Here is a 288,358-nt window from a genome sequence, read left to right on the forward strand (position 1 = left end):
GTGATAAAACGCACAACAAAAACAGTCTAAAATTAGAAATATAAAAATAAAAAGCAATTCAAAATATGAATGAAAACTATAATGGTATCTAAAAATTAACAAAAATAATATACTAAACAATTAGTGATAAAGTGGAAATGTTGCTATATTTAATAGTAGGCCTAGGTAAAGGTGACGTGTAGGCTATGTGAGGTACCAGTGAGGGGAACGACTAGGCGAATTGTTTACCTAAACCGCCCCCTTTCCCACCAGTTAACGCCTTATCAGCTGATCCGAGAGCTGTCTGTATGTGTAGAGTTTACAGAGCTCTCCTGAAGCTGATTTCAGATCAGCACTTAGAAGGGTTTAGTAAAGCTCAATCCCGCCTGCTGTGAGGCAGCCCGAGGATCTCACATAGTAAAATGGCTGAAAAGCAGAAACACGAAGGCAGGGTAAAGATAGGACACTACATCCTCGGAGACACGCTGGGAGTCGGGACATTTGGAAAAGTGAAGAGTTAAGTCTATTCATTTACTATACGTGTTTGAATGCTGCATGGGATGGAAGTGCGAACGTATGTTTTCGGTGGCTAGGTGCTGAACTTGCAGGCGGACGTTCTGCGCAATTTACGTAGCGTAGATTGCGTAGGAAGGGCCTCCGCTAATGCCCTCCAGGCGCATAGAGTGCGTATGCTTTTAGTGAATACGACGTAGAGCTGGATATTCTTTCAGCACCACAGTAGACGCTACACTTGGAATCGTGTTTGTGTAAATGTTTAGTATCACAACATTTGGGAAACTGTCTGGCATTTCGGGAATATATAGGTCTTACGGAACTTACGCCGACTTAATATTTGGTGTTTTACTCATTTTAATGCATTGTCATCCTCCCTGAAGCGCGATCATTCATTGGGCTGTGCTCTTTTAACGTGGTTTTTTTTTCTCTCATAAATGTCCATCACCCACATTGTTGAATCTTTAAAACGTTTGTCTCAAACGTATATTCTTCTGATTATTATAAAAGCAGCACCGGAACAAATGCTATTTAGTATATTATCTTACCTGCAGCGCTGCTTGACTTGCAGTCATTTTCTATTCTAAGCGCGACAATGCCGCTCATTTTGCAAATGACGTTTCGCACGTGTATATTAAATTTTATGTGTCGCATTAAAATATATGCTCTCATTAATAATGCCTTATAGTCTGTGCACATAAAACTTAGGAAAACTAGCCATTGATTTACTACTACAAATAAAACCAAAAAAACATGGTTACTATAGTTAAACCATGGTAACCACAAATTAACCATGGTCTTGCTACACAAACCATAGTTTAACCATGGCATTTGTAGTAAAACTGGCTATACAAATGGTTATCAATAAGCCAAACAAAAAAAAAAATTGGTTACTACACTTTCACTATATTGCCCTGTGTGCATTATTTCACCTCAAGAACAACAAATGCTGTGCTTTCAAACCTACGGAGATGCCTGTGTAGAAAGCATGTTTGCGTGTGCAGAAATTTTAGACTGTAAAGCATTCCCATTCATCTCAATGGTTCTTGCTCAGCTGGTACAGGAACCCAGGGGTCTGACAAGCGGGCCCCCTGAGGAATCATGTTCATTCTATAGAGTGCAACGGAGCCCATCCACTTTTTCAGCGGCCTTGGTTCCTCAAGTATTTTTCCCATTGGAACTTTTAAAATGTCTGTTTAAGAGTTATAAGCCATAAACCAAAACAACCAGCTACAAGGTGGATCACAATGATACATATTTTTTATTTGAAGCAAAAAAAGAATTCAGAAATCAGAAAAAAAGACAAAGGAACAAGACTGGACCTCGAGGGCCATAGTTGAGAAAGGAAACAGTCAGGGAAACTGACTCTTATGTCATTCGCAGTGCTTCACAAAGAGTGGACGGGCACTTGACTGTTCTTTTGGCATGATGTGGCAAAAAATAAAATAAAAAAAACATGATAGCGTTGACTTTCCAAAATAGGAAAAAATATCAAGAAATTGTTCAGAAGAGGGAAAGATGGGAAATTTGTTGTCATTCCCTCATCTGTTGTATTTAAAAAAACGAATGTAGCAGCTTTAACTAGTTTTTTGTAATTGCCAAGGTAGCACAAAGTATAGTGTTGTGTAAATTTTGTATGAAGTCTCATGCATTCCCCCTGAGACACACACATTTCAACCAGTTCACACGCTCACACACCGCACCTTGTATTTCTCACGCTGAGAAGGCATAACATGTCCTGCTATACAATTAATGGACAGTTAAAGTTCATAACTGTCTCGAGTTATACATATATCATGAAACACCTGTGATCAGGACAGGTATTTGTTGTTACTGTGTAAAATAGGTATTTAACACGAAACCCCTGTGATCAGGACAGGTATTTAAAGTAAATGACTTTTCCCCAACTGCGCATGATCGTTGACCTATGCAGATCCTCAAATAAGCCATACCTGCCCGATGATGCAGTTTCGATTACGCTGTTCTGAAACACCTGGAAAAAAAGTGCATCCCATTGGACACGATTGCTTCTAGCTGATTAAACTAGCTAAGCACACTGCTAACCCTCCCAAGCTAGTATATGTGCAAGTTTTTACACTACCACTATATTTGTACTATACGTTAAAGGTACCTGGTTATTTTGATTAAGACAAAAAATATAGGCTACCAAAAAATTATTATTATAAAAATTATTAACAGTTTAAAAACTGCTTATTCCTTGCCTTTAAAGATTGCTGGTCCTGCATTAGAGCAGTGCTGGCTGTTAAAGGAATATAGTCACTTAAATGCCCTCCATACTGCATACTTAGGGTGTCACCTGACTTAAATATCCACAAGGGAAGCACATTCACTTGCAAGTGACCCTTCAACTGTTAGTAAACATGGGTGCTGCTCTATCAGCTGACTATTCATTATTTCATACATGTAGCTCTGGCATTGAATGAAGTATCCTGTTTTGACACTGTACAAATTGTTCTATTAAGGTCTGAAATATTACTTAATTTGATGGAATCAACCTGACTACATTACAGTAGGTTATACCAATCAAAGTCATATTAAGGGTCAGAATATAGAGAGATAACTCCAACAAATCTGCATTTGTACTTTTTTACCAAATAAGGCTGTTAACAAGATCAACAAAAATCTCAATGTGAAAATGTAATGTGACCTACACACACACACACACACACACACACACACACACAGACACACACACACACACACACATAAATTAGAATAAATTGCATTTTAAACCATATTAGATATTTATGTTAGATATAAGAAACAGTTGTTTTAAACTATAGCATTCTTTTCACAATATTAAAGTTTTTACTGTATTTTATATATATATTTTTTAATCAAATAAATGCAGTCTTTATAAGCATAAAATACATATTTAAAAAATATTTCATAAAATCTTACCAATCCCAAACTTTGTCATTTTTTTAGTAGTATTTTTTTGTTAATTATTAAATATATTTATTTAACCAGCAATTATTTTTAACAAATAAATGCAGCTTTGTGAGCATAAGAGTCAAAAAACACAAGAAAATACCAACTTTAAGGGTAGGTCAGTGTGTAGTTATTATAACTAAAGAACAACATCAATTTATGGGAGGTCTTCTCAAATATGTGAACAAGCGTGTGTGGATCCCCACCTTTGCCATTTTGTAGAAATATCTTATGCTTGCTACAATAATGTGCAGGACTGATAACATAACAAATCAAACTAATTTAGGTATTTGTTTTCATAATTTCTGCTGAGCAGTATCTAATGCTATATAAGCAATTATCTTGAGGCTAGTATGTGAAAGTCCAAACTCAGAGTAGATCTGGTTTTGTTTGTTTGAATGGAGGGCTCAGACCTGAAGGGAAAGTCTCCTCTCTTTCTTTGTTTTCTTTGTGTTAGAGGTTGCTGGCCAAAAGCGCTGATGCTTGCTTTCTTTGAAATACAACTTATCTTTCATCAGCTATGTTTACAATACCAAACTGCTGGTGATGGAGGCTTCATTGATGTGTGTATGTTTGGCCAACAGTTGGAGAGCACCAGCTAACAGGACATAAAGTTGCCGTGAAGATCCTCAACAGACAGAAGATCCGCAGTCTCGATGTTGTGGGGAAAATTAAACGAGAGATTCAAAACCTTAAGCTCTTCAGACATCCACACATCATCAAGCTGTGAGTCACTCACACATAAAAACAAGAAAAACACAATCAATAGAAAATAAATCAGGTGAAAAGCATGATGAGTATGTTTGTGCAGAGCAGATTATCAACCTTGTTTGATGACTTAAAGCTTCTTAAAGATTTCAAAAGACTGCAATTTCAAGAGACTTTAATATGGTGCTCTTAAAACTTTAGGAGTATTACAAAGATTATTACACATGCTGACAGAATGTACTTGATGTGTGCTACTTTCATGAGCTTCAACGTCACCAATGACAAAAATTTGATTGGTATTATTGGTTTAATTCTTTTTTATTTTATTTTTTTTGGGCAAATACTTAAAAAGCCAATTGATTGAAGATGTCAGAACAGATTTATTTCCCCTATGTGGTTAGGCATGTGCAAATAATTGATTTTAATGATTCGTACTGAAAAGACCAGCTTTGACCTGCTTACATTTCCATGCTGGTCCAGTCTGGTGTGTGCTGGAAGCTGGTAGGGAAATTATGTTCTCTAGCAAAACCTAGCTCTCCAATTCAAAACAACCATTTATTGAAACTGAACTGCAGAAATGGCTTTTTCTGAAATCAGCATATTAGAATGATTTCTGAAGGAGTACTGAAAACTGGAGTAATGATTCAGCTTTGCCATTACAGGAATATATATACAATAAGACAATATGGTCTGTGAAAATGTCACTCTCAGAGAGTAGATGGAAAATAGGTTTATAAAAAGTAATATGATTTTTCATCCAATAGTGTTGCTTATGTTGGTGCATCTCAGCACAAAATCATGTAAAAATGTTAAACCTCTTTAAAGTAGTGATGAGCACTGGAAAAACACTGCTTTTTGAAGCTTTGAAACCTGAAATTTTGAAAAAGTAGCTCAGGGATTACTTTAGCTCATATGGATTACTTTATCACAGAATATTTGTTTTCGATAAGACTTGCTTCGTTTAAAAGTAGTCATGTCAAGCTTTATATAGATACATCTATATATCTGTGTGATGCGTTTCTAAATGAAGATCACGGAGACAGCGCACCCTGTTTGTTTTCTTTAATTTACAAAAGCACAAAGTTTTGTTGTTATTATGAATGTATACAAATAAAAGTAGACAAATGTCACTCTTAGAGAGAAGGTGGAAATTGGCTTTATAAAAAGTAATATGTTCTCCATACAGTAGTGTTACTAATATTAATGCTTTTCAGCTCAAAATCGTGTAAAAATGTACAACCTCTTTAAATTCCTCTTGCAAATTTTGGAAAAATAATTCAGAGCGCATGTCAAACTGCAAAAGTCACATTATTTCAGTTTCTACAGTATGTGGCTTTTAAACTGATCTCAGATCAATTTTAGTTTTTAGCATTTACATATCATAGGAGGTGTTGTAGTTAATTGCACAATTTATTTGACTAATTAGCATTTAATAGAATACACGTTTAATAAGAAAGCATTTGTAATTAGTTTGTAAAGGTTGTCTTTATGCATTTTTCAGAAGAGTTAATCATTTTGTGAAGCAATTGGTTCAGTACCCAAGTATTTTTTAAGTAATTTTTCAAAAATATTTTAAAACGTTTGCTGCTTGGTTAAAAGTACGCTACACATATAAAATAAAATTATGTGAAAAAAGTCGCGTATAAGTTAGATTTTATTATTTAATTCCGAAATAAAGCTAAATATTTGCAAACATTATAAACACTATAAACATAGCTAGGCTAGCCAATGCTTTTTTAGTTCCCCTCACTCTACAGCAAATTCTTTCAATGCTAGCTATTCTCAGAACAAAACAAGAATGAAAACAAAAACAAACTAATTTAAAGCGAAACTATAACAGAAACCGACGTTGAGCTCATGAACATCTCTCATTCGACACAAATCCAAATGTTTCCATATCTGCATTTTTTTTTTTTGATAAAACTGGATGGAAACTAAACAAACACATGGGCTAATTGGATTATAAGGCACAGGTGAACACATAGGGAAACAGGAACAAGACAGTTTACAAACTAAAAGTCACATAACAAAAGCATAAAGACAACCAGATACATTACAGATTTTAATTTGGAGGAAAATTTCTAGTGTAGAATGATTTTCAGCTTTTATGACTTTTCATTTTATGCGTTGCATTTCTTGCTCAGCCACACAGCACATTTGCTCATTTCAGAATTGTTGTGATCAGAAGTTAAGGAGATAGTTATAGTAATAGTAAATTTCAACGGGTCACCACTAGGGCACAATCTCAGTGAACCGGTTTCTACAGTATGTGGCTTTTACAGTATGTGGATTATGTTACAGCATAATCTTTTTATCTGCTCATGTCTCAATCGCTCACTCTCTTTCTTCTCCACTCTCTCTTAATAACCTTGTTTCTAATCATAATGCATTTCTGGACACATTCCATGTTAAGACCCTGATGTGCTTCTGTACTGTGTGTCTCTTTGTATTTGCTCTGTTTTAATGCAGATGTTCTGTTCTCTTCTTTTATCATTATTTTTGGGGATTCGATTCTGTAAAATTACATTATGTTTATTAAAAATCACATCAGCAATCCCAGACTCTTTGAGTATTCTCAATATTAAACCCTTCTGAGGAATACAGGCCTTGTCCTTCTCTACTGCTGTTTGAAAGGCTGTTTTCCATTATAAGGGCTCTTCTGTTGGATATAAAGAGGGACAACAATGAAACAGACTGCCAGTAGGTGTCCCTGCAGGAATTATGATCAACATTTCTAACCTTCACAATACTTCTGTTTCTAAGAACTGTAGTGTGATACTCACCAACGTGCTGATGGCCTTGTCTTGTTATCCAGTACATTTGAGTTATAAGGAGATGTTTTCATACATTCTATGACAGCCTTGACTGATTTTCTCCTCTGCAAAAAAATTTTGCAACATAATTGTCATGTAGAAGTGAAGAATTCAATTTAAGTTCAATTCAATTTAGTTCCATAAACAAAATATATGTATAAATTCTAACTTAAAAGTTAAATAATTATTACTTAAAATTATAACTATATTATGTGCCAGCAAATAATCAAATTTGACTCTTAAATAATATAAAATTCATTTATTGGGTTTTTAAATAATAGCTCTAAATTATATGACTATAATATTTAACTCCATGACTGCTATAAAGTGTATTAATTCACTTTTGCTGAAAAACAAAGGCATAGAGTTTTCATCTCTTTGATCTAAGACTATCACAAATCAAGATAACTTTTATAACATTTTAATCAAATGAATTTTGCAAAAAAAACTGTGTTGCATATCACAGGAATCTTCTCAGTTTGCAAGGTATAAAAACACATGTATATGATGTGTCCTTCAGGCCATAAGTCGTCCTTATTGGTGAGCTCTGTATTGCTGTATGTTAAAAGCATCAACATTAAAGCCTCTTGTTGAGTTTCTGTGGTTCTTTTCTCTGGTGTGTTTCAGGTATCAGGTGATCAGCACTCCCACAGACTTCTTCATGGTGATGGAATATGTGTCTGGAGGGGAACTCTTTGACTATATTTGTAAAAATGGAAGGGTAAGAATCAACCGTTAAACTTTTGCTAATAAGGTCAGCTGCAGGCTACCAGGCTCTTAGATTCATGGGAAAGGCCAGAGACTTTCTCACATTGTGTTCAAAGTCACATATCATACCTGCTTTGGAAAATGACTGAACATCACAATTCATTCTTAAACTAGCATTCTGATATATTTGATTATGGAAACATGACTTTCCATAACTAAGAAATATGGCATATTATTTTTGTGTAAGTCACCTAATAGCCCAAAGCTGCTTTATAAGCCTCGGGACTCTTAACTACGTACTTCTGTGGCTCTGGTCTGGATCTGAGCATGAATTAACTCTTTCAAACCTGTTAGGGTTACAGGGATCCAGCTTATCCAAACAGCAGTTGATCCAGTCAAGTGTTCATAGGAAGAGTCAGGGAGTTCATCCATAGGGCTCAGTCTTTGTGTTGTCTGGGTTGCCTACAATTTGGCACTGCCTGATGGTTCATGTTGCAGGACATGTTTATCTTACATGCACAAACACACAGCTGACTATGGTGAAATTTGATCAGAAGCTTCTTAATTCATCAACACTTTACAACATTTTTTTATGTTTTGATGACATAACGTTGTTGGATATAGGAATAATTAATGTAAATTGAGTCAGTCATTTTACCTAAATGTGACTTAGGCCCAATCCCAATCTACCCCTTAGCCCTTCTCCTTGTCTCGATTCTGTTTTGGTTGGAGGGGTAGGGGTAAGGGGAAAGGCCAGATAGCCCTTCAAACGAAGATTTTTCGGGGACCACACTTAAAACGAAGGGGTATGTATGAAGTATCTCGGCATCATGGCTGCTACAGCGAACAAAAAGACACATAATGTAAGCTTTTTTGGCGTAAATAAAGATTTTTAACTTAAAGTAATCATTTGTTTTATGTTACATTCAATTGTGAGTTCATATTAACGGTCATGTTACTCAAAAACATGATAGCAAAAAAATCGCTAATATTTGCTAACGTTATATCATTACAGACTGCATGATAGTGCCACAGCTTATGTCTGATCAGCGCGATGACTGCCGTAGACTAATCCCCCCAATAATTAGAAATCGCTAAACCATTTTCTCAAATATTGCCTATTCGAGAGAGAACGAGAGAGAGAGAGAAAGAGAAATGGAAGTTGCGTGCATTCGCGTCTCGTCGCTGGAAAATATAACGTAGCGATTCAGTATTTAAACTGTATTTAATAAAAGTCTTGGGGCAGCGTTGACAAGTTTATTTTCTCCTGGATGTGTGAGCTGCTCGATTTCTGATATGTGTGTGTGTCAGTAAGCAGCGCATTAATACAGAACGATAAATAAAAAGGCTCTAATGCACACTAGTATATGTGACGTAAGACGAGTGACGTCTTGGTAGTGGTGTCCCAATCCTTAGGGGAATATTTTTAGGGGAATATTTTTAGGGGAATATTTTGACACTCTGTTTCAAGGGAAAAGGGGAAGGGGTAGGCGGAGGGGTAGGGGAAGGGGTATAAAATAGAATTGGGATTGGGCCTTGAGAATACGATTTTTCCATTTTTTTAAGCATGTAAACAGTAGTCAATTAAAGGTATTTTAACCTTAAGGTATTCATAATGAATTATAATTAGGGCCTGAGCATCGATGGTGCGAGGACCCTCTTGTATCTGCTTTGTTTATTCTTCTTCTTCTTCTTCTTCTTCTTCTTCTTCTTCTTCTTCTTCTTCTTCTTCTTCTTCTCCCGAATGAATCGCATTTTTTAGGGCTTAAACACACCAATATCTACAAAAAAGACTCTTGGAGCAAAATTCTAAACCCAACAGGAAGTCGGTTATTTTTAATATTATGAGCAAATTTTGTGTAATTTATGTCATTTCCATGCGTTGTGTTTTAATTCCTCCTCCTAGAGATTTATTCAGATCAACACCAAATTGGGTATGCCTAATCTAAAGGCCTTTGCGATGTTAAATTGCGAAGATTTAGAGTTTTCGTTGAAGGGTGTGTCCGTGGCGGCCTGGCGAATCTCGATGATTCGCCATGAAAAATGAAGTTGCTATAACTCAGACATACAATGTCCAATCTGCCCCAAACTTCACATGTTAGATAAGACTCCGAACCTGAACAGATTGACATGCCCATATTCAGTTATAGTCATAGCGCCATCTATTGGCAACAGGAAGTAACATATTTTACACTGCGACAAACTACTCTTAGAAATTTTATGACATCAATGACTTTTTTGTGGTCAGTCTAATCTAAAGGCCTGTGCGATGTTCAGTTGTGAAGATCTTGAGTTTTTGTTAAAAGGCGTGTCCATGGCACCAAGGCGAAGTTCGATGTCTCGACATGGGAATAAAAGATGTTATAACTCAGGCATAAAATGTCCGATCTTCCCCAAACTTCACATGTGTGAAAAAAGTCCTGGCCTGAACACATCTGAAGACCAATATTCCATCGTGTGTGGCAAAATGGTTCAATAGCGCCACCTATACACTCTCAACGGAGTGCGCTTCGAGCTATGTTTCACGTACATGTACCAAAATTGGTACACACATGTAACACACCAATACCTACGAAAAAGTCTCTTGGTACAAAATCCAAATCCCAACAGGAAGTCAGTTATTTAGAATTTTCTCTGCAAAATTGTTGTTGATTTTGCCATTTTCAGGGGTTGTACTTTAACAAACTCCTCCTAGAGATTTATTCAGATCAACACCAAACTTGGTCAGTGTAATCTAAATCTTGGTTTCGTTAAAGGGCGTGTCCATGGCGGCCTGACAAATTTTGATGTTTCGCCATGAAAAAGGAAGTTGCTGTAACTCAGACATACAATGTCCAATCTGCCCCAAACTTCACATGTTAGATAAGACGTCTGCCCTGAACAGATCTACAGGCCCATATTCAGTTATAGTCATAGCGCCACCTGCTGGCAACAGGAAGTGACATATTTTACGCTGCGACAAACTACTCCTAGAGATTTTTTGACATTAATGTAATTTTTGTGGTCAGTCTAATCTAAAGGCCTGTGCAATATTAAATTGTGGAGATTTTGAGTTTTTGTTAAAGGGTGTGTCCGTGGCGCCATGACAAAATTTGATGTCTCTCCACAGCAAGAGTAGTTGTAACTCAGGCATAAAATGTTCGATCTTCCCCAAACTTAACATGTTCGATAAGAGTCCTGGCCTGAACACATCTGAAGGCCAATATTCCATTATAATGATAGCGCCACCTGCTGGCAACAGGAAGATTGGCACATATATTGAATATACTTTGATATATTCCACTTATATTTATGACTTTAAATGCATATTTCTCACCGCTCACCTTTTTACTAAAGCCACTCAGTGCCGGTAAGTCCGGGTGCAAGGGCCCATTCATCGCTGCTTGCAGCTTTAATTGTAAATTGTAATTGTAAAGTCAGACATAGGATGGTGACGAGTCAGCTTACAGACATGAGGTTAAAGACCTGGCTGTCTGGTGCACTCTCAACAACCTGGAGCTTAACACGCTTAAAACAGTGGAGATGATCGTAGACTTCAGACGAAACCCCCCTGTTCTCCCCCCACTCACCATCATGAACAGCACTGTGACTGCAGTGAAGTCATTCAGGTTCCTGGGCACCACTATCTCTCAGGACCTGAAGTGGGACATTCACAATGACTCCATTGTGAAAAAGGCCCAGCAGAGGTTGTACTTCCTTCGCCAGCTGAGGAAGTTTAACCTGCCACAGGAGCTGCTGAAACAGTTCTACTCCACCATCATCGAATCCACCCTCTGCACTTCTGTAACTGTCTGGTTCAGCTCAGCTTCTAAATTTGATCTCAGAATAATACAGAGGATAGTCCGGACTGCTGAGCGAATCATCGGTCCAACCCTCCCTTCTATCCAAGAACTGTACTTATCCAGAGTGAGAAAAAGGGCTGGCAAAACCACTCCGGACCCCTCACATCCAGCACACTCCCTCTTTGAACTGTTGCCATCTGGTCGACGCTACAGAGCACTGAGCACCAGAACGACCAGACACAGAGACAGTTTCTTCCCTCAGGCAATCCATCTAATGAACAATTGATAATAACTGTGGAACACACTACACTATTTATATACACATACACTTATTTATCTAACACACATACTATACCTGCATATACATAACTGCTTATTGTAATATACCTGCCATACAACTGTCAATTTGTATATACATACATAACTGCTTATTGTAATATACCTGCCATACAATTTTCAATTTGTATATTGTCATTCTTTAACTACTTATTTGTTTTTGTTTTTTTTATTATGCTTTTGTTCTGTTGCTATCATTTTGTTGCACTGTGGAGCTTCTGTCACAAAAACAAATTCCTTGTATGTGTAAACATACCTGGCAATAAAGCTCATTCTGATTCTGACATATGAAGTAATAGAATATTTTGTTAAGATTTTAGTTAACACACACACACACACACACACACACACATATATATATATATGTGTAACTATACATACAGTATATCTTAGTAGATTGTTATTTTAAATTATTTATTTATTAATTCATTGTATTGGACAGTAAACATGATACACGTTAATGGCAAATGATGATTGAAATTAATATGCGTGAAATACCAGCTGTATCACATTCAACAAATTTTCTAGAAATAATATATGAACTACTAAGCACAAGTTTCTTAAGTACAGTACATTTTAATTTTGAAATATTATTAACAAGATAAAAGTTATTCTTGCTATCACTTCAGGAAAGTATCAGGGTAGTCCTGTATCAAATACAATACACACAGCGTAAACCCACAGAGAGCAAAAAATGATTGTTTTTAAGATAATGTTTCACATAGTAATCTCTCTTTTGTGTCTCGTGTGCAGGTGGAGGACACAGAGGCGAGACGTCTTTTCCAGCAAATCATCTCAGCAGTAGATTACTGCCACAGACACATGGTGGTGCACAGAGACCTCAAGCCTGAAAATGTACTGCTGGATGGCAACATGAATGCCAAGATCGCTGACTTTGGTATACACACACATGGAAAGCTAATGTTGTGCAGACAGTGAGGGATAGTTACCAAGCAACCGGCTGGGGTTTTGCTGCACGTCCACTCATGTGGTTTGTATGAGGCATGGTGTTTGATTATCCACAGAAGAGCACAGACAGGAAAGAAGCAAAGAGAAAAATACATGAATCTACCTTGCAGCTAGATGTGTTGAGCTACATATACAGTGGTGTCCAAAAGTTTGAGACCCCTAGGGGAAATGCTTCTATTTTTAAATTGTCATCTAATTTAATACAATATCTCTCTCTCTCTCTCTCTCTCTCTCTCTCTCTCTCTCTCTCTCTCTCTCTCTCTCTCTCTCCCTCTCTCTCTCTTCTATATATATATATATATAATTTTTTTTTTTTTTTACAACTTTTTATTATTTATTACTGTTTATTACTTCATATTTGGATTAAAATTCACCGATTGTCAGATATAGCTTGGATCCCACTGCATTTATACCAACCCTGTAATACATTTTATTTACTTGAATGAGCTGGTCTTGGCCAATCAAATTGTCTGTGTTAAATATAATTATGTGGCGCTGCTTGTCAGGTCTGTCAAACATGATGTCAGATGGAGAGTTCCTTAGAACAAGCTGCGGATCACCAAACTACGCTGCACCAGAGGTCATCTCAGGAAGGTGAGGTCAATTTTATTATAGTCAAACAGATCATGTACAACATGAGCAGTTCTTGGCCAGAAAAAGAATCAATATGCGCTAAACTTAAAACATTAGTTTACCCAAAAATTTACATATGCTGATAATTTACCCACCCTCAGGCCATCCAAGATGTAGATGTTTTTTTTTTTTTTCATTGAAACAGATTAGGACCATAATATTTTAATTACTTGCATCACTTGCTCACAAAATGTCTCTACAGTGAATGGGTGCCATCAGAATGAAAGTCCAAACAGCTTATAAAAACATCACAATAATCCACAAGTAATCCACGTGATTCCTGTCCATCAGCTAATGTCTTGTGAATTGAAAAGCTGTGCGTTTGTAAATAACTTCAAACCATTACTTACGACTGAGCTACATATCTTCTGTCCATAATATTGCTTTCTTGTCTGAATCAGGAGAGAAATATGATCGATCAAGCACTGTTTACAAGCAAAAACAGTTGTGTATTGTTTGTGTATTTTGATGTGAGAGGACTACAGGGGATGGACGTTTTCACCGGAGGAAGTGTTAGTATAAATTACGGATTCGTATTTTGGCCCGCAGTGACGGTTTAAAGTTAAAACACTGTGATAATGGATTTGTTTCACACAAAAATGCAGCTTTTCACTTCACAAGACTTTCACTGATGTACTGGACATAATGTTGATTATTTATGGATTATTGGGATGTTTTTATCAGCTGTTTGGACTAGGTGACTGACGGCACCCATTCACTGTAGAGGATCCAGTGATGGGCAAGTGATGCAATGCTAAATTTCTCCAAATCTTTTCAGATGAAGAAACAAATTCATCTACATATTAGATGGCCTGAGTGTATGTACATTTTAAGTAAATTTAATTTTTAGGCGATCTTTTATTCTGATACTCAAAGGTCTGACTTGTGATTTTCGCATTTTTACTGTTTGCCATGTTGATCTTTACATCGCTGAAAACTTTCGCTTCATTCAGACTGATAGACATGTAGAGACAATGTAGAAGCACACACACTCAGTGACATATGTGTCATGTTTCAGGCTGTATGCTGGTCCAGAGGTGGACATCTGGAGCTGTGGTGTCATTCTCTATGCACTGCTTTGTGGAACTCTGCCATTTGATGACGATCACGTGCCCACCCTCTTCAAAAAGATCCGTGGAGGGGTCTTCTACATCCCAGAATACCTCAATCGTTCAGTGGCCAGTATACTAATGCTCATGTTGCAAGTGGACCCACTGAAGAGAGCTACTATCAAAGACATCAGGTTATTAGTTATCGCACGCTTATTCAACTTGAGTAAATAAATATACTATAAATTCAACAAATACATTTTTAGTAGTGCAGAACTTTTATTTTCTTCCCTCCTATATAACAGAGAGCATGAGTGGTTTAAGCAGGACCTTCCTTGCTACCTCTTCCCTGAGGACCCCTCGTACGACGCCACAGTGCTGGATGAGGAGGCCATGCGCGAGGTGTGTGAGAAGTTTGAGTGCACTGAAGCCGAAGTAATGAGCAGCCTCTACAGCGGAGACCCTCAAGACCAGCTGGCCGTGGCATACCACCTCATCATCGACAACCGCCGAATCATGAACCAGGCCAGCGAGTTCTACCTGGCCTCCAGTCCCCCAACCAGCTCCTTCATGGAGGAGGGCATGCCTCTGCCACCAGGGGTCAAAGCTCACCCCGAACGGATGCCCCCGCTGCTGGTCGACAGCCCAAAGGCACGATGCCCTCTGGACGCCCTCAACACTACCCGACCCAAACCGCTGGCGGTAAAGAAAGCAAAGTGGCACCTGGGCATTCGGAGCCAGAGCAAACCCTACGACATCATGGCTGAGGTTTATCGTGCCATGAAGCAGCTGGAGTACGAGTGGAAGTTGAGTGGCTCAGAAACAAACACAGGTATGCATGTTTGATTAGTGAGAAAGAATCTAGATGTGTCAATGTGTCCTGGGATTTAGGTGGTGAACCCCTATCACCTGAGAGTTCGCCGGAAGAATCCAGTCACTGGGAATTTTGTGAAGATGAGTCTGCAGCTCTACCAGGTGGACAATCGAAGCTACCTGCTCGACTTCAAGAGCACTGATGGTGAGCATCGATCAGTCAGCCTTTTTAATGCCAAGGACCCTTAAAAATTTTAATCTCCTTTCTGAAATAAAATAGCAGCTATTTATTTTCACATACAAAGATTGACATTTATTGAAAGGGAAAAGCAGTATGATATTATAAAATTATAATTATATTATATTATTAATTTTAAGTTATACTCCAAAACTAAATAATATACTTTTAATTTAAGTTGGCTTTTTGTGACTTTTGGTATATATATATATGTATATATATATATATATATATATATATATATATAAAGAAAATAATAGCATTTATACATTTTATGTATGTATGTATTTATTTATTATTTTTGTAACATTATAAATGTCTTTGCAGGTACTTAAAACCAATTGAATGTGTCCTTGCTGAATATGAAGTACTGATTTCTTTCAATAAACAAAATCTTACTGAGACCAAACTTTAGAAATATATTATATTTCCAGACAGAAACTTAAATAATACTACCATTTTGTAAAAAAAAAAAAAAAAAAAATGTTTTAAGGAGAAGGCACTACAAACAAGTAGTTGCACAAAATATCACAGAGGTGGAATGTATTAAGTTTTCTGTCTAACACTTTGGAGCAGCTGTGGCCTAATGCTTAGAGAATCGGACTTGTAACCCGAAGGTTGCAGGTTCGCGTCTCAGTGCTGGCAGGAGTTGTAGGTGGAGGGACTGAATAAACAGTGCTCTCTTCCACCCTCAATACCCATGGGCTACCATACTTGGAAAATGTACAGTATGTGAAGTGTGGAATTCTATATAATTTTGCTGCTGCAGTTGTTAGGCAGTTTCTTATATACCTAAAATTAGCAAGATTGCATTTAGTTATTTGCAATACTTTCTTCACTTTTTAAATTTCAGTAGAAGATCTACTTTTTGTCGCAGGCCTGTATAAAAATCCTAGTTATTGCTCTGCTCTAGATGCATTAAGCTCATGTTATTCTTCACAGTATCTCTCTAATAAAAAAGTATTTTGCTCATTTTCAGACGATGCAGTCGAGCACAAGTCAGGGTCGTCGACTCCCCAGCGCTCTGGCTCTACGGCTGGCTTCCATCGGCCGCATCTCAGCATCGACTCTGCGAGCGTGGCTGTTGAGATGCCCCAGCTCAGCAGCTCTCTGCCGGGCTCTCTGACCGGGAGCACACCTCTCCTGGCACCACGGCAGGGCAGCAACACCATGGACTTTTTCGAAATGTGTGCCAGCCTCATCACTACCCTGGCTCGCTGAGATCCAAAGCATCAAAACACACCACCATCTGATGGTCTTTACCTCTTTACAGTCAAAAGGTGAAGGGTTAAGGGATGCGATTTCTGGATTCGGGGTGCTTTTATGTCAGTCCCACAGTAGCGGCACAGACATAAGGTGACCTACAGAGTTTTTGAACACAAAAGAAACACCTACAAATGTACGGAATTCATTGCATTATTTAACCAGTAATCTTATCAGAAGCCTAAAATATTTTTGTCATCACTTCCACATGCCTCATTTTATAAAATTATATAATTCAATTTTATATATTTATAATTGCAAACATTGCTTAGGTTTTTCACTGACATCATTTCTAAATATTAATATTATTATAGAATTTAATTGTAATTATTTTTGTTATAAATGAATTCTGATGTTCAAATCAGTGTTTATTTTTTATTTATTTATTTTTGTTTTACTTAAGTTGTTATTTTTAACAGTGCATTGTTTTATTGTTTTAAACCGACTTTTTCCCCCCTACTTTTTCTTCTTATCTAATGCAATGACATTGATTCGGTCCAAAATCGTTTTAGGGCCACTTGAGTCAGTATAAACATACTTCAGATTTTATATACACACTTTTTTTTTTTTTTTTTTTGCAAGTATTATACAGTATATTTATATTCTCATATCGACCACTTGAGTTGTATAGTTTAGTTTAATGGCTATTGATTGCAATGACATATATAAAAAAAGGGTTATACATACAGAACAAAGACCATAATTTAATTATATTAGAGATTCTTGCTCATTTTACAAAGAATTCACATCTATTCACATTATTTAAGTGTTAATTTATGGAGTGAAGAACTTGTATTGAATGCTCTGGGTTCGGCTTGCAGTCTTCAGAAAGCGTTTATCGAAGAGAATGTCATAGTGAATCTCTGATAATACACACCATCTGCAGGGGAAAAGTCTGACCGTGACCTATTTGTGTCTGTCTCAGAGGCCTTGCCTGCATCATGGGCTGTGCTGCTGTCATAGAAAGACAAATATGCTGGATGAGGGCAGACTGAGCAGCCAAAGAGCTTCAATGTTGTGCCTTGATATGGCTAAAATGCACACAAAGAATAGAGACGGGTGAAGTAGACAATGTGCCAGTCCTTTTGTTGATACGAGTGAGCCTTTCATTAGACGGCCTTAAAATGTTCCCAATGCTTGAGAATACAGAGAGCCATGAAGACCTTATTAAAGCATTTGTCCTGTGTGACAAATTCAGCTTTGAGTTTATTATTTATTTGTATGTATTATTTGACCCCTTTCCCTGGGATGCCTTAAATAGATTATGGACTTTATTGTTTCGAATCAACATATTTGTTTATGCGTGGGGTTGTTTGTATTGAGTAGATCCAATGTATTTATTAGTTACACATATTTATTCTTTATTTAAGCTCGCCTCTTAAGTGTTGCTTGTGAACAAACTACATAAGAAGGTGGGGATTCAGAAAGTGGATTTGTTTTAGTTGTCTTTGTGCCAACGTGTATGAATGGACATGAGAGGAGTGAATACTATATGCAGATTATATACAATGAAAAATCAATAGATCTGAATCGTCTGAACTAGTAACTAATAACAAGCGCTTTGAGTACCCAGAATACACTATATACCGTATTTTCCAGACTATAAAATTAATTTGATGTGAACCAAGAGAAATTAACCAAGAGAAAACATTACCGTCTACAGCCGCGAGAGGGCGCTCTATGCTGCTCTGTGCTCCTGTAGCATACCACTGAGCAGCATATAGAGCCCTCTCGCGGCTGTAGACAGTAATGTTTTCTCTTGGTTCTAAATAAATGCGACTTATAGTCCAGTTCGACTTATATATGTTTTTCCTTCGCCATGACATATTTTTGGACTGACGCGACTTATAGTCCGAAAAATACGGTAAATGTAACGAAAGAACAAGCTAGATCTCATAGTCATTTTTATCTTCGGTCCTGCTGGTTCATAATCCATAAAGACGAACCTTATCACAAATCGTGTTTGTATAAATGTGATGGTCTTCCTAAATCTACCCCTCTGTCTTGTACTGTAAGGAATGGTTGAATGGCTAGCGTTGTGTGCATGATCAGAGCATCTGTGTGTTTTGTATAAGTATGCTGTATTTTTTTATGATACACGGCTGCAGTTCTACCATTTTGACTGAATGTAAAACAGAAAGATGGAGAGTTCTCGCACAAATCACTTCATATAATTTGTATGAAATGCAATAGATATGATACCTCTAAAAAGTTGAACAGTTAAGATGAAACTACACTGCTGCGGGACATTCTTTTTAATGTATTTTTTTGTCTGAAGATTTGACTGGATTATGGTGTTGTTGTCGTGGGAAAATATTGCACAGTCTGAAATTCCTTCTAGAATGTAAAGCCTTTATGCATTCTTAACATTTTCCCCTCAAATCCCAAGTTCACTCCTGGTCACACTGAGCATCAGTGTAAGTGTTTGGAGAAAGAAAGTTTAGGGAGTTTATCGCCTCCTGCTGCTGGATTTTGCTACAACATTAAAGGGAATCACCCCAAAATGAAATTATTTCTTATAAATAACTCACCTTCATATTGTTCCAAACCTGTATGAGTTTCTTTCTTCTGTTGAACACAAAATAAGATATTTTGAAGATGCTGGTTACCAAACATTTCATGGTAGCCACTGTCTTTCATTCTATGAACAACTATTTGGTAACCAGCATTCATCAAAATATATTATTGTGTGTGTATGTTCAACAGAAGATACAAGTTTGGAACAAGAGTAGGGTGAATGAATGATGACAGAATTAGTATTTTTTAGGTGAACTATCCCTTTAGTATCAGTGGCAGATTTGTATGCGAATAGCAGAAATGTGTGCAAGCTTCATGCAGTTGTGGTTAGTATTTGTCATATTTAGAGACCAGATAGCAAAAGTCTTTTATAACAGTTTAATATATGTTATATCAGCTTTATAGCTGTGTTTTGTTGAAACTGGTCAAAAACTTATGTCCCCCATTAGTTTGACAGGTGCATTAGCTTCAGTTCATGTTGTGTTGTTTTTTTCTCTATGTAGATGCGTTTGTGCTGGATATTATTCCCTCCCTGTCTCTCCAGTGTAGTGTCATATGTGTGAAACATGAAAATAATGTGTTTTCTGCCTGTTCCCGAGCCCTGCCGGGAGACGACCCCTGCCTATCAGTGTCTACATGTCTGTAACGTACAGGTGTGCGTGTCACTTCCTGTCTGTGTGCGGTTTGTATTTTTAAAGTTATGCACTGCATGGTGTTCATGTTCTGATTTGCACTTTATTTTTTGTTAAAAAGAGGAAAAGGGAAATAAAGAGGTATATGCATTTTGTAGTTTGTGTAAAAATTTTTCTTTACATAAAAAAGTTTTTGATTATTTAATATTATATTGTCAAACAATAGCAAATCAACAACTTTGAGTAGATGGTGATGGAAAACCTGCATGGAATATTGTGATTTACATGCCTGGAAAGAAGTTTATAAGAATTCTGGATATATATATATATATATATATATATATATATATATATATATATATCCATGAAAATATTAGGCACCACAGCTGTTTTCAAGCAAAATATTATAATATTAAGATCATATTGAGACATTGTCTTAAGGTAGTGTTAATCGTTCGATTTTATAATTATGTAAATTTTTTGTTTAGTCAATAGTAATTTCAATAGTAAAATTAATCTTAAATCTTCAAATATTTATTTAACTATCTAACTAACCAGCCAAACATTAATTATTAGCTACTGGAAAAATCGTGGAAAACTTTTCAGCATAAACAGAGCAACGATTTAAATGAACAAAGACTTGAGATACACAACTGTAACATTTATTGTATTTTCCAGAAAACGTAGTATATGCAGTAGAACTACAAAATAAACAACACTTAAACGTGCACTACAAGCATTAGCACATTTTTCCTAATGCAGAGTAGCCCTGAAGACTTGGAATACTTAAACATATAGAACTGCATGTAAAATATAAAATGAATAATATAATACTAGGTACTCTAATACAAATGCATGGTTTGATTATATTAAACATTTAAGTTGCAATCCTAAACTTCGAAGCAAATGATACAAACAAAAATAATGCTGACTTAGGGACTGCATTTTAATGTTGAAGTTGCAATGTAATGTTAAAATCAAACTCAAATGTGAAGATGTTTTAACATGCATAACTTGTCATTTTGATCTGTCAATTGTTTAATCTCTTAAAATAATCAGACAACCTCAGACTAGGTTGACTGTCTTGCCACAGAACTAACACTTCAATGTAATGCTTTAAATAATCCGAAGAGCTTCTCACCACATCATACAAGTGCCTTTTTTTCACAGATTGAACATAATACACATGAATATAGAAGAACGTGCCTGCAGCTACTTACAGACTGATGCACAATCACAAACATAATTCTTCCCACTTGACAGACACGTCTCCTCTTGAGCTTGTGTGGGGGACATTTACCATACTGCTCATCAAAACGCAGCCCACAGCAGGGTTATGAACTCAGAAACAGTGTAGATCCAGAGCAGTCCATCTTTCCCTCTTGCAGCCAGAGTTATTCGGCTATTTTGAGACGGGTTTGATTGACCTAGAATAGACAAAATCTAAAATGACTCTAAAATCTAAAATGACTCTAAAATGTCAGTAAACATCATTGGAGCTTAAAAAGGTCAGAGGTTAAGAATGAGCAGGGCATTTAATATATATATATATATATATATATATATATATATATATATATATATATATATTTATTTATTTATTTATTTTTAGTTAGGATGCAATAAATTGATCAAAATCGATAGTAAAGACAATTTTAGCATGTTCTAAATGTTAAATGTATGCATATATATGTATATATATTTTTTCTCTTTTTAATTATTATTAATTAAATTATTTTTATACTATTGTTTTTGGTTAGTTTTTTTTTTGTTAGGATGCAATCAATTTATCAAAATCGACAGTAAAGACATAATTTTACAAACATTTCTATTTCAAATCAGAGCTGTTCTTTTGAACTTTCTATTCTTTAAAGTATAATGTATTCCACAAAAAGATACAAATTATATAATAATAATAATAATAATATTATATATATATATATATATATATATATATATATATATACTGTATAAGCAGCATAACTGTTTTCAGACAATGTGAAATGTTTCTGAAACTGAAAATCAGCATATTAGAATGATTTCTGAAGGATCGTGTAACACTGGAGACTGGAGTAATCACGGGAATAAATTACATTGTAAAATATGTTAAAATAGAATAGTTTTTTGTACTGTATTTTTGAACAAATAAATGCCCTGGTGAGCATATGAAACTAATTTCAAAAACAATCTTATAGACTTTTGAACCCTGTTGTATATCATTTTGATATTTGCACTCCAAGACAGTAGTATTTTTTCAAATTTGTCTTTATTTGTCTATACTTCAATAACAAGCTGTTTAATGTCTGGATCCATTGTGACAACTTACCCCATATAGTGCAACAACATGTTGTCACAAAAGCTCAAGACGATCAGTGTACGTACTTGCTGTAAATAGGCATGGAGTCTCCGGCTATGTCGGCATACAGGTCCGGAGGAGGAAGAATCTGGAGCGCTGACACATTTAAACCTTCTTCTTCTTTATTCCTGAAGGAAACAGACCATATCAACAAAATCTATTTAGCAGTTAACACAGCGGCTGCACAGAACGATGGAATGAGACATGGTTTATGAAAAAACATCTCAAATATTCATGCGAAACCAGTCTGACCACATACTCCTGTGGAGAAAAGACATCTCATGAATTACTGACTGTTTTACGTGTGAGAATGTGTAGAATCATTTGAGAACACTTACGAGCTGTCAGGATCCTCTTCAAGTGGTAACACATTGAACCAGAAGTGGAGAAGAAGAAGAAAAAAAAGTGAGTGGGTAGATGTGACTGTTTATGTAATTCAGGTTTAGAGTTTTAAAACATACCTGGTGTGGCCTCTGGCATTCTTGATGCACAAACAGCCAAATGAGGAAACAGGAAGTAGTTAAGAAGATTAGTTGCTATCGTGCAATCTTATCGGTTACAGTAAGTGTTCTTTAGTGAATTCAAAGGAAGTAGACAATAACTAAAGTAATGGCTTACACTGGGCTGTCGTTGAGTGGTAGAGGCTGAGAGAGCGTCTTAGGTTGCATAAAGAATCTGGAGAGTTTTTGAATCGCTTCCTGCTTTTCTCTGCAACACACAATAAACAAATGCTTATTCATTGTTTTCTTAATGTGAAACAGATTATTACAGATCAAAGGTTGTACAGAAGTATGACGTGTCATTTTAGTGAACAGAATAGAATTGAATGGAACAGAATGGAATAGAACTTACGACATATTAGTTGAATCGCATTGTTCTGAGAAAAAAAATAACAGATGAAAATGAATAATAAAATAGTTGTTTTTTTGTTTTTCTTATTCTTATAATTTATTATCATTATTATTATTATGAACAAAAGTATGGCTTTTTATTTCATAATTATGACTTAGAATCACATAATTTTGACTTGTGATGTCATAATTAAGAGTTTTTTAGTGTAAAAATTTGAATTTCTGCTATAATTTTGACCTTTTAGGTCAGGATTATGACTTATGTCAATTTTGACTTTTAATGTCAAATGTTTCTCTGGTCATAATTTCAACTTAACAACATAATATTTTTTTTGTCATAATTTTGATTGTTTATATCATAATTATGATTGTTTATATCATGATTTCAACTTTTTATATCAGTCTTTTTTAACGTCATAATTGTTTTTGTCAGTTTTCTTTTTTCGCTTTTCTTTCTTTTTTTCTTTTTTTCTTTTGTCATGATAATAACTTTTTATTTCATGATTTTAACATGTCATAACTCATAGTTAACATAGTTATCGTTTACCAAAGTGTGACTTTTTTTGCTTATGTGGTGGAAACAGGCTTCTATAAATGTGACAATGAAAAAGTAAGTGATATACTTAGCTATAATGACTAATAAAGTTAGTTATGTTTCCGGTTGGTAGTGTTCTTGTGAATATTTTTCAATCATACTTCATCAGTGACTCACCTTGAGCTGGTGTGGCGTGTGATTGATTCAGCTCCCTGAAATATAGAACATACACCCCTTGTAAACAATACAATAGCTGAACAATCAAGCTTTGTTACTAAGTACTAAAAAGGGCAAGGTAATATTTACATGTGTGCCGTTTCATTAGCAGAGCCAAACACAGGGTCGTCATCATCATAGGTCCACTCCTCACTGTCTTCAGAGACTGATAAAATAAAATTACAAATTGCAATTTATGTCCTGAGTAGGATTTTTATTCTGTATTATAAAACATAATAATAAATAATAATACACATACAAAACAGCAAATACCAAAGACATTACCCTTATAAAAATGTGTTGCACTAATACCATGGTCTACTTATGGTACTGTATCAAATCTATCAGACAAAAATACCATAGTACTCTAATATATGGTATTACTATTAAAGTAGTGTCCAATAAAACATAGTGTTACTATGATACAATCAGATAATATTTGATGCATAGTGTGGGGGCGAGATTTTAGGCCAATGAAATTTCACAGTGGGTGGGGCAGAAGAAAGTAATCAATAAAATATCCTGTTGGTTATTGTGGTCATGGCTGGTTAAAACGCATATTATAAATAAAATAAAGCAAAAGAATGTGCTTACAGCTCGTGTGGTTCATGCCATAATGCTCCGAGGTCCTAAAAAACACAGATGGAAAAAAAAGACTCTTCCATTTGTAAACTGCAGATTACGATAATTTTTAGCGCTCAGTGCTAGCTTAGCGGGTTGTTGCAAGCTTAGTTTTTCTATGACTACCTGCTGCCCGTACTGGTGACCTCTCGGTCTTTGTGTCCATTGCCGTTGGATCTGTTAGATGCTGTTGTCATCTTCCCCAGCTCCATAATGCCATTGATGTTCAAATCCACACTCTCCACCGGAACATAGCCGTCTGAAAAACAACACACAGCACATTTCCAATCTGCATTCCAGCAGAAGCATCAGAAAAATTAGATAAGCGCTTACATACACAGTCTAACAGATAAGTCAAAGCTCAAGGACTCAGTGCTCAGTGACAGATCTATTTATGCATTTAGTCCTTATCATGGTAAATTCATAACAATGCTTATTTTCCGCACCTCACTTATCTGTTAAACTCATTTAGCGTGATGCTCATTATTTACAACTTGCGCAAGAGCAAAGCAATGCACATAATATAAGCTTAATTAACTCCTTTGTTTGTTAACTGTGTATTTGTTGTGTGTTTAGCTCACATTTGTTGTTGCTGTCCTTTGCCAGCCATTTTCCTTTAGGGCAGTTGTTGGTGCGGATGATGCTCACAGTGTCTCCAACTTTCACCGGCAGGTCGTTTTTACGGCCCTTACAGTCCTCGATGACTTTAACATGATAAATGGGCTCTTCCTGGCCTGTGATCTGCATTAAACATCAACACACACACATACAGTACAGTTACATTAGTTTGTGCTCATCACTTAACCGACTTTGCCATGTGCTTTCAAAAAGGACTCTGAAATTGAAATGTATGGCTCATTTCACGTTTGATTATTAAAACTATTGGGTTTTAGAGATGGCAAGTGCACCTGTTGAATTGCTTGAGGATGTGGATTGTAATAAGGACTGGATTTTGAGAGTTTAATAAGCAATAATCGTACAGAATTATTGGTGCAAACACAAATACTGACATATAAAACAAATGCAAATAATAATTACCTTAAATGTTTTCCTCACTTCATTTTCTTTCTTTTCTTTTTCTTTCTGCTCCTTCTTTTGTCTTTCCTTCTCTTTCTCTTTTTCCTTTTCTAGCTGTTTCTCTTTTTTCTTTAGTTCTTTGTCATCTGGCACTTTTTTTGAGCTCTTCCTGTGGATTTAAGTCTTTCATCAAGATGTTTTGGGAATGTAGACACTTTAATATTGTGAATTTGCAAATTTAAAAAAGAAATTGCTGCTACAAACCTGGAGAACAAGCTCTTCTTGGGAGCCCCTTCCACCTGAAAAGATTGGGGTGATTAAGTGATTAAAAAAATTAATAGACAACAATTTTGAACAGATCATTGAAAATACAGAACATGCAATAAGAAGACATGAGAAATAGGTGATGATGCTACAAATGCTATAATCATAAGGTCCTGACATCAACCGTAAGACCGTAAACCGTTATTATAAAACTATTTTAAACATCAACAGTAAAACTTACCACGGCCGGTGTATCAGCATACTGGTCTAGGTTTCAAACAATAGGAAACATACGTCAGTGAGAAGAATACTTTGAAGATAAAAGAGAATCTAAAATAAACTAATGACATGACAATTTCCTTTGTGTTTATCGTTTCTAAAGGATCAGAAGGTCACCAGAGATGAGATTACTGTGAAGATGAATAACTACACTGAAAAAAAACTGTCCTGGTTTCCAGTCAAATATTTAAACATTAAATAACATAAAACAAATACGATTGTGTCCTTGAGAATAAAAACCCTGTAAGAATGAAAAATCAGATTTCAGAGAATTTTATATCAAATAGCAAATTATTTTTCTTGTTTTTAGCATAAATCATATTGTAAATTGTATTAATGTCAAAATAATTGTTAGAATTTTTTTTTTGAAAACAAGCCTTCATATCTTGAAACGTGTTAATGATGATTATATATACACTCACTCACACTTTATTTTATTTTTTTGAAGTACCGGAGAAAAAAAAAAAGTCAAAAATAAAAAAGACAAGACTTCTTCCACTTACTCTTTGGAGGCCCTTTCTGTTTCTTAGTCTTTGCCTGTTTGCCTTTTTTACTGTCTGTTTGATCTTCAAAGACACTGTCACCTCTTTCAAGGGTCCTGGAGGAAAGTCAGAATCAAAAATGTCACTCAGTGTTCAATACCGATAACATATAATTATTAATATTTAATTTTTTTTGGTATCCACACTCAATTATCATGAATTTAATGGCTTGCCCTGATGGAGTCAAGGGAGGTGAGCTTCCCACTGAGTCCTGATGCACTGCAGCTTGAGTTTCTGGATATGGAAAGCCAGAGTTCATAGACCCATAATCCACATCTCTATCCTGGTTCGGAAACACATCCTCTTTTGACTGTTTTCTTAGGCTCAATTGATTCAGGAAGGCTTCCTCATGAACTGAAACCGCCCTTTTGGTCCTCGAAGCTGATGATGGTACTGATGGAGGCCTGAAGGATGGAAGTGCTGCAGCCTCAGGTTCCTCAACATCTTCATAATTCTCAAATGAGTTGTCATATGGTGACACTTCTGTGGAAGAAAAATTTTCATTTATTAATTTAGTGGACAAACACTTTGCATAGAGTTTCAGATTTTTGGAATAATTAGGTTACCATGTGTTTTTAGAGGTTCAGAAGGTGTTGAGGGCATCTGGAAGTCTCTGGCAGGAGACAGCATTGGTTGCTCAAGTGGGGGATCCACAATGGGAGTGGCTGGGAGAGCCCTTCTGGGCGGTGGGGGAGGAGGATTCACTGGTTTGACCACTGTAACTACCTCTGCAGAAACAAGACAATAAATACTAGCATGGGCAACCAACGGACCACCACCACCAAGACATAAATAAACAGAACCTCTACAACTGCATGTATGAAATGACTAAAATGTTTTAAGAATTGATCAAAATTAAGAAAGGTGTTTACTTAAAACAAGAAAAATTTGGGTTAAGGGTTAAGAAAAATAAACTGAATTCAATATATTTTATGAAAACTAGTATTGCTTTCTAATGCAATTTCGCTCAAGTAAATTCATCTTGTTGATGTTCATGTGTATATATGTAAAGGAAAGCGTAAATTTTGCATGCATTTATTGCATTCTGAAACTAGCAAGAAAAAAGGCTAAAATAATAAGCCTTAAGAAGAAACTGAGAAAGATATGTCTGCAAAGCCAATGGAAAATGGCGAGGTCAAGGAAACAAAGTAGTTAGCACAGGACTATCAAATGAAAATGGAGCAAGCATGATGTTTATACTTACAAGCCTACTCAAACACATGAATTCTGTCTTTTGAGAATTTTAGGTAATTTAATCATTTTTAATACCCCATAATTGACAGTAGAGGTCATTTTAATTTCTGTAATGAAAATTATTTTCTCTGTAAAGATGTTTCTAAACTGATAAATATGGTCTAATTACAATAATTGCTTATGAGAATAAACTGTAAGTTAGCCTAATTAGCATTTAGTTTAACTGAAAACTAAAACGGCCCAGTTTCACAGATATTTCCTTGAGACAGAATACTGTTTGTCATTCTGATTATGAAAGATATGTTGCCCATAATAGCTACAACAGCCTTACATTTCTTACATACCAACCCTGAAGTATGGAATCCACCTCAACTCCTCAAGGTCAAAAAAAAGGTATTTAAACACTGTTTTCCACAACTGAAAGATATGTATATTTGTGAACAATTTAAAAAAAGTGATTTGTGTTGATTAAATTTTGTGCTCTTAGGAACAGCAATAATGCATAGAATTTCTGAAACTGCTGAGACTTTTTAGCAAAGTCAATTAAGCAGCCATCTGTGCAAATGTCATACTTATTCGTACATGACTGCCCTACAACAAGAGAAATCTCCTACCTTGGACAAAATGTATCTCAGACAGAAAAACCATGGCTAAGATTGTACAGTGTGAACCCTGCTTTAAATCGATACTTACTTTGATCAAAGCCATTAACCTCAGCAGTTTCAGGTAGGTGGGTGTTAGGTGGTAACAGAGTATGATCCACATAGTCAACTGGAGGGAGTTTAGGGATATCAGACACTTCTGATATAGGTGGGGCTTCCTCAGGCAATGTTTCTGAAGTTGGGGCAAGCTGTGGTGAGGCTTTTTCAGGTGGATCCAGATCAGATTGGGTCACCTCAGTTATGGCAGCCTCAGGCAGGGGTGTGAGTGTTTCAGGCAGATGTATCTCAGGTGTAGCTGTATCAACTAGGCTTGTATTTTCAGGTATAGATGTATATATATCTGTGGTAGCCAGTGGACTCACTGTGGACTTTCTCTTGGCCCTTTCCAGAAGGTTAAATACACAGCTATCAGGTGGTGAACTTTTTACAGAGGCCATCTCCTCTGCTCTCACCAAGGCTGAGAGGGCTGAAAGTGGCTTGGTTGAGGACTGGTCCTCCTTAGACCTCTCTAGGTTAATAGCTGCCTCTTCAGTCAGAGGTTTTGCATTCTCCAGTAGCACCTCTATAGGTGAAGTAGGAGTATGAACTTCTGGAGGGGGACTTGAGACTGGACCAGAGACTGGATCAGGATTCACCAAGGGCCCTGGAGATACTGCTGGAGGGGTGGATGGGGCAGGGGACCTGGAGATAACTGGACTCGCGGGAACTGGGGGGAAAAATTTACCTATTCCTGGAATGGGTATAGTTTGCTCAGAAAAGTCTACATCTGGGAAGTCTTCATCAAAAACAGGGGGCGGTATATCAGTGAATTCTGGAGGTGGACTTTCTTCAGGGGGAGGATATACTTCTGATAAACTGAGGATATGTATATTTGGTTTAAGAGGTTCAGTGTCAGGAAGAGATGAAATAGAGCTTTCTGGCTTTGATTTAGGAACAGCTTGAGAGGGAATGATTGGTGTTGGTATGGCTGGTTCAAGAATCTTTGGCTCGGGAATCTTTGGCTCAGGGCTTGCAGAGGTTGAACAGATTGAGGCTGGAATACTTGGGACAGGAATGTTGGAGACAGGAGGTGTTCCAGTTGAAGTCTGAGTAGTTACAACAGCCTTGGGGACAACAGGAACACTTTGAGTAGCAGGATTAGCTGGTACAGATGGCCCAGCAGGAGCTGGGTGACTTGGAGCAGGGGTATGACTAGCCACTGTTGGTCTTTCCACTGTTACTGCCTCCTCAATCTCATCTTTGCTAGTTATTTGAGTGGTAAACACAACATTCTTGGGTGTGGAATTCTGAGGTGTATAGGGGCTGGGTTCAGGCTCTGGGGTATCATCTTTTATTGGAGCCACTGGCAGAACCAGTGGAATATTGCTATCTTTCAGAGACTTTTCGGCAATGACGACCTCTTTTACTGTGTCTGCCTTCTCATTCTCATCTTGGCTACTTTTTTGAGGAGTAAATACAGAACTCTTGGTTGTGGACACTCTGGCTGGTGGAATGGACACGGTTGTAAGTGGGCTGGGTTCAGGTTCTGGGCTTTCAGCTTTTTTCTGAGCCACTGGCAGAACCATTGGAAAATTCCTGTCCTTCAGAGACTCTTTGACAGAGTCTGTTTTCTCACATTCATCTTTGCTAGTTTTTGGAGGGGTAAATGATTTTTTTTTGGGTGTCGTCACTTTGAATGGTGAAGTGGACAAAGGTGTACGTGGGCTGGAGTCAGGCTCTGGAGCTACAGGCAGAACCAGCGGAAGATTCTTGTCTTTTAGATTCTGCTTAACAATGTTGACCTCCTTCTTCTGTTTATTATCTAGCAGTTCACCATTATTGATGGGTTGGTCCTCTTTGGTCTTTAATCCTATAGTTGGAGAGAGCTGGCAGTTTAGATTTTTGTCTTGTTTGAAGACTACACGTGGTGCTTGAAACATCCTTTTTTGCACAGCAGTATTGATGGATGAGATCAAGGGATTGCTGAGTTTTGTCGATGGAGGGATGGTTTTGGGTTTCTCTGGGACAGCAGGTTTAGTCTGAATCTTCAGACCATTTCCACCATGAAACCGTGCCTTCAGGGTTTTAAAGTCTATTGATTCATCCTGATGTATAAAATATAGTAAATGTTAAACATTGATTTACATTGCACTATGGAATGCATGTGACATGTTAGTATTTTCAGCGAAATCTCAGATCTTAACAAACAAAGCAACAAAATGTATGTGTTTACACTCAGGAATCGGAAAGCCATGTAATGACACACTGTCAGTGTCTGATCAGATTTAATACATTTTAATAATTAAAACCACACTGGTTAATTTCAAAACATACAATAATATTTAATGGAAATCAGTAGGTTGCAGTAAAAGAGCCTGGTTAAGGAAATTGTGGTTTTTCATACAATAGTATGGCATATGGATTGACAATAAGCCAGTGTCAATAAATTAATAAACTTATTTTTGGTATACGAAACTCTTACAAAATAAATTGTAATACCATGGAACAGAACAACTGCCATATTAAATATATTTACATGATATTTCAAAAAATAGCATAGTCCTACCAAAATGAGGTATTTCCAAAATAAAATAAAAAAAAGTTGTCCAATATTACATTTTAATTTATGCATTAATTTCTGTTTGAGGAATCCATATGGGAAAAATAAAACCTGGATCACACTCAGAAGTTGATGATAGAACAAAATTCATGTCTCACTTTCTTACCTGTTCCATCACTCCGACTCAAAGGCTTCCAGGGGTTTGTAAAAAAATAAATAAAAAAAGTTCTACTTCGCTCTCCTCAGCCCCTCATACTTAATAATCCATTGAGTTATTTCTTTATGATTCAAAATGATGCAGCATGTACAACTAAAATGGTGTTGTGTCGCAGTTTTTAGAAGACAAATAGCACGTAAAGTGAGAACTCACCCAATGGCCCTGTAACTGGAATGAGGATGGATGAGCATGCTCATGTGCTAATGACGAGATAAAGGAATGTCTTGTCAAGTTACTTCACTGAACGCCAGGAAAGGACTGTTTTCATTCTCAAAGAATGCAGTCAGTCAAGAACCACATAAATCCATAAAGCCAAAGACTCTGTTGTCAAACAGATGAAATCAAACTCTTATTATGTCTTTACTGCAGGTGGCCTAGAAGTAACGTAAAAATATTGGCCAACATTGTTCCCACTTCTTGTGCTACTGTTAATTTAGCACTCACTGACCCTTCATTGAGCATATTATCACACCATTAGGGCTAGATTTTCAATGTGGGATTATGAACACTTATTTGTTAAAAATACAATTAGACATGTTCGTCGTTAGCCAACTATGGTCGCAAGTTCCGTCATTACCAACGTAGTTCGACGAATCTGTGTTTCTCGAAACCATAGTTCAAACGAACATTCGCCAACTGCATCGTAAACTTGTGTCGTTGGGACTACAGCTCTCCACCTGTGGTTAGAGGCATCAGGCATAGTTCGTCATTAGATTGCTGTGTCGATGTCATTGATTGCGCCGCACCTGGGCTGTGTTCTATTCAGAGTTATGGACCCTATGCCCTATTCCTTTAGAAGATTTCACCATCCACTCTGAGTGTATTAAAAGAGTTAAAGTTGTGGTTTAAGTTTATTACCTAATTCGCCTTCTTTATTTTTTATTACAAATGCAGTTTGAAACTATATAGCAGCGTGGCCCTCGCAATTATTCTCCCTCCGAAGTGCCCTCTGAAAGCATTAATCTTGCCGATTAGAACGCAGCCATTGTTTCGTTTGTGCGAAGAAACGGTGAGTTTATCGAGTGAGTTATCTTTGTAAAAACATTCCAAAAGACATATTTGTCATATAACAATATTGGTAAAACAGTGTGTTAGAGGTTTTAACTTACATTAAATGTTAACACTCAAATCACAGTATTTTTATAGTAAAGGAATGTACCAAAATAAAGTAACAAAAATGTATAAATAAGTGAGTGATTTTGTTGTTTTTACAGAATTATAAAATGGAATACTCTCTACAAATGTGTTTGTGTGTGAATGAACGTGTATATATATATATATATATATATATATATATATATATATATATTAGGGGTGTAACGGTACGCAAAAATCACGCTTCGGTACGTACCTCGGTTTTAAAGTCACGGTTCGGTTCATTTTCGGTACAGTAAGGGAAAGAAATGCAAACATTAAACTGCAGGTTGTTTATTACTATAAACTTTTTTTTTACAATTTGTTTACCATCCATCCATCCATCCATCCATCATCTTCCGCTTATCCGGGCCGAGTCGCAGGGGCAACAGTCTAAGCAGAGACGGCCACACTTCCCTCTCCCTAGCCACTTCTTCCAGCTCTTCTGGGGGGACCCCGAAGCGTTCCCAGGCCAGCCGGGAGACATAGTCCCTCCAGTGTGTCCTAGGTCTTCCCCGGGGCCTCACCATGGCCTCACCGAATTCCTCCCAGGCCCGTTTTTTTGCCTCCACGACTACCCGGGCTGCAGTCCGCTTGGCCTGCCGGTACCTGTCAGCTGCCTCCGGAGTCCCACAAGCCATCCAGGCCCGATAGGACTCCTTCTTCAGCTTAACAGCATCCCTTACTTCCGGTGTCCACCACCAGGTTCGGGGATTGCCGCCTCGACAGGCACCGGAGACCTTACGGCCACAGCTCCAAGCAGCCGCAGCGACAATGGAGGTGGAGAACATGGTCCACTCGGACTCAATATCTCCAGACTCCCTCGGGATCCGGTCGAAGTTCTGCCGGAGGTGGGAGTTGAAGATCTCTCTGACAGGGGGCTCGGCCAAACATTCCCAACAGACCCTCACAGTACGTTTGGGTCTGCCGAGTCTGTCCAGCTTCCTCCCCCACCATCGGATCCAACTCACCACCAGGTGGTGATCAGTTGACAGCTCCGCCCCTCTCTTCACCCGAGTGTCCAAGACATATGGCCGAAGGTCTGATGACACGACCACAAAGTCGATCATCGACCTCCGGCCTAGGGTGTCCTGGTGCCACCTGAACTGATGGACACCCTTATGCTTGAACATGGTGTTCGTTATGGACAAACCGTGGTTAGCACAGAAATCTAATAACAGAACACCGCTCGGGTTCAGGTCAGGGGGGCCGTTCCTCCCAATCACGCCCCTCCAGGTGTCACTGTCACTGCCCACGTGAGCGTTGAAGTCCCCCAGTAGAACGACGGAGTCTCCAGTCGGAGCACTTTCCAGCACCCCTCCCAGAGACTCCAAGAGGGCCGGGTAGTCCGCACTGCCGTTCGGCCCATAGGCACAAACGACAGTGAGAGACCTATCCCCGCTTTGAAGGTGCAGGGAAGCGACCCTCTCGTTCACCGGGGTGAACTCCAACACATGGCGGCTGAGCTGGGGGGCTATTAGCAAACCCACTCCAGCCCTCCGCCTCTCACCATGGGCAACTCCAGAGTGGTAGAGTCCAGCCTCTCTCAAGTAGTGTGGTTCCAGAGCCCAAGCTGTGCGTGGAGGTGAGCCCGACTATCTCTAGTCGGTACCTCTCGACCTCCCGCACAAGCTCAGGCTCCTTCCCCACCAACGAGGTGACATTCCACGTCCCTAAAGCCAGATTCCGTGTGCAGAGATCAGGTCGTCGGGGGTCTCGCCTACGACTGTCACCCGATTCACTATGCACCGGCCCCTTACGCTCCCTCCTGCAGGTGGTGAGCCCACAGGAGGGCCAATTTGTTTACACTTTTTTTAAATACTTTTTTATAAAATATATATAAAATAAAAAAAAGAATAAGAAATAAATTACTGCTGCAAAGTTCTCCACTAAATAAAATACTCTCAGTCTCAAACAATATCATATAATAAAAAAAATATAATGAAAAATATAAATAAATAACTATGATTACAGTGCAGCATTACCAATCCCAGCTTGTAGAACTGCTCATATTTAAAAAAAATATATAACTTTTCCAAAGTGTAAAGTGCAGCATGAACAGTTTCAGTTTTTAGACCTGCTCAGATTTCGTTATTGCGTTGGACCGATCGGAATTAAGAGCAAAGGTCTGTTTAAATGCCGACAGGAGCTGCGTTTGAATTACAATCATTTTTTTCCTAGATGTAGTGATGTTCACACTCGCGTGATGCCTTTTGAAAACCTTAGGCCGGTGACACACTGGCATATTGCACCTGTCAAACACCGTAAATACTGTTGACGGTGTCCTTTATCAGTAGGCTTTATATTTATGCTCAACATTAAGTATAGATATTGTTGTCGTCTGTCGGCGGTCTCCCTCTATGTCACCTACAGTAGCAGCAGCTCGCCAGCGCAGCGTCAGGCACGGTTCTGGTGTTTAAAGACACAGAAAATGCGAAGCAGCCGCCATGCTCCTGACACGCAGCAGAAACGCCACGCAGCCAGTGTGTCACCGGCCTTAGAATCAGCTGCAGGGCGGGATTTGCGCTGAACGCGGAGACTTCCGCCACTTAATATGTTCGTTTGGAAACACGAAAATGTACCTGTGTTCCGCAAACAAAATATTGCATTCGGTCATTCGGTACACACGTGCACCGTACCGAAAGCCCTGTACCGAAACGGTCCAGTACGAATACACGTACCGTTACACCCCTAATATATATATATATATATATATACAGAGAGAGACAGACAGACACACACACACACACACACACACACAGTATATACACTGTTTGCAAAATTATTTTTTAGTGTTCATTTAATGCATATCAGCAAATAAACCAAATATTTAACAGATGTTATGTCAGATTAAAGAAATGGTTTAAACTGCAGTGATGGCTGGATGCTGCACAGGTGTCAGGAAGTGGGTGAAGAAGATATCCTCTGTCTCCCAGCAGCCAGCTATCACAAAAGCCATGCACCCTCTTCAGCCACCTGCAAACAGCTGAAGTGGCCCACACAAAAGAGTCATGTGTGCTTCCATCACCCACCCATCAGGCCATCACCCACCACCTAGCTAACAACTGAATTTAAAGTCTTGTTTCTTCTTATTGCCCTCTGAAGATATGAAGCCTGATGTAAGAGGACCAGGCAGGAGATGGCCTGATGTTGAAGGGCCAGAATGGAGAGGGCCTGATGTTGAAGGGCCAGACTGGAGAGGGCCTCATGTTGGAGGCCTGAACTTTGAAGGCAAAGGCCTGGTTGATACACATGTATACCTCCAAGGATCCTTCCATTACAATAGGCTCCAGGATGGCCAAACTTTCTCTGTAGTAACTTTCTCCCTGTAGGGAGAGGAGGAACTGAATTGATACCCCATCAGTCTTGTATACGTGCCGCAGCCCTCCGTTTCATCACAATTGCAAAGTCCCTCCACTTATTCCTGATTTTTTCTGGGCTTTGTTCATATACATAGCCAGCATCATTTATTTTTTGAGTGATGTCTTCACAGATTTAATTTTTGTCAGCATTTGTAATGCTATTTTTCAGCTATGAGAACAGCAGGAGTTTATTATTGGTAATAATACACCGCCTCCAAATGCTGAAAATTTGGGTTTTCGTCTAATTTTCATTAACACATGGCAGAATGACAAGGAGACTTAAATAGGAAAAATTTAGCAAAATAAGCAACAGGTGTCCACAAAAGTACATCACAGTTTTCAAAACCCATCTTTTTCAATTGTGGTTGAGTAGCCTACCCATATTAAATAAAAAATAGTATTTTTATGAAATTGTGGAATTATTGACATTGGGATCAGAAAAGAGCACATTTTTAACTCCGTGTGTGTATATAATGTATTGCAGAACAAATTAATGATACGTTATTACTCGACTCATACGTGACGTCATTTCAAAAGCGTAATTCGAGTCGAAGAAAAGAGAAAATAGAACTAAATTACCGTAGGTGGCGGTATGTGCTCATGGCTCCAGTCAGCCATTAGATCAAAGAAGAAGAAGAACGACGGTTCAAACCAACGTAGTTTGAACCATGGATCTGTGACACAGGTACTATGGTTTCGGGAAACAGTCGCGACTAGTTAGTTTCCATAACGATGCTTCGTACTATGGTGGTTAATCAGCGAGTAACGTCGTTGTATGGGAAACGCCGCCACCACGCAGCCAGTGTGTCACCGGCCTATGCTGGCGCTGTCGAATGCACATGCACCAACGCCGATAAAAAATAGGCTTTTTTTAAGCTGCGTCATCAGGCCTAATTTGGTCTTAATCCGGCCCTGAAGGCGGTGCATTGCCATTCCGACTTACCTATGATGAGTTCGTTGGCTTCAGCACATTTGCATATGCCGTACTGCTGGAATTCGTGATTGGTTGACAGCAAATTTTAAATATTAAATGGCACGATAAAATAACGTTATTATCCGGTTAATGGCCATTTTAATTGTTCGATTCTGTTCGGAACTATACAATTTTATTTCGTTTCTGTTTCTTGTTCTGTTCCTGTCAAAATTTCGTTCGTTTCCGGTTTTCGTTTTCGTTCCTTGAACCGGTTTAGAGCCCTGGGCTAGATATTTAAACCTCTGAAACAACACTTCAACTACTGGATATTGTTCTTCTTTCTCTTCCAAATCTAGCAGGCCTGTGATTGAATGTAGAAGAAACAACAGTGGTAATTTGCTTGCTTTCTGTAATATAAAATGTAGGCCTACTAATAAGAAAGGTCAAGATTTGCAAAATGTGTCTACTACCCTAGAAGGACACTCAGTAAATTAGTTTGTGTTTCACTAGAAGATACAAATTGTAGTACTGAAATTTGTCCTGCCACCTAGTGGTGTGGATTCAATATTGCATAAAAGCAAAAGTTAATGCCATTCTAGAAACATCCTGTTCACACCAATCGCTATTTATTTTATTCCTTTAACCTGAAGTGCCTCATAACATGGGTTACGAAGAATAGTACTCAGGCAGTAATCTGATCTCAAAAACAGTAATCCACCACCCTTATGTAGAGTAAAACAGCTTTTCTACCTTTAAATAAAACAGATTTTTTGCTAAGGCAGAGAGGCAGAGCAACATTTTGGGATGTGTTTATTGGTAACAGTATTACATGGTGGGTTACATAAATCAAGAGAAAAGAGAAAAAAAAGCTCTAAAAATCCACTGTAGAATGTCATTATCATTAAGATAAAAATAACATGTCCTTTTACATTACCAAACCATTAGCTGAGGTAAAGGCAAAATAGAAATGTACTGAAATTGTAAGGACTCCCATTCACCTTGACTTTCACCCTCATCATCTTAATCCTCAAAATTTATATCCTGAAGATCCCAAACTGCTTTTATTTGAAATTAAAATGGGACTCTGGCCATAAAATAGGAGGAAGATGTCATCACAGTAATGGAATGCTCTGAGCTTTTCAGATGCAATGAAAACAGATGTCATTCATGGTGATTTTCTCTGATTGGAGGTTGGATTACAGACAGTTATTCTGGTGTGTTTTAATGCGATCAGACGGCCCAAAGTCGACATGAAATGGCCTTCGCAACCCATTTTAGGTTATGACATTTTTCTCAGTAAAACAGGATATTCAACATGATCCAACAAGGCAGGACTTCACATTGGGAATTGAGTGAATTGTGAAAAGTGGTGATTACATGTCAGATTGGAGCCATCTGTGATGTTTTTCAAATCTAGTCAACCGGTTTTAATGTCAGGATTATTAAAAAGCTGCATGTTTGAGCTTAATTATGTTAATCAAAATTAAAATTTAACACTTTTTTTTATTTTTCTCTTTGGACTAACATGTACTTATAAATGTGCAGAAAAGTGTATTTTAAAAAGTAAACAGGGCCCATTTTGATGTCATAGTGACTTTAAGGTCTCTGTGAATGTGTGTCTGCATGAAGATGTATGTCTGTGCGATCATGTACATCCATACTCGTGATTGCTGTATTAACATACACGTTTAGAAGCTCAGGCCTTCCTCTGTCACTGTTACCAGCTTCACCTTAACAACAAACCAAAAGATATCACACAAATATGACGTTAAAAACATAATAACATTCTCTCGGGTTTGTTTCAGGCCACTTAAAAACACACATCCTGCTGAAATCAAAAGACAGACGACACGCTTTGATCGCGAGAAAGCGACATAAACCGCTGGGAGTTTGGGACACATGTTAATATTGCTTGGGTTTCATGAGGAGTTTGCATCACTAAGGCCAGCCTATTTTATGGCACGGAAGTCCACAGGATGGAATTAACACTGTTATAATCGGAACCATTAGTATTATCATCATTATTATTTGTCGTCATCATCGTCACTGTCATTATTATTATCAATAATAATAATGATTATTATTTACAAAATCAGTTTGGCAAACCAAGGATAAGATTTTAAAGCCATGTTTACCCCTAAAACACTTCTAAAGTTGACTTCAAGGGCTCCACTTGACTTATAAAATAAAAATTCCATTTCAATCCATGTTTTAGTTTTTTTTTTTTTTTCTCATTAGTATAGTACAAAAGCTATAGAGAAGGAACAGTTTGATCGCATGTGTTTGCAATGTTCGTACCCTCGAGTTCCCCAATTAGATTCAGCTGCTCCAAACTCTTAGATTTGGCAAAAGTCACTCCTCTGTTCTCTGTCCAAAGGGTCCATGGAGAAAGAAAATGTGTCATTTTGTTTGTTGTTGTTTTTTTTTTAGCTCTGCATAGCTTGCTAGCAGCAGAATCTCAAATATGTGGGACAGGAAAACCAAACCAACCCAAATGGATGAATCTCATAAGTCAGAGATGGATCCGGTGGTCTGATGGCGCTCAGGCGCTCGGTCGGATGTGTGATCGGGGGTCTAACAAGCACCTCTCGAGAGAGTTTCACGTAATGCGTACAGAGAGTCCGAAACTGGAAGCAGGACGTAGAGAATGAATGAAGCTGCAGAGCTGGGCTCATAAGGCTTGAAATCACCCACAATGCCCCGCTGTCATGTGCAGAAAACACAGTGAGAAATAAACAAAGTGGTATGGAGAGAGTCTGTCCCTCTCGTTCCTTGCAGAGGGGAGTGACGGAGGAAGTTGTGAGGGGGACGGGACTGACTCTAGTGAGATGGCTGCTTGGAGAAGTGGACCGTTGAGGCTGGAGCGACCACTATCACACAAACACAGATACATACAGGCGCACAAGCGCTCTCTCTCACACGCGCTCTCTCTCATACGCATACACACGGATGGATGCACACACACACACAGGGCAGATGGTTGATCTCCAGTATTTTGGTCTCCTGCTTCTCCCAGCGCTGATCACGTCTGTGCAGAGTTCCCATGATCCTTCACTTCTTCCCCTTGTTGATCTGGGCATAAAGAGGATCCTTCCCCTGAACACAAACAGAGGAAGGTTATTTAGATAGAAATAACAAAACATTATGACAGTCTCAGATGGAAAACCCTGATGGGTCAAGGTTTGACCCATTTGCTGTTCTACTGATAGAAGTTGTAACTACACCATCTGGACACAAAAAGCATCTCTCTCCATTGATGTGTATAATAATAATTATTATTTTAGGGATGCACCGAATATTCGGCCACCGAAAATTTTCGGCCGAAAATGGCCAAAAAGTGCATTTTCGGTTTTCGGCCGAAACACTTTTATTACCGAAACAACACGGCCGAAATGTTATGATGACGCAAACAGAAACCGCGACCTGCACGTGCACCTGCATAGCGCAGACCACGAGCTCCCCGCGTCATTCACTTCACACCAGTGGGTCTTAATAGAGAACATTCTCTCTATTCTTATTCCTTTATTCGCAGCACTAAAGCGTCTCCTAACAAAGAGATTGAGACGGACCACGAAGTGAAAACAAAGAAAAGTACAGTCTTATAGAGTCTGTTAGCACACGTCTCACTGAGATCTTTTCGGATCCTCCGCACTTCATCGCGAATGTGCTTGATCCGCGTTATAAAGACCATTACTTGGACGCGGAAATATGGCAGAGCACACGAGAAATGCTCCAGGCCGCGCTGGATGCGGAGAACCCGCGTGGAGACGGAGAAGCGCCAAGCGCAGGAGACTGAGATCAGAGCGCAAAAAAAAAAAAGACTCGTCTCTGCATATATAATACACACACATATACATATACATGCATAATATCAGATTGTAGCCATATTTCTGCTAGATTTCTGCTTTAATTTGATAAAAATGTTTATTTATGCCCTGGCCCTATTTAAATACACTCTCTCAAATATTTCTCAAATGTCAGGCAGATGACAAGCTCAACTGCTCAACAGCTAGATGGTTATCTGTCTGAAGTCCCCATCCCCAGAAGTGATAACAGTCTTGCCTACTGGAGAAGTAATGCACTTTCTAGTACTACAGAGAAAAATTTCAAATGCTCTTCACCTAAATGCACTTTTTATGAGAGAACAGTTAATTTTAAAACCTTTCTGCAGGCCAGTAGGCCTGTACATTATTATTTAATATACAGATGAGTGGGATTAAATTTTAGTTTGAATTTTATTTTATACTGTGCATTGTTGCAATGTGCTTAATAAATATTTGCATAATTTGTAATTATGCATTTTTATGTTTTTTTATAATTTATGTAATTGTAATTATCTTTGAAACTTTAATATTAATTTATGCAATTGCAATGTTTTAATTTTAGTAAAGTTAGTACACGGTCATAGCAATAAATGCAATGGTACTAATAATTGGGATAATTTCTTTCGGTGTTTCGGTTTCGGTTTTCGGCCTTGGTTTTCTCTTTTTCGGTTTTCGGTTTCGGCCAAGAATTTTCATTTCGGTGCATCCCTAATTATTATTATTATTTTCTCAAGGAAAATATTTATTTTTTGCCAGTGACAGTTTAAATGTACTTTTGTACTTTTTTAATGTTCAGATATCCATATTTTAATGGGATCTAAAGCACAATTAACAATAAATTGGATACTTATCAGATTTGAAATCTGATATCTGGATTACATAAAGGTTTTTCTTTTCATTATTATAATATACATGAAAATAACCCAGCTCACAGTTGAAAATTTCAGTCACTACACAAAAAAAGCATATTTCTTTACTGACGACTACTTGAAAATTCCTTGTGTATTCTGATTGCAAATATTTTTGTCAAACTACACATTTGTTTCCTAATCTGTAATTATATAATTATATAATTAAATGTTTTGCCAGTGACCTTTTTATTATTATTGTTGTTTAGGTCTAACATACCTTTCCATATTTATTTGTTAAAAATATATTATGCACTGATATATGTTCAGCTGCGGGGACAGGACGACTGGTTTAAATCGAGGGAAAGATGAATGCAGCCAAGTACAGGGATATCCTGGACAAAAACCTTCTCCAGAGTGCTCAGGACCTCAGACTGGGCCGAAGGTTCACCTTCCAACAAGACAATGACCCTAAGCACACAGCTAAAATAACGAAGGAGTGGCTTCACAACAACTCCGTGACTGTTCTTGAATGGCCCAGCTAGAGCCCTGACTTAAACCCAATTGAGCATCTCGGGAGCGATCTGAAAATGGCTGTCCATCAACGTTTACCATCCAACCTGACAGAACTGGAGAGGATCTGCAAGGAGGAATGGCAGAGGATCCCCAAATCCAGGTGTGAAAAACTTGTTGCATCTTTCCCAAAAAGAATCATGGCTGTATTAGATCAAAAGGGTACTTCTACTAAATACTGAGCAAAAGGTCTGAATACTTAGGACCATGTGATATTTCAGTTTTTCTTTTTTAATAAATGTGTTTTAATAAATAAATGTTAACTTAAATGATTTTAGCAAACTGCTGCAATGTTACAAAGAGTGAAAAATTTAAGGGGGTCTGAATACTTTCCGTACCCACTGTATATCCTCTATATTAGCAAATTGGATACTTATCAGAGGGCCTGTTGAGGGGTTTTAAAAGTGTATTTTTTATTGTATTCTTTTTTATGTATTCTAATAACACACACACACACACACACACACACACACACACACATACAAATTATGGATTATTAGGAACACCTGTTCAATTTCTCATTAATGCAATTATCTAATCAACCAATCACATGGCAGTTGCTTCAATGCATTTAGGGGTGTGGTCCTGGTCAAGAGATTCTCCTGAACTCCAAACTGAATGTCAGAATGGGAAAGAAAGGTGATTTAAGCTATTTTGAGCGTGGCATGGTTGTTGGTGCCAGACGGGCCGGTCTGAGTATTTCACAATCTGCTCAGTTACTGGGATTTTCACGCACAACCATTTCTAGGGTTTACAAAGAATGGTGTGAAAATGGAAAAAAAATTCCTGTGGGAGAAAATGCCTTGTTGATGCTAGAGGTCAGAGGAGAATGGGCCGACTGATTCACGCTGATAGAAAACCAACTTTGACTGAAATAACCATTCGTTACGACCGAGGTATGCAGCAAAGCATTTGTGAAGCCACAACATGCACAACCTTAAGGCAGATGGGCTGCAACAGCAGAAGACCCCACCGGGTACCACTCATCCCCACTACAAATAGGAAAAAGAGGCTACAATTTGCACGAGCTCACCAAAATTGGCCAGTTGAAGACTGGAAAAATGTTGCCTGGTCTGATGAGTCTCGATTTCTGTTGAGACATTCAGAATTTGGCGTAAACAGAATGAGAACATGGATCCATCATGCCTTGTTACCACTGTGCAGGCTGGTGGTGGTGGTGTAATGGTGTGGGGGATGTTTTCTTGGCACACCTTAGGTCCCTTAGTGCCAATTGGGCATCGTTTAAATGCCACGGCTTACCTGAGCATTTCTGACCATGTCCATCCCTTTATGACCACCATGTACCCATCCTCTGATGGCTACTTCCAGCAGGATAATACACCATGTCACAAAGCTCGAATCATTTCAAATTGGTTTCTTGAACATGATAATGAGTTCACTGTACTAAAATGGCCCCCACAGTCACCAGATCTCAACCCAATAGAGCATCTTTGGGATGTGGTGGAACGGGAGCTTCGTGCCCTGGATGTGCATCCCACAAATCTCCATCAACTGCAAGATGCTATCCTATCAATATGGGCCAACATTTCTAAAGAATGCTTTCAGCACCTTGTTGAATCAATGCCACGTAGAATTAAGGCAGTTCTGAAGGCGAAAGGGGGTCAAACACAGTATTAGTATGGTGTTCCTAATAATCCTTTAGGTGAGTGTGTGTATATATATATATATATTAATGCTGGGCAACAATTATTATAATTTTTTAATAGCGATTAATCGCATTATTGTCTGCAATTAATTACAATTAATCGCATTGTTTATGCACAAAACTAATAATGCATTCAAAAGTAGTGTATTGTGCACTTTATTCCATTAAAAGCAGGCCTACTGCTATATGAGCAAAATGTGTAATCACATTTGGTTTGCAAACACTTTAAACAAATAAGGTGCTTTTTACAGCAGTGTTGCTTTTATGTAGAAGCAGTTAAAATATTTATTGCAGACCAAATCTCAACATTAATGTAATTAAATTAAATATAAAACAAGCTATTTGTCACTGCCAGGACTTTAACGTTTTTATAGGAAATATGTTATATTTTGTTATAGAAAAACAAGTTATGTTCAGAGTCCAGAGCCTCGATCATAACATTATAACAGGCATCTTCCTATTAGAGACCTGCACGATCATCGCAGCAGAGTGTGACGCGGGACAACACTTGATGGGCGGGTAGAGACTTGTGTGTGCAGGATGCGGAAGAGTAATTAGGGTGTGCTCACACTAGACAATCTTAACCGTGCCTTTTCTGTTAAAAATAAGAGTGGACACTGGTTTGTGAATGCTGATGGTTAGCCTAAATAATTTGATTTTGAGCATCCCCTCCTGTGACCCATGATTTGTCTGTATGTGTATTCAGAGCCAGTGAGCAACGGGCTTTCATTATTAAAAAAAAAACTTTGTTAATGCGCGATAAAATGTCGGCATTAATCAATTAAAGATTAAACCCTAATAAATATATATTAGGGCTGGGCAAGTTAACGCATTAATTGATTAACGCAGACAATTACTTTATCATGTGTGTGTGTGTGTCAGGAACACAACTGGACACAGATGCAGGTTACAGTGTGAGAACAATTTATTCAAAAAGTCCAAAAGAAAAAACTCCCTCCAACGAACAGAAACAGGCCGGGAAATAAGGGAAAAAGGTCCAACAGAAAAATAAGAGACTTCAATGTCCTTGCGTAAACACCCGGCAGGGGGCGCCCAACGGCGCAGCCGCGTAGAGAGCGGAGAGGGGAGGAAGACACGAGAGAGCCCATAACGGAGCAAACCAAAACGCTTCTGAGGAATGCAGGTGCCCGGTCTAGGAAATGAGGGAGGGGAAAAAATAGAAAACAAAACAAAACCAGTAGCAGCAGACAATGGCACGACAGAACATGACTAGACAGAATGGCTACACATAGACTATAGTCGAACAACGATCTGGCACCGATTGGTGCGACAGACGGGAATAAATAGAGCAAGAGATGAAAAGACATTGAATTCAGTTGAGTGGAGTCAAACAATTAGAAGCGGAAACTGTAGTAAAGAGGGGGAGGGAGGAACGCCACAGAGACGAACGATCAAAACCAAAACAAAACACCATGTGCACATGAAATTCAGACATATACAAAAACACACACACACCGAAGAACGGGGTGATCAGACAGCGGACATGACAGTACCCCCCCTCCGACGGACGCCACCCGGCGCCGCAGGAAGGGGCTCACCTTGTTGCCGGTAGAAGTCCTCGACCAGTGTCCGATCTAAGATGTCCCGGGCTGGAACCCAGCTCCTCTCCTCTGGGCCATAGCCTTCCCAGTCCACAAGACTAGATGACCCCTACGTCGGACATCTAGCAACTTCCGCACCGTATAGGCCGGGGAGTCATTACTGGGCCAAGGCCGCCTTAGCCCTCTTCCAGGTGCGTCGACACCGTCGGACAAAAGCCAAAGCAGATGGGACCGCAGCTTCGGGTTCCTGTGTGGCCCCGATCTGCCGACAGAACTCCCTCCAAAACCGAGAGACAAACTGGGGACCCCTATCAGAGACCACGTTGACCGGAAGACCATGAATCGGGAATACGTGATCAACCATCATCTGAGCAGTCTCTTTGGCTGAGGGGAGCTTGGGAAGGGGAATGACATTGGCCGCCTTAGAGAAACGGTCCACCACCGTAAGAATGACGGTGTTACCCTTAGATTCCGGGAGGCCAGTGACAAAATCAAGGGCAAAATGTGAGCAGGGGCGAGAAGGGATGGCCAACGGGTGGAGCAGACCAACGGGGGGCGCATTGGAAGTCTTGTTCTGAGCGCACACCGAGCAGGCAGCCACGAACTGCCTGACATCCTTGGCCATGGATGGCCACCAGAATCGCTGACGGATGGCAGCCAGCGACCTCCGGACTCATGGATGACAGACCAGCCTGGACGAGTGACCCCACTGGATTACTTCAGAGCGCAACTTGGTGGGAACAAACAGATTACCCGCTGGACCCCCCTTCGGCACAGGCCCCTTAAGTAGGGCCTCCTCTACTCGTCTCTCGATGTCCCAAGAGAGGGATGCCACCACCACCCCTTTGGGCAAGATGGTGTCTGCTGACTCCCCCCCCCCAGGAGCCTCGAAGAGACGAGAAAGAGCATCGGGCTTAACATTTTTGGACCCGGGCCTGTATGATAGGGTGAAATTGAACCGGCCAAAGAAGAGGGCCCAGCAAGCCTGTCAGGAGCTCAGCCTCCTGGCCGAATGGATGTACTCAAGGTTCTTGTGATCCGTCCAGACCAGGAAGGGCCGAGCTGCGCCCTCCAACCAGTGACGCCACTCCCCCAAAGCCAGGCTGACCGCCAACAACTCCCGATTACCTATGTCGTAATTCCGTTCTGGGGGACTCAGGCGGTGGGAGAAGAAGGCCCAGGGATGCACCTTTCCATCTCGTGTGACCGCTGAGATAGGACCGCGCCCACACCGACATCTGAGGCATCCACCTCAACAATGAATTGACGTTCAGGGTCTGGAATAGACAAGACAGGAGCAGAGATAAAACGGAACTTTAATTTATCAAAGGCCTCCTGTGTCCCAGTATTCCACTTGAACGGTACCTTGGGAGAGGTGAGTGCCGTTAAAGGTGCAGCAATCTGACCAAAGTTCCGGATGAACCACCGATAGAAGATGGCAAACCCCAGGGACCGCTGCAGAGCTTTACGAGAGTCAGGAGCTGGCCACTCGGCAACGGCCCTTACCTTACAGGGGTCTGCTTTAATCTCCCCCGCAGAAACAACGAACCCCAGGAACGGAACCGACTGGGCATGGAAGACGCACTTCTCTACTTTAACATAGAGCTGGTTCTCCAGCAGCCGTTGTAACACCTGGCAAACATGCTGAGTGTGTACCTGCAGAGATGGGGAAAATATCAAGATATCATCAAGATACACGAAGACGAAGCAATTCACCATGTCTCTCAACACGTCGTTAACCAGGGCCTGGAAGACAGCTGGGGCATTGGTCAGACCAAATGGTAGGACCCGGTACTCAAAGTGTCCCGTGGGTGTGTTGAAAGCTGTCTTCCACTCATCCCCCTCACGTATGCGAATCAGGTGATAGGTATTCCGAAGGTCTAGCTTGGTGAAGACCTTGGCTCCCTGCAATAGCTCAAAGGCAGACGACATAAGAGGCAAGGGGTACCTGTTCTTAATAGTGATGCCATACAGGCCTCGATAATCTATACAAGGACGCAAGGAGCCATCCTTCTTCTTGACAAAGAAGAACCCAGCACCTGCAGGAGATGAAGAGGGTCGGATGAGACCGGCTTTGAGGGATTCATTACTATATTTGTCCATGGCCTCTCTTTCAGGGCCTAAAAGGGAAAACAAATGACCCTTGGGCGGAGAAGTGCCTGGGAGGAGCTCAATGGCACAATCATAAGGGCGATGTGGAGGTAAGAAGGTGGCCCCGCACTTACTAAACACCTGGCACAGGTCGTGGTACTCCACCGGGACGCCCTTCAAATCAGCAGGCTCCACCTGCAAGACAGGACACACAGACACAGGAAAAGAGGCAGCACCCAAACAAGACGCAAGACAAAACGTACTCCAAGACAAGACAGAGTTGCTGGACCAATCCACGTGAGGGCCACGTTGCACCAACCACGGGTGCCCCAGAACTATGGGAGCACTCAGGGATTCAAGAAGGTACAGCGTGGTCACCTCACGGTGATTGCCAGAGACTATTAGATTGACGGGAGGAGTAACATAGGAGACAGTGGTGATCAAAGTGCCATTCAATGAACGGGCAGGAATAGGTTCAGGAAGAGGAATGACAGGAATCCCCCAACGGGTGGCTAGAGAGAGGTCCATAAAGTTGCCCTCAGCTCCGGAGTCAACCAGTGCTGCACAGGAGTTAAAGACATCACCAAACTGAATTGAGACAGGAAGGAGAGTGCGAGAGGAGGGGGATGCAATAAAGGGGTAGCGCTCACCAGGATCCCCCTCTTTACAGGTGAGCCTTGACTTTTAATGGACAGCCTGCTGCGAAGTGACCGGATTTGCCACAATACAGACACAGCCCTAGGACGAGGCGTTGCTGCTTCTGTTGAGAAGTGAGCCGAAGGCGCCCCACCTGCATAGGCTCAGGCTCACTGGTTTCTGTGGGGGAAACAGGTGACGACTCAGTCCTCCAGGGTGGACGAACTGCCAGGCGCTGACGGCGGTGGCGAAGGCGACCCTCGATCCCCAATGCCATATTAACAAGATCGTCAAAGTCACGTGGCAAGTCCTGAGTGGTCAGCTCATCCTGGATGTCATCCTCTAGCCCTGCACGGAACATAGCACGACAGGCCTCCTCATTCCAATCGCAGGTAGCTGCCAGAGTCTTGAAATGAATTGCATAGTCCGTCACTGAGCGACCCGCCTGACGGAGCCGTGCTAGCTGGTCAGCCGCTTCCTGACGTCTGGTAGAGCGGTCAAATAGCCTCTCCATCTCCTGGCAGAAATCCTTGAAAGAGGCACAACAGGGAGCTTGAGTCTCCCAGACGGAGGTTCCCCAGTCTCTAGCCTTGCCAGTTAGAAGAGTCAAGACAAAAGCCACTTTGAACATCTCAAGCGTGTATGTGCATGGCTGCAAGGCAAACACCACAGAACACTGGGACGAGAAGGCCTGGCAGGAATTGGGGTCCCCATCATAGGGTGGTGGGTTATTGCAGCGGAGCTCAGGCTCAGGGCGAGGAAGATGGTGAGCTGCACCACCCTGTGCAGCCTCTCGTTGCAGCTCTTGGATGCGGTTTGTCAGCTCAGCCACTTGGTTGGCTAGGAACTACACCTCCCTTGTGGTGTTCGTCAATCTGGCTTCGTGCTGGCTCAAAAGAACACCCTGCTGGGTGACTGCGGTTCTGACAGAATCTGCGCCTGCTGTGTCCATCTTGGCCAGATCGTTCTGTCAGGAACACAACTGGACACAGATGCAGGTTACAGTGTGAGAACAATTTATTCAAAAAGTCCAAAAGAAAAAACTCCCTCCAACGAACAGGCCGGGAAACAGGCCGGGAAATAAGGGAAAAAGGTCCAACAGAAAAATAAGAGACGTCAATGTCCTTGCGTAAACACCCGGCAGGGGGCGCCCAATGGCGCGGCTGCGTAGAGAGCGGAGAGGGCAGGAAGACACGAGAGAGCCCGTCACGGAGCAAACCAAAACACTTCTGAGGAATGCAGGTGCCCGGTCTAGGAAATGAGGGAGGGGAAAAAATAGAAAACTAAACAAAACCAGTAGCAGCAGACAATGGCACGACAGAACAAGACTAGACAGAATGGCTACACATAGACTATAGTCGAACAACAATCTGGCACCGATTAGCGTGACAGACGGGAATAAATAGAGCAAGAGATGAACAGACATTGAATTCAGGTGAGTGGAGTCAAACAATTAGAAGCGGAAACTGTAGTAATGAGGGGGAGGGAGGAACGCCACAGATAGGTGCAAGACGAACGATCAAAACCAAAACAAAACACCATGTAAATGTAAACCATGTAAACACGAAATGCAGACATATACAAAAACACACACACACCGAAGAACGGGGTGATCAGACAGCGGACATGACAGTGTGTGTGTGTGTGTGTGTGTGTGTGTGTGTGTTTGTGTTATATTATTATTATTATTATTAAAACACATTAAAGTAACCCAGATCAGATTTAAAATGTGATTTGTATTGTGAACGAAAAAATCTGTGTCACGTGAGGGAGAAAAAATTAGATCAGATTTGGGCCACATAATGTGATATATCAATTATGCTGTTCTTCCTACACCAGGTGGCAACAGAGGTCTTTCTCCTGCTTTCTACGCTACTGCAAAAGCTACACCTTAGCACTGCAGCTGAAAAGAGTGGCCAAATGAGTGACTAAAGAAACCTCTTCTTCTGCCTCCACTATTTGTAATCTTTATATTCAATAATAGCAGACTAGCTGCATCAGAACTACCCACTTCACAAGCCTCAAAAACATGTCTAAAAAACAAGCTCTGCAAGAAGCAAAGGAAGGCTTAGATAGGTACAATAGAGCTGCCAGTCAGTGTGTGTCCGGCCTGCGGCCTGAAGAACCCTACAGTCTCAAATCAGAAGCTCTGACTCAGAATGCACAGCAATTACCACTCACTTACAGACCTTTCTGCCCACCGTGGACGCGCCAACGGTCACACAGGGTGGGAGATGACAGGATAAGTGTTTTAGAGAGCAGGAATAAGATTGAGAGAAAAAATCAGAAGATAAAATTAATGGAACAGGGAAAAAAAAGGAAAGCAGAGTGAAAAGGAGTAGTTGGAGGAGGTACATAAAGAGGGGAAGGAACGAATGGATGACTAAGCAGGTGAGAGGTAGGGAAAATTAAATAGATTAGTCAACCCTGCTGGGTGAAAGTGGGAGAGAAAATGAAAGAAATGGAAGAGAGTGTTGCCATGTCCACTTTTTAAAAGCAACATAATTTACATCATTTCACACCTGTAAGCCATTTTGGTTACATATCAGGCAGCTAAAAAACACTTTAACAAACTAAGTCTGTACAGCTGCAAATGTTATTTGCTACTTTGATTTGCTGCTCAATAAACATTTCTTATTATTATCAATTGGTGATGCTTAATACTTCATATTTTTATTTGCTAAACACACACACACACACACACACTGTATACAGTTTTGTGCAGAAGCCTTAGGCCATTAGTATTTTCACCCCCCCCCCCCCCAAAAAAAGCCAGTTATTTCTCTCTTTTGCTGCAGTGTGTCAGTACGATTCCTTTTTTTCTTTTTTTTTCCTACATTTATAAATATTCCTTTTGCCATTAATTGTGAGATTTTTGTATGCACACAGAGAGATCTGATCTCACCATCATCCAATCCATCCGGGATTACATGAAGAAACAGAAACAACTGAGACTAAATCCAGAAGAACTGTGGCAACATCTCCAAAACACTTAAAGAATCCTGCCTGCAAAACTACCTGAAAAACAGTGTGTACAGTAAGTGCACAGGACAAAAGCTGTTTTAAACAAAAAGAGTGATCACCCCAAATGTTGATTTGATTTAGTTAATAGAAATTAATTGATAAAATCTATTTATGACATTATCTTTGAAAGCATCCTCACTTTACAGCAGTATCTAAAACTTTTCACAGTACTGTAGCTTTGTAGGAAGGAATAATTATTGAAAACACTTAGTAGAAAATGCATTTGAACCTTGTCTACTGTATATTTTAAGGTATTATTTTCAGATTGCATGTTATTTTTATTTTTATCTGGCACCATTCCTGAACAACATAATCCGCAGTCAACCTATACTATAACCCCACAACAGCAATGACTGCCAACCACACAGTACACACACAGTCGTACTGCTTCAAGCACAGTAAACACAGTATGACTATGGACAGATCAGTTCATCATATGCTCTGTAACTATGATAAGAGACCAAATCATCCTGGGATCATATACAGGACAATTCAAAACAACTTATTCTCGGGAAACAAAAGTAACACATCAATTACTTTAATATTCTGAGTCTGAACACACAATGACCACGTTTACTTGAACAACATTTTTTACTTAAGATTATTCTTCTGAAAAATATGTTTACATGTTCTAGAGCTATAGGAATATTACTATTTACATGTAATCAGCATATTCCAAACTCCTTTTCTGAAAATAATGGAGAAGCTCTTGCAATTTATTATGCTGCATTTTAGAATTTCTGGACAATAATTTAATCAACTCATTAGCTCTCATTCATGTCTTTTCAAAAGCATGATGATTTGCAAAACATTGGAAATTAGACTCTTGTAATGTAAGCTGTGACATTTATTTTATTGTTTGTAAAATGTTAGCTTTGTTTGGACAGGCAGCTATAAATAAATGTTCAGTTGTGGTGGATATTCTGAATAAAAATGATGATTAATACAGGAATATGCTAGCTACCTTTTTCAAATTCTAAAAACCAGAATACTGGCTTAATAGTGTTATAACAATCAGGTTAATGTGTGTATTACACTCACACAACTGGAATATGACTGACAGCAGAATATTCTTTTGCATGTAAAGGCAATTATATAGTATATAGATGTTCAGTGATGGTGAATATTCTGAATAAGGTGTTTAAATGACCTAAAATTATGATTTATAAAGGTATATGTTATAACAAGCAAGTGAATTAGTTTACATGAGGCTTACACCATCGGAATATGATTAACATTAGAATATTCTAGAGCACTTTAAACACAATTTACTAAAACTTTACTTTACTTTAAACTTCTCAAGACCTCTTAAAATCACTTCCAAACTGAAATGTTGCTAAGATTTTCCTCCACAAAGCCAGTACTCTTTTTTTTTCTGTCTTTAGTTTAGTAATGGACAGCCACCTGCTGTACAGGCTGTGTGTCTATAGGGCTGTATGCAGGTGTGTTAATATTTCAGTGGGGATCAGAGCTTCATTCATCATTAGGCAGGTACAGATGAGGCTGCAGCATCAGTCTTCCCTCAGTCAGAGAAACAAGCCTCTGGCTCCCAGAGCCCTTCATTAATGATTCATCCTGATGAGCTCATGTCTCCTTCAGACAGGTACCATAGAGCCATCGCTCACTTTCCCTCAACTGCACAGAGGCAATGCTTCATTCCATGGTGCCCTTAAAATGTACAAAGACACTGTTCTGTAGTAAACTGCTCAAAAAAAATAAAATAAATAAAAATAAAAAACTTAGGGGGATTTTTTATATTTATACATTTAATCAGCAAGGATGCATTAAATTGAGCAAACTTCATTGCTACTTCAAATAATGCTGTTCTTTTGAACATTCTATTCATCAAAAAAAACCTGAAAAAAAAACTATTATAGTTTCCACAAAAACATTTAGCAGCACAACTGTTTAACATTGATAATAATAATAATAATAATAATAATAATAATAATAATAAATGTTTCTTGAACAGAAAATCAGCATATTATAATGATTTCTGAAGGATCATGTCACACTGAAGACTGGAGTAATGATGCAGAAAATGATATTATTCCATCAAAGGAATAAATTACATTTTTAAAACATAATCAAAGATAAAACTGTTTTTTAAATTTTAAAAATATTTCTCAATATATTACTGTTTTGTATTTTGATCAAATAAATGCAGCCTTGGTGAAAATACGATATGCTTTTCAAAAACATCCATACCCTTTTTAAAAGTACACCTCCGTGTTTTTTAGTGGACATCTTTTCTTGTCTTATATTTTAAATGCAAGTTGCCTATGTTCTCATCATCAGACTATCATTTGTACAGTGCAATTTAGAACCAGAATCAGAAAGAGCTTTATTGCCAAGTATGCTTGGGCATACGAGGAATTTGTTTTAGTGACATAAGCTTCCAGTACACGGAGACAACAGCACACAGACAAAAAAATAAAAATAAAAAAACGAATAACTAAATTGTATAAACAGTTGTGCTTTAGATGATAATGGAGTAGAATTGAGTAAGATGCAGGGATGAACTAGGATGGAGGGGTAACAAATAAATATAAGGATAATGCACATTTTTTATAAAATAAATATAAGGATATTGCACATTTTTATTGCGTAAGTGGGGAACATTTAACTGTTCATGAGGTAGATTGCCTGAGGGAAGAAACTGTTCTTGTGCCTGACTGCCCTGCTATTTGAGGCTCTGAAGTGCCGGCCAGATGGCAAAAGTTCAAAGATGGGGTAACTTGGATGAGAGGGCTCCAGAGTGATTTTTAAGTAATGTACTATGTTGCATTTGCTAATAAAGTTACCAGCCAGCTGGATTAATGTTAATTTAGGATGGTATAATTTGTAGACGAACACATTTAGGGAAGGATGTGTCATTTTGCACTGTTGCTTGTTTGTTTAATAAAAAAAGTAACTAAAGGAAAGAGCAGAGGCATTTATGTAATTATATTTGTTCCTCCGAGTTTAAAGCACCAGCATTATTCTATGCTTTTACTCACTATGACAGATGTCAAAGATGAAAAAGAATCTATAGGTAGCAGTTTGCATGTCAGTCCTTGAGGTTTACTTCAGTTCAGATCGGTTCAATTTGTTGTGCTTTGCTGTGATGAGTGACAATATAAAAACATTCATGACCTCATTTTGTATATCAGAAAATGACACGACACAGATACTTAGATGTGGTGCATTCATGCTGTTCATGGGTATACCAGGCTACACTTCTGTTTAAAAACTTAGTTCAAAAGCATTGATACCCACACACATCAGGATGCTTTATGGGATTAAAGGGACACATGCACACACACTCACTCATACTCTATCATTAACAAAACAATATAACACCATAAAGGCATAAAAGCCATATTCCCATGAGATGCATACCAGCGTAAGAGTGATTGCAGCAGCAGGCAGGGACGGCGAGATGAGATACGAAGAGAGAGAGAGAGAGAGAGAGAGAGAGAGAGAGAGAAAGAGAGAATGAAAGCAGAGAATAAGGCCATGTTCACACAGAAGAAGAATTTGGTTGTCAGTCCTTTTTTCCAAGTGCTAAACAGTTATTCTTATATGAAAAAGATGTGACATTTTTTTTTTTTTTTTAGGGCTGTCAAAGTTACCATTTTAATTTAATGCCAATTGTTATTTTTGTAATTTTGTTTTTTGTTTTTTGCTTTCTTTAGTCACAAATCCAAATATTTATTCAATGAATATATATATTTTCTACAGACAGTCATATTTTTTCACTTTAAGAAGTAATAATAATAAAAACAATCTAAATAGTAATAAAGTGTTATGAATTATCATAAAAATATATTCCATATTTATAAATTATCTTATATATTTGGAGTTGTTAAGATTTTTTTACATTATTTACTTTTGTATTTTGTATTTTATGCTCACCAAAGCTGTATTTATTTGATCAAAAACACAAAAACAGAAATATTATGAAACATTATTGCAGTTAAAAATAACTGTTTTCTATTTGAATATATATTAAAATTTAATTTATCACATGATCCTTCAGAAATCATTCTAATATGCTAATATTCTAATATTCTAGTAACATTTCTTGCAGAATAAGTTTTGAGACACTCAAAAAAGGCAATATTGACTGTAAAGCTGCTTTGTAACAATATTTCTGATTATAGGTGTTTACTGTTCACATAAAAAGATAATATTTTAATTATTTGATTTTACAAAAGAACCTTCATCATCATAAAATGACATAAATCATCTAGTTTAGAATCAAAATTAACACTACAAAACACAATGCAGACTACTAAACACCAAAATACACAAAAAAAGGACAAATCCAGAGTCACTCCTGTTATTACACTGACTGTGTGAACCCAGCCTAAGAGAGTTAGAGAGTAAAACGGGTATAAAGATAAAAGAGAGAGGAAAGAAAGAGCACCACAACACACGGCCACAATGTGTGGGTCTATGTAATGGTGGTGAGGACGGGTGAAGGCGTGCTGACGTGGCGTCATGGCTGTTGGAGCAGGCCGACACGCAGAAGAGAGGAAAAAAGAGGACAGATACCTACCCTGACCTGCCGCTATCTAGCTACCGACCTGAGGACTGTCCGTCTCTGAGCTCTCAGGCTCTGCTTGAGGCTCACTCGCACCCGGAGACTGCTGGGAGTCTCCAGCCTGGACAAAGAAAGAGAGAGGAGAAGAATGGAAAGGGAAAGGAAAAAGATTAGAGAAAAAAATTGCGAGAGAAAGAGAGGAAAAGGGCATAAGCGACAAGAAAATAAGCTTTTATAAAGCAGCCGAAAATGGAAATCCATAATAAATACAAGAGTTTACATGCTTTTTCCTGCAACAGTTAAAGACAGAAGCATAAAAAGTGTTGTGAATGCGCATTGTTCTATCCATCCATCTATTAATTCATACATTTATTAATTCACCTTCGTCCACCCACACTCTGATGTATTCATAAGTTCCCGCACCCCTCAGTTATAAAGGCTCCTGTATTGTGCTCCCGCATGAAAGGTTTTGGACTAAAGCATTTTAGATTTTTATGAATATTCCCTCTGGAGCTGCACTCTTAACACCTCATCACAGTGTGTGTGGGTGTGCAGTGTGACTGACTGAGTGAGTGTGGAGCCCAATGCCATTTCAGCTAGAGTGGGGAGACACACACACACATATACACACACACAAGGACTAATTAAACTCAGCTGAAATATAAAAGAAAGTAGAAGGAGCACTAGTCGGGTTTCCATGGCATTTTCTGATGAGTCATATCTGATAGAAATCAGCAGACAGAAAGTGTGTGTGTATGAAATACAGTGGACGTCACCACTGATCTGGTTACACTGCACCTTAAGCAAGACTTAAAAGGATAATTCACCCCAAATTACATTTTTGTCGTCATTTACTCACTCTCTTGTCGTTATACATGTTTATAACATAGGACTTATGACTGGTTCGCTATATCAGTAGGTCTTCTAAAACCACGTAGTGGCTTTGAACAGAGTCCACCCAAAAAGGATCATTTGCTCACCCTCATATCTGCTGAACACAAAAGTGCACAACAAAGCATATTCTCTTGTGAGGGACGTCTTACATATTTGGAATGACATGAGATGAGTAAATGATGACAATTTACATTTTTGGGTGGACTAAGTGATCAAGATATTGATATTTAATGTTATTTCTAAGGTTAAATGGTGTGAATGAATCAGCATGTCAGCGACCTGAGAACAAGATTAGTGCAGTCCATGAATAAATGACTGAAAACGGTTTTGTGAACTGAATTAAACGACTCAACAGAATGATTCATTCATGAACCGAACATCAGTACTTCTCTCATGAACTCTAATGAACATTTTGGTCAGCTCAAAACACAAATCTATCAAATGGTTTTCAAATACTCAGAATGTAAATCCTAATCTAAAATCTTGATTTTAAAATATCCATGTACATACAGTTTAATATGTCAAATAACCAAGTTAGATGTCGAACACTTTAAAATTAGATTTCCCACAATCCCGTTCAAAAGCACTTACAGCATCCTCCTCTCCGCTCCGACTAGGGCTGCCCTCTGCCTCACCAAAAGAGTCATCGGTGGGTGGGTCACTGGCGTGGGATGAGGACTTTGATGGAGAACTCTGCCGGGGGGCTGGGGTGGGTGCTGTGGATGAAAAGGCCAGAATTATGTTTAGTAATGGGCCAAACCGAGTCAGTCTTACACTTGTTTATTGCATTAACTGATTTAAAGCATTTCATGTGTTTGGGTGACACAAAGAAGGTACAAAATGCTTTTCATCCCCTGGGTGGATAACTAAATATCTGTTGCTGTCTGATAGGAAGGCCACTGAAATTTTAACACTTATATCAAAGACGAGGCTAATTTTTTGATCAGTTATACATGAAAACAATGTTGCTTTTTGGGCACATGCAACTTTACACTGCTTCGGAAAACACTGTGTATGCTGTCACAGCACAGCGTAGTGAATGCTTAATGGTAGTTGCATTTAGTCAATAGTCTTTGTACTTAAAATATCTAATATGTTTGTTTTCATGCAAGGTTTACAATGAGTCTTTTTCTAATTGGTCGCAAAAAAACATGAATATGTATCTACATTATTTTTCAACACAGAAGTTAGTTATTTCCTGTGAATGTGTAAGCCTTCAAACTCATTATCCGCTATAGGTACTGAACATAATTAGATGAATAGAATAAAAGAGTGCTGTAAACTGTAAAACTTTGTGCTACTAAAAAGTGTGTTTATGATTATAATAAACTGAAATAATATGATACAAACTGAAATTGAAATAACATAAAAAAATACTGGTTTGCACCATCGATGCATAGCCTGCTGCAGTTTCCACAGGGTGGCGCTAAAAGTGATATGACTTTTATTTCCATCAAAACAAATCAAAACAAGAGGGGTACTGATGACTACAAGGTATTTTTGTTTTTTGTTCTTTTTTTTTTTTCGTTTACACAAAGCCACCAAATAGCCTGAAGACAAGATATAGTTGCGCAGAGCAGATTTTTCAATTTGTGTGAAATTTCCAACTACAAATGTTTTGTTGCAGGCCTATTTTAGCTCTAGCATGGCGTTAACCATGCTAAAGTCATTAGATTGTCTCCCAGGGAATCCACAAACTGACCGAATGTATCCTCAATATGCTGTAAGTGCTTAAAAAAGACTAAAACAAAAATCATATTGTGATCTCATCTGAGGTGAAAGGTTGGATCTGAATTTGAAACACCTGGCATCAAACAGTCTTGCTGATCTTGTAAATGGTTACAGGGTAAAACTGGGCATCACTCACTAAACAACTCAAGTCATTCCAAACACACAGAAACACACGTAAACATGTTTGATATGTATTGATATGTTTGACATCCCTGTTTCATGCCAACTTTAAGACTCTTCAATTAAAACTCTAACTTTTAGCAGCATTCAATTATATTATTGCCTCAAAAATGGAGTGAGTTGTACCTAGGGGAATGTATTTTGGCTTTTGCACATACTAATCAAGATCAGTGTAAATAAACATATGTATTTAAGCCCAAAACCTGTGAGAAAGTTTGGACCAAAATCGCTTATTGACACCTAATAAATGAGTATGTCTCTCATAGAGGGACTGCTTGTGTGCAAACGTGCGAAGTTCCATTGCAGCAATAATTAGCACTACAGGAGCGAGAGGATCCAAACAGGCTGAACACACAGTGCAGAACTCCCCAGAGATCAGTGATAATTACACACCTCACCAGAAGCACAGCTGGGCCTGTGACTGACTCTCTCTTTCCCCTGCCATCGTTCCCCCCGCAGTACTAATTGTCATTTTCACACTGACTAAAGACAATGCCTTCTGGGCAACAGCATCAAAGCCCACCTTTCAACCTCTGAGTGAAAACGGATGTTTTGATGAAAGACAGGGTGAGGTGCGAGTTTGAGGTTCTGTAGTAAAAAACGGATAAAGCCTGTCTAGCTGTGTCAGCAATCTTAAAGGCTTGTAATGAGAGAGGCGAGAGAGAGAAAGATAGTAAGTTCTTCTATGTGGGATTTGTCTTCTTTGTTGATGTACCGTATTTAGGGTCAATGGAGCTTCAGGATAATGTGATTCTGTTTGTCCTGAAATAACATTTCTGATATAAAACCACATCCCTAAACCGATCCCTAAGCCTAACGTTGCCATTACTGATCTTTAAAATCAGATAAAAACAGTTCACATCATCTTAAAAACATGTATTCTGTTGTGTATATCTGACCTGCTCATATTGCATCACTTGACCCAGAAAAGCATTTTAAATTTTTTGCAGTCAAGTAACATGGAAAACTGCAGCTTTCTTAAGATTATTGTTATGTTTCCAAGCCATTGCTGAGGCATTTCTGTAACAATGCTAAAAGTCATGGTTTAAGGAATGCACAAATTAACAAAATGTAATTGCTTAATGTCCAGGTGCTTCTCAAAAAATATGAATGTTGTGGAAAAGTTCATTTATTGTGAAACTCATGTATTAAATAAATTAAGTGCACACAGACTGAAGTAGTTTAAGTCTTTGGTTTTCTTTTAATTGTGATGCTTTTGGCTCACATTTAACAAAAACCTACCAATTCACTATCTCAACAAATTACAATATGGTGACATGCCAATCAGCTCATCAACTCAAAATACCTGCAAAGGTTTCCTTCAACTGTTTCCTTATACCAGCAAAATCAACTATACTTTTTGTCTTTTTAATAATGCATCACCGTATAAAGGTCTGCTATTATTTGTGTACACTCACAATGAAAATAAAACATTGTGCTTTTGTAAAATAAAGAAAACAAATAGGATGTCGCTTTCTGCCATTGAGTTTTCTTTGTGTGAACAAATTAAGCCTGTCACAAAAATGAACTGAAACTCTGCATATATAGGCTACATTTTCCCCTTGTTTATCTGTAAACTAAATCAAATATATTTCAATAATTTATTGCTTGTAAGTATATATGTACTGCAGATTACATATAGGAGGAGCACATTCAGAAAATCAATTAATTTAGCACAGGTGGAGCACATTCAGAGAATAAACTTAATTAGCATGACAGCAAATATAGACAGCCAACCTAAAGGGATAGTTCACCCAAAAATGAAAATTTGATGTTTATCTCCTTACCCCCTAGGGCAGCCAAGATGTAGGTGACTTTGTTTCTTCAGTAGAACACAAACAAAGATTTTTTTACTCAAACCTTTGCAGACAGTCAGTTGTATAATGTAAGTAAATGGGAATCATGGCTTTGAGAGTAAATAAAACATGCACAAACAAAACCAAATTAAACCCTGCTGCACTGATACACTGATGTGTAAATACACAAAACGATCGATCTGTGCAAGAAAAAAGTTTTTATATTGCTTTTTTACCTCTGATTTTCACTGCAATGTCTGAACTGGCCTGATCGCATTATAAATATAATAAAAATAAATACTGTTTCTTGTTCTTGTTTTCTGTTCAGTCTCTTTACACATCAATGTATCGTCACGAGCTGCAGGGTTTAATTTGGTTTTGTTTGTGTATGTTTTATGACTCTCAAAGCTGTGATTCCCATGCACTTACATTATATGACTGACTGACTGCAACAGTTTGAGTTAAAAATCTCTGTTTGTGTTCTACTGAAGAAACAGTCACATGCATGTTGGATGCCCTGGGGCTAAGCAGATAAACATCAAATTTTTGGGTGAACTATCCCTTTAACTCTATCAAACAAAAGTTTTTCTGACACCCCTCCTCCATCACTGCTAATCATTGTTATCCCAGCTTGGGGTATGGGGAGTTCTCTGGGTTCGGGGCTATATTCTAACAGGTCGGAGCCCTCTCCTCACTTACTATTTGTTCAATCTGATTATAATTAAGTGTGAACTTGTGAATTATTTGATGGTCAAACCACATGCAAATTTGAACTGACCTGAAACTCTTCCTAAAATTGGTATAAAGTTTTTCTAAACCAAATGAAACCAAAATTAATATGAAGATTTTATTTATAAGAACATCAAACTTTTCAAAAATAATTTCCAATTTAAAATCACAGAACACATGGCATAAGTCTGAAACATCCTACTCACGTGAGTTGGTGGAGGGCGTGGTGGAAGTGACAGGCGTGAGGTTCATCTGTGAGATGTCGAAGTCGTCGCAGTCGTCCGTGTCTTGTGCCATTCCCACTTTGCTGAAGTAGCTGGAGAATGCGTCTGTGGTGCAAGACAGGCTAGGCTGCTCGCTTTTCCTGGCAGGCATGGTGGGCGGCTTTGCCATCTGGAAGTCCTTAAACATCTCCTTGCTCATTTTTGCCTGTCTCTGCAGCGTGCGTTCTCCATGCTGCGGACTAGAGACAGTGGAGGCCGAGGTTCCTGCCACGGCTCCACCCATAGCCGCCATGGGTGTCTCGCAGGACACCGCCATGGGAGCCAGTGTCTGAAACATTGCAGCAGGAAGTGGCCCTACTGTCTGGGCAGGCATGAAAGCGGCAGGCGAAAAGTGAGCCCCTGCCATTGCAGCCCACTGTTGCTGGGTGGCAGGGAAAAGGTTAGCTTGTCCCCAGATCAGAGGCTGAGCACCTGGTAAGACCTGTGTGACTTGCACTGGGGACTGGACGCCAAATGCTAATGGAGCCTGAGCAGCGAACTGTTGCTGCGCCCATGCAGGTGGCACGGCTCCCATTGTCACATAACCTAAAGGACAGAGACAATGAGATTTTTACAGTACATTTACACAACATCAATTGTACTAAAACAGAAAAGTTTTTCCTTTCGTTTGCATGTATCCACAAAAATAACAAAAAACTTATTAAAGGGATAGTTCACCCAAACATGAACATTTTATATTTATCTGCTTACCCCCAGGAGATCCAAGATCTAGGTGACTTTGTTTGTTCAGTAGAATACAAATGCAGATTTTTTATTTAAACCGTTTTAGTCTGTCAGTCTTACAATGGAAGTGAATGGGAATTATGGCTAAAACACACAATAAAAAGAAAAAAACTACTTACACAAACTAAACCAAATGAAACCCTGCGGCTCGTGATGATACATTGATGTGTAAAGACATATAGTTCCACTTCCATTATAAAACTGACAGACTAAAATGGTTTAAGTCAAAAATCTTTGTTTGTGTTCTACTGAAGAAACAAAGTCACCTACATCTTGGATGCCTTGGGGGTATGCAGATAAACATACAATTTTAATTTTTGGGCCTTTAAGCATGTTAGGCCAGTAGTTGGCAATATCGCTTTGTAAAGAAACATAACATCTCCGCACATATACATTCACATAGACTGAGTATATAATACACTTGCAAATGACTTCAACGTTTTCACAAATTTGCATTTTTGTAGTTTAGGAAGAGATGATAACGGTATCATTTTTGAAGCCCATTTATAAACAACGACTATGAAACCCCTTTTTCAAAAGTTTGCATTTTCAGGCCATTGTTGTGTAAATGAACTGCCAAAACACATTAAAAAGTTTTTATTTGAAAATGTTGTTAATACACCCTTAATTCACAAAGCTTTATCAAATGATTTTTTCCAGCCAAAATGCTCTAAAAAAATCATGTACACCTCATTACGAGCTTGTGTTGTAACCTTTAGCATTCACTCAAGGACTTTCAGGCTGCAGCCATAGATCTCTTGATGACTGGGGTAAGATGACCTAGATTTTCATAATGAAAAAGGTCTTTATGGCTCAGATGAACTATTGTAATTACTGCTCACAATAGGCTTGGGCTTAATGAATAGCAACGCCCTTTAAAAGAGACCATTACAACAATTTCACTCATTTCACATTGAGGCTTATTTCATTACACATCTTGCTCTTTTTTTCCAATGAGTAACTGATTCAAATAATAAACCCCTAAATTGTATCTTATCTCTTTGACATCCCACACACATTGTGGGAGCGTGTCCAGAATATTTTGTTGTGCAGCAGAGAGGTGTGAGATCACATGCAACTGGATTGTTCACACAATGGGATGTTGTGATGCTGCTTTATCTTTAAAAAAGACTTGGAAACAGTCTTTCGGTGTCGGTGTAGCCATTGGCAAGTTAAAAGAAGAATCTGTTGTATTTTCCAGAATGTACTGTAGATCACAGTTTTAATTATCTGAAATGTGCTATTACTTCTATTCAAAAGCGATTTATACAATGCAATTTACGTTAAATATGTAAAACATGGTGTACAATTTCGCCAAAATAGCAATTTAGCAGTTTCTCGCTACTACACTAATAGAGTAGCTTGTTATTGGAAAAGCTATTGTCACTATTGAAAAACTAATGTTAGCAGCATGTTTTAATTTTAGCTAGTTACTATTCAACCTATGATACTACCACATGTGGGGATGGGAACATTTGACAAAAGGTAGCATTATGGACCTGATGGCTTCCGGTTGGAAAAAACAACACAGCACTGGATCCATCCTGTCAGCTGTGAAGTGTTCCCATGGAATTGTAATAACGGTTTGTGGTTTTCTCAAGGACCATTGAGTGGGGAAGTGCCTGGAGAAGTTCTATATGTGAATTTTGAAATCTGCACATGTCCATCATTCAGTAAGGTAGCAATAGGCCGTCATCCACATCATAGTAACGCACCCTTGCACTGGTCCATGATGGCACCTGGCAATCATTTTGTGCTATGGATCCACCATTTTCAAATGGGATGGAATTATGGGTTGCCATTCAGGATGCATGGACAGAAAAACCCAGAGCACATCTTTGGTATCCAGTGGATATGTCGAGGACTGGACTACACTAAATTAATTTAATTAATAAAAATAATGTTTTAATAAATTGTTTTTTATTTTATTTTAGAATGTAACTGTTTAATATAAGATCAAATAATTCATGCTTTTTTTGTAAATATAGAAAGCAGATTGACTATATAGTGATTATGTTCACAAACAGTACAGCTTCTGATAGGTTTCTTAAATGATATCATAATTAAGCAGTGTGCACTTATTCAGATTATTTATGCACGTCCTGATATTGCTGAGTTAGATATGTTCCTAGGTCAACATATTTTGTTGACCCTGGAACAACATTTTACTCAAAAAATGTAGTCTTGACCATATCCCTACACCTAAACCTAACCTTAACCATGAGTGATCCTTAAAATCAGAGGAAATGATAGATGAATGACACTGATGTACAAGCACCAAACAGTGATTGTAAGCGTAAACTTCACAAAATCTATAAACTTGTTCTTCAAATCTGATTGGTTAATCACAATGTTGTTCCAGGGTCAACAAAGATGTTGTCCCAGGAACATGTCTCACTTGGTAAAATCAGGTTCTGCGATTATTTATGTTTCATTAGACATACCACTTACCACACAAGTTTCATCCAAAGTGACTTAAAATATACTACCAACAGGGCCAGACCATCCAAAGAACTCTGGGGGAAAAAACTCTAGCTTGAAAAAAGCCATAATGTTTTTACAATGGTGAAAAATGTGCTCATTCTATCATAACTGAACTGTGAGAATCCCATCAGGACAGGTGTGGTGGAGTCAAGCCTGGTGTTTATGAATTTATAACACAGAGGGGAGTTTGACTGAGGGAAAGAATTGAAGACAGATGGGACAGATGATACACTACTTGATTCCACACATATCAATGTTGTAGTGTTTACTGTTTCAGAGGAAGTCAATCTGGCTGGAACAGATGTCCCAGGGAGAGCAAAATCACTGCACAAAGTCTATTTGTTTTTAAATAACTGGTTCAAATATCATGCCGTGAGTGTTCCTGTAGAATTTAAAGTGGTAGCTCTTTACAATACAGAGTGCAATGTGTGCAAAACTATCAGAAGTTTACCAGTAAATTACTGTAAAAATGCTCCGACTGCTCCGACTCCAACTGCTAATCATTTAATAGTGGGTTCCTTTATACATTAAGGTATAAAATTGTCATTGATTTAATTAAATATGGATTAACTGTAATTTTACTGGAAGACACCATTAAATCCACAATTTTTGGAAGTGAAAAGAAAACCTTTAAATTGACATTGGCAGAATTAAATGTGTGACACTTGACATTTAATGGTTTTTCGTTTAAATAATTATGTTTCGTACTAGTATTTTATTTTTAATCAGTTATGTACATTAGAGTTTTATCTTACATTTTATTTTATTAAATTTATATTTATTGCAGTATTTTAGCATCATGTTTGTTACCAGTATATTTAATTTCAGTGATTTTAGGTAACTCACCATCATGTTCATGACTTTCTTTCTTCTGCAAAACATATGGTTAAAAGAAGATGTTTTTGAAGAATGTTTCCGCTGTTTTGTCCATTATAAAGTCAGTTGGGCTCAAAACAACATTTGGCACCAATTAACAAAATCACTGAGACAAAAAAAAGTTCATACAACTTTAAAAAGACACAAGGGTGAGTAAATAAATATATACAGTACAGACCAAAAGTTTGGAAACATTACTATTTTTAATGTTTTTGAAAGAAGTTTCTTCTGCTCATCAAGCCTGCATTTATTTGATCAAAAATACAGAAAAAAATGTAATATTGTGATATATTATTACAATTTAAAATAATTGTTTTTAAATATTATCATTTAAAATTATCATTTATTTCTGTGATGCAAAGCTGAATTTTTAGGATCATTATCACATGATCCTTTAGAAATCATTCTAATATGATGATTCATTATCAAAGTTGGAAACAGTTCTGCTGCTTAATATTTTTTCAGAACATGTGATACTTTTTTAGGATACTTTGATGAATAAAAAGTAAAAAAAAAAAGAAGCTATGCTTTTAAAATATAAATATTTTGTAATAACAATATACACTACTGGTCAGTAATTTGGGTTCAGTAATTTTTTTTTCTTTCTTTTTTTAAAATAAAATCAATACTTTTATTCAGCAAGGATGTGTTAAATTGATAAAAAGTGATAGTAAAGAAAATATATTATTAGAATATATATTATTAGATTTTTTTTTTATTTTGAATAAATGCAGTTCTTTTTAACCTTTTATTCATCAAATATATTAGACAGCAGAACTGTTTCCAACACTCATAATAAATCAGAATATTAGAATGATTTCTAAATCATCATGTGATAGACTGGATGTTACATGTGACACTGAAGGCTGGAGTAATGATGCTGAAAATTCAGCATTGCATCACAGGAATAAATTATTTTTTTTAAAGTATATTCAAATAGAAAACTATTATTTTAAGTTATAATAATATTTCACAATATTACTGTTTTTTTCTGTATTTTTGATCAAATAAATTCAGGCTTGATGAGCAGAAGAAACTTCTTTCAAAAACATTAAAAATAGTAATGTTTCCAAACTTTTGGTCTGTACTATATATATATATATATATATATATATATATATATATATATATATATATATATATATATATATATATATATATATATATATATATATATGCACATACAATATTTTTAAATTATACTTAATAAATCGATAGAAGCGGAAATAAATAAATATTAAAATATTATTTATCATGTAACCCTATCTGAACTGAACCAACAGTGAACTGATGTTTATCATGGTGAGGCTCCACAATCTGTACTGTATAAAGCACTGTAGAATTAAAGGTAACTTGCATTAATTTAATTTAATTAAAAAGCGAAAATGGTAATGAAAAACTAAATTCTGTCCATTTGTGGTGCAAAAAACCTTGCATAAGTGGACATAAGAGAAAAAAAAATAGCATAATAAAAATGTATGATATGACCCCAAACCAGACGTGCATGTTAAAAAGACTTCATGCACTCTCTCTCTCTCTCTCTCTCTCACACACACACACACACACACACACACACATAGATTACCACCAGAGCTGGTAGGAGTAACACTGTGTCCTCTACAAGGTATTTACCATGCAGATCAGTACAGAAGCCAGTAATGAGAGCATTCATATTCTACAGCAGGAGACAGGACACCTTTTTTAGCTAGAACTAGACAGACACATAATTTAATTTGCATCCGCCCCGTTCCATGTCTCCTTTATATGTTTTCTTGGTATTATTTTCTCGTGTACACACACAATGTCTGAAAGAGAAATCTCTCCTACCTGAGGGTACAGAGGCTGGGTTGAAGGGGGTGAACAGTTCGGATGGAGTCTGGTGGGCCAGCGTGGGGTCCAGTGTATTAGCTGGAGATGCTGGGGTCTGTGGAAGAGAAAAACAATGGATGTCTAAACAGAAGCTTTATAATAAACTACATTTGCTCAACAACTTGCTCAAATGTATTCAAAATAACATATTGATAACATTCAAAAATAATTCATTCACCCTCAAGTTATTACAAACATGTATAAGTGTCTGTTGAACATAAAAGAAAATATTTCGAATAATATAGGTAACCAAACAGTTGATGGTTGATTGAAGACCTTTTATCTTTTCGTTTCCTACATTCTTCAAAATGTATCATCTTTTGTTTTCAGCAAAATAAAGAAATTCATAAAGGTTTGAAGCAACTTGAGGGTGAATAAATGATGGCAGAATATATATTTTTGGGTGAACTATGCTTTAATTTGAATGCAGTATACACTCTGCAATATGCAATATGATAAAATTCCATTCTGATTATGCTCTTACTATAATAAGGTAGCATCTAGAGTCACTCACCGAGGGGGACGTGATATCAGGAGGGGTGGACATGTCTCCAAAAAGCTCTAACTGGTTGATATTCTGCAGATGAGAGAAGAACATTTACCAGCATAAAATCAGACGTGTCTCACCTCAGCAGTCACTACCATGTCAGTCTAATCTTTGCCACAGAATACTGAACCTACCTTGGTCAAACAGTGGATTGAATCAAGTGACTTGAATAATAAATGAAAGTGAGATAAGTAATAAATGACAACGGTTACATAAATGATAGAGGTTTGCTATTATTATTATGTAAAAACACAAGGATGATGATGATGATGATGATTCCTGTACCTATACTAGCCACGTACAGCACACAACTATATCTGTCTATCTATCTGTCTGTTCTAAGACTGATCTTTTTTGCTCCTCTGTTCCACAAACCATTTCAGGTCTTTCCATACAAGACCATGGATTACCATAAAATCACATCATGAGCTAATTTCTAAGAAGGTAATGAGTTAATTTCCTTGGGATATATTTGGTATTCAGGGTTATTTCTGAACAGGGGCATACCAATCCCACCAGGATTTCAAAAGACATTTTTCTGATGTTTTTTTTTTTTTGCCAAAAATTACTCAATTTGCTGCTTTTCGCCAAGACTGTGGCAATGTTTGCACCTTTTTATTATTTATTTATTTATTTGCAGTGAAAACCACCATAAATCATGATGTATTTATCAGATTGTGCTGATGTAACCAGTGGGCAGCCATTTGTAGTTCGAACTGCAGCGCTGGTGCAAACATTTTCACGTCGCTACATGATCAGATGCTTTCTTAACTGCTGTTTTTTCACTGCTGTCATTTTTGTAGTGTATTTACTTTGTTATTGAGAGGAAAGTGTGCAGCACATGTTTACATATTCATCTGAATGCTGCTCCCGACAGCATGGGCACATTGGGATGTTCGCTAATAGTATATCACTGCTCAGGTATTTCAAATTTCTTTTTACACCTAAGCAACAAATAAAACTTCGCAAGGAGTATTATGGGCCTTAAAGCAGACATTTTTCATACTTTTGTAAAAAAAGAAGATTATTTCACAAATGGTTGAAGGGCAAATGTCTTAAAGACAAATAGAACATTAACAATGGTTGCTACACCTGTTTTCATTTGTGGTACCGTGTCCTTGTTGAGTGTGTTTATCAGAACCTGGAACAGACAGTGTGCTGCTAGTGGGGAGCAGCTGAGCTTTTTAAAGTGACTGGCACATGACAGAAAAGCTTTTCTACACTGCTTCTAAAAAGCGTTTCGTACATCCATTTGCTTAAGGCCAAACCACAGGGTTCTTTCCTAAAAAGCTCTCTTTTTTCACACCCACATCTACAAAAGGGCTAAAACACATTCTTTATGAAAGAATAATTGCGGTCTCTTCTCTGACGTTATGCTGGCATTTATTGTCTCCACTTGTATGTCTCTAATCTTAAAAAAAAAAAATCAGAAACAGCACACACAAGAACATGACTATATGCATGACCTTTGAAAGCACTGTAACATTTTGAGCACATGGTCACATGGGGAGAAGGGCAAGAGGACATTTCCCCAGTTTATTTATGAACCACACAGTTAGCATGGGAACACAAAATCCAACCTGTTCAACAGGGTCAGACTGGGGTCATCTATAAGAGCTCTGTCATTTGACTATGAAAAAAAAGGTCAGGTATGAGTAAGTACACTACTTCCAGCCGACTAGTGGAAAAAGTACAACACATGAGACGAGGGATTTAGCAGAGCTAAAACTGTTTGTAATGGGTAGTGTGACATTTACTTTCCCGTACAGAGACTCTATGGAGTCTAGAATGGGCCATAGTGCATTACTTATTACTTTATAGCTAGATTACAGCTAGAGGAATTTTCTAGTACATTTACAATTAAAATGACAGCTTGGAGGATCATGGGAAGGCCAAAGGTGGGTGTGAAGAAACTTCCAATCACTGTCCACCTTACCTGGTTGACCAGCAACAGGTCAGTGTCTAGATCCAAAAGATTGACTTGTTCGTTATGTTTGTTCTGCAATGATAACATGGTGTTAGATGAAAGATGAGATGAGACACACAGAAAATGAGGTAAAATTAGGTCTGTTTTAGAATGGTGAATGTGAGTAGATGGGTTGTATGATACCTTACCTTTTTTTTTTTTTGCATTTTAGCACATTATGTCTCAAGTGTGCAACAGGTTTGAGTCAAACTCGAAACTGTATTTATTTTCGCTAACTCACATCCCACCCCATACTCCTAAACTGTAACTGGTGGAAGGCAGAATTAATTTTAACCAGCTGTCAGCAGGCTTTAATGGGAAAATAATGTGCTCAAATGCCAATAACATGGGAAGAGCAAAACACCATGAAAAAAAGCTGCTCCTGTCTTACATTATGTGCTGCCGAAAAAGCAACATAGGTGAGGAGAGAATTTTATATGAAAGGAGAAGATATGTAGGCCATGACATTTAAAAGAAAAAAACTAAGGTCCCTTGCTTCGAACAAAGTTTACACGGTTAGCCGGATAAAGTGTCATGCTCATATATATATATATATATATATATACAGTACAGACCAAAAGTTTGGAAACCAGAAGTTTCTTCTGCTCATCAAGCCTTCATTTATTTGATCAAAAATACAGAAAAAACAGTAATATTGTGAAATATTATTACAACTTAAAATAATAGTTCCTCTTCAGGAACTCGAGCTGCGTCGAGGACGATTGGGGAACGCGTCCAGCGTGACGTCTCTGAATAATGTGTATGTAGCGAGTGGGGTGGGGCCGAGGGACGTGGGAACACGAGTGAGGCCGGCAGTGATTGGGCAAATCAGTGGCACCTGTGGCCCACCGCCGGTCTCGAGTCCCACGTAGGAGATGGAAGGATATAAAACTGGAGCGACAACAGTGAAGGACGAGAGAGGACCAGGCCTGGGCTTTTAGTTGTGTTGTGATTTTTATTTGTGCGCACCAGTCGTCCGTGAGGGGCTGGTGCGCTGTTTTGTGTTTATTTTCTATTATTAAAATGTTGTTTGATTGTCCGCCGGTTCCCGCCTCCTTCTTCCCGATGACTAGGAAGTCTTTATCATTACAGTGTATAATCAGTCCAAAGGAAGGGCTAGATGTCATAGGCGGGTGAAGTCAGAGACCAGGAAGCATAAAGCATGAGCGGCAAAGCCGGAAGTCAGCCTTGTGTCTTCAGCAAGCGCTCTGTGTGTGTGTGTCAGTCACTATCTGTTTGTGAGTCTTATTTAGTGTCGTTTGTCCACTGATAAACTCCATTGTCCATTGATAATTGATAAACTCTAAAGCTTCAATCAAGAGAATTTTTGGGCGAGAGCAGGCAGCGTTCAGGCTGTGTGTTTTCCCTGCCAAAAAAAAAAAAGGGTAGGGACACGCAGCTCGTGTGTTGTCTGCTTGAGAGTGAAGCGCGCAGTGTCAGCTCTCGAGGGAGTTGACGGCTGCGATGCGAGCCTTTGCTTCACTCTCAGAAGGCTCTCTTTGAGGAGAGAGCTTTCACTGGCATTTCTCGCGGTGCCAGCCCCGCTTTTGTCGAGAAAAAAAACGGAACGGTGGTTGTGCTCGCGGGATTCGCTTTCGGATCTGCTGGAAGGAATGTAAGATGGGTCTTTTCAAGTCCCTATCTTCTTTCTTAGCCACCAGATCCGGCGCCCGCTCTCGGGGGTTCGGAAGCCCACGTTTGCGGTACTTTCTCCCCGATGAGAGGGCGCGACGCACTGCCTGTCTTTCTCAAGCGCGGTTAAGTTGGTTTTGTTTTCGATATTCGTGACACATTCAGCGGTAAACGCCAATAACTCCAAAACGAATTGCCCTAAAAAAATCTAAACAGTGTGACCGCCAAAAGGGCAAAGCTGATCATGTTTCACAGCCTTCTTTTTCTATATTTTCCCTCGATATAATAAGCACGGCCCCGTGCAAGCCGTCGCAATGTGCAGAAAGCCGGGAGAGAACGCTCTCAGCAGAGCCCTCAGTTAGGGACCGTGGGGAAAGTGCAAACTTTCTTCGTTTTTTGCTATAGCTCAGTAGGCGGTGTTTTTGTAATAGTTATTTAGTTAAAGGGCATATAGACATGATAACAGTGTCAATCAATAGTGGGGAACCGTGGACGTTTTTCACAACCTCTTTTTTGCCCCTACTGGTAGAAAAGGGAATTGCATGTCCAAATTTAACCTTCTTTTTGTAATAACTTTCTACAGCAGGGAGACAGAGACATGAAACTACTGTCAATCAATAGAGGGAGAGAGTGGAAATTTTTCACAACCTTTAATTTTACCCCAAGTGGCTGATTAGGGAACTGCATGTCTAAATTTAACCTTCTTTTTGTAATATCTTTCTACAGCAGGAAGACAGAGACATGAAACCAGTGTCAATCAATAGTGAGGGACAGTGGACATTTTTCACAACCTTTCCTTTTACCCCTACTGGTAGAAAAGGGAATTCCATGTCCAAAATTAACCTTATTTTTGTAATAACGTTCTACAGCAGGGACACAGAGACATGAAACCAGTTCAAATCAATAGAGGGAGAGAGTGGACCCTTTTCACAACCTTTCTTTTTACCCCTACTGGTAGAAAAGGGAATTGCATGTCCAGAATTAACCTTCTTTTTGTAATAACGTTCTACAGCAGGGACACGGAGACATGAAACCAGTTCAAATCAATAGAGGGAGAGAGAGGACATTTTTCACAACCTTTCTTTTTACCCCTACTGTTAGAAGAGGGAATTGCATATCCAAAATTAACATTCTTTTTGTAATAACTTTCTACAGCAGTGAGACAGATACATGAAACCAGTGTCAATCAATAGAGGGGGGCAGTGGACATTTTTCACAACCTTTCTTTTTACCCCTACTGGTAGAAAAGGCAATTGGATGTCCAAAATTAACCTTCTTTTTGTAATAACTTTCTACAGCAGTGAGACAGAGACATGAAATCTGTGTCAATCAATAAAGGGGGACAGTGGACATTTTTCACAAGCTTGCTTTTTGCCCCTACTGGTAGAAAAGGGAATTGCATGTCCAAAATTAACTCCCTTTTTGTAATAACTTTCTATAGCAGTGAGACAGAGACATGAAACCAGTGTGAATCAATAGAGGGGGACAGTGGACATTTTTCACAACCTTTTTTTTACCCCTACCGGTAGAAAAGGGAACTGCACGTCCAACTGTAACTTTCTTTTTGTAATAACTTTCTACAGCAGGGAGACAGAGACATGAAACCAGTGTCAACCAATAGAGGAGGACAGTGGACATTTTTCACAACCTTTCTTTTTACCCCTACTGGTAAAAAAGGGAATCGCATGTCCAAAATTAACTTCCTTTTTGTAATACCTTTCTATAGCAGTGAGTGAGAGACATGAAACCAGTGTGAATCAATAGAGGGGGACAGTGGACATTTTTCACAACCTTTCTTTTTTACCCTTACTGGTAGAAAATAGAATTGCATGTCCATATTTAACTTTCTTTTTGTAATAACTTCCTACAGCAGGGAGACAGAGACATGAAACCACTGTCAATCAATAGAAGGAGAGAGTGGACATTTTTCACAACATTTCTTTTTACACCCACTGGTAGAAAAGGGAATTGGATATCCAAAATTAACCTTCTTTTTGTAATAACTTTCTACAACAGGGAGACAGAGACATGAAACCAGTGTCTATCAATAGAGGGAGACAGTGGACATTTTTCACAACCTTTCATTTTACCCCAAGTGGCTGATTAGGGAACTGCATGTCCAAAATTAACATTCTTTTTGTAATAACTTTCTACAGCAGTGAGTCAGAGACATGAAACCAGTGTCAATCAATAGAGGGGGACAGGGGACATTTTTCACAACCTTTCTTTTTACCCCTACTGGTAGAAAAGGGAATTACATGTCCAAATTTAACCTTCTTTTTGTAATAACTTTCTACAGCAGGGAGACAGAGACATGAAACCAGTGTCTATCAATAGAGGGAGAGAGTGGACATTTTTCGCAACCTTTTTACCCCTATTGGTAGAAAAGGTAATTGCATGTCCAAATTTATCCTTCCTTTTGTAATAACTTTCTACAGCAGGGAGACAGAGACATAAAACCTGTGTCAATCAATAGAGGGAGAGAGTGGACATTTTTCACAACCTTTCTTTTTACACCTACTGGTAGAAAAGGGAATTGCATGTACAAATTTAACCTTCTTTTTGTAATAACTTTCTACAGCAGTGAGACAGATACATGAAACCAGTGTCAATCAATAGACGGGGACAGTGGGCATTTTTCACAACCTTTCTTTTTACCCCTGCTGGTACAAAAGGGAACTACATGTCCAAAATTATCCTTCTTTTTGTAATAACTTTCTACAGCAGGGAGACAGAGACATGAAACCACTGTCAATCAATAGAACGAGAGAGTGGACATTTTTCACAACCTTTCTTTTTACCCCTACTGGTAGAAAAGGGAATTGGATGTCCAAAATTAACCTTCTTTTTGTAATAACTTTCTACAGCAGGGAGACAGAGACATGAAACCAGTGTCAGTCAATAGAGGGGGACAGTGGACATTTTTCAGAACCTTTCTTTTTACTCCTACTGGTAAAAAAGGGAATCGCATGTCCAATTTAACCTTCTTTATGTAATAACTTTCTACAGCAGTGAGACAGAGACATGAAACCTGTGTCCATCAATAAAGGGGACCAGTGGACATTTTTCACAACCTTGCTTTTGCCCCTACTGGTAGAAAAGGGAATTGCATGTCAAAAATTAACTTCCTTTTTGTAATAACTTTCTATAGCAGTGAGACAGAGACATGAAACCAGTGTGAATCAATAGAGGGGGACAGTGGACATTTTTCACAACCTTTTTTTTTACCCTTACTGGTAGAAAATAGAATTGCATGTCCAAATTTAACTTTCTTTTTGTAATAACTTTCTACAGCAGGGAGACAGAGACATGAAACCACTGTCAATCAATAGAAGGAGAGAGTGGACATTTTTCATAACCTTTCTTTTTACCCCTACTGGTAGAAAAGGGAATTGGATGTCCAAAATTAACCTTCTTTTTGTAATAACTTTCTACAGCAGGGAGACAGAGACATGAAACCAGTGTCTATCAATAGAGGGAGACAGTGGATATTTTTCACAACCTTTCTTTTTACCCTTACTGGTAGAAAAGGGAATTACGTGTCCAAATTTAACCTTCTTTTTGTAATAACTTTCTACAACAGGGAGACAGAGACATGAAACCACTGTCAATCAATAGAGGGAGAGAGTGGACATTTTTCACAACCTTTCATTTTACCCCAAGTGGCTGATTAGGGAACTGCATGTCCAAAATTAACCTTCTTTTTGTAATAACTTTCTACAGCAGTGAGACAGAGACATGAAACCAGTGTCAATCAATAGAGGGGGAAAGTGGACATTTTTCACAACCTTTCTTTTTACCGCTACTGGTAGGAAAGAAAAAGGACTTTTCTTCAACAGTTTTGTTTCAACATACCGGTTGATCAAAACATACTTTAACATTACGACAGAAATTTTTATTTAGTTTTATTCATTTACTTTTAGTAGTTTTTTTTTTTGCAACACAACATTATTTGTATTTATTTATTCATTATCTATAATAAATTTATTTTATTAATTAATTAATTTATTATTATTTATTTATTTTATATATATATATATATATATATATATATATATATATATATATATATACATTACTCTTTTTTCTATTTTATTAAAAGGTTTTTAGAAGTAAATCAATAACTATTAACATTTTACAATATTTAAAGTCTAACACATATAAAAGCTAAAAGCTATTGAATAAAAACCAAAAAAGAGCTTAATTGGAGAAAAACAGGTGTTTGGCAGTAACATTAAAGTTACACACAGATTTTAAGATTTTGAAATCATGTGCCTCAAACTTATGGGACATATCTAATCAAAATGTAGCTATGTAAGAGAGAGGGACACATTAATGTATATATTTAATGTATATATTAATGTATATATATTCGAACATCACTATTTAAAAAATCCAAAATTTGTTTTTAAAATAAAAAATTATTTAACATTTAAAAATTATTTTATAACATGAAATTTAGAGGTTACGGTTCGGGGCAGCCACCAGCCATTGGAAAGTACCCAAAAAATTATAATTATGATACAGTTTTAAGTTTACTGATATTTTACATTTTATGGGGGGTTTAAATAAATAACACAAGGATCTTGGTAAATATCTAATGTTTGAATACTTAAATGCATTTTTCAATTGTTTTTTGGTTTTGGGACATTACTTGGCACCAATTCTGTGCTGCTCATATTCATATCAGACATTTTAGTTGACAGATGAAGGCTGTGATACTGTAGTTGTTCACTAGATGGATTCTAGAAGATACAATGACCAACAAATACATAAATTATGTTAGTATGTACTGTAAGTATAGTATTATTACTGCACTACTAGATCATTAAAATAATTTAAATAATGTTTTTACAAAATTACTAAGTTTTGGTAGTATTTTAAAAATAGGTCTAATTTGTTAACACTATTTAATGCATTACTATACATTAACTGAATATGAACAATATATATTTTTGGAGCATTTATCAATCTTTTAATGTTTTAATGTTACTTGATTTATTTTTCTTCATGTTGATCCACGGTACATTAACTGATGTTAACAGATACACAACTGAAAGTTAATAATGTATTTTTAGTATGTAATTATAGAATTAATACTATAAAACATATTGTTCAAGTTAACATGCACAGTTAAGTACTGTTAACAAAATAAAGGAACATTCCACTTTTTTGGAAATGGGCTCATTCTCAAACTCCCAGTTTATACCATTTTTGAATCCATTCAGCCGATCTCAGGTTTTGAGACCAGCAGCATGGCATTCAGAAATGACCAAAGAGTATGGATATTTTACCTATTTAAAACTTTCCTCTTTTGTAGTTATATTGTGTACTAAGACTGGTGGAAAATGTCAAGTTGTGATTTTCTAGGCCGATATGATTAAAAACTATACTCATTCCGGTGTAATAATCAGGGAACGGTGCAGCCATAACATGAGCGCAGCAGTCGCAGTGATATCACTGCAGTAAAACTCAACTTATTAACTCTGGGGGAGTTGGAGAATGAGCATATTTCCAAAAAAGGGGAGTGTTCCTTTAAACCTTATTGTAAACCATTATTAAAGGTTTATATTTTGTTGTCTGTGTGCATGGTGTTTAACCATTTCATTGCTGTAACCCTGTAACCTGCTGTAAACCAGACTGCCAAACGGTTAATATCAATGCATGCACACCTCTTTCCCAATGACACTAGAGGATGGTGGTTGCACTAGTGACTTGGGCTCGTCATTGCAGCTTGAAGCATTTTGTACTTTAATTTAGTAATGGCATTTTCCACCAGGGAGATGTAAAAGCAGTGTCAGTTAATAGAGGCGGACAGTGATCAACTTACACAACCTCACATTTAATCCTTACTGTTGCACAAGGTAGTTGCATTTACAAATTGTACCTTATTTACATCCTGAAAATTACGAAATTTATGTAATGCAGAATGATCCTGTTAATACTGTAAACTAATTTGAAAAGACAACAGCCAACAGTACAATAGCCTTTTTGACTGAACTGGTATTTATCCACTGATCAAAAATGTATACTGATTTTAAAATTTACTGATTTTAACATTTATAAGGAGCTGATCAAAACAAAAACAACAACAAAAAAACATTCAAGAGTAAACAATATATTTTAACACCTACACTTGTAAAGTACTTTTTACTTATAGAAAAAACACAATCACTTTCTCGTCTTCCATTTTTGTACCTCTTTTTAATTCATTCCGAGACAGACAGAGTGGTACCATTTTTTACAGTTGCTGCTCTGAATCTAGTGGAAATAAAAATTGTCACAAGTAAACTTAATTTTTAATTATATTGAACATATGTTACGTTCGGGAACCCAGGGAAACACAGGAGACGAGAGATCCAAACGCACTGTGAGTTTAATGGGTAATCCAAATTCAGAATCCAAAAAGCAGGGGTCAAAACCAAAAATCTATCCAAACAAACAAACAGGAATAGGAACAGGAATAGAACTTGAAACTCGGAAGGCGAGGAAACTGGGTGACGGAAAGAAAGGACTCCATGAAAACAAACAGAAACAGACCGGTTAATATAGGCAGGGTAATGACTATCAAGTGAAGACACCTGAGTGCAATTAACAGGAGTGCAATTACTGTGATGAAGGGACAAGGCTTTGTGGGAATTGTAGTGCCTGCGGTGAGGTGCCTATGGGGAAGTGAGAACACTAGTGGAGACTCAGGGAAACAGAGACCAGACAGCGTGACAACATATTAAGTTAAAAATAAACTGTAATTCATTCTTTTATTACTCCATTATTAAGATATTAATTGTAATTTCAGCTTAAAATCATCAAATTGAAATATAGACAATTGAACAAACAGTAAAAATAATAAAACCTTTTGATCTGTATTGACCTAATACAAAATACTACTTAATATTTGATGTAAAGTCATTTCTGTATTAACTGCATACTAATTATCGGCATAATAGTTATCTATTTAGTTGAAATAATTTAACATTTCAGCTCTACAGATTGTATAATACCTCATCTTCATGGGGAAGTTGTGGCCTAGTCCCAACTGCTCCCCGGGCGCTGCAGCATAAATGGCTGCCCACTGCTCCGGTGTGTGTTCATGGTGTGTGTGTGTGCACTTTGGATGGGTTAAATGCAGAGCACAAATTCTGAGTATGGGCTGAATGTCATGTCACTTCACTAATTACTAATTTCTCAATGAAGGAGCCATGCTTCCAACTGGACACTCTTTTCCACACAGGGAGCAATGCTGTTTGGGGTGAAATACTGTAAATACAATATCACAAATCAAAGTTTTATTTTAACCATTTGGTCAGACAGACAGACAGACCGACCAGTGTATCGACAAACAGATAGACAGACAGACATACACTAACCTGAAGGATTATTAGGAACACCATATCAATACTGTGTTTGACCCCCTTTCGCCTTCAGAACTGCCTTAATTCTATGTTGCATTGATTCAATAAGGTGCTGAAAGCATTCTTTAGAAATGTTGGCCCGTATTGATAGGATAGCATCTTAGAGATTTGTGGGATGCACATACAGGGCACGAAGCTCCCGTTCCACCACATCCCAAAGATGCTCTATTGGGTTGAGATCTGGTGACTTTGGGGCCATTTTAGTACAGTGAACTCATTGTCATGTTCAAGAAACCAATTTGAAATGATTCGAGCTTTGTGACATGGTGCATTATCCTGCTGGAAGTAACCAGCAGAGGATGGGTACATGGTGGTCATAAAGGGATGGACATGGTCAGAAACAATGCTCAGGTAGGTCGTGGCATTTAAACGATGCCCAATTGGCACTAAGGGGCCTAAAGTGTGCCAAGAAAACATCCCCCACACCATTACACCAACACCACCAGCCTGCACAGTGGTAACAAGGCAAGATGGATCCATGTTCTCATTCTGTTTATGCCAAATTCTGACTCTACCATCTAAATACCATCATAAATATAAAAGAGGTACATATAACAGTGTTCTTTATAAGTGGATAGCATGTTCTATCCACTGAATCAGAAAGATGTATTTTAATGTTGTCTCATAACATTTTTTTTCAGGTACCTTTATTTGTAATTACATAGACATAAAACCATACATTGTTGACAAGGATTGTGCTATATGTAGTGAAGTGAAGTAAAGCAACATGATGGTGAAGTATAATAATAACAAATACTTGGAATTTGTGGAGTTTATCCCATCCACATGCACCTGGCATATACTTTGTATATTTACACAAAACTCCTGTCATTGTGTCAACAGTGTATGGTTTATGTCTATCCTTTATGTTTTTGTAAGCATAATGAACTCTTAACTCTACTTATCACAATTTGTTAGTTTGGACTTAGTCTGTCTTTCATACTTTGTCATTTGACCTATATTTTGTCTCACATTTTGATTACATAAGTTCACCTGTGGTGTTGCTAATTATTTCATTTGTTCTGTCTAGTTACGTTCTTGTCCTTTTAGTTTGACTTTGTCGGGTAATGTTTTTGACCTCATGACTGCTATCTGTGGATACCCTTTTCCTATGTCATGTGGAATAAATACCTTCTGAATCTTCTCCTATGTGCACCTTTTTCTACAACCTAGCTTCAGTGTGAAACTACAAAATATAAGGTTCTTTAAAAGTTTAAGATCTTAAGAACTACCATCACCATGTTTCAAGTGAAAACACTTTATTAGTAATATGTAGTAACCAAACCACAATAAAATAAAATAACTATTCACTCATGCAAATTAAATACATGTAATTAATTAAAATATTTAGTAACACTATATTTCAGGGTCTATTAACCAGTTGCTTATAAGTATGCATATTTATAGAATATTAGCCATTTATTAGTAGTAAGCACATATTAACAGAGGTGTAAAATACTTGAGTCATTTTACTTGATTACTGTACTTAAGGATTATTTTGGGGGATTTGTACTTTACTCAAATACATTTTAAACTGACTACTTGCACTTTTACTTGTTTACATTTCTTTGGAAAAAACAGTGCTTTTTACTCCTTACAATTTTATTTAATCTTGAAAAGTACATTATATTTTTATTTTATCTTATGCACATTAAATATGGTAAACAGAAAGTCAAACGTGTGTGCCTGACGTGGGAACTAATAATCATTGTTTTCATGCATCAAACACACACATTTCTACTTTAATTATTACTTTTGTCAGGTAAATGTCTGGCTTCAAAAGTTCACCATCAAATCTGAGGGAGCATATTGAGGTAGCAAAGTTGCGTTTCCCCCACAAAAAAAGTTTATTTCTTATTTGTTCTGTTTTGATAGAGCCATTAGCTATGATAAACTGAATGCACAAAATAGTGCAAATAAAATCTGTGATGAGAATTTAAATACTATGAATATTTTTGTGGGATTTTTTTCTCATTAATCTAATTAGTCACAAATAACAATTTATCAATATTTGCTAGGAAAAACTACTGTATAAATGCCCAAAATAAAAATTTTAAAGATTAATTGTCCTTTTAGACAGTGACGCTGAATAGACAACACAAATAAAGTGGACTTTAAAAATTGTGTATGTATTAATTCTATGACTCTCCTCATTAATTGAACACATTCTTGTTTTCTGTTTGGAATATATTTCTAGTCTCTCTATCACATCTTGCTCTTCTGTCACAGTCTTGTGTCTTTCTGTCACTGTTTTCTGTGAGTGTTGTGTTTGTTTGGTGCCATGTGCTCTCTCCTGTCTTTTTTTGACCCCATCCATCTTGTTACCTCATTATTGTTTAGTTGCTCCACCTGTGTTTCTCAATTGCTCCCGGACTCATTACCTTCACTCTGCACAGCTGTTTCATCCACTCACACACTTACACACACACCTGGTGCCCATTGTCAATGACTATATATTCTCCACTCTCACACCACTCTGTCAGGCTGTATTAATTGTGTAATGTAAATTGTGATTTGTAAGTGTTCCTGGATACTCGTGTTTTTGCATCTTGGCTGCGTCTGCTCTTGTCTCCGTGATTTGTTTCTGTTTTGTTTTGCCTTGTTGGCCTTTTAGTTCTCATTTATTAAAAAGTAATTTCGTCCCTGCACTTGGACCCAGACCCTGTTCTTTCCACTGCTCCGTTTCTACCACGCCCTGACATCTTCAAAGGGATAGTTCACCCATAAATGAAAATTCTATCACCATTTACTGACCTCTGTCATCCCAGATTTTTATGACTTTCTTTCTTCACATGAACACAAGCAAATAATTTTTATTTTTATTTTGAACATGCAATTCTCTAATCAGCCACTGAAAGGTTAAAATGAAAGGTTGTGAAAAATGTCCACTCTCTCCCTCTATTGATTGACACTGGTTTCATGTCTCTATCTTCCTGCTGTAGAAAGTTACTACAAAAATAATTCTTCAGGACATCTGAACTCCATTGTGAAGCCTCAGAATATAACGCACGAGTCATACGAAAAAATATCCATTCTCTCTCTATATAGATTGACAGTGGTTTCATGTCTCTGTGTCCCTGCTGTAGAACGTTATTACAAAGAGAATGTTAATTTTGGACATACAATTCTCTTTTATACCAGTAGGGTTAAAAAGAAAGGTTGTGAAAAATGTCCACTGTCCCCCTCTATAGATTGACACTGGTTTCATGTCTCTGTCTCCCTGCTTAAGAATGTTATTACAAAAAAAAGGTTAATTTTGGACATGCAATTCACTAATCAGCCACTTGGGGTAAAATGAAAGGATGTGAAAAATGTCCACTCTCTCCCTCTATTGAGTGATACTGGTTTCATCTCTATATCTTCCTGCCGAAGAAAGTTATTACAAAAATAATGTTATTTTTGGACATGCAATTCCCTATTCAGCCACTTTGGGTAAAGAAAGAAAATTGTGAAAAATGTCCACTCTCTCCCTCTATTGATTGACACTGGTTTCATGTTTCTGTGTCCCTGCTGTAGAAAGTTATTACAAAGAGAAGGTTAATTTTGGGCATGCAATTCCCTAATCAGCCACTTGGGGTAAAATGAAAGTATGTGAAAAATATTCACTCTCTCCCTCTATTGATTGACACTGGTTTCATGTCTCTGTCTCCCTGCTGTAGAAAGTTATTACAAAAAGAAGGTTAAATTTGGACATGCAATTCCATTTTCTACCAGTAGGGGTCAAAAGAAAGGTTGTGAAAAATGTCCACTGTCCCCCTCTATTGATTGACACTGGTTTCATGTCTCTGACTCACTGCTGTAGAAAGTTATTACAAAAAGAAGATAAATTGGACATGCGATTCCCTTTTTTACCAGTAGGGGTAAAAAGAAAGGTTGTGAAAAATGTCCACTTTCCCCCTCTATTGATTGACACTGGTTTCATGTCTCTGTCTCTCTGCTGTAGAAAGTTATTACAAAAAGAAGGTTAATTTTGGACATCCAATTCCCTTTTCTACCAGTAGGGGTAAAAAGAAAGGTTGTGAAAAATGTCCACTGTCCTCCTCTATTGGTTGACACTGGTTTCATGTCTCTGTCTCCCTGCTGTAGAAAGTTATTACAAAAAGAAGGTTAATTTTGGACATCCAATTGCCTTTTCTACCAGTAGGGGTAAAAAGAAAGGTTGTGAAAAATGTCCACTCTCTCGTTCTATTGATTGACAGTGGTTTCATGTCTCTGTCTCCCTGCTGTAGAAAGTTATTACAAAAAGAAGGTTAATTTTGGACATGCAGTTCCCTTTTCTACCAGCAGGGGTAAAAAGAAAGGTTGTGAAAAATGTCCACTCTCCCCGTCTATTCATTGACACTGGTTTCATGTATCTCTCTCACTGCTGTAGAAAGTTATTACAAAAAGAAGGTTAAATTTGGACATGCAATTCCCTTTTCTACCAGTAGGGGTAAAAAGAAAGGTTGTGAAAAATGTCCACTCTCTCCCTCTATTGATAGACACTGGTTTCATGTCTCTGTCTCCCTGCTGTAGAAAGTTATTACAAAAAGAAGGTTAAATTTGGACATGTAATTCCCTTTTTTACCAGTAGGGGTAAAAAGAAAGGTTGTGAAAAATGTCCACTGTCCCCCTCTATTGATTGACACTGGTTTCATGTCTCTGACTCACTGCTGTAGAAAGTTATTACAAAAAGAAGGTTAATTTTGGACATGCAATTCCCTTTTCTACCAGTAGGGGCAAAAAGCAAGGTGGTGAAAAATGTCCACTGGTCCCCTTTATTGATTGACACAGGTTTCATGTCTCTGTCTCACTGCTGTAGAAAGTTATTACAAAAAGAAGGTTAATTTTGGACATGCAATTCCCTAATCAGCCACTTGGGGTAAAATGAAAGGATGTGAAAAATTACCACTCTCTCCTTCTATTGATTCACACTGGTTTCATGTCTCTATCTTCCTGCTGTAGAAAGTTATTACAAAAAGAATGTTAATTTTGGACATGCAATTCCCTTTTCTACCAGTAGGAGTAGAAAGAAAGGTTGTGAAAAATGTCCACTGTCCCCTTTATTGATTGCCACGGGTCTCATGTCTCTATCTTCCTGCTGAAGAAAGTTACTACAAAAAGAAGGTTTTTCTACCAGTAGGAGTAAAAAGAAAGGTTTTGAAAAATGTCCACTCTCTCCCTCTATTGATTTGAACTGGTTTCATGTCTTTGTGTCACTGCTGTAGAAAGTAATTACAAAAAGAAGCTTCATTTTGGACATGCAATTCCCTTTTCTACCAATAGGAGTAAAAAGAAAGGTTGTGCAAAATGTCCACTGTCCCCCACTATTGATTGACGCTGGTTTCATGTATCTGTCTCACTGCTGTAGAAAGTTATTACAAAAAATGTTAATTTTGGACATGCAATTCCCTAATCAGCCACTTGGGGTAAAATAAAAGGATGTGAAAAATATCCACTTTCTCTCTCTCTATACATTGACAGTGGTTTCATGTCTCTGTGTCCCTGCTGTAGAAAGTTATTACAAAGAGAAGGTTAATTTTGGACATACAATTCCCTTTTATACCAGTAGGGGTAAAAAGAAAGGTTGTGAAAAATGTCCACTGTCCCCCTCTATAGATTGACACTGGTTTCATGTCTCTGTCTCCCTGCTTAAGAATGTTATTACAAAAAAAAAGGTTAATTTTGGACATGCAATTCACTAATCAGCCACTTGGGGTAAAATGAAAGGATGTGAAAAATGTCCACTCTCTCCCTCTATTGAGTGATACTGGTTTCATCTCTATATCTTCCTGCCGAAGAAAGTTATTACAAAAATAATGTTATTTCTGGACATGCAATTCCCTATTCAGCCACTTTGGGTAAAGAAAGAAAATTGTGAAAAATGTCCACTCTCTCCCTCTATTGATTGACACTGGTTTCATGTTTCTGTGTCCCTGCTGTAGAAAGTTATTACAAAGAGAAGGTTAATTTTGGACATGCAATTCCCTAATCAGCCACTTGGGGTAAAATGAAAGTATGTGAAAAATATTCACTCTCTCCCTCTATTGATTGACACTGGTTTCATGTCTCTATCTTCCTGCTGTAGAAAGTTATTACAAAAAGAAGGTTAATTTTGGACATGCAATTCCCTTTTCTACCAGTAGTGGTAAAAAGAAAGGTTGTTAAAAATGTCCACTGTCCCCCACTATTGATTGACACTGGTTTCATGTCTAAATGCCCTTTAACTAAAAAGCTATTACAAAAACAGATACTGAGCTATAGCAAAAAACGAAGAAAGTTTGCACTTTCCCCACGGTCCCTAACTGAAGGCTCTGCTGAGAGCGTTCTCTCCCGGCTTTCTGCACATTGCGACGGCTTGTACGGGGCCGTGTTTATTATATCGAGGGAAAATATAGTAAAAGAAGGATGTAAAACATGATTAATTTTGCCCTTTTGGCGGTCACACTGCTCAGATTTTTTTAGGGCAATTCGTTTTGGAGTTATTGGCGTTTACCGCTGAATGTGTCACGAATATCGAAAACAAAACCAACTTGACCCCGCTCTTTCTCAGAGGAGATTGATATGGAAAGGCGTCGATGAGCTCGCCAGTTGTTCAAGCACCAGTCACACAAGCACCAGTTACACAAGCATATTATGCCTGATATTATAATAAGCAGCATTAATGAGGAGTGGAGCTCGCGCAGTCGGCTCTCGGGGGGCTGATTGTGCTTTTCTCGCTGTTAAGCGCTCCGCTCTCGCCGGGCACGCTCCGAGGAGTGTGTCCGTGCATGCGATCTTGCAGTTGCGGTCGCGCTGGGGCTGATCATCGCACATGATCTGGTGAACGGATTGGAGACGGCTCGTCCTATCTCCACCCGTGTTTACTAGATCTAGAGCTCGTTCTCGAGGCTTAGAAAACCAGCGAGGCTTGGAAAACAGCGCTGTGGTTTTTCGCCCTCTGAGACAGCTCGCTGCTGCATGCTCTCTCGTCGGGCACGCTATGAGGAGTGTATCCGTGCATGCGATCTTGCGGTTGCGGTCGCAATGGGGCTGATGCACGGCGGCGACCGCGATAGCGGGAATCGCACATGATCTGGCGAACGGGTTGGAGACGGCTCGTCCTATCTCCACCCGTGTTCACTTGATCTAGAGCTCGGTCTCGAGGCTTGAAAACCCGTGCTGTGGTTTCTTCGTCCTCGGAGGCAGAGCTCGCTGCAGCATTCATCTTTCTGAGGAGATTGATGCTGTCTGTGTGACTGAGTAGCATATATATATATATATATAAAAAAATATATATAGAACATGCACGCTGCCGAGGCAACGCGTGTATTACATTGTTTCATCTTTATGTGAGTTTTCTTTTTTTCTACACCAGACAGTGTTGACTCGTCTGGTTGTTGACTACTATATATTAATATTTATCTGACTATGTGAAGTTAGATGTGCAGGGGCTCTAGGGATGTAATTCTTATGTGAGAACACGTGTGTACCGGTCTTCCTCTGAGGAGGTTGAGGCGGTCAGGGGCTGCTGGGCGGAGCAGTCCCAACCATGTTCCAGCCCCTCGTGCCGGGGGTGTCACTTTTGTACTCCGCAGACGCTAGAGTCAGAGTGGCGCTCCCAGGCCTAAGGCTTCTAGTGGAAAGCAGTTCTACGGACCGTTGTTTTCGCTGGATAGCCTTTATCATAACGTCCTGACGCGTAAGGCCTAGGACGTTTTGAGGGCCAGCTCCCTCTGGGGAAGAGTGGTGTACACTGCATTACACGGTGCCCGTCTCTCCTCAGTGCCCTCAGGAGATCGATCTGCCAACCCTGCCAGTGACTGGTTCCCTTAGGAGGTCACATGCCAGTGTGGGACTCTCTCTGAGGACGGAGACCATCGATGTGGTCCCTCCTTGGGTTGCAGAGTCCGGTCCTACAGCCGGTACTTCACTGTTCCAAGGAAGGATGAGGTGTTGTGTCCTTTTCTAGATCTGTGCTTTTTGAACCTCTCAGTCAGGGGACTGAAGTTTAGCACGCCTGCTCAGGCCAAGTCCAAGGACTGGTGTGTCACGATCTATCGAAAGATGCACTTATCTCCATCCTTCTTCATCGGAAGTTCCTGAGGTTTGCTTTTGGGGGCAAAAACCTACCAATACGGATCTTCCTCTGGCCTTGCACTCTCACCCCACACTTTCACAACACAACCACATTGACGATTGGTTGATATCAGCTCAATCTGAGCAGATGACGGTTCTGCACCGAGATGTCATTCTCGCTCACATGAAAGAGCTGGGGTTAAGACTTAACGCCAAGAAAAGTGTGCTTTCTCCAGTTCAGAGAACCACTTATCTGGGCATGGTGTGGGATTCGACCACGATGCAGGCACGTATGTCACCTGCTCGGATCGAGTCGATCCTCACTGCAGTCGCGAGAGTGAGAGAAGGCCGGTCACTCACTGTCAAGCAGTCACGGAGATTGCTGGGTCTGATGGCAGCTGCGTCCAACGTGAATACTATTGGCCTTCTGTACAGTACATGAGACCCCTACAGTGGTGGCTCGAGACCAAGGGGTTCTCCCTGAAGGGAAACCCACTTCGCATGCTAAAGGTCACGCGGCGCTGATCCTTGTGTGGGCCCAGGACGAATTCCTCTCGATCAGAGCAGTCCACATTCCTGGGCATCTTAATATGGGAGCAGACATCCTGTTGTAGCAGGGGCCAAGGCCCGGGGAATGGCGGCTTCACACCAAGGTGATGAAGCAGAGTTGGAGAGTTGGGCCAGACTCAGGTGGATCTGTTTGCGAATCGAGAAACATCGCACTGTCCCCTCTGGCTTCCTCTGACTCATCCAGCTCCACTGGGGATGGACGCCATGGTACAGACAGGGCCGAGGCTTCATCTGTACATTTTTCCCCCGATTGCTCTGCTCTCGGGAGTTCTGGAGAGAGTGCGCCGGGACGGAGTCCGGCTGCTGTTAGTAGCCCCGTTCTGGACAGGCCGGGTATGGTTCCTGGGCCTGATTTCTCTTTTTGACGGCACTCCATGGGAGGTTCCCGTCAGGAGAGATCTCCTCTCGCAGGCGGAGGCTGTGCCCCCGCATGGAGCTTAGAGGCTGTAGGTGCTGTCTCTGAGGAGGCACAGCTCTTAGCTTCCGGTCTCTCAACCAAGGTTGTAAGACCGTTCTCCAATCCAGAGCTCCCTCAATGAGGAAACTGTATGCCTTGAAGTGGAAGCCTTTCACTTTTTGATGCGGAGACCGCCAGCTCGACCCAGTTAATTGCCCATATGGTACAGTGCTGGAGTTCCTGCAGGCTCTCCGCAGGGTTGACCCACTCCACCATGAAGGTCCATGTGTCGGCCATGGTGGCCTACCGCGCCCCTCTCGGTGGCCAGTCAGTGGGCAGAAACCCTCTGGTTACATGTTTCCTCCATGGTGCGCTGAGGCTGAGGCCTCCGGCCAGAAGAAGCTTATGCTAAGCGGTGATCAGGATGTTATCCTAAGCCTCGAATCCTCTGATCTCCCCTCTCCTGGGGGTCAAGACTCACTCCTTCTGAAGTTTGGCCATTGGACGGGTTGTCCCCCAATTCTGTCAGGCTCCTTCTCTTGCTTTAGCTGTGCTCTTCCACACTAGGCAGAGATTTGAAAGTCTGGCGGCGTGGGCATTCTCGTTCCCCAAACGTCCTCGACGCAGCTCGAGTTCCTGAAGAGGAACGTCTAAGGTTACGTATGTAACCCTGGTTCCTCGAAGGAAAGAGACGCTGCGTCGCAGTGCCACACTTCCGGCATCTCTGGCTGGCGCTTGCTTCATCCTTTGAGGCTGACTTCCGGCTTTGCCGCTCATGCTTTATGCTTCCTGGTCTCTGACGTCACCCGCCTATGACGTCTCGCCCTTCCTTTGGACTGATTATACACATTATTCAGAGACGTCACGCTGGACGCGTTCCCCAAACGTCCTCGACGCAGCTTCTCGTTCCTTCGAGGAACCAGGGTTACATACGTAACCTTAGACGTTTTCTATTTGAATATACTTTAAAAAAAATAATTTATTCCTGTGATGCAAAGCTGAATTTGCAGCATCGTTACTCCAGCCTTCAGTGTCACATGTAACATCCAGTCTATCACATGATCATTAAATCATTCTAATATTCTGATTTATTATGAGTGTTGGAAACAGTTCTGCTGTCTAATATATTTGATGAATAAAAGGTTAAAAAGAATTGCATTTATTCAAAAAAAAAAAAAATTCTAATAATATATATTCTAATAATATATTTTCTTTACTATCACTTTTTATCAATTTAACACATCCTTGCTGAATAAAAGTATTGATTTTATAAAAAAAAAGAAAGAAAAAAAATTACTGACCCCAAATTACTGACCAGTAATAAAAAAAAAAAGAAGCTATGTTTTTAAAATATAAATATTTTGTTATAACAATATACACTATTTATTTATTCATCAAAGTATCCTAAAAAAGTATCACATGTTCTGAGAAAATATTAAGCAGCAGAACTGTTTCCAACTTTGATAATGAATCATCATATTAGAATGATTTCTAAAGGATCATTTGATAATGATCCTAAAAATTCAGCTTTGCATCACAGAAATAAATGATAATTTAAAGTATAATAAATGTAAAAAAATTATTTTAAATTGTAATAATATATCAAAATATTACATTTTTTTTCTGTATTTTTGATCAAATAAATGCAGGCTTGATGAGCAGAAGAAACTTCTTTCAAAAACATTAAAAATAGTAATGTTTCCAAACTTTTGGTCTGTACTATATATATATATATATATATATATGCATTAAGATTAACTAATGGGACCTTATTGTAAAGTGTTATAATTTTTTTAGGTGTAAAACATGAATATATATATATGTCATTACAATGGGGTCAAAGGGGCTTGTTTAAAGTGGCAGTTTAAAGATTGGCAGACATACACACTGATTTCTGTCACAAAAGAAATCACCCAGAGTTCTCGTGTTATGCCGAAAGTTATCCGGCTAACCAAGTAAGACCATAATTAACACTGACAACCTAATACACATATAACATCTAGACTAACAGAAAAAAAGAGAAAAACTCATACATGTAAAACATGCAATCACATCAAGTCAGAACTGACACCAGGTCACTGGCTTGGTTTGGAGAAGCAGGTGATGCCTGAGATGGTTAAGTCTGAAAGCCTCTCTGAGTTAGCGCTTGCTGTTCAGTGTTAGTGCTTATCTTTTAAAATGAAAGGATGTTAACGGAAGGCATCTGAGAAAGGAAAGCAGAAATAAGCCAATGCTAGTGACATCTTATATCTACTAATTTTGTGGAAATGACTGAAATGGCAATCATGAAGGAAAGCAGAGAAGATGTGATAGATACAGAAAGAGAGAGACCTGTTTTGGATTGTGTAGCTTTCTTCACTTGAAGACCACGATAATCAGTTCAGCTGTCTAACACTGAAGCAGCAAAACTATTAAACACCTTATTAATAAAACATGAGCAGAACTAATTTCAGTGCTCAGAATTAAGCAACAATCTATGTTTACAAACAATTTAGATTCAAATTTTTCCTGCCAGTGTTTCATTAAAAATAAAAATTAAATTTTGATTTATTCCTGTCATGTTTTCAGGGTGATGGTGTTCGTCTCACTCAGTTCTATTTTGAAGGTCATTGAGCTGGAACCGGCGTTCTATACTGCAGCCAGTAGCTGAATTAATAGGCTGTAATATTACCAACCCAAGAGATGCCATCAAATCAATCTCTTTAAACACCCTTGGGGATCACCATTGAGGATAATGGGAAAGATGACAGCTGGGCCCCTTAGTGATGAACTGTGTCAGTCAAAGCGCCCTGCATGCTGCTGACACCTTATTACTGATGGATATCATGAGTGCTGATAACCACCTTTTTATCTGTTATCATAACAAGCTGCCTCTCATGTGGAAGTATGACTCCCAAGATGCATTGTTATTCCAGTATTTACACTAAACTGTCTCCATGGCAACATTTAGAACAGTGCTGAGGGAAAACATTAGTATTTTATGCAAATGCACAGGTATGTGACTAATTCTGTCACAATTCATCAGCCTACTTTTCTATCATCATTATCACTTCAAACGACTATCAATTAATCGTCCACTCAGAGATAATAATTATCTTCGCAGTGTCCTGTGTGCTTTTAGTGTTGCCCGTTTCATTACGGCTGGAGTGTTAATGTCTTGTGCTCTGGCTGATCATATAGCCAGGGGCATGAGACCAACTGGGAAGCACAGCTATGAAATTAAATAATATATGGAAAGGTAGTATAAAAAACAACAACACTAACGAGTTATTTAAAGCAATGCATTAGCACAAATACTCTATGTCAACAAATCACTTCATAAGCAGCCAGACATATAATGGAGGGGATTCTCTAAGAATAAAATAAGAAAAAAAGAAATTAAACAAAATAAAACAAAACAAAACATTAAAAAACACAACACAAAAATGAAACAAAACCAAATAAAATAAAAAGCAAGATTAAAACAAGACAAAACAAAGAAACCAAACAGAATAAAAAAACATGTCAAAACAACACAAATCAAAAAACAAGACAAAACAAAGAAATCAAACAGAATAATAAAAATAAAACATGACAAAACAACAGAATAAAACAACATAAAACAAATAACAAGACAAGACAAGACAAAAAAAAAAAAAAAAACAACATACACAAAAATAAATAAATAAATGAAAGGCTAATTTCCACTCTTCTTCATTATTTGATCATCATTTAATAACAACTCCTTCCATCATTAGTAGTAAATGTACACAAGTGTCTATTTTACCACAAAAATAGAATATACATTATACAATATACGATTGTTTTTTATAAAACAGTATGCTTGAGCTAAGAATAATGGCAATGACAAAAGCAGAGCAACTGTTTAGTGAATTTGCATCCTAATGTGTGGCTAAAAAGAAATAAAAAAATGCATTTAAAAAAAAAATCAGAAAAATAAGTTCAGATCCACAATGTATGTGCAGATGCACAGTATAAAACAGATTTATAGTGGTTCAAAAGCCAATTCTGTAGAGCCGAGGGAGTTATTTTGTGTGTTAAAGGTGTATAGATTTAGCTTAGACAGGAATGAAAAGGTTGGGGAAGCCAGGATCAAGAGGCCAGACAACTTGGATTGAAATAGGAAAGAGGAAGAAGGCTGAAAATGTGAGCGAGGAAGAGAGAAAAGAGTGAGTAGGTGTTTGAAAACATGATGGAAGAGGCAAGAGGAAGAAATGCCAGACAGTGGCGATATGTGGGGTTGAGATGAGGAAAATCCAACTGAAACATTGTTTTCCAGGTCTGGAGGGACCTAAACAACTGAATGATTTAGACAGATCAACCAACTTCAGGGACTTTGCTGGGGTTGTATGTGTTGTATGGGGGTGTATGGGGGTGGGGGTTTAGGTTTTTAGCTGAGCTACGACTGAAAGAACAGAGCAGCTATAACACAAAATAGGTACAGACAGCAGAAACACTGACCAGAACATGAAAAGATCAGCCATTTTTACATATCAGAGTACAAATGTTGAAGCCAAATGGCATGACAAGCAATCGGCCACCATTTAAAGAGAGAGAGCAATATCTGTATAATCTCAGCACAATCAAACATTCATGTTACAAGTTTGCTTACTCTCATTTAAATGACTTTATCAGCCAACCCATATAAGCTGCACAGACTTTTCATTTTTTATTGTAGATCATGCATGATTAATGGACATTCATGGTGTGGCAATGAAGGGAAAGTTCACTCAAAATTAAAGTTCTGTCATGTTGTTTCAAACTTCGATGACTAATTCTTCAGTGGAACACAAATGGGAATTTTTTTTTTAATATATATATATATATATATATATATATATATATATATATATATATATATATATATATATATATATATATATATATATATATATATATATATATATATGTCTGGAGGCAGTTCTAGTTGCTCTTTTCAATACCAGTATCTTCAAAGTACCATAAAAATGTAAGATTTTTCTAAGAAAATAAGATTGTTGAAGTACATTTTGAAAGAAAACACGATTCCAGATTTTCTACTTCAAAATGTAACATTTAATTAAATGGTACTTGCAGTTTATTTGCAATTGTGCAATTTCTGAGAGAAAATAGTTTCTACACAAATGTTTGTTTCAGTGTATGACTTGTGTTGTACATTCAAGGTTTTGTGAATAATGACTATATATTTCTGCCTGTTTCTCACACAAAACTCATATCATATCTCACACATATCATAATCATATATTATTTGTGAATCATATGGACCATTTTATGGTGCTTTGTTATTTTCAAAGCTTGAAAGCTTCAGACTCACTGATAGTCAATGTAACTGCATAAAAAAAGATTGAGCATATTCTTTAAAACCTCAGTATTCCACGGACGAAATAAAATCATACAGGTTTAGAATAACATAAGGGTAAGTTTGAGAGTTCATGAGAGTGATTCACAAGGCTGGAATGCCATCATGAACACACCAGCTGTCCTTATCATTGGGTGAAGACAAGCGTACATCATGCATAACCGACCGATCACGTAATACCCACAACCCAAACAATTCGATTTTCACAAAGAAAATGATCAGCCGTTAAGAAACAAACACAAACATATATACAACCAGCCAAAAACACACAAACACCAGAGGGAAATTAAGAGTGCACAGCCTATACGATTTACTGTAAGCCGGGGAATGAGTGCTGCTGAACTCCTCACAAGACTCGAGACAGGGAGAGGGACATGCTTGATGCTTGATGCTTGGTGGTTTACATACTGTATTGAAAGGTTTGCCAGAGAGAGGCACAGGATAGTCACATAAACAAACACACACAGGTCCACTCACTGGATGTCGCTTTGGGACGTCATAAACTCCCTCCTTTTGTTGGCTGGTAGGGACCTGGTGTGGACAGGGAGCCCAGCCAAATGCACAGTTAACATGACAAGTTACCATTAGTTCAGATTTCAGCAGGAGATTTTACAAGGTCAATGCAGAATGCACATTTTTTCCTGTGTGTTTGACTTAATAATGAAATGCAGGATGCAAATAGTAGAAATTAAATTAGCTAGAAACGATAATTTCTTTATGATCAGTGTTTTATTTATAACAAAAATGCATTTTTGATAAATAGTCAAAAAACTAAAAATGTATTTTCTTATTTTATTTTACTGAGGATTTCTCAATTCATCTTCACAATGCACAGTATTAAAGATGCAGATCCTTTCATTCTCTGTTATTTCAACGTCTTCTCTCTCTCTCTCTCTAATTTGCCATTGTTCTTAATTTCCCTCTTGCTGAGAGACTGATTGCCGCTGTGTTTTTATGTGATCATACATTTAAAGTGATCTTTCCATTTCTGTTATTCAAAGATCACACAGTGACAGCAACGATTAATCATTCTCAATCTTTCATTTGGAGAAAGGGCAGAGGAGAGACCTGCTGCTTCCTCTCACAGCAGAGTAATTTCTCTGTGCAGACCTTGGAAAGCTCCCTACACTCAACATCAGTCCCTCAGTCATGCTATGCAAAGTTTGCCAGAGCCAAAACCACTTGGGATCCAAGGGGCCCGCTGGAGGTCAAGGTTACTTTTGCTGCATACTATTAGCTTTGGTTAAGGAACTTATCTAGCTTTGAGATGCTGCATTGTGTTATTTTATTAGGTTTAGAGACAAATAGTAGTGTCTTCGTTTTTCTCAAGACAGGAAAAACTTTTGTATTTTTAGGCACAGGTAAATTTTGAGATTTTGGACTCAATTCGCTTAAATTCTTCATTATTACACTATGTTTTTGCATCTTCAATTACAACACATTTTTACAGGCAATTTTTTAAAGTTTATAAAGTTTCTGGCTGTTGACCGTATTTTATGAAATGATATAAAGAGATGCAAAAAAATGCCCACTTTAACTTTAATATGACAACAAAATGAAATAGAAATGCTGAACCTAGCTTTATCCAATGTATATATTTCTGTTCTTTAAAATGTATTGACAATTATGCATATTTAAATAAATTTTTTATATATAGAATATATATATATATATATATATATATATATATATATATATATATATATATCGTCAGTCTTGACTGTGGACATCAGAGAACACAAATTTCTTGTTTTGTTCATTTAGGTTTCCCTATTTCATCGCTGTTATCAAATATCAAAAGTGATGTTCACGCAGATTCAATTTTACTGGGCCAATCTGGCTTTTTGTTTTATATGAGATGCGATCAGGTGTTAGCTGATCCTGGTTTTAAAGGTGTGACAGCAAGCAGATGCCTCTTTCATGCTCCCGAGTTTCTGATATCTGTCCTTATGTCAGCAACAAGTGAAGGAGTTTGTGAAGTGTCAGTTTAGCGCTTGAGAGCTGTGCAGACATTTGAGTAGTTAGAAGGTATAATTTGGTCCCTAATGGTGTTTCAAGCCTTCAAATATCTACTTAACTAACTGTGACGTTAAGTCGGACATGGATAAAGTTGTGTAGGAGACAGACTGTCAAAGTGTTGGGGCACTGATGTGTTTATTGTTTTGCTGGGCAGTGTCTCTTTTTGATTCAAGCAACAGGTGACCAAACAAAGCAGCACCTGAGGAAACAACACCTGCTGTTGTCATGGTCATGGCGCCCGGAGCTGGGTGTAAATCTTCGAAAGGGCCATTACGCTAAATTAGTGTGGCTTGGTGTAGCACTCTGTTCTAATTCACAGGTGGGTCTCTGGCAGCTACACAGTGGATTTATCAAAACCTAGGATTCTTCTAAAGTCTTATCTAAAGAAGAATGGTGGTTTATTTAGAGGGTCCCTATTGGCTGTTTGTTATCAAAACCGGTCCTTGATAGCTTTTAATGATAGGTTTATGCTGGATGTATATAATTTATCAAACTGACAGATCGTATTGTGTGGTGGACAACAACTGATTTCAACACTCCCTAAAGACTGCAATACAGTGTAAATGATTTTTCAAAGTTATAAATAAATTCAAAATGTAAAGTTTAATTTAATGTTTTACTTGCTTTTTTCGTGTGAAATGTATTAACAATTTCTGTGTGATAATTGTTTAAAAGAAAATCCTGCACCAAGTTTTCAAGCAAGGAAATAATCTGAAATTTTAATCAGATGAAGTAATCACTGAAAATATTTTGACCTTTTGTAATTACAAAAAAAAAATTATTTATGAAAGACTTCATTTATTATTTATTTATTTATTCATTAATTTATTTAAGCGTTTTGGACAGAACTTGTAAAATAAGTATTTGGTAATATTAATATATTATACTAGCATACATTATGTTTAAATATTATTAAAACACATTATAATATAACATAATAATTTATGAAAAACATTTTATGTATTCATTGTTAACCTTTTGATTTAATTAATTTTTTGTAATACATTTAAGAAAAACTTTTCCACATTTTTTATGAATATTTTAACTCTTAAATTATAAAATCCTCTTTTATAGCTTAAAACAAATTCAAATTCTCTGAACTAAAATGCTGTCACAAACAATTGTATCTAGACACTTGTTACTCTGAATTGTTTATTATGTTCTGTACTATATTAATAAAAACTAAATTATTACTACTGGTGAATGTCTATTATAGTTTTCATTGAACACTAATATTGACATGTCTGATTAAGTGATTATCAATTTAAAAGGTTTCATTATTAAGAACATTATTATGATTTGGTAGTGTACCTGATATATGCTCTCCTCTGATTGGTCACGGATGGGCTCGTGTCCCGCCTCAAATACAATGTACTACAACATCGGCAGCAGAGAAAGATAAAAAGGCAAAGGGACAGGAAAAAGGTGAGTGTGAAAAGAAAATGAAAAGAGAAAAGGAAGAAGACTGATTGACCACACAGAATCAACAGTGGCCCCAGGAGCAGCGCAGTGACCCTCAGAACAATGAGGGAATTAAAGCTGAAGCTGTGACATGAGGGCCTTTCGCACCGCTTTAGTTCCAGAACTAAACGTACAGTACTAAAGTACTGGGGCGATTTTGCACGAACTATTTCCCAGTAACATTAAAAGGGTTGCATTCGCACTGACAGTGTGTACTAGGAAGTAACGTAAGCTGGTCAACAGCGATGACATTTGTGAATGGCGTTCAACAATATAAACAACAGGAGGATGGAGAATGCTGTGATTGGAGGTGTGTTTTTGTTGTGTCTCGCGGGTTTCACAATAATGGACATGGAATGTTGACGCATTGAAAGAATGGAAAAGAGGACTAAGAATCTCCAATGACAACTGGCAGTACTACATGTGCTACAAGTGCCTGCACTTCAGCATCCATCCATCTATCGCTGTTCTCTATACTTGCGAAATAATTGACACAATTTTTATAGTATGTTTACACAGCGTTTTAAATCATGGCACTGCGAAAACGCCCAAAAGTGGGTAGTTCCACAATTAGTTCTGGTACTATGAAAAGGTTCCCCCTGTGCGAAAGGCCCTATGGTTACCATCTTGACCTTTAGCAACATGCACTGGCCTTTGCAAAGCATTATGGTCACTTTAGTTCATCTTTCACTGCAACTACAACTTCCATACAGAGAATAATAAGAAACCTTTCAGAGGGCAGAATTATGAGGTGTTCGTTCTAACCTATGCCTCATGCATATATTTTTATTTTTTATCATCCCAATTTTTTTTTTCTGTGTATCCATACCCCTGTTTCTGTACCTGCAAACATAGCAATGGAATTAATTTTACAACATTATAGAGAAATAAATCACAGTGTAAAACACAATGCTGCATATTTCTTTAATGAGGTATGCTAATGTTAGCTTAGCAGGGGTAACACAACTTTCCCAGTGTTTGTCTGCATTTGAGAAGCTAGCCACTGCAGCTTTAAGACTATTTTGTTAAATGGCAGAGCCGTTAAAACCCATATCTGTGATATATTCCTCAATAACACACATGGACCACACAGAGAAGAAAGCGATTTTTGGCAAGCAGCATTCAATCTAATCTCTAACTCCTGTCTTTTCAAGACCACATTTGCACTAATAGCAGAATCGTCTCCATTTTCTGTGACATTAGATCTAATGGCTTAGCCGTTCCCATTTACGAAGCACTGTCGCCATTGGCTGATTCATTTTATTACACAGTTAGCCATTGGCTAATTCTTTTTCCTCTGCAGCCCTCTTAACAGCAAATTGTTAATGCTTACCAGGTCTGTGCTACTTTTAGTAATGACTGAATATAAGCGAAGTGCTAGAAGCAATGTTTCTCATTTCTCTGCTACTTTGTTACTAACGGCTAAAGGACATCCAAGTTTGCTATTTAAAGATATACTCCAATCATATACATTACATTCCATATTCATTCCCATTATGATGCACAACGGACAATACGGAAAGGCAATGTAATGCATGTAAACACACACACACGCAGCCCAGATGAGATGTGTTAAAGCTGTCTGTTTTCAGTACAAAATTAAGGAGGCTCCCAGAATCACTATTGTATCAAAGTCTTTCACCCCATTTATGAAAAGGAAAAGTTAACTACACATTACAGCGATGATTCACCGTTCATTTCTATATACAAAATTATGAAATACCAGGTCTTATTAATTCAGGAGGAGTGAGAAGAGAGAGAATGGAGAGAAATTATTTCTTTCTGTAAATGAGATTAAACACATATTATTGAACAGGGAGCCCTGTTTAAAGTGACAGTGAGAGGCACACTAATTTGACAGCTGACGTTCAGGCAGACATAATGATTAACATTTTATTTCAAAGTGTTACCTGATACACAGGATCCTCCACATCTTCCTCCAAAATGGTCTGCAGGAGTTATCGCACAGAGAGGGGGTGATTGGAGGAAAGAGAGTAGAGAAAGAGGGAAACGGGAGAGAAGATGACGATGAGAAAAAGAGGCCAATCTTTGGTCATTCATGTCAAAACAGAGCAAAAGCATTTTTGACATCAGGCAGTGAGAACAGGAACACAAATGTAGATTCAACAGACAGAGAAAGGGAAAAGAGCTGCCAGGTGCTCACTATACGATTTTGCCTACTAATGTAATGTTAATATTGATGTAATACTATTATATTTAATATTTAATACACATATAGTATGATTTTTACTTTCTCGAAAAAACTCATTCTGTATGATGTATAAGCGTTTTGAAAACTGGGGACATGGGTTATGTCCTCATAAGTCACCCTCTCCTTGTAATACCTGTGTCATACCCATGTCATTATACAGAGTTGTGTCCTGATATGTCACAAAAACAAGTGCACACACACACACACACACACTATAAATGTGGTATGGTGTATGTATATTGTAATATACATTCATTTAAAATAATTTAATATTCTTTACTACGTTTATATAAATGAATAGAAATAAATAGTAATAATATAACTGAAATGCTATAAAATATAATAAATCATTTTGCTAAATATATTTATCAGTATACAAATGTAATAAATATTACTATGCTCTTAATTATTATAAACTGTTTGTGACATTAGTGTGTACCTGGCCTCATGTATCTAATCTAATTATGCTATTCTCTGAGATAAATTATAAATAAGCCCTCTTGGAAATGTGTTATTTTCTGTATTTTCATTCTATTGCATATTTCATTATTCCCTTTGGAGTTTGTTGTTGTTTCTCTTTTACACCACTCTCATTCTCTGGCAGACGTATATGCAGTTTATGACCAAGCATACAAAACTGTAAATTCTCTTTGGGGTTTTGAGTTCATGTGAGTGTGAAGGTTTAGTGTGAGTGTGTTACCTGATAAACAGCTTGTTCACACTGCTTGTCCTTCTGAGCTTTCTTCTCGATTTCCTCCCTCTGTTTAATCTCATAAATCAACTGGAAAAGGTCACGGAGGTCAAGGATCACAGGCTCAGCCTGGGAACACATGCAGAAACACAGGCAGAGACAGATTTATAGAGACAAAGAGGAAGAAGTGACACCATCTTCTTAAGAAGGGTCCACATTGAAGATCCGCTGTATTTTCTGCACATCTCTTCAAGCAATTCAGAGCAAAGACATAACAGAGTATCAGAGTATCTTGGAAAAGACATAAAGACTTCTTAACCTCTGCTTCGGCTGCTCTTAAATCTGTCAGATGAGAGGTGACAGAAGAAAGTGCTTTCCATTTAAAAGGGCTGGGTCAGGTCAAACTTCACTCTTTGTAGTTAGCATCAAAGCTTCATGTTAGCATTAAACATGCATCTCCTGCCCAGCACAGCCTAAATGTCACTAATATCTCAATAAATACATGAATGAAATTCTGAAGCAAACGTTTGTCCTCAAAATCCACATTGGGAATTTTTCTGCTGCCTATTCCAGAAAACTCTCACCAATGAAAAGCAATATGAGAAGATGTAAGAGAGAAAGAAAATAATGTTTACAGGTAAAGACATGAAGAAAGACTAGTATATGATAGAGTATCATTTCATCTTTTAGTATGTGGTATGTGGGTGTTTCTTCAACTATTTGGTTTTCACTGTTTTTTATTATTTATCTGTTGTATTTAATAGCATTTTATGTTGGAAATGAGATATGACATTGTAATAATTGGAATAAAATGTCTCAAAGGCTTAAGCTTATTTCATAACTGGCATTAATGTATCCTAGATATACACCGTTAAATAATATTTTCACACTTTATGCAAATTGAACAAAATAACGGCTCGATTGGAAATTAAGCACAATACATATATGACCCAACAATTGAAGGATATATTGCCATAGTAAAAAGAGGATAAGGGCAAAAAGAGGAGAAGAAAAAGAGAGAGAAAAAAAGAGAAATGTGGAGAAAAAGCAGGACATGACAACATGGGATTGTGATAATTAATATACTGTATGAGAACCATAACAGTGTCAAGAGTGAGTAAAAATAGTTTTCTGGTGGGAAATAGCATGCATGCAGGAACATCCTGTCATTCATTTATCTTTATATTTTTGTTGGGTCAATTGTAGTTCAGAGCAAGAGAGCAATGGATGGGGGGTGGGGTGGAGAGGACAGCAGATACTCATCGACCTGGTATGGAAATCAACTCAGCAACTGCCATAGAACTGCAGCACTGCAGACTTTAGCAATGCAACAACAAAGAACAACAGCAGAGACAAGAGACAAGACAGCGGCACAGAGATCAAGTCTTTCTAGAGGAGTGGAAGATGTCATAGCAGCAAATACACTAACAGTTTTTGAAATATACTTTTGGAAATATAGCGTATGTACAAAACACATATACACAGTCCAATTTTTGACCCTTTTCATATAAGTACTTACAGACTGAGCCGTTTTGATGGCCACAAATCGATGGTTTCCCTCTTTCCCACACACATAACCAAAGGCTCGGTGGTCTGTAATATCTTTTGCAATGTAGGAAATCTCATGAACTGCATGGTGGTGCTGAAGAACCTTCGGACAAAAAACAACAAGAAAAAAAAAACATTGAGACATTTGAACTGCTTGAATTATGGCACAAAAATACAAAATGCAAACGAATAACAAGCAGACAGTTTTTTTGTATTTGTTTTTTGTTTTTGTAACAAAAGAAAATGACACAGAAAAATACAATAATAAAATGATAGTAATACTATCATATCATACTAAAAATTAAAATCAATATATTAAAAAAAATAAGCATTTGCCTTTTTTTCTACTGAAAAGCCACCATATTAACCTTCTTTATTTTCTTACAAATAGTCCACATTTATTATTTTATTTTATTTTATTTTATTTTATTTTATTTTATTTTATTTTATTTTATTTTATTTTATTATATTTTATTCCACAGCCTCCTTTTCTTAAGCATGATTTTCTGGTGCCTACCTGATTTCTGCAACTGACATAAATCAAATCAAATGAATTGACTTTTATGGTCAAGTGAACCCAGGTGTGCACCAAAACCTCTAGCGTTACAGCAACAAAGTTATACTTAGACATTTATTTTTTTGAATAAAATCTAAGTTCAAACTTCATGCCTCCCTTTTAAAAAGGACTTAAGCATGATTTTTTGGTGCCTACCTGAGTTTTGCAGCTACCACTAATCAAACAAACCAAGATTTATGGTCAACTGAACCCAGCTGTGCACCAAAACCTATAGTTTGAAAGCAACAAAGTTATATCCAAACACCAATTTAAACTTAAAAATCCAAGGACAGCTACAGAGAACTTCAGAAACGGCCTTCAAACACTGAATGGACATTCAAACGAAGAGTGACATTAACCTTTTCGCACGTAAGTTCTAAAATAGTCAGACCAGCAGTCTGGCGTGAGTTTTTTTCTGCGACCGTTATTTTGCAATCAGTCGCGTTCTAATTTCCATGGAGACGCATGAACCTTGTCATGTGACATTTCAGTCAAAATGGCGCGCACACAATGGATAACCGTCTGCAGGTGAGTAACGTTAGCTTGGATATTTCGCTTTATTTAATTTTTTTATTCAAAACCTCTCAAATAATTTGTTAGCGTGTACCGACTATGGTTGAAATGGTTCTGTTTGCTGCCCCCCCCCTCCCTCCACTGCTGTGAACTTCGCTTGCACATGGTACTTTGCATCTCCCCCAGAAACGCCGCGTGACAATTGTTGCATCTCCCCCAGAAACGCCGCGTGACAATCGGTGCATCTCCCCCAGAAACGCCGCGTGACAATCGGTGCATCTCCCCCAGAACAGCCGCGTGACAATCGGTGCATCTCCCCCAGAAATGCCGCGTGACAATCGGTGAGTATTAGTATTTAGTTGTTAATTTTATTCTGAAGCATCTAGAATTATTTACAAGCATGCAATAAATATGAATAAAGATTTTATGTCATAAAAATTATCTTGTAAAACGGACTGCTCAAAAATGTGGTCGTTCACGTCATTACGATTTGTTTGTCTATTTTGCATAAGTTATTGCAAAAATGTTCCATAATCCGTGCATTCAGGGGGTAAAGTCAGGGTTCAGTTGAATTGATACGTTATACATAACGTGAATATAACAAAGCACATATTTGACGTTAAATCAATTTTCTTGTTTGTTTTAGTATATTGCTCACCGAGTTTTATATCTCTCAATTGCAAAGCAAATCAAAAGATGCCATGTTAAAGCAGAGTAAAGCTACATGGCATGACATTGTTAAATGATATTTTCCTAGCCTACAAAACATTTGAGTAAGCTAATAAGTGAAGTGTGACCATATAGTCTATACAATTATTATATTAATATATGTTCACACACATTTTTTTTTTGTTGTTGTTTAAAGCGCTATATAAATAAAGGTGACACCTCACTTATCAGCTTGCTCAAATGTTTGTATAGGGAAATATAATTTGATGATGTCATACCATGTAGATTTCATACCATGTAGTGAGAGATATGTATAGCATATGCACAGCTGCACTACTTCCTGAACTTCAGCTAGCTCCTTTGTTTTCTGTCTGCCATTATTGGACAAACTGATTAATCCAGGTGTGCCTGACCTAAGGAATCACAGCAACAATAATCCGACAAACCTGGATTAATCAGTTTGTCCAATAATGACAGACCGGAAACAAAGGAGCTGGCTGAAGTTCAGGAAGTAGTGCAGCTGTGCATATAGCCCAAAAAGAATGTATGTTTTGGGCTTCATGTATGTTTTATTAAAATGTAAGGTAAATGTTTAATACAAACTATTATACAAAAACGTTTATTATTACTATTACAAAACAGAAAACAAATATATTTACAATGACTAACAATTAAAATAGTATCATAAACAAACACAAAATCTGTAAATATACTCTGACTTTTGGTAAATGTTTTTGTTTAAAACAAACTATATTATACATACTGGTACCTTTTATATTTAATAATATTAATTACAATAAATTATAAAGTATCATCATAAATTCATTAATATAGGCTACTCTGACTTTTTACAGGCTTAATAATGCTTCATGAAAACCAGTCATCATATCAGCTTTGTAAACAAATATAAAAACAAATATATGTACAATAAATATTAAACAAAAAACTATAAATATACTGACTTTTAATAAATGGTTTTGTTTAAAGCAAACTATTATACACAATAATATGATTACAATAAATAATAATTAACAATGTATCATCATGAATTAATATACTCGGACTTTTTACAGGCTTAATAATGCTTCAGTGTGTGGTACTCCTCAAAACACGGGACAGCACACAAGGGAGTGTTGCATGGCACACACATGTGCTTGGTGAGGCGCCTCTGCTTGCCCTTGCGTGTGCTGGAGAGGCAGACCTTGCAGTGCCGCCTGGTCTTGCTGCCCTGGGAAGTGGTCTGAGGGACTTCAGATGGGAAATGCCTGGCTGTAAGGCGCAGAGGAGTGTCCAAGGCAGGACGCCCGCCTTTGGTTGGACCTCGCAATGTGCTGTACTCCTCCAGCAGCCCTCTCATCAGGTTGGTCCTGAATTGTAAGGAGGTGATTTCCTTTCCTACTCATAGTAGAGCACATCAATAGGAAGTGAGGAGAAAATAATAGTATGTGACCGTGTGGTCTGTTTATTATTGTGAATTTGTTAACACTTTAAATTACATTAATTAAAAATGTTAGCACTTTTTATCTTGTTTATATTTATTTGTATCCATTTCTCACCAGTAATTTGCCGGTAGACGATGTGGCTGTTGAGTAAAACTGTGTCGAGTACATGAAAAAATACTTTCTTGTACCACTTGGTAGACTTTCTGGTGCATTCATGAAAACCAGTCATCATATCAGCTTTGTCCACTGCACCCATCTTTTTGTTGTACTCCAGCACACAGACTGGCTTCATCATTGGTTGCCCAGTGAGGTGATCCAGCTTGCCTGTGGCTGCCATACCAGTTGGATGGACTGTGGTAAGGACATGAACATCCCTCTTGTCATGCCATTTTACTGCCAACTGTGACCCATTCTCTTCGAATTCCACCTCACCTTTTTTCATCTTGCAGGTGAACTTTGGCATCCCTTTTCTGTTTCCGCGCACAGTCCCACAAGCTCCAGTGCCAAGTGACAAGAGGTGCTGGAAAAGTGTGGGACTACTGTACCAGTTGTCAACATATAGAACATGACATTTGCTTACGTAAGGTGCTAAGAGTGTCATCACAACGGACCCAGAAATCCCAAGTCCTGGGTAATGTTGGATGTCAGTGGAGGATCCGGTGTAAATGATCATGTCCTCCACATAACCAGTTAGCACATCACACAAAACAAAAAACTTGATCCCAAATCTGTGCCGTTTGGATGGAATGAACTGACGAAATGCCAGCCTGCCTTTCCACTTCATCAGAGACTCATCCACACACAGATCCCTGTATGGCACAAAAATGCGACGAAAAGAGGAGGTGAGCGCAGTGAATATGTGTCTAATTTTTTTCAGCGGGTCATTGGAAACTGCTGTCGCATTGTTTGCAAAGTGAAGACAGCGGAGGAGCAGAAGGAAGCGATCCTGTGAGAACAAAGACCCAAAAAATGGGGTCAAGAGCATGGGGTCTGTGCTCCAGTAATCACGAAGTGATGGTTTTTTGATCACACCCATTAAGAGAACTGACACTAAAAATGTGTACATTTCAGGGATATTTGTTGGAACCCATTTAACCAGCTTCCCTTTCATTTCCTTCTCTTGCAAGTCAGAGGCATAGCGGTTTGTTTCCTCCACAATTTCTCCCATGACATCTTCCGTTAGAAACAATTTAAAACAATTTACCTCACTGGGTGATTCTGGTGGATTTTGCACACCACAGTGCTGGTTGTTAAAATTGCCTGGGCCAGGAGGATAAAAAAGGTTGGTTGCCTTCCACAACGAGTTTAACGTTATCTCTTCTGCCTCATTAGGAACTGGTGTCATCTCTTCATCTTCAAAGTTGTCCAGAGCTTCAAGATTTGGGGGAAGATCCTCATCACTGTCACTCTCTGCCTCGCTGTCAAAAATCTCCTCATCAGAATTAAAAAAAATGTCCTCAATTTCCTCATTTGTCAGTTTTCTTCTTTTAAATGTATTATCTGTCATTTTCTCTTATGTTGGTGAGCTGGATTAAAGTTGTGTCTTTAAATTACAACAAAGGCGATTGTGAGGTAACGGTGACGTCAGCTTTACTTCAGTTATCAGCGGGAAAAAAAGACTGCAATCCATGACAGTTAAAATATTTTTATTTTTTATACAAAATATTTACAAACTTGTAGTTATTAACATCGTTAAATATATTTAAGTTAACTCCTAATGTGGTATTAATACTTGGTGAAAAAAAACATCATGTTTGTTGATCGGTAAGTTATCACGTGACGGGCTATTGGCGCCGCCATTATTTGTTTACAACGCTGATGGAGAGTTGGACTTAGAGCCTGCTGGATTTACAACATGCAAGATCATCCATGTTTCCCGGAATAAATGACTGTAACCCCCGCTTCACTGCATCTCACGCGACGCTCCTGCTTGACGCTCACACGCTGCTCCTGGAGTGAATGCACTCATTGATTAACATGCACGCACGTCTGAAAAAATACCCGCTGTTCACGCGTTGCTGACACTTGCGGTGTGAAACAGCTGTTATCTACAAGGTATGTGTTTGACTTGAATAAATATTAATATTACATGTTTAAAATGTTCTTTTACTGTTATAAATATGAGTGTGCAATAACAACCTGTATTTCTGTTATTGTGTAGTGTAATTTAAAGTGAATGAAACATAAAATAAACATTAAAATACACTGAACAGTTGTGATAATAATTGTAGCTGAGCACGTCTGTCTCTGGCTCAGTGCCAGTCAAAGCGGGAAAGCAGTGAAAGCTAAAGTTTGAAATTTTGAATTTAGCAGTTGATCACGTGATTTACTGAACGTTCTAATCACACCGGTGTGATCGTACGCTCCAGGGACCAGCCAAGACTGATCACACCGGTGTGATCGTACGTGTCAAAGGGTTAAACCAGAGAGCGGATCGGAGGACATAAAATAGGTCAAAAGCTCGGAGCGAGTCGTCCTCCATGGTGATGGCTGAAACACCAGGGCTTCGGCACTAATGTCAGCCTCCTGCTGCTGAAGAGCAATCATCTGCTGAAATCTACTGCAAGTGGCAATCTTCCCCTCACCACCCACTTCATCTAGAATCATTAAAACATCACTAACACAATACACACGCCACACGCCGCATGCACAGGGGGAAGGAGAGACGCACCCCCATGGGCCCGGCAGTTAACTCGAGAGTTGCAACAGTGGATGACATCTTATGACAACCCGTCTGACTGTGAGGTTCTGTTTTCCCTGCTGAAATATGAAGGGTTGTCAGTGACATTTTAAACAAACTTTGAGAAGGAGGTTCCTATGTTAAAATAGTTTTGAATGAGGTTAATGGGCAGCTTTCATTATCAAACTAATGTCATGTGCCCACGCAAAACGTAATGATTTCACACTTAAAACTGAACGTGTGGATTTTACATTTACATTTTCAGAGGCGCGACAGCCCTTTGTGAAAATGAAGTACACTTCAGCATACTTTCAATAAGAGGACTTATTACAGAAATATACTTGTGCAAACTGAATGTAATGTTTCTGGGCACTTAATTGCAAGTTATATACAATTACTGTAAATTAAAATGTATTTTAGTTAAAATGTATAATAAATATTATGAACTGGACTTAAGTAGGAAGTAATTCTTTAAATGTGCAATGTTTAATGTAATTTCCATTGAAATGTGTATGTTATGAATATATCTGTAATTACACAATTATAATTCATTGTGCGATTTAGCAGATTTAAAGTATATTTAATTCAAATATCACATAACACTACAGTTTAAATTATAATCGAGTACTTTACATGTGCTTTACATGTTACTCAACACATCAAGTGTACTACTTTAAAGCATGGAGAAAGATTATTAAAAAGATTATATATTAAAATGATTTGAAATATATTTTAAAACAAAAGGTATGCCCACGGTTTCACAGAAAAGATTTACACCTAGTCTCAGATTAAAATCCATGTCTAGCGTGTTTTAAATGAAATAACTTGTGGTGACATATCTTAAAATATGTCAGTGTTATTTATTTGTCTCAGGATGCACACCAGTAATGTTTTTTTCCAAGGCACTTTTATAAAAGATACTTAAATGTCCTAATTGAACTGTGAACTTGATTTGAAGTACACTGAAAGTGCACATTCAATACAATTAAGTGTACTAATTCTTTCACAAGGGAGTAGCTTAGCTTTTTTTAAAATACAGTAGCTTTTATCTTTCTAGCGGCATTCAGTCGATTTTTAGCAGATTGGTTTGCTTGTTGGAATGAATTGGTTAAAAAGAAAAAAGATTTACTGATTGATTTAATTCCCTGTGCTGGATTACACATCACTTTTTTTGTTTTGTTTTCCTTCTCTGGTTTCATCAACGCTGGCTCATACTTTTAAGCTCTGTGAATTTTGGAATTACGGTTGTCTAACACAAAAACGAAATTCCATTTAATTCATAATATGATTAGAAAGAAAATTTCTGGCTTCCCAGTGAATAAATGGCTTGTTTTCCAAGAATGCTGCTTGTAATACAAAATGAAACAGTCCCACCAACTGCAGACTTTAACCCTCTGGAGTCTAAGGGTATTTTTGGGGCCTGGAGAAGTTTTGTCATGCCTTGACATTTGTGCTTTTTTCAGTTTCTTATAAATATCTAAATGGGTAAAGACTAATCTCACTGTAATCAGCACAAACTGGGCTGTAATAATATGTGAAATGCATGTATGTACATGATTGTGTTTTTGAGAAAAAAAATATTATGCGTGGTTAGTGAAAAACTAAAAATGTTAAAACGCTTGAATAAGGCAAAAAAACACATAAAGAACAATGGTTCCCGGGATTTTTGAGAACTGGAGCTTGTAGCCTAGAATTTTTCTTTCTAAATGATGTGAAAATCTTCTTGTTTACTCACTCACAGAAAACAATATATTGATTTAAATTTTCTAAGACACTTTTTGTTGGTAAAAGTCATATGCGAGTAGGCGTCAACTACCATGAATATCATTGTGATTTACACCTGAGAAGACAAAGGGCCGCATAAAGAGCTGCATAATGAGCCATTCGGTCATCTGTGCCACTGTGAGTGAGGAGTTACAAGAGAGAATGTGAGAACAAAATAAATCTATATAATTTTATGTTTGTAGTTTATTAAGAATATATTTAATTATCCCACAACATAATTTAATATCCACTTGGGGGAGCAGTTAAACAGTTTATTAGAAACAATCAAAGCTGACTTTCAAACAAATTGTTTGGCATGCTTACTCCAGTCACACAATCCTTCAGAAATCCTTTTAACAATCTTATTTTCTACAAAAAAAAAAAAAACGTTTGTTGTTATTATTATCATCATTATTATTAATGTTGAAAAGAGCTGAGAATATTTTTCTGGGTTTTTAGGGGGAATAAATGGAAAGAAAAGCATTGTTTTTACATTTGTTACAGTTATCTATTTGTTACATTTATATTATTTACATCAAGCTTTCGAAGGGTATAGTGTTGTATATTGTTATTGAAACTTCATAATGTTTCACTTGATTATACATTTAGTCAGGAATTATAGTTTGTAAGGATTGTGGAAGGATTGTGGAAAAAGTCTAACTAGTAAAACCCCTACACGTTATGTGAAAACTAGTACAAGTATATAAATAAATAAAAAGAGACTTACTCATGTTTATGATCTCTGCTGAATAAAGTGCTTCATTCTTTTTTTCTGAGGAAATCCATTTCTCAAATCCTCAACCACATCACATCTTTTTGGGGTGAATTATGTGTTATTCCTCTCATCGCGAAGCAAACAGTAAAATAAAAAAAACTGTTTTCTTCTTTTTCTTCTGTTATGGGCGTATTCAAGCCGCGCGCTTCAGTTTGAGTCTGAATAGCGCGTTCGGCGCGGGGGCGTGGTCACATTAGATATAATGAAGGGAGACATGAAAAACAGACATCGCGTTGTTTTCATATGGATTACTTTATCACAGAATATCTGTTTTCGGCGGCACTTGTTTAGTTTAAAAATAGACATGTCAAGCTTTCTATAGATATCTCTCTCATGTATTTTTGTTGAGTATTCACGGAGTTACAGTTCATTTAAATGACGTGTTTGTAAAAGAAGATCAGCGCAGACAAAGGCTGCAGACAGCGCACCTTGTTTGTTATCTTTATTTTATAAGTGCACAAAGTTTTGTTGTTATTATGTCTGTATCCAAAAAAAAGTAGACCCTTTACAGATTCGATTGATGTATTGCTCTTATCTGTACGATTAAAACTGAAAGTGTAATTTAAGTTCTTTTTTGGGGTTATCAGGAGAAAATGACTCAAAACGCGTATCCGCGTTAATCGACTTGATAGGGTTAATCTTTCAAGTGCTTTTCTGGGTTTTAGATGCAAAATCTTCGGCACATAACTGCGTTTCCATTCCTTCTGGGCAGTTTAAAATTGGAAGCATAGAAAATCCTTGAAATATTAATTACTTGTGTGCCTATTCAATGCCAGCCTTCCTCTAACTAGTTCACAGAATGGAATGTTTGCCTCGAGCTGGCGTAGCAAGTCCTGTGTTATCACAGTACATGAGCCACTTTCCATCATAATGACCCATAATCTGCAGGTCATTCGCACACGTAATAACTCAATGATACACACACCACCATACGGCGACGCTCCATCAGAGCAGCATATTTCAGATTGCTTCCCTTTCTTGCTTTCATTCATTCCTTTTCTTTCATTCAAATCATCACAGCGGCCTTGTGACCTCTGAGGTCATGCCACTGCACAGATAATGACACCGTTACCATGGTGATGATACACTGAACACCACACTTCTAAGACCTTTGAGCTACCGAGGTCAGAATGAGGACCCAGTACAAGAGTACATGCTCTTTACATGTAGGCTGTTCATTATTATCTTGCCTATCAAGGTACAACATTTTGGACAAAGCATCAGCTCATATATTTTTTTCAGAGAAGGCCTCCCAAAATGCACTGCATTCTCTTCTAATGTACATTTGTGGCCACCCACTTTTTCAGTGGCAATGGTTCTGGATGTATTTTTTTCATATGAACCAAGCCAATGAGGTACAATGTAAATAACAAACTATTATAGGTTATAAATTTTTGTATCTATAGAAGCAACATTAAATTAACATTAACATTAAATTTTATTGCAAAATATGCATACACACACACACACACACACACACACACACATATATATATATATATATATATATATATATTAATACATTAATTAATTAATGCTGACAATTATTTTATCACACGTTAACGCTGTAATTTATTATTATAAAAGTCCGTTGCTCACTGCAACAAGCTCGTAATCATGAATTCATAATTTAGAAATAGGAAGTGTCCAATAGCACTCGAAGACAGCAGAGAAGTACTCTCGCTCAACACAGTGGAGTGAATCGTTTTGTTAACTTTGTATTTTATTATTTTGAGTTGTATGGGACATGGTAGCACACGTCCCTCTCACAATATATTTCTTTACAGATCTATCACTTTTGCCACTCAGAAATATTTACGCAATCATGCAGCACGTATCAGAAGATCTGTGCTCCAGCACGGTTAGCACTCACACTCACTGATCTATATATAACTGAACCGTGCTCTTGCCCACCTCTTCCAACCGAGCCAGGGACTGATAGACAGAACAAACACACTAATCAAACGAACCAGGCTTTGAGGGTCAAATGCGCTCCGGCAAGTTTAAGATTGCCTAGTGTGAGCACAACCTAATTATTCTCCCGCATCCCGCACACAAAAGTCTCTACCCGCCCATCAAGTGTTGTCCCACGCCACACTCTGCTGCGATGATCGTGCAGGTCTCTAATAGGAAGATGCCTGTTATACTGTTATGATCAAGGCTCTGGACTTTAAACATAACTTGATTTTCTGTAACAAACTATAAAATCTGTTCTATAAAAACGTTAAAGTCCTGGCAGTGAAAAATTGCTTGTTTTTATATTTAATTTAATTTCATTAATGTTATAAGTTGAGATTTAGGCTACAATAAATATTTTAACTGCTACTATGTAAAAGGAACACTGCTGTAAAAAAACACCTTATTTGTTTAAGGTGTTTGCAAACCAAATGCGATAACACGTTTGTTCATATAGCATTAGGCCTACTTTTAATAAAAAAAAAAAGAGCTTGTTTGGCGCACTTTGCGAGTCTGGTGGAATTTTCTGTACAGCATCATGGGTAATGTAGGTTATCTCCACGGATTTTGCTTCTAAACATATATTTTAATAAAAAATTTAATTACTGTGAAAAGATGGCTTCAACAAAAAGCATACACCAGTGATAGTCAGAGATCAGAAGTTCTGTTTTTATGGCTTTATCAATTAAACATGATTACTTAAAAATTGTTGGGGGGGGGGCTGGGGGCTGAAAACAGGCTGACAGCTTCAACTAAAGCACATACCATCAACAACCTTGCAGCTCACATATCTTTAGGAATTATTGATAAAAAAAAATCTTCTACAAGGAACATGAATGGGGTTTTTACTTCCGGACCCCAGAAGTTGCACTCTATAACTGTTTCTCAAATCCAACAAATTTGTCTGCTATTGGTCAGACAAATAGATAGCCTGCCCCAAACTCACGCCAGTATTACTGTTTTGATGCTCAAACAACCATAGCAATGTTCTGATAGCACCGCAGAGACAGTGTTTAAACTTTTGTGGGGACTCAAACTGAATATCAAACTGTTAGCTTAGCAACATGCTAGAGCCATTTACTGTAATCAGCCCAGTCGAACCTTCAACATGAAGAGCACAATCTGTGTGGCCTAAATGAGTTGCTGTCTATGTAGAATGTTTCAAACTGAAGGTTCCATCGCGGTTACAATGTCGGTTCTGGAACAGACCCATCCTATGACCAGTACAATTTAAAGGCAGGAAGTTCAGGTTATTCACGGCCGTCAAAGAATTATGAAAACACAAAGGCCTAAAACAAAAGCCCTGCCCTGTTTAATCGCTCTCTGAGGGAACACACATACAACCTAATGACAATACTCAAACAGAGCTCATAATGAGGTTTTAGTGACTGGGGATGTGTCCAACACTGGTGATGAGTGTGTGTGTGTGTGTGCTTATCTCTGGGTGCTGCTGAATAACACTAGTATGAGGAGAGGGGAGACAGCGGAAAGGGAACACTGGCGTTACAGAGATAATGAGGATCTGGAGTCCAACGCTAAGCTCTTCAAAACCACACATTCACAGCTAATTAACCATCCGCTTGACTCCCGTACACATTCGCACAAACGTGCATACACACATTAGCCACGGCTTTATTAGGTCCTTGTGTAGCTATGGGCCAATAGTTAGAGATAAAGAACACGTTTTAGCCCTCATTTCATAACATTTCGAAGCCACTACGTGTAAGCTTTGCAATTGGCTTCCGCTGGCCGATGGAAAGAAAAGGGAAAAAAAAGAGACAACGTGTCCCAAATGGGACAAAAATAAAAAATAAAAAAAAATCAGTGCAGATGAGGGACAGCAGGACCAGAATCCCCTTCAGAGCTTGGTGCTGGCCATTATTTGCCATAGAGCAAGGGAGGATTATACAAGGACTATCTGGTTTTTGTAAAATGAGTCTGCCTAGTAGAACAATTCTTTCAATTTCCTCTCCCGGTCTTGTTCGACATGCTATACAGCGAATGACTTTATCTACTTGGTCGAGCTTTTCAAATGGAGGCCCTTTATATTCAATAGTATCTTCTCCCTGAGCGCAGAAGATCATGACTGTGTGTTAGGGTGTGTGTGTGTGTGTGCAGGTATTAACAGGCGGGATTATCGATACACCATCCTGCCCAGAGCGAGGCCAGCCGGTGCAACTTTAACAATCCTCCGCCGTGAGGAACAGACTCTGATAAGAGCCTCTTAATGACATCGCTTCAAACTGATACGCCACTTCAGATCCACATCGAAGCACACATCTGAGCAAAACGCAGCCTTTCGAATGGTTTTCTGGAGTTTTATACTGCTCTGTGACACCGGATTGTCCCTGACCTCCAGAAAATATACTGAATAAAATTAAAAACATAATCAGAGACAGTAACATTGACAAATCGTTTTTTAAAAATACTAATAAAATAAATAAATAAAATTAGCAGTTGGTTATATATACTACCATTCAAAAGTTTGGGGGCGGAAATTTAAAATGTTTTTAATTTAAAAATGTTTTTATGTTTGTAAAGAAGTCAACACACAAGAAAGTAAAAAGCGTGCGACAGAGAGAGAGAGAGAGAGAAAAAGGTAAGAAAGAAGCTGAACACACATACAAAGTGACCGTGTTAGATTCAGCATTTAGCGACACACTAATTGTTCAATAATTAATTATCTAAACACACTCGCATCTGTTGCCTTGAAGCCTGTCCAAAAAGTCAAATCCGAGAAAAGCATCTCACCATCCATTTATCATAAGCGAGGGGAGGGAAAGAGGAGGAAAAACACATTTTTTTCTGTCTCCTTTTCTTGTTTAGAGGTGAAAACAGACAGATAAGTCAGAGAACAAGAAATACAGATTGAATAACCAACATCTCAAGGTCTCATTCAAAGAGTGACTTATGAAGGTAATTTTTTCAGAGACAGAGATGATAGAATACGCCATAAAGGAATGTTTGATCAACCCTCCACCCACAAGCCAATAAAGTTCTGCTTGGATTTGTCAATTCAGGAGTATTTATAAGCAGCCTTTGCAATCTAAACTGCTGTTATATAATACGTTTTCATAATGGACCTCCTTGGACCTTATAGCTTGGTGCAAAATCTCCAGCCTTCAGACGGACCACTCATTTAAAAACTTTCTGTACCTGCAAGCTCTAATCTGACTGGCTGACTTTACACAACCTCCGGGAATAAGGGCACACAGGTTTTTTATCAATCCACCTGGAAATCAAGTTGTGTTTACAAAGTACCAATTTTTTTAGCATGCAATAATCAACAGATATGGCAAATCTATGCAGGATATTTATAGTTTGTATGAAGAAATCATAAAATAATTTTAATATACATAAAAAAATACTAATGAGAGTTTAAAAAGTGCATTTCAAGTTTACAGTTTACATGGCAAATTGTTTTTGTAATTGATGAAAGCTCAGCAGAGCACAAAACAATAAAGGAGGCTAGAAAACAGGGAGAAAAACTGCCCAACCAACACCGTCATTGAATGGAAGCTGAATTGAGTGTAAATTCAAAGCAGTCAGCTCAACAGAGATCAGCTTAGAGCTTTGCTGCAGAAAAAAAGCCCCACCGCTTTTGAAGTCTACAGATCTGTGCTGTCAAACCAGCCAGAGCACATCCTTTACAATGTCTGAAGTCAATACTCGGCCGTATGAACCTGAACCGTGAGAGAGCGTGACATGCCGATGAATTTGTAAGTTAATGTGTATGTGTGTTTTGTTGTAAATCACAGAGAGCTCTATTTGTGGTGTGTCACCGCTAGGTGGATTGATGTCTAAAGAGCAGAGGACCAGCCGACCTCAACATCAGACACACACAGAGTAAATCATAAATGAAGTCTGAACTTATCCTGCATCAATCTTGTTAATTCTGATTAACAAATCTTCCTTTTGCCACTTCTGTTGTGCCGTACATACAGGCATTTATATGCATGCGTATATGTGTGTGTGACTGACTGCAGTGACCGTGGCAGGAAATAACGCTCAACCCTTTAACCTTCGTATTCCTCAGCCACCGTTATCTCATTAATGAGTTTAGCATGATTTATCACCCTTCCTCCACATCTCTCTTTCTCTCTCTTTCTCCTTTCAATACTCTCATCTCATGCATCCTGTCCTCCTCTCAACTATGCTATCATGTTCTCTCTTTCTAGCTTTTCTGTGCCATAATCTCTCATTTGATCTTTGTGATTCCCATTCGTTCCAAGCTTCTTCAGACTCACATTTAGATTTTCTCAGCTAAACACTCAGAATGGCACTCTACAGAATTGAGGAAGTAGAGCTACATTTTGAAATAAAATACTCGATGGGTTGTCTAACTGACCAAATGATGTCAAATTATAAGGATGTCTTAAAAATACAACATAAATGATAAAAAACATGTGACACAACTGCCAAAAACAAATAAATTAATAAATAAGAGCTGCTGAAATAAAACTTATTTAAATAAAAATATATTGTATAGATATACATTTATGAATATATTGTATGTGTGTGTGTGTGTGTGTTTGTTCTGTGCTCAATATTCAATATTATTAACAAAAATGTTATTTAATATTTTAGAAAGAAGACTCAAGTGCTCACCAAGGCTGAAAAAAGGATAAGAAAAAAATATACTGAATATATATATCCCCACAAATGCTTAAAACAAACATGCTAAAATAAAATGTATATTTAGAATTATTATTATTATTATTTTTTAATATTAACATATATATACTGTAACAATGATTATATATAACAATCCACCATCAAGTATGTATTACTTGATTTTCATCTACGCAAACTCTGTTTGGGTTATTTGCAGTACTTATGTGCCAGACAAACAGCACTGTGGGACTTTCTAGTCACATCATGCCTAAAAACCTTCAGGTACTGTTGTTTCACACCCCATGCAGCTATATAGTACTCACACATAACTGCAGACTAGAGTTGTCAAGATACAAGAAATCAGTACTCGATAATAGTACCACTGAAAACACTACTGAAAAGGCACAAGTACAAGGCACAGCAGGTGGGTATCAATTGAGTTAGTACTTTACACTAGTACTATAGAGACAATTATATTGCTCTTATTTTAGTATTGACTCGACCATCCTATAGCAGATAAATGCCCCTGCCTCAAGCACATCACGAAAGGGTGTGATTAAATGTATCCTACATGTTCCATATCACCGTGTAGGACTCCAATCATTATATTAAAACACACAATTGGCGGTGGAGTGTGTGTCCGTATTTAATCATTTCAGTGTGGGAGGTAGACAAGGAGACACGGTGTCATTATTCCCATCAACCAGCCCTGTCTTGCCCCCGCCCCCCCCCCCCCCCCAACCTGCTGTTGCCACAGTGCCAGGTATCCTCTAATTAGCAGCTGCTATAGCAATGATGAGTGTTCCAGGTCTTTGATTAGAGAGAACGAGAGAGAGAAACTACACAACTATACAGCAACTGCCTGAGGGAGGGGTAATTAGTAAGGAAAGAACTGAGTTTAATCAAAAATGCCACCGGTGCCAACACACACACCTACACACACTCGATCAAGGGTGGACAAGCTAGCAGGTGGGCAGCCTAAATGACTCCTCAGAGAGCAGGATTGGAAAGGAACTTCAGAGATGAGCCGCCCGTATATGCATCTGGGAAAAAGAAAAAAGTATATGGGCAGGAAAAAGGGAGAGCGAGACACAGGGTGCAGAGACTAATAACTTTTGACAGCTCAAAACGGACTTGAAATGCCATGCAAATTAATAATTTTATCTCATGCTATTAGTGCCAACTAACTGCACTGTACCAGCAGGAGATATGGGACTCCTCTTAGTGAAATATATCTTTTGATGTTCATTCTTTTTTATTTCGTGCTATTACTAGTAAAGCGGAAGAGAGGATCAGTTTACATGCCACTTGAACCGAGGCGCTACAGTGATCTGGCACAACACATTTAAGAGCCACAAAATGGTATTTATTGTTTGATTATTATTATTTTTATTCTCTTTGCTCCACGAGGTGTTTTTCACTGCGTGAAAACATGATGTGTGGCGTGATAGCACCGTGGCTTGTCGGATGTAACAACAGTAACTAAGGGGGGCGGGTCTTTGTGAAGGGTCAATTAAATAATCAAATTAATTACATATATCAACATTGCTGAGATATACTCATAAATTACAGTATAACTTTTTAAATTTATTTTCACACCAAATGAATGCATTCAATTCACGGCCCTACTTTTTTATTATTTTTTATAGAGAACACTTACTCTAGCTCATTTTATTAGCCCTCACTCCACTCCTCCTTTCTCCTTTACACCAAACACACAAGTTCACTCATTTCGTATAATGACATTAGAGTAAGTGGAACAGATATAGTCATTTACATCAACAGCTGCTTTTTGCATGCATTACACTAATCAATTGAATGGGTCAGATCTCATTTCCATGCAAATCAGTGGCACAGAATCAAAGATGACTCTCCCTGCAAACTATTTGTGACTTATGAAACTATATATGAACACTGAATATGGAAACTAAATAGGATATCTTAGGCACATTAGATACGAGAGGCTGGAGTCACTCTTGAAAATCACTTTTCTCTCGATTCACCATTAAAAACAAAGTATGTTCATTATAATATGAATGTAATCTGGACATTCCACATTCATCATGTCTTTGTCATGTGACCTATCAGCATCAGTTTTGTTGCTTTACAGCCATTCACGAATTCTCTCTCTTGGCCTCATGGGGTAGTAAAGTGTCCACTTACTTTAGAATATAGTCGGAAGTATTAAATCATTCAGTTTTGTTTTGCTTACTGTTTTATGAATACTGTGTATTTCAACAGTCAACTCTTTTCAGCTGATTTTCACCTACTATATAGTAAGGAAGTATGCCTTGAACGTAGCCAATTAAATCAAATGTATGGAGTTGTGTGCTAAGTAGAGCATACCAAATCAATCACTTATGATTTTCCATTTCAGTCAGGACACTTCCTCTGAAGGTGGCTGCTCATGTAGGCAAAAGATAGCAATATAGCTCACTTGGTTTTGAAACTGAGCCGAGCAACTGTCACTGAGATGAATGGGAATGCTAATGAATAGCTTTCTTTAGGTATTATAGGCTTTCCTGATGTAAAGAGGCCTGTAGTCCTAACTAAGGGGTAGTTTGGAGATGGCAGTGGGCTGGAGGCCTCCCAGTTTTCTGCTTCCGCTCTGGTCTCCCTCTTTGTGGGAGAGTTAATAATACAAGTGGCTGGTCTTGGCAGGCCTTCAGACAGCAGGACAACAATACGATTAGCTGAGTCACAATACCGCACACGGCCGCCCACTGAGTCACCATAATGAAATCAGGAAGCAGGTCCTCTTCATCAGAGTAGAGCCTGGAGGGGACAGCCAATGCCAAGGAGGAAAAGAGTGGGTGGGGGGGGGGGGGCTGGGGGTTAGATGAAGCTGGAACAACCACACAAAGAGGACAGTGAGGAAATCTGCTGAATCTTAATGAGGCTGTCCAGTGCTTTCTGTCTCACTTTCTTTAACCATCTCCATTTTTCTTTCTCTTGTTTGCTCATCTTTTGTCTTTAAAGTAAAATATTCTGTTGTACAGTACAGTCTCAGTCTTCAGTTCTAAGGTGCACCAAATGCCATCTGGAATAGTAAATGACAACAAGTAATAGATGGATAAAACTGATAACTGAGGTAAGACTAAAAGATAAAAAGACAAAAAGAAAAGACACGAGGGAGGACACATTAATCAGGTATATTATATACAATTTTAATAATTTATATTAATTAAAATATCTATTTTTTTACTTTATTTTTTGTTTTCTTCACTAATCAAATAATCATATTGGTGACATTTATCACTATTTGAAATATTTTTTACTTATTTAAAAACTACAGAGCCCCACACATGAAAAATATTTTTTTACGCCACAAATTAAGAATTTGTTGCCATAAATAATTGGTTTCTCACTCTCTCATTTTATTAAATTTAAATTGTGGCCATGATATATTTTTTCCCCCTGCATGCATGTTGTGTGATGCAGTGTTAATATTTGTTATTTTTTTTTTCTGTGACGGAGGCGAGACATTAACAAGCTAAAACTGATATCTGATCATAGGCGTAATTTGCGGGTGGCACATCTCCCCACCACTTTTTGCCAGGGTCAACATTGTCTCTACCACTTTTTGAAAGTAATTGAAAAATATCTTGCAGGATGTGTGTATTAAAGGGAAAACAAGATCAACAAAACATTCTTCATAATCTAATTAGGGTGATAAAAAGAAACAACAACAACAACATTTGACTCCTAGAGCTGTTTCCCGTGTATTGAATGTTCATTTCTCTACCATAATCCCTGTCCAAAGGCATTTCAGATAATTTGATAGTACATGCAACTGGCCTCACAACCGCAGACCATGTGTAACCAAACCAGCCCAGGACCTAAAACCAGCATCTTCACCTCCAGGATCATCTGAGAAAGCCATCCGGACAGCTACTGCAGCAATCGGTTTGCATAACCAAAGAATTTCTGCACAAACTGTCAGAAACCATCTCAGGGAAGCTCATTTGCATGCTCATCATCCTCATCGAGGTCTCTTTCTGACTGCAGTTCATTATCGTAACCGACTTGAGTGGGAAAATGCTTAAATTCGATGGCATCTGGCACTTTGGAGAGGTATTCTCTTCATGGATGAATACCGGTTTTCATTGTACAGGGCAGATGGCAGACAGTGTGTATGGCGTCATGTGGGTGAGTGGTTTGCTGATGTCAATGTTGTGGATTGAGTGGCCATGGTGGTGTTATGGTATGGGCAGGTGTATGTTATGGACAATGAACACAGGTGCATTTTATTGATGGCATTTTGAATGCACAAATATACCATGATGAGATCCTGAGGCCCATTGTTGTGCCATTCATCCATGCCCATCACCTCATGTTGCAGGATGATGATGCACGTCCCATGTTGCAAAGATCTGTACACAATTCCTGGAAGCTGAAAACATCACAGTTCTTGCATCGCCAGCATACTCATCGGACATGTCACCCATTGAGCATGTTTGGGATATGTATACGACAGCATGTTCCAGTTCCTGCCAGTGTAGGTCATACTTGAAAAAAGTAATTAGTTACAGTTACAAATTACTTCTCCCAAAATGTAATTGAGTTAGTAACTCAGTTAAAACATTGTAAAAGTAATAAGTTACTCAGCAAAGTAACTGTGACGTTATTTTTTGTGTTCTATAACGCTATTACGTCCTATAACATCTTTAATATATAAGATGTTTATATTAACTGATTAAAGAATAAAAACACTAATATTTTAGAAAATGTTGTATTTATTTGAACTCAATAGACTGCAGCCTGCCATATGATAGATATGCATAGAAATAAAAGCATTAAAAATTAATATTGAAAATAAAATTCAAGTACATAATTAAGACAAACAAATTTAAACTTGGGTAAAAATAAACAAAGGGAAACTTGGTCATTGGTGCAAATCTCTGTAACTGTATATTAGGCCTAAAGTTACTGCCCAGTAAACAGAACACTATCCAACTCTTATGGTGCGTTCACAGCAGACACAAATAGAGCATCTGGCGCGAGTGATTTCAATGTTAAGTCAATGCAAAGACACGAACAGACAACCTCCGAAAGTCGGCGAAAACATTTTTAAATAAACCGCATATTTAAAACAACTACATTCTCGCATGAAATACTTTTAGAAACTACATTTCATGACACGATAGCAGTAATAATTGGAAATTTATCTGAATAAAAATGGTGGTTGAAAATGCTGTGTGAACTCAACTGGCAGAAGCCCCCCCATGACGTGAATTCGCGTCTGTTGTGAAGTTAATTTCACACGCGAATGAAGCGTATGAACTCAAAATGTTCAAGCGTCCAACTACGCGCGACTAGCGCGAGTTATTCGCGCAAGTCGCGTATGGCTTGAACACAGCATTAAATATTCAGTACTGTAACATGTTAGCATGTGTTGATGTGAGGTGGTTCATAAGATTTGAGTTGCTTGAGGCAGACGTGGATAAAGTCTTTTTCCTGGGCATAGCGTGCATGTTACAGAAACATTCTTGACTTTAATTTCTGTTACTTCCAGTTCGAGAACGGCATTATTGCTGATGCCATCTTGTGTTTAGTGGTTGTCAGAGCGTGCAGTGAGACAGCGTGAGCAGGGCACCGCCCACCCAGCCAATCATCATCGGATTTGCAACGGTGTCGGGCAGCTGATGTGTAGCAACTAGCCAAAGCATGACACCTCGCACTTTATTCAACCAAATTGTAGTAACGCGACACTTTACATTCTCAGTAAAGATAACGACGTTGCAACGATGGGAAAAGTAATTAATTAGATTACTCCTTTACTGAAAATTAAACTCCGTTAGTAACGCTGTTATACTTCAATGTTGTTACTCCCAACACTGGTTCCTGCCAATATCCAGCAACTTCACACAGCCATTGAAGAGGAGTAGACCAGCGAATATATATGTTCCATTGAAGGTGCACTGAAGTGTGCGAGACATGGATTTAAATTGTATTTATTTACAGAGCTATATGATGTCACACTTGTCCATGTGTGAAGACATTGCACAGCACACATCTGTGAAAGAATGTTCCAGAGTGAGGTAAACTTCAACAGATTTCCCCTACTCAGTGAGTAGGGAGCAATGAACACTGTGTAGGGACCATGTCGATGGGAACAAGGTTCATGCACGGAGCTCACATCTAACAAGCTGATTAACTGAATCAGGTTTGTTAACAAAGAGAGACATACAAAATATGCAGAGCAGGGGGGCGCGAGGACTGGAAATGAGAATCGCTGGATTAATAGCAAAAAAAATTGAGCAAAAAAAAAAAAAGCACCTGAAGGGGTGTGAAGCACCTGAAGGGGTAGGGATGAGGTGACCAGACATCCCGTTTTTCCCGGGAGTCACAATTCGTTGTCGATTAACTTAAAATTAGTGAAGGCGGGATAGGCAGAATCACGCTGATAGAAATCCTCTCGCTTGCGCACGCTCCACTTCTTCAGTTATCATATACAGCGCGTGATCTGTTCTCAGTGCGAAACTAGACACACAGAAGTAAAAATGTCTTTCATGTAGAAAATCTCACGTAAATACAGTTTATGGATTCAGTGAACATGAACAGGTGGGTGCCTTCCATCTTAAAGGGACAACATCCCTACCTATCCGTGTCATTATAATATTAACCAACAAAAGATGTTAAATATATTAAGTAAACCTACTGTATCTGAAAAAATTGTTTAATTTGTATCTCTTTTGTATTTGTCTTATTCTGCTTCTTTTTCAAAAATAAATTATATTAAATATATTATATATAAAAAACTATAATTTTTATAATTTGCTCTTTTTTTACTACTTTTAAAGGGATAGTTCACCCAAAAAATAAAATTGTCATCATTTATTCAAGTTTTTCCAAATTCAATCCTTGATTCAAATTTATCATGTTTAATTTGGATAAAAGCGTCTGCTAAATGACTAAATTTAAATGTAATTGACTTGGTCTAAAGAGAGAAGAATTAATGACTATTTTAGTTTGAAGACATAGAAAATAGCTACCAAAATAAATGTTGGTAACTGCAGCTTGATTAAAAGTAATGGCTAAAAGTAATGACTAAAAGTTGACAAAAATACAATGACTTTTCGTTGACTAAAACTATATGAGACTCATATGACTATAAATGTGACTGAGACTATTAAGCATTTTCGTCTCAAGATAAAGAATAAGACTAAATCAAAAATCCTTGTCAAAATGAACATTGGTGTGGTGCTCCATAGATAAGTGAATGAAAACTTGTATAAAAAAAGATTTTAGAAAAATGCTAAACAGATGCATGTCAACTGGTAGTCTCAGACATTTGTACCCAATTATATACCTTATTTAAATGAGATAAATCTAGAGTGATAAAGAAAAGAAAAAAAAACTAAATTTGTCTTTTTGAAGTCTTTCACACCCCATCGCACTTCAAATATTCATGTTTTTGTTGTTGTTGTTTTATTTGGAGGTTAGGTTGACTTATTAAATTGGTCTAATAGCATCCAAACTTTTATTCGCACAATGCTGAAAATTCAGCTTTGCCAGGGAAAAAAAGAAGACATGAAAGGTAACTTATGTTCTCTTTAAGTGGAATGAAATGAGCTAAAGAAAGAAAAAGAGAAAAAGAAAGAGGTAAGGATATGAAATATAGCTTTGTCTGAAGCAGCAGACAGCACATCTAAAATCTAATGACTTCCAGCACAGCCACTGTGACATGGTCCAGTCATCTTACCTTATAAGCCATCAACATGATCAACAACCCAGTGTGCAGTACTCTCTCTCTCTCTCTCTCTCTCTCTCTCTCACACACACACACACACACACACACACACACACACACACATGCCACTTTCTATTACTCTATAACATCTCTAAACCCTGCGAGAACCACTGCAAACTCTATAGGACTCAGTAATAGCGTGGACAGAGCATCAATCCGGCTCATTGCAATGGCTCAGACTCAGGGTTCAAATTAAACACAAGAGTAAGAAGTAAAATTGAGGGATAGCTCACTCAAAAATGTAAATTATGTCATAATTTACTCACCCATATGTCGTTCCAAAATGGTATGACTCCAAACAGTACAGCTTTAAGCAAAATAAAATAAAATATATAAAAACTTCCAAAATCACCTTTGATAAATGCAAAATGACGTGATAAATCTGACTCCTGCTGCTGATCTGTTGATGCGACTGTCATTCGGCATGCTGCATTGAGCAGCGGCGATCAGTTTTTAATTGTAGTGTCTGTTCTTTAACTAAACAAAATTATTTTTTATTACTATTAAAAAATTAAAACTATGGTGGTGTGCTGTGGGCAAGGGATGCAAACATGGCACGAATTAACACCATCAACACAGACTATCACAGCGAACCTAGTTACCAACATTATTCAAAATATCCTTTTTGTTCTGCAGAAAAATGAAATGCGTATGTTTTTGGAACGACAAGAGGATGAATAAATTATGACAATTTATTCATTTATTTTAAGTGTTTGTAAAGGGCAGGTTAATGTTGTTCAAGTCCATTAGTAAAATTCTGAAAATCAGCTAAATTACTTGACTATCTAAGAGCACATTTAAGCTACCAAAATGAAATTCAGTTTAGTGGCTGGTAACAGATATACTGTATAGTTGTAAAATTTCACAATTGAAATCTGATACACATTGCTGCACTAGTTTCAGAGCTAAACCAACAGCAGTATAATTTAAATATTGTGGTGACAGTGAGTGCAGTGCACATATACACACAGACTGATACACACTCACAAAAGAGAGCAAACGGTCATGGTGCTAATAGATCAGCGCATCAATGTCAGATTAAAACCTTGTCATGTACAGTAAGTCACCTTCTGGCACCATGACAACAGAGAACACTGTGCTCACATAGTAACCTTTCATTTATCACCTGCACTCATCGGTACAACACCGAACCCTGAACACAGATTCATCAGCCACACTGGCTGTTCACCATCAATGCCTATTTGAAAAAGTGGATCTAGATCTTGAAACCAAATTTATTTTTAGCTTTTATATTTATTTAGATCCGTTGTCTTTTGCAGGCTCTTATTTGTCTTCTTAAACAAACAGTATGACAACACTGGACCTCTCTGTTGGCCCAACAGTTCATATGTTCAATGTTAATGCAGTTGACCGGCATGCAACAATGTAAATTCAAGAGTTTGAGGTAAGTTAATCTGTTTGTGTAGAGATTTGTGTAATTCTATCTTGTTAGAATTCCAAAACCAGAGCTGGTCATGTGATCTCAACATGGCTGCCACAATATGGAGGCCATCATGAAGGGGAAACCCACCTTATGTAGAATAAAATAGCTTTTTCTAAGCTTAATTCTCATATGATTCTACACCTTGTTAAATATATATGTTAAATGCACTTCTAATTTCCTTTGATGTAAAGAAAAATGGAAAGTGCTCTTTTTTGTCTGTTTCACTAACTGGTACAACAGTGAACTTCATACTGACACCTATTGGTGTGGATGCAGCATGATGCAGAACTTGTCCTTGAAGTGCCAAATGTCTCATGTAGAATAAAACAACATATCAGTTTATACCAACTGAAATGACAAATGTTGAAGTAAAAAAAAAAATAATTACACGACAACATCATCAATTACAAATAATTAAAGCTGAATTAAAATGATAAATTATCCTATTCACACCTCTGTGAATTGCTGTAAATAAAAACACTGTAAATCAGTGTGGAACTAATGATGCCACTGACAAAAACACTTTGTAGATGTGCTTCAGCTTTTTATTTTTTTATTTTTTATAATGTCCAAACTGGTTTCAAACCAAAAGTGCTCAGTGGCACATCACAACAAGAAAGAGATTCATAGAGAAGCAATTCAATAACTGCCACAAAGTGAGCTCCTCTTTCAAACTCTCCATCCCTGGAACAGCACTTTGGTGTACATGATCCGGTCTGATACTTCATAAATAAGCATTATTCTCTCCATTTACAACTAGCTCAGGTGTGATTCACTAGCTGTTATTGCCATTTACTCTCCATTAAGATGGCGTAAGGCCCTGCAGATGGGTCTTGTAAAGCTACGGTCATTCTATTCTAAGAAGTCTGTTCAATTAGGCTTCTCTGATTTCCCCGGAGAGCGCTCCTCTCTTTAAAACGCATCATTAACACAGGCTTACCTCTCCCAAAGGATGGCCTCACCCCCGCCCGACGCAGAGACTCGAGCCAGCTTACAGCAACCGCACACTAACACACAGAAACCATCTTTTGCCATCGACCCAAACTTTTGAGGCCTAGAAGATGAGGGCCTCTTGAAGAGCCATCAGCTCTAGCCTATAAACTAACTGTCCATAAGCAAAATCGTAAATTCCACTTTGTTATGTCTGTGAAATAATTGGCAATTATTTTTGTGAAAACAGAAATGTGAACACATTTCATCTGCTCACAGAAAGATGCTGTGGTGCAATTAGGAAATACATTTTTCAACACTGGTTTATTGTAGTATAAATTACTATATTTCAGACTGATGCTATCACTCTAGTAATCCTACATGTATTTTTTGCCATATAAATATATAAAAAAACACACATATTTCAGCATTACTCCCAGTTTACTCCCAAACAAACTTTCCTTTAAAACGGATTCAAACTGTACCTCTTACCCTAAACAATAACCAACAAATATTTTTTTTATACATTTGAGTATACCATGTCTTATTATGAATAAGCATTTTTAATTACACATTGTGATATGAACAATCAGTCAGTAAACAGCCTAATAAAAGTTTAATAAACTAAAGTAATTCACTGAGAGTTTTCGTTCGATGACTTTAAAGTTTTAATAATCATTCTAATATGACGGCTGGGAAAGTCCATATCCAATCCGAATCCACCTGCTTTCAATGAGCCTGAGCATTTAAAGCAGCAGTACAACATAAAGTCATCATGTTTTCATAATAAACAGAACATTGGTGTGAATGCTAACATAGTTATTATTGTAGTTTATATCATAGTTATCTTTCTTAGTGTAAAAGGGCCTTTAGTTTGATTCAAATCACTAACTCACAAGCTAATTTGAGACCGTCCTGTATAATGAATCATTTTGATGACTCATAAAAAAAAACAATTTCTAAAGAATCATCTTTGAATTGGACATCTCAGCTCACCCTGTGTTTGTTGTTGCAATTACCTCTCCCACTGAGGTTTTCACTAATGCTGACTGCTTTATAGCACATTGCCGTTCATCAATTTATTGATGAAGGGAAAAGGAAAAAATGTCAACTAGATATTACCTACAACATATCTCCAAAGTAATGAAAAACACAAAATGTCCTTTTTGTAGATAAAACAAACAGAAACCAGGTTAGGCATCTGAGGATTTGTATTTGCAGCTCAGACACTTGCTTCAAAGGATCATGGGTAGTGACAGGACACAATTCCCCCTGCCCACTCCGACTCTCAAGCACTACCCCGACTCACCCCTGACTTCTCATCGAAGATCTTGATCCCTCCAAAGGACACGGTGAGAAAAACTTTCTGTTTGTGTTCTCCTTTAGACCGTGCAGAGGCTGCGATTCCCTGCAGACGAAAACAGAAACACGAGAAATGAAGATAAAACAGAGCAGAACGGAACGACAGCATTCGCTACTTGCAGCAGAATTAGCTTAGCTGTTATGTAAAGAAATGGATTTATTTTCTCTCTGTTGTCAGAGGTTCTGATACAGTACGTGCTGGTTTGGAGTAACTGGGAAAAACCGACACTATACAGGTAGAAGCTGTAATTACACTATTTTGCTGATCTGATTAGACATATCAAACCATCCCCACCTGGAAATGTATGTGATACTTCCTTGGTTCTTTCAAACAACTCTTCCCCAAAGAACCACATACAAATGAAAGACTGACTAGAGTGTTTACAGAAAATACTGTACATGGGAAAACCCCAAACATACAAAATGCTGTTCATCCGTTCACAAAACCACCATGCATCTTGACAGTTTGGATGAAACTCAGGAAAAAATGGCTGACTTCACTCATTTTAAATCAGTAGTTGCCTGTAGGTGTCTCCTATATACCCTCCTCACCTAATGCACCTCCATAATGAACATAATAAAATTATATTTATATACAATATTATATATAAATTATTCCAGATATCAGAGGAAAAAGCCTGAATTGTTCTACAGTGTGTAAATCAGAGTATGAGAGCGAAGTGAAGCAGCAACAGTTTCTCCTCCGCACTCCAAGCATTCATCACTCCGCTCCAGCTCCACTCCGAGTTTGGCATTTCCCGCTCCTCACTCACCTGATCAGAAATGCCACTCCACCTTCACTCCATGATGAAATTTGTGGCGTAAGTGTTCAAGTATGTTTCGAAAAAAAAAAAATATATATATATATAAATATAATAAATATAAATATAAATATATATATATATATATATAAGCTTGTGTGTTGTGCACATTAGTGTAGAGCAGAGATGAATTACCTGTACAATAAACTATTTAAAATGTGAATTCACCCAATCAATATTGAGTACCCACTTGCTACAAACAAACATGCTTGAGATATAACCTCCCACACTCGTCCATCGCTGTCAACCTTCACCTTCTTTCTGATTTGAGTGATCCATGTATCTGTCAAGCTATCTAATGATGTTTAAAGTGTGAATTCTTGAAAAAATGTAGTTATATTATGAACTGTTGGCATTAATTGTTCTTGTGATGGAGCGGTAATGCAACGCTCTCAGTGCGAGTGAAAACCAAGACGCTCCAACTTTCAAAAAATCTTCTCCTCGCTCCAGACAAAAATCACGCCACTCTGCACACATAGTTTGGTGTAAATGCCGCCTATTTGTTTGGGTGAGGGAAAGACACTGCATATAGCAAGGGACATAATCATGAACTAATTAACAGGCTTTTACAGTAGCATTTTTATAGTTTTGCCAATAAAATTATGATAATTTCTTACAATGTACCAGAGGGGGCATTTTGAAAGGCTCATAGTGACCCAGGACAAGGCACTTGCAAATGTAATATTTTGTCAACAGCAATTAAATAAAATACAAAACAAAGTGTCATTATTAAACTACAGATCAATTAAAATATTCACACATTTTTGAATGAGTACATTTTGCGTAAACCAAATAGCAACACATTTTATTTTGTAATCCACAGAAATGCTTAATCTGTACTGTTCACCCACACACAGTTCACACTGGACACAATTAATTTTCAACAAGAGGGTTAGAAGGAACGCAAAGCGCCATCATTCTCTAAAACTCCTGCAAATGAGCGATAGAGAAGCTGAGAGCAGAATGGAGAAAAAAGTGCTACCCCAGATGGTTGTGCACCGCCTATGCCAGAATCCAAACCATTTGTTTTGTATGTTTTCATAAACCACTTGTCAAGTAAGATTTGCTAAATATAAAGTTGCAATAAACCAAAAGCCGAAACTTGCTCTAAAATCAAGCTTGCTTTGTATATCCAAACCATTCCATGGTGTCTCCAAACAGCTGGAGCCCTCCAGTCTTCCAGGACCATAATATGTTCTTGCCAGTCAGATGATGCTGTTTCTTGATCTTCCTTCCAAGTGTGCAGGGAGCAGAATCCTTCAGTCAGATAATGTATGTTTGCACACCATTATGCCTATCCATATGTGCTGGCGAGATGATGAATGAGCCGTTCTAATGCTAGTAGCTGGACGATCATGGCAAAGGGGCACAAGCACTGACATTTCAAACACAGACAGTTTGTGTATAAGTGCTTCTGTGGTGAAGAAAAGATGCAGATGTAAAATATAAGATGTAAATGTGCAATCCAGAGTGCCTGGGCAGAGCTTTGTCTGTAGGAGAAGCTGGACATATGCTTAACGAAGTATTTAGAGCACTACGTGGGCTGATTATTAAAGGGAGGATGGGGATTATATGAAAAGACTCAAGTCAAACTGTTGCTTAAACTCTTTTTCCCCACAGCGTGATGAATGGAGAGACATAAAAAGTGAGAGAGAGGAATAAGAGATTAAAAATGACGCTATAGGACTCATTTGTTTGCTAAGGAGTGGAGGACTGTGGGAATATGAGTATAGATTATGTGTCTGGATGAGTGAGAGGTAAACAGCTTGGATCAATAACAGTCTGGACATTCCAATCAGACCAACATGCAAATCAGACGGCGAAATCACCCACTCTCTCAAACACACTAAGAAACCAATCTAAACTTTGGTGAAAAGGGTGCAATTTATGGCGAACATACAATAAGACACTGATTTTTGGAATTATCAAGACAATGTGTATCAATGTCTACTTATGTGTATCAGGGCATACATGCATGCACAGATAAAGAAACTCACATACACAAGGTAGTGTGAGCCCTGGTGTTCACATGGCTCATTACCCAGTCTAATGGATGTTGCTTATTAATTCAACTGACTGAAATGACAACTTTTATATAGCTAGTTAAATGAGGATTGCTAAAAAACATTTATCATACTGTTTTCAAATAAAGGTAATTGTAAATACTACTGGTATTTAAACATAAAACTACACTTAAAAGAAAACTTTGCAAAAACTAGTCATGGAATGCTCTTTGTCAGCCAAGCCCATGCCCAAACAAAGGTATCAGAGGGTGTTAAATACCCCCAAACGAGACCAAAAGCAATTGGCTAGGTGCACAAGGTGATGTTTTTGACACGACTGTGGGCATGCTTAGGAGATTGCTTCATTCTTTCTACTGTTGATTACATGGTTCAGCATCAGTGGTTAGTCAAAATTCACTGTACACAACTGTATATTTTTGGAAAGTTGATTTTGTTCTGACTGCTATTTATAAGATCATAAGGTTAGTGAGATTTCTACATTATGGACTCAATATATGTTTTTTTTTGGTAATCTTATTTATAACTGTATTTGTACAACTTAACATTAATTATAGTAGTTTTGTTTTTATTAAAATATTGGTGTTTGTATTTCCCTGTATTTGTATTAATATTTATCTATTTTGTGAAAATGAGCATTTGTTGCATTAATCATTATCTGTCTGGTGTCTATAAGCAGCGTATACAGTATATTTTTACATTTTTTTTGTATTAATTAACAAATAAAACAAATCTTTAAATTAGTCAGAACTATTTATTAATTTGCTCTTTTTACAGCATGTTTTCATCTAAAAATATGTTTGATTCTGAGATCGCTATGTGTAAATGTAAAATATGTTGATGAAACAAACTGATGCATGTGCAGAATTGAGAAATGGATATTTATGAAGATCAACTGATGTCTCACAAGACAAAGTTATTTCAGTTAATAAAAAGTCAATGCAATACAAACATTTTGGATAAATAAGTAATTTGTACATTTACATAATTGGTAAGGGGAAAAGACATTGTGTAGCTATATGTACACAACATGAGTTCGAGTCTTTCATTTTGTGTACAGTACAGATTAGAGTATTTCATTCATTCAACTCTGCCTGACACAAACATACATTTCAAATGCCACTGGCTCAATTAACATTTATAGTATAGTAATAATAATAATAATATAGATCTTAGTTGCGTTTTAAGTGTTATAAAAAAATACTGTACACATCTCCTTTATAGGCCCTGTCCCAAATCTCACCCTAAACCCTTGCGGTCTTCCTCTGAGTCCACACTTTCATGACGTAATGTCACTTTGACTGGGTAGACAGTTGTTTAGTAAAACTAGAAGTGCCCATGACCAAACTCGCTAGACCGGAAATACATGATGGCAGAAATATGTAACTAGCCCATTGAAGATCTGGCAAAAATATCCAGTGTGTATTTGCGTTTGCACTCCTGAAAGCATAAAAGGTTACTATTTACATTGTGCTCTTGAAGAATTGAGCAATGTAGCCAATCACCAATATCACATATTCTTTTAAATAACAATGAAATTTAAAGCCATACAAAATATTAAATACCTGAAATGGTATAAGAAAAGTTTCAATCATAATTTCAAGAGGTCTTAAAAACTTTTAATGGCACTTTCATTTAGCATTTATGAGCGCAGCGCCTATTTTTTCTTACCAGGGAAACCGCTATATTTCTGCCATTCCAAAAGTGCCCCCTGCAAGCAGAGAATGAATTTTCATTTTCAAGAAGCCTGTCTGCTGTTTTTGTTCAGACCAATGTGAAAATCCACCCATGATTTTAAGCAGCATACACATAGAGCTGTAAATGTGAACCTGTGGATCGACAAGAAGGTAATGCTGTCTACAATTCTAAACAATTAAGACTAGTGGTGGGCGGTATGACCAAAAATTAATATCACTGTATCTTTCAAAATTATACCGGTTTCACGGTATATGACGGTATCTATTTTTGACCGGGTGTAAAACACATTTTGTACTGATTGACTGTCCTATTTTAGTGTCATGATGAGAAAATATTGTAGAAAAACTCTAGATTGTCTACAAACCGGAAGGTTGGTGGTTCAATCCCCAGCTCCACCTGACCAAGTGTCGAAGGTGTCCTTGAGCAAGACACCTAACCCCAGCCCTAACCCCAGCTGCTCCCGATGAGCTGGAAGGCACCTTGAATGGCTGACACCACAGACAGTGTATGAATGAGTGAGTGAATGGGTGAATGTGAGGCAACTTGTAAAGTGCTTTGGATGGCCATGGGGTCTGCTGAAAGTGCTATATAAATGCAGTCCATTTACCATTTTACCATTTTTACTATAATTAAAAATATTTTTTGAAAATTAAACTTCTTTCTTACAAACTTATGCGATTTGATAAAATACATAATGAAATTCAGTTGGGTAATGGAGAAATTACAATAAGCTTCAAGCTACACATGACAATTAATGAGATTAATACAACACTTAAATGTCATTATTAATCACTATTGAGTGTTTGTAATAACTTCTGACTGCGATCCAATGTGGATTTTGGTCAAATGATGAGGCAGAAATATGTTGTTAGTAACATTCTAGAAGGGGTAATATAACTAGTAGTAATGTAGAAGTATTGTAACTAGTAGTGTAACTAATTTCTAATCACTTATTGCCAGAAACTAATATGTAAAATAAAACAGACTACTAATGAGTAATATATTACATTCTTTGAGTAACTAGCTGAACACTACTCATTTGTAAGTCGCGTTGGATAAAATCATCTGCTAAATGATTAAATGTAAATGTAAATACACATTATCTTTATTAACAAACCGCAATTTAAATACAAAAAAAAAATATTATTTATACAATTATAGTGGTTTTGGGTGTCCGCCATGACATTTGCTGTGAGAAATACACTAAGTGGAGGGATACAAACAGTGAAATGTTTGGCGTTCCGATATCACTAGAATATCGCACCCCTCTCAGCCAGATCAGATCAGATTCGAGGGCCAGAAATATTTGTAATTATTTATATATATATATATATATATATATATATATATATATATATATATATATATATAACATACAGTACATAAATCTTATTGTAACATACAGGTACAGTATAGTAAGGAACTACTATACCAATAACCACTTTGCCACTATACCACACACCTTGAGTTTCATCATTGAGTCCTGACAGAGTTTGTCTCCTCTTGCAGCAGTGACCTCATCTATCCCAATGAGCTTGGCCTTGTAGCGAACTCCATCCCCCTTAAAACGCTTTATCAGAGCTGCTTCACTGCGGTCCTGCCCTGGAGAAAAAAAAAAAAAAGAGAGAAGATAAATGAACCATACAATCATTTGATGAATTTTGCATATCTGCTGCACATCTCCTCCTCCCTCCATCTACTATCATCTTAAAATGCCATTACTTTTCCCACAATCAGCACAATCTGGACCTTGCAGCTGACAAAAATACCAAGCGATATTCTAATATCCCACATCCTCATATTTCTAACACTGTGTTCTGTTTGAGCAGTTAGCTCTTTAATCTCAGTCTAGTTGTTGAGGTCCAGCTGGAGTTTTGTCTGCATGGGCCCGTGGGTTTATTCAAAGCCAGGGGGTTTAAAATTAACCCAGAATTTTGAAAACTCTCCCTAACCCCCAGATGCCCTATGTTTGGCACAATATTCACAGCTCAGAATGAAGGTCAAAACTGCTGCATATGTGTGGCTATAATTACAAGTATGCCAGGCTCGAGGCATGATGGGGAAAGGTTGGTTTCTAAGTAACAATGCTGTATCCTGGTCTGGTGTGAGGTGATAGGAGGGATGAAAGCTGTTTTTTTTTTGAGCTCTCACATCAAAGTGGACATCTATCAGCCAATCATGGCTTAGAAAGATCAAGTGGTTCCTCCCACACCTTCATCCCAAAGCCTATAACTGGATAACTGGACTGGCCAATCGATGAGCCTCCAAGGATTTAGACCAATTAACTAGCTCACGCTCAGTGAGGAACAGACAAACAGACCCAATTTGGTTTGAGCCTGCAGTGGACAAAGGCAAATAGACACTTACCAGGACACACATAAACTTAATTTATAGCATGTACAAGAGGAAGGATAAAAGGGGAATATATGCTGGCAGACCTTACTGACAGAAACACCATAATTTGGTCAGCCCACCGATCTCCATATCCACCCCCTTTTTATGTCTCCCTTTACTAGCTTGACATTTATCTTTCTTGCATTTACTGTCACTCTTAGCTCTTGTATTGTTGTTGTATCAGTAGTATCTTATGTTGATCTTGTTTCTACATACCCCTCCATGTTCTCCATTGTTGCATATAAATGGTTGCGCTGTCCTCTGAGAAGAAGGGATCAAGAATGTAACTATCACGCAAGCAGGGGACATTCCAGTGTTGAGGAAGCTACTTTGAAACTGATTTCAAAGCTACACATCATTTAAAGGATATCAATTTGGATGGCAGCATTCAACAACATTCAACAGATCAATGTACACTAAATTAGCAAAACTGGATGTGACCAGAATGGGAGTGAGGTTTAGCCAGGGTGAGTGTAATGGAGGCCAGATGAGACCTTTGCAGGCAAACCTTACTCTTGGGAGCTCAAGAGGCACACTAGAAAATGATGCTGTGGACTTTATCATCCTTGTTAGTGCATCCACCTCCAATGCCAGTTGACACTGGTTTAAATTCTGCTTGGAGGGGTGATGCAATGGTCCAATTACGCTGGTGCTGTGACCAAAATGAGAATGAGTTTTAAGAAGGTGAGTATAATTGAGGCCAGACAAGTCATGTACAAGTAAACCTCACACTTGGGGCCTAAAGAGTAGCACTAGAACCTGATGCAGTAGTTTTTAACTTCCATGTTAGTGCACCCCTTGGAGTGGCGAGATTAGGACCAGTTCCATTGGTGCCATGACCCAGATGGGGGAAAGGTTTAGGTGGGTGAGTGTCATGGAGGCCAGATAAGACCTGTGCAGTTAAACCTTACTCTCACACTAGAAACCTCATGCGAAAACCTCATCACCTCAATGACCATCGGCATAAGACCATTGGAATCAGACAACACCTCTGCACCTGTGTTGCAGCCTGGAATTAAACCAAGCTATGCTGGTTTCGTCAGGCCAGAGGAGAACTGGCCCCCTGACTGAGCCTAGTTTCTCCCAAGGTTTTACACCATTTCTGTCACAGATGGAGTTTGGGTTCCTTGCCACTGTCACCTTTGGCTTGTTTAGTTGAGGACTCTTGACTGCACAGACACTATTGAAAGAGAGCTTGGATCATCAATGAACTGAAAATAGCTGGGAAAATGACTTTTTCATTGTCTTCTTACATTATTGACCAACTATTTTCCTGTTTGACACTGTAAAGCTGCTTTGACACGACCAGTATTGTATAAAGCTCTATACAAATAAAGGTGTAAAGATCTCTTCCACAAGGCTTGTAGCAAATTAGACATTTTTGATTCTAAATTACAATTCTGGCCAAAACCTGAGGTTATTTACTCAAGACAAGCATGTTCAGAGACACTCAACACTTTGTGTGTATAGCAAACCAAATATGCACCAACAGTATAAAATGCCCTGCATCCCTCCAATGAAATCCAATGACAATCTGTGTTATATTATGGGCTATCCTGCTAGCCACCAAGCAACTGCACAATCATTAATCTGTAGGATTGCTGAGGAAAATTGCTCTAGGCTTCTATTGCAACATTTATCAATAACACTGACACAATGTGACATGCTAAAGTAAGAGATGAGACATAATGAATAGCAGTGTACTTTCTTCACATGCATAACACCTGATGAAGAGGAGCGTGTGATCCATGAAAGATGATATATTAACAACTCCTCTAAGGTCACCGCAGACATGATGGAAGGAACTCACTCATCCTTTTTCCTTCAATGAATGGCCTCGAAAGTTGTTCTGAACCCCACTTACTTTCATTATATGGAAAAAAAACTGATGAAACATTCTTCAAAAGTATTGTATTTTGTGTTCTACAAAATAAAGAATGCTACATGGCTTTGGAGCAACATGAAGATGAGAAAATTAAGACAGAATTTTCATTTTTAGGTGAACTTGTACTTTAACCCATGCTCTGAGTTTGTGGAGAGCTCTGGGAAGCTGACAACTTTCAGCTGTCCCTCAGCAGCAGGAATGGGCAGGATAAACACTCATTTATTTTCCTTAGTTCAGACTGCTGCACCTGCAATACCCCTTATTATTACTGCCTGCCTCAGGGACTGAACTTTGGCGGTAAATACATGACCGTATGAGTGTGTGGGTGGGTATATCTGTGTCAAAAAGCTGCCAACTATACTGTCCAAGTAGAGATGTCTTGAAAGGAGATCCAGCTCTCTAACTTGCATGGTTCCAAAGTCCTCATTCAGGCTGAGGACAGCTTGGGGGTTCCTGGTGAGCAGTCTGTATATCACCCACTCCCATGGCTCTTCAAAATGAGGGAACCCTGGCAGCCAGCTATAGTGAGCTGTTGACATTATGTTTAATTGAAGCAGGGCACAGGAGCTTGAACTGCTATGTGCAGATGCACCTGTATAATCCCCACAACTAAGAATCCCAGAAACAACCATTTTAAAGAGAAACATTTCTTGAAATACATCAAATTAGGAAAGAAACATCTAAGATTAGAAATAAAAGTTTGAAATGTGAACATAGATGGGAACTAGCATAACTGCAAATTGATACTAGAACATTACTAACACAGATATTAATTGATTAAATGAATATGTGGGACCTATTTCACTTGGAATTATGTATAACCTACAAACTGTCAATGTTATTTACAACAAATTATTAAATTATATATGTCACAGATAATTATTATATATGAGATTGTTAAAAACAATTATGATAATGATGATGATTAGTATTTTTTTTTATTAAATTGGCTATACACCAACAAAGCGTGACAATTTTCTCAGCACAAAACTGTAAAGGATCTAGGGAATGAAGCAGTGATCCATAGAGAATGAACTAATGAAGTAGCAAATGAATTGCAAGAACAATTATGTGAATTAGTAATCAAAAAGCCTAAAATATAATGTGGTATAGACCAAAACAGAGCAAACCTAATATACAGTATAATCTGTGATATGTATATTATGTACAGTGCCAGCAAAAAGTGGAGGAGGATAATTTCTGTTGAACTCACACTGTCTATTAAAAAAACTAAACTAATCTAATAAATAAGCTAATAAATAATGAATAAGCGTGTGTATTCTGTATTGCTATAACCTTGAACTACTGCAAAACAAATATTTCCAAACAAATCTGAAATGATACAAAAAAAATGGTTTAATCTTAGAAAGAGATAGAAAGAACATGCTTACCTCACACACTTTCTCTCGCAAACAAACAGGCTCACTTTATTACTGCTGGACTGGCATCTCCCTGTGACATTGTGTCAATGCCAGAAACCACACATTGCCTAATGACTCCCTACAAGACTTTTCATTTTCTTACAACAGAGCTCCAGTCTTTATTGAATTAAAGCTTCTGCTGCCGACTTTAAAGCCCATCTCTCTCTCTCTCTCTCTCTCTCTCTCTCTCTATCACTCTCTCTGCATCTTCCCATTATTTTATCCTTGCTCTCTGGTTTTCTAGCCTTTTATCTGTTTTATTTCTCCGTTTCTTTTCTTCTGCATCAAACAGAGATCAATATAAATTCATACAAAGCACTGGTTCTTCAGTACTAAGTCAATACTAAAATAAAATAAAAAATAAATAAATTAAATATGGCAACTTAACCAGACTATTATTTTTAAATAAGTTGATAAGAAGAAGTGAGTAGATTGATAAGGAAAAAATGCTTTAATAGCTTTAATAAGCACACCTTGGCAAAGGACTAAATGAATAAAAAATTAACAAAATGTACAAACCCGATTCCAATAAAAGTTGGGACACTGTACAAATTGTGAGTAAAAAAGGAATGGAATAATTTAAAAATCTCATAAACTTATATTTTATTCACAATAAAATGTAGATAACATATCAAATGTTGAAAGTGAGACATTTTGAAATATCATGCCAAATATTGGTTAATTTTGAGTTTCATGAGAGCTACACATTTCAAAAAAGTTGGGACAGGTAGCAATAAGAGGCCGTTAAATGTTAAATGTTCACATAAGGAACAGCTGAAGGACCAATTTGCAACTTACTAGGTCTATTGGAAACATTATTGGGTATAAAAAGAGCCTCTCAGAGTGGCAGTGTCTCTCAGAAGTCAAGATGAGAAGAGGATCACCAATTCAAACAATGATGTGGCAAAAAATAGTGGAGCAATATCAGAAAGGAGTTTCTCAGAGAAAAATTGCAAAGAGTTTGAGGTTATCATCATCTACAGTGCATAATATCATCCAAATATTCAGAGAATCTGGAACAATCTCTGTGCGTAAGGTTCAAGGCCGGGAAACCATACTGGATGCCCGTGATCTTCAGGCCCTTAGACGACACTACATCACATACAGGAATGCTACTGTAATGGAAATCACAACATGGGCTCAGGAATACTTCCAGAAAACATTGTCGGTGAACACAATCCACCATGCCATTCATCGTTGCCGGCTAAAACTCTATAGGTCAAAAAAGAAGCCATATCTAAACATGATCCAGAAGAGCAGGTGTTTTCTCTGGGCCAAGACATGGACTGCGGCAAACTGGAAAACTGTTCTGTGGTCAGATGAATCAAAATTGTAAGTTCTTTTTGGAAAACTGGGACACCATATCATCTGGACTAAAGAGGACAAGGACAACCCAAGTTGTTATTAGCACTCAGTTCAGAAGCCTGGATCTCTGATGGTATGGGGTTGCATGAGTGCGTGTGGAATGGGCAGCTTGCACATCTGGAAAGGCACCATCAATGCTGAAAGGTATATTCAAGTTCTAGAACAACATATGCTTCCATCCAGATATCGTCTGTTTCAGGGAAGACCTTGCATTTTCCAACATGACAATGCCAGACCACATACTGCATCAATTACAACATCATGGCTGAGTAGAAGAAGGGTCCGGGTACTGAAATGGCCAGCCTGCAGTCCAGAACTTTTACCCATAGAAAACATTTGGTGCATCATAAAGAGCAAGATGTGACAAAGAAGACCTAAGACAGTTGAGCAACTAGAAGCCTGTATTAGACAAGAATGAGACAACATTCCTATTCCTAAACTTGAGCAACTTGTCTCCTCAGTCCCCAGACGTCTGCAGACTGTTATAAAAAGAAGAGGGAATGCCACACAGTGGTAAACATGGCCTTGTCCCAACTTTTTTGAGATGTGTTGATGCCATGAAATTTAAAATCAACTTATTTTCCCCTTGAAATTATAAATTTTCTCAGTTCAAACATTTGATATGTCATCTATGTTGTATTCTGAAAAAAAACCATTCTGTTTTTTATTGAAAATTTGTACAGTGTGCCAACTTTTTTGGAATCGGGTTTGTATTTAATTAATATATTCATGAACATTCATGAAGTAACAACATTTTTGAACAAGCCTATTTTCTCGATTTAAATTGTTTTTATTTCTATATTTGAAATAATGATTTTTTTAATATTATTTAGTTATGTATTAATTAATGAATTCATTTATTTTAATGAACTATAATTAAACTGCTAGCTTTTGTCAAATCAGATTGCACTAAATGCGATGGAGCTAATAGGATTCAGTCTATTTGGTGTTGTAAACCTCTTTTTGTGTGATTTATTTATCCTTCAAGATGAAAATGGAAATTAATTAATGTTCCTTCTGAGACCAGAAGAAATATTTGTGTTGTCGTTTGAAGTTGCTTAAAAATGTTAAGTTCGTTATACTTCAAAGAATTGCACAGTTTCAAGCCTCGGTCGAATTTAAATCTGATAGATCTTAAATCCCCTCAAGTAAGATGTAGTCAAGAGACAACACGAGAAGCCGTGTATGAATACACACGTGCACTTACCACGTGTCTGAAAATGTTGTTCATGTAGGCCACTGCTGACAACAGCACTAAATCAGACACTTTAAGTTTGCAGGGTTCATTTACTGTTCTCTCAACACACATGACATGAAACTGACATCACTGAACATAAAACTGACTGCAGCTTCATCTATCGATCCACTCTGAAAAACCTTGTTCATTCACTCTCTTCTTAAGAGTGAGAAGAAAAGCAGAAAAAAGAAGCTTCTGCTAATCTTATTAGACTGATGGGTAAGAAAACATCAAAGTGTGTCAGATATCCATTGGTGAGCATGTGAGCACATCTAATCAGCCTTCTGTAGAATGGACAAAATGGGCCAGTTCTCCAAGAGGCACACTGTACTCAGACAAGCACCAAGTTTAGATGAGAAGTGTGCAAGTATGTGCTTGTTTGTGCTATACATGTAATGGCCTGATTTCTGAAAATGTCTCCAACATATTAACTATTATACTAGTTGTTGTCAAGTTGTTAAATGACTAAAATAAAGAGATTAAAAAACGGTACATAATGTCTTAATTAAAAGTTACCTACACAAATTTACAATCATTGTAACTCTACATTTACCTTGGTATTTACAAGCTACTCAAAGGAACTTACCATGAGAATACCATGGTATTATAATGAAACCATGAACATAGCCTTAGGATGTAACTGTAAAAAAAAAAAAAAAAAAAAAAAAAAAATTGTTTGGGATGTACATTCATGGTGTTTGGGGTCTCAATTTTTCTCTGTTCATTAATGTTTTTACTCCACACCTGTGCATGTTTTGGAGGACTTATTGTATTTTATAAATTTAAATAAATAAATAAATACATATTTTATTTATAGGTTTTTATGCATCTATATATACAGGTCCTTCTCAAAAATTAGCATATTGTGATAAAGTTCATTATTTTCCATAATGTAATGATAAAAATTAAACTTTCATATATTTTAGATTCATTGCACACCAACTGAAATATTTCAGGTCTTTTATTGTTTTAATACTGATGATTTTGGCATACAGCTCAAAAAATCTAAAAAAATTAGCATATCATGAAAAGGTTCTCTAAACAAGCTATTAACCTAATCATCTGAATCAACTAATTAACTCTAAACACCTGCAAAAGATTCCTGAGGCTTTTTAAAACTCCCAGCCTGGTTCATTACTCAAAACCGCAATCATGGGTAAGACTGCCGACCAGAAGGCCATCATTGACACCCTCAAGCGAGAGGGTAAGACACAGAAAGAAATTTCTGAACGAATAGGCTGTTCCCAGAGTGCTGTATCAAGGCACCTCATTGGGAAGTCTGTGGGAAGGAAAAAGTGTGGTTAAAAAACGCAGCACAACGAGAAGAGGTGACCGGACCCTGAGGAAGATTGTGGAGAAGGACCGATTCCAGACCTTGGGGGACCTGCGGAAGCAGTGGACTGAGTCTGGAGTAGAAACATCCAGAGCCACCGTGCACAGGCATGTGCAGGAAATGGGCTACAGGTGCTGCATTCCCCAGGTCAAGCCACTTTTGAACCAGAAACAGCGGCAGAAGCGCCTGACCTCGGCTACAGAGAAGCAGCACTGGACTTTTGGACAAATTTTGCATGTCATTCGGAAATCAAGGTGCCATAGTCTGGAGGAGGACTGGGGAGAAGGAAATGCCAAAATGCCTGAAGTCCAGTGTCAAGTACCCACAGTCAGTGATGGTCTGGGGTGCCATCTCAGCTGCTGGTGTTTGTCCACTGTGTTTTATCAAGGGCAGGGTCAATGTAGCTAGCTATCATGAGATTTTGGAGCACTTCATGCTTCCATCTCCTGAAAAGCTTTATGGAGATGAAGATTTCATTTTTCAGCACGACCTGGCACCTGCTCACAGTGCCAAAACCACTGGTAAATGGTTTACTGACCACGGTATTACTGTGCTCAATAGGCCTGCCAACTCTCCTGACCTGAACCCCATAGACAATCTGTGGGATATTGTGAAGAGAAAGTTGAGAGACGCAAGACCCAACACTCTGGATGAGCTTAAGGCCGCTATCGAAGCATCCTGGGCCTCCATAACACCTCAGCAGTGCCACAGGCTGATTGCCTCCATGCCACGCCGCATTGAAGCAGTCATTTCTGCAAAAGGATTCCCGACCAAGTATTGAGTGCATAACTGAACATAATTATTTGAAGGTTGACTGTTTTTGTATTAAAAACACTTTTCTTTTATTGGTCGGATGACATATGCTAATTTTTTGAGACAGTCTTAGCTAAGACGCTACGGGAAAAGTCTCTTTTCACGAAATACTGAAGCAAAAAATTATCCTTAATTTTGTATTTTTGTAAAGCGCATTTGCAGCAGTACACAGCCATAGGCGAGACGGCTCGCTCGCTCATTGGCTTGTTCTGCGGCAACTGCACAGCCTATCGAGCGCAGGCTGATGCAACATCAGACCAATAAGGGCGCTTCGCGCCCTTCTTGCCACTTCCCGCCAAAACGGGTGTGGCCCAACCTATAAAAGGAGCTCGAAAAGGCTGACTCACCTGATTTTTCATCTCTTCAGCGAAGCTCACGCATCGCTGGATCACGAGGAAGCAAGCGCCGTCTGGAAGAGCATATCAGCAGGACGAGCCATCCTGAAGCCGCTGGCACCGCTGCCTTCCACTGCCGTTCCTGCTGCGCTATCCGGCGCCCATATCCTTTATAATCCTTGTTCTGTGATATTCTGTGTGTGTGTTCGCCCTGCGACGCACATTCACAAAAGAGCTGCGTCTTTTTAAAGATGCCTTCGTGCGGCTTGTGCAGAACCCCGCTCAGCGAAGGAGATCGTCATGTCATCTGCGTCTCCTGTCTGGGTGAAGACCATGCAGCGCTCGCGCTCGCTGATGGCGGATGTCCTCATTGCGAGTTGATGCCTATGGTGACTCTGAGGACTCGCCTGGCATCCTTCTCTTACCTGCATCATCCGCTGTGCCGCAGCGCCGTAAGAAGCGCCGCTCGCAGCGCCTACCAGAACCGCCTCCAGCTCGGCCGAGCTCGCCGGTTCCCTCCGCTTCGCCGGTCTCCCCTGCATCGCTTCCCGATGCTCAGCGTCCGCTGCTTGCCGACGCGTCTTCGGAGGAAGTGGATCTCAGGCCCGCGTCGGAGGAAGAAGACACGTGCTCTCTGCTTGCTTCGGGCAGTGAGGGTTGGGTGAGCTCCGTGGATCTCGCGCCCGCTGCTCAGAGGCCCAGCAGACGGGGGGATATCGATAAGGAGCTGATGCGTGTACTCTCGTTGGCCGCGGCGAGCCTCGGCCTCGAGTGGTCTGCACCAGCGCCCCCTTCACGTTCCCGGCTGGATGGTAGCTATCTTCCGGATGAGCGCTCTTCCTCAAGCTCAAAACACGCCCCTTTTCTTCCTGAGCTTCACGAAGAAGTGGCGAAGGCTTGGGACGCTCCATTCTCGGCGAGAATCCGCTCATCTGTTTCGTCAGCATTCTCCACACTGGACGGTGCTAAGAACAGAGGCTACCTGTTACTTCCACCGGTGGAACAGGCTATAGCAGTGCACCTTTGCCCGCCCTCTGCTGGACGGCGGACTAAGGCGGCGTTGTCATCCAAAGCCTGCCGCATGACGTCATTGCTGCTCGCACGGATATTCTCTGCTGCTGGGCAGGCTGCGTCTGCGTTACACACCATGGCGACGCTACAGATTTTCCAGGGCGATCTTCTCCGCAAGCTGGATGAGATGGGACCTGAAGCGATCTGTCTCGCGGATCTGAGGAGTGCTTCGGATCTCTCCCTCCGCGCTACTAAGTTCGCTGCACAGGCCATGGGACGGGTTATGGCTTCCGCTACGGTGGCTGAGAGGCATTTGTGGCTGACGCTTTCTGACATCAAGGAGTCTGAGCGCGCTGCGTTTCTTGACGCTCCGCTAACTCCTGCCGGCCTCTTTGGATCTTCCGTCAACGAGTTTGTGGAGAGATTCGCCGAGGACCAGAAAGCTTCACAGGCGTTCAAGCACTTCTTGCCGAAGCGCTCCAGTTCTGCAGCTAGCCGCTCTAGACCGGCCCCACAGAGCTCTCAGTCATGCCCACCGCCTCCTGCTGCGCCATCACGACAGCGTCAGCAATGCAGCTCAGGACCCCGTTCTCGCTCTTCGAGCCGTCGCCCCGCGCCGCGGGAGCCGCGGCAGAGGATTGCGGTGAAGCCAGAAGCCCTGAAAGCATCCTAGCACTGCTGGGAAAGCGCCGGTGTTCAAGTTCCGCTGCGGCCGAGCTCTCACCCAAGTGCGCCGCTGTTGCAGTTCCAAGAGTTGCGACTGCCTCAGTGTCTTCTGCAATGCGCAAGCCTGCACGAGTGCCCGCTTGCCTGCACACAAAAGCCGTTATCACGGCTACCCAGATGTTTCACAAAAACAGTGTTTTTTCTGGTGTTCCGGCCACGGCCGATGGTGCTATAAATGTTGTGACGATGCCCACTCCTCAGTGCCCATCTCCACATGTAAGCACAGCCGACTCAAGTCGGTCGCGCACACTACATAGTAAACGTGCCCACCCCTCAGTGCCCACAATTACTATGTCTAACGCGTCATGTGGTTTCTGTAAAAACGAAACCCGTGCACGCTCGTCCGGCCACGGCCGATGGTGCTTTAAATGCAGTGACGATGCCCACTACCAAGTGCCCATCCCCGCATGTAAGCACAGCCCTGCACACAGGGCTGGCGCACATAAGATCGACACAGATCGGTCGAGCGCGCCGCATAGTAAACGTGCCCACTTCCCAGTGCCCACATACACTATGTCACTTACGGCGCGGGGCTTCTGTAAAAACGAGGCCCGTGCACGTACATTCTGCACAGGCAGACGGCGAGTTGGAAGTGGTAAAAGTGCACACATGCAGCCCACGGTTACTCGCAGATATATTGAGTCCCACGGGACCCGCTCAGCCTCCCTCCAGTCGGTTAAGCGCCGGAACGGGGTCGAGGATGAGCGATCTGCCCGCTGTGATCAGCGCGCTCCCCGCCTCAGATGCGCAGCACACTCGAGCGCCGCCGTTGCCCAGTCAACAGAGCGCGTGTCACATCCAGCCCTTAGCCATTCATGCAGATGCATGGTCAGCGCTTCCAGGGGTTTCGGATTGGGTGCTAGGCATTATAAAGAGAGGCTACTCGCTACAGTTTTCTCGACGCCCACCGCGCTTCTCAGCGCGCGTCGAAACTACGGTCAAAACAGAAGTAGCACACATACTTCGGGCGGAAATATCAAAACTGTTGAGCAAAGGGGCTGTAGAGCCTTTGTCTCAAGCTCAAAGCGAGGGGGGGCTGTACAGCAGATACTTTCTGGTGCCCAAGAGAGACGGGGGTCTCAGGCCCATACTGGATCTAAGACAGCTGAACAAGGCATTGATGAAACGCAGTTTCAAAATGCTCACGACCAGGAAGCTCCTCGCGCAGATTCGCGGAGGGGACTGGTTCATGTCAATAGATCTGAAGGACGCGTATTTTCAAATACAGATAGCGTCAAACCACAGGCGGTTTTTGAGATTCGCCTTCGAGGGCCAGGCATACCAGTTTGCAGTCCTGCCATTCGGCTTGTCCGTAGCTCCTCGTACGTTTACGAGGTGCATGGATGCAGCGCTCGCTCCTCTCAGACTCAGAGGCATACGAGTGCTGAATTATTTGGACGACTGGCTGGTTCTGGCCCAATCACGAGCGGAGCTCGTGGACCACAGGGCCGTTTTACTCGATCACCTCGAGAAGCTCGGCCTCAGTGTCAATTGGGCGAAGAGTTCGCTGAACCCCAGTCAGACGATCCTGTTTCTGGGTATAGTTCTGAACTCGTGTTCCATGACGGCGCAACTGTCACCGCAGCGCACGATGGGCATTTTCCGCTGTGGCGCGACTGTGTCGCTCAAACACTGTCAAAAGATGCTGGGTCTCATGGCCTCAGCATCTCCGGTTCTGCGGCTGGGCCTGCTCCGCATGCGCCCCCTGCAGTTCTGGCTGAAGGCTCGGGTGCTGCGCAGAGCGTGGGCGTCTGGCCGGCTGCATTTCAAGGTCGATCAGAGCTGTGTTGTGGCTCTAGCACCTTGGACAGCGAACGGCTGGTACCGATCAGGTGTAAGCCTGGGGACTTCCCCGAGTGTGAAAATGGTGTCGACAGACGCCTCCACTTCGGGATGGGGAGCGCTGCTCGAAGGCAGACCGTCCTTTGGTCTATGGTCAGAACGGGAAAAGCTCCATCATATCAACTGCCTGGAAATGCTGGCAGTGGAGAACGCGCTGACGCGCTTTTGTCCCCATATCAAGGATCACCACGTCGTAGTTTGTTCGGACAACATGTCCGTGGTGTCCTACATAAATCGCAAGGGCGGTCTCGGGTCCCGAAACCTGTACAGGCTGACGGAACGCCTCCTGATTTGGGCTCAACGCAACGTGCGCTCGCTGAGAGCAGTGCATGTGCCTGGACTGCAGAATCTGGGTCCAGACAGGCTGTCCAGAGGCAATGTCCCTACGGGCGAATGGTCTCTACACCCGCAAACAGTTCGGCTGTTGTGGGAGAGATTTGGCATGGCGGAGGTGGACCTCTTTGCGTCCCACGAAAACGCTCACTGCCCCGCGTTCTTTTCCAAGAACGAAAGCGCGCTGTCACGGAAATGGCCGTGCTGCCCGCTTTATGCGTTCCCTCCCGTCTCCCTCCTTCCGCAGGTGATAGAACGGGTGAGAGAAACGAGATGTTCAATACTGCTTGTGGCACCTCTTTGGAAGAACCAACCATGGTTCCCAGATTTGATGCAATTAGCAGATGTCGCCCCATGGCCGGTACCGTTGAGGAGAGATCTCCTCTCGCAGGCCAGGGGCTCGATTTGGCACCCTCAACCGGAGTTGTGGTCCCTCCATGTATGGGCACTCAACGGTTACCCGCTGATCTTGCAGTGGGAGTGCTAAATACCATCACTCAGGCTAGAGCTCCGTCGACACGACGTCTGTATGCCTTGAAGTGGTCGGTGTTCTCCAGCTGGTGCACAGCTCGAGGTTATTCACCCCTTAGTTGTGAGGTGACGGAGGTCCTCTCCTTCCTACAGGAGCTGTTGGATAAGGGCAGAGCCCCATCCACGCTCAAAGTTTATGTGGCGGCCATCGCGGCGTTTTCTGAAATGGCGTCCGGTCAGTCAATAGGAAGGAACGATTTAGTCATCCGGTTCCTCAGAGGAGCTAGGAGGCTGAATCCTCCCAGACCTCCGTCAGTCCCTATGTGGGACCTCGCGGCGGTTTTGGAGGCCTTGAAGGGTCCCCCTTTTGAGCCTTTCCAATCGGTTAGCCTTCAGCATCTGTCGTTCAAGACAGTATTCTTGTTGGCTCTCGCTTCTGTGAAGCGTGTGGGTGATTTGCACGCGCTCTCGGTGAGCCAGTCGTGCTTGGAGTTTGGGCCCAATGACTCAAGGGTCATACTCAAACCTAGGCATGGTTATGTGCCGAAATCCCTCAACACACCGTTTCGGGCTCAGGTTATTGCCCTGTCTGCCCTGCCGGTGTCAGGGGAGGATGGAGACTCGAGTCTTCTTTGCCCTGTCAGGGTTTTAAGAGCTTATGTGTCTCGCTCTGCTGCCTTTCGGCAGACGGAGCAGCTATTTGTCTCGTTCGGTGGACGTTCCAAAGGAATGGCTGTTTCGAGACAGACTCTATCCAGATGGATAGTTGACGCCATAGCGTTAGCTTACGCTTCAAGGGGCCTTCAGTGCCCGTTGGGCATCAGAGCACACTCCACAAGAGGCGTCGCCTCGTCGTGGGCGTGGTCTACTGGGATCTCCTTGCAGGATATATGTATGGCGGCGGGTTGGGCCTCGCCGTCTACATTTATCAGGTTCTATAACCTGGCGGTTCCCGCCTTGCAAGCAAGGCTGCTGTCGGTATAGAAGAATCAGGGCCCTGAGGGGAATTCTGAATTCATGAGCGCTATGCGCTGCCGACTGTTATATGGGCAGTATTGCGTAAGACCCGCATTGCCACATTGATCAGGCCTTGCCTCGGCTGTGTGATGTCATATTGCCGCATCTACGGATGCTGCTAGATATGGGACGGAGGGCTTTCCCCCTTTTCTGTCCCGGACTCTCTGTGAGTCCCTCAGGTGACTGTGCACTATAAATCCTGGGCGTTGCTTCAGGTTTATTGGTGTGTGATCCCTGTGCGCACGGCGTTTTACATCGGGTTCCCGTAGCGTCTTAGCTAAGACGCAGTACGAGAGAGCTCTCGTAAGAGGTTACTAAACGTAACCTCGGTTCTCTCTAGAAGAGCGAACGAGTACTGCGTTCTCTGCCGTGCGTACGATTCACTCTGGTTCGCTTCGGCGATGAAATAAATCAGGTGAGTCAGCCTTTTCGAGCTCCTTTTATAGGTTGGGCCACACCCGTTTCGGCGGGAAGTGGCAAGAAGGGCGCGAAGCGCCCTTATTGGTCTGATGTTGCATTAGGCTGTGCAGTTGCCGCAGAACAAGCCAATGAGCGAGCGAGCCGTCTCGCCTATGGCTGTGTACTGCTGCAAATGTGCTTTACAAAAATACAAAATTAAGGATAATTTTTTGCTTCAGTATTTCGTGAAAAGAGACTTTTCCCGTAGCGTCTTAGCTAAGACGCAGTACTCGTTCGCTCTTCTAGAGAGAACCGAGGTTACGTTTAGTAACCGAGTACGTTTTCATGAGCTGTATGCCAAAACAATCAGTATTAAAACAATAAAAGACCTGAAATATTTCAGTTGGTGTGCAATGAATCTAAAATATATGAAAGTTTAATTTTTATCATTACATTATGGAAAATAATGAACTTTATCACAATATGCTAATTTTTTGAGAAGGACCTGTATATATATATATATATATATATATATATATATATATATAGAAATACAAAATGTTAAAATGAAGTAAGCCTGACGCACAATCTATATTTCTATATTACAATTGAGCACCATTCTCCAAATATTCCTTGACATGCCACAGATTTAATTTTGCAGGAAACACATAAAGTGGTTCTTATATTGGGTTGTTTTGTTTATTATGTTAATGTTAACGCAACATAATGTTTATGTTAATGTAAATACAATTGATTTCAATTTTGCCAGGTGCACTTGTTTGTGATTATTTGGCAGTCTATGGGTCATTTGTCATTTTATACAGTACCATATGTTTCTCTGCAGTGTTCCAGAGCCCTGTGAAGAGATTTCACACAAATCAATTCAGAAGGACAGATAGGAGAGATAGAGAGGTCCCATGAACCCCAGACTCGCAGATCATATGCACTGAAAACTGTCATCAGTTGTGGATTATATACGTTTCATCACACATCTCTAGCAGACAAGTAACAGCAAATATAAGTCCTCGATCTGAGCTCAATAAGTTCACTGCACACACATGAACCAGTTCACCAAACGAACTGAATCATCTGAAATAGTTTATTCCTCAATATTAACTCTCTTTTGGATGTGCCTGGCAGTCACTCCAACTCAAGTTCTATTATCCAGGAGTCTATAATTCTATGATTCTGGTTTTTGCCAACTCATTCTGTGCTCCAGTTACTCCAAGGGTACACTGAACTAAGAACAGTATAGTGTCCGACATGCATGAACTGTCTGACAAGGGTTTCATGAAGGGACAAAAAATGTACGTTTCTCGTGAACTTTGAAAAAAAAGAAGAAAGAATAAAATAAAACATATTAGAAATATAACAGCGATATGTTTCCGAGTCAACAGCAAAACACTATTATTGGTTTACTCTCAAGTCGAGAGTTGATTAATGGTTACAGCTCTTCTTGAGTCACCATCTAAGAAAATAGTTTAGACTCGCCCACAGACAACCGATGAGCTTAACCAAGAATCTGACTTGAATGAGGGGGTGATTTTTTTTTTTTTCATGGTTTCTCATATGTAAAGCATCCATGTTGCACATCATTATTGGATGCTTTAATATTATTATATGTGACATCATTGCATAATTAAATAATTTTTTTAATCGTTTAATTAAAATAAACTGTATGACAATTGACTTGTCACTAGCAGAACTGCAAAATACTGTTTTCAAACAGGTTTCCTGAACACTCCCCTAATCTGCTATTGGCCAATAAATCAATAGCCCTGCCCCTAAACTCATGCAACAGGTTGAGTCATTTTTGGAGGGAAATCAACCAACAAATGGGTTTTGTAAGAAAACAAAGAAAATTCTATGAACATTATCATCTAGTTTCCTTCTCCTCAACTAAAATTACACAAATAATTATATAAATAAAGCACATTAAACCTTAAGTTGATTATATACTTCCCACTGAGTGTTTAATGTATCTTCATTAATGTAACTTTATGTTTGGGATAAAGTTCACGTTCATATGGCTTCTCTGTCTCAGTAAAAAAATCATTGGAAAAGTGTGAGAAAGTTAAACATTCATCGAAAACACTGCTGCCACCATAACCTTGCACTCTCTCTCACACACACACATGCACACACTTTATATTTGCAGTCAAATTGAACCACTATTTGCAACACATTCTACTTCCTAATTTAATGTATTTCGGAGTGAAAAGGATATCTAATAAAAGAAATGTGTGGCAAGACTTGATTTTATCATCAAATATTAATTGAATGGTGAAAAGTGGTTGTTAGAGTGCACACCGGCATGACTAAATAGCTTTTTGGCACAAAAGAATCAAACTGTAATGTACACATTAGCATTTCTCTGTGTGTCTGTTCGTGGAGTTGACTAAGACACATAAGTAACAGGTGATTTGTCAATGACTGTGGCAAGCCTGAGGCATCGCCTGTGGCAGTCATGACCCTTGTGCTCCCACAATGCCTTGTTCCTCTGTTCCCTCTAAATCCCCTTTACCTCCCTCCCTGCTGTCACTTTCAATTTAAGCAGTTATTCAGTAAGACGTCATGCTCTATACCTTAGTCTCTCAGGCTACCTGATTCTGCTGTTGCAGATCTACAGATCTGATAGAAGACCTACATCATGGAGATGTCTATTTAATGTCTTATTTTATATATATTTTTTATATATATATATATATATATTTTATTTTAACTATTTAACGTTTTAGAGTGTATGCTCATCCGCAGTACGCTGATAGGACGTTTCCTCTCAGATATCAAATAGACATTTAGAAAATTTTTAAAGGGGTCAAATGATGTAGTTAAAAAGAACATTATTTTGTGTATTTGATGTAATTAAATGTATTTATGCAGTTTAATATTTAAAAAACACATTATTTTCCACATACTGTAAATTATTGTTTCTCCTTTATGCCCCACCTTTCTGAAACACATCGATTTGTACAAAGATCATCGTTCGGAAAAGCGAGGTGTGCTCTGATTGGCCAGCTATCCAGTGCATTGTGATTGGCCAAATTCCTCAAGCATGTGACGTAATGTTGCGCCCCTTGCCATACTATGATGTCGTGTGTCCCGGTGCGATAAGACAAAACCAATAAATCCCATTAAAAATGATGATTATAATGACTTATACTGTCTTTTTACACGTTGTATTGCTTCGCGCCGCGTAAACATAAAACCATGTCTGCATTTGTGATCGGAGAAATGAAGAACAACAAGCTCTACTCTACACTGCTCAAAACTCATGTTTGAATCATCAGTGGCAAATTCTTTAAATATGTATTTTGAGACTTTAGTCTTTGCAACTTCAGGGATCTTATCTATTCACAAACAGCCTGTAACACTCCAAAGTGAAAGGAAGTTGTTAAAAAAAAATATCAAGGTAAAAAGCACTGTATATAAATATAATGAATTAATAATTTAGAAGCATGATGAAATGTTTTGTGGGTGACTTTGATCTGGCAAAAAAAAAAAAAAAAGTGTTAAAATATTGGTAATACCATGATTTCCAGTTTAAAAGCATACAATTACTTATACAATTAAAAAAATACAATATAAAATGTAAAAAAAAAAAAAAAAAAATAGTAATTTTATTGACCCATAAGACAGTTACATTTCATTATTGCTATTTTGGAGAGATTTCACATTTTTCAACATGTAATGCAGAAGACATGCATTATATTCATAAATATGCACAGAATTTCACAGGGCAACCCATGGCCATGCCATTTGAGGCTGATACTTTTTTTTTTTTTAAATCCTCTCGACTTAAAAGCAGTATGGTTTTAGTGGTACTGTAGCAGCACTCGTCTGTTATTTTAGAAAAATTGGACACTTTGCACAAGACCATATATCAATTTCTCTAAACAAAATGGTTCCATAGTTGAGTTACAGGGCCTATAACTCAGCACTAAACACCCTCCCACTGGTTTGCCTGTGTACTCCCAGTACTCATCATATACAGTACTATATGAAACACTGAACCACAGGAAAATAAAAGCTACTTTATCACAGCAAAACAATAACATTGGGTAAACACAGAGAGAGCCGAGTGGCAATAATGCCGTCACAATAAAGCAATAAATCTAGAATATTCCTTCCCTCTTCTTCTCCTCTATTCTGGCTTTAAATGCATATTTGGAGACAAGATGATTGCCGATGTGCAGTGAAGGGAAATAGTCTGCTACTTTGGAAATGGCTATTTGAGTGAGACTGGAACGAGCTGAGACTGTAAGTACGTTTGGGTCCTGTCTTGATGGAAAAGCACATTTTAATAACAGCCAACAAGGCCTGAGGGAGACGCAGCACATATAGCAGGAAGATTAGATGTGCCTCAACACAACCAGCCCCTTCATTCAATTGTCTGCCATATCTGAGAAAAAGGCCAATTTATCAGATGGAAAATGCTGCTGTGCATGTTTTACTCGCACATTGAAAAGAACAAAGAGTGTAACAATTCCATCTTCATCTTTCACATTTGATTTGTTAAGCATTGCTAGCACAAATGAAGCCTTGTTTCTACAGTATAAACATTAGGTCACACTTTCATTAATATAAAATAGTCATTTGATGAAAATGCTTTTGCGTTTAGAGTGTAGTTTCATTTTAAACAACCTAAACTGATTCTAAACTCATTTGTTTACATGAGTCTTGCAAACTTGGCCTACAGATATTTCAAATTATTCATATTAGCTCTAATGCTCCTGTTCAGCTAGCAATACGGATTTAGCGAAGCACAATCTTCTCTACTAAATAAGTTTGCTGGTCCTAGTTTAAGCTACTAGTATTGCTGATTTTCCAGCCTTGTCAAGCAGTCGGCTAACTGGCTTCCAAACTCCTCTAAAATCATCAAACCAGTTCGTTGTGACAAGCTTGGAGACTAGGTAACCAGCAAACTAGTTTAGACTGGTTTAAGAGTGGTTTTAGCAGGGATATTACCCTTAAAGATGTCATGCTAAACTATGCTAAGCTATTTTTAGTATTTCTAGCCGAATAATATTACCCAGTCATTATTAAAACAAAAATGAATAGCCTGACCATAATACTAATAACAACTGAAGTCTCAAATACTATTGAAAGTGGATTTAGTTTGCTTTCAAGGGCTTCCTTTCACATTAATGTTAAATTAAAACATTCACTACTGTATAAATTATTAGCATCATTCTGGCCCTGCAGAGACCAGCTAGTGTATTGCTTGACTGCCTTAGTGATTTAGTACTACTGAAAACTTTCACAATCTGCTTTAAGATTTCAATGGCAACTGTTTTTATTTCGGTTTTATTTCCTTTTTGTTCTAGGAAAGTGCTCCGTTACCACAGGTGAAAGCACAACAGGGTTCTACATTATTAGTCAATGACTTGCACGAACACACACACGAAAATCAGACCAAAGTGTCTTTTTCCATATTATAAAATCTCATTCCAGTTTAGAGAACACAGCCGCATACTGTGGGTTGAGAAACACCTGCAGTGGGTTGTTTGGGTAATAACATGTTTTGTCTTCTTGTTGCTAGCATAAGTATCGCTAAGCTAAATCTCTTTAATAGCATGCTGTCAGACAGGCCTGTCACCAGTACACGGGGGATCAATTCTGCTCTAAATGTGGAGAGGAGCCCCTCTTCTCAGCTGAGGAACTTTGGTTTTATCTCTCTCCATCTCTCTGATTGTAGACTTACTGAATCAGACATGACTTTACCGTAGCATTGGACCCACTTTAACTTGCACTTCTCAGTTCAGTCAAGACAGTTTTGTTCATGCATCAGAAAAATGAATTCATGAGTCATTTATAGTTTTTAACAAGATCAATCGAAAAGCAAGTTTTGAAAAAAAAAAAAAAAAAAAAAAAAAAAAAATATATATATATATATATATATATAAATAATAAAAAATCACTCAGTAGGATGCAAGGACGCTCAATATACCACCTAAAAAGCAGTCTCTATTAAAGTAAAAGTAATATTGTGTACCACCCATTTTATGTCCATAATATGACATAAGTCAGTGCGATAAAGAATATTTCACCTCCCACAAATATGTTGGACAGGGCTTGATTTTTTTGTAATTGATTGGATTGTGAACTTGAACTGAATCAAATCTGAACTGCATAATGACACTATTGTCTTTTAGAGCTTCTTCAAGGAAATATTCAGATTTGTCTCATATTTGAAGGAGACTGCATCATTAATTCAGTTATTTTCTTATTTATTAATGTGAAGCTGTTTTGAAACAATCTGTAATCTATAAAGCTAAAAAAATTATTTGTAAAAGTGTAATGATTTGTGATAATGAAAATGTGATAATTTTATGTTCATTATAATTTTAGTTGAATGTTGAATTGTGCAGCATTTTACCAAAAATGTTTTATTTGTTGTGAAAAATAATATTAACCTACATAACTGTGCAACTCCACTATATTTAATGGTAATCTCTGCTTTAAGACATCAAATATTTTCTCATAATTACAGAATTTATCTGTTCTCCTTGGATATTTCCATGGCTATTTTAATTTTACATTTTAATATTTTATGGTAAGCATAAATCTTTTGTTAGATGACTAGAAGCTCAGAAGTTTCCAGTTAAAGCAAGACAATTAGAAGAACCAGCAGGAGATACAGGCTGCAAAACTTAAACTATAGTAGGATTCAGCAAAAATAATTGTTTTTGGATTGCAGATATAAAAGTATTCCTTTCAGAATCAAATAAAAATCCAGCTGATCTCACTCTATATTATTTCCCACTGAATATATTATTTTATTTTGAAATTTAGTATACCATTATGGAAGTGAATTGTATCACGAATGCTGTTTCTTGTTGCCTTACCATCTGACAAAACCAAGTCACCGGGGGGCTAGTGCTGCAGTAATTTAAGCGGTGCTGATTCAGAGATCTCCTGCCATCGTGACCTCCTGACTATCAGCGTGGTGCAGGTCTAACCTGAGGCTGAGCTGAGGTCATTTAGTCCTGACAGACTACACATTACAAATTTGTGTGTTTAAGCACTGAAGGGGCTACGAGGAAACACTTTCTCACCGTCAAGGTCAGTCTGCAGAGTTACCAGAGAGGTGCCGTTTAAAAAGTTTTGCTGTCTGTCAGAGAAAGTCCAAAAGGGGAGATGTGACTATATTGAGGCAAGGAGCTAAAGTTTGACCAGAGAAAACAGGCACATTACATGCATGCTTCTGTAGGAGTGTGTCTTCTTAGTCAAGTTCCACAGGGAATAGGCGATTCGTAAAGATGCAGCCAACTGGGTGGTTTGTGGGAAACGTTAAGGATCGTTCTGTTTTATTTGCATTTCTTGTCCTTGTTCGTCACTTTCAAAAACATTTTGTCACACACACAAAGTAATTTTTTTTTCTTTCTTTTTTTAATAAAATCAATACTTTTATTCAGCAAGGATGTGTAAAATTGATAAAAAGTTATAGTAAAGAAAATATATTATTAGAATATATATTATTAGAATTGTTTTTTTATTTTGAATAAATGCAGTTCTTTTTAACCTTTTATTCATCAAATATATTAGACAGCAGAACTGTTTCCAACACTCATAATAAATCAGAATATTAGGATGATTTCTAAATGATCATGTGATAGACTGGATGTTACATGTGACACTGAAGGCTGGAGTAATGATGCTGAAAATTCAGCTTTGCATCACAGGAATAAATTTCTTTTTTTTTAAGTATATTCAAATAGAAAACTATTATTTTAAGTTGTAATAATATTTCACAATATTACTGTTTTTTCTGTATTTTTGATCAAATAACTGCAGGCTTGATGAGCAGAAGAAACTTCTTTCAAAAACATTAAAAACAGTAATGTTTCCAAACAGGTCTGTACTGTATATATATATAAAGTGTATAACCCCCATATTTAAAAATGTACGAAGTAGCCAAACAAAAAGGCAAAAAGACAGACGGAAGATAGATAGATGTAATGATGTGATAAAAAAAATTATTTGCAAATGGGTAGCCTATTTTTAACCTCATGTATGCTTTGCTATGAACCTTGTGTAAGTTAAGCGAGTTCACCGTCTCACATCACATTTCGTGATAGAGTGATATTGAAATGAGCGTGAAGCTCCTTCGCATCCATGAACTCCCTCAGCCTTCGGCAGCCATGTTTCGATGTAGCTTCTGCTCGTCTGCTCAATTCCTGACCCTGTACACGTCCGTAAAACTCTCACAAGACATAGCCATCAGTCTCTCTCTGTCTGTCTCTTTCACTCGCTCACACACTCTGAGACTCTTTATTCTGATTCCCTCTCTGTCAAAAGACGGAAAGAAGAAAGAGTTCTTTAAAGGCATAGTACACTCCAAAATAAAAACTGCATAATCATTGCATAATCATGTTGTCCCAAACTATATTGACTTTATTCCTGCACAGAAGAATTGTACTAGTCACTATGTTCCATGCGATATAGTTTCAAGCTTAAAAATTACATTTTGCGCCAATTTGAAATGAACTGTAATTGCATGGAAAAGAATGTTCGGTACATTCTTTAAAATATCTTCTTGAAATAATGAAATAAAGGAAACGATGATGACAGACAGTCTGTGTAAGCGAATCCTCTAAAGAATAGTTTCTTCTCCCACATAGTGACATCCCGGACTACACGACTCAAGAATAACATGGATAAAGCTGACACACATGTGACTCACATAGCGGGGGGTCTACCCTGCTACAGCGACAGCAGGTATTTGACAGCTCAGAAATGCACTTTAGGGGGCCTTTGATTTGCTTGTCATCCAGTGTGCAGCAAAATCAATGGCAGGTTATTCAGGTGTACCAGGTATGACTAGCACCCACTCACTGACCTTTTCCCACAGTGCTCGAGCTGTCTACAAGTCAATGGCCTTTTGTCCCGGGCCTAAATAGATGTTCACTGTGCATTCAGCCTGGAAAAAAAAGAGCTCCCAGCTTTTATTGACAACACAGCAATTTAAATGTTACCTGATGGGCCGAATCAGTGTGCTAGTCTCAAATTCATTGCGGTGGAAAGTTGAAGTGGGATGTAGAGTTTTTAAAGCATAAAACCCAAGCAAATAGTTGTTCAAGTTGGAGATTATTTGATGCGCTAAAACTGTTGGAACTCAACACAGCTTTTAAAATCTGAACAGATTTTAAGAAACTGGGCATAATATACTTAACAATTTTGTCAATGGTTAAAAAAAAACCTTTTACATTAACCAAAGTAAACACTGCGTGGCTCTAGTAAATCCTAAAAGGAGCCAAAAGAGGGTTTGTGTTGCAGCAAGCTGCACAAAATCTTGCATAACCTTTCTGAATGAAAAAAAATATATATATTTATATATATACAGGTCCTTCTCAAAAAATTAGCATATTGTGATAAAGTTCATTATTTTCCATAATGTAATGATAAAAATTAAACTTTCATATATTTTAGATTCATTGCACACCAACTGAAATATTTCAGGTCTCTTATTGTTTTAATACTGATGATTTTGGCATACAGCTCATGAAAACCCAAAATGCCTGTCTCAAAAAATTAGCATATTTCATCCTACCAATAAAAGAAAAGTATTTTTAATACAAAGAAAGTCAACCTTCAAATAATTATGTTCAGTTATGCACTCAATTCTTGGTCGGGAATCCTTTTGCAGAAATGACTGCTTCAATGCGGCGTGGCATGGAGGCAATCAGCCTGTGGCACTGCTGAGGTGTTATGGAGGCCCAGGATGCTTCGATAGCGGCCTTAAGCTCATCCAGAGTGTTGGGTCTTGCGTCTCTCAACTTTCTCTTCACAATATCCCACAGATTGTCTATGGGGTTCAGGTCAGGAGAGTTGGCAGGCCAATTGAGCACAGTAATACCATGGTCTGTAAACCATTTACCAGTGGTTTTGGCACTGTGAGCAGGTGCCAGGTCGTGCTGAAAAACAAAATCTTCATCTCCATAATGCTTTTCAGCAGATGGAAGCATGAAGTGCTCCAAAATCTCCTGATAACTAGCTGCATTGACCCTGCCCTTGATAAAACACAGTGGACCAACACCAGCAGCTGACATGGCACCCCAGACCATCACTGACTGTGGGTACTTGACACTGGACTTCAGGCATTTTAGCCTTTCCTTCTCCCCAGTCTTCCTCCAGACTCTGGCACCTTGATTTCCGAATGACATTCAAAATTTGCTTTCATCCGAAAAAAGTACTTTGGACCACTGAGCAACAGTCCAGTGCTGCTTCTCTGTAGCCCATTTCCTGTACATGCCTGTGCACGTCGGCTCTGGATGTTTCTACTCCAGACTCAGTCCACTGCTTCCGCAGGTCCCCCAAGGTCTGGAATCGGTCCTTCTCCACAATCTTCCTCAGGGTCCGGTCACCTCTTCTCGTTGTGCAGCGTTTTTTGCCACACTTTTTCCTTCCCACAGACTTCCCAATGAGGTGCCTTGATACAGCACTCTGGGAACAGCCTATTCGTTCAGAAATTTATTTCTGTGTCTTAACCTCTCGCTTGAGGGTGTCAATGATGGCCGTCTGGTCGGCATTCTTACCCATGATTGCGGTTTTGAGTAATGAACCAGGCTGGGAGTTTTTAAAAGCCTCAGGAATCTTTTGCAGGTGTTTAGAGTTAATTAGTTGATTCAGATGATTAGGTTAATAGCTCATTTAGAGAACCTTTTCATGATATGCTAATTTTTTGAGGTAGGAATTTTGGGTTTTCATGAGCTGTATGCCAAAATCATCAGTATTAAAACAATAAAAGACCTGAAATATTTCAGTTGGTGTGCAATGAATCTGAAATATATGAAAGTTTAATTTTAATCATTACATTATGGAAAATAATGAACTTTATCACAATATCGCTAATTTTTTGAGAAGGACCTGTATATATATATATATATATATATATATATATATATATATATATAAAATGGTCTTAGCAGATTTTACTTGGCATAGCTGGTCTTCCATCATAGCTAAACTTGTTTAGATTGGTTTAAACACTTTTGGATTCGCAGGGACAATATCTAGTACTCACAGGAGACTGGTTTCTAGAGGTCTATAAAGGCTAACTCCCTTGACAACACTCAATGACTCCTATTAGAGTGAGAATGACCTTTTCTGGTCAGCACTAAGCATAAAGTTAGCATAACAATGATGACAGCTGGAGCAACTTAAATAAGGACGGGCAGGACTGTTTAGCCATTCTGATGTGACTGTGCAGGACAGAGGGTTAAGGGCGAGTTGTTAATGAGGGACGCGCTCATGTCCAATAGACAGAAAGGGGCAGAGCATAAAGCTAAAGACAAATTCCTAGTCAATGCTAACATAAAAAAATGGTAGTAAAAAAGACCGTATCAGATACCATGGATGTGGATGATTACAATGTTGGGAAGCAACTTAGCAGTGATGCTAACACAACTACATTTTTCAGTAGCTAAGCTGTTTTGAAAACAGCTTAGCCAAAGCAAAAGGTGGCTACTTTGAAGAACCTAGAATATGACATATTTTCAGTTGTTTCACACTTTCTTGTTATGTATATAATTCCATATATAATTCCACATGTGTTAATTCATAGTTTTGATGCCTTCAGTGTGAATCTACAATGTTCATAGTCATGAAAATAAAGAAAACTCTTTGAATGAGAACTTTTGGTCTGTACTGTAAATATGAAAAAACAGACTACTTAAAGCTACAGTATAGCTTATTAAGCTGTGGTGCTCATAGAGTTAAATTAATTTTAAAATGTCCTTTCTCTTTATCTCTGTAACTGTTTAAAAATATGTCAAACAGGCCAAAAACACCAAGTAAACAGAGAGTAACATCTAAAATAACATATTAAACTTTTATATTACATCCCACAGTGACAAAAGCTCTACTATAAATGTTTCCAAAACCCACTTTTATTTTGCAAAACAATGTTTGGAAATGTTCCTGGGAGAAATGCTGTTGTCATTATGATTACACACATCCTCCAAATGTGTGCCAAAATGTGCCAGTTATTGATATGTCATGTTTTCACCATCAAATGGTTAATTTTGAGTAATGGTTAAGTCATTTCTACACAACTGCCTTTACAGTGAACTCTATTGTCAACATGCCAGTCTCTCCCAATGAAAGCAGCAGATGCTCAGGTCAAAGAGAATTCTTCATTTCTGTCTTCATGCTGTATTGTCATACAGTAGTCTTCCCTGTTCTAGGCTACTGCTTGTACTTGCTGCCAACTCATCTCTCAAACCACATGGCCAGTGTGTTAGCACATTAACCTCTGCCAAGAGTCACACAACCTCACGTCACCAACAGACTTCTGTTAAAGGAACAGTTCACCCAAATTCAACATTATGTTGTAGTAACCCATAACCCATGTGACTTTCTTTCTTCAGTGGAACACAAAATAAGATGTTAGACAGAATCAGAACCTACGCTGGGCTCTGTAATAGATGTTGTAATATAGATAAATATACAGTACAAAATGCATATTCATTTTGAGATTAGCTAAAGATTAACAGTGTTATTAAATTATTAGTATTTTAAATATGAAAGATTTGATAAATAGTATGTATGTAAGAAATGAGCATGGACAATATATAAAACATCAACCAATTAATTAAATAAATTAAAATGTCACTCAATAAACTTTAAAGGACATGTAACCAATAATAAAGTGCATTTTAAGGTTCTTTTGTGGGAAGTGTAGGCAATCAATATGAGGTGCCTAACAAGGAGACACTGCTACAGCTCCAGGCTGGAGCCATGAAACAGGGACAAGTTGAGGTGACTCTGGGGATGTCGATTAGAAAGAGCAGTGCTACCATGAGGAAAGTGGTTATGGGCTGATTAACAGGACTGTAGAGAAAAGGGCTAGATTATTTAATTGATACAAGAGAGTTTAAAGCATCAGTAAATTTCATGTCCTCAATGAATGTTAAATTTTGCCTTGATGTTACAAAGTGCAGACAGTTAGGAATGTGAAGTTACATGTGTTGTACAACTTGTACATCTATTTTTATGCCTTGGCAAACTTAAAACATTCGGTTTACTGTGATAGATTCAATTTATCAACACTGCATTTTACTAAATAAATGTACTGTAGCTTAGGTGTGCTTAAGAGTCTGAAAGAGTGTGAAATTCATCACTTGTTGTGGCTGTTTAGGAGAAAATCTTGGAAGATTAACAGGGAAAATGCATGATTTATGGTTTTAAGGGTCATTGTGTCAAGTCTGGTAAGGACACACAGAACTTTTCAAGAAAAAATGCTCAAAAAGATGCTGATCCAGGTTCTCCTGCTTGCCAAAATCACACTCATCCACCAGATCCTGTTTGAAAGGATCAAAATAAATAAATAAATAAATAAAAATAAGAGAAGTTAACAGATGAAAACAGGCGAGTGGAAAGAAAGGAGAAAGAAGTGCCCACCTTTCCTGTCTTGAGAAGGACAGATAGCAGCAGATGGGGTGAAGAATGGCCACTACTTATGAGTCAGCCGAGCAGAACTTTCAAAGTTTGTGCATCCGTGGCGGTGAATATGTGTGTGTCAGGAGTATTTATCCCCCGCTCACTCTCCTTATGCCTTCTTGTGTCCTCTAACGTCATTCCCCTACAGCGAGCCACTGAATCACACCAGTGATCTGACATGTTGACCGGAGTGTGGCATGTCCTGAGGTCCACTCATCAACATGGCTCTCAAGAGAACACAGAGCTGTGGGTGTATTGGGTTTGACTCACTGAGAAGTGGACAGAAGGTACAACGGTAATTTCCCACAATGCACCAATACAGAGCACATACGCCATAGTGTGTTGGTTTTTTATATTGAGGGTGTGTATTGTTTTTCAAACAAGCCTAAGCTGGTTTTCTGGTATTAACTGTTTAAGATGGTCTCCCAGTATGCCCAAGTTAGTCTTTAACTGGACAAGCTGGAGTTTAGCTGGTTTCACTGGGTGGACTCTTCTAAAGCCAGCCAGCCAGACTCGGTTGGAAAACCAGTAAGACGAGCAGACCAGATGGTTTCTTGATTTATTTATATTTTGTTAATTTATTTTATTTTTTCTCCCTAAGACTGTTGAGGGAAGTGCATAAAACAGCCCAGAACCTAGAAACAAGTTAGCACTTTAGCACTTATGATTCCATTGTCTTGAAGCCAATTGGATTGGATTTTTAATTAAATGCATGTCTATGCTTCAACCAAGTTTAAGATATTTTCATGTTTTATTCTATGACATAAAATACTTACATAAAAAATCACTTTACTTTTACTTGTCTTGCTAAATGGTACTGCAGAGGTTGTCATGGCCATTAAACATCATCACACCGAACAGGTAAACTCATCTACTCACTAGTTCACTATTACAGTCTAAGGTCCAGTTTACACTAGTGCGTTTTCATTTTAAAATGGCGTTTTAAAATGAAAATAATCCACGTCTACACTTGCGTTTTCATTGCATTTCAGAAACGTTCCCCCATCTACACTACACAACCGAAAACACATGCCACATGACCATTCATGCAGGTACAACAATGAGCATGATGTTACTGTTTACACCGTAACAGAGCGAATGTTGTTTAGATCGTTTTCAAAAGTCGCAATTTTGGTCCATTTAAACTAAAACGCAACCCCGAGGTCTACAAACTAAAACAGGTTTTGCAGTGTTTTGGAATGTCTCGAAATTACATTGCTAAAAATTATTTTGTGCTGGGACCAGTAAAAATCTTGTCAGAGCAAGTAAAATGTCAACTAGACCAGCACCAAGCTACATTTTTATACACCACGCTGGCAACACCACGCTGGTCTTGTTGGCTCTGAATTGGCAAAAATACATGGTTTCCCAGAGGAGTGAGAAAGAAAATAATGTATCTGCTGCCAACTGTGTCCAACATGTGCAGAAACCAGAGAGAAAGAGAGAGATTTCAACACTGCTACATGACACTATAACCATGCTGCTCCTCTCTTACTTCACTCTGAAGTTCAATCAGCAAACTGCATCACTCAAATTCCAGTTCAGCGCTGTACGAATAACTGCCAGCCATCCTCATATGCACTCACCGTATCCATCTGACTGGCAGAAGATAAATGAATCTGCAATTCACTCCTCTCTCTTCCACCTTCACATTTAATTACACTCACAGCCAACTGCTGCTGCAGTGTCACACACACACACACACTGGGCCGATATCTTTAGCCTTCTACATCAACTGTCCCTCAGAACCCAGAAGGAGAAAGACAAATGGGAGAACGAGAGCGAGAAAGAGTCAGAAGCAGAAAGAGAGGAGAAGAGATAAACATGAGCAGATTTATTCTTCACATCTTAGCATCATTTTAATTACAAGGCAATTAGTTTCACAAACAGAGTGGAGCAGAACCCATACCGTGAGGCGGAAAGATTCCTCACATTCTGCACAGACTTCCTCCAAATCTCCTTGACACCACACATATGATGCGTAACACAATTAAATGTAATTTAGTAACACATGGAAACACATTTTACTACTAGCATTAGCATAGATCACAAATGCATATAAACTATTCAAATGTTTGGAATCATTTAAAAGAAAGAAAGAAAGAAAATCAATACTTTAATCCAGCAAGGGTGCATAACATTGATCAAAATGCACATACACATATATACTGTCTATTGTAAATTTTCCAGAAGTTGGTATAATTCTTTAGGGTCTTCATGAAATGTCTCTAACATATATATATATATATATATGTTATATATGTTATATATATATATTTTTTTTTAAATCCTCAATAGTAGACAAAGCTGTTTTTGACATGGTAAAAAAGGTGTTGATTTACCTTTTTTTTTACCTTGTATAAAACAGCTTTTTTTCACAGTGACCAGTCTCTTTAAATGCTAATGAGCTCTGCTCACCCCATACACTCTTTGATTACCTTTAGACCATAGGCCAAAACCAGAGACTAAAGACTGCCTGTCAGATAAACTTATAAAACAAATTATATTGCATGCAAATGTCAGAATGACTAGCCGATGTAAGGCTGCTGTCCGTGGGATACATGACCACTAATCTCAGAAATCGACAAAGCAAATTATCAAATAGGTGTTGTTTTATAAATAAACCAAATACTTGAGTCTTAAACTATATTCTCACCTGAAAACTATATTTAATGACATAATAACAGTAGTATTTAACAAATTATGCAGGTTTTCTCCTCCATCACTGGTTGTTACGAAAGTTCGAAAAAGTCTCCTCTTTATACATCCTCTATAAAAGGGATGGGAAATCTGTTTAAGTTTATTATACTTCAGAACATTTATTCACGGATTTGTGCTACATCACAGCCTGCAGCGTCTTTACACACAGAAGAAACTTACTAGAGACTTGCCAGTGTGAAGTGTGACATAATATACCATCAGCGGCTGCGGCCAAGGCTTGATCAGTATGTTGTCATATTGCTCAGAAAATCAAAACGACTTGATAATTGAGTCTGTTTAGGCTTTGGAGGGATGTAGTGAATAGATGGATAGGTGAAAAGTGAATAGATCATTGTAGGGTGGATGTTTCCACCCACTGCTAGACACATTTATATATAAAAACCATGTAAAAGTGAATTTTTGAATTGTCCCCTTTAAGCAGCACAACTGTTTTCAACATTGATAATAATAATAAATGTTTCTTGAGCAGCGAATCAGAATAATGGAATGATTTCTGAAGAATCATGTGACACTGAAGACTGGAGTAATGATGCTGAAAATTCCGCTTTGCCATCATAGGACTAAATAACATTTTAAAACACATTCAAATAAAACAGTTATTGTAATTTGTAATAATATTTCACAGTATTACTGTTTTTTTTTTTTTTTTTGTTTTGTTTTTGCAGCCTTGGTGAGCCTTAAAATGTTTTCTTTCAAAAACACAAAAAAATCTTACCTTAATCCAAATTTTAAATGGTACTGTAATTATATGGTAGTTCCATACTTCCATATTAAACTAATTAACTATCTAACTAACTAATTAAATGAGCATGCTTATTGTCTTAAAGCATGCCATGAGTTTGGAATGGTCTACATGTCTATCTGACCGCACTGTGCAGAGTAGAAGGTGCTACACACACATTACAATGTTTGAGGACATTTCATCATTTTACACATAATTTTAGTTCTTGTGACATTTAGGACATGTTGTATCCATCCGACCCGCTCTGTATAGACCTTAGTCAGGTTTGCACCTTATTTAATTTGTGACAGGAATGAAAACTAGGCTGTGAAGGATAGAAGTACAGTGCGTTCAATTCAATACGCCATCTCACCTGACTTAGATCTACGTCACTAAGGCAGAATTAGTGAACACCAAATAGTGTGAAGCCACAGCCTGCTCGTCCTATTTCAAATGCGATTTTTAATAGGAGATTGCATAGCAGACTCGCAGCCACAGCGGATCTAATCAAGGCACCAATTACTGCGCACATGTTCTCTTAGTAGGGTAAACACAATTACTGCTATCTGATTAGGCTGCTACCAAATAAATGCATCACACACACACACAGCTGCATTAAACATGTCCACAGGGGCATACATACGTACACACGCAAGCACATAGACGTGGACATATCATCCAGGCAGGCTTGTAATGACAGTGAAGTTTATTAAAACATATCAGAGAACAGGGCTAATGAGAGAATACAAAGAGGAAATCAGAATCATTTCATTATGAACAGCATCGGTTTTGTTTAATCTGTCATAGAGCTGAATAGGTTAGAAAATGACAGCAGTCTGAGTCACTGAATGATGTCTGATCTGAAAGATGTACAATCAGAGATAGCAACAGGCAACTCAATGTGTCTTTTCAACGCTGATTTCTGAATGCCTTTCATACCTGTCAGAGAATGACTGCCAAAAACAACTAAAACTATCTTTGACTATCATTAATCATAATTCATTCTCAATTACGTGGACCTCGGAATCTCACATTTAAAGGTACACAATGCAATATATTAGCTAATTAAAACAGACATTAACAGTGGTTATTCTGAGAAATGTCACTGAAATTAGGTACACTAACATTAAATTAATACTGAAATCATATGATTTATTAAAATGTACTGCATTTATCTTATGTAGTGGTCACCAGCTCACATATGCCACCTTTTTGAGATCACATGACTAACCCTGTCATGTAATTGACTGAATTATTAATACTAATAATTACAACAATAAAAATTGATATTAACATTCTAGTTGATATTGTTAAGCCAATAATTATTTCATGTTCTGGTCGATAAAAAAAAAAGAAAAGAAAACAAAAGAAAGAAAATATATGTTGTTTGCATAAACTCTACAAATATAAATAAAGTTTCATACGCTACAATTAAATTTAGGCATCACATCATTGCAGAGTATGAAACACTGATATTCATATTGATATTCAGTGATATATCATATCAATAAAAAAATAATAACAAATAAATAATAGTGCTATAATTTATTACTGTTATTAAAATTTAACTTTAAGTGAGGGTTAGATGACAGCAAAGGTAATCCAAACCAATGGATAAAAACAGGGGGGCCAGGGCCCTTGAAAAGTCGTAAATAAAAAATACATAATAATTATTATAAATAAACATACATGAATAAATAAAGTACCACTTATGGGAATACTATTAAATACCACTGATTGAAATATTTATGCATCTCAATAAACTGATACACTAGGTCGTTTAGAGTTCACAACAATAGATGTTTTTTTTTTTTCATGACAGATTTGCAGAAAAATAATCAGTGTGAATTTTGCAGAACCCTGAAAATGTCTGAACTTGATGAGGTTGTTCCACTGTCGTTAACTAAAAAAAATAAATAAATAACAATAATAATAATAATTTTCAGTGATTGAAATACAGCTGAAATAAAATATGAAAATTAGATAAAAAAAAAAAAAACTAAACTAAACTAAAGCGTAGAAAACAAACAAAAATGATCAACTTTGCTTTGGCAACCAACTGAAACAAATAAGTTTAATCTTGAGGTTCCAAAGTTACTAACACTAAAACTGGTATAATAAATTAATCAATTAAAGCTAATTACCGGTAGATATATTTTTTAAACAAAAACTAATAATAATAATTAAAAAAAGACAAAATAACATAAAATAAATAAAACCTAAACTGAAATTAAACAAAAAAGAGAGAATATAAAAATAATGGGCACCAATACTGAGCGGCTTCATTTGAGATAAAAAAATTTTTTGCTGCCAAAGTAAGCTGAGCTCCTGACTGAATGCATGTTCTCGGCCAGTCAATGTATCCATGGCAACATGAAGTTACCAAGTCAGAATCAGAATAAATAAATAAACAATTGTAGCTGCAGGTTGAAGGATACATTTATGAAAAAATCCAAAGTTTATTTATGTTTTATTTATATTTATGTTTATATGACACATTTACCTCCTGTTCTGTTTGAGGTAGCGGGTGGTTATGAATGGATATTGCTATTAGATATTCTTTATGTTCTGTGTTCAGATGTATGTAGCAGCAGTATGACAAGCTCTTTCTGAGGAATATACAGTATATGCTATTTTGATCTAACTTGCACACATTCATTCTTCAACTCTGTGTCCTCCCTTGGCCTTTCCATCTTGCCTTATAAAAGAATCAAATGAACACACCAGTGTATAAAAGCAGTATGAGCTGAATTTTAAAAGGGTTGGAATGACAGTTTCTCTGGGGTGAAGCTACTGTCTGTACCACGAATCAGAAATGATATGCCTATAACAAACTGTTGCAAAACCTAATTGCATTTGCCTTCTACTGTCTACATAAGTAGCTGCCGGTTAAGGCATGACATTATCATGCCACTTAGCTTGATGCTTAAAGAATATTGCTTAATAAACATAAATATTGTAAAATAACACATTTGATTAAGATTTTATATTTAAACTGAAATATTTTAAACAAGTAAATGCCTAACAACATCAGCTCAATTAAAAATGCATCAGCATTTTAGCAAAACTCCAAAAATATACCTATAAAGTACATACAACTTGATGGAGTTACCACTAGTGGAGGTAAAAAAAACCAACAACATTTATTCCTTTTTAAGGTTGATTTATCCTTCTGTGTCAGACCTACGCCGTAGCCTCCACACCGTAGGCTATGCGTTAGTTTTAATTTATACTTCTGCGCCGTTGTTCGCGTTGACCAAATATATATCAAATTATTAAATCATTATTTAAAGGGGTCATATGATGCGATTAAAATTTTTCCTCACTCTTTGGAGTTTTACAAGTTTTTGGTGCATGAAGAAGACCTGTAAAGTTTCAAAGACTAAAGTCTAAAATCCAAAGAGATATTCTTAATAAAATGTAAGACTCGCCCACACCACCCTAAAACAGCTCATTCTAACATGCCCCCACATCTCTACATCACTATGGGGGAAGATTTGCATAACTTCGCCCAGATGTTCAAGCAAAAAAAGAAGGCATACCTTTCATTCTCATTGTAGTATTGTTGTTGCCGTTGCCGCCATGTTGTATAGACACTGTGTGTTTGGTTGTGAAAGCTTTCCAAAAAGAGGTAAGAGATATCTGCTTCGTCATGCCTGGAGCTGATCCGTGCTGGTCGCTGAGGAAATACATCAACTTTTCACTGTGGATCGCCAGAATCGGCTTTCACCGTGGATGAAGCAGGGTCCAGCCCGGGGTCATCACATGTGGTTGCCGCAAGCTCCTTCATAGAATCGATCAGCCTCCGCTCACTGTAGGCTGTGGATAACTCTAGGACTCCGGCCACTGCTCATTCAAGGCCGCGGTGTGTGATGCTGTTTCGTTGAGAAAGCAAAACTACTTTGTTTGGCCTTCCAAAAGAGGACACGACTAGAAACCATGTTTATGATGGGGTTAAATGTTTATGTCTCATCGCTCCGGCCAGACAGGGGATCACAATATGTTAAGGGGAGTAACATTTCGCCACACGCTTGAGGTATTCGACCAATCACAATGCACTGGATAGCTGGCCAATCACATCACTCCATGCTTTTCAAACCAATGAGCCTTGTAAAAATCGATGCGTTTCAGAAGGCGGGGGGCATAGAGGAAAAACAATAATGTACAGAAAAATAATGCGTTTTTTGAACCTCAAACCGCATAAGGTTTATTACACCAAATACACAAAATAATGTTATTTTTAGCAGCATCATATGGCCCCTTTTAAAATACAAAAAAAAAGAAAATGATGGAAAAGGAGAATATGGCATACTGTATACTATTGTATAATGCTATGTAGTATAATTAATTTGATAAGACTTCTTTGCTTTGCTTTATTTTATATAAGAAGGTGTAATGTTAAAATATATTAAAGTGCACATAAACACAAAAAACTCAAGTACAGATGGAGAGAGGGATTCTAGTAGACCAATCACAGTGCTTGCGGTCCACGTAGAATTGATGCGCTGTTAGATTTTTGGAGAGGTGCACATCAGGCTACGGTGTAGGGTGTGCGTCTATGCGTAGGCTATGGTGTAGGTTTGACGCAGAAGTATAAATTTGGCTTTTAACAAAATAATAATTACAGTGCAGATTATCAGTTGAAAAAGCATTACCTTTGCGCAGTTCCTTGCACAATATGACGTTATGACATAATAGTTTTACCATAGTGCTTAATTTATAAACTAATACATTTTGATGTTTGCATCAAATAACCAGATCCATTTTTGAATGGTTTTTCTAACATAGTAAACTTGTTTGATAGCGCACCTGGTACACTTGCAATGCGAAGTCCTCAGTTATGAGTCATGTTTATTTTTTTTATTTTTTTTGTAGAAGCAAGTTAAAATGGTACTGCTACTTCAGCAAATGCGTCACTTTAGCTTTGGTTAACACTATCAGTTAGGTTTAGGTTGTTATTTTCAAACATGGCAGAAGATTGACTTTTCATGCCATGATACATACAACAGCCAATAGGATTGGATGATGTCTTCAAATCTACAGTGAAACATTGCAATGGACGATGACATTGGTGGGGGCGAGAGGGGGGGATGGGGTATGGTATAGAGATTCATTATATATAGATCAGTCAATAGAACTTATTATAATCAGTGATGCTCTCTACATGAATGTGGCGCGGCATGATACCCCAAATTCCTGCCAGTAAACTGCTTCCCTGTTATATTTATGACATACTGACACAAATTTCAAATGATTTTCAACGGTCCCTTTGTAGCAATCAGTGTAGAAGTCTTTAGCTGATGTGGCACAACATGACAACTTTTGTATCTGGTGTAGACACTGTGTAAGGAGAGGGGACTGAGGATGATGGCGAATGATTTGCAGATCCTCAGTACCACTGACAAACACATATTCTTGTAAAATATGTGGTAAGTACTGCCACTCAATAGTATAAACAGAGGACTTGCAATCGCAACTCTCGAAAGTGATTGTGAAACTAAAAAGCGACCGTGCATTCAAAAAGGAGCGGGGGGGGGGGGGGGGGGGGTGTGCAGGGGGCATCACGATGCCATCGTCTATCGGCCCAACCCTGACAGCCAACATATAACACTGATAGATTCACCACATCGGTTCCAAATTTAAGATTCACTTTTGCAAAATACAACATAATATAATTTTGCAGAAATGTCGCTCCAGGTGTGTTTTTCCAATGAGTCTGGGTTGAATTATAAACTGCCATTTTTTATCAAAATAAATAAATAAATTCTGAGCTTGTTGCACATGCATTGCTACCTCAGAATTTGGACAAATGTTTTTAGAAGGAACCTTCTTTTTGGAAGGATGTTATGTTGGGAGCATGTGTGATGCATAAACATGCTTTCTAGGTAGTGAGCATACTATCTTCTTGTTTTCTGGCTCTCTTTCTCTGTGTGATTATGTGTCATGAACAAATGCCCAGAGGACATCTCGCCTCTAGAAATGGACAGCTCCAGGGTTTATCGTGTGTGTGTGTGTGTGTTTGCATGTGAGAGTCTGAGTGACCTAGATTTTGAAGGTATTCTAGACTGTTCCAGGACAACTTCAGCCAGATTAGTGTTATAGCACTCATCCACACAAACATAACACAAGCCATATTTTCATCTAGTAATCGCTGCTCTACAAACAGCCACAATGTCCCCAACAACATGCATTCGGTATCTTACAAACCCCACACACCAAAATCAGCTCACTGGTCAATTCATAAAGATCTTATCAGTAAAACCCATCCACAGAAGCTTCTCTGTGAGGATGAACCGTGAGGTACAGTAAATCACAAAGGGAAACAGTCCATCCAAACTATATAGGAATTACATTACATTTCTCTTCCAGGTAAACAGACCAAAAATATTGATGAGTCATACTGAACCACATCGATTTTTTGTCCAATCACATGCCCTGTAAAGCCCTTTTTTCCAATCACAAGCCCTTCTTCATGCTGTTTCAACGGGAAATGCATCAACAGGAAAGTAAACTGCTCATCATGGGGTCTTGTAGTCTGAGAGATGGTAAATTGAGCATGTAATAATGAGTATAAAATGCTTTTTGCTTTGCACAATCAATATTAAATACAGATACACATCCAAATAAATAAAACAAATATTTAAAGTAAATCCTAAACACATAACTGCAGTCTAATGCAACAATTGCTCATATTAAAAGACACACAAACACAGTCTTTCTGCCGTGCGCTGTTTGCTTACCCATCTCAGCAGGCTGTGTTGTAATATGCTGTGATTATCCTTGATCGTCAGATGGAAAAATCGCACATAAATTTTCACTTAATTACAGCGGTGAAGGAGAGGCAGCGAGAGAGAGAGAGAAACCTGAGGGCGAAAGCAAATGGGGCGTGAGGATCCCCACAAGAAAATGCACGCTGTCTCGTTCCCTGCCTCTGAGGGAAATATTGTCACTTAAAATTCAAGCATGTTTCTGTGTCATCATATCAGTTATGCAACCATAGTGTCAAAGGTCTCATTTAAATGTGGCGAATGGTTACACATTAGTGCACAAAGGTTGTACAAAGGTAGGAGGAGAGAATCAGGTAATCACTCTTGGCGAATGTAGTGCTGTTGTCATATTTTAGGCATTCTGGAAATTTCTGCTGTACTTTTAAATTCAAATCACATCATTCTATGTATATTGACTCCAGAGGGGTCGTTCAAGACAATCAAGGCAATCAAAACAAATGTCAAGGCTATGAAATAAGACATAAAACATTAAAAAACATAAATGCAGTGGCATTTTGATTAGAGAGACATAAACAGGGCAAAAAGTGACCTTGGCAGCGGCCGTTTATAGAGGGAAAACAAATCAGAGGCTTTAAGGGGAAATAGGCTTTCTGAAGAATAATTAACGACATTAAATACAGTGAGTTAGCAAGAAATCCAAACTTCATAAGCGATTAAAAGAAATATATATATAATAATTGTAGCTGGGTTTCATATCAATTTTATACAAATGTTTCACTTTTTTAAGCACTAACATAATACAAAATGACTGAAAAGAATGTGAAATAGCCCATGGTATCTTGTATTCCATGTTGTTCCAGTTAATTGACCTTCTTGCTTTGGGTAAAGTACTGTAACAATTATACATATTGCATGCTGCCAGAAGACTCAGCAGAATAACTGCAATAATGCACATAATTGTACATACACAACAGGGCAAAAAGGGGCCTTAGCAGTGGCCATGTATTGGTGGAAAATTTTGATATAAATCAGATGCTTTGAAAAAAAAGAAAGGAAAGCTCTGTAAAAGATAACTTCTTGTGCTGTTTTTGTAAAATAAAATACAAATACAAACAGACAAGCAAATAAATAAAAGATCTATAGCTGGGTTTCAAACAAATGTTTTATTTGATAATATACTGTACTGTAGCAACTATACATATTGTTACTAAATGCTTCCAGGATATGCAGCAGAATAACTACAATAACTAATAATTTGCCCTTGGAGGTGATGGCAGGCTATTGCATTGCCATCACCTGGTGGTTGTTTTCTATCTAAAATACTGTAGCATTAACATAGCATTAATATTACTATTATTAACTGTAAAAAAAATAAAAAATAAAAAAAATAATAAATAAATAAAAACCTGTCATCTCCTTGTTCATCCATAGCCCATACTGAGTGTAAACACCTGGCCAAATAATCAAAACACATCGTCTCCTATCAACCTTTTCCAATCATGTTTCGCTAAGTTCAAATTCATGTGAATTCATGTGACTAGTTGGATGAAAACCCAGCATGATCCCAGTTAATTACACCCACTTTTTGCGCCCCTGTCACTCTGTGTGAGGCCTAAGGAGGACTGCTATGGTAATTCACAAATTAAAACTGAAAACTTCCTAAATTCGTGAAGGACTTAAAACTTCACCTGGGTCACAGACAGCTTGACATAATATTTCATTAGTGTTTCATCAGCCGGGTGTCTTTCTCTTTGCCCTTAGGCTAAGGGATGTCGGTCTCTGAAGCATATCACAGAGTATCTGTATGAATTACTAATTTAAGATCTTTATTTGGGTCTAGATCTTCATCTGTGTCACCGTGACAAAAGGTCCAAAATCTCTCCTCATCGTGTTAATCACCACACACCATATGCTCCCTCCTGAGACCTGTCAGAACTTCACGTCTCTCCTCAGCCTTTCTGCTTTACAAATATAATATTTCCAAGCATATCTGATTATTTTAAAGTTAGGAAAAGGAAGTATAAATCTTAAAATGACAATCAACTTTTTAAAGGGGAAACCATCACTTTTGACTTTCAAAAATGAAACACACCCCAACCTCAAATCACTAATCAGACTTTTTTTCTTCTTCTTTTTTTTTAAACATGATGGATGCTAAAATGGTGGATAATGACATTGGTGACAAAGTTTACACTAAAGGAGGGATTGGAATCTAACCAAAAAAACAGAATATCATAGAGGGTGAGATCATTCGGGCCAGAAAAGCAACCAACCAACACACCCTAGCAACCTTTAAAGCAATTTTTGTTCCACTTCGGTTCATAAAATACGCTTCTTTCTTTCTTTCTTTCTTTCTTTCTTTCTTTCTTTCTTTCTTTTTTTAATAAAATAAAATATGAACCAAAACATAAAAACAAATGCAGCAGTTGGCATTTCAAATATAAGCAACATGCAATTATCCTCCATTTATTTATCAGAATCTGAACTTGGTCAATACTAATTATATTATATCATAATCAATACTTATATATGGGCACTGGACTAAAAATACATCCATCACTCATCGCTTTCAAAATGAATTCAGCGGGTCATCTGTTTAATGCTATAAATTAATTACAGCCATAAAATAAAATTTCATCATGAACAAGAACATGAACAACAATATTACATTAGAAGACAGAAATTCCAAAATGACATTTCCCTTATTTTCAGCTTCTAAAAGTCAAGTGCATTCATTTTTTCCATGTTAAATTCATTTAGTGGACTAGTGCTATGTGCTGTATTAACAAAAACATAAATGGCATTAATAAAAACACTAACAATGATAAGCTAAGCAATATCATGCTCATAATCGATTGCGATTCATTTAATGAACGCAATATAGTGATGCTTGTCAGTGATCTATGGCTCTGTGTATTAAATGTCACTCCATCTAAAAGCACGTGATGGAGATTTACTGTACTATTAATCACAGAACCAGCTTTACTGACGAGATGCAGATGACAATCACATGCGATTTATCGTGCAGCCTGTGACGAGTGGGGCGGGCCTGAGAACCGTAGGAACAGGTCAAGGCCGGTGAAGTAAATGGAAATGAGCGACACCTGCGCCACTCACTGGTCTCGAGTCCCACGGAGGAGAACTTCACGAGTCTCCGTGAGACTCAAGACCAGTGAGAGGCACGGCTCTCGGCCCGTCCCACTCGTCACACAGCCCTTGTTTGTTGATCACAAAGTACAAAGTAGATGAGTAAAACTAAGATGCGGAGTGTATTCAAAGCACCACCATTACTGTCTAGACTCTAGAGTGCGTGGAATGGTGCGATGTGATTGGTTGAGCGGATATATCGCATTCTGCAAAAAAGGGGAGACTGGCGTTTGTCATGGTTTGGAAAAAAGGTAGAAATTACCTAATAACTTGGCGAATATCGCAATTTGCATAAAATTTTAACTTGACTTTTCAATACTGACCAAAAACAATACCGATTTTGGTGGAAACTCAATTTAAAAAAATTGTGTTTGTTGTGTTTTAGAGCCAAACTCTTCAAATATATACTTTATTCAGAAATGATGCATTAAATTGTTTTAAAGCGCCCTTAAATTATTTAAATTAAACTTCACAAAGATGTTTCTATTTCAAATAGAACTATTTTTTTCAACTATTTTATTTGAATCTTTTGTTTCCAAAAAAAAAAAAAAAATATTTTTGTATATTTTGATAATAATAATAAATGTTTCTTGAGCAGCAAATCAGCATATTAGAATGATTTCTGAAGGATCGCACGACACTGAAGACTGGAGTAATGATGCTGAAAATTCAGCTTGCAATCAAAGGAATACATTTGAAAACATTCAAATAAAAACTAGATCATTTTCTAATAATATTTAACAATGTAATGTTTTTACCATATTTTGATTAAATAAATGTAGCCCTGGAGAGTATTATAGACTTCTTTCACAAAATAAATTAATATCAATCTCACCAAACTACAGTAGTGTAGAAGTAAAAAATGAGAATAATAATACCAATAATAAAAAATAAAGTGGTTTCTTTCATTTTCAGATTTTCTTTTCTAATATTCAAATTCCACTGCATCTTGTTTTCTATCTAAATGTTCTAAATGATGCACATCAATGGAGATTACAGAACAGTCACATGCATTGAGCCAATGAGCACAGAGAAGCTTTGGCACAGAGAATGCATTGGTTTCATTCCAGTTCTGTTCCTGTTAATTTATAAAAATTCTTTCCATGTTTATTCTTATTCCATATGTTTGATTAAATTGTGTTGCCATTGCCCTCCCACTGGCAATGAGCCTCCCTCTAAAGCTGCCAGTCACTGATTTGTGGCAAAAAAAAGGAAGTCTAGATGGAAAGATGGAATGAAGGAAGTTAATATGGGAAAGAAAGACAGAGATCTGGACAGCTTAATGATCAGTATCAGAGCTTAATAAACCCCTGCACGTCAACTCTGACAGTGAGCCATATCTTCTACAAAAGACCAGTCCAAGAAAACACAGCACCATTCAGAATCAAATCAATTAAGCACTCAGTTCTGGTGATTACGGTATCTCTATCGAACAAAACCACAGCACTCAATGACACACTCAATACACTATATATTTAATATCCCTGCTCTTATGTGTATGTCTTCCACTAAAGCGTTTGTTTGACAGGAGGTACAGTGTGAATCTGACAACTTCTCTAAAAATACAATAGAGACAACATGCCACCCCCTGTTCTCAATAACAATGTTGCATCTTATTAAGGAGGCAGGGTCCACACAAGCATGTGTGAGAAATTGCAGTTTGCTTAAATACAATCATATAGCTTCAATCGCGACAAGATCATGAACACATTAAGAGCAATCATAACGTTATGGAAGCGGCCTCCTCTTTTCTTCCCCTTCTTTTTATTCCACTTTATATATATTTGTATTAACGGTATACTGTGACTTCAAGAGAAGAAAATAAACTGATGTAGCTGCATGTGCTGGGAAATGACACAGATTATTTGACTGTATTACAGTAATCTATTGTAAATCTACAGATTAACTGTAATAGCGTGATGTCCACAGTAACACGCCCGTGCTAATTTCCCAGCATGTATTGCACCGTGTATAAACTAAAGTCTTATTTCATGAAGAATGTGACTATTTACAGATTTTTGCAAATATTTGGGTGCTGTATTTTACAGTAGTTTCCACGTGAAATGTTTAATGTTCCATTCACTTGCTCATAAATGTATCTTGATGTTAAATTAGATTTACATTACATTTAATTATAAAATGTAAGTATTTAAGGCAGTCATTATAGTGTGGATTATCCACGATATTTTAAATGAAATAAACACGAAAATATATACAAATATACACAATAATAAAATAAATCATATGAAAAATATATTGCATATGTAACTTTAAAAAATTGCAATATGCTATATATATATATATATATATATATATATATACACACACACATTTTGTTTTCACTGATTTTTTGTTGTTGTTAGTAGTCAATAGTTATTATTTTTTTAGTTAGCAGTCTGTTGTGTTAAACCAGTACATGACCAAGCCTGTTTAGATTTCACATTATAATTCTGAACAGAGTATTTTATGTAGTGGTTTTTACTATACACACAAAAACTTCACTATAGCCACTTGTCAGTTCCTCAGTAGCTGCGGTTAAATATAGGGTTTATTAATTCCTATTTGCATTATTAATTAGGAAAACAAATAAGAGGGTGAGAGACTGGTAGTGAAAGGGGGTTAATGCAGCTGAGATGAGCTCATCAACACAGCATCGAACGCTTTATTTATTAGTTGCAGTGTTATAATGTGCCCTAATGATATTCATATTAATTATGTCTTGCCTCAAGAGCACTTACTCTCACGTGTGTGTGTCTGTGTGGATGTGTGTGTGTATTTACACTCCTTCTTATTATGCTCTCCCTTATTGGACCTGTGGGATCCAGCTGCACATAAAACCCTGGTTCATTATTCCTAAATTAATTTATCGGCATGTTTAAAACCTCAGTGTGTTTGTACCAATGTCATTACGCCGATGTAATGCTGAGACTTCGTCTTCAGTGTCCTAATAATTACGATGGTGGGTGGTCTTTACTGTCTACAAATGATTGTTCTTCTTCATGAACAACATTTTACACTGGACAGACCCAACACAGTGTAGTAAAAAAAAAAAAGAAAAGAAAGTTGTGCAAAATTGATTTTTGATAGTCGTAGTAGTTTTCTGAGGACAAGGACAAGAGTTTTTGTCTAATTTGACTGTTTGAGATGAATTTGAGGTAAAATACTTAAATGTTTTAAAGGGAACAATTACCCCCCAAAAAAACATTTATTCATCCTCATGTCATTTCAAACATGTATGATTTTACGTTCTCCACTGTTGGCCACTGCTGCATTCTGGGAAAGGCATGTACAGTATGGAGAGAGCAGCTCATAAGAGGATCAGATCATTTCTTTGAACGAGGAGAAAGCTGTCATTAACCTGATGCTGTAAGTCATAATAAACTGGTTCCCACAGGGGCGCAAGGTCATTGCCATTAGCAACAGATTAGTGGTGTTTTGTGGTCATAAACAGATGGAATCGTGATAGTTTGTCGCTCTCAAATGGTTTCTAGGGTAAACCATTTGAGACAGCAGATGCAATTACATCCTTTCCACAGGGAACAGAGATGCGGGTCAGGCTTGTTGTGAAGATGGTGAAGAGACAGGTGGATGTTGTTTGTTACTGTTGACCGGTTGAGAATAAGCATTTAGCGATAGAGAATAAGCAATAAGCAACTGTGCTGCTACGGTCTCATGGGCTCATAGCCTGGCACAAAACACCATTGTGTGGCCACTAAGGAACAGGTGGTGCATCACGAGAGGGCAGTGCAACAACACTCATTATAACAAGAGAGGCAACAGTCTGTCTCCTCTATGCAGTGCCATACAATGACCAACCGGACCCTTGGCACTGGTCCCACACCAAACATCTGTCGGAGTACCCCATTAGGAGTGTGAACCACAGCTAAGATGAGGGTGCCGACATGGAAAATATTGTAAATGAGCATAAAAATACAAAAGCAGCGGGCATGTAAAGACATACACGTATGAAAAATCTATAAATATTTATTTATATTAACTGTATTTAGATTTATTTCAGTGAGTTGCAACATTTCTCATTTTTATGTTGATGTTCTTAACTGAAACTGAAATAAATAAAAAAATTATTCAAAAGACATTAATTAAAATGCCAAAAAATACTAACTAAAATTATAATGAAAATGAAAATGAAAAAACACAGACACACAAATAAAATGACAAATAACAAGACTTCAGCTCTAGCCCTATGGCACTGTGGATTTATATTTGTGTGTGTAGTATCTGCACAGTAGGACTGTGATTTTAAAGCTGACCCCCGCAGACTGAACAAACCCCCAGGTGTGAGTGTGTTTGTCTGTTTACACACGTGTCTGTATGAGGGCTCGTACCTCTCTTCTTGGAATCCTTTCTGACGCTGGGTCTGGCAGCAGGCTGGAGCTCGGCCTCTGTTGACATATTAAATCCTTATTCCTTTACCGTGCAGCTGGGTGGCTGTGACTGGCTCATCTAGAGGGGCTTTCCACTGACTCGGGAACAGTCCACCGCTGCCTCTAGCCTCGACACGGCATCTCATTCACTCCCAGCAAGGGCTGCAAGTGAACAGATAAAAGGCATTTTGAATATGTTTAGCCAAATTATTACAGTATAACTATAATACTCGTTATAATTTACCACATAACATACCATAACAATTCAATTAATACATACACAATGACTTGAATATGCAAATTCTATAAGTATTGTTTTTATTTCTATAGATTGATAAATTTGACAGCCATAGAAATACGCAGGGAAAAAAAAACATACAAAACAAGCCCCCAGCAGAGACTCGAGACTGTGTCAAGGTCAAAATGTCAGGTTGTAAAAGTGATATTTATTATTAATAATACAAGTTAATTGATTAATTATTTTTTTTAGTATTGTGAAATATATAATTCATTTTTAAATGATTTTCCTTTTTTTTATCTTCGACTCACTTACAGTATTTTTCATTTTCTCCTCTATATATTATACTGGACTACTAAAACAAAGCATTTTAATATCACACACATCACCTTTAAGCAAATATGCAGTTATTAATAAAACTTGCAAACAACCCAGTTACAAATCTACACTTGAAACCAAAAGCTCTTTTTTTTCTCTCTCTGAAAAACTAGCGCAATAATAATAATATATTAATAATAATAACAATTAAAATGATAAATATTCCATTATAATAAAATATGAAAACTATAAATATTATACGCAATAAAATAAAATATTTCAGATAAGGCAATATTATTCATTTTTGTTTGGTTTAACTTGACATACTAAAACAACAAACTAACTGAAACTAAACAACAAACTAAACTAAACTAAACAACAACAAAAAAAGAACATAAATATTCAAACAATAAAATAAAACTATATATTTTATATTTATATTCCTGTAAAATAACTATGTTTAAAAAAATGGAAACATGTTTAAAAAATGTTTCAATGTTTTTTGTTTATGTTCAAAAAAAATTACATTTATTTCTATTAAATGAAATATATTATTCTTTCTTTCATTTAAGATTTTTCACTTTCTTTATCTTGAACATATTAAAGCCTGGATTAAACGAAAATACAAAACTTTAGAAGGGCAATGTAATGTAACACTGTTGATGTTAATAATGTTCGAAAGTGTGACATCACTCTTCCTGAAGGAGGTTTTGGCTTGTTTTCTCGCAGTGTTTCCTCTCCCCGCAGCGGGAAAGAGGCAAGAGGAAGCATTAAATTGTTTCATCAGCTCTCTCTTGCTTCTCTTTCGCCTCTCACCTTGTCATCGCATGAGGAAACAGTGCAAGCTTCTTTTCCTGTGCACCTCCACTATTCCCTCCTTTGCATTCTTTCTCTGGCAGTGGCAACCACCTTTCATGTGTTAATTGGCCTCAGTGGCATTGTAGCATCACTGCAGGTGCCAGAGCCATCAGCAGATCAGACCTGCTCAACCTCAGCATGCTCTGCCCTACAACAGCAATCAGACCAAGAGGAGACCACAGGGACCGTCGCTCACTGCTCATGCAGACCGACCGAACAACATGGTATCACTTGGAAATCGATACACCACGAGATGTATCTGGGATGAGTCGATGACTCTAAGACATAACAGAGCAGAACAACCTAAATGTAGGACATGAGTCTTTGGACTGACACGACACAATCTACAAACAACCAACAAATCTACAAATTTAAATTCCTTCATTATTTAATCACCCTCATGTTTTTCCGAACCTGTATGATTTGATCTCTGTGTGTTTTGTCCATATAGAGCAGGATTATTATCATAATAGGTTATTATAGGGTTAAAAAAAATCCATAACTTAAATAATATTATTTTATTTCAGCTAGTTGCCAAGGCAATGGTTAAATTGTTTGAGTTTAAACTGACGTACTGAAATTATTAAAGCTAAAATTAAATAATGGTAATCATAAAAATAAAATAAATGAAAAATAAAACTACATACATATTCTATTATAAAACAATATAATACAATATAAATATTATACTGAAATAAACTTATTTAAAAAAAATGTACATCTAGTTGAGAAGACAATATATAAAATAAAAAAGTACTAAAATAACTAAAAAAAAGAAAAAGAAAAAAATGCATAAATATTTAAATGTAAATAAAATAATTATAAATATTTAAATATCTAAATATCTATCTATCTATCTATCTATCTATCTATCTATATATATATATATATATATATATATATATATATATATATATATATATATATATATATATAAATTAAAAAATACACTAAAATAAGGAAAAAAAGTATAGTATGTATGTGTCACTCCCCTGGACTCATTATGTTGCGTTTTCATTCCTCATGTTCTCTGTGTGACCTAGTTTCTGTCTCGTGTTAATTGTGTCATGTTCAGGTGTGTCTCGTCAATTACCCTCTTTTTAGTTCTCCTTATAAGTTGCATTCAGTTCAGTGTTTGTCCGGTCTCGTCGATGTGTACATGTGTTTCTGTCATTTTCTGTATAAAAATGTTTCTTTTCTTTCTTTTTGTTTTCTTTTTTTTGTGAAAAGAAGAAAGAAGGTCATACAGAATTAGGAAGTCATAAGGGTGAGAATGATGACACAATTGCTAGTTTTAGGGGAACTATCCCTTTAAATATATTTGGTAGTATCAGATTTACTTGCAGCACTGATACGGAGTATTTTAGTTGAGATTTAGATGGTCAGTTCCAAGCCCACGTCCAAAATGTAAAGCCTTAAAACCAGTAAATCAGTAGAATTTGTCTGCCCCACAAAAAAACTAAATAAAATGTATTGCAAAGTTAAAGCCCAAACACATCAGGCCTGAGTGCAGTCGTTTTGAGAGGCTAGTCTGCAAAAAGCCCCTAAAGTCCTGGGCTCCGCTCAGCAGGCCGGGGTAAGGGCCACTGTAAGCCTCCACCGAAGGGATTTAAACAGCCATTTCATTTTGAGCTCCAGCCCTGAGCTTCAGCCACTGCCTGGCCACGCGCCACATATTGTATGCAGAACATTTAATTCCAAATGGAGAGAGCCTGTCGCAGAGCAGTGGAGAGTCACACGGCGCTCTTTATCTGAGAGAAACACACAGAGAGGAGCTGTGAGTCAGTCCAATTACTGCCATTATCTCACAGAGAGAGGGAGAGCGAGTTCCCTGCTAAGTATTTTCCCATTCCAGCCTTTTTTCTTTCCATTTTCATTAGCCTTTTTTCTTTACCTTCATTCTGTACATCTGGAATCACGTAATCCTTGATACTATTCAACCCAGCTGGCTCACTGTCCTGCATTGAAAATCTCTAAATGTCATAATGTCACTTTCGGGTAAAAATACCCATGTTTGTTTCACCTTTTGTTTCCAACATGAAGAAAAACTGAGAAAATAGAATGAACATTGTGGCACGGCAGTCAACACATGGCCATGATGCTCACATGGACAAAGCAGGTTCGAGTCTGACTTGCAACATCAAATTTTTTTACTGTTCTTTCCCTAATAATTTATCTCTGTCACCTCTCAGTTACCATTGTGATGAAGCAAAAAAAAAAAAAAAAAAACATGTAACAAAAAAAGTATTTCAGAAACACGCTTTCTCCTGGAAAGTCTGTTTGTCTGTTATTTGCCATCCTCTCTTTCTCCACAAGACATAAGGCGAGGTTTGGCGCATCTTTCTCCTGGGGCGTGAGAGATATTTCTAATATCTAGGCTAAGGTCTCCTCTGGGACATGCCACACATTCAGAGCATGAGAGGAAAGTGGGTGAGCCAGAGAAATGTGTTGACTAAGCCAGTAGACATAGGAGAGTATCATTTGTGGATGCCTTTCATGTTTCGTTTTTTTTTTTTTCTTAATCGGTTTATTTCTGAAATGACCACAGATGTAGTGAAACATTTGGCAAGATAAAACACAGCTCTATAGGACTCCATACAGTAGATGTGCTTAATAAACCAAAGCTCACTATTTTAAGGATGCAAGAATTAGGCTCATATCCTCATTTCTGTCATATCTATTCTGCACTTGTCCGGTATGGATTCCATCTGGTATGAATCCAACCTCATTTGCTAAAGTGAATCACTATTGAGGACATTCATTTTGCTTAATATAATATTTCACATTGTTACTGTGTTTTTACTGCAGCCATATCTTGGTTAAATACTACAAGGAGAAGGAGCCCCGCTGAGGGAAGAGGGTGGACTCAAATTCAGATTTGGACCAGTCAATGAAATCCAATGTGAAAACAGATTAAAAGTTCATGGGGGTTGAAGAACAAGGAGAGTTTCATTGAAACAAAGTCAGGTCGGTATGCATAGCCAAATGATAACACAAATGGAAAGACTGATTTCCTTCACCAAGGTCATACTATTCAACCTCCTATGTCCTCTTGACATTACTTCTGCTGGTCATTACTTCATGAACTCGTAGGCAAATAATGGCAAAACTAGCACTTCAGGTTCTGGATGAACCATTTGAGCTTAGTAGAGCACATAAATCAACTTGGCGGAGCACTATTCCATGCCTCCCACTTCTACTGGGACAACTGATGCTAATACAAAACCATACGGAAAATTCCTTCATGCTTCCCAAGACTAATTGATGCTCTATAAAATGCTCCTGAAAGAACTGTGCATCCCGCTACGTCTAAGGGATCATCCACCATGCCAGGGACTACAGCACCCACGGAGCTATGGAAGAGTAAGGAGGGCAAGAGGAGGAGGACGAAACAGGCAGTAAATTGGATGCCCATAAGTAGCACGCTGCCAACAAGCCCACTTAATCCTCATAAATCACCCACCACTAACAGGCACGCGGTGCCAGGCGCTGCGGCCGGCAGCGGGCGTAAGGACTGGTGCACACTCGGCCGGTCTTACAGGAACCCTGCTAACACTGTAGTTTACAGATCAGCCGGGATCAAACAGTCAGCACAAACACTGAGGCTTACCTACTGTAAATTAATTAAAAACAATTATTTTAATATATTTTAATGTCTCAAAAACTATTTAGAATATCATTCAACTGGCAACAAATTAAATATAAATAGTACATAAATACTTTTTGTTTTTGTTTTTTTTTATTCTGCAAGTAAGGAATGTGACAATGTTTACATGTGCCAAATACAGAATCCCACAGACCAAACATATAACATAAAAGTATGAAATATAGGCTAAGTAAAGAATATTTACATGTGCCAAATATACAGTAGTTTTAGGTTTCAAAATGTGGTACATTAGTAAATGGTGCATCACAACATTACAAGCCACCTGCTTTAAACATTAAAATGCTATAAAATAACAATAGCACCAGACAGTGTTGAAAAAAAAATAATATATATTCTTAACGATTTTTAAAGTTAGGTGGTTAAATAGTTAATTGTGGCAGCTCTAAAATACTAAAACTCTGGAAAAGTAAACTAAGCTAAACAACTTAACTAAACTAAAACAATGCTAGAATAAGACAACAAAATAAATAAATAAATAAACAAATTTAAAATAAAAAAGCAACCAGAACACCTTAGCTTTATTCAAAATGGGAGTGAATAGGAGAAGGTAAATGCAACAGAATATGCTGTAATCAATCCTGCATCACCCATACGAGCACCATGGCTCATTGTATCAGGAGAATATGTACTAACCAGTATGCCACACCTCCAACCACTCTCTCTTTTTGATGGAATCCTAAGTGTTTAAATGCAATGTTACCCCCATTCACACACATATGAGTAGATAAATGTGTGTCATTACTAGCCTCTCCACAGCTGACAGCATGTGACAGCTATTCTCCGACATAAAATGCAGATAACCACACTCACTTACACAGGCGTACGTACCGTCTGGCTAAATGACAGGACATGTCAGGCTCTGCTCTCTTTTCCCTTGCCATCTGTTCTGAGTCCCAGTTCACCTTCCTGACTTCAGGATGTGCCCTGAATATGTAAATAGTATTCAAATCCCTCTCTGCTATCTAAATAAAAACTCATACCTGCACACTGCATGCACATTTACCACTTATATATTTAGATAAATACAAACAAGTCATTTTATAGCATGTCAATGCATGAGATAAAAAGCTGAACTATTATGTGTCACGAGTTCTATTCTGAATACTTGAAAATAGGCGATAACACTATTAAATGTGATGTTACTCAACAGCACACCTGACAAAACAGCAAGCGCATCACAGTGAATCAGACCTGCCAATCAAAAACACATATCCACATAGCGAACAAATGCTCATACTCACAATCGTCCATCCTGACAGATAAAGCCTTGCTGATCTAGTAGTCATCTCAAACAAATTTCAGCCTCATTCTTCTTGAATATGAGTTGAATTGAGTTTGTTGTTGCTTTTCCACAAGTTAGAATTTTTTTATTGAAAGAAAACAAACAAACAAACAAACAAATGAATTACTTAAATGACTAACCTTCAGATAATTTACTGGAGCTGCTGTATTTAACAAATGTAATTTTAAGCACTATTATTTATTTAGTTTTGCTTTTACGAGTTTAAAGTTATAAAAAAAAATCATTATAATATGATATGATATGATATGATATGATATGATATGATATGATATGATATGAAATGAAATGATATGATATATGATATGATAAAATGATCACAAATGTAAAAAGTGTGCTGGAAGTGTGCTAGACAGCTAATCATGATTTTTAGGGGGCTACGATGAAAGTCTAGAACCACATAAGCTCTGTTTAGTTTTTTTCAGACAAGGTTTTTCATTATGTGTGTGTTGGTGGGTGGGTGTGTGTTGTGAGAAATGAAAGTCTTGCACACAAAAATGACCAAAATCTGGGTCATGGTAGCTCTCAGTCTGTTCCTGTCATTTTCGACAGAGAGAGAGAGAGAGTGACTGAGAGACTGAGAGCGTGAAAGAGGGCTATGATATGTTAACAGATAGTGAAAAGCTGATGATGAAAGAAAATATTATAACAGTGCTAAACTGGATTTACTTTAGATTTTACATTAAACAAAGATTTGACACAATACTAAGTTGCTCATTGTATAAAAGTAAGCCAAAATATCTGTAAAAATCTATCATTGAAATGCATTAAAGTTTTCATGAACTGCAGAAATCCATCAATATGCAGAATTATTAGTATGCCACTGACAGGATCAATAGGAAAATAGACAACTTTGTACAAGTAAAAACATCAGCATAAATGTAATTTAACGCATGGATCTGAGGCAAATATTATTTTAGCCAAATTAAATGGAATTAGCACATGAATGGTCATGTTAGGACTGGCATATTAGCAATTGAAACTTTTCAAATGTTCAAAAGTTTGGGGTCAATAAGAGTATATATATATATACACGTATATATATATATCATGTTCACCAATCCTGGAATTATTTGATTAAAAATACAGTATAAATAGTAGTACTTTTTTTATACAATTAAATAGTTATTACAACTTAAAATGCAAAGAGTTCCTGTGATGGCAAAGCTGAAGCTTTCAGAGATCATGATCCTTCATAAATCATGCAATATTTCTAATTATTATCAGTATTTATTGATGAATGAAGAATTCAATATAAATTCAAATATAAATCTTTTGTTACAATATAAATGTCTTTACTGTCACTTTGATTTCTTAAATTCATCCTTGCTGAATAAAAATTATTCACTTTTCCAATAAACAAACAAACAAACAAATAAATTTAAATGATAGTGTATATCCCATATCATAACAGTATGGGATGCATTATTTCTCAGATTATTTTTGAAAGTCAAAGAGCTTTTTTGCTATCCAAACATGCATGATTAAATGGAAAGAAATAGCACCGTTTTATGCCTGATGTCAGCAACATTTTGTGAACCACTGTTATAAGAGATGGTTGTATACTTCTAGCTGTCACTGTATTTTTTTTAAGCTCAGTATCTGTCTTTCTCACAGACAGTAGATTAGTTCTCCAGCACATCTGATTTTCCACTATGACTCTAAAGATCCTGAATAACAAGTCGCCTGATAAATCTCCTTTCTACACACACACACACACACACACACACACACACACACACACACACACACACACACACTGTGATTCAACTGTTTGACTCACTGGGCTGTTTATGCAGTGGCCTATACGAAACGGTGAACATAAGCAAGGTTTTGAAAACCCTTTTCAACAGAAAATATTTTTTACTGTTTGCGAGATGGACTAAAGGTTCGGTCTGGCCTGAACTCAGTCATTATGTTGTTTTGTGTGGCCTTATGTGATATACCTGGCTCTGTTTTATGGTGCTGAGATCAGTTATCCTTCTATTCCTTTGAATGATAGCTGAATCACCCTAAAGTGACCCAGATCCACAGGATGCCAGTGGCCCACTGTGTGACACAATGCAGAATAAACACCATCCATTGTTTCCCTGCATGTCCAAAGAGTTTGAGTGTTTAATGAGTGACAGGGCACTAGATTCATGATTGTATAGGGTATGTACAGGCCTTGGCATGACATGATCGGGACAGGTTGGCATCTGGCACCCATTGCACAGATGGCACTGTCAGATCACATGGCGTCTTACAGCCCAATGAGAGCATCTGCCATGGGACACACCTCAGCACAGGTACGAGCCAAGAGCAGAGACATTTGCACACACACACAGACACACACACAGCAAGTAATCAGATATATTGTCAAACGACAATGCTGTCTAAAATGCTTTGTTTAAATACATTAGTTCAGAACTGCATCCATTTTTATAAAAGTGCTAAATATTTGGTTCCATTTACAGTTCTCACATGTGTAAACAATGTGAATGAGGGACTTTTCTAAAATACTCTTAAAGTGCTCCCTGCAGTTAGTCTTACTCTAAAGCAAATGACTTTTATGATCTGGTTCTTTTTAATGAATCAGAAACATACAGCACAAACACTGATACCAAACACTGAAGTCTGATACCAGAGCTAATGTTTCATATAAGCATATTTTTAGTGAATCAACAATGTACAATACGAATACTGAAGTACAATACCCAAATCACTCATATGATCCAGTTCTTTTCAGCCAATCAAAAACATACAACACAAAAACTGAAGTAAAATACCCAAGCTAATGACGTGTATGATCCAGTTCTTTGTAGTGAATCAAAAATGTACAATGTGAACACTGAAGCCTGAATCCAGAGCTAATGACTCTAATAAGATTGTTGTTTTTCAGTAAATCAAAGACATACAAACACTGAAGCAAGATACACAAGTTAAAGACTCTGATAAAATGATTCTTATTGGTAAAAAAACCCCACTGTGATCAGGAAGTCTAAGTTATTTTTAGTGAAGGAATTACATACATAGCAACCAGTGCAATTTTGTCCAATTCAGGAGCTAATAACTCTTATGCGCCAGTACTTATTAGTAAATCTCACTAATTAATCAGTAGGAGAAGTTTTTTAATAAATTTGACTAACTTTCTAAATATAAGTCAGTAATTTCATTACATTCTAAAGAACACAAATTGCAAACATGTTTGACAGAATTATGACAGAATTGTCATTTTTGGGTGAACTATAAAAACTATTAAAGACTTTTTTTTTCAGTGGTATTTTGGAATCAGGGAATCTCATCCCTATCCTCCAGCCACTTCCATTCTTTAACACACCAACTTGTATCTCACAATCTCTTTATAAAAATAGAGTACAGATAAGGAGATATATAGCTTTTCATTAGGCTACAGTGGGTTCAATTAATTATGCATCTGACTGCAGGGGACTGCCCATATTTCCTCACAACACTCACAAATTGTGTAAGGGCTACATATCTGAAAACATTTGGGAAGTTTGGGATGCACAGAGTAGGTAGTATTTAGCACAGTACACTTATCAGCAAGGCACAAGCACTCGTTCTTTTATAGTAGAAAAGGAAGAGGCAAGAAAAAAGAGAGGTATCCTGGCCCTGAATAATGCATGAGATCTTTTTTGTTTAATTTTTGAGGAATGTGCAGGTTTTCCCACTGTCTGATCCGAGGCATCCTGCTAAAGTGTCATTCCAGGCTCATTATTCCCCACCGGAGTGAAAATCCACTTAACATACGTACTCCGTTCTTATGCCGCGGCCTGCCAATCATCTCTCCAGTTGCCCTTTTAGATATCAGAAACACATCCCAGCTGTCTCATCATGAGCTGCCCATCACTGTGGCATCATGGGTAGTAACTGATAAAACCACTTAACCTCCCCCCCCCCACTCCTCCTCTGCTATTTTGTTTTCCCCTGCTTCTCTTGCCCTTTCGTTTCCTCTATTGCTTTCCATTTGGCTTTAATTGTTCCAGGCCTGGTGGATGTGTTCCGTTTCAGAGCATGATGTTCAGAGCGCATGGCGTGCCCTGAGCGATTCTCATTGGAGTTCTTATTGATCTGTGTTTGGCTGAACATATTCCAGATGAGTAAAGCCAGTCAGTGTGTGTTGCTGGGCCGTTTTCATTAGCCACAAGAAAGAGGCTGCTTAAGTGACTTTGATGTCTGGGCTACCTCAAGCACTCGTGGATCACTCTCCAGTGGGAGAGATCCGGTGCCAAGCTATCAAACTCAACTGTGAAGCAAAGGGAAATTAAATGCCTGTCGGATAGAAACCTTTAAAAACATGAGCACACAACTCAAGTGGACATGTTGAGGAAATGAGATGTCAGGCATCTTGATTTAGAGCTGTGTTAGCACCAATCTAAGTCCAGTCAAAGTTATTTGAATATTACTATATACGCACTATTTGACAAACTCTTCAACAGGGAGCCTACAGATATGAACAAGTTAAATTTAAGACTTTTAATACCACCTGATATGAAATTTAAGACCAAACCTCTGATAGAAATCACACATTATTTTACGTACGTATAATGTAATATTTAATTTGTTAAATGTATATATATATATATATATAATTTTCATTCTTGGGTGAACTAATCCTTTTATATGTATGTATATATATATATATATATATATATATATATATATATATATATATATATATATATATATATATGTTTTAATTTGTTCCAATCCAATCTAAGTTATATTAAAAATTGTCCTTGCTCTTCCAAACCTTTCAATGGGGGTAAGTGGATGTTTGTTGTCAACTGTTCAGAAGACGTGAAATAAAGTGCATGCATCTGTAATAAAACGTCCCTCACATGGCTCACGGCGAATCCATGCGTTTTTGTAAGATAAAGATGGAAGATGTATGTGTCGCGCGCACGCCTCTGGGAAATGTAGGAGCAAAGGAAACAAAGTTTCCTCTTGGCTTATTTCAAAACCCTCCAACGTTTTTCTTTACAAATCCTCATTTTGTGCTTCTAATTTGTGACCAGCATTTTGTTCTCTCTCCATGATTGTCACTAACCACGCAGCGCTGACGAACTACAACATCTGCCTGCACATCTTCCAGTTCCCCACAATCAGCCGAAGTGAGAAAAAAAGAGTTTATTGCATTTGAAATCTGGATATTTATCTTACAAAAACGCATGGTTTCGTTACAGGGGGCCTTTATTCACCCCCCCCCCCACCCCCCCACCCACCGACCCACCCCAGAGACATGTGAGGGACATTTTATTACAGATGCGAACACCTTTATATCACGTCTTCTGAACAGTTGACAACAAACACCTGCTTACCCCCATTGAAAGGATTGGAAGAGCAAGGACAGTTTTTAATATAACTTCAATTGGATTATTCTGAAAGAGGAAAGTCACAGACATCTAGGATTCTTTGAGGGTGAGTAGAAGATGGACGAATTTTCATTCTCGGGTAAACTAACCTTTTAACCTCAGGATGTTATTTACCTTTATAAACGCCATTAAAAAATGTATTATTATAAAACGTATGCATCACATTTCATGTCAAATTCTTATAGTTGATCAATAGATTCAATTTACACTAAGGCTCTATAAAAACAAATTAAATTATTTAATTTGCACAATTACAAATACAATAAATGATGTTATGAGATTAAGGTTTTAAAATACATTTTTTATATACAAATAAGAAATGTTGGGTGGAAAATACATACACAATTTCTCTGCTGTGATCCTTCTTTGTAAGTTGGAACTTTTTTAGTTGGTGAAACGAAACTAAACAGTCAATACTGTGTGTAAAATGTAATATTTTAATTATGTGACTACTTAACTACTTGTTTATTTAACTGAAATCAATTTAATATTTGCAATTGTGAGAATATTCAAAAAATTTGCTCCCTTGTCATGGTTTGTTGCTTAACTACATGTTATAAATTAAAATCTCAACATTTTTTATTTGTTCCCGAGTATGTTTTATCTGTGAGTTTCTTTATATGTCCCGTTCAGCTCTTTTGCTAATTTCATACACTCATTTGATTTGATTTCCCCATAAACGTCAAAGAAACAGACAGTAGTGAGATCCTAAACAGCGCGACATTGATACCAGAAATACACTATCCATTATCAATTGCTGTTTATGTTGAATGTAAAAAAAAATCAGAAGAATCATTCTCGTGTTTCGATGCTTCACTGATTATTTTTTGTCACTTAAGTTTTAATCAGGCAATTTGTCTGATTGGGCAAGTAAAATTCTCTGTCCATTTTTCAGTAAACTTGCATTTAAACTAGCTAGGAGGCTGGTCAGCTTACTGTAGCATGCAGTAACTACAGTGGTGGAAAAATCTGTCTTTCCAATTATTGTAAACGGTCACTGGATCCATCAGACTGGAGGAATTCATAAATAAATAACAATTTGTAATTAAGTAACTGGGCTGGCTAAATGATTTATTTATTGGTCCACTGGCTGATCAATCAGAGTGAGTGAGTGAGTGTAGATAGTGTGATGTTCTTCCTGTCTGCTGCTGTTGTCTGGTTCTCAGATTCAGAACAGCCAACACATGTCATAACACAGCTTATGAAAAAAACAACTCTTAATCACCAGCCGGTTTTGCAGTCTGAAACAGCACTGTGTGTGGCGGTGTGTGTGTCAGTCTGTTTGTTTGCGTGAAAGACTAACCTAACCTGAAGAAACATGGTGTAAAAAGCCTACAGAGCAGTTAAATTATGAATATTAATGAAACTAATGAGGGATCAAAGTTTAAATTTTATTTGAATCTCCAATGATCTCCACAATGAGCCAATCCTTTCAGACTGAACCTGGGTGGGATTACATATTCTGTGCTGGAGATTTAAAGCAGACAGCAGGGGGCTTGTTTTGTATTTTACTTTATTCTCCTGTAATTATTCTGGGATTCTTTCCTTCCCACTAGAATGTTTCAAAAGAAATAAGGCATCAAAATAAATGTAAGACCTGACAATGAACTGTCAGAATAGCTGAATACATACATAGAGCGTGTGAACGAGAGATGAAATCAGTTTATAAACAGCGTGTTTATTAAACAAGCAGAATAAACAAACTTAAATCATTATTCCGAATCTGCAGAGAAATGATCCTGAAATACAGCTTCACATTCCACCATAACACTCATCCCCATTCTGGATTTATTTACAGATACACAGCCGCGGCAGATATCAAACGTTACCCAATCCGACTCATGGGTATTCCACACGTTTCATGTTTTAGACGGGAATGAGGGAAGAGGGAAAGCGAGGGATCTCTCTCTCTCTGGTGAGATGGCCTTGGCTGCTTCCTCAGATGTAAATCAGAGTTTCTCACTCCTCACACAAACGGGTCCCTGGCATTTAATGGGAAAACAGCGAACAGGCCATTTTTGGAAGCCAACCAGCTTTAATTAGCGTTAAGTTTTCCATTACATTCACTCGCTTTCGGGTTTTGTGCACTGCCAACAAACCCTTCATGTAAGAAAACAGAAACACTTGACACCAAATTAAGCTCATTCTTTGAATGTCTTTAAGTGATTCATTTTTTATATCGATTGGAAAGTCTGACTTATTTCTAAGTATCTTTTAACTGGATTGATTTAAACACTGAATCAACAATCTGAATCTCATAATTTTGTGTTGCTCACAGCGTGGCATATAACATGCTCTGACATGTTCTGATAAAGTCATATATAGGCACAAACTGCAGTTCTCCCAATTAAAGTGCCTTAATTAGCATGTTTATTAACATGATGGTTCCGTGTCCTGGTTCTGTTTCTTGTTCTCACACTAATTGAGATTAATGTTCTCAATAGGCTATTCAGATAAATTTACATCTCTCAGCTGAGATTTTGCATGTTTTAGTGAAATTCTACCTCACTAGATTTATTTAACAGATCTTGGAGTAGGACGACTTTATCATTCTCACTCGTCACTTCCCTGAAGTACAGTATCTCTCAGTATCATCATTAGATTTTCCTGCTTCACTTTACAGTCAACTATGAGTATTGTGAATTCAATAGAGACATTTGAGAGTCCAAAATATTATTTATTGATATATAAACTGCTGGTAACTAAATGTATTTCAACATTTCATTACTTTGTTTAGAATGCCTGAAACATGTCATGCACCTCAATTAATGAAAGGTGTTTTGTGATGAAGTGTTAGGTGGATCATTAAACCTGATTTATCCAGTGTTTATGTACATATATTTATGTTTTTTGATGACTAAATTGACATTTCCTACTGCAGATGAAATACACACTTGTGCATATATTTGCTAGATGTCTTAAAATGTTATTAAACAAAGATTTGATTTTAATTTAAAACAAAAACCTCTTTAGTCTTTATTTAAAAAGTGGTTTTGAGATTTTATAATTAATTAATAAGTGTATAATTACAGCAAAAATGTATTATTTTAGGCTAATGTCATTTATAAATACTTATGAATGAATTAAAAAAGTTTGGGTTAGTACTTAAAAAAAAATTAGCAATTGCTTTGCATTGAATTTGGTCAAAAGTGACAATAAAGACATTTACGATGTTACAAAGACTTTTATTTCAAACAAATGTAATACTTTTGAACATTATATTCATCCAAATTCATCTAAAGTAGAAACCCTTTTAAAACTGAAATATTGTTAATATCTCTCAACTGAAAGCGCAAGTCTGACTCAACATTAAATTAAACAATCTATGATCTAATACAATCTAATGCAAAGACATGAGCTACAGAATGAAGACACAGTAAATGACAGCCCTCTTTGTCCTTTTTCAGCAAGGTCAGTGGAGTTGTCGTCTTAGGAGGACACTCGAGCTTGAGATAAACAGGGTCCTGTTATATGGGGTCATAAAAATCTAAAGGGCTGTAGAGTTAGCAATCCACCAAAATGAACTGCAAGTCAACGTCAATTGAGAAAGGAGAAAAACAACCAATGAGAGAAGGATAGAACAGAGTCAAGAAAAAAACGACAACACCCAACATATGTTTTGTAATGCAGTGCGATGGACGACTGAATCCTGATTCTATCATCTGTATCCTTCCAAGCTGAAAAATTGTGGATTTAATGGAGGATGGCTTCATCAGTCACTTAATCTTGTTGTCACATACTGAAATCCAATAAACAAATTCTCTCACAGAGTATGTTCTTCAGGGCTCGGGTCCCAAGTGGCTTCACAGGAAATGTCCTTTGCGCCTCAGGTTTCCACACCATTTCCTAAATATTCGGCTCTAACTGAAGCAGTGAAAACACTAACACAACAGCTGCCCGTCTCTGTCAGGCTGCATCTCGTCTGCATCAGAGAATCCGTTAAATAATAGAGACATCTGCAACAGACTGTCTACTAGTCTCTGGAAAATAAGACATCTCAAGAAACTACACGAGGGGACTCAACTGATCATTTGAGTTGTTAAGAACGTGCTAATTTTCTAAAGCAGGAAAAAAAAGCCAGCTGCACCAGTCACTTATAGAGATTATGGCATTAGCATGAAGTGCTATTTGGAAGTTAGCCCAACAAATTATCCTATAATTCCAAAAACACTCACTCCCTGTGGAATTTCAGAAGATCTCTAACGCAATATCTAGCACTATATAGCAATTATAATCTGACCAACCACAAATTTCAACAAATATCTACTAAATTCAGATGCATTTATGTGTTTATTTTTAATGCTGGCTGTTCAATTTAGTTAGTTAAAATCAGCGAATGCAACTTTTTCACAGTTTTATCACTTAAGATGGTATACTGTAATTTCATTGCAGATCATTCAAATTTGTTAAATGGGAGTTGGCATGATCCAATGACATGGAACTACGTGAACAATAACAATAAAAACAGATATTGGGAAATGTGCTCCATGTACAACATTCCCATTACTGTGCAACATAATTAAATTTTAATTAGTACTTCACAAAAACTGTTCTTTGGTTATTGCATTGCTTGTTGTATGATAAATGAATTATTCAATAATAATATCTAGTTCTATTTTAATAATACTCATATATTGTATCACAATACAACATGATAAAAAACTAAGTGCTTGTTAAGTATTAATAAAAAAGTATTACAATTAAAAATGGTAAAGTATTAAAATATGTAAAAGAAATTTAATTTAATTATAAATTTGTAAACTTTAATTATAAAAAATGTAATATAGCATAATATAGTATTATATAATGTAGTAATATTTGGATATAATATTCTTTATGTTATTTCTAGAAGGCATTACAAAATAAATCATTTAATTTTGTACAAGTGTTGTAAGACTACAACAAATGCATTCAAACTTGTTTTATTTATTAATTTTTATTTATTTTTTTAATTTTTTTTACATGTAATTTAATTGCATGGGAAGTTTTTTCTCAGTTTGATAAATTCATATTTTTTTTTATTTTTTTTTTAACTCTTGACTGTTCAGCAACATTTTGTAGTCCTAATGTCATAGAGCAAATCATAAAAAAGAGAAAAACCAACACTAGTGGAAGAGCAAAAAGAAAAAGGAAAGAAAAAGCCCAAAATCAGAAGGCTGTGGCAATCTTCAGTCTATAAGATCAAAAAAGAAACATTAAATGAGTAAAAAGTGCATCTGTGACAAATGTGTCCTTCTGAGGAAGCTGTCATTGCCTTCTAATCTGGAGTCGATAACAGATGGTTGAATATGTTATGGGGCGCCGAGTGCAGATAATTGGTTAGCTTAAAGAGCACTTTATCACTCCTAGATGTGGAGTGTTTAACCTTTGCCTCAGAGCAAGCTCCTAATCATTAAAGATCCCACTTTTGACTGGGATCATTCGCCTGGCTCTGACTGCCACTTTCACATTCATTTTGAAATTTCATGCTCACCCTCACAAAGAGATTTCGCTTGAGTTAGAGGGAAAGAAAGACAAAAGGAGGAGAGGAACTATGTGAAAAGTGATACAGAGGGAGGTTATGCAAAACAACACTCAAGGTTTAAAAAAAAAATCAAAGATTACCATTACAGGGCTCCAAACTGCGACTAAAACGGTCGCATTTGCGAACATAAACATTAAAATGCGAGTGAAGTTTTTGCTGAGGTCGCCATTGGCGACTGGCGATCTCTTAAAAAATTGCATGTAATTCCTTTTTTCCTGATTGTTTTGCATTCACATCTTTTGTTATGTTCGCGCATTGAGAGAATGCGCATCGAAGTTTTAGTAGGAAAAAAAGGTTTTAAACAGTCCTTATCTGCCACGCAGCAGCGCTGACACACACCTGATAAACGCGCGAGAGAGAGAAATTATGGAGACTTGAAGAGAAAGTGCAGAAAAACAGCGTCTATTTCGTTCATAACTTGAACCAACGACAACAGGTAAAGCTGTCATCTGTGTGGATATTGGCAATATCGTTAACAGTTCTCGTTAATAATCATAAGGCTTCTTCTTAACAAGATCTTAGTCCATGCTGTGTTCTGTTAATGCATGAACTTCATTATTTGAAGTGCACTTGTCGTCCAGTAATCGCAAAAAGCTTTGTGCTTTGTTACTTTTTAATTTACAAAGTATCAGCTTTAAAATTATTCCAAATTCATAACAAAATTCAAACAATAAATACAGTTTTGGTGCTCTTTAAGGGGCCGTTCACATATCGCTCCTAAAAATGCGTGGAAAACGCTAGGCGCGCCGCTTTCAGATTTTTTTCCAAAAGCCCTCGAGCTCTTGCAACCATGACCTGCTCTCTCCATGAAGACACGTAAATTTCAGCAAAGGATAAATGGATTTGCAGCACTAAAAATCGCTTGCAGTAGCTCTGCTACTAAATTTATTTAAAAATGGCTATCCATATACAACTATGATCAGCTGTTCCTTCATCTTGGCTGAGCTTTCAACGTTGGTACTGGAAAGGACGAAGCTGATTGGTTGGTTCTTGTCACATGACCTTGCGGGATTCTGAAAAGTTGAGATGTTTTTAACTCGATGCGGTGCGAGCGCGCCTGGAAAAAAACGAGCGCGTCGCTTCCATTATGAGCACGCACGCACACCGCGCGCCTACATTTGAAATAACGAACTTGAGCGCGCAAAAGACGGGACATGTGAACGGCCCCTAATGCGGCAGGCGCGATCGAGAGTAGTGCCTCAGTTCAAGCAGCACGTGAACCTATCATACCTTGCTCTTTACTACTAGAGTACATAATGAACATGAATTACCATCAAAAGGTAGGCTATTTTATAAGAGATTCTACAGTAAAACACTTTCAAACTGCGGAAAACGTGTAAAGCTTGTAAACATTGCAACGTAATATTAACCTCAGTAACCTTTAGGTGTCCATCAGTCAGCTAGAAAAATAACTATGAAGAGGAGCATTTTGCTATATTTATGAGCTATTGAAATGTAATATTTTTTTCTTAACCTGTTGTCTACATGATTCAACTCCTCCTATAAAATTTAATTTTACTGATTAAGAAAAAACAGACTGAAAGTGTGAAAGACATGCACTCTTAAAAATAATGGCGCTTAAAAGGTTCTTCACAGAACAATTTTGGTTCCACAAAGAACCATTCAGTCAAAGGCTCTTTGAAGAACAATCTCTTTCTGACCTTTTCATAATCTGTTATTGTCTTCAAATGTTAAAGGTTCTTTATGAAACCATTTAGACAGGAAAAAAGGTTATTCTATGGTATCATGAAGCACCTTTATTTTTAAGAGAGTATGACAACATTTACAGGATGCATTGAGGAGGACCCCAAACTATACTCAGGGGCCAAGTGATGCTTATGGTCCATGATATTGGTACAGATTTTGTGTAATAAACAACGCATGACTATGTTTCAAGTTGGAAAAGACATTTAGCTCCCACTTTAAGTGAACCTTCATTCCCAGGTCATCTACAAGATGGATTAAAATGCTGATAAAGTCAAGAAAAGATGAGACATAAACACGTCACTATGATTAAAATGTAAAATAAATAATTTAAATAAAACGCATAAAACATGTTTATTCTGTGGCCCCTAAAAAAATCATTTGGCACCTAAGTTTTTTTCTTATAGGAGCCAATGGCTCCTTACTCGATTTTTTTGTTTGGAGCCCTGCATTATCAGAGATTAGAAAAAGATTGTGTGTTACCTGAAAACAATAATTTAACATTTTAATCGAACTTTAAATCGATTCCTATTTTTATATATGCACTTGGTATTCTATGCAATACACATCTATTTCTGACAGATACACTTTACATGGAGAGTCAAATTTGAATTTAGGTTCCCAAACACTTCTCTAACCCACCTTGAGGCGATACTTGGAGAGAGAGAGAGAAAAACTGTTCATGTGAAGCATAAAGTGCAAGAAATAGGCTGAATATATAAAAGTGAGCAAGAGCAAGAGCATGACAAAATTATTTTGAGAAATGTTTTGTTACATGGTCAGCTCTATTATGCTGCCTGATGGATATTTGTAATGCTGGAGAGAACGAGACACAATTACTAAAATTAATTACTTAAAAGCATAACATCTCTCAATGATCAAGATAGTGTTGTCACGGTACCAAAATTTCAGTATTCGGTACCGATCCCAGTGAAAATCCACGGTTCTCGGTACCAATTTCGGTACCAAAGCAAAACACAAAAATATGCTAATTAAAAAAAAATAACTTTTTAGCACTAAAAATAAAACCAATGCCAGTCTTTATACTTATTTACAATTGTGTAAAAGTTTTTCTACAAGTTATATAATTATGAAAAACAGTAAACAAGTTTCACCCAAATTTAATTTGTCTTTTAGTTTATGAAATTTAAACATATTTTATTTTTGGTAAATAAAGGGGATTTGCTATCAAAATTAAAACATGGAAGAAATATTGTGATTTATTTCTTTAAAAAATAAAGTTTTTGCATTTTTTCAACAGTAGTAGCAGTATCACATACATTTTACTAAATAATAGTAATATTTCAAGCACAATGCCTTTATGTAAAAATTAACTTTTAGGCCTAATGAATGCATATTTGTCACGGTATTTGCACATTAGCTTCGCCCACTTCCGGAGAAACCGGTATGTCTTCTGCTTGTTCGAAAATGAATATGAATAATTCTAAATGAACTCCATTATTTTGACAGGAGAAGACAACAAAGAATAGTTTACATATAGCGTGTCGATTCAGCATGGTAAGACTCTCGCCCTCTCTCTCTTTGCATGAGTGAGAAACAGCGCTATCAGTAAAGCGACGGTGAGTCGTGCGCCTTCACAAAGAGTTTACAGTGCGTCAAATACAGGTGTGCTGTGCGTCCATTGAGATGAACTGAAAAGTTCAGATCGCTTGATGGAGAGAGAACTCTGAAGCTCAGATGCTGAAATAAATGCAAGCATCATGTGCTTCAGTCTATGTAGTAAACAAACCCGCACGTCTCTGCCATTCATTAATTCACACAGAGACGCGTAGAACACGGATTCATATTTCAAACAACTTTTGCGGCTTAACATTTACAGATACTGGTTCATATGGAGACTTGATTTGATTAATTTATGCTAACTTTGACAAATTCTGTGACTGTCCATATTAAAATGTAAGTTTCATTTTCATGACTAGATTTTGAGATTCCGTCCTCGTTTTCTGCATCGCGGAAATCATAGCGCTGAACCGGGTTTGAACGGGACCTCGGTACTACCGGTACTTAAAGAAACCTGGTACCGTCACATTTAAATTTTTTTAGTACCGACTTGGTACCAAAGTACCGGGTCTTTTGACAACACTAGATCAAGACAAGCTGTATGTGAATATGTGAGTGGCTTATAATTTTAATTTAAACTCAACCAAGTGAGGGAATGCTCCAAAACATATTAAGCACTTAAACAGTCATCCATGCAATGTATCTGTATTTTTACATACAAAACTTTTAAATTCTATGTTTTTTTTATTTTTTTTTTGGTCTATTACTTACCTGTGATCAGTTTTTGTTTTACCTATGTATAATGTTAAAAAAAAGAAAAAGAAAATTAAGCCAAAGTCTAAGTCAACATATATACATACATAAGTCAAATTTATGTGATTTAATACACTTTCAAATGTATTTGAAAAAAAAATAAAAATAAAAAGGAAAGGAAAAAAAATTGCAACTTTCCTGATAATGATTTAATAATTATTTAAAAATTATTGGAAATATAAATAAATTCTAAAATGTAAAAACTATCATAATAATTTTATCATTAAAAAAAATTAATAATTCAAAAATGTTTTAAAAAATCTGTATTTTAATACATTTTAAAAAGTAATTAAATCATTCAAATAAATTCAAAAACAAAACATTTCTATAATAGTTATAAGTAAATTCCAAATTCAAATAAATTAAAATTATATGTATTTCAATGTATGTATTTCTAATCAATTCAAAAATTTATTTACATTTATTTAACAAATTTTAAAATAAATAAAAAATACAACATTTCTTTAAAAAATATTACAATAATTAAAAATATTGAAATAAATTTAAAATGCAGTTTGTATAAAAACATCAATGTGTAATGTCTAAAAATTCAAATAAATAAAAAAGTATTACAATTATTTTATAATTATTCCAAAATAAACCTAAAGATGTATAAAAATGTTATAATCATATAAATAAATAATTTCAAAATAATAAATTTAAAAAGTAAGTGATTGAGGAGAGAAGGCTGCATTTGCAGCACCATGCATGGAGCAACACATTCAGAAATCATCTTCCTCAAGGGCACAGCGGCCGTGGATGGAGTAATGACAGGTAGCCCAGACTCCACAGCAGAAATATACACCTGAAAACCTTAGTGAAGCCCCTCCACACAATCCTGCACCTTCAAAGCCCTTATAATAACCCCTTTCATCTCTTCAAAATAATTATTAGGAGTTGTAAAAAACCAAGACCAAATATTATGATTTCCAGGCATTATAGTGGGACCTTATACTACTCGTACAAACAGAGAGCTGATTAGGAACGTGTGTATGAGTGAACGCCGTTAAATCCAAGCGCAGCTATACTGAAGAGCAAATTCCACCAAGCACCTCAACTTCTTTTTGCCCTCCAAATCACTTCTACAGCTGGGCATCTGATGCTGTGTGTTTGTGCGCAGGACAAAAGCCACTCGGACCACTTAACATTACTCTTGATAACATGGTAAATGATTAGCATTCTTCATCTAGTAGCTACTACTGGAACAGCATCTTAACCAAAGGCCGATCTGAGCAACAGCCAAACCCAACCTGGAAATATCTCACAGAGAATCTAAAAAAACGAAGTCAGCTGGAGGTACAGGCATCGCCGGTGAACAGGTATCTCTGGACAGTATGCAGCAGAAAGAGTTTATGGTTCTACTATGATCCATAATTGTTCAAGTGTGAGCTTCTGTATTGGATTATTTACTCAAGTCATAGTGTTTTAAATGGGTCCTATTATGTCCTTTTACAAAGTCTTGATTTTCATGCTTATTCAAATATTTTCATATATTTTAAATTATTGCAGCTCCTCTCTTCCTAATCTGTCTCAAACACGCTTTAGTTCAGTTTCTATTTTGATGAAACCCCTCCTTCCAAAACACAAAATGTGCTCTGATTGGTTAGCTGGCCCAGTGCAATGTGATTGGCGAACCAAAACCACATGCTGTACTCAGAACAAGCTGTTTGTTGTAGTTCTTGAAAAGTGTTTTCTGTTAAAGAGAATATCTCCTTTTAGAGTGGACATATAGAGACAGCCGGTGAAGTGTCAAAAGTGTTTGTGATTGGCATTGTTTCCATTAACTTTTACAGCCACACACCTCGTCACACAATGCCGAGACAAAGCCAGACAGAGAAACTGAGAAACGTGACAGCACAGAGAACAAGAAGCATCATTATGCCCTCCACATTTGGGAATTGCTCTCTTTCACACGGCCATTCCGGCAAATACGCGGGTAAAGTGTTACGCCAGTTCCCGGGTCGCTAGATTTTGCACTTTCACACTGCCAGTGATTACCCGGGATATGTGCGTGCTTTCACACACAACCCGTAAAGATCCCATAATGACACGTGAAATCAGGATGTTACGTGTAATGTACGAGTCAAAAACATTAGGCACGTTATACTTTCACTGAAGCAAGCGAACGATCTCGGCGTCAGCACGGAAAGTGAGGAACAAACTGATCTCTGCTTCATTACAGTTTGTACATATTTTTTCAGCGCGAGCGTTGATCTTCCTTCAAAACAGCCGGTAAAAGAGTCACGCGATAATGCGCGTCATCACTTCGACACGGCATTAGATCTGGCTTTTGTTCACACAGCGCTCGTCCCGGGTTGAACCCGGCAATGTTACTAGGTCCCCGACCCGGATTCAATGCCGGCATCAATCCCGGGAAGTGTTTGCTTTCACACAGAAGGCGACCCGGCAATGTTCCGGCAATATGCCGGATCCGACGTGCAGTGTGAAAGGGGCTATGGAGACTGAGAATTGTTTTATTGGAAATATGAGAACTGGGGATGATAAAGCGCATCAGGACAGCAGAATGTGAAGCAGCACATACACAGCATCTAACAGCACAGCTCTGCATTATATATATATATATATATATATATATATATATATATATATATATATATAGATATAGATAGTGCATATACTGTATTTATTTATTTATGCATGCAATGTGCAGAATATAATAAAATTAATAGAAACATAAAAATTAAACCAAATTCAAAATATTACCAAACAATAGTATTTCAGTAATATAGTACTTAAATAACAGTGCTAAGAAATAAAACATGTATTTTAAATAGATTTTAATAGGATTGTTCTTTTCTTTGTCATTGACCCATATGCAGTCATAATATCATAACAGTGTTAGGGGCTGCGGGGGTTGTCCCGTACGCTAGTTGATCATGATGCACAAAGTTTTCCTTTCAGGCTTTAACATTTTGAATTGATCAAGGAAAATGGATATGCGTGTTGGCGTAGGGTAGAAACAATGCGTTCCTTCATGAAGACACATTTTGCCTTGTAGTGAAAGAGAATGCAGAGCCTATTAACAGCATCTGACATGATTCCTGTCAGATCCTCTCTCCTCATCTCTTTTTCACAGTCAGTCCAAAACAGATTATCACTGTCTGCGGGGAAACACGCTTAAAAAAAAAAAACACACAAGGAAAGATTTTATAAAATAAACCAACTGAATGTCACATCGTGTGGAATGTTTTTTTTTTTTTTCTGAGGAACACAAAAGAGACTATATGCGCATTTAATAATTAAATAATAATAATAATACAGCAATACAAATACATTATTTATTTGCCTGTTTGTGTGTTTGTATGTTTGTTTGACTTTGCAGAGATGCACCAAAATAAATAATAATGCCAATATTGCATATACAATTATTTACAAATAAATATATAAAAAAGGTATAGTTAGGCACCACAACATTACAGTAAAAATGTAAATAAAAAAAAACACAACAACTCACAACTTCTCAACATTAATATATAGTATGGTATGAAAAACAAATATTCATTTGGAGATTTGCAATTAAGACATAATTTCTTTTCTTTTCTTTTCTTCTTTTTTTGATGTACTGTCCCTTTAAACATGACTTTAAACACAGTCTACACAAACTTGTATTAGATGTGGTAAAATATTCCTCTGTGGTCTGTAATGAGAGTGCTAGGGAGTGAACATTCTCTCTCTTTCTTGCTCAGTGGCACTGCAGTCTAGGTTATCAATCCTGCTTTGTGTGCTAATGATGGTGCCGCACATAGCAGCCAGTGCACAGGCAATGAGAGGCAGCAGGCATGAAAAGGAGAGAATCTACTGCTGGCAGCCATAGCACGGTGCAGGGTTGAGATGTGACTGGAATAAACCAACAGCAGCCCCGTTTTGTCGGCAGAAACACACATGTACATGCACAGTTGCTGCTGTAGTTTCACTGCAAGTAAATGCACACCGACAGTGTTTTACTGAAGGTAAAACACACACACACACCCATTGGATGTGCCCTCAGGCCCATGTTTGTTTGTCTCACTCCGAAGGTTTGAGATTTGCATCACATGAATCCGACACCACATTCTCTGAAAGATGTAACATTTGGTGCAGTGGATTAAAACCTTAGGATTACTGCTTAACCGTGCAAGCTAAATCTAAATGTTATTCCCACCATTTTAACAGGACAATATAGACAGAAACATGGCAGAATTGGGATGATAGTTCATTGATTTTAATGCAAACATACTGAAAATATGACGAGAAAAATTAACACTGCAAGACGCACTACAATGTTTTTGAAGATAATCCAATAAAACAATACAATCATAGTTAATCATATCAGGAAATGACACCAATATACAATAGTGACCTGAATTTACTAGCAGGTTAATTAACTCAAACAAATGTTTCCTATATATATGACAATCACATATATACATTCCATAAACATAATTTTATATTTTGCATCTCCACAAAATTACTAAAAAGTTATTTTTACCTTAAACATAATTATGTTTGTGCTCTTTCAACAATGCACTAAAACAAGTCTTAACTGAAATATAATTTTCATTGACTGAAATTAGATTCCACTTTAGTGTATGAATAAAAAATTAAATGTTCTTAAAATATTAATTTAACGATGGGCTTTCTCTTCAGTCAAAATATTTTCAAAACTGAAATTAGATTTTCCATTTTAGTGTAAAATCACTAAATATGAAATATTATGGATATTTTTATTGTAAAAGTTAAAAACTGGGAGAAAAATCAAAAATAAACCTGTCTAAAAAAAAAAAAAAATTGGACACAACCAGTGTTATTGTTCACTAAAACTAAAACTACAAAAAAGATCATAGATCTGTGTACTTTTGCATCCATTCATTTTTCCTTCTTACCCTAGAAATGAAATACAGAAAATGTGTTTCTTCTTTAATGGTTCTAACACTGTTTAATAGAATAAGCTGACACAAACTCATTTTCATTATTCAAAATTCTTATCTCATTAAAAATCATAAAAAATATATGCAGCTTGCTTTTGATATACTTAAATGTTCAATTTAATTTCTAGTGTCTTATCATCTCTATATACATGCTAAAGGTGTCCTCTAGAACTATATCAATGTGGCTACCGGTAACCGACTACTTTATTAAAAACCTCTGGCATCAATATTGAAAGGCATTGACATTTTTATGATCATGTAGCTAGATTCTTAAAATATCTTGATAATTCGTTCATGCCTAAAAATATGAATGATATAGTAATTACATATTTAATTATTTGCATTTAATCAGCTGTTTGTATAGAGGTATGGTCTACAATGTGTTTTTGCAGCATTGATCAAGGTTGCAAATCCTTGGCTATCCAATCAGTAAAATGATTTTATTTATTTATTTTTAATAATGCTAAAATGACTAGTGGCTGCTTACACACTGCAAAGTTTTGAGTGACATCTATATGAAAATGTGGCACTCACTCAAAAATGCAAATGATAGTGATAACCACAAAGGACAGGGCAGAAATGTGTAAAAATTCATGTGCATTACGGGCTAGAACACCAGGGGTAGCACAGACTAATCGATTAGTCGACTTCAATGCTCTGCCATGACGATTTAAAGTCTGCATGAACTGGAAGTTGCTGCCGACTTTAATTCAGTGTAGTGATTTATTTCCAGCTGAAACTGAATATTGAATAGAAGGCATGGTTTTATATTTGTGCTCCTCCTTTCTGTCTCCCACTCAATCTAACCGCTAAAGGGGCTTTTAAGGATTTTCTGCACAATCCATCAAACTGACATCATCAGAAAAGGAATGCCATTCCATAGCAGAAGTAAATTTTCAGATTATAATTATAAAAAAAAAAAAATTCAGCGGATTAACTGATTTATTGTTTACATCAAAACAAGCAATGTGCACTAGTTAAGTAAATAAAGTCAATTTGATGTCAACTAGTCGTTGGTCCTATAGAGGGCGCAACAGGATAAGGAAAAAAGGACTTCCACATTTATGCTCCGTTTATGAACAGTTAAAATGACAAATAAATGTATACTCTGAAAGGTCCACAACACTCGTAACAGTAGCTCGTATGTCACACGCAGACCACGCATGCACAGAATCATTCAGCGCGGAAATGTACTGTCAACACTGTTCTGTGATTTCTCAATAAAATAGCTAAGAAACTGAAAAGTTCAAGCATATATTCCTTAATAACTAAATCACACAGGGTCACTACTACTAGAGAGATGTTGCCATGTAGAATTAATTCACACATGCAATCGCTCTCACTAATGCTCACTAGTGTTTGTCACAGCTCCAGACTTATTTGTTTATTAATGACGTCATCAGCGACTACTCGACTTCGACTCGACTTTCATCACATAAAAGTCGACTTAAAAAAATCTGAAGACCTTCAACCCCTATAGAACACCCTCACTAATTTTCGGAAGCACTGTCAGTGATTTGATTCTGGAAAAGGGCCAGTCTGAATCTGGATTATATATATATATATATATATATATATATATATATAACAATTATTTTTCGTATATTTTTCATCATGGTTATAAAACGAAAAATGAATAAACGGAAAAGTACACAGACCATCATATTTGTTAATTGAAATAAATCTGAAATAAAATGTAAAACTTTAAAATATGAAATGCAATAATAATAATAATAATAAATAAATAAATAAATAATTTTTTAAAATTTGAACTGTTGCCTTTGAAACTACCTAAAATAAAACAAATCGAATTTGAAGTAATAAAATTACTAAAACTAATTGTGAAATAAATATAAATTAGCGCTAAATAAAACATTTATAAAACTAATAAAATGACAAAAGCACACGCATTTAAAGTGAAGTAAATTAAAATAAAATATGAAAATATAAAAATGAAAACTCATTCAAAACATAATAAATAATTATATAATAAATATAAACGATTCTAGAAGAACACTGAACATGAACCAAGTTGTTTTCAAACCTCAGTCTCCACATTATAAACTAGAGCACAACCCTTTGTGGCACAGATGTACCTGTTATTTTTGTCACCGATGTGCACAGCGCCCACGTTTCCCTGCATGTACCAGTGCCAACCAGGCGCTTATGAGAATCCACAAATAAAAGTGTGGCCAATTGCCAGCCAGCAGCAGGAGACATTGATTCGGCTAATATCTCTCTTCATGCAGGTTTAATTAAAGCCACGGATTTCTTATTTAATGTGTGGGTCATAAGTCATTCACTGCTGTGGTACAAAAAGACCAGCATGATTTCCTCTCTCATGCAACCAGAAAACAAGGCCCGAGGAGAAAGCAAAGCCGTGGTTTCCTGCAGAGAGGAATGCGGCGCTCACACCCACAGATCCTGTTAATATCGGATAAGACATAACAGGTTGCACACAGTGTTGTCAGAAGGCCAAACAGGGATGTGAGAGTGAGAGCATGTTTGATTAGAAGCCGGCCGGTGCTATTTTGAAAGCCCAGTGGGTGAGGTTTGATGGAACAGCCTCTCTAGGTTAAATTTACCACTGTTGCAGTGATTTTGGGTTTCTGCCCTCTCTGTGAGTTTTGATTGCTTTTCACATTCAACCACATATTGAGTTGCTTTATAATTTACCATAAGGTAACAGCTCACTGAAGAAAGGCAGACTTGTTTAAATATTGTAATTATATGCAGGATCTCAATAGAGAGAACCAAGTAGTATGCAGATAAATATAAGGGTTCTTTATTGACATTGATGGTTCCTTAAACATCCATGGAACCTTTATAGTGGAGAAAATATTTTTTAAAACACTGAAGAATTCTTCACACTTAGAAAATGGTGGTTCTCATGGCTCCAAACTTTATGGATATGATTAAATTAAGTTTCCTTACTGGCATTAACAGTTTCATAAAGAACTTCCATGGAGCCTTTATATTGGACAAAAGGTTCTTTATAGTTGTCAATAGTTATTTAGATTATTAAAATGTTCTTCACAATGAGAAAAAAGGTGCTTTTAAGAACTGTTAACTGAAAGGTTGTTTGGGGAACAAGAAGTAAATAGGCAAAACATATTTGTGAAAATGGATACACTAATACAGAATGGTGACTGAATACAGGTGCATCTCAATAAATTAGAATGTCGTGAAAAAGTTCATTTATTTCAGTAATTCAACTCAAATTGTGAAACTTGAAAGAACAATTGAAAGCGGACGTCAATTATTGCGCTTATACTATGGTAACTGCACCTCAAGACATCGATCAGAAGATATATTTAAAGGGATTCGTCCAGTTTTTGTACTTAAATCACTATTGTGAGTAGGATTATTTCTTCCACATCTCATCCAATGCCTGTTTTGCTAGTTCCAAAACGCAATTTTAAAGGCTTCAGCCATTGATAGCATTTTAATGCAGTTATTAATGAAGTTATTAGAAAGAGAGTGAGTGACAGAGCCACACACACACAGAGAGAGAGAGAGAGAGAGAGAGAGAGAGAGAGAGCTTGTGTGAATTAGGCTAACGTTACCTCGGTGCATCTCTAAACAGCCCTGGTTCTTGCTAGTGAGAAATGTGATATGTAGCCTTTAAGTTGCTACACTAATAAAATTGTCAGGGCAGTGCTGACAACACATTTGTGCAAACTGCGTGACCGTTATTACAGTTAACTATGCGAAATGATATAGAACTGTAATGCGGTCAAGAGAGCTGCCTGCATCTACGTACGCCATGCATTTCCCAGAAAATAATGGCACACATCAGAACGTTCAGATTCAAGCATTCAATGGCCCCATAGTATAAATAAATTCAGTTCACACAGACTGAAGTAGTTTAAGTCTTTGGTTCTTTTAATTTTGATGATTTTGGCTCACATTTAACAAAAACCCACCAATTCACTAATTTAGTGAGAAGCACCTGTATCCTACCCATTCCAGTCATCATACAGTAAAATACATCTGATTATGGTCAACAGAAAAAAAACAAAAAAAAAAAAAAAAACCAGAGGAAAAAAAGGAAACCACAAGTCATAACTCAAGTATTACCATAATATAAAATCCTACAGTAGATCCACTAGCAGCAGGAATAGAAAAAAAAAAAAAAAAATGGGGATCACATCAGTGTCTCATGAAACGTTACCCTCAAATGGGTCTGTGAGAGTGTTTTTGGAGAGTAAACCCTAAAAAGAAAAGACCCCAGGGTCCAATGAAATGCTTCGATAGCAGATCAAAGTTTTCAGCCATATTACGTTTTGTTCTGATAGGATTGTAAAACTTTAGAGAGAGCTTGAGATAAAGCCCTCGGAGGCATGTGCTGATAAGGTGCTTCATGTGCATTAAGACTAATTAAAGAGTTAAATGTATTCCAGTCCCGGCCTCCTCCTCCTCCTCCTCCAGAGGGGTTTCTTTCTGGTGAGAGCGATTGTAGAGACATTGTGTTACCCTCAGGTTAAAGTTTGACTGCAGTTTTTGCCTTTTATTCAGATATAAGTTCTCATTCTTAGGTGAAGTAATTTTTTAAGGGTGGTTCTAGATTGAATATCTGAGCCGTTGATGCATCTGGGGACATTCTTTCATGGAATATGGTAGAATTTTGTGCAATGCCATAGTGGGGGCAAAAAAAATAAATAAAAAGGTATCAGGTATGATCATTTTGGCCCATTTGGCTTTCCATACCATACTTTTCTTTTCTTTTCTTTTCTCCAAAAAATGTAAAGAATCTAATTAATTAGCAGCCATTAATTTATGTTTTTTTACCCAAAGTGACCTATTTTGCATTAACATACGAGTCTACAGCTGGAGAAGATGATTTGAACATTTCTATATGAAATAGACTAAAATAGTAACCTTTTACATTGACTGCACATAGGTGTTTTTTTTTTTTTTTATTGCATATGAAGTATCAAACTACACGCTTTCCACAGACACTGACATCTGCCATGCTATGTGCTTCTGTTTGTTCTGGCTGCTGGATTAGGCGACAGATGTACACACAGAAACTGTCAAGTGTGTCACAAGGTTTGAGAAATGAAGGGAGTTTAGTGAAGAGATGAAGGGATGAGGACAGTGAGGCCCACATTTTAATGGTTTAGACACTGAACAGGAACACTGCTTATAGAGTTGGCTACATATCACAATTACCATGCTAATTCTGGTACCTTGGTATAGAGAAAAAATTAAAAATGTATAAGAACAATTTGAGGTAATAAGATGATAATTGCATTTTGTGGGAGAATGGAAATTTTATGAAACCAATGCTGCGTTCAAGTCCTCATGGGAGGATCCCACGTTAGAGTTTAGAAATCGTAATTACAATTTGACATTATGTGCCTTCAAGGGATTTTAGTCCATAAATTGGACTTGCTGGAAGCATTAACACAGGAAGCATTTTAGCACAAATGCAACTAAATAAATGGCAAAGGATGCACATTAGGTGTGTAACAATGTATTTTATCACTCTCAAACTGACGAATGATGGGAAATGTAGTTTGTTTATAAGAAGACTTGTGTGACCAAACTAAATAAGTGTTTTCTGGCAAGCTTTATTGCTATTCTACAGTAAAAGACTCATCAGAGAGAATTATTAAATCAAAATGCAGGTAGTTAATTTAATATTCAAGATTGCTCACTTGTATCTTTAACTGAAATAGATTCGTAATTCTATGAGATGGTTTTAGGTGCAAAAGCTAAAAGTACTGTAAAGTAGGGGTTGAACGACTTCAGATTTTTGTTAAAGTCGACATTTATGTGATGAAAGTTGAGTCGACATCGACTAATCAAGCCTGAACCTTGAGCTGAGACTCGAACATCTTGTGCAAAACTTTAGCATATGATACAGTGCTGCCCACATGGCTATTGGTCCTGTAACAGCTCATTTATATCTACTGTCTGAAGCCTATGTGTGTGCGTAACAATGTAGTAATGCACTAGATTAGAACCGTGATTTATAACGTGCATTCTCCCATTCAATATTATCACTACATGTCCTGTGAAGCGCTTTCATGGTATGCTTTTATTTGTAATTTTAACTGTTTGGAAATGGAGCATAAATGTGGACTTCAAAGATTTCTTATCCTGTTGCGCCCTGTATAGGACCAGCGACTAGTCGACATCAAGCTGAAAGCATCATGGCAGAGCATTAAAGTCGATTAGTCGACTACTTGTTTAGTATGTGCTGTCCCTACTGTAAAGTGAGATATCTATTCAGTAGTTTACTCATTCAGAAAACATTTTAAAAGGCAGCAAATGTTCTGAACTACCTATCTTTTCATTTTGCTCTGTCTCTTTGTTCACATTTCCTGTTGTTGAGATGGCAGAGACCTTTGTGGGAGTTCCCTGAAAAAGCCCATTCATTCCCCACACTAACAAACCAACATGGCCCACTTCAAACGTGGTAGAGTGTGTGTGTGTGCATGTGTGTGTGTGTGTGTGTGTGTGTGTGTGTGTGTGTGTGTGAGAGAGAGAGAGAGAGAGAGAGAGAGAGAGAGAGAGAGAGAGAGAGAGAGATGTGTTTTTGTGTATCAGTTCCAATGTCCATCTTTCAATCTTTCCCTCTTTGGCCTTAAATATCATATGCAGGTTCAACTAACTAAATAAATAAACAAATAAATAGTGTTTTTTAAAAAAATACAAAAACGAAGGAAAAATCTTTTTTTTTTTCAATAAAATGAATAATCTTATTACCTGATGCACTGATGCATCTCAATTTTTTTAATATAAAAATATAAAATAAATAAATAGTCTCAAGTCTGTAGTCTGAAGTCCTATCACCATATGCAATTTTGCTTCTCAAATAATTTTAGTTTTGTTTAGGGATTTTTAAATAAAATAATTATTATTTAAAAGTTTTATTTAAAAGCAAATAATTAAGAATTTTAAAAAATGTTGTTGCTTCCAGTAAAAAACAAGACAATAAAGAACAAAAAGATGAATAAAGATAACATAATTAAATAAAATATATATATATATACCTTATGTAGATTTGCTTTTCAAACAACCTTGATTTAAGAATTGTAAAATTTTTACTTCTGAAAAAAAAAAAAACTGAATAAGACTTTTTTTTTTTTTTTCCACAATAAGAATTTTTGAGAAGTTTTCCTGGCTCTCGGGCACAGGAGAGCAGTGGGCAGGTCTGGAAGCCTTTGGAAGAAATATTTATTTCTCTCAGTCCACTGTGTCAAGTGGTAAGCTGCCATCAGCCCTGGGAAGTTGAGAGGAAGACCAGCTTCAGACCAGCGTGAGAAAGCCTGCAAGGTGCCAGAATACTTGACTTAATGAGGCCTTTCTTTGCACCTCCTGAATCACTTTACTCTTTACAGTAGGCTTTTCAAACGCACACCGAGAATCCGAGATCTCCTCCTCATTCCCTAGTCCCTACTCAGCCATATGGATGAAATCATTTGTGTTTTGAACTCAAACTGACGTTGTCGCTGCTGTTACCTGTAGCAGTGCCCGCAGACAGATGCTCTGGGGATGTGGAGTATCTCTATCAGCATGCGAGTGAGCGCCCACGTTGGGGAAAAAAAATAAATCGAAAAAAGAAAACCGGTATGGCTGGATGAAAGTGCAGACCAGGTGTTCTGCTTCACCTGCTAATGAAGTAGCACTATAGTATTGATGTAGATGTGAGAAGAGATGGTTAATAAAATATCTTCATATTTTTATTAATTATGACTGTTTATCTGTCCTTATGAGGCTCTAAATTGTTTTGACATGATAGTGTGAGTCAGATTATATTTGAATTTATACTATAAATTACAAGTGGTCGCAATGCAACACTTATTAATATGTGTGTGTGTGCTCGTTACGCTAGCTTAGCAGTAGAATATCAGTGCTGAAAGGTAATTAGTCCCGTATGAGTGTACAGTAAGTTTGTGTGTGTGAGTGCAGGAATCGGTTTGACTTGTTAATCTGCCATGAGAGTAATTAAATGCACTGTAACACCTGAAGCCAGGCAAACACACACACACACACACTATAAACATAGGTGGAGCGTGTTTATGGCTGGGGACAGTGTTGCGCATTTTAAACACTCACACACAATTCAGCTTAGAAATGTAGCGGCCAATTAGAGGCATTCATCAGCGTTTCATCGCTGAAACTCATCAGTTTTGTTGAGTGCGAGTGTGTTCTCTGACAGAATTTTGGATTCTTTGTAAGCAAGAGATTAATTTAACAGTGTATACAGCTTTATTTTTTTTAGAGTGCTTAAACTCGCGATTGATCAAGTTAGTGATAATGTCACTTTCTATATATAATGTATTCACTGTTTCAATAACCGTGGAAAGGAAATGTTAAATAGGCTAATTATCTTTTAATGGTTTTATTAAATTGTAATCTCCTTAAATACAAATTCAGTCCCATTAAACGTTTTATTAGCCTACATGACACCCATGTCTGGTTCTTGCCTAAAAAGACTGTTTTATAATGTTTAATACATTTGGCTGCTTTTAGCCTTACTCTGGAGTTGGTTCACCCTCCACCTATACCAATCCTTGTCTGATGGCATCTCTGTATTTCTGCAGCAACTACAGTAAAACGGCCCAGACGAAGTTTTAAGTGTGAGCGTGTGTGTGTGTGGCAGCAGCTCTTTGAGTGAAAACACTGCAGAGTCTAATGCAGAATGCTGTAGAACACTGCAGTTTGCAAATATGTGTGTATCTAGAGAGCTGTTTACACTGCAAAACACTTTTCTTAAATGGTATTTTTGGTCTTAAAAAATATGTATACGTAAGCATCTTTAAAACAAGACATTTACTTTAGGAGCAAGATTGTGTTAGATAATATTGCTGGGACTGATGTGAGGATACATTTTGAATTTAGATTATTTTTCTTACTCCATTAGTTTCATTTATTTATTTATTTATTCAAGTTTAAGCTTAGAACAAGTAAAAATAATTTGTTTACTAGACTATTAAGAGAAAAAAATAAACAGGTTTTTTTTTTTTATTCAAAGTTTAGGGTCAAAAAGATTTTTTTGTTTAATGTTTTTGAAAAAGTCTTTTTGAAAGAAGGCTCAACAAGCCCACAATTATTTCAAATTCAGTTATAACTGCCAACCATGATAGATTTCTCATGAATGCATTTATTTGAAAGAGAAATATTTTGTAATATTAGACAGTATTTTTTTACAGTCACTTGTGATCAGTTAATGCATTACTGCTGAATAAAAAAGTCAGATTTTATGTACATATAGTCAGAGAGAAAATATATACACACACACACACACACACACACAGGTGCATCTCAATAAATTAGAATGTCGTGGAAAAAGTTCATTTCAGCAATTCAACTCAAATTGTGACACTCATGTATTAAAGCAAATTCAGTGCACACAGACTGAAGTAGTTTAAGTCTTTGGTTCTTTTGATTGTGATGATTTTGCCTCACATGTAACAAATACTCATCAATTGTCAAAAAATTAGATTATTAGATAATTAAAATTATTTAGATATTAATTAGATATGGTGACATGCCAATAAACTGATCAACTTAAATCACCTGCAAAGGTTTCCTGAGGCTTCAAAATGGTCTCTCAGTTTGGTTCAATAGGCTACACAGTCATGGGGAAGACTGCTGATCTGACAGTTTTCCAGAAGACAATCATTGACACCCTTCACAAGGAGGGTAAGCCACAAACATTAATTGCCGAATAAGCTGGCTGTTCACAGAGTGCTGTATCCAAGCATGTTAACAGAAAGTTGAGTGGAATGAAAAAGTGTGGAAGAAAAGGATGCACAACTGACAGAGAGAACCGCAGCTTTATGAGGATTGTAAAGAAAAATCGATTCAAGTATTTGAGTGAAATTCACAAGGAATGGACAGAGGCTGGGGTCAAGGCATCAAGAGCCACCACACACAGACTTGTCAAGGAATTTGGCTACAGTTGTCGTATTCCTCTTGTTAAGCCACTCCTGAACCACAGGCAACATCAGAGGCGTCTTACCTGGGATAAGGAGAAGAAGAACTGGACTGTTGCCCAGTGGTCCAAAGTCCTCTTTTCAGATGAGAGCAAGTTTTGTATTTCATTTGGAAACCAAGGTCCTAGAGTCTGGAGGAAGGGTGGAGAACCTCAGAAGTTACTTGAAGTCCAGTGTTAAGTTTCCACAATCTGTGATGATTTGGGGTGCAATGTCATCTGCTGGTGTTGGTCCATTGTGTTTTTTGAAAACCAAAGTCACTGCACCTGTTTACCAAGACATTTTGAAGCACTTCATGTTTCCTTCTGCTGACCAGGTTTTTGAAGATGCTGATTTTATATTCCAGCAGGATTTAGCACCTGCCCACACCACCAAAAGCACCAAAAGTTGATTAAATGACCATGGTGTTGGTGTTTTTACTGGCCAACAAACTCACCAGTCCTGAAATACATAGAGAATCTATGGGGTATTGTCAAGAGGAAAATGAGAAACAAGAGACCAAATATGCAGATAATCTGAAGGCAACAATTCACTTTTTTATTTATATTTTTTTTATTGGTCTGTGTATCAAATTTATTTAATACACAAGTTTCACAATTTGACTTGAATTACTGAAATAAATAAACTTTTCCACGACATTGTATTTTATTGAGATGCACCTGTATTCATACACACACACTTACACACTCACTACAAACAGTCACGTTTTTAAATGCTAATGTGACATAATTGTATATAACCAACACTTAAAATTAAATTGTGTTTTTTTTGTAGTTAGTTTATGTTTCACAAGCTAACCAGCTTACAGCGTACCTCAGCATGCCAGCTTAGCATAATGTACATCAAGCCGATTAGCAAGCTGGCTTATCCTACACTCTATGCCTATAATCAGGCCTTTCAAATGACTATCCCCAGCTTTAGCATGCAATGCTCCAAACTACTATAGTAATGTAGTCCTATGTAATCTCAAAATCAAAAACTAAAATTCCTTCACAAGAGGTCACAGGAGATGCATTTGAGACTCATGGCAGGAGCTTGAAACTGACTTAATAGTAGTCAGCTGATGCCGGAAGACATTTCACTAAAGAATCAAATAGCTTTTTAACACTCAAAGTGACCCCTGCAAGAACAACACATGGCAGTGGTATCCTCTTCACAAATGTATTTATCAAGAAAATGGAAAGAGAGAGAAATGTGTTGATGAGGTCCTCGCTTGCTGATTTTCTGAGGATGTGTCCTGTCACTCCAGCCCTTCAATAGCTCATTTAGCAGTCAGAATGAATCCAATATCTGTCTCTTCAGCTTTAGCTCTTTATGAAATGGGCAAGCTCTGCTCTTCTTTTCATCTCTCTCTCTCCACAGGACCCTCACAGTTTCTCCGTAATTTCTCCTCTTTCTTCCATATATTGTGCTCTGTTCTCTCAGTGTGAACAGTGGTTCTGTCTCCATGGTCATTTCTTTCTGAGCCCCATCTTTCCACTAATATCTCTCCTTTTCACTGTATGTAGACACTGAGACGGGGAGTTGAGGGGGACTTAACTCAGAAAACAAAATGTTCTGCTGATAGTAAAACCCATATCGCTTTTATCTTTCTTGATGCACAGAAAAGGAATTTCTGAATATCCCAGGCTGTAATTTTCCACAAAGAAAATAGGTATTATGTCTATCGAGCTCCAGAATAAAAATAATAATAATAATAAAAAAGCCCTAGTGTTGTGCATCAGTCCTGAGCAATATAAACTTACAGTTTAAAAAAAGTGTATATTAACCTATGAGCCCAAGTGAAAATACATGACTAAATAGTTTGCTATGTTGATTTTAAGTGGTGTCAACAGAGGTTGTAGCTTGTTTTAGTCTGAGACACATCTGAATCGTGATTCGGCTGGAGCTGCGAGTCATTAATCCTCATTCATTTTAAAGGCTTTGACTGCCGTTCTATTCAGGACAGTTTAGCAAAGCTGCACAAAGGAGCTTGAAGCAATCTAAACCACAAATCCTGGGCCTCTTCACATCCCTAACAGATGCTTTCAAAACACCTCCAGAAAAACAATACCTTCATATGGAATGAAAAAGTTAGTGTGGTCTGTGCTGCCTAAGTATTCTTTCACAACAAATGTACAGTACAACTGTACAACGCCAGGGCCCAAACCCTCTATCTGCTGAAGGTGAACCAAAAACAACTGATAGCAGCTCTCAGTGATAAGTGTCAGGTCCCCGCTATAATAACAGTAACATTCACAAATGCCTTACAGAACAAGTGGCTTTCTCTATTTCAGTTTTATCTCGTGATAGAAAGTCTAAGGCATTTTTCAAGCCGAAGGGCAAACTCATCTAATATGCGGCCTATTATGCATCAAACTAAGATCGATGTAAAGACACAAAGCACTGCCATCAAGTTAGCATCTTTAAACATTCGCTCACTAAAAAATAAATAATTTCTAATCAATGACTTAATAACCACAAACAATCTGGATTTTATATTTCTAAACTAAACATGGCTAGAAGACAGCTGCAATGCAACAGTCCTTAATGAAGCAGCCCATCCTAACTTTACTTTCATGAGTGTCTGCAGGACTTTTGGAGAGGTGGAGGTGTAGCTGCTCTATTTAAAGATGTCTATCAATGCAAGCAAGTGTCATTTGGTCAGTACTTGTCTTTCGAATATCTAGGGATTGTGCTGAAAGGTGCTCCACGCATTCTGTTTATTATTATTTACAGGCCTCCAAAATACTCTCCAGCCTTTGTTGAAGAGGTCACAGAAATGCTATCAATGATTTCCTCAGTTTGACTGTTTGACTGAGTTTGTCTGCTTTGCTATTGTAGGGGATTTTAATATTCACATAGATAATGCAGAAAACAAAACTACAAAAGAAATGATAACGGTTCTAAACACTTTTGACTTGACTCAGCATGTGCATGGACCCACACACAAAGGTGGACACACTCTAGACTTAATCATCAGTAGGGCTCTAAACATTTCATCCATTGTTATTAAGGACACAGCACTATCTGATCACTTCTGTATTTTCTTTAATATTTTAATGTCTGATACAACTGAATCTAGATCGGTCTCTGTCAGAAGGAGATGCATTAACGAGAACACAAGTGTACTATTTATGGAGTCTATATCTTTAACACCAAGCATTTCTGCAGACTCTGTTGATATTCTTTGATTTCTTTAACTCAAAAGTTAAGAATATTATTGATGATATTGCTCCAATAATAGTCAGTAAGAAAACAAACAGACAGAAATCAGTTTGGAGAAGATCAACAGCAGTTCAGAGTATGAAGAGACAATGCAGAAAAGCTGAGTGGATGTGGCGGAAGACGAAACTTGAAATTCACTATAGCATCTATAAAGACAGCCTTCATGCTTTTAATGTGAAACTAACCAAAGCTAGACAAAATGTATTCTCTGACCTTAAAAACAGTAACTTAAACAACACTCATACTTTTTGCCACTGTTGAGAGACTGACACCCCCCCCCACCCCCCAAATTAGATTCCCAGTGAAATGTTCTCAGACAGCAAATGCAATGAGTTTGCTTCCTTCTTTTCTGAGAAGATCATCAACATCAGGAAGGCGATTGGCACATCCTCTAGAAATGCAGAGGTCAGACAGATTTGGCCACAATATCAATGGATACCATGTCTACTTTTGAAGCAATTGATAGCAAAATGTTGGAAGAAATAGTGCATCACCTAAAACTGCTATTAAACCTGTCAACCTGCTATCTTGACACACTTCCCACATCTTTTTTCAAAAGTGTGCTAAATTGTTTAGAAGCAGATCTCTTAGAAGTGGTGAACGCCTCACTTCTTTCTGGGACATTTACAAACTCCCTGACAACTGCAGTTGTTAAGCCCCTCCTGAAAAAGAGCAATCTTGATAACACCATTTTGAGCAATTATAGACCAATATTTAATCTTCCTTTTATAGGCAAAATTATAGAAAAGGTTGCTTTTAGTCAGCTGAACAAATACTTAAACTCAAATGGATACCTGGCCAATTTTCAGTCTGGTTTCCGAACGCATCACAGCACAGAGACAGCACTCATTAAGATAATAAATGATATTCGCTTAAATTCTGACTCTGGCAAAATATCGGTGCTGGTATTGCTAGATCTCAGTGCTGTGTTTGACACTGTCGATCATAACATACTACTAGAGAGACTGGAAAACTGGGTCGGGCTTTCTGGGGTGGTACTCCAATGGTTCAGGTCATACTTAGAAGGGAGAGGCTATTATGTGAGTGTAGGAGAGCATAAGTTAAAGTGGACGTCCATGACATGCGGAGACCCACAAGGGTCAATTCTTGCACCGCTCTTGTTTAGCCTGTATATGCTCCCACTAAATCAAATAATGAGAAAGAACCAAATTGCCTATCCCAGCTATGCTGATGATACCCATATTTACCTAGCCTTATCTCCAAATGACTACAGCCCCATTTACTCCCTCTGCCAATGTATTGATGAAATTAATAGTTGGATGTGCCAGAACGTTCTTCAGTTAAAAAGGAAAAAACTGTTATTGTTTTATTAAAGTTATTGCATTTGGAAACAAAGATGAAGTTTTCAAGGTGAATGCATACCTTGACTCTAGGGGTCAAAGAACAATCTAGGGGTCAAAAAACAACAACAATCAAGTCAGGAATCTTGGTGTGATTCTGGATACAGACCTTAGTTTCAGTAGTCATGTCAAAGCAGTAACTAAATCAGCATACTATCATCTAAAAAACGTTGCAAGAATTAGATTTAGTTTTTAGTTTTGTTTCCAGTCAAGACTTGGAGAAACTTGTTCATGCCTTCATCACCAGCAGGGTGGACTATTGTAATGGGCTCCTCACCGGCCTTCCCAAAAAGACAATTAGACAGCTGCAGCTCATCCAGAACGCTGCTGCCAGGATTCTGACTAGAACCAGAAAATCTGAGCATATCACCCCAGTCCTCAGGTCCTTACACTGGCTTCCAGTTACATTTAGGATTGATTTTAAAGTACTTTTACTGGTCTATAAATCACTAAATGACCTAGGACCGAAATATATTGCAGATTTGTTCACTGAATTTAAACCTAACATAGCACTCAGATCACTAGGATCGAGTCAGTTAGAAATACCAAGGGTTCACACAAAACAAGGGGAGTCCGCCTTTAGTTACTATGCCGCCTGCAGCTGGAATCAGCTTCCAGAAGAGATCAGATGTGCTAAAACACTAGTCACATTTAAATCTAGACTCAAAACCCATCTGTTTAGCTGTGCATTTATTGAATGAGCACTGTGCAATGTCCGAACCGATTGCACTGTATTTTACGTATTCACTGTATTTTATGTAAAATCATTTTCTATTTTTAACCTTTTTAAATTCATTTTAAATAAGTCCATTATTAAATTATTTCCAAAGTTTTAAAATTGCTTGTTTTTATTTTTGTTTTATTATTTCTTCATGACTATATTACTTTCTTTTATGTTAAGCACTTTGAATTATCATTGTGTACAAAATGTGCTATATAAATAAACTTGCCTTGCCTTGCCTTTCAGTAATTTACAAGATTAATTTGTGGTGGAAGGTCTAAAGCAAGCTAACAAATGAAACTGCCCAAAAGAGAGAAGGAAATAAAAGTGAGAAGAATAAAATACTGAACTTAGCCTATGCTTTGAAGAAAAAAAAATGGTGTAGAAACAAATTTCATTCAGAAATCATTTTAGACATTTTCACAAATACTTACAAAGATACAACAAGTAACACATTGAATTAAACTGAATTAGATTATATTAGAATATATATATATATATATATATATATATATATATATATATATATATATATATATATATATATATATATATATATATATATATATATATACATATATTAAAGATGAATTTACTGCTAATGTGGGCAAATCCAACTTTAAAAAAAATAATGACCGTTTCCGAACAGGTTTCTTGAACACTCCCCCTCACCTGAAATTACACTTAACCTTCAGCAGATGGTCCCTATCTGGCTAAAAGGAGTTTGAATCCTGCTTTTGTCATTTCTCGAACGTGTTCTTGTCCTCTCTTTATCATCCTTATAAATAATAGTAACAAAAACATAAAAAATAAAAATGAAAATAATGCAAAATGCAGTGCAGTGTTTTTCCTTAATAATGCCAAAATAACAGTCTAGCAGTACAGCACCAGCAAAAATACAGGTGCAGAAATGCAGAAATAATGTAAGATAGGCATCTATTACAGATGCTTCTGTAACAGATTAGCACACACTTCAAAAACAACATGCATACAGCCATACAGCGTTGGTATTCCTCCTGCGGTTGCAGTAGGGACAATACTATTAGTATTCCACACACTGTTATTTTAATATATCACCACATTAAAATACATTTCCCTTAGAGCCATAGAGAAAGGGGATTGTATAATGACAGGGCAGACCTCTTTCTTTCTCAGATGTGGCATGTATCACCATCTCCAAGGTGTCAGGTAAATCAGATAAATTTAAAGAGCATTCCTACCTGCAGGCCTCAAACCTGATCACATACAATCACCTGCTCCCTCCCCCTCCCAATCCGCACTCAGCCTGTAGTGTCTATTGATTTCTCTGAAGCTCAGCGTTGACCCCCTGACCAGCCACCTGCTTCAGGCTCAAATCACTTTGTGGCTTCTATTATTGCTCCTGGTGGCCTACGTGCCAGCAGTTCTGTTTTTTCTCTGTACACTAAGAGAAAAAATCGTATTTATTTATTTTCTAGTACAAATACTGAAGTATCATTTAAACCAAATAAATGTACCTGGGAAACAAAACTGCTTAAGATTTAAGGCTTGTTTTCACAGACTATTTCCTGAATATAGTTGTATTGCACTGGCATAAAATGTTTTACTCAATTTAAATTTTGCTTGTTTATGTTTGTTTATATTTAAAACAAGTAGGGACAATGAATATAAGGTAAATTATAATTAAAGTGCCCTATTATGAAATGTGTAAGGTTCCTAATATTGTTTTAGTAGTCTCCTAAAATAAATTTATATGCACGCAAGGTCAAAAAAAGGCTTCCGTTTTCTCAAAATATGCATTTAATATCACCTAATTTTCCAACGATTTTCAAAAAATTGATCGAAGCTGTTCTAAGGTTCAGTCTCTCAAACCCCTCCTTTCCGTGAGCCTACTGTGCTCTGATTGGTCAGATGGTCCACTCTGTTGTGATTGGTCTACCGCATACAGCGAGTGTAGGAAACTATAAACCCACTGCTATAGTTCTGGATTTTGAACGCTCGATAGAAAATATAAACATCTATTATTTATCCTACTTGCAGATTGTGATTCAGTGGAGCCAGTTGGTCAAACTAAACAGAGTAGTTACCATCTTCCATGACAACAGCAAGCATTTTGTGAATCCCCCTTTGAACTCCCTGAGATTAGAGAAGCAGTTGCCAGTAAAATTATGAAAATAAATAAATAAAATTGGCGTTGGTACAGTTAATTAGTAATTTAATGTTTTTTTGCAGCTCATCTTTCAGAAGTGAAAATTGTACTTTCACAGCATAGGACAAATCGCTTTCCCAACATGATGATTACCCCACGAACAAGCTACAGTGATTTTGTGGGCGAGTCAAGTTGTTCACAGTCTGCCAACATAGACCATAGACGGGCATTATGCAAACGTGTCACCTCGTGAGCTGTCACGGAAGTGGGATTGGAATTACAGAGGACTCGTTTAGGCTGTTCAGAGTCAATTCTTTCTTTAAGGAGACAATAACTTCATTCGTTGTGCACTTTCGGTTTCACAACTTTGCAGATCGTTTACTTACAGCTACATTAGACACTGCATATTCAAAACGGTATAATAGGGGCACTTTAAAAGATAAGGTAAGAAAACAACAACACATTTTTGATGAATTTGATAATGATAACATTTTCTTTCAATTTCATTAAATCCAGATTCTGTGTGTACCTGTTGGCAAAAATCTGGAATGACTGACCCTCTAGTACTTTTTATCACAATAAGAAAGATTGTCAGTGCATATATGAACATATGCAGTAAACATGTAAAAACTACAGAGTGTAAAATGAGCTTCAAAGAGGAAACAGCACTGAATATAGCAGTGGATAAACAACAGAGCAGTGACTTAACCAGTAACTCACTTAAACTTTCTGCAATATTGGAGCAATGGACCCTGAACTGTTTCCATCACTGGAAAATTATAAAGCTTATATGAGAATCTGGGGCAATAGGGTCAAATAATTCAATGCCTCATTCATGGTAAGCTTGACTAGTAATTCAGCTGAATCTAATGTGGCAGTTGATGGATTTTTCACTTCATTTCTCTCTCTCTCTCTGGATTGTCTCAGTAGCACGTAGATGAACTCTGTCTGTGAAACAGAAACACTTTTGTATATCTGAAACTTGTGCTGTAATTGGTGCTCTGGAAACCCTCAAAGAGGTCAGATCTTGATCTTCTGATATCAGAAACTGACAAATTATGTAAAAGCTGATGTATAATGTATTAGTCTTAATTAGTCTAATGTTCACAATGCAGAGCTGGTGACTGTCTTGATAACTAAAGCAATCATCAGCAATGAAACTAGTCTTTGAGTGTCACTGTCTTTAAGTGATAAATAAAATTATTGACTGATTTATTAAAAACACTGATTCACCCAGGAACAAATCTGTTTTCATGAGTAAGTCACTAAATCACTGACTAAACAGATTCAATCTAAACACTGATTCATTTATAAACAAAACAAGTGACTGTGTTAATGAATGAATCGTTGAATGATTCACTCAACTGGTTTGTTAAAAACATAGATTCATTTAGGAACAAACCAGGTGACATTATCAATAAGTCATTAATTCATTCACTCAACCAATTAAATTTAAAACACTTCAGATGTTCACTTCAAAATCCTAACAGATTTATTTAAAACAATCATTTATTTTGGGGGGGGGGGGTGCTGCTACAAGTTGATCACATAAGAATGTGACAATCAAAATAGTGTCTACACAATTGACTTAATACTGACTTCTAGTTTATGAGGTTTGCAACACTGTCACTCTCACTGAACTGATCTAAATCAACAATGAACTGACTTGAGCTGAAAAAGCCACTATTGTCTTCCATTTTATAATTGATCAATTTTGCAACATTATCACTGTTATTTTCTTGTTTTTACAGTGAAGCAGTTTATTACAGAGTAAAAACAGTTCAGCAATATACAAATAAATCTGACTTCACAAGACTTTTTTTAAAACTGCTGTTGAACAATATGGCAATAAAGAAAATACAATCATGGACATACTGTGAATACAAACAATGCAACTACTGGAAGGATCAGTCAGGCCACCCAACATCTCCATACCTTCTATATCACAGTACAGTATGTGTTCTTTTTCCACTTTTGTGAATATTAGGGCCTTTCGCACCGCAGGAACCTTTTCATAGTACCAAAACTAATTGTGGAACTACCCACTTTTGCGATTTTAGTACCGGACCGTCTTTTTTGAGAACCAAATTAGCTCCTACTACAGAGCAGGGTCTAAACAGCACAACTGGTACTAACTGTGATGTTATTAGACATTGATTGACCAGACGCGTTCAAAAACGCCCTCACTCACCATGATTTAGAATGCAGTGTAACATACTGCAAATATTGTGTCAACTTATTTCGCAAAGTATGATGAAAGCGATAAATATACGGACGCTGAAGTGCAGGCACTTGTAAAAAATGTCACACTGCCAGTAATGGTTGGAGATTCTTAATCTCCTTCCGTTCTTTCAATCGATTTACGTCTACGTCGACATTCCATGTCCATTATTGTGAAACCCACGAGACACAACAAAAACACAGCCGCACACAAATTACATCGCTGTCGACCGGCTTACGTCACATCCTAGTACACACGGTCAGTGCGAATGCAACCCTTTAAATTGTACTGGGAAATAGTTTGCACAAAATCGTACCAGTACTTAAGTAATGTACATTTAGTTCTGGAATTAAAGTGGTTCGAAAGGCCCTATTGTTATAGACTTCTTCACAACAGACATAGCATTTGAGGTTAATAAAAGTATTGTGGGGCCTTGAGGCTGAACCATTTTTAAATAATGCAGCGCCAAAGTCACATGAATATTCCTACAAACCGTGATGGTTTGCTGAGGTGTCGAAACAGGAAAAAGACAGGAAGGGCAGAGTCCGTGTGAAGGGTAAAGACCCCCTACTGTACATTCCCTCCATGGAGGGTGCAGCTGTCTGCCAAATAGCCCACTCATACCCACACTGGGCATCCATGCCAGGGCAAATCACTCTGCCCACACGCACTATAATTACAGCTGCATTCTAATGCGCATCTCTTCCACTCAAACACGCTGAAGCATACAGACATCAACACATAAAAAATTTGGGTTATCGCCACAGTTAACCTTACATGATTCTGGTCTCTCCCTCCCCCACTTGCCATTCCACTCCATTTCTCATCTAGCCACACACACAAAAAACACACTTCTAGTCTCTAGCTGATCACACCACCCTGGGCTGCCATTTCTGTTCATCATGCAACAAAGCGAGGGTGTTTTATTCCTCTCTCTCTATTCCCCCAAATCATTTCACTCCAATTTAATCCTGATGGTCTTTGGAATTGCCTTGTTCCATTAAACCCACTTTGTGCCACTTTGCTATCAGCAGCGTGCCAATTCAGTGGCTGTCATTAAACTGGGGAGGGACTTAGCTAAATCTGCCAGGGCTCATCCAAGTATCTCTGTGTGTGTGTGTGTGTGTGTCCACAAGTTAAATCTTAGTCTTCTCCGTGTGAGGGTATCGCATTTAAAGACACTGGATTATTAGACACCACCTTCTAATAAGACCCCATCAATTCCGAGAAGGCCATCTTGCCTGGCTCTTATCTGCCACAGTCTAATGTCATTAACACATCAAGTTAATTGAAGACTTACTATCTTAATGGTTTCACACACATAATGTGGATAGGGGATGTCTAATCTTTGTTTTTCAAACTTGGGAGGTCTGTGAGAGAAAAAGTTGGAGATCTTGTGGTGTTGGGAGACATACTAACACACAGAGGTCTGCTGACCATGCTACCTGAGTCTAGAGTAAAAATAATCAAATGGTACTAGAGAGAGATCGGTTGCACTTTATTTTACAGTACGTGTACTTACATCTACTTATACTGTACTTACCATGTATTTATCTAAGAATGTTCTGGTAATACAAGGTAACTACATGGGGTAGGGTTAGGTTTAGGGGAAAGATTATGGTTAGTAACTAGTTATTACATAGTTATTGTAATTACTATAATAAGTACATAGTATGTACATGAGGAACAGGACTGTAAAATAAAGTGCTACCGAGAGATCTTCAGTGAAGTGTGAAACTCCACAAAGGGACAAATGACCTTGGGGATCAAGATTTCAGAGGAAAGGAGAGCATGATAGCAACTGATTTGATGAAAACAATGGGGAAAAAATAAATAAATGACTCTACAGGTTTACAAGGGAAACATTTTACAAACTAAACACAGTAATGACTGAAATAACGAGGTGGTGAGGAGTATGTGATTTCTATCAAATTATAGGGATTTCAGTATGGACTTAAGAAAATAATAGTGAGAAGTCGTCCACCTAAATATGAAAATTCTGTCATAATTTACTCTCTTTCGATTGCTGTTCCAAATCCCAATGACTTTCTTTCTTTGGTGGAACCTAAAAGATATTTTTAAGAAATATCTCAAGTCAACAGTAACCAAAATTATCTGGTTACCAACAGTGTTCAATACATCTTCCACAAAATAAAGAAATTCATACAGGTTTGGAACAGCAAGAGTGTTAGTAAATGAAAGAATTAAAATTTTTGGGTTAATTATCTCTTTTCTCCTCAAATTCTTCCACGATCATATGAGCTGATCTAGATTATACACACAGTAGTTCTAAACTGTTTCTGTATGTCAAAAATTGCACATGTTGTTTCCATATGTATTTTTTCTAAACAATTTTTGGAGAAACATCTTAGACGAAGTTTGCCATCCAAAATTTAAAATTCTTTCATAATTTATTATCCCATGTCATATATATATAATTCTTCACAGAAGGCACTCACAAAACAACATATGGCTGAGTAAATGAAGAATTTAATTCTCTCTCATGCCATTCTGCAATCTCTACATTCATCCATCTAATCCCTCCCTCTTTCTTTCTCCACATATCCATCCACCTTTTCTCTGGTGCATGCTGCAATGCCAGGATGGCAGTTTAATATGGCCCCGCTCAAACACACACACATGCACACAAGCGCTCTACGATGACACGCATGGGTGCAATAGAGTGTCTGCGCATTAGACCCTGACTGCGCTCCAAAGACGGAGAGGCTGAGTGTTATCACAAGCAAAAGAGCCCTTGCTTTTATATCAAACACAAAAAAGGGAAAAACTACTTCTTTCATCTCTTTTTCGGCACAGATATGTACACGCAACTCTGAATCCTTCCCTGCACACAGAGATAAGAGAAGGGAAAAACAGATTTGCAAAAGGAATTCCCCATACAAGCAAGAGAGAGAAAAGGAGAGACGTGAAGTGCAGTTATTTCTAGCAGAACATGCAGCAGAGGAGAAGAGAAAAGCAATCGCTCTTGAGAGATGTATGTTCATTTCGAGCAAAGCCAGTGAGTAGATTTCCCAGGCAACTGTTCAAAAAACAGAATCGGTTTCCTGCAGTACAAGGGCAGAAGGTTTTGCTAGCAACATGAGAGCGAAATCTCTCCCTGCCTGGGCAATAAAGCCAGGAGACTGCCTGAGATGTTGTGCCATAGCTCTTTGACATGTAATCATTACGGAAACACCCAGTCTCCAGAGCTCAACGCTGGTCTTCTGTCTGTCCAGATGCATTTATGTTGATTCTCCTGAATACACACATTCCTGGATGGAGAATAGAGTGAGAAATACTGACACAGACACAGAGAGAGAAATATGGCGCCAGGTTGTAATAGTAGGTGTTGGATGATTATGGTTGGAGCATCTGGATCTGGCGCGGGTGTGATATTTCTGGTCCAAATGAGCTGCGATCCAGCTGACACACCTTGGACAAACTCTCAAGCCACAGATGTGGCCATTTCGCTCAAAGAAATGAATACTGCACACCCCTGAAAATAATGCTGTGACAACATACTTTACAACCCATTGTGGAAAAGTAGTACACTTTATAATACTTTTTAAAAAGAGTATTTATTACAGAAATAATATATTTTAAAAGAATATGCTTAAATGTGAACTGATTTTAATGTTTTCTGAAAAAAAATTGTAATGATGAATTTAGTGTGTTTAAAATATAATACGAAATAGCCTACTCAAGTATTTTACATGTACAGTATGTGCTTTTAATCTGACATTACAAAGTGCAAGGTGTACTGACAGACATGAACTTTGACAGACTTTCATCTTATTAATATGATATTATCTCCAAGTACAGGTTTAAAAAATATATACTTTTAAGATATGAAATACGCTACAATTTTGGATGCGCATCGGGTCGGTTAATGTGTTGAAGCCATTGAGAGTGCACTATTATAGAAATATTGACAATAAAGTAAATAAATATTGCTGACTCATCTTGTTTTCAGAAGTGTGTCAATTTTAGTCCAATAACATGTTCTCTAGACTCCCTCTTAGATCAGCTGCCATCGTTTAGCAATAGCAAACTGTTTTTTTGGGGGGCTGTAAAGTCAATCAAAGGCAACTGTCCATTTAAGGTTTTCACACTCAAGTCTGACTGATTCCAAATCAGAATCAATTTGATATTTTATATATATATATATATATATATATATATATATATATATATATATATATATATATATATATATATATATATATATATATATATATAAACATTATTTCAGTTTTAACATCCATTTTTAAATATTCCCTCTGCTAATGCTTTGAAAAAATTATTGCAGTTTGATTTCAGACTGATTCTAATAGCTAACTCATCTTTTTTTAACTATTCATTGATGGAGTCAATTGTCTCAGGGATTGGGCTACTTCGTTCACATAGGAACCGGTTCATAAGAGTAATTTAATTTGTGAATCGGAGTACTAGTCAAATTTTATATGTTTGTTTTCTGTGCATCCTGCAACTCAACAGAATGACATTTATTGCCATTATTTTGTGGAACACAGTGTTTCTACTGCATCACATTCAAAACCAATGACAAACTTACATTCTCACAAATTTCTTATTTTGATGTGCCGCTACAGATTGAACAGCTAAAGAGAACTAGAGAACATGCAGTGAACCTTCTAACTCTGAACAGTATGAAAATATTAATTTAAAAAAATGAAAACATTTAAAACCAACAGTGAATTAATCTTTTGAAAAAGAAATACATCAACATGCAATTTGTCAAACAATTTCATGGGTTTTTTTATGAAAGAACACACAGAGTTCAGGAATGTGAAGAACTTTGTCAACCTTGAGTGTCGTGAAACTACTATACTAAATATTCAGAGGTTTCTGCGGAATTCTGTGTGCAGATTCAATAAACGCCCGGCCTTGACTCACTATTTATTGACATCATATTGATAAAGTATGACATGGATTAAATTAAACAACAGATTTCAGCAATTCATTTGTTCACTGAGAGAAAACCGAGTTAGCCATTTTGTGTCTCATTAGACAGGCGAAGTGTCATTATTCCTTAGTGTTTGACTACAGACCTGGCTTGTCTTGCCCTCAGGCTAACATCTGACAGAGAATACCACCAGCTGGCAGCATATGCACACCGTCATATTACAGACAAATCTACACTGACATTAGTAGAGCAAACCTCACGTCTTTGATTCTGAGTGTGTCTCCGACTCTCCGTCCTAACATTCAACTGCACTCTCTTTCTCCAAGAGCGCATTACAGCTGCAACGCTCTAGCTCTGTGCAGCTCACCATGGAGAAATACAGGCTTTTCATTTCAGCTTGATAATGGTGTACGGGGAGGCCTGCGCATACTAAAGAGCTGAAGCCCACTCTAATATACAAGCAGACCGGGGCCCCACTGTGCAGGTCATGCTGAATCTTTTCTTTGCCTCTCTCTCTCTAGTGGATGAGAGACAACAGATTAAACCAGATGAAAAGACAGTAAGAACAGAAATAATCAAATACAATTTGTTGCTAGAAAAAAGTAATTCGGGTCCTTAGGTCTAGGGACCTTAGGGAACCATTTTGTTCCCTTTGATTTTCCAGCTAACTCTTAAAGGGACAGTTTACCAATAAATAAATAAAGAAAGAAAGAAAAAAATATAATAACATTACTCGCATTACTGTGGTTCAAAATTGTGCAGAATACAAAGAATTTTTCAACGGGTTTTGTCTATATAATGTAAGTTAGTGGATTCGTATTTCATTATTTTATTTTGTGTTTGACAGAAGAAAGACATTTTGGAACATGTAGGTTGGATAAACGATGACAGAACTAGCATTTTTGGGTTGAACTATCCCTTTAAGAAACACAAGAGAGATGGTTTTTCTTTGTTCTGGAAGCAGAAGTGGCACTCAGCAGGGATCAAATAAGGTCTTCCTGATGCCATGTGGACAACAACTGTTCATCTAAGTCGACAGAAAAGAAACGGCTGAAAATCAGTAGCATTCCTTATTTTGTTTAAACATTTCAAAAAAATCTTACTGACCCCAAATAAGTAATACTTTTATTTATCAAAAAGAGTGGATTAAATGAATTAAAAGTGACTAAAGACATTTGTAATATGTAATTTCCTATTTCAAATAAATTCTGTTTTATTAATTCATCAAAGAATTCTGGGGGTAATAAATGTTAATGTTAAGCTAATAAATGTTTCTTGAGCATCAAATCAGCATATTAGAAGGATCAAGTGACACTGAAGACCGGAGTAATGATGCTGAAAATTCAGCTTTGCCATCAAAGGAATAAATTTACTATAAAATATATTAAAACAGAAAAAATTAAATAAACTAAAATAGAAGCTGAAATAGAAAACAGTTATTTTAAAACTAATAATTCACAATTTTAAGTTAGTTTTTTTCCCCTGTATTTTTGATCAAATAAATGCAGACATGGTGAGCATAAGAGACTTCTTTAAAAACATTTACAAAATTTTACCGACCCCTAACTTGGTGATGTATGTATACAAAAGAAAAAGGCAAAGAAAACCAGGGCTGAAAATGTCATTAATTTCCTTTCTTTTCTTCTCATCTATCTGTTTCTTTCACTGTCTTGAAATGTCAGAGGAGAGAAGAGGTGCAATACCACCAGGCTCTGGTGATGCACAGCATAAAACATGGAAAATGAGCAGCAAGTAGTGCCTCAAATAAAGAATCAGTCCCAAGTGAGTAGTCCTCAAAATGTGAGTGCAAGTAAATGAGAGTGTTGAAAGAATAGATTTAATTGAAGTGTTAATGTACTGAGACTGTCGCATGGCCTGTATTTCTGAGTTTCTCCCAGTCTTTGTTTGCAATGCAGCACATCAAATTGCTCTAGAGCGTGGCTCTCGTGGGACTAAATTATCAACCACTGACTTTTTGTCTGCCTTTTTACTCCCTTTTGTTTCTATGGGGAAGGCTGGAGTCAGTGGAGCGTTGCGCACCTCTATACCGCAGTGAGAGATAGGACTGTATGCCCATTGAAAGTGAGTTCATTTGGTGGATTCAGTTTGAATATAATAAATAAAAAAGCACGGTTCTTTATTCACAGCTCAAGGAGGAATAGTCACAGGAGGAACCAGAAACTATGCGCTAAATGAAAAGCAGATATAGGGTCAAGACTTCAGACCCTGAAACCGCAGTCCTCTGCAGTCATTGTGCAACTGTTATGCAAATTGTTAGTTATGCACTTAAAGGCAGGTTCAATAAGAACAGAAGGCCAGAAAATCAAAATGTGAAAATATGAGAACAAAGTAAATATATGAGACTACTTGTGAAAGTATGCTAAGCTTGCTTGTTTGTGGACTGATTATTCAGTGCCATTTCTTGACCCAAATAGACTTGCAGCCAGTTTATGGCAATTATAAGGAGATTATGGAACAGATGTCAGCGTGGCATTGCAGCATGTGGCACAAAGAGAACCACTGCTTCCACCTTGTACAACCTTTCTACGTGTGCTCTGGACTAAAATCTAGTGATCTGCCTATGGAGGCAGCATTTTCAAGGAATATTGTGGGTTCAGTACATGTTAAGCTTTATCAAGAGCATTTGCGACATAATGTTAATTACTAAAAAAAAAAAATTCCACCTGGCCCTAATTTTCTATAAAATAAGCCAATCTGTTAAAACAATCAGCAACATCATTCCTAAGATGACTAGAACAACCATACAGCTGAAAAAAAATCCATAATAAAGTTACAATAAAGTTGTAACTGAAGATTTAATGTAAGTTGCTTTAACAAAATGCTAGGCTTCATATTTCTGCTTTTAAATCCTACAAAAATGTGCCCCATTCACTCAAATTTTTTAAAGAAAATGAGGAATGATTTTTTTTTTTAATCCATATTATATACATATATATAAACAAATCTAGAATAATCAATACAAGTCAATAAGTAAATATATTTAATAACAAAAAGTGATGATCTAATAATTCTTTGTGCACCTAAAAATGAACTATTTTACCCAATATTTACGCATTTATGCAATTTTATTCATTGTTAGAGTTTTGTGATGCTGGCTGAGCAATGTGCCAAACTCTTTTGGAAACAATTAGTCTGCAGTCAGTTATGAAGTTCCAAGACCACCAGAATAGGCAGCTCACTACATTCTTACAAATAAATGTTTCCAAAGAAATATCACAGAACAACCATTTTTGGTTTCTGAAAGTAACTTTACGTGAACAGTTCTTAAACATTTGTTTCATAGTGTGAAGAACATTTGAATAATCTAAAGAACATTTTTCCACTTTTTAAAATCCTTTTGTAAATTAGAAATGTTCCATGGGTGTTAAAGGTTGTTCACTGAACCATGAATACCAATAAAAAAGCTTTTATTTGAAGAGTGTGGATTTTGGAATAGAACAACAGTGTCACACATGACACAGGGCCCTACAGACATTTAGCACAGCATGACAACACAAAACACCAATATGCAAAGCATTCAGCAGAAGTGCCATTCTTTGAATTAAATTATCACTTTTACTAGTGGATTTAAATTGAAAGCTTCTGATGGGCCAAAACGTGGCATCTGTGCCCTCAGGCTCGGTGTCATGTCCTCAGCCGGACGCCATTCAATGGATGAGGCCAATCCTGAGCTCTAATTAGCAGGAGGAGATAATGTCACACAGAACAGACAGATCAATACAGAGAACAAGGAATGGCAGGGGATGCCTCCTCTCTATCCCGGACAGATTTCCGGAAAGCGACATCCCCCGTGGAACAGCTCTACTTCAGGAATTCCCAGCAGCTTCTTCTCTAAAGAAAGACACTAGGGGTGACATGCCGCTCTGGACCTTGGTTCTCATCTCAATACATTCCTATAACAACCACCTCACAATGTAAAGTGCAACTAACACTTGAAATGTAGTTGCTCTCAAAATAAAAATAAATATATCAATCAATTCTGGCCATTCTTTCCTTCACAAATACCTGGAACTGGTTTCAAACAGAAAAGTATCTAGAACAGCTTGACTTGCCATTGAGTTCATACAAGTCAAATCAACAGGCAATACTATTTATTTAGCTCGAACATGCTGCCACCCCAGGAGTCTCAATACGAACCCTACCTCTACATTACCTCAAAACAAACCCAGCTTGTAGAATGAATAAATGAACACAGTGGAGAGAGCAAAACAATTTTGGCTTTGAGGGTTCCCACACTTGGTGTGTTCTGTCTCCATGGAGATGCACTGTTGCCTGTTGGACCCATTCAGTCAGAAGGGGAAAGCTGAACTACACACAGACAAGTCCAGAACAGACCAAAATAGACCACCTTTACCACAGCTATAGTAACTTATAAGCAGAACGGTGACATAATATGATGTGATGGAAGAGTGTGCCATCTGGCACAGGTTGGCATAATAAGTCTGACCTGATTATGTCACAAAAAACACATTGCCCCTTTTTACGGATCCTCATTTGATCTATCTATCTACCTACCTACAATGCTGAAAAGCTTGACAAAAAAAATAATTCACAACAGAAGTGCTGGCTAAAAACACAAAAATTAATTTGAAAAAGCATTCATCTAGGAAACAAACCTGAACTGATGGCTGAACCACACAAAAGATGTGACATATTAGCCACTGACCTAAAAACAAGGGGCTACCATTGAACACCTGACACCTGGATCAGTTCAGGCACAACAAAGAAGCTGCATTTGTGAGTTTCCCTATATTTCACACAAACAATTGTCATGCGTCTTTAATAAATTATGAAACTGTCACGTGAACACTTGTTTTCTATCATACTAGGTACTTTCGATTGACTTCTGTTGTTTTTATATAAATGTAATGGTGTTTGCAAACCTTTAACCTTAGAGCGAACCCTCACACAAACCTTTCTGCGTGCACATTAAAACATGATTGCATGTTTACTAAGCTGTCTTCCTCACACAGACGTTGGCTGGTCACCATAATGTAGGTTATTTTAGGTTTAACTAGAGTCTTCCTCACCGGACACTCCAGTCACTGGCGCTTTTGTCCTTCAGACGGAGCGCGCGGTCCACTCTTCTCAGTGGAACCCCACGGGAAGGTAACCGAAAGTCGGTGTCTTTTCGAGCCTTTTATCCTTAGGAAACGTCGAGTTGTCCGTTTCCCGTTTCAAAACTACTCCTCAGTCCACATGTAGTCTGAAGAGGATGTTCTGTGTAAAAAGCACCATCGCGTGCTCTACCGCTTCAAACGCTGCGGGAACATACTCATGCACTGCAACCGTTCAGAAAACGCCACGCAGAGATAAGTTTAACGCGGTCGCCGGTGACCCAAGTCAGTTGTCAGATTCTTAGAGTGCGAGTAACGGAATTCTCGGCGCCCGGTGGTTCCCTGTTACACACTCAGTCACGCACACACATACGGGCAGTGCGATTAATGCGGGCTTCCGAGCCCCTGCGGACCGATCAACCTGCCTGAACCACACAAACAAAATCTACACGTTTCTTCACGTTACAATAAATGGAAACCTCACGGTACCGTGTCCTGAATCGGTACTCATGGGTTTTAACACTCGCGGGAATACCGAAAACCTCTTTCCACTGAATGGAAAAGGTGTTAAATGCGAAAGGTTGTAGTAAATCTCAGTTGATCAGTTTGCTCTCGCGCAGGGCAGAACATGTCAATGCAGCAAACGCCGCTCCTCTCCATACGCGCGTGGACGCGTGATCACCGTCAACTGGTGGCAGTTGTTTCGCCTTATCTCCTCGCAAATCAGATGTGTGATAACTGTTTAATAATATCTCTCATATTGCTTTAGATGCGGGAATTCAATCAACCGACACAACTCCATCACCGAAGCGCAGGGATATATCCTCGCGTTCCACATGGACAAGTTTCATTTCAACAGCACCGACGCCGTTTTACTTTCCATATATCATCGCCAACCACATCCTTGAGACAAAAACCCTCTTACCTTTAAACTGGTGCGTTCAGATCCCATACTTCTCGTGATAAAAATCCACGCGCAATCACTCCAGTCCAGTCTCTGCCGTCTTGTAGAAGAGCAGTAATCCACTTTCCCATTCCGGGGACAGGCAGCCACAGACCTGGGCTACATCCTTTCTATCGCACACCAGAACTGATGGGATTTCTGCGCTTCTTTTCCCCTTTCCCCTGTTCTTTCTCTCCGCTGCTCCAGCTGAAGTTGCCTGGTTACCTCTCTCTAAAAGCGCCGCTCCCGCAGCCAATCACGAGCGCGAGTGCGCTTTAACCCGTCGCGCGCCGAGCTGTCCTGGTTTCTTGGTTTCAGGGGAGAACGCAAGGAGTGGGAGGGGTGAGCAAGAGTTTCCTATGCCAAAAAGCTAAGATGTGCAAAAGAATACAAAGACAGTGTATATGTGTCATGGCTCAGAAATGAAGAACATCTGATTTGCTGAGACTTAACATATAAGCGCTTCATTTGTGCGTGTGGAACAGGTGCACGGGGGCAAGAAAAAAAGACTGAAACTGAACTAGATCCAGCGACGTTGGGTTATAAATTTGCTATTTGCTAAGAATATATCGGAATAAATACAAACACACACACACATATATATGCATGTGTGTGTGTGTGTGTGTGTGTGTGTGCGTGTGTATATATATATATATATATATATATATTTAAAGCGCGATTAAAGCAGTGACTCATCTTTTAAAATCTGACGAAGAAAATTGAAGTCTGATATTATAGCGGAGAAATTGCTTAATTTCCTTTTGCATGATATCTGAATGCTTGAGACTATAAAATAAATTAGAGTCATAATAAAGTTATAGCCATAGGTAAATGTCGAGAGCTACAATTGTAATTTGTAAATAATACAATTCATTCATTTAATTTTTATTTGATTAAAGTTATATTTTCACCCCTATACTAGGTGTTTCTTTTCCATCATCATATTTGAGAAAGGGGGGCACAACAATACAATCCTGCTTAGGGCACCCATTTGGCCTGCAGCAGCCCTGATTGTTTTCTACAAATGATTGCAGTTAAGCTTCCACCTCACACAGCGTTGTTTTTGTGTCATAAAATTATTTATTGTTACATTAAGTATTAATTCATTCTTTAAAATAAATGTTCCAGAAGCAGGTTTTTGGAACAATGCCACAGAATAATCATTTTTGGGTTCTCCAAAGAACCTTTCTGTGAACAATTCTTTGAGGAACTCTGTTGATTTCATTGATATACATTTATTAAACAGTGTTCAGAATATTTTGTTGTAGAATCAACCCTATCTGCTGACTGATAACAAATTAGCAGTGGGTTTAACTTTTGGAAATTTAATTTGCTGTATTCTCGCTTGATTTCAAAATGACAACTCTCTTCTCACAACCCCAAAACAGAGCTTGTGTATTTCTAGCCATCAACATCTCCTTTGGATCTCTATAGTGTGTTGGCATTTTAAGATGTTTGAGGAAAACGTACTCGGTTACTAAACGTAACCTCGGTTCTCTCTAGAAGAGCGAACGAGTACTGCGTCTTAGCTAAGACGCTACGGGAAAAGTCTCTTTTCACGAAATACTGAAGCAAAAAATTATCCTTAATTTTGTATTTTTGTAAAGCGCATTTGCAGCAGTACACAGCCATAGGCGAGACGGCTCGTTCGCTCATTGGCTTGTTCTGCGGCAACTGCACAGCCTATCGAGCGCGGGCTGATGCAACATCAGACCAATAAGGGCGCTTCGCGCCCTTCTTGCCACTACCCGCCGAAACGGGTGTGGCCCAACCTATAAAAGGAGCTCGAAAAGGCTGACTCACCTGATTTATTTCATCGCCGAAGCGAACCAGAGTGAATCGTGCGCACGGCAGAGAACGCAGTACTCGTTCGCTCTTCTAGAGAGAACCGAGGTTACGTTTAGTAACCGAGTACGTTCTCTTACGAGAGCTCTCTCGTACTGCGTCTTAGCTAAGACGCTACGGGAACCCAATGTAAAACGCCGTGCGCGCAGGGATCACACACCAATAAACCTGAAGCAACGCCCAGGATTTACAGTGCACAGTCACCTGAGGGACTCACAGAGAGTCCAGGACAGAAAAGGGAAAAAGCCCTCCGTCCCATATCTAGCAGCATCCGTAGATGCGGCAATATGACGTCACACAGCCGAGGCAAGGCCTGACCAATGTGGCAATGCGGGTCTTACGCAATACTGCCCATATAACAGTCGGCAGCGCATAGCGCTCGTGAACTCAGAATTCCCCTCAGGGCCCTGATTCGCCTATACCGAAAGCAGCCTTGCTTGCAAGGCGGGAACCTCCAGGTTATAGAACCGGATAAATGTAGACGGCGAGGCCCAACCTGCCGCCATACATATATCCTGCAAGGAGATCCCAGTAGACCACGCCCACGACGAGGCGATGCCTCTTGTGGAGTGTGCTCTGACGCCCAACGGGCACTGAAGGCCCCTGGAAGCGTAAGCTAACGCTATGGCGTCAACTATCCATCTGGATAGAGTCTGTCTCGAAACAGCCATTCCCTTGGAACGCCCACCGAACGAGACAAATAGCTGCTCCGTCTGCCGAAAGGCAGCAGAGCGAGACACATAAGCTCTTAAAACCCTGACAGGGCAAAGAAGACTCGAGTCTCCATCCTCCCCTGACACCGGCAGGGCAGACAGGGCAATAACCTGAGCCCGAAACGGTGTGTTGAGGGATTTCGGCACATAACCGTGCCTAGGTTTGAGTATGACTCTTGAGTCATTGGGCCCAAACTCCAAGCACGACTGGCTCACCGAGAGCGCGTGCAAATCACCCACACGCTTCACAGAAGCGAGAGCCAACAAGAATACTGTCTTGAACGACAGATGCTGAAGGCTAATCGATTGGATAGGCTTGAAAGGGGGACCTTTCAAGGCCTCCAAAACCGCCGCGAGGTCCCACATAGGGACTGACGGAGGTCTGGGAGGATTCAGCCTCCTAGCTCCTCTGAGGAACCGGATGACTAAATCATTCCTTCCTATTGACTGACCGGACGCCGTTTCAGAAAACGCCGCGATGGCAGCCACATAAACTTTGAACGTGGATGGGGCTCTGCCCTTATCCAACAGCTCCTGAAGGAAGGAGAGGACCTCCGTCACCTCACAACTAAGGGGTGAATAACCTCGAGCTGTGCACCAGCTGGAGAACACCGACCACTTCGAGGCATACAGACGTCGTGTCGACGGAGCTCTTGCCTGAGTGATGGTATTTAGCACTCCCACTGCGAGATCAGCGGGTAACCATTGAGTGCCCATACATAGAGGGACCACAACTCCGGTTGAGGGTGCCAAATCGAGCCCCTGGCCTGCGAGAGGAGGTCTCTCCTCAACGGTACCGGCCACGGGGCGACATCTGCTAACTGCATCAAATCTGGGAACCATGGTTGGTTCTTCCAAAGAGGTGCTACAAGCACTATTGAACATCTCGTTTCTCTCACCCGTTCTATCAGCTGCGGAAGGAGGGAGACGGGAGGGAACGCATAAAGCGGGCAGCACGGCCATCTCCGTGACAGCGCGCTTTCGTTCTTGGAAAAGAACGCGGGGCAGTGAGCGTTTTCGTGGGATGCAAAGAGGTCCACCTCCGCCATGCCAAATCTCTCCCACAACAGCCGGACTGTTTGCGGGTGTAGAGACCATTCGCCCGTAGGAACATTGCCTCTGGACAGCCTGTCTGGACCCAGATTCTGCAGTCCAGGCACATGCACTGCTCTCAGCGAGCGCACGTTGCGCTGAGCCCAAATCAGGAGGCGTTCCGTCAGCCTGCACAGGTTTCGGGACCCGAGACCGACCTGGCGATTTATGTAGGACACCACGGACATGTTGTCCGAACGTCAGCGCGTTCTCCACTGCCAGCATTTCCAGGCAGTTGATATGATGGAGCTTTTCCCGTTCTGACCATAGGCCAAAGGACGGTCTGCCTTCGAGCAGCGCTCCCCATCCCGAAGCGGAGGCGTCCGTCGACACCATTTTCACACTCGGGGAAGTCCCCGGGCTTACACCTGATCGGTACCAGCCGTTCGCTGTCCAAGGTGCTAGAGCCGCAACACAGCTCTGATCGACCTTGAAATGCAGCCGGCCAGACGCCCACGCTCTGCGCGGCACCCGAGCCTTCAGCCAGAACTGCAGGGGGCGCATGCGGAGCAGGCCCAGCTGCAGAACCGGAGATGCTGAGGCCATGAAACCCAGCATCTTTTGACAGTGTTTGAGCGACACAGTCGCGCCACAGCGGAAAGAACTCGCTGCACGCTGAATGCCCATCGCGCGCTGTGGTGACAGCCGCGCCGTCATGGAACACGAGTTCAGAACTATACCCAGAAACAGGATCGTCTGACTGGGGTTCAGCGAACTCTTCACCCAATTGACACTGAGGCCGAGCTTCTCGAGGTGATCGAGTAAAACGGCTCTGTGGTCCATGAGCTCCGCTCATGATCGGGCCAGAACCAGCCAGTCGTCCAAATAATTCAGCACTCGTGTGCCTCTGAGTCTAAGAGGAGCGAGCGCTGCATCCATGCACCTCGTAAACGTACGAGGAGCTACGGACAAGCCGAATGGCAGGACTGCAAACTGGTATGCCTGGCCCTCGAAGGCGAATCTCAAATATCGCCTGTGGTTTGACGCTATCTGTATTTGAAAATACGCGTCCTTCAGATCTATTGACATGAACCAGTCCCCTCTGCGAATCTGCGCGAGGAGCTTCCTGGTCGTGAGCATTTTGAAACTGCGTTTCATCAATGCCTGTTCAGCTGTCTTAGATCCAGTATGGGCCGGAGACCCCCGTCTCTCTTGGGCACCAGAAAGTATCTGCTGTACAGCCCCCCCTCGCTTTGAGACACAGGCTCTACAGCCCCTTTGCTCAACAGTTTTGATATTTCGGCCCGAAGTATGTGTGCTACTTCTGTTTTGACCGTAGTTTCGACGCGCGCTGAAAAGCACGGTGGGCGTCGAGAAAACTGTAGCGAGTAGCCTCTCTTTATAATGCCTAGCACCCAATCCGAAACCCCTGGAAGCACTGACCATGCATCTGCATGAATGGCTAAGGGCTGGATGCGAAACGCGCTCTGTTGACTGGGCAACAGCGGCGCTCGAGTGTGCTGCGCATCTGAGGCGGGGAGCGCGCTGATCACAGCGGGCCGATCGCTCTTCCTCGACCCCGTTCCGGCGCTTAACCGACTGGAGGGAGGCTGAGCGGGTCCCGTGGGACTCGATATATCTGCGAGTAACCGTGGGCTGCATGTGTGCACTTTTACCACTTTCAACTCGCTGTCTACCTGTGCAGAATGTACGTGCACGGGCCTCGTTTTTACAGAAGCCCCGCGCCGTATGTGCCATAGTGTATGTGGGCACTGGGAAGTGGGCACGTTTACTATGCGGCGCGCTCGACCGATCTGTGTCGATCTTATGTGCGCTAGCCCTGTGTGCAGGGCTGTGCTTACATGTGGAGATGGGCACTGGGTAGTGGGCATCGTCACTGCATTTATAGCACCATCGGCCGTGGCCGGACGAGCATGCACGGGTTTCGTTTTTACAGAAACCACATGACGCGTGTGACATAGTAATTGTGGGCACTGAGGGGCGGGCACGTTTACTATGCAGTGTGCGCGACCGACTTGAGTCGACATTATGGGCGCAGGCCCTGTGTGCAGGGCTGTACTTACATGTGGAGATGGGCACTGAGGAGTGGGCATCGTCACTACATTTATAGCACCATCGGCCGTGGCCGGACGAACGCGCACGGGTTTCGTTTTTACAGAAACCACATGACGCGTGTGACATAGTGATTGTGGGCACTGAGGAGTGGGCACGTCTACTATGTAGTGCGCGTGATCGACTTGAGTCGCTTTTATAGGCGCGAGCCCTGTGTGAAGGGCTGTGCTTATATGCGGAGATGGGCACTGAGCAGTGGGCATCGTCACTACATTTATAGCACCATCGGCCGTGGCCGGGACACCAGAAATTACACCTTTTTCGGGAAATATCTGGGTAGCCGTGATAACGGTTTTCGTGTGCAGGCAAGCGGGCAACCGTACAGGCTTGCACATTGCAAACAACGCTGAAACAGTCACAATCTCTGGAAACTGAAACAGCGGCGCGCTTAGGTGAGAGCCCGGCCGCAGAGGAACTCGTACACCGGCGCTTCGATGAAGCAGCCATCGTTTGTAGTGCCGACGCAGCGTCATGCAGCATGCGTAGATGGCTTTCCCTGGATGGCTTCGGGGCTCCCGGCCTCACCGTAATCCTCTGCCGCGGTCCCCGCGGCGCGGGGCGAAGGCCAGTAGAGCGAGAACGGGGGTCTCGAGCTGCGTTGCTGAAGCTGTTGTGATAACGGCTTTTGTGAGCAGGCAAGCGGGCAACTGTGCAGGCTTGCGCATTGCAGAAAACGCTGAGACAGTCACAATTCCTGGAACTGAAACAGCGGCGTGCTTGGGTGAGAGCTCGGCCACAGCGGAACTCGTACACCTGCGCTTCGATGAAGCAGCCATCGTTAGTAGTGCCGACGCAGCGTCACACAGGAGGCTTTAGATGGCAACACCGCTTTTGCCGCCGTCCAGCAGAGGGCGGACAAAGGTGCGTCGCTATCGCCTGTTCCACCGGCGGAAGTGAGTGGTAGTTTCTGTTTTTAGCATCATCAGTGTGGAGAATGCTAGTGAGACAGACGAACGAGTTCGTGCTGAATATGGAGCGTTCCAAGCCTTCGCCACCTCTTCGTGAAGCTCAGGAAGAAATGAGGCGGGCTTTGAGAAGTACGCTCATCCGAAAGGGAAATACCATCCAGCCGGGAACGAGAGGGGGGGGGCGCTGGTGCAAACCACTCGCAGCCGAGACTCATCGCGGCCAACACGAGCATTCGCCCCGGCTCCTTCTCGATGTCAGCTCGTCTGCTGGGCTTCTGAGCAGAAGGCGCGAGATCCTCGGAGCTCGCCCAGCCCTCACTGCCCGAAGCTAGCAGAGAGCGCGTGTCCTCTTCCCCCGACGCGTCCCTGAGATCGACTTCCTCGGACGACGCACCGGCAAACAGCGGGCGCTGCCCACCGGGAAGCGATGCAGGGGGAGCCGTTGAAGCAGGGCGAAACGGCGAGCTCGGTTGAGCTGAAGACGGTTCCGGAATCCGCTGGAAGCGATGCTTTTACGGCGCCTCAGCGCAGCGGAGAATGCAGGCTCAGAGAAAAAGGCCAGGCGAATCCTCAGAGTCACCATGGCAACAGCTCGCAGTGGGGGCATCCGCCGTCAGCGAGCGAGCGCTGCATGATCTTCACCCAGGCAGGAGACACAGATGACGTACCGGTCTCCCTCGCTGAGTGGGGCTCTGACGAGCCGCAGGAAGGCATCTTAAAAAAGACGCAAGCTCTTTTACGAGTGTGTGTCGCAGGGCGAACACACACACACACACATAAAGAACAGCTTGTATATAACAGGATTGAAAGGATATAGACGCCGGATAGCGCAGCAGGAACGGCAATGGAAGGCGGCGATGCCAGCAGCTTCAGAATGGCTCGTCCTGCTGATGTGCTTTCTCAGACGGCGCTTGCTTCCTCCATGATCCAGCGATGCGTGAGCTTCGCTGAAGAGATGAAAAATCAGGTGAGTCAGCCTTTTCGAGCTCCTTTTATAGGTTGGGCCACACCCGTTTCGGCGGGAAGTGGCAAGAAGGTCTGATGTTGCATCAGCCTGCGCTCGATAGGCTGTGCAGTTGCCGCAGAACAAGCCAATGAGCGAACGAGCCGTCTCGCCTATGGCTGTGTACTGCTGCAAATGCGCTTTACAAAAATACAAAATTAAGGATAATTTTTTGCTTCAGTATTTCGTGAAAAGAGACTTTTCCCGTAGCGTCTTAGCTAAGACGCAGTACGAGAGGGCTCTCGTAAGAGAAATGCCCAAATGGTGGCCAGGAATTTTGTGATTTTCAGAAACATTCCTATACTTAACCCTAATCTATGCCCATGACTAGATCTTCTGTTTATGACAGTTAATAATCTTAAAGCAGCTATGCAGTGGCCATTAGAGAGTTGTGAGTTCTATTTTAACCTTCTGAGTCACCTCATCATGCAGAGTATTGATTTTAATTTCATCCTCTTCCCAGTTAGGGGCTGCCAAGTGCACTACGCCCTTTTCACTCTCAATCACTGTAAACGGAACTAGGCAGCATCCGGCTTAATACTGACTCAAAACTACCATATGTGGACTACAAAACTCCAAATTGCCACCATGATCATTCCAAGACATTAAAAGAAAAAAACTCTATAAATGTTCACAGCACTGTTTCAGAAGAAATGCTTACTGCAACCTCCATACCATTACATCACCAAGGACTGCAGGTCATTGCACGTCATGGTAGCAGGTAGCTTGTATAAATAGAATTCGGAATGCTGGAAATGTAAGAATAATGCCATGCACTTTGTTTAAGCTGAATTAAGCTCAGTGGAAGAACTTTTACTCTACTGTCCCACCCACTGATGTCGGTTATTCCTTCTTTACTGTCCACAGCTAAGATGAAAGTGCAATAAAAATTGGTGTTATCATTAAACTTCATTCTCTCTCCTAAATCTTTTCCCCCTCTTTCTTGTTCTTTCTATCTTTTGCCTCCATCCATTCAGGAAGTTGAAGCATTTTATTGTAGATTGCACTATTTTATCATCTTTTATTAATTTATTTATTAAATCTGTTTTAACTTTCTTAATGAATATATTTGTCTTCTCCTGTAAAATTATTGGATTGTATATACTTGATATAGAAATAGAAATATTATAATTTGAAATAAAATGATTTTGTCATTTTATAAGGAGAGTTCACTCAAACATAAAAATTCTGTCATCATTTACTCACCCTGAAGTCAATCCAAACCTGTTTGAGTTTCTTTCTTCTGTTGAACATAAAATAAGACATTGTGAAGAATGTGGGTAAACAAACAGTTAGTAGACACCTTCATAATATGGAAAAATAACATGGAAGTCTATGGGGACCAGCAACTCTTTGTTTTGTCAGCAATCTACTTTGTTAAACCGAAAAAAAACAAAATGAGTTTTGTGAGTACACAACATGAGTTTGAAACAAAATGATTTATGAGAGTAAAAACTACATAGAGAAAAATATACTTCATTATTATCAAAAATAATAATAAATACAAAAAGATATTTCTAGTGTAGTAAACATGGAAATATCAGTGAACTTTAAAATTCTGATTTCCAAACCTAGAAAAGTCATAGAAAGGAATACAATCTTTAAAATGTCATAGATAAACCATGGGTATTTCCATAATGAGTATAATGTTTCTCATTATGCTAAGCTTTAAAAATGGACAAGACTGCACTTTGCGAGCACAATCTCTTAAAAAAAAAAAAAAAAAAAAAAAAAAAAAATTATATATATTATATATATGTGTGTGTATGTATGTGTGTGTGTGTGTGTGTGTGTGTGTGTGTGTGTGTGTGATTCTTATGCAGTAATCAGACAGCTGTGTGCTTGTATTATGTTTACTGTAGATCTTTATATTTGTGGATATGTTTCTTTTCATAAGTTGAAACAAAACCCCCTTTAAAGGGTCAATATATTTAACATGCTACACTATATAATAATATATATAATTACTATTACCACTTTTCTCTTTATCTTTCTTTTTATTGTCTAGGAGTATGATTCTCATTTTGGTGCGAGAGGTCCCGGGTTCAAATCCTTGACGAGCACCCGGTCATTCCCTACTGTTCCTGCAAAAAGGGAAACAAAATCCCCCTCAGAAGGCTTAATATATGTCACATACTACAGCATGTACTATAATTACTATTACCCCTTTTCTCTTTATCTTTCTTTGTTGTTTGGTGGAGGTTTTTGTAGTACTGAACTCATTCTGTTCCAGAATCTCATCCATGTCCTGTTTTCAGTTCATTTCACTTCACTCTCACTCACTTTTCTCATTTTCCCATTTCATTCATGTCTTTAACAGCATTTACAGCATTCTTTCTCCGCTATCTCTGCTATCTCCACCTGTCTTCCCATTTGCTGGTGCGATGTTTATTTCATTGCCGTTTTTTTTAATGCGGATGTTTTCATCCAAGATTTTAATCCACTGCACCCCTCCCCCTCTCCACCACCCAAGCACATAGAAGCCCTTCCTCCCACTTTCTTCCCTCCATCCCTCCCTAAATTTATAAGAGATATAGTATAAAATCAGGCATCGTATTAAAAGCACCAGAGAAGGTCCTAGAGGCTGTGATAGATATACATCTGCCGGACCATCTTCAAGAAAACAGCTTAAGCTCAGAAAGGCAATAAAAGAATTAATATAAGCACAATGCTAAAATTCGATCACCCAGGCAATACATATCAATTCATGCGATACTGGGCTGTCAACTCTCCTTCAGCTTAACAACTTGGCATGATTAAAACAAACCGGATTTGTTCTCAAGGTTAATGATCTTATTTGGCACCCTCACACTGAACATTTCAAGAAAAATGTGATTGTTGCTCCAAAAGACTCAACGCGAGCTCTTAGTTTAATGGCGTATCTTGAAAAAATCCAAAAAATTTTGGTTGGATGGCATGTCAATGAGCACATTCTGATGCATGCATCTTTAGAAGCACGTTCCTGTCAGATGTGATATGAGAAGGACGAGTGAAGCCCAACACGTCTGAACCTTCCAGCTCCCCTGCGCTTTATTATAGTACAATGCACCAAAGGACACATATTGATCCGGCATCTGGAGGAAATTTTTTTCCAATACACCCATTATTTTCTTAGCAAGGTGGATTATTTTACCCCTGACCAGCAAGTAGCTTGTTTAAAAGTGTGTGTATGTGTGTACGAGCTAACCTTCCTGTGCTGGAAAGCTCATTTGTCATAGTAAATCAGTCTATGAAGGCGTGGAGAGCTTTGAACAGTGGTCAAAGAGGAGTTTTGAGGCTTCTCTATGATGGATGGATGAATTGAACGATAGGATGCAGGATGGCACATAGTTCTCCACACCTACACTTCACTTTTTATGCGACTCTTGGTCTGTTTTCAGCTCTGCTTGGGATGCTGAAGGTTACATGTGTTATGCATTGATCAGTTATGATTTCTGGACTACTTTTCACTTGTTTCCAGGCTGTATGTGTGCAGGGGATGATATAATGGAGAGGCGGTTGACAGCTAAGGTAGTCTCTGCCTTACAGAATAGAGATGAAAGAGAGGACAAACCTATCAGCAACTCCTAGCACAGGAGAACAATGCTGTGTGCACACACACAGAGAAAGTGTCAGTGACACATGGGTCAATGGCATAAAAGCATCTATGTGGTAGCTAAAGAAAAGGAAAAGGCTCTTTTTAAAATCTAGCCTACAACATATGCCAAGTTTTTATTCATGTTGGTTTCATAAGGGCTTTAATAACTTTTATTCCACTATTCAAGACTAGTTTAAAACTCAAGTTCTCAGTTACATCTAACAATTTTACTCAATTAAATTGTCATATAGTGTAACCATCTAATAAAAAATAACATTTCCCTTGCATCTTGAATATACACAAGTGAACATATTTTTCAATATATTATTAAGTATATATTATTTTATTATTTCTTTACAGAAATCATAAATAAATTATTAATATAAAGTATTTTCTTGATTTTGTTTTCTTTCTTTCATTCCCATTTAATTATTTTAATGATGCTTTTCTTTCTTCAGCATGAGGTTTTGACATTATGCCCCCCATTTAAAACATTATAACTATTCAAACTAAATAAATGTTTTCCCCCTTTGATGAACAAAGTTTAAAGAAAAGTATTTATTTGAAATAAACTTTTTTTTTCTAACAATCTAAATATAATCACTGTTTTTTTGTTTTTTTGTTTTTTCTTTAGAAAATTAATAATAATAATAATCTTAGTGTCTCCAAATTTTAAACAAACATTATTTTTTTTTAATTCAGAAATTAGAAACAGATATCAGGAGCATCAAGAGCAATATTTAATCACTGTATGTGTGAACTGTATTTCTTTTTTTTTGTTAAAATAAATCTGCAGCACCTTTCTACACTGATAGGTTATTTAATTTATTATAATTATTATTATTATTTAACTTTAAGACCTTGGAGACTCTTCATCTTCATATTCATTTTCAATATAGACATCTCCTACAACAGACAGACATGTTGTATTGTCTCATCTAGAAAGCACACCTTACCTCACTGGTTCACATGAGTTCACCTCTTTCATTATGCTGTCAACTAGTTCTAAATTTCCTTGTCTACATTCTGTGTCAGTATGATGAATAGACTGAGGCATACTTTTTTTTCATAATCTTCTTAACTTTCAAGGGTCTCTATTATAAGAAAATGTCTTAGATCAAGTCAAGTGATAGCACTGAAAATGTCAGCACTGAATAAACAACTTTATTTTTCATTCGGTAGCTTTTTCCAAGTTCTATCATAAACAGCTAAGGTTTGGTCTTATGGTTCCACAACACCCACTGAGACACATGACACTTTTCCACAGCATGGTACAGCACGGTACGGTTCACTTTTGGGGGGTTTTCCACTGGCTACAGTACCTGGTACATTTAGTAGAACGACCTCGGTTGAGGTTCCAAGTGAACTGTACAGTTACCAAAACGTGACGTGAAAACTCTGCTGATCATGGATTGGCCGGAGAGTATCGTCACTACCTTCGTCACTGAACTTGCGACACAAACACAAAAGAACTGCTAGCTTTTAAATCAGCACAGCCAGTGAAGGTTTGAATGCAGCTGTTTTAAACAAGCGCACCTTTTTTTAACAACCAAAGCAAGAGCTTGATGGGGCGACGCAGAATGAAAACGTTTTTTTAGGAGTCGTGGCAGTAGAGGCAACGCAACTATAACGCCATGTGAATAATCCCTCCCACTCTAAAGCGGTACTAAACTGCAGTGCAAACCATGTCGATCCGAGCCGTGCTGTACCATACTGAGCAGAGTCGTACCACACAGTGGAAAAGTGCCATAACAAGCATGTCACTTGCCACAGGTGTGTGTGGGTGAAAAAACTACTGTATACTGCTGGAGAAAGATCATGCTGGAGGAGTCAAGGATCAGAGAAATGAATCAAATCATAATTTCCAGCTTCTACATTCATCAGTCTACAAGATGCACGCCCTCCTTCCTTTAGCTTAAAGTCAAATTATATTTATTAAAACAAATACACCTGCCAGTAACTGGTAGATTTTTTTTTTTCTCAGACTTTGATTTGACCAAAAAAAAAAAAAAAAAACGTATGAAGACAAAAGCTACTGAAAAGATACAAATGCATGACTACAATCTAATTGCATCCTTCTTACTATAGCACTGACACCCTTGCTAAACACTATATAAGTTAAAAAGGCTGTGGAATTTGTTTGTTTTTTGCTTTTCATCCTCTTTCAGTTACCCTTAAAAAAACAAATATTCTTTCTTAAATGTGCCACAATTATTGAAAGGGTTGGTAACACTTTACAATAAGGTTCCACTAGAAAACAAACTTTTTCCATAAAAAAAAGAAAAAAAAAACATTTATTACAGTATTTATTTATCTTTGTTCATGTAAGTTAATGAAAATACAGTTGTTCATTGCTAGTTCATGTTAATTCAAAGTGCATTAACTAATATTAACAAGCACAATTTTTGATTTTAATCCATTTATAAATGTTGAAATTAACATTAACTAAGATTAATAAATGCTGTAGAAGTATTGTTCATTCTGAGTTCATGTTAACTAATGTTAACTAATGAACCTTCTTGTAAAGTGTTACACATGGGGCAATATATTATTAATAATAATAATAATAATAATATCATTAATTATTATTAAGTTATTTTTTTACATCTTTACTTTAATTTTTGTAAATAATTGAATGACAAAAAAAACCAGCAAAGACATTTTTAGAGCCCATTTTGCTCAACATTTTCAAAGATGTAATTTAGTGTTAGGTCACCTTATTTTAATTTAAAATTAGGTATAGACAAAGGTTTAAGAATTTTAAAATAATGAAATAAATAAAAATATAATAATGGCAAGAAACATTATATCTTAAACAGTAATGCTGAAAACAAAATAAAATAAAATAAATGAAACTCTTTAATTAGAAACAAATGGACATCAGAACAATCTTCTTTGGAAGTCTCAGACTTGTGGATGCCACTGTATATTTGAGGTATGATTTGCAGTACCACCAAAATTGTCTCAAACGAGTCCACTCTGTTCTATGAGCGCAGTTACCTTGCCATTTCTGCACTGATGGTGTCTACTATTACACTTTGAGTGCAGTGACAACGCAGGGAAAAACGTTCTCTGTGTGAGGAAACAAACATTTAGCTCACTTGACCTTCTGCATTCTAGAGACCACAAACAGAAATAACCTCTAAGACAAAGCACACACCACTGAGCCAACATTTTATCTGAGATCTCAAACACACAGAGGTTTGAGGTGTCAACCAACTCTGAATTAGATTCAGTTTTATTTGGCATGTGTAATACAGAACAAATACAGTCTGAGCAAGTGCAAACAAAATGACACAGCAGGCGACAGTATCAAAATGTAGGCATACTCTCAAAGAAAGATTGCATTTTTGAGTTTCCATTCAGAAAATAATAAAACTGATTTTCAGAGCTAGTATTGGCTTATGATGATTGGTTACTGAGCTGAGGAGGGAATTTAAAGGGTTTTTAACTCACCACTGCTTCTCCACATCTGGTTTCCATAATACAGCTCAACAGTGGTAGTTAAATACCTGCAAGAAAAAAATGACAAAAGAAATTGTTGTAAAATTAACAAACAGGTTGCTACACATAACCCATATCAAAGCACTTCATAAAGGTTAGGCTTGCTGTACAATGCATACTGTATATGCATGATTATATATGCGTTTATTGGTGTTGTTTTTGCAACTTGAAATCACAGAATTCTGGATTCTGTTTCTCCAGAGTTGTTTAAAGTGAAGATTAGTTTAGAGAAGTTGCATATTGTGAAACATCTGAGGCTACCATAATCACACACATACTCACACATACACACACACACACACACACACACGCAGGTGTTCCTTAAGATGGAGAAACTGATCCTAGGCCAGCAGTTAAAGTTAATATACAGCTGCGATCAGAATTCCCTATCATTTCATACTCCATATGAACCTATATTCATATCACATCATATAAAGAATAAGCTTTCCCTAGCCTTAAACACTCCAACTATGAGCTGTATAAAGAGCCTGTCAAGTCACCTAATACTCCAGCCTTTGAGAAATTCTTCTGGCCTTTCATTAGGATGTGATATAAGCCTGAACACATCCATTTGCTGGTGTGAGATCATTATAAAGCCAAAGCCATGAGTCATGGGACAGGAGGGAGGTATGGTGTGTTAGAGGAGTCATTAAAGATGAAAAGGCAGGTGTGGACATCACCTCATTGGTCTGCCAAAGTCTTTGCGACAGATCACATAGAGTTCTATAGCAATCTAAGGAGAATGGTATGACCTAGGTTGACTACTGCTTTTGTTCTCACTACATTATGAGCTTCATTGGTTGCAGCAAAGTCTTATTATAAACACATTTTCACATTTCTCTGGATGAAAAGCAGGGAAATCAAACCTGAGTTGTGATGTTTAAAGAATGAATGAGCACACAAAAGGAAGAAATTACCTTTTCATCACAAATGATTCATGTGAAAATAATAATGCAACCATTTCATAGCATGAAGTGCGGTCTTTAACCATCAGAGTGAAGAGCGAGATACGAGGAAGAGGAAGAAAAGGAGGGAGGAAGGTGGAGAGAGAACAGAAAATAACTGGGTCAGAGAAGGCAGAATGCAAGCTGCTGGCTCTCTAATTAACTCTTCAGTATTTTTTCTATGAGGTCTAATAAGTAAATACAATTGCAACAATGAGGCGCATGAGGGTTAGTGCTAACAGATATAGGTTAATCTCCCCGGGCCACATCCATCAGCTGGGTGAAACCTACAGCTGCTCCGTAGAAAATTAGAAAATTAAATGTATTTGTTTATAAATGTATATAAATAAATACAATTATAAATTATATAGGCGATATTTGACATTTAGAAAAGTTTGGGGTCGGAAAAAACTTTGGAATGGTGTTGCTATTTAAAGTAACTGTTTTCTATGTTAATATATTTTAAAATGTAATTTATACGTGTGATGGCATAGCAGAATGTCAGCCTCCAGTGTCACAACGATCTTTCAGAAATCATACTAATATGCTGATTGTTGGTGATAAAGAAACATTTATTCTTATTATCAATGTTAAAAACAGTGTTTGTTGCTTAATATTTTGAAGAAACTATCAGGATTCTATGAAATTCTTTAATAATTGCTGATTCTTTGTTCAAAAGAACATCATTTATTTAAAAATAGCTTTTTGTAGCATTAAAGGCATTTGAATTTTAATCAATTTAATGTATCCTTGCAAAAAAAATAAAAAAAAATAATAATTATAAAAAAAATACTTTTGAACAGTAGTGTATAAAAATACACAATCACAAACAAAGTATCATGTATTATTTCAGTTTTAATGCTGGTTAAAAGATCTGAACAGTCATAAAATAAGTTTTTCAGTTAGGCATGAGAGAATTGCCCAAAGCTTTATTTTGAACATTACTTTTTATGCTTTCATGTGTTGTTCAAATTTTTTGTAGTGTTTTGATTCTATTAAAGCAGTCTCCGCTTATTTCCAGGCGGAGTGTGCACCGTCTAGAGTCTGCTATCTCACTTTCTCGCATGTAAATAGAAAATAACAAAAACATCCTCTATTCTTAAACTGTACAGCACAGTGCATTATATTGAATCCAAAAAGCAAGTCTTGTTATCATCCAATGAAGACAGAAAAGGAACTAGCAAAACACCAACTAATCATCATTTCAAAACCTGCAGGACACTTATTAGTATTATTATTAACAAATTCTTCAGAGAAGGGTCATGATCATCTTCCTACTGCAAAAATCTATCTTTAACACATCCATGGCACTTCTCCATGTTACTGGCATGTGCACATGCATGACAAATTAAATATTAAGAGGTTCTTCATTGCAGATCTGACAGTATATGAAATTAATAAATCATCAATTACAAGCCAATGGGATTGTGATTTCATGAAACCCTCGTCTTACATGAGTAGTGCTGAAATGAAGTATCAATTTGTGCAAAATAAGAACACAATATCAAAGACAGCACCAAGTGATCCCATAGTTGGGGTCATTTTCCAAGGCTTTCAAGATTGACTTTTAATGGCCATTTGAAGTGTGAATAATGAATGGTGATTATCACCCTGTGGAGTGAATGTATTTAAGCATAAGAGGGGAGAAAAACAAAGACATTACCAATCCTGGAGAGGCTTTTGTCTTCCTAAGCCCTTTTCACACTGCAATTCCGGAAAATACACGGGTAATGTGTCCCGGCAATTGTTGCCGGGTCACTAGATTTTGTTGCTTTCACACTGCCAGTGATTACCTGGAATATGTGCGTGCGTTCACTCACAACCCGTAAAGGTCCTGTGGTGACATCAGGTTGTGACGTGTAATGTACGAGTCGAAACCGGTAGGCACTTTAACTTTCACTGAAGCTAGCGAACAATTTCAGCTTCAGCCCTGAAAATTAGTAACTAACTGGTCTCTGCTTCATTACAGTTTGCACATATTTTTCCGTTGCGAACATTGATCTGCCTTCAAAACAAAGTCAAAGTCAAAGTCACCTTTATTTATATAGCGCTTTAAACAAAATGCATTGCGTCAAAGCAACTGAACAACATTCATTAGGAAAACAGTGTCAATAATGCAAAATGATAGTTAAAGGCAGTTCATCATTGGATTTAGTTATGTCATCTCTGTTCAGTTAAATAGTGTCTGTGCATTTATTTGCAATCAAGTCAACGATATCGCTGTAGATGAAGTGTCCCCAACTAAGCAAGCCAGAGGCGACAGCGGCAAGGAACCGAAACTCCATCGGTGACAGAATGGAGAAAAAAACCTTGGGAGAAACCAGGCTCAGTTGGGGGGCCAGTTCTCCTCTGACCAGACGAAACCAGTAGTTCAATTCCAGGCTGCAGCAAAGTCAGATTGTGCAGAAGAATCATCTGTTTCCTGTGGTCTTGTCCTGGTGCTCCTCTGAGACAAGGTCTTTACAGGGGATCTGTATCTGGGACTCTAGTTGTCCTGGTCTCCGCTGTCTTTCAGGGATGTAGAGGTCCTTTCTAGGTGCTGATCCAGCATCTGGTCTGGATACGTACTGGATCCGGGTGACTGCAGTGACCCTCTGATCTGGACACAGACTGGATCTGGTGGCCACGGTGACCTCGGAAAAAGAGAGAAACAGACTAATATTAGCGTAGATGCCATTCTTCTAATGATGTAGCAAGTACATAGGGTGTTATGGGAAGTGTTTCCGGTTCCGGTTTACCTAATTAATGCATCCTAAAAATCCTTTAACGGATTTGGATAATAAAAGCATATTAGTATGTTATGTGTATGCCAGGTTAAAGAGATGGGTCTTTAATCTAGATTTAAACTGCAAGAGTGTGTCTGCCTCCCGAACAATGTTAGGTAGGTTATTCCAGAGTTTTGGCGCCAAATAGGAAAAGGATCTGCTGCCTGCAGTTGATTTTGATATTCTAGGTATTATCAAATTGCCTGAGTTTTGAGAACGTAGCGGACGTAGAGGATTATAATGTAAAAGGAGCTCATTCAAATACTGAGGTGCTAAACCATTCAGGGCTTTATAAGTAATAAGCAATATTTTAAAATCTATGCGATGCTTGATAGGGAGCCAGTGCAGTGTTGACAGGACCGGGCTAATATGGTCATACTTCCTGGTTCTAGTAAGAACTCTTGCTGCTGCATTTTGGACTAGCTGTAGTTTGTTTACTAAGCGTGCAGAACAACCACCCAATAAAGCATTACAATAATCTAACCTTGAGGTCATAAATGCATGGATTAACATTTCTGCATTTGACATTGAGAGCATAGGCCGTAATTTAGATATATTTTTGAGATGGAAAAATGCAGTTTTACAAATGCTAGAAACGTGGCTTTCTAAGGAAAGATTGCGATCAAATAGCACACCTAGGTTCCTAACTGATGACGAAGAATTGACAGAGCAACCATCAAGTCTTAGACAGTGTTCTAGGTTATTACAAATGGCGTTTTTAGGTCCTATAATTAACACCTCTGTTTTTTCAGAATTTAGCAGTAAAAAATTACTTGTCATCCAGTTTTTTATATCGACTATGCAATCCATTAGTTTTTCAAATTGGTGTGTTTCACCGGGCTGCGAAGAAATATAGAGCTGACTATCATCAGCATAACAGTGAAAGCTAACACCATGTTTCCTGATGATATCTCCCAAGGGTAACATATAAAGCGTGAAGAGTAGCGGCCCTAGTACTGAGCCTTGAGGTACTCCATACTGCACTTGTGATCGATAGGATACATCTTCATTCACTGCTACGAACTGATGGCGGTCATATAAGTACGATTTAAACCATGCTAATGCACTTCCACTGATGCCAAAAAAGTGTTCAAGTCTATGCAAAAGAATGTTGTGGTCAATTGTGTCAAACGCAGCACTAAGATCCAATAAAACTAATAGAGAGATACACCCACGATCAGATTATAAGAGCAGATCATTTGTAACTCTAAGGAGAGCAGTCTCAGTACTATGATACGGTCTAAATCCTGACTGGAAATCCTCACATATACCATTTTTCTCTAAGAAGGAATATAATTGAGAGGATACCACCTTTTCTAGTATCTTGGACAGAAAAGGGAGATTCGAGATTGGTCTATAATTAACTAGTTCTTTGGGGTCAAGTTGTGGTTTTTTGATGAGAGGCTTAATAACAGCCAGTTTGAAGGTTTTGGGGACATATCCTAATGACAATGAGGAATTAATAATAGTCAGAAGAGGATCTATGACTTCTGGAAGCACCTCTTTTAGGAGCTTAGATGGTATAGGGTCTAACATACATGTTGTTGGTTTAGATGATTTAACAAGTTTATACAATTCTTCCTCTCCTATAGTAGAGAATGAGTGGAACTGTTCCTCAGGGGGTCTATAGTGCACTGTCTGATGTGATACTGTAGCTGACGGCTGAATGGTTGCAATTTTATCTCTAATAGTGTCGATTTTAGAAGTAAAGTAGTTCATAAAGTCATTACTGCTGTGGTATTGGGAAATGTCAACACTTGTTGAGGCTTTATTTTTCGTTAATTTAGCCACTGTATTGAATAAATACCTGGGGTTATGTTTGTTTTCTTCTAAAAGAGAAGAAAAGTTATCGGATCTAGCAGTTTTTAATGCTTTTCTGTAGGATATGTTACTTTCCCGCCAAGCAATACAAAATACCTCTAGTTTTGTTTTCCTCCAGCTGTGCTCCATTTTTCGGGCTGCTCTCTTTAGGGTGCGAGTATGCTCATTATACCATGGTGTCAAACTGTTTTCCTTAACCTTCCTTAAGCGTAAAGGAGCAACTTTATTTAAAGTGCTAGAAAAGAGAGAGTCCATAGTTTCTGTTACATCATCAAGTTGTTCTGAGCTTTTGGATATGCTAAGGAATTTGGTTACATCAGGAAGACAACTTAAAAAGCAGTCTTTTGTGTTAGAAGTGATGGTTCTTCCATACTTGTAACAAGAAGTAGAATTTACAATTTTGGCTATATGAATTTTGCACAGAACTAAATAATGATCTGAGATATCATCACTTGGCTGAAAAATTTCAACACCATCAACATCAATTCCATGTGACAGTATTAAATCTAGAGTATGATTTCGACAATGAGTAGGTCCTGAAACGTGTTGTCTAACACCAATAGAGTTCAGAATGTCTATAAATGCTGATCCCAATGCATCGTTTTCATTATCAACATGGATATTAAAATCACCAACTATTAAAACTTTATCTGCAGCCAGAACTAACTCGGATGTAAAATCACCAAACTCTTTAATGAAGTCTGTATGGTGCCCTGGTGGCCTGTATACAGTAGCCAGTACAAACATAACAGGGGATTTATCATTAACATTTGTTTCTCTGGATAATGTTATATGAAGCACCATTACTTCAAACGAGTTATACTTGTAGCCTGCCCTCTGAGAAATCCTGAAAACGTTGTTATAAATTGAAGCAACACCTCCACCTTTGCCTTTTAGACGGGGCTCATGTTTATAACAGTAATCTTGGGGGGTGGACTCATTTAAAATAATGTAATCATCAGGTTTTAGCCAGGTTTCTGTCAAACAGAGCACATCTATATTATGATCAGTGATCATATTATTTACAAAAAGTGTTTTCGTAGAAAGGGATCTGATATTCAATAAGCCAAGCTTTATCATTTGTTTATCCATATTGCTTCTGTTTTTTATTTGTTGAACCTCAATTAAATTGTTAATCTTAACTTGGTTTGGACGTTTTTTGTTTTTTCTAGTTCGGGGAACAGACACAGTCTCTATAGTGTGATATCTAGGTGAAAGAGTCTCTATGTGCTGAGAATTAGCTGACCTCTGTGATGGGAGGCGGCTAGCAGACGGTCGGTTTAGCCAGTCTGTCTGCTTCCTGACCTGGGCCCCAGTTAGTCAAGTATAAACACTAAGACTATTTGCCATATTTCTAGAGAGAAGAGTGGCGCCACCCCAGGAGGGATGAAGACCATCTCTTTTAAACAGGTCAGGTCTGCTCCAAAAGCTCGTCCAATTGTCTATGAAACCTATGTTATTCTGTGGGCACCACTTAGACATCCAGCCATTGAGTGATGACAATCTGCTATGCATCTCATCACCACGGTAAGCAGGGAGGGGACCAGAGCATATTACAGTGTCTGACATTGTACTTGCAAGTTCACACACCTCTTTAATGTTATTTTTAGTGATCTCCGACTGGCGAAGTCGAACATCATTAGCGCCGGCATGAATAACAATCTTACTGTATTTACGTTTAGCATTAGCCAGCACTTTTAAATTTGCCAAGATGTCAGGCGCTCTGGCTCCCGGTAAACATTTGACTGTGGTGGCTGGTGTCTCTATATTCACGTTCCGTACAATAGAATCACCAATAACTAGAGCACTTTCATCAGGTTTCTCAGTGGGTGCATCACTGAGTGGGGAGAACCTGTTTAATGTTTTGATCGGAAAAGAAGAGCGTTGTTTTGACCCACGACTACGCTGCCTCACCGTCACCCAGTTGCCCTGCTGCAGGGGCTCTGTTTCCGGATCCGGACAATGTACAGGAATCCCTGAGCTAGACGCATCCAAAGCCGTATCTAGAGCCCTAACATTCTTACTGTCCTCAATTAAAGTTTGGATGCGTGTCTCTAATTCTGAAATCTTCTCTGTCAGCCTAACTATTTCCCTGCATTTATCACATGTGAATCCCTCATCAGCGACAGAGATAGATAAACTGTACATGTGGCAAGAGGTGCAAGTAACAATGACGGGAGAAGCCATTACTCACCGTGCTTGATGAAATGTGGTTGTTTGATGAACTTGTGAAAAACTGGAGCGAGGGAGAGGAGAAAAGAAAACAGCGATAGGTTCGAATGAAAACGCTAATGACAAGCTAACGAGTGCTAATGCTTTGCAGGTGTACTGCACTCACGGATATAAAATAAAAGTGAACGATCAAAGTTAATCTGATAAGATTGATCGATAATATCAGAAATATGGTGTGAATTAAGTTATATTTTACCACTTTAAAAACAGAGAGTGATAGTAAGATAAAGATTCTAGAGAAAAAATAAAATAAAAACAGCTACACGGAGCTACAATTTGCTACAGAAGGCCAACAGGAAGTAGAGAAAACACTGTCCAACAGCGACACCCGCAGGCAGGAGTACCTGCAATAGTCTGGTAAAAGAGTCGCGCGATAACGTGTGTCATCACTACGAGAAGGCATTAGATCTGGCTTTTGTTCACACAGCACTTGTTCCGGGACTGAACCCGGCAATTTTACTAGGCCCTGACCCGGGATCTATCCCGGCATCAATACCGGGACGTGTTTGCGTTCACACAGAAGGCGACCCGGCAATGTTCCGGCAATTTTCAGGGTCCAACGTGCAGTGTGAAAGGGGCTCTACAGTCAGATTGGAGCCATATCACTCAACTTTCTATTCTCCAAGAAACTACTGGTAGAATTGCCGCCCCTACCTCTGCGATCCTCCACCTCATCACTCTCCCTACCCCCTTTTACTTTCTTTCTTCAAGGACATGAGAGGGAAGGCCATGCCCCCTGCTTGGCCCTAATTGCCCATGATGAGTGCTCCACACATGAGTAGACAGACATCAGACTCCTGCTGACAAGGCCCATGCCAGGGGCCTCTCACACACACATACACACGCATGGAGGCTAGTCTAGGGTGCCCGCACTCACACCTCAATCTGTGTCTCATCTCACCTTCACCTGTCCCCATTTCACACACAATGAGATACAGTGTGCACACAGACATTTCTCACATACAGACAAAAAAAAAAAGGTCACCCAAACACAACACTGAAGGTTGGATGGGTCAAAAAGTTTCAATTAGTGACAGATTAGTAACAGAGTGTAAACATCAGCAAAAATATGTATCTATCTATCCATCCATCCATCCAATTTATTCAAATATACCCTCACTGGAAGTAAATTGATGCTGACTTAGTTATTGCTCCAGTTCAGTCTCCAATTCAGTAGAGACTTTAATCTGTCAGTCACTTTTTTTGATTAACTGTACAGAACAAGTTCAATAGAGTTCAATATTTGTTCGCAAGTCAACTGTTGTGTGCTGCCTGCAATGGAGACCCAAAGGAAAGATTTGCATGCCATTTGTATATCTTTACAGTCAATTACACTGCAAACTAAAAATACAACTTTTTTACTGTGGGGTTGTTTCTGTGGAGTAGATTCTGTAGCATAGATTCAGCAGAGGGGGTATACTGGAAACACTTGCATATTGTATTGATCAAATGATTTTAATAATCTATAACATATTGCCATTTATTAGAAAATCACTACTTTTCTCCAGCCCTATTCGAGAACTACAAAAAATGCTAATTGATCCAGTAAAAGCATTTTTAATCTCTGAAGCCACAGCAATCCATAAAGTCAGAGCGATTCTAAGCACTGCAGCTACCGCTAACACATCTATAGAGATGAGAGGAAATTCTATTATCCATATTTCCCTCAAACTTGAAATCCCATATATTCTGGGTCTTTGCCAGGGATGGATTTTATCCGAGTTCTTATCTCTTGAAAAATCTGCTCAGAGCCAAAAACATTCACATATGTGAATACAGTTTGTTAAAGGGATTACTTAGAATGCTTTGGAGAACAGCAACTCTCAGGATTGCTTTGACACTGGATGCCGGCCAAAGGGAAAGAGCCAGGGATGGAGAGAGAGAGAGAAAATGCACTAAAACTTTCATGATGCCTGACAGTGTGAGGCAGTTTCAAGCACTGTTACTGCACAAACTGATTACAGAGTAATGATTATTTGTCTGTGCTCGTCTTTGATGTCTAATTGAAATAATTGCGGCTAATTAGCTCAAAACACTAGCAGGAGACTGGTGACACGTGGGCTTGTGGCGTTGTGGCAGAATTCAAAGAAAATCTTTTTAAAGATGTAGACACATCTCTGAATAAAACCATCTCAAAACACCTCCATGATTCATAAAACACAACAACTAATTTGCCATTTCACTGCTGTAGTTAATTATCACGTCTACAGCCAGCTGAGTGTTGCACTTTTTAAGAAGACATTTATTTTTTATTTTTATTTTATGATTTGTTATGGTGTTAAATTAGTAATAGCTCTGAGAGCAAGCTCCATTTAATGGCAACAGCCAACAGTTTTGTTTCAGGAGGCTAAGTAGGTGCAGACAAATTGATTTTTTTTATTATTTCAGAAGATTTAAACTATTGTCTATTAATTGCCTCTCAATTTGCATATTCAAACAGAAAGCGCCTGAATCTACCAACTTTCCCTTTAATTAGTTAAGCAGAAGAAAGCACAATGACCTACAGTATGTGTGACCTGTCCATGGATACATATTTAAAGTCAGAGGTCTTCAGAGAAGCCCACCAGAGCACTATTAGCATAGACTAACTGCATAATCAAGGCCTTCTTTGAGACTCAACACCGCTCAGCAAGCGATTCAAATACTCAAGATACACTGGCTAAAACTTCCCACAGCTGAGAGTTACACTTCATCAAGAATTAATGTTCATCTGCAGCAGGTACTGCATATATTGGGCATTAAAGCTGAATCAGTTCAAAAGAGTAATTTCTTCATTAATTGGAATACAGGGATTGTGCTGTGTATTTTTAAATAACTGAAAAGAACCAGTCAGATAGAGTCATTTGATTGGACACACTTAATATTATTGTATGTAGCCTTTGAAGAAAACTAAACCAGAAGATTGATTTTCTTACCTTGGATCAGGTAAAATATGACTTATTTTACTGTGGGGACGAAGATTCAGTAGCGACACCGTAGATTCAGCAATGGGGGTGTTTGGCAAACACTGGAGCATTATATTGATCAAATGATTTTACTACTGATAATAATAATGTGATTTCAAAGGCATATCACCAAATTCACACTATTGGCTGATAAGTTTACATATTGGGACGATCAAACAATAAGCAATGTATTAGTTGCACCAGTGTTGAGGAAAGTTACGTTTAAAAGTAATTCATTACAATATTGCGTTACTTCTTAAACAACTGCATTACTTACTTTTTATGGAAAGTAATGTTACATTACTTATTTTTTTTGATAATTACACTATTATTTTGTAAAAAACAAATAAAACAAACAAAACAAAATTATTTGCGTAATGTATTATTCATTTCAAAGAATATTGACTCTGTAAATGAGAAATGCATATTCACATTTAGTCCAGAAATACAATAACAAACATGTTTGCACAGGGCAAACAACGCCTCTGCACATTAATAACAATTTCTCTCAACATGGAAACAAGTGAGGTCTCAATTAATAACTAGAAAACTAGTAACTTGTAATACTTAGCATTTGAAAGGCTTGCAGCTGTTTCTGCACATTACACTTAGATATGAACCAATACTTTGATAAGAATTGAGGTTATTTAATCACCCTCATGTCATTCAAAACCTATATGGACCCAAACACAATATGTCTTAAAATCTCCAGAAAACTACTGTATAGCACTATGGTTCTTGATGATTCCATATATTGTATAAATGTACAAAAATATTTTGTGTGTGTGTGCGTGCTTCTGTTCACATTCATTTTCATTTTATGGAAAAGAAAAACATGAAGATTCTTCTAAAAAGTAAATAATGGCCGCATTTCATAGGTAGGTGAACTATACCTTTAAAGGAACACACCCTATTTAAAACTGGACTCTTCTGTAGTTATATCGTGTACTAAGACAGATGGAAAATTAAAAGTTGTAATTTTCTGGGCCAATATGGCTAGGAACTACACTCTCATTTCGGCGTAATAATCAAGGAACTTTGCTGCCATACCATGGGTGAAGCAGGTGCAGTGATATTACGCAGTGCCTGAAAATATTTATATCACTGTGCCTGCTGCACCCATGGCACTGCTGCACATTTTTGAGTGAGATGTTAATGGTCTAATCAGATTCAATGATCTATGCTAAGCTGCAGCTAAAAGTGCTACCACCAGACCAGGAGATCGGCTGAATGGATACGAAAATGGTAAAACTCAACTGTAAATAAGCCTGTGACGTGTTCCTTTAACATTCTCCCTACTTCCCCTTTAAAAATTAGTTAATCACTGGTGGTCAGCATCATTATAGCCTATGAATGAATGAACAAGTTATCGAATATAGTATATGAGGATGATCCCATAGGGAAGCGGCTAAACTGCTGTTTGTCTGCAATCAATCTGTCCTGCCCTTGTCCTTGAAAGCATGCACAACACGAGAGCAAGTGAGAAGAGTCTCAGTAAGAAGCACAGGGTTGTGGATCCATTAATGTAAAGCCAGGCAGGCAGGGCTGTAATTTATGAGCTCTTTAGGCATTGCTTCCTCCGGCTTCCGCTCCTCAGGCTTACTGGCCCACCGCCTCAAGACACCCGCCTCTTCCCACAGGCCCTCTGAAATCAGCTCAACCACACACATCAAGTACCCACATAGCAAACGGACTTGGCCCACATGTGGCCTCAAGGTGGCACTGCTGGCCTCCTGTCGGCAATGGCATGTACCCTTTCGACCAGAGCTGGGCCACGTGTGGCAATGACGGCACTGCAGGGATCCGGCAAACAACATGAGGGCCGATTGTTGGTGGGAGGAGTGTGGCCCAGATCAGTCAGGTGATATGTGGCCCAAATCAGGCTAAGGGTGTACTCACACTAGGCACGGTTGCCATGAACCGGGCCCGAGTACGATTGTCCCCCCTCCCCACTCCCCCTCGGGCCTGCACTCACATAGGGTTTCAGCATTCGTGCCGGAGCACGCTTACGTCATTATGGTGCGAAGGTTTCGGGATAAACAGGAAGAGCGGCGCTCTCTGTTTTCTTTGTGGATAATTTTGTGTCGTTTGGTCCACAGTGGTCCACAGCCCTCTCACAGCCTGTTGTTAAACAGATGTGTCGCCTTAGTGGCGCGAAAATTTTCACGTAATCGTGCTGCTCGTATGAGGAGGTTTGCAAGGTACCAGCTGAGCTTTTGGAGCGTCGCAAAACCATGACGCCACGCGTCCTGTTCCGTGCTCCAGCACGGTTAGCGCTCACACTGCATGCGAACCGCGCCCGAGTCCAACTGAACCGTGCTCTGGCCCACCTCTTCCAAGCGGGCCAGGGCCGGCCAATCGAGCCGCGCCCGGGCACGTTACGGAGCACTCACACTAGTCAAACGAACCGCGCTTTGGTGGTCAAACGCACTTGGGCACGGTTCAAACTGGCTAGTGTGAGTACACCCTAAGATCTGGCAGTATATTATGTGAAATATGATAAACAAGATAAATAAAATATTCCATGATGATGGTTAAATGATCACATATATTTTAATGAAGTGTAGTATTGTTAAAATGTAGTCTTTGAAATGGCAAGTCAAAACATTATCATTTCAAAATTAAGCAAATCAGTCAAGTGCATTAAACTACTTAATTATGATTTTATATTATTATTCTTGGTACAAATAATCATAGAATCCTTACATGAAAAGAAAGAGAAAGAGAGAGAGTATTTAACCATTATCATGTAATATTTATTTGGTTTACTATGGGACACACACACTGATCTATAATAGAGAGTGGGGGCACATCATTTTATTAGTATGCTGTCATGCACAAGCATTAAATAAAATGATCATGAAAGTATTTTATTTTTATTTAAATCCTGTATCCATGTGATGCTTGTTGTGAGGAACTGATCCAAATTCAAACCGCGTCACTGTTGCCAGATTGGAAAGGTCCAAGTATCGTAACAGATGTTCAAAATTATCGTATTTGGAAGAAAATTATCGTACACGAGTCAAAAGAGTTATTTATCTATTCTAAACCAACAACATTTTGACACAACCTGCAAATTACCACAATAGATAACCAGGCGTATGGTTGGACGGAAGCAGTGAGACAAAATACTATTACATTATTTTCAGTGACTGTCTGCTTCGCGGTGCATATTAAAACATATTAAATTATTTTTAACACTTGCTTTGTCGCGTGAACTTCGGGAGGAGGGTGCGTTGTCATTAACCCATTCTGACACTGAAGTTAGTGCTCTGCTGGGTTCTACCCAGAAAAGAGCAGGAGATGTCTGAGAGTGACGAAGAAGCTGAGCTTGCCATGGAAGCGTGCCAGAAAGGTAACGTCACGAGGTCGCCTCGATGAGCGTTATTTGTCTGACCATAGCCCTCCAGCCCAGGTGAGCCTTCCATTCTTGCCTGACTTGCATGTAGAAGTCGAAAAGGAATGGAAGAGGCCGTTTTTCTCTCGCATCCATCGGTTTCAGCATACGAGCTATGCTAATATTGAGGGCATGCACGAAAACGGCTATGAGAGGATGCCCCCTGTAGAAGAGACGCTGGCTAGCTATCTCTCTGTGGGGGAAACGTCCTCTCTTAAATCTCCCTCTTTGCCATCTAAGCCCCTCCAGTATAATCCCGCTTAATCCCGCCTTCTGAGCTTTTCGGTACCTCCGTTGAGATGGTGGTCGAAAAGTTCAGGGAGGCAAGGGTGCGCTCAGCTGCTTTTAAATCCTTCATTCCACGAAGGTCCAGGTCCGAGCCCGAACAAAAAAGGGGTCCTGGCCCATCTCGATCTGAGGATCGTAGATGGGCGCAGAAGGCTAGTGTCGCGGCTCGCGCTCCTCCCCCGCCTAAGGGCAGGGGCAAGAGGAACCGTGGGTCACTGAGAGGTAAGCAGGGTCTGAGGGACGTGATTCAGACGAGGCAGCGTCCTCGCCCGGATCAGAGCGATAGAAAAACCTAGTAGCTCCGGATGTTTTTAACCTCTGTTTTAACTTCTGTTTTTATCCTCCCCTGCCTAATTCCCCTCTAGCCACCAGCTCTCCACCTGATCGAGGTTAGGTGGAAAGTCTCTCACATAACAGTCTCCTTTCCTGGACCTATGATGTTTTGGTTGGTTCTATGTTCATAGTAACCGCTGTCACCCTGAGGGGCCCCCTGGCCACTTGGCGCATCCGGGGAGGTGGTAGTTACAAAGTCCTTTGTATGTACTGCCTCAGGTGATGCTCCCCTCGCTTGAGGGTTGGAGCTCCCCTCTCCCGTGCGATCCAGCGCCTCTGCGATGCTTGGGAACCTTTCTGTACACACGCTAAGCCTGTGTACTTTCTCAAAACCACATGGTGGTCAGTGTGCACGTGAACACTTTGCACACTGTCTGAAATCCACGTAAATGGTAAGTGGGCACGCAAGACTTTGCGCACTTTCTAAAATCCTGTACGGTAGGGGTTACACGCTCCGCTTCGTTCCCTTTCTTAAGATGATTAGCCCTGGGTTCCATGGGCTTCATTCAACCTGTGTGTATTTGTTATACACCTCAAGCATCGCTTCCCTCAACATGAGGGGCTGGGTGGACTCCCACATATTGTGGTTATCAGGTAGTAGGCTTCATCAGGCCTCTCTGATTGTGAGCTCCCACATTCTGTGGTTGTCAGGTAGTAGGCCTCACCAGGCCTCCCTGGAGATTTAGCTCCCACATACTGTGTGTTTCCACTAAATAGCATATTGTGGTTTTCAGATAGTAGGCTTCACCAGGTCTCTCTGAAGGTGAGCTCCCACATACTGTGGTTGCCAGGTAGTAGGCCTCACCAGGCCTCCCTGGAGATTTAGCACCCACATACTGTGCGTTTCCATTAAATAGCATATTGTGGTTTTCAGATAGTAGGCTTCACCAGGTCTCTCTGAAGGCGAGCTCCCACATATTGTGGTTGCCTGGTAGTAGGCCTCACCAGGCCTCCCTGGAGATTTAGCTCCCACATACTGTGCGTTTCCACTAGAAAGCGAGCTCCCACGGTTTGTGGTTGTCAGGTAGTAGGCCTCACCAGGCCTCCCTGGAGTCGAGTTCCATATTACTTTCAGTTTCCACTTGAGGTGGTTATCTGGTAGCAGGTAGTAGGCCTCTCTAGGCCTCTCTGTAGGTGAACTCCCACATATTGTGGTTATGAGGTAGCAGGCCTCACAGGTCTCTCTAAATGTGAGCTCCCACATACTGTGGTTGTCAGGTAACCTTTCAGTACACACGCTAAGCCTGTGTACTTTCTCAAAACCACATGGTGGTCAGTGTGCACGTTAATGCTTTGCGCACTGTCTGAAATCCACGTAAGTGGTAAGTGTGCACGCAAGACTCTGCACACTTTCTGAAATGCACGTAAAGTGGTAAGTGTGCACGCAAGATTTTGCGCACTTTCTAAAATCCTGTATGGTAAGGGTTACGCGCTCCGCTTCGTTCCCTTTCTTGAGATGATTAGCCCCGGTGTTCCTTGGGCTTCATCCAACCGGTGTGTATTTATTGTACACCTCAAGCCCCCTCAACATGGGGGCTGTGTGGGCAATTCTCGCGGTAGTTTAGCAGCGCTCCCCTTTTCTGAAAGGGTCGCCTATGAGCATGCTGCTCGGAGTCCTCCTCTCATGGGAGACTGATTCTCGGTTCTTTCAGAGCGCTCCAGTACTACATACTGTTTTGAGACGCACTGTGAGAGCAGACATCCTGCTGAGGCAGGGGCTGAGGCTCGGGGAATGGCGCCTTCGCACCAAGGTGTTGAAGCAGAGTTGGAGAGGTTGGCCAGACATGGGTGGATTGGTTTTGTGGCTCGAGAGAGCATCACACTATCCCCTCTGGCTTCCTCTGACTCATCCAGCTCCATTGGGGGCTGGACGCCATGGTACAGACGTGGCCGAGGCTTCATCTGTACGTTCCGTCCTCCAATTGCTCTGCTCCCGGGCCTTTCCATCTACGAGCTGCTCTATCAGAGTTCCACGAGAGCCCCTCCTTAGAACAGTATTTGTAAATCCATGTTATGGTAAGTGTGCACGTGAAGTCTTTGCACACTTTCTTAAATCCACACTGTGGTAAGTTCGCACGCTAGTACTCTGCGTTCTTTCTAAAATCCTATATGGTAAGGGCTTCGCGCGGCTGCTTCGCGCCCTTTCTTGAGTTGGTTAAAGCCCCGTTCATCTTGGGCACCACTCCACCTAGGTATCCGCTGATACCTATCTAGAACAGGGCGCCGCTACTAGAGTACTGTTGGGACAGCTCTTTCGGCAAGTTTTTGCGAAAGCTAGCAGTAGCCCCTGTGTGACAGGCAAAGACTTGGTAGAAGAAAGTGCCAGGTTCTTAGCCGTATCCCTTTAAAGGTATCTTTTGTGATTCCTAGCCTTCAGCTCTACCCCGGGCCAGGGCCCTACAGGTAAGTTGGGTATGTAGCTTAGGCCTTTGGCCATAAGGGATAATGTCATAGACAGCCGTCTACCGAAGTGGTAGAGTTGGTACTTAGTGTTTGCCATGATTCTGGTCTGCACTCCCCTCAGCATGGCGGCGTGGGTATACTGTTCCCCATAGTGTCCCTTCAGAGGACGCAGTTCGAAGTTCCCTTGACAGGGAACGTCTCAGGTTACGAATGTAACCATGGTTCCCTGAGAGGGAACGAGACACTGCGTCCTCTAGCTCCCTGCCATGCTTCGGACGCAAGCTTCACGAAGAAGATAAGTGACGGGTCCTACGGGCGCGTATTTATAGTCGCGCTGGTAGTGACGTCAGACGCTGTCGCCGGCCAACACGTTGGCGTTTTTCAAAGTATGCTTCAGACACGGGTCACGACGAGGTTTTCCCCATAGTGTCCCCTCAGAGGACGCAGTGTCTCGTTACCTCTCAGGGAACCAAGGTTACATTCGTAACCTGAGACGTTTTACTGCAGCGATATCAAACGTTCATTGGCTCTCACCGGTTTTGTCAGAGATTGCAACATGCCGTGTTTCTGGTGATGCGTGTTTTGAATGAGAAACGCACGCCTTGAGGGAGTGGATCGGGATAGTATTTTCAGCGATTTACAACTTAAATTATGCCCTGGTCCTCACACTACTATTATATTCTGCCAGAGTGGACTGCAACTGCAATGCATCATCATTTGGACTACTGTGGTACTGCTCTTTGACATATCTGTAATAAATTCTTATGATTAAGTTACAAGTGTCTATCTGTTACGTTTCTCTTATAGACTGTATACTTTATACACTCACTCTTTATTGGTTGATTTGTTCTTTATAAAAATAAATAGAAAAACCAATGCAATACGTTTTTTATTGCAAAGTTACATGGTGTGGGTTTTAAGTCTGATTTTCTATTCAGTTTATAATGTACTTTATTGGCATAGTTTGTGTCTACATTAAAGCATGTCACAAAATGAATAATTTCAATTATAGTAATATACAAGGTAATAATATGAAATATTAACATTAATGTTAATATTTCATATTATTACCTTGTATATTACTATGATTGAAATTATTCATTTTGTGACATGCTTTAATGTAGACACAAATTGGGTCTGGGCTATATAAGGCTCAGGTGTGGCTCAGATTTAGGGATTCTGGTTTACTTAAGGCTGAGTATTGGCACCAATAATAAAATTTCATATTATTACCTTGTATATTACTATGATTGAAATTATTAATTTTGTGACATGCTTTAATGTGGACCCAATTGGGTCTGGGCTATATAAGGCTCAGGTGTGGCTCAGATTTGGGGATTCTGGTTTACTTAAGGCTGAGTATTGGCACCAATAATAAAACCTGTTTTGGCCCAGTTCAGGGCCAGCTAACCCAGACAGCAATATAGTGTTGACCCAGATCTGGCCCACATCTGGCCCGCGTGAAATCCATTCGGGCTGGATCTGGGCCGACACTGCTTGCTGTCTGGGAAGGCTGATTAACTGGCTGATATTCGGGCCGGTTATGGCCCATGTGTGGCCAGAGTCTTTAATCCAGTTCTGGGCCACTTCAGGGCCGTCATTATTTGCGGTTACGTGGGCCGAGGGAAAAGTCATTATGTGGCCCAGATCTGGGCCAGAAGACATTTGCTATGTGGGTAAGGCAGGCCGCCACATGTCTCGCTCTCTGTTCTCGGTCAATTTAACATGGCAAAAAACAAACTCGTTATTCAAAAAAGTAACCTGAAGTATGAATGGCACTAAAAACACAATCATGTGTTTGATTCCCTGAGAATGCTTGTAAACCACTTATAAGATAAATGTATCTGCCAAAATGTATTATTGTAAAATACATAAACGCTAATAAATAGAATAAAACTGATTCTCTGTCTAATCACAAATTTACATCCCTAGTTCTTTAGCTCACAATGATTTTGGGATTGGAACTTGTTGTGTATTTTTTGCTGTAGTTTTTATGACGTCTTTCGTCATTCTGTGATTATCAACATCAGGCAAACTTTTTGTCATGGAATGGCATTTTTAAAGGTAATGTGCACTATAAAAATTGTAAAAGTAAATAAAACAAAGAGTAATGGAGCATTTCAGTCTTTCTACTTCAAAATGTAGCATTTATTGTGTTGCAAATTCAGGGTAAATAAAATTTACTAGCAATTTCTGAGTAAAAATGTTTTTTTTTTACTTTTTTTCTGCTCCAAATGGTGACATGAAATGGAAATGCAAATATAATTATCGGTTCAAAAAATATTTATTAAGAATTTCCCTTCCCTTCAATTTCCCAGAATGCACCTTGAACAAATTACTTCATTTAAATGTCTTCTTTTTTTGCAAAGATTCTCACTTAATACTGCTTGTCATAGTTTTTTTTTTCTTACTCATAAAAAGGGCAAAATTCAATGTGCATGAGTGGCATCATCACAACAACTTGTCCTATAGTTTCAGTGCAGTAAAAATTAAATATTCAGCTTCCTAAACAACTCATAACTAAATAAAACAGACTGTGATGATTAGAAGGACTGCTAGAGGTAGTTTCACAAGAAGACGTGAAGTACTGTTAATACAGTATATTTCATATCTATCTATCTTGTTCTTATCACTTGCATGTCAATCATTACTCATTTGAGCATAAGGTAATAAGCTAAGGCTTCCATCCCCTGCTCTTCCCTTTCTCTTATATTAATCTCTCCAATATTGTGTGGTGGTTAAAGGCCTGTTGAGATGTCTAAATGTGAATGACTGGCTGCCCCAGCTAATTTTCCAGACGGCTTATTTACAAACAAAGCGGCTGGGCAGACGACGCACAAAGACAGCCCACGGAAGGCTCCAGAGATCCTGCGAAGGCTTGAGGGAGATTTGGCAGATAAGGAAGCTCTCTCTCCCACTTTTTTCTAAAGCGCCCCCTCTCTCCCTCTATTTCCCTACAGGCTAATTGAGCTGAGCCATGCCAGCATAGAGAGGGTGCCCTCATGACCACAGTGTGTGAGTGTATGTGTGTCCATGTTTCTGTGGAAGACAGAGTGAGAAAGAGTGTGATGAAAAGAAGAGAGATATAAGGATACTTGCCAGACTGGCTCTACCAGAGCTTGCAAGCAAGGAATGAACAGATGTGCCTTAGACAAATAAAGAGATGTTTGGTGCAGAGAGGAAATTACACACAAAACTATGCTACAAAAACAGCTGGGCTGAGAGTTGGAGGGCTATGTGGTCCAATGGAAATAGAGATAAAAAAAAAACACTCCAACTGTGCAAGATTATTTTTATACATGAAATGTATATAATAACCAATTCTAAACTTAAAACTTAGACTTAAATTAAGATTTAAAACTCAAAATGTAAATTAGTTTTAGGTATATACAAACATACACATATATTTATATATACTGTATATATATAAATATACACACACACACACACATTCATACAGGTGCATCTCAATAAATTAGAATGTAGTGGAAAAGTTCATTTCAGCAATTCACTTCAAATTGTAAAACTCATGTATTAAATAAATTCAGGTGCACACAGACTGAAGTCTTTGGATCTTTTAATTATGATGATTCTGGCTCACGATTAACAAAAACCCACCAAACTCAACAAATCAGAATATGGTGACATGCCAAGCAATCAATTAATTAACTCAAAACACCTGCAAAAGTTCCCTGATCCTTCAAAAAATAGGCTACACAATCATTACAAAGACTGCTGATCTGACAGCTGTCTAGAACAGTGGTTCCCAAACTTTTCCATTCCACGACCCACCTAGACAAGTGTAATATATTTCACGACCCACCAAAATATTAAAAAAAAAAAAAAAAACAACGAGTGAAATTACTTTAAACCTAATCTTACTTAAAATTTTTATGACAGAAATTAAGTATTTAAGAAAAATAACCATTTTATTTTAGAGTACAACTGAAAATTTCACTACAAATTTACAAGTTTTAATTTTTGTTTACTGGCGTTAAAATATGTAGTGTCCATAAAAACGTGAAGCAGGCTCACTCCAGTGAAGTGTGATCTGCGCTGCTGTGTTTTGTTGCATTCATGATCCTTCCGTGTGTGTCGGCGAGAACGGAGCACAATCCAACACTTTTTTAGAAAAGCATAAGAAGCAAAGCAGAACTATCTAAAACAGTTTGGAGATTAAAATAATTGTGAAATAGGTAAAAAAAGACCGATTGAACCTTTTAATGACATTGCTCTGAGACCTTCAAAACACGCAACGCACACGGACTTAATTGCAATTTGAAAATCACACTAAGGATATTGCAGTTCATTATTAATGTTGGTGGGCTATATCGTTGTGATGAGTGGGTTCCCAGTTCCCGCCTCCTTCTTCCTGTGATTGTGAAGATTTTAATGTTTTACACTGGTGCCGAAGCCAGGGAGGAAGGAGGGGCGCGCTGCCGAAGATCCTTCGCCGCTGGGGTGAATCCGCAGTGCCATCGAGCAGGGCGAAGGAGTCTGCCGCCGAGGGTGCTCGATGTGGTGGGCTGGAGTGAGTTGCCGGGGGGGGGGGGGGGGCGAACTCACTCCAGCCCACCGCCTCGATGACTCCTTCGTGGAAAGAGGTGGGAACCGGCGGACAATCAAACAAAGTTTTAATAACCAAATAAACACAAAACAGCGCGACAGCCCCTCTCGGATGACTGCCGTGCACAAATAAAAAACAAACACAAAATAAAACCCAGGCCTGGTCCTCTCTCGTCCTTCACTGTCATCGCTCCTCTTTTGTATCTTTCCGATCTCCTCCGTGGTTCTTGAGACCGGTGAGTGTTGCTCATTTCCCAATCACTCCACCGGCCTAGCTCTGTTCCCATGGCACTAGGCCCCGCCCCACTCGTCACATTCGTGCAGCCCTAGACTGAACTGTGTTAGTGTCTGTGTGTCATTGAAACGCAAAATTAGCTGCAGCCAAGTGACTTTGTGCGACCCACCTTGTTCCATTCCGTGACCCACGAGTGGGTCGCGACCCACAGTTTGAAAACCCCTGGTCTAGAAGACAATCACCCTTCACAAGGAGGGTACCACCATCACCAGAGTACTAATCACACTCACCTGCTCCTCATCTACCTGCAATCTCCCCAGCACTCAAAAGTCACACACACACACGCAGTCACTGTCTGTTCTCGTTCGCAACTAGGTCAATACCTACCTGCTAACTCTAATGACTAACCATATACCTGACTTACCTCTCTCCGGCTATCTCCGGTGTCCTCCTGTTCCCATCGTGTGTGTGTCATCTTCCTCCATCGTCTCAAGCTACCACCTCTTGGATCATCTCACCTCCCAAGACACCAGCACCATATCCTCACCCATTGCTTCACCATTGTTCACCTTTACCTCTGCTTGTGTCAAATAAAAAATAATTCCCTGTCATTCTCAGTCTCCGGTCCCTGACTACTGTAACAGAAGACCGGACCAAGACCGATCGACACAAGCATGAGCCTCACGGACCCCTTCCAGGACCTCGTTGGCGCATTGCGTCGGACGATCACCAGCATTCCATCACCCCTTTCACCAGCGAGCACTTCCAGAAACAATGCCACCTCTTCCACACCTACTGTGCACGCCAGTCCCATGGCCAAACCGGAGCCCTTCTCTGGTATGGCGGAGGAATGCAGCGGATTTCTCCTCCAATGCTTGCTGGTCCTGAAGATGCAACCACACTTGTACCCCACCGAGTGGTCGAAGGTAGCCTTCCTAATCTCCCAGTTGCAAGGTAAAGCACTTCAATGGGCCGATTCCATTTGGACCCAAAATAATTCTGTCATCCAGTCATATTCTAGCTTTGTTGACCACTTCAGAAAAGTTTTCGGTAGACCGGCCTGGGATACTTCCATTGGTGAGAAACTTTATAACTTTAAACAAGGAAAAATGACTGTCAATGAATATGCTCTTAAGTTTAGGACTCTTGCGGCCACAAGTGGATGGAATGAGCAAGCCTTGCTGACCACCTACCATCAGGGATTGGATCCTCGAGTGCGGTTGCATCGTGCTGCATTGCCCGTTGGGCCCGAACGCTTCATTCAACTCTCCATCCGCTTCGCCACTCGTATGCAGCCGTGCCTTGAAGAGCACCAGGGCCAGTCACATGCCAACTCACCCCTCTGCCATCCAGAGACCGTCAGCTCCCCAGAACTAGCCCATGAACCCATGCAAGTAGATTCCACCCGACTCACGATGACTGAACGGCAAAGACGGCTGGCCCAGAATCTCTGTTTATACTGTGGATCACTGGGGCATATCATCTCCGTATGCCCCGTCCGTCCTCATCGTCCCATGGTGAGTGCCATTTTTCCCTCCAAGCATCAGATGAAGCCACTCACCACTGTTGTGACACTTACTGCCGCTGATGTTTCCCTTCCATGCACTCCTCGATTCTGGGTCAGCCGGCAACTTCATCTCCAGCACCCTCCGGGAGTTTCTCCACAAGTTCGTCCTAGTCTGTATCGATGACATCCTCATCTATTCCCGGAGCCTAGTGGAACATTGATGCCAAGTTGCGGAAAGTTCCAACTCTATCTGAAAGCAAAAAAGTGCTCCTTCCATCAGCATTCAGTGCAGTTCCTTGGCTACAACATCAATAGCAGTGGCATCCGGATGGATGAGGGGAAGGTGGATGCCATCTAGAACTGGCCAACACCCACTACCCTAAAAGAACTCCAACGATTCCTTGGTTTTGGTAACTTCTACTGCCACTTCATCCAAGACTACAGCTCCATCACCACTCCTCTGACCAGCCTCCTCCGAAATAAGCCCAAGTCTCTGTCCTGGACCCCAGCCGCCACGGAGGCATTCAATTCCCTGAAGGAGGCCTTCACAACCGCTCCTCTCCTGGTCCATCCCTTTCATCGTGGAAGTCAACGCCTCCACCACAGGGGTAGGAGCGATGCTCTCCCAGCAGCAGGGGAATCCCAGCTGACTCCATCCATGTGCTTTCTTTTCCCGCAAGCTCAACCCGGCGGAGGCTAATTACGACATCGGCAACCGCAAACTCTTAGCCATCAAGTTGGCGCTTGAGGAGTGGAGGCATTGGCTGGAAGGAGACAAACACCCCTTCTTCGTACTCACAGACCACAAAAACCTTGAATATCTGCGCATGGCCAAGAGGCTTAACCCCAAGCAGGCCCATTGGGCTCTATTCTTTACCCGCTTTAATTTCTCAATTTCCTATCGGCCCGGATCCAAGAATGTCAAGGCTGACGCCTTATCCCGTTGTTACACTCCTGAAGAAAACCTGGAGGAACCTGAAACTATACTCCCTGAAAAACTAATTGTCAGCCCAATCACTTGGTCAACGCAGACTCTGCCCTCCTCCAATTCCTCCACAAACGCCCCGCCAGGTTGTCCACCAGGCTTGCAATACATCACCAGGACACGGCGCATTCCACTCATCCACTCAGCTCACACCTCACTACGCACTGGCCACCCAGGGGTCAATGAAACCCTCTCGCTGCTGAGGGAACGCTTCTGGTGGGCCAACATGGCATCCGACATCAGAAGGTGCATGCAAGGATGTAGGGAATGCGCCATCTCGAAGAGTCCCCGTCACCTACCATCTGGCAAACTCCTCCCTCTGCCCGTTCCTAACCATCCATGGTCACACCTAGGGGTGGACTTCATCACGGACCTACCGCCTTCGAAAGACTGTACATGTATTCTTGTAATTGTTGATAGATTCTCTAAATCATGCCATCTAATTCCTCTGAAGGGACTACCCATGGCAATGGAAACTGCGGAGCTGATGTTCAACCACGTCTTCCGGTACTTTGGCATCCCTGAGGATATTGTTTCCGACAGAGGTCCCCAATTCATCTCCCTAATCTGGAAGGCATTTCACTCACTCCTAGGTGTGGCCATCAGCCTGTCATCTGGATGCCACCCTCAGTCAAACGGGCAGACAGAGAGGAAAATCCAAGAGATTGGTCGCTTCCTCCGTACCTTCTGTCATGGCCACCAGCACTCTTGGAACCAGTTCCTGGGGTGGGCCGAGTACGCACAGAACTCCCAGCGCCAACCTTCCACTGGACTCACTCCATTCCAGTGCATGCTCGGCTACCAGCCCCCACTCTTTCCCTGGTCAGGTGAACCCTCAGACGTACCATCCGTCGACTACTGGTTCAGAGTGAGCGAGAGGGTCTGGGACTCGGCCCACCATCAGCTACAACGGGCCCTACACAGACGCAGGATGACAGCCGACCTTTACCGCTCCGAAGCTCCAGCCTACCAACCAGGACAGAAGGTCTGGCTGTCAACTCGAGACATCCGCCTGCGTCTACCATGCCGCAAAACTGAGTCCCAGATTCATTGGCCCATTCACCATCACAGAGCAGATCAACCCAGTCACTTACAAGCTACACCTCCCTCCTGAGTATTGTATCCATCCCACGTTTCATGTATCACTCCTCAAACCTCACCATCCTTCTGTCTCCCACTCCACAGAGCCTGGCGTAGCCACAGCCAAAGCCCCCCTTCCACTCATTCTGGATGATGGTGCTGCCTACGAGGTTCACGAGATCTTGAATTCCCGACTCCGTGGGGGACAACTCGAGTATTTAGTGGACTGGGAAGGTTACAGTCCAGAGGAACACTCATGGGTCCCACGCAATGATATCCTGGACCCGAACCTGCTGGACACCTTCCACGCCAATCACCCTGACAGACCTGCTCCACAGGGAAGAGGAAGACCACCATGACGTCGGGGTCCTCGGCCCTCAGAAGCGGGCAGTGGTAGGAGGGTACTGTCACAGACACGCCAGGCTCCAACACCACCCAATCACAGCGCACGCCATCACCAGAGTACTAATCCACACTCACCTGCTCCTCATCTACCTGCAATCTCCCCAGCACTCAAAAGTCACACACACAAATGCAGTCACTGTCCAGTCTCGTTCGCAACTAGGTCAATACCTACCTGCTAACTCTAAGGACTAACCATATACCTGACTTTCCTCTCTCCAGCGATCTCCAGTGTCCTCCTGTTCCCATCGTGTGTGTCATCTTCCTCCATCGTCTCAAGCTACCACCTCTCGGATCATCTCACCTCCCAAGCCACCAGCACCGTATCCTCACCCATTGCTTGACCATTGTTCACCTTCACCTCTGCTTGTGTCAAATAAAACATCATTCCCTGTCATTCTCAGTCTCCGGTCCCTGACTACTGTAACACTTTTATATGTACTTACATATATTTGAAGTCACCATTAACTTAAAAACCTGGGAATCTGCAGTGGAAAATTTTATATGGTGCAATTAGTGCCTTTATCTCAGTTTTAAATCCTGATGTTGTTCATGATTGCCCTTTCTGTCTGCAGAGAGAAACTGTATTTCACGCATTTCTGCAATGTTCTAGATTTGAATTTATTTTTGTTTTGGTGAGACTTTCTATTAGATTTATATTTGTGGTTTTAAATATGTTCAGAGGAAACTCTTTAGATGTCAAATTTATTAGGTCAAGCTAAAATGGCTATCTATGGTACTAGAAAACACAAAATAGAATGAAATATTATAGTTTATTGGCAGTTTTTTCAAATCAGTAAAATCTAGAATTCTCATTGATTTTCGTCATTTCAAAGCTATGGATGATCCTCTATCTTTTGACTTGATTTGGTGTGATGGTGGAGCTTTGTGTGAGGTTTTTGCCCCCATTTTTGCTTAATTCTTTTTTTTTTTTTTATACTTTATTTTCTAGATAATACGTTAATATTTTGTAATAAAGTTTTTTCCGACAATCAAAAAAAAAAAAAAAAACATGTCTTTCTCTCTCTCTCTATCCCCTTCTTGCTCTGAATGTCTGATACTTCCCTGTTTGATCCGGGCCATTAGCACAGCTGAAAATACAGAGCAGCAGTTAACAGAGTTTTAAAAAAGCTCAGAGAGTAGATATGAGTCAGGTATATCTGTGGCTGTGACCTGCTGGTCCCTTTTGTTCAGGCTGATGAGTAAAAACGAGCAGAACCAATTGAAACCCTTCATTTCGTTCCACTAAATGTGCTCAGTTGTCATGATAAAACATTTAGGCTTCAATGCAGAAAAATAAGTACTGCATTCTGTCTTTTTCCAATAAAAATGTCTAAATATTCTTAAAACAACGAACATTTACATTATTGCAAATTAACACTTTACAATAAGGTTCCATTAGTAAACATAGTTACTTACAACAGTTGAATGTTAACAATAAACAGACCATCTAAACCATTTTGATAACTTCAATATTTACTAATACATTATTAAAATCACATGTTTTAAGTTACAAGTTATGTTACATTAATGTGCAAAAGTCTTAGGCCATTAGTATTTTGACCATCATAAAAATGGTTTTAAGCCAGTTATTTCTATCTTTTGCTGTAGCGTCACTCAACAATATCAGTTTACATTTCCGAACTTTCCTTTTTCCATTTATTGTAATAATGCAGTGAGCTTTTCGTATGCACAAGGAGTCTGAGTAAAACCAGTGCTCCATAAAGAGATCTGATCTCAGCATCATCCAGTCCGTCTGGAAAACGGAGACAGACTAAATACAGTAGAACTGTGTCAAATTCTTCAAAACCCTCCTACAGTACTGTGAAGTTTTAGGCACTTTATAAACATGCTGTAAAGTGAGGATGACATTATTTCAAAAATAATGTCATAAATAGATTTTATTTATGAACTTCAATTAACTAAATCAAAACAACACTTGGTGTGATCACTGTTTGTGTTTAAAACAGCTATTGTCCAGCTTTGCAGGCAGGATTCTTCTACATTTAGTCTGTCTCAGTTCTTCATGTAATCCAAGATGAATTGGATGATGCTGAGATCAGATCTCTATGTGGAGCTCTGGCTGTTATCAGACTCCTTGTGCATACAAATATCTCTACAGATTAGTACAATTAATAGCAACAATAATGCTTGGAACTGTAAAGTGATATTTCCTACTGACACAATGAAAAATGAACAACTGTATTTTTATGAAATAATGTTTATAAAGATTAATAAATAATGTTACAAATTTATCACTTGTTATTTAATGCATCAGTGGTACTTTTTTGTTAAGTGTTGCCACTTAATTTTACTAAGTCCCATTTATTAATTTGTTTTCTTACACCATAACTTTTATTTTTGTAAGCATAAATCTAACAAAGCTCGAAATGTTCTAGAAATAAGTCCAAGTATCTTACACTATTTTGCTCACTGGATCTTGATCTATACATTTATATATTTTTCCTAAAAAACCAAGACCAGAATATGATTAAGAAAACCACTTTCTGCACTGTATAGTTCCATTCAATTAATCAGAACATGAATTAAATGACTGACTAATCTAAAATGCACATTTTCAATTGAGTTCAGCATGAGTCTTATGGATTGAAAGCTGTTCTAAGGTCAAAGAGACATGGATTCCATATTTACAGGAGTGGTAAATGGAGGGCTTGACTGCTGATGCATTAAAATCAATTTACAGTGATTTGCTCAGAGCTAATTATTAATGCCAGACAGTGTTTATAATGCACTTTTAGCCTAGGCACATTTCTATCTGAAACCTGCCTTAAAAAGGACAAATAGATCAAACTAATATCGCTTTGCTTACAACTTCAAATGAAACCGAATCAAATTAGAACTTGAATTAATTTACTGTAAATGCTATCCTTGATTAACTGGTGAAATATTTATCTGTTGATTAAAGTGTGTTTAGAAGCCACAGCCACGGGTGCACCGGTGTGCAGGGCATTCCGGGTTCATTTATTCATGGAGCGCACTGTACTTGTTTCATGGTGTAAATAATTTAGCATGTTTGTACACACACTGTGTGATAGCCTTTTAAAGGGGTCACTGGCCAATCTCTGTGAAATAATCTCATTTAAAGCAGTTCTGGATTTTGGAATAAACTCCTGGCTGTGGGAAAGCTTAGAATGGTGGGGGTTTTAAAAGTCACCGTTTAGAGAACGGCCCCTTTGGGATGCATTAGTCAGCCTTGTGGTACCACAAGCACCTTTTTAGAGGGGTCGAGTGTAGTGGTCCAAAACATCCCAGTCTTTTAAACAAAAGCAAACTGTGAATGCTGAGCAGATATCGCTCAACTCCTGTTGCAAATGATGGGCTTTGAGTGGGTTTCTCTGTTCCACTGTGTCCCATACAGCTAGACATAAAGCTGCCTCACACCTGAGTGTTAATCCATCCTTATGGCAGATGAGTAATGAATATTTTAGTGGCACGTTAGAACATAATCGATAAGCCTTAAGGGAAAGAGGGGAAAGCAAAGGCAGGAACAAGTGCATAAGCAAAAAAGAGGGATGGAATATACAATGGAAGAAAGAGCGAGAGAAAGAGAGGGATATGACACCAAAGACCCCTATGAGTCATTGTCAGGCCAAGGTGTGGAATTCTGCAGAATAGATTTTAAAGTGTGTTTAAATGGAGTAGAGAATAAAACCTGGTTGCATAATATAATCTAATTATATTTTAAATATTTAATAAGCAAACTTATACAAAGCAGGATGTACTGTGCAGTACCGATCAAAAGTTAGGGGTTGGTATGTTTTGTAAAAAAGTCTCTTATGGTCACCAAAGCTGCATTTATATGATCAATATATATATATATACATATACACACAGTACAGACCAAAAGTTAAAGTGAAAAAAAAAAGTGAAAAAGTTTGGACACACCTTCTCATTCAAAGAGTTTTCTTTATTTTCATGGCTATGAAAATTGTAGATTCACACTGAAGGCATCAAAACTATTAATTAACACATGTGGAATTATATATGGAATTATATACATAACAAAAAAGTGTGAAACAACTGAAAATATGTCATATTCTAGGTTCTTCAAAGTAGCCACCTTTTGCTTTGATTACTGCTTTGCACACTCTTGGCATTCTCTTGATGAGCTTCAAGAGGTAGTCACCTGAAATGGTCTTCCAACAGTCTTGAAGGAGTTCCCCGAGAGATGCTTAGCACTTGTTGGCCCTTTTGCCTTCACTCTGCGGTCCAGCTCACCCCTAAACCATAAATTGCATCTCAATGCTGCTTTCAACACTAGATCATGACGTACTCATAGATCGATTAGAAAACTATATGGGTATTTAACGACAGGCTTTAAGATGGTTTAGATCCTACCTGTCCAATCGCTTCCACTTTGTTTATTTAAATGGGGAGTCATCTCAATTATCGCCAGTAAAGGAAATGTTATTTATTTATTTATATATATATATATATATATATATATATATATATATATATATATAAATAGCACAGTGCTCTTTCAATAAATGCACACCTAAACATTTTGAGTCTAGTTTTAAATGTCACATCTGTTCTCTTCTGGAAATTGATCCAGCATAATAGCTAGAAGCGGACTCCCCTTGTTTTGTGTGAACCCTTCTTAGTGGTCTGTTAGGTTTATATTCTGTGAACATATCTGCGATGTATTTAGGTCCTAGGCCACTGAGTGATTTATAAACGAGTAAAAGCACTTTAAAATCAATCCTAAATATAACTGGAAGCGAGTGTAAGATTACGTCTGTTTGATTACGTCATTAACTGAATTTTATCGTACATTTCTGCCATATGTGAATCAATTTGACATAGTTGCCACTGACAAGCTGCTACTAAATATATTGTAGAAACTTAATTTGCTGTAAAGCTGATTTGCAACGATGTGTATTGTGAAAAGTACTATAAAAATGAACTTGAATTAAATTTAATTGAATTGAATTAGATTTGATTGATTGATTGATTGATTGATTGATTGATTGATTGAGACCCAATATAGATTTTAGCGCAAATATATCGTAGATTACAATTTAACCTTCTGGATGTTTCTCCACTTTGAACTACACATAGTATCCACACTATTCCTACGCCCCATGACGCTTTGCACGAATTATGGGCGCGACTTCCGGTGCGTACTGTAACTGAACCGGAACCGGCGTTTTCTATGGTTACGGTCATAAGCGGTAATTTAAACATGTGGGAACACAGCTTGTTACACCTCAAACAGAATAATGTTATTATACCTCTGCCTTCTACTGTTGAGGGATGGGAGGACGATCTGAAGAAGTGGCCTCAGATAACTTACACGAGTATATTTAGCTACTTTATTGACTCCGTTGCTACGGACGGTGAAGCGATGAACAATCTGAAAAGCTGCGAGGCTTATCAGTACTTCCACAGCAATAAAGTCGGTCGCGTTTTGTTAAAGGAGGTGGGACACAATCTTGTCTATCTTAAAGCAGACGTAGAGCCTAGTCAGAGCCTTAAAGTTTCACATCACCAGGCCTGGGTTTTAATTTCATCGTCAGGTGAAATACAAACGGCAGGGTGTTCATGTGTTGCGGGACCAGGGCGAGCTTGCAGCCACGTAGCTGCAATACTTTGGAAAGTAAACTGTTGATACTTTGGATAGTTTTGTAATGTCAGTTACATCTTAATAAATTGTTATATTAAACCTATTCGTTAATAAACATGTATTCATTACTTCAGTGAGCTCAGTTAGACATTTCATTTGACAAAAAATATACAGATACACACATGAAACACCTCCAGAATTTTTATTTTTCACACATGCTTCCAAGATTAGTGGATGATTTTGTTGCAAAGAAATTGAAGCTCTGCCCTAAATACCTGGATCTTTTGAAAATACAGCAAGCAGATGCCAGGTGTTATAACTTGTACATAGTACTGAGAACAGGCACGCTCAACTCCCAAATCATTTATGGGTGCGAGTTAAAGAAGTTATCAAATAAAGATGAAAAAACACACTCTCTAGTTATATCTCATATATTTATTTATACCATGTCCACACAGACACGTTTCAGCCTAAGCCATCAACAGTGTGTGGTATGAAACACCAAAAGGATTGCTTTTTAAACATCACAGGTGAACCCCATTAACATCATCAAATCATCTGCACCATCAGGTGCATCAGGTTACCAACATTGTAGAAACACACAAGGAATAACACAACAATCCAGGCCAGACTATGGCCTACTAATAAACTACAATGTTGGTAACCTGATGCACCTGGCGGTGCAGATAATTGGATAATGTTGATGGGGTTCACCTGTGATGTTTAAAAAGCAATCCTTTTGGTGTTTCACACCACACACTGATGATGGCTAGGCTGAAACGCGTCTGTGTGGACATGGTATAAATAAATATATGAGATATAACTTGTACATAACACAAACATCAAGAGTACTGAATGAAAGCATCAATAGGAAAACAAAAATTTAGTTAAAATAAAAACAAGAAAAAAGTATTAAAAGCGCAAGGTATTAGAAAGGTTTATTACATGTGTTGGATACAAAAGTTAGATAATACATTGTACTGTATCATAAAAAAAAAAGTGAAATTAATGTGTGAGTGTGTGTGTGTTGGAGTGCAATAAAAAAATGTCTTCTCGTTCTCACTTTTCACTTGAAATAAGCTCACCTCTTAAATTCACTAGACCAGCACAGATCTTGAGCATTTTATCAATTTTTGGGACCAAGCTAATTGGCACTGTTTGCGAAAGAATCTTGTACACCTTCAGACGCCTTATTGCCCGTTCAACATGAATGCGGGCGTGAGCAATGCGCCGTATATGCGTTACCTCCTCGTTGGTCAGCTGGCATCCTTTGCGTGTAAATGCTGGAATGATTAAGTTCACTCTACGCTCTTCCAGCAAATCCCTGATTGTGAAACCACGATCCCCCATCCCCTCATCTCCAGCACGCAAATAGTCCAGAAACCCTGAGTTCTGTGTGATGTACCAATCACTGCATTTGCCACCATAAGCATCTGAAATGAACATGATTATTCCAGAGGGAGAAATTGCCACTAAATATTTCACAGTGTTGTTGGCATAGTAGTGGCTGTATGATTCACTTCTAGAGTTCAGGTTTTTGGCTTTCTGTAAGACAGTCTCTGAGCAGTCGATTACACAGGTTGTCTTTGAAAAGTTTTCTTTAAAAGCTTCGGGCAACATAGCTTTGATTGTTTCACGAGGCAACCAGATGACAAGGTCCTTGGTGTGTTCAGATATTATGTCTATCCAGATTCCAACAGTCTTGCTGACCTGACCTTGCGATGTTTTAAATCTCCGTGCTAAATCAGCCATGACAAAGTTTTGCCTTAGTTTCATTAAGGTCATTAGGATTTGGTCCACAACAGGCATGGATGAAGAAGTAGGAGCAAATGGTTGTAGGCAGGTTACAAGGGTGTGAAACGCAATGAGTGGAATCCCTGTATACAAGAGGGAGTCTGCATCACTCTTCAAAATACTATTTGCAACAGGGCATGATAATTCTGGGGATGGTGTAGTACTGGTGTAGTACTCGCTCTGCAGGTGATGGTTGGCCCTTTTGAATAGGTGTGGTCCTCCATCTCTGGGTCTGACCACTGTGTTTGGGCATCACAGGAGGGCTTTAATGTAGAACATGGCTCCTCATCTCGATCCATCTCTTCCGACCCATCAAGCTCATCTGAGGGTAACTTCTTCCCCCGCTAAATTTTTAGATTTTGTTCATATTTTTTTCTGAAGAAAGACAAAAACATAAATAGTGATTAAAGTCAAAATATTAAATGTCATAGAATTATATTTTCTGAATAATTCACTATTTTGTAGAGGGGGTAATTTTTATTTTATTTTGAAATCTGAGATTAGGAGCCAATTTACAGGGTTGTAAAAATGACTTTAGAAAGATGGCAGCATCATATCATTTTGACACAGATTAGTAGGTCGATTAATTAAATAAATAACAGTAAAACTAGAATTGTTTCTTGTTTCTCTCTATCAAAACTCCATCAGTGTTTTTTTTACACTTAAAAAACTGTGTACTGTAAACATACTGCCCTGCAATCCGTGCCATAAGCTGCTTTACAATTTAAGATGTACAGAAAGTAGTCAAACTAACTTGTTGCCATTAACGTTACCGGACAAGCACTACAATGCTGTGTCCTCCCTACATCTGAAATCATACCTGATGTTCTCGTGTTGTCAATCCTTTTGAGGATCCGACGTCTCTTTTCTGATGGTCTTTCGTAGCCCAACCACAAAGTAGGATGTGGGTTTTCCTCCGTTGGCGTTTTGTCGACAAAATGAAATGAACACACATACAGTGTTTTGGGTGGTCTCTTCAAGTTTAGGTTTTTCAGCCAGATTTTTTTGCATTCCTCGTCTGTTGGTAGGCGATGGAAACTGTACCGTTTGTCACAAGAACATTCTCTTTGTTCTGGGTACATGTTCAACACACTGTTGTTGAAGCCACAGATTTAGCTTAGTCTGGTTGTTAGTACAGCCGCGAACAGCGCAACAGGTACCAGAGCTCCGCAACGACATTGTAAAATAATACAACACAAAATAATAAACACAAAATAATAAAAATAAAATAAAACAGTAACGTTATTTCTCAAATTGCAGTTATTTTTTTACTCTAGAAAGACTTACTTCACGCAGCACAGCCACTGGGACTAACTAGCTTACTTCTGCTTCCGCTATCTAACCGGAAGTTTCACCCATATTCATTTCTACAGCAGCGCCCCCAGGAATAAGGTGGATAAGAGGGAGAGACACACCGTGACATCAGGGGGAACATCTCAGGCTGTAAAACACATTTTTCTTCCAAGCATCTGTAAAGAAATCTCAACCACACGTACACATAGGCTCTGAATTCTGCAACCCTACACCATCTGTCCAGTCCTCATCTGTTTCTATGGCTCTGTTCCAAAACACGACGAACTGCCGTTCTGTCTACTGCTTACATACACAGCTGTCTTTTAAATGCAGCATCCTAACTGAAATAGAACCTCATAAAACAATTATTTTATAAATATCAACAAGTGTTTTTTCTTGTATTGTATTGTATAGTTCATGTACAGTATAATTGGAAATTTCAAATGATCTATGTCAATAGCGTAGTAATAACATGGTAAGATGGTAATAACATATCAATAACATAGTAATAGGCAAAACTTTGTAATGTTTGCACATTTTCTGTTTGCACAGATGCAATTTTTTATTTATTTATTTATTCATTTATTTATTTATTACTCTTTTATAAGCTAACATTCCAGAACTGACCCAGAATGCAAACACTGCATTTTTTATGCATTATAATGGTTAAATTTTAACTACATTGGAATATTGTTTATAGATCTTTTCAGTATTGCATTAAATATGTATTTTTATTTGACATGTTGGGCCTTCCAGGTGTTAAGACTATCATCAGACCAGGCTGATAACATGTTCTCCCGTTCTGCAGTAGCCTCTTCTCATCAAGAACCATTTTCTCTGTGTAGGGTACTCAACATCTTGAGACTCTGTAGAAGCAGGCACTGCTTAAATAAGAATGGACTAAAGTCACTATAGTTCAGGAGAAAGGAGTCCATAGGGTCTTCCAGTCAGGTGTCTTGGTTCTGTCACAGCTGAAGCATGTGAATTGGGAACCACTAATACCACAGAACAAATTTGCAAAAATGATTATTGCTTTTAGGGCTTCCTGAACATCCTGTGGAGCTTCGGGAACCTTTTGTGGAGCTTAAGAAGATGTTCCTATTACATCAGACTGTAAAATTGTTTTGTTTATAATCGGAAGCTTCATTTCAAAGACTGTGTTTTAAGGAGAGAGAAGGAGGAAGAGAGATATATAATGAGAGGGAAGGACTGAACCGTGCGGAGGGGGTGTAATGGGACTTTAAGCGTGCATCTGTTCTCTTCCACTTGGCCTGTGCCCAGCACATCCCGTCTCCACGGTGATGCTCAGGGGCTCATCATCAGCACCTGTGAACAATTCATTACTATAACCTAACTGCAGTGTGTGTGTGTGTGTGTGTGTGTGTGTGTGACAGAAATAGAGAGAGAGAGTGAAGGAAAGGTGGGGGTTTGGCCTGTTGGAGCCATGTGCTGCCCTGAGGGGGTGCATTCATTTGAGAGAGTGGAACAGAGAGAGAGAGAGAGAGAGAGAGAGAGAGAGAGCTACAGATTAACAGAAGTACCCAGGAGAGAAGAGGAGAGCCCAAACCGGTCAAGCTATTCAACAGCTTGGGCAATTTAAACAGTAGATCACATCTTGCCATATTTTCTCTCTTGCTGTCGTTCTCTCAGAACGTGTGCCAGTTCTGCGTCTGTGTCAATACTACTCACTGTTTACACAGGATGAATTTGCACCTTTATTCCAGACAAAATTTGGCAACAGGTCACGAGCGGCGCTTGTACCCACATGCACATTTCTCAGTGCAGTTCTGTATTGTGATATTATTTTGAATCAGTGACATCACACTCACTTGTTAAATGTGTTCATTCAAACATATATGCAATTCATACAGTACATATTATGACTTATATAATACCATTGTACAATGGAATAAATGTTAATTTCAGACTTAAAATTAATTTGATATTTATTTGTGGGCATGAAGTCAAAAATGTCAGGGTGACGTAGTTTGGTATAACACTGTTGGTAACACTTTACAATAAGGTTCATAAGTTAACTACTTTAGTTAACATGAATTAAGAATGAACAATACTTCTACAGCATGTATTAATCTTAAATAATGTTAATTTCAGCATTTACTAATACACTGTTCAAATCAAAAGTTGTGAACAATACTTCTACAGCATGTATTAATCTTAATTAATGTTAATTTCAGTATTTACTAATGCATTGTTCAAATCAAAAGTCGTGCTTTTTAACATTAGTTAATGCACTGTGAATTAACTAACAATAAACAACTGTATTTTTATAACTAATTTTAATAAATACGGTTATAAATGTATTGTTCATTGATTGTTAATGTTAGTTAATACATTAATTAACATTAACTAATGGAACCTTATTGTAAAGTGTTACCACATTGTTTTATTATTTCTTGGAACTGCTTCACTGCTTTAATATTTGACATAACGAGACAAACAAAAGTCATGTGGTGCAACACACATCAACAACACACAGTGTTGTCCTCTAAGAAATATACAAGGCTACAAAACAATAGACAAGAAACAATACATAAGGCTATTAAAAAAACATAATAAATGTATCTGTGTAGGCTATACTATACATTGTGCAAAAGGGGGTAAATATACTACAATCTCTGTTTAAAAAAACTGCTTGATCATCTTTTTAAAAATGTAACACTTTTTTTTTTTTACAGAAGCACAGACTAAATGTTAACTGGTATGAAGAGCATGCCCTCATCTGAATATAACAATGGTTATATTTGCATACATGAACTCCC

At 38.4% G+C, this 288,358-nt stretch overlaps 3 protein-coding genes across 13 annotated transcripts; 1 reads left to right on the forward strand and 2 right to left on the reverse strand.

Annotated features, from left to right (window-relative positions):
• Positions 1–324: 324 nt before the first annotated feature.
• On the forward strand, positions 325–16,866 carry prkaa2 (protein kinase, AMP-activated, alpha 2 catalytic subunit). The gene is made up of 9 exons (XM_059498932.1): positions 325–495; positions 4,029–4,170; positions 7,593–7,686; positions 12,545–12,689; positions 13,267–13,354; positions 14,412–14,636; positions 14,748–15,247; positions 15,332–15,460; positions 16,473–16,866. The coding sequence occupies exons 1-9, from the start codon at positions 402–404 to the stop codon at positions 16,712–16,714; spliced, it is 1,659 nt and encodes a 552-aa protein (XP_059354915.1). The 5' UTR covers positions 325–401; the 3' UTR covers positions 16,715–16,866.
• A 3,679-nt stretch (positions 16,867–20,545) lies between these two features.
• LOC132091729 (proline-rich protein 36) lies at positions 20,546–31,156 on the reverse strand. Its single transcript, XM_059497854.1, has 19 exons — positions 31,148–31,156; positions 28,474–30,526; positions 27,153–27,314; positions 26,760–27,069; positions 26,548–26,642; positions 26,007–26,032; positions 25,766–25,800; positions 25,523–25,670; positions 25,066–25,225; positions 24,611–24,743; positions 24,458–24,492; positions 23,954–24,029; positions 23,825–23,859; positions 23,114–23,138; positions 22,880–22,969; positions 22,723–22,742; positions 22,600–22,615; positions 22,288–22,389; positions 20,546–21,332 (listed from the first exon to the last, which is right to left on the reverse strand). The coding sequence occupies exons 1-19, from the start codon at positions 31,154–31,156 to the stop codon at positions 21,308–21,310; spliced, it is 3,555 nt and encodes a 1,184-aa protein (XP_059353837.1). The 3' UTR covers positions 20,546–21,307.
• Positions 31,157–39,537: 8,381 nt separating this feature from the next.
• dab1a (DAB adaptor protein 1a) lies at positions 39,538–236,500 on the reverse strand. 11 transcript variants are annotated; one of them, XM_059498935.1, is made up of 16 exons: positions 236,266–236,500; positions 179,463–179,663; positions 133,237–133,376; positions 127,182–127,280; positions 100,748–100,879; positions 99,238–99,357; positions 98,236–98,274; positions 96,176–96,238; positions 93,323–93,376; positions 69,409–69,471; positions 67,440–67,502; positions 66,884–66,980; positions 60,896–61,498; positions 56,845–56,969; positions 55,403–55,480; positions 39,538–39,703 (listed from the first exon to the last, which is right to left on the reverse strand). In XM_059498935.1, exons 2-16 carry the CDS (start codon positions 179,527–179,529, stop codon positions 39,659–39,661), a joined length of 1,788 nt encoding a protein of 595 aa, XP_059354918.1. In that variant the 5' UTR covers positions 179,530–179,663; positions 236,266–236,500; the 3' UTR covers positions 39,538–39,658. The 11 variants fall into 11 exon arrangements, with proteins under 11 accessions (XP_059354918.1, XP_059354919.1, XP_059354921.1 ...); XM_059498936.1 differs by lacking the exon at positions 236,266–236,500 and adding an exon at positions 235,314–235,677; XM_059498937.1 differs by having other exon boundaries at positions 39,603–39,703; positions 55,375–55,480.
• Positions 236,501–288,358: the final 51,858 nt, after the last annotated feature.

The sequence above is a fragment of the Carassius carassius genome, chromosome 18, assembly GCF_963082965.1.
Source record: "Carassius carassius chromosome 18, fCarCar2.1, whole genome shotgun sequence".
In the NCBI taxonomy this organism is placed as follows: Eukaryota; Metazoa; Chordata; class Actinopteri; order Cypriniformes; family Cyprinidae; genus Carassius; species Carassius carassius.

Bases quoted from the DNA above. Each gene is read 5' to 3' on its own strand.
- prkaa2 (XM_059498932.1), top strand. From the start codon at position 402: ATGGCTGAAAAGCAGAAACACGAAGGCAGGGTAAAGATAGGACACTAC. The intron at 14,637-14,747 runs GTTATTAGTTAT...CCTATATAACAG, and splicing joins GCTACTATCAAAGACATCAG to AGAGCATGAGTGGTTTAAGC. The intron at 15,248-15,331 runs AGTTGAGTGGCT...GTCCTGGGATTT, and splicing joins GCAGCTGGAGTACGAGTGGA to AGGTGGTGAACCCCTATCAC.
- LOC132091729 (XM_059497854.1), bottom strand. The intron at 25,226-25,522 runs GTAATTATTATT...TGTTTAATGCAG, and splicing joins AAGTGAGGAAAACATTTAAG to ATCACAGGCCAGGAAGAGCC. The intron at 22,743-22,879 runs GTAAGCCATTAC...TTGTGCATCAAG, and splicing joins CCACTCAACGACAGCCCAGT to AATGCCAGAGGCCACACCAG.
- dab1a (XM_059498935.1), bottom strand. From the start codon at position 179,529: ATGTCAACAGAGGCCGAGCTCCAGCCTGCTGCCAGACCCAGCGTCAGA. The intron at 133,377-179,462 runs GTACGAGCCCTC...TTTTTTCTCCAG, and splicing joins AAAGGATTCCAAGAAGAGAG to GGCAGGACCGCAGTGAAGCA. The intron at 99,358-100,747 runs GTAAGTACTTAT...ATGTGTTCCCAG, and splicing joins CCATCAAAACGGCTCAGTCT to GCTGAGCCTGTGATCCTTGA.